Genomic DNA, 266,477 nt, shown 5'->3' on the forward strand with positions numbered 1-266,477 from the left:
TTTCAGTAGTGACCTATATCCAATATATAACCAGTATCCAATAACACCAGCGGATTTCAGTAGTAACCTATATCGTTCAACTTTCTAAGTTTACAGACAAGAAAAGCAACATGAAGCTGGGACTTCTGCCCTGTTCTAAGCTCATCTTTCTATCCCCTGGATGACAGGCCACTTTGAACAAGTGGGCTTTCAGGAAATCACCTCCCAGAGGAAAGAGGAGAAAGGGAAGTAGAGCCCCAAGTGGGTAGAGTGAACCTGAGCACAATTACACTTCTCCAGAGAGGTGAGGGAATTGTTTCTTATCCAAACTGGCCTCCACGGCAATGTTGTCTCGGATAGGAATAGGTATGTATAAATACATATGTATAAATGTACTCATGATGTGATTAAAATTATCTTATCCTTAAAAGCCCATTGTTAAAGTATCAATAACAACTACATATATAAGTACATACGTACATATATTTTAATATACTATACATGTACACGTTAGTTATCTCCCTGATAGATTATCAGCAGCTTGAGGGGAGGAAAGGTTTCATTTTTGGTCTTTTATCCCCAGTATCTGGCCCATAATAGACATTTTATAAAAGCTTACTCGTTAAGTGATTGATCAATTAATATCGGAAAAAACATTGAGCTTTGAGAGAGAAGTTTCACTGAAAGGCATCAAAAAAACTGTTCATGAGGGGCTGAAAAATATATAGATGGTGAGAAAGTGGATGCAAAGAGAGGAAACAATTCTGTCTAGGAGGGTGGGACAGAGAGGGCAGACATAGGATAGTGGTTCAAGGACACCGCAAGGGAAGGGGGGTAGAGATGACCAATTTTTTTCTTATATTTATTTCTTTACTCATTCAACATTTATATTCTTATAGTTCTTTCTTCTTATGGCCTCTGTGCTTACTGAATAACTGAAGAGCTCACATGATCACCTTTTCAGGAAGGAAGGAATATAATTACTGAACCTGAAACAAAAAATAGCATAAAAACTGCGATTGAGTTGGGAGGGCTGGAAAGATAACCTATGCTGATTGTCAGAAGGAAGGAAGGAAGGAAGGAAGGAAGGAAGGAAGGAAGGAAGGAAGGAAGGAAGGAAGGAAGGAAGGAAGGAAGGAGGAAGGAAGGAATCATATACATTTGGTTCTGCTGTTAAACAGTAGCGTTCTAGCCACCAGCAGTGTGGTGCTGTGAAAAGAGGGCTGGATCTGGAGTCAGAGGTCCTGAATTCACATCCCAGCTCTGCCATTTTCTGCCCGGTGCCTTTGGGCAAGCTGCTTAAGTCCTCTTCAGGAAGGACACGTGCGTGCTTTGAAGACCTACAACGTTCCAGGCGCTGTGCCAAGTGCTTCACAGATGTCCCATTTGTTCCTCACAACAACCTGGGAGGCGGGGGCTATTATTATCCCCATTTCACAGTTGAGGAAACTGAGGCAAACAGTGGTGAAGTGACTTGTCCAGCGTCACGGAGCTAGTCAGTGTGTGAAGCGAATTTGCACTCATCTCCCTGACTCCCTATCATCTGACTCCCTGTGATCAGCTCTCTATCCATTGTATCCGAGGTGCCAAGAAGTGAAGGCTAAACCAGATTAAAACAGAATTGAGAAATGTTTAAGAAACTAAATAAAAATACAGGAGGCTAGCGATATTGTCCATTTTCCAGCTACAGGGATTGTTTCTGTTTGAATTCACTATCACTGCATTACTCCGCGGACCCCATTCCCAGCCCCCGCCCCACACCCCAGCACACCCAGGCCTTGCTGAGTGATTCGGAAAATGTTCACTTGGAGACCAAGGCTAGAAATCTACCCAATTACATAATAACAACAGCAACAATTACGGTGATGAGAATGGCTAGGATTTATGTGGCGATTTAAGGTTTTCAAAGTGTGTTTCTCACTTGATCCTCACAACAGCCCTGTGGGGTACACGCTATTTTTGTCCATATTTTACATACAAGGAAACTGAGGCTCAGAGATGTTAAGTAATTTTCCCAGGGTCTCACAGCTAGTATCTAAGAACTTGACCTTAGGGCTCCCTGACTCCCAATCTGAAACTGAGCCCATTACGCCACCTAGTGGTCCAATGTGTGTTCCAAAGATCTTCTCCCCCGTGGAGCCACTTGGAAAACAGATGTTCAGAAGTCTGGGGGGCAGCTAGGTGGTGCACTGGATAGAGCACCGGCCCTGGATTCAGGAGGACCTGAGTTCAAATCCGACCTCAGACACATAACACTTACTAGCTGTGTGACCCTAGGCAAGTCACTTAACTCCATTGCCTAGCCAAAAAAAATAATAATAATAATAATAATAATTTTAAAAAAAGTCTGGACTCTGGGCAAAGAAAAAGTCTTCCTTCAAATCCAGCCTCAGACACTCAACACTTAACTAGCAGTGTGATTCTAGGCAAGTCACTTAACCCTGATCGCCTCACCAAAAAAAAAAAGAAAAGAAAAGAAAAAGCCTTCCCAGCCCTCACCACGGGCAGGGTGCCTGGGAAGGCGTAAGCTCTATGACGATTCCGCACCGTGAATTTAAAGGGATCTCAGAAAGCTGGTCTATGGCAGCGTAGCAGATGGATGACGGAGCAGTCAGGGCACCAGAACCGGGAAGGAGAGTCAGTGGGGAGCGGCTGTTTCAGCAGGAGGAGGCTGCAAAGACGCGAAGGCTTCTTGCCTGTCCTGGCCCTCTCTGGCCACCAGGCTGTATTTCCAGGCATCTGTCTCATGAAGGCTTTGTGGCAAAACTACTACTGCCACCCACACGGCAATTCTCAGTGGGAAATGAGGAATGACGAGAGCTCTAACATCAGCTCCTCTGAATCATGGGCACAGCCAAGCTTGCTCTAGGCTCTGTTCCCAGAGGAAAGTCCCGGGCAGACACAAGGCATCCTCACAGGAGAAGGGGTGAGGCAGCAAAAAGCTGGCGAGGCTCGGATGCTTCCCCCAGCGACCGTTTACTGACGGCCAAAACATTAAACCTCATATTCTGTTTACTTCATTCAATTCAACAAACGTTAATTATATGCTAGACACTTCATTTAGATGCCAGGGATACAAAGTAGACAATGAGCTTCAGCCCTCAAGCAGCTGGCGTGGAGCCATGGGGAAACAGCATGTAAGATAAGTAAATACAAAAGATATGCAGGTAACCCACAGAGCAGCACCCAGAAGCTCAGGGCTTAGAAAAACCTGGGTCCAATCTCAGATCAGTATCTCTCTGGCTCATTATTGCCCTCACTTAGTCTACTCCTGGAAAATCTCCAAATATCGTTCATGTCTACGTGCCCACTGATAGGGCAACAGAGTCTGTAGCTCCCAGACAAGCATTCAAGTTAACAAATGCATCTCAGTACAAGGTAGCCTTTATTTTATCCCATATAAAATGCACAAAATGCAAAGTACTCACAGGAGCCCATCGCTGAATGTAGCAGACACACGAAGAGAAGTGAATAAGGCATTCATGTGATTTGTGGTTTGCACAGGTGAAATTCTATGAAATCCTCCATCAACACAGATAACAACCCCTTTGGGAGTAAGTTGATTGCTTCCAGAGCTGCTGTGGCCAAATAGCTACTCTGTGCCTGACGGCTCTGCTTAAGAAGGGTCTGTCTTTTGCTGGACAATCACAGGGCAAGATGATCCAGAGCCTGAAGCCAGATGGTCTGTTATAGAAGGATAAATGAGAGGCAAGTGAAGAAAGCCAACAGTAACCATCCTTTGCCAATCATTCCACGTACTAAGGTGAAGCTGGAGGGCTTTGTAGAAAGTCATGGTGGGGGCAGCTAGGTGGCACAGTGGATAGAGCACCACCGTGCTGGTACTCAGGAGGATGTGAGTTCCAATCTGGCCTCAGACACTTGACACGTACTAGCCATGTGACCCTCAGCAAGTCACTCAACTCCACTGCCTAGCCAAAAAAAAAAAAAAAATGAAAGAAAAAGAAAGGAAGGAAGAAAAAAGTCATAGTGGAAATGCCAGTACGATTTGGGTTGGAACCAAGGGCGGTTGTTTTCAGCAGCTTTGGAGATCCTTCATAAGAAGTTGGATAAGCATCATCAGAAGAAAGGATGGAAACTTCACTGGCCTTAGGCTTAGAACATCACGACCTAGAATTGAAGCTCACAGCTGAGATAAAGGAGGAATAAGAAATCAAACAGTAGAACGATGCACTGGTCCACCTGGAAGGATTGAACAGTGAAGAGTAATGGAATTAGTCTTCATTTCTTTTCATAGTAGAAGCCTGGAAGAAGTCTCCCTTCACCACTAGGACCTATCTGGGAATCATAGCATAAAGTTAGACAGCCTGATAAAGGAAAATACTGAGGTAGGCACACAGAATTTCATGCCTCAAGGAACATCGTCTAACCAAGAACTGAACAGTGAGTCCCTCTGGATGGCCAAGGCCGTCCTCTGAAACCTTAACTAAGTCGAGTCACTGCATCTGGGAAGGACACAGAGAGGACGGGAATGAGAAGGTTTTGTTGTTTATCATGCTCATGATGAGTTTACCAGAGAGGGAGATGGGCCTTGAACTGCCAAGAGATCACGAGCCAGCCTGGAGAAAGATCCCCGCTGAGCTCCAAGCTGTAGGGAGCATAACTGTTATGGCACTATGTTGTGGTGGCTGGCCAAGAACATTGGACTTGGAGCCAGGAGAACCAGGTTCCAGTCCCCGATCTGCCACCAACTTGCTGAGCAACACTGGCTTCTACACCACTTCTCTGGGCCTCAGCCTTCTCAACTGTAAAATGGATGAACTGAACCAGACCATTTCTAAGGCCTCTTTCAGTTCAAATAATAAATGGCATTTATATATCCCTTTAAAATGAAGAAACCCTTCTTATGCATCATCTCATTTGATCTCGTGATCCTATGAGGTAGGTGCTATTTTCCTCATTATACAGATAAAAGAGCTGAGGCTCAGAGATGTCAAAAGACTTGCCCAGAGTCTCATGACTGGAAAGGAATACAAGCAGGATTTGGACCCGCGTCTTCCTGTCCCCAAGTCTAACATGCTACCATGATGCTACGATGCCTCTCAACATTTGGTGATTCCACAAATCTCGAAACCTCTCCACTATACCCCACGCCTCTCACAACTAAACCAAGTGATCTGGTAGGACTGATTTCACCATTCTGAAGCCCCAGCCAGACTCTCAAGATAGGGCCCTTTCCCATCCTCTTGCTGATATCTGATGCTGACTTGACAAATCAATGTGTGGCTGGACCAGACTGGCCCCTGAGATTGCTGACCCCCATTCTCATCTCAGCCCAGTGTAGAAATGTTTTCTAAAAACTGAACCACAGTAACTAACCTCATCCCAGACACATCCTGTGAGGCTCTGAGAGGTCAATGAAATATGGAAGAGGGTGACAGCTGAGAAGAAGCCTTTCACATCCTACTAACCTCCTAAGAAAAACTGGGGAAACTCCAGAAATGGCTCCCGATCCATTTCAGTTCTGCTGACTTTGACGACTCCACGCCAGCCAACAGCACTAGAGGCCTGTCCAAAACATCCTCTCTGTCACTGTGCTTAGTAAATGTTATTCAGCTTGCATGATTTAAAAGCCCCTGTTAAGCCTCACATTTGCCATTTATGCTACATCCGACCATGGAGACTGAACGGCTGTTTTCACTTCTGTTTGAGCTATTCTCACATAAATCATAGGTTGCTCCCAATTCTGTAGCATTCATGCTGACACGATAGTGGATAATGAAAGACAAGGCAGCATCGGCTACGTGGTTGGTCGCGCGGAGCACATTTTCTGACAGGGACAGTGTGTGGGCTCTGAGGCTCAGTCCTCCTCCCTTACAGAGGAGTCAGAAGGCAGAGGCCCTATGCCCCCTTGGCAAACATAACCATCATTTACAATGTGTACATTAAACACTGCTGAGTATTACCACAACTCCAATTCAGGAGAGCAGGGATTAAGTCTCTGTCAAGTGTACTTACAGCTTAGGCAAGGCGCCTACCCCAAGTCTGATATCTGCAATGAGGTGGCTGATTTTAATAAGTGATTCAGAGCCGTTCCTGTCTCTCTGACTAAGCCGCCTTGTAATTCTTCCACACATGAAAAAGAGCTGCTATAGGGAGAGCAATGTAGTCAGCATGGCCCAGTCCTTTGCCTCTCCTGAGAAAACCCTTGGAATACTGACCCCTGTCCAGTGCAATCGAACTTGGTGCTATCAAGTCACTTTATCCCTGTCACCAAAGACTGTCGGGGAAAATGATTCAAAAACCTGGACACAAAAGCCAGATTCCCAACAGAACCACAGAGTAAAAGGTCTAATTCACTGCCAACAACTTTCAACCTCTGTACTCATTCCTCCAATTTTTCAACACAATAAACCACTGAATTCCCCCTCTCTCCATAGCTTTAAAGCTGAACAGGGCCATAAAGATCATCTGGCCCAATGCTTTCATTTTACAAATGAGGAAACTGAAGCCTAGAAAGGGGAAGGTGTTTCCCCCGAGTCACACAAGAAGTGAGTATCAAAGCTGGGATTAGACCAGCAGGCAGCTCTCTAAGGCATACTCATTGTCAGTAAGCATTAATTAAGTACCTACTATGTGCCGGGCGCTGTACTAAGCACTGGGGATACAGATAAGAAAAAGAAAGACCATCCCAGCCCCCAAGAAGCTTACAATCTCTTGAGGGAAGATAAGACACAGAAGGAAGCTGAAAGGGGAGCATGAAGGGCTCCCTGGTTGCAGTGGGGGGGGGGGATGATCGCCACAAACTGGACAAGCAGAGCAGCTGATGGGAAATGTTGGCTTTAGAGTTCAGAGCCCTCTACAAAGGAAGACTTGGATATGTTTAATAGGAATGTATATGTATAGCCCATCAGACTGCGCACCATCTTGGGGAAGAAGGGGGGCAGGCAGGGGAAGAAAAATTTAAAACTCAAAAGCTTATAGAAGTGATTGTTGATAAATCAAAATAATTTTTTTAAAAAGAAGGAAAAATTTGAAAAAAAAGAAAAAGAAGACTTGGGGGAAGCTTATTGCCCCCCCCCTCCAGGCCTCAATCTGTGTAGGAGAGGCAACTAAGGGTGGTGAGATGCTAAGCATCAAAAACTGAGTCAGTCTGCGTGACAATGAGATGGGGGAGGCAGCATGTCTCCTGCAGTCCCTAGGACGATTGCAGAACAGTTGGCAATCTGCATTGGGGAAAGAGTTCCTTCCCTAAGAGTGCTCCCTAAAGAGATGACATCACCCCTTACCCTCCCCCACAAAAAATCCCTAGTCCCCAGCACACCGCCTGGAACATCGTAGGCAATAAATAGATGTTTATTAACTAAATTGTATTGTACAGCACCCCTGAAAAGAATACCAGCCCCACAGACTTCACACATGGAGGAAAGTCAGGGACTCTGACATTACAGTCGTCTTGTGGACAAGGTTAGACATCACACCTTCCCTCCAATCTCTTATGAATCTTGATTCTCTTAACACCATCCTATATTTCTCACAAATGCTATCTATTCAATCAACAACTACAGAGTAGGCATAATAGATGGAAAGCCAGACTGATAGTTAGGATGACCTTTGTTTGAATTCTACTTCCATTACTTACTAGCCATGTGAACCCTGGGCAAGTCACTTTAAAAAAAAAAAAAACCTCTGCCTCAGTTTCCTCATCTGTAAAATGAAGGAGTTGGACTCAGTAACCTCTAAGGAGGTCCCTTCTACTTCTAAGCCTATGATTCTGTAATCACTTTAGACAAATACAAAAATGTGTTACTCATTCCTGAATCTGACAGGCCTTTTCTCAGTACAAGAATCTGTCTGGGAAAAGTAAGTCTCCTCCTTATGGGCCCCTTCAGAGTCAAGAAGCCCAGCAAGGAGCTGCCCCTCCCCCGATGAATGGGCTGCTCCTCTTCCCAACTCTGACTCAGTCAAGTTCCAAGGCTGCCTCCCCCAGGCAGCCGGGGAACCCTTTGTGTTAGTCCTCTGCTAAGAACTCGGTTCGTCCATATTCCATTTCTGTTTCATTTTCCTAACTTACAATTTTCCCCCTAAAAATATGAGAGAGGGGAGGGAGGAAAGGAATGGAGAGGGGAAGGGAGAGAGAGAGAGAGAGAGAGAGAGAGAGAGAGAGAGAGAAGGAAGAGGAGGAGGAGGAGGAGGAAGAAAGAAAGAAAGAAAGAAAGAAAGAAAGAAAGAAAGAAAGAAAGAAAGAAAGAAAGAAAGAAAGAAAGAAAGAAAGAAAGAAAGAAAGAAAGAAAGAAAGAAAGGAAGGAAGGAAGAAAGGAAGGAAGGAAGGAAGGAAGGAAGGAAGGAAGGAAGGAAGGAAGGAAGGAAGAAGAGAAAAGAAAAAGAAGAGGAAGATGAAAGAAAGATGAAAGAAGAAAAAGAAGAGGAAGAAGAAAGGAAGAGAAGAAAAAGGAGAGAAAGAAGAGGAGGAGGAAGAAGAAGAAGGGAGGAGGAGGAGGAAGGGAGAGAGTACAGATTTTACTCTAGCCTGCTTAAAGAAAGAACTAAGCCTGAAATAGCTCAGCTGTACAGGGAACGGAGCATGAGCAGCATGGGAAATTCACTGTCCCAGAGCGCCATCTAGTGGCGGCAAGCTGTCCCAGCTGGCTATTACAAGCCTTTTCCCATTCAGCAGGAGTTGGCCACGAAAGTTCGTGTCTCACAAAATCAGTGAGGTCCCCGTTCCCAAAGGCGAATACCAAGAAAGCGAAAGGAAAAAAGCTAAGCCTGTGAGACTAAGTTACTAAGGAAGCCAGGTAGCTTTCCACAGAGAAAAAGTCTGGTCCAATTCCATCTCATTCCAGAGCATTTTAAAGCACCTACTCTGCACCAGGCACTCTGAGAGGTGAGGGAGAGACACAGAGAAAACGAAGATGAGACAGCACCTGCCCTCCAGGAGCATACACTCTACTGGGGGAGGGGGGAGTAGAGACAACCTGTATGTATACAATTAGCAGAGATTTAGAACTAGGAGGGGCCTCAGAACCCTGCTTGTCCAAGCTCCTCATCTACAGGTGAGAAAACTGAGGCCCAGAGATTTAAAGGGACTTTTCCAAGGTCATACAAGTAATAATGATCAGAGGCAGAATTCAAACCCAGATCCTCTGACTTCAGAGACTCCACTCAACGGCAAAAGTTCTTAACCCGGAGTCTGGACCTATCGTGGTTCATTTGTTTTTAATATTTGATACCTGTATTTCAATATAATTTCTTTCCTTTGTAATCTCAGGCATTTTATTTTGTGCATTTAAAAACATTTCTAAGAAGGGGTGCATAGGCTTCACCAGACTGCTAAAGGAGCACACACACACACACACACACACACACACACACACACACACACACTCGTTAAGGCCTACCATAAAGTATATACAGAATAAAGAGTAATGGGAGGTGAGGCAGGGTAAAGAGTCCTGACAGCAGAAAGAATCAGAAAGTCTTCTAGTAGGAGGTGACACTTAAACTAAGCCTTGAAGAAAGTTAGGGATTCTGAGAGATAGATTGAGGGGTGGGGCATGTCAGGAAGGGGGTACCGCCTGTGAAAAGACATGGAGGGGGGAGATGCAATGCCAACTTCAAGTTCAGTTTGGCTGGAACACAAACTACATGAAGGCTGGGAATGCATCATCATTATGTGCAGCTAGGTCAGAGACAGACTAGGAAGGTCTCTAAATGCCAAACAGGAATTTGTGTTTTTATCGTGGAGGCTTCTGGGAGCGCCTGCTTGCTCAGGAGAGTGGTGTGATGAGTTATAGCCTCATCACCATTAACCCTGCATGGACACCTTATTGGACAAGGGCCGTTGCCCACAGCAGGCTGTGGAGGTGTGAGTCCAAGAACAACACATTCCCAGAATTTCGAAGCTGGAAGGACAGAGCTCAGAGGCCACCCCATCCAGCACAAGCCTGAGGAGGGGTGCCAGCTTGATTGTTAAGCATTTAATATGCTCCTACCATGCACTAGGAATAGGGATGGGTCTTAACCTACAATTTTGTGGGTATGAGGAACTCCCAGGAAACTCTCTGCAAATTCAGGTTGATACTTTCTCTGACACTTTGTCTTTGAGAGCTGCCTAGGGCACTGAAGCTAAGTGACTTGTCCAAGGTCACACAGCCACTGTGTGTCAGAGGGCAACTTGAACCCAGATCTTCCTGGCTGCCAGATCAGCTCTCTATCTGCTAGTCCAACCTGCCTCTCAATGCACTAAGGATACAAAACAGCAGTAAAACTATAAACAAAGCAGTGCTACCCCTGAGAAGTTTAGTGTCTGCTGAAATGTTTACAATAGGTAAACAGAGGCAGCACAGGAGAAAGGGTCCTAGTTTGGAGCCTTGCAGACCTCCTTTCAAACAGGCTCAGTAGCTTACAAGCTCTGTGACCATGGTCAGATCATTTAACCTTTCCAAATGGTTTTTCTTTAGAATATTGTTGTCACTGAATAGATTGGCCTCGTTCTGCTCATTTCATTTTGCCTCAGTTAAAGCAACCAAGTGGTACAGTTGATAGAGCCTGGGGCCTGGAGTCAGGAAGACTTGAGTTCACCAGACACTTACTAGCTGGGTGACTCAGGACAAGTCACCTGACTTCTATCTGCCTTAGTTTCTTCAGCTATAAGATGGGGATAATATCACCTGTCTCCTAGGGTTCTTGCAATGATTAGATGAGATAAGATTTGTTAAATGTTTGGCACATACAACATGACAAAACAGGAAAATGATAAATGTTGGAGAAGATGTGGGAAAACTGGAGCACTAATGCATTGTTGGTGGAGTTGTGAAATGATCCAACCATTTTGGAAACAATTTGGAACTATGCCCAAAGGGCTATAAAACTGTGCATACCCTTTGACCCTGCTATATCCCAAAGTGATCATACAAATGGGAAAAGGACCCACATGTACAAAAATATTCATAGCAGCTCTTTTTGTGGTGACAAAGAATTGGATATTGAGGGGATGCCCATCAATTGGGGAATGGCTGAGCAAGTTGTGGTATATGAATGTAATGGAATACTGTTGTGCTATAAGAAATGATGAACAGGCTGACCAGAAAAACCTGGAAAGACTTGTATGGTCTGATGCTGAGTGAAGTGAGCAGAATCAAGAGAACTTTGTACACAATAACAGACATGTTGTGTGATGACTAATGTTGATAAACTTAACCCTTCCCAGCAATACAAGGATCTAAGACATCTCCAGAGGCCTCATGATGGAAAATGCCATCCACATCCAAAGAAAGAACTATGAAAGTTGAATCGCTATCATTTTTTTTCTCTTCTGTTGAGTTTTGTTTCCTCTTTCTAATGGTTCCTCCTATTAGTTTTAATTTTTACTTACAACTTCACTAATGTGAAAATATGTTTAATAGGAATGTAAACATATAGCCTATATGAGATTGTGTACCATCTTGGGGAAGGTGGTGGGGAGGAAGGGGGAGAAAAATCTTAAACTCAAAAGCATATGGAAGTGATTGTTTACAAATCAAAACAAATTAATAAAAAAATTTTTAAAAAAGCAAAAAAAACCTGTTTGGCACATAGTAGGTGCTTAATGGTGATTGTTTCCTCCCTTCCTTTTTTCCTGTTCTTTGTAATCCCTTTTTGGTACCTCTCCTATCCACCACATTCCTCTGTATTGCTCTCTGTGGGATACTCGTTTTTAATTCTTCAGAGACTCTAGAGTCCATGACTTGTAATTATGCAACAATCAATAAATGCACATAATATAGCAAAAGAAAGGCAATTTGTCAGAGTGAAGAAAACAGGCCTTGAAGCCAGGAAGACCAGTGTTCTAACGCACACTGGCTGTGTGACCACAGACAGCCGACTCCACCTCTTTCCCTCCTAGCCACTTGTCCTGGACGACTCTCTAGGATCCGCCTCAATGGAAAGGATACACATATTGGGAGGTCCCACACTGATGAAATGACAGGTCTGCCCACCCACCCTACTCCCAAGCCCCTTCCTAAAAATAAGTAAATAATTTTTAAAAACAGAAAAAAATGTATGAAGACACGTATAAACATGGCCCATAAAATACAAAAGGTTACCTCAAAAAGTAGTGGGTTCTCTCTCACTGGATATCAACTCCACTGACCATGGTTGTATGGATTTGTATCTAGATAAGATACAAGAAGACAATAAGAATTAACATTTGATCTTCACAACCTTTTGAGATAAGTGCTCCTCTTTTTCCCCTTATACAAATGATAAAATTGAGGCTGAGAAAGGTAAATCATTTGCCCAGAATCCAATGACTAGTAAGTGTCTGAGGTAGAATTTAAACTCGGGTCTTGATGATTCCTCCTAACTTCCTCTTGCAATAAGCTAGTGTATAAACTATAAAGACTCTTTGACTCAAAGATACCACCCCCAGGCATATACCCTAAAAGATCAAAGAAAGAGGAAAAGGGCCAACATGTACAAAATTTGTAGTAACAAAAAGGAAAAAAAACTAGCAGTTAAGAAAATTTCCACTAATTGGAGAGTAACTAAACAAATTATGGTATATGAAGGTAAAAGAATATTATTGTGCCACAAGAAATTATGAAACAGACAGTTTCAGAGAGAAATAGGAAGAATTCTCTAATAGTTAGCATTTGTAGAGTTCTATAAGGTTTACAAAGCACTCTACAAATATTATCTTATTTTATCCTCCCAATAATCCTGAAAGGTAAGTGCTATTATTATCTCAATATTTCAGTTGAGGAAACTGAGACAAACAGTTTAAGTGCCTTTCCTAGGGTCACACAGGTAGTAAATGTTTAAGGCCGCATTTGAACTCTGGCCTTCCTGACTCCAGGCTCCACACTCTATCAATCATCATTGGTGGTTGTTTAACCAAGACAAAAGGAATGAGCAAAAGTAAACCAAACTATACAATGGCAACCACTTTATAAAGAAAAGCCACTTGGAAAGCCTTCAGAAGTCTAATGAATACATCTACAAACCATGATTCCAGAGCACTGGAAATGAAACATGCTTCCCATCCGTTACAGTAGAAGTGATAGGTTGGTCATCCCACTTCTGCTGTCCAAGGTACCAAGCATACCACTTCTTGGTTTCCATGGCATTTGAATGGGTTCCAAACAAATAACAGAAAAGGAAGAGGAAGTCAAAGAATGGGATTTTTAATTTCTCAGCTACCCAAACTTCCTAGGAATCCTGAGTCCTCCACCCATCACCCGTGTCCAAATTAAATGTCCAGACCCAACTACAAATAAAATACCCATGAATCTATTCCTGGCTCTTCCAAGATGCTGCTTCTCTTTCAGATTTGTCTCTTTTGCACCTGCCAGCTGAATTATTGAATTTATGAGAGTTAAGCTAAGCCAGAGCTACTGATCAGTGAAATTGGGTGCGACTGGGTGGAAGTCGTGTGCCGCTGAGAATTCAGGCAAGCAGCAAGCATCACTCAAAGAGCAGCGAATCTATCTGTGAAAATATTACTAAACAGCAGGTGCATGAATGTCCAAGACTGCAGGGGCAGACTATTTTGGGAACCAGGTGAAATTTCTCCAGGATCCTGAGCCTGTCACTCCTCAACATGACATAATTCACATTCATAGCAACTCTGGGCCAACTCTTGAAACGGCCACGGATTTGAGAGAATTGGCTCCAGGACAATTGGTCATGATCATAGCTCTAGAGTTGGAAGGGACGAAAAGGACCATCTAATCCAATCCTGGGTTTGTAAGTGAGGACTTCCCAACACCAAATCCCATTCTCTATTTGCCACACCAACCCTGAACTCACCACAATGCCACAAACAAGTCACTTCACTTCCTCATCTGAAAACTGCAATAAAATGGGAGTTTGAACCACCCCTTCAGGGATGTTTCCAGACAAAAGAATCATGTTTATAAAATGCTTTGCAATCACCAGCTGCTACTGTTATAACTACCTAAATATTTACACTGTAGCCCCTCTATAGATGTAAGCTGACTATAGGAAAGAAATGTTTCAATTTCTTTTTTTTGGGGGGGGAGGGTTAATACCCAGCACCTAACAGAGTGTCTGGCACATAGTAGGGGCTTGCTATTACTGTTGAACCCTCTTCCATTTAACTAGTAGCATGAGAGGCCTAAAGAGGCAAAACAGAGGTCAAAGACCAGAGGGCAATTTAGTCCCCAATGTCAAATCAGGTTGTAATACGGAAGCAGCAGGGTGGGATGGAACAAACACGCAGCTTGGAGTCAAAGGATTTGAATTCGAATCTGGCCTCCGTTCCTTCATCCATCTTTAAGCTTAGACAAGTCTAAGCCCTCTCTGGGCCACAGTTCCACAGGAGCTTAGGTTTATGGCTGGAAGGGACTTTTTTTGTTGTTCAGTAGTTTTTCAGTCATTCCCAACTCCTCATGACCCCATTTGGGGTTTTCTTGGCAAAGATCCTGGAATGGTTTGCCATTTTCTCCTTCAGCTCATTTTACAGATGAGGAAACTGAGGTAAACAAGGTGAAGTGACTTGCCCAGGGTCACACAGCTAGTAAGTGTCTGAGGCCAGATTTGAACTCAGAGAAATAAGTCTTCCTCACTACAGGCCTGGCACTCTATCCAATGAAGCAACACCCAGCCGCCCAGAAGGGGCCTTAGCATTCATCTACTCCAACCTCTTCATTTTTCAGATAGAGAAACTGAGGTCCACAGAAGTTAAATGGGAGAGCCAGCTCCTCTGACTGCAAAGTAAACTCTTTCCCCCACATAACACTAGGAGGCACAGTAGATAGAGCTCCAAGCATGCAGTCAGGAAGCTCTGAGTTCAAATCCAAATTTTAGCACTTAACCAACTGTGTGACTAGGGAAAGTCACTTTAACCTCTGTTTGCCCCAATTTCCTCATCTATAAAATGGGGATAATAGTAGTACCTACCTCACAGGATTGTTGTGAGGATGAAATGAGATAATAATTGGAAAGGGCTTAGCTCAGTGACTGGCACACAGTAACTGTCATATAAAGGTCAGATATTATTGTTATTATTCATCATCATCATCATCATCATTTATTATCCTATAAAATGAGAAGGTTGAATTAAGTGCTTTCTGAGGTCTCATTTCTAGCTCTATAATCTCACACTACTGCTTTTGGTTTGATGAAGCTTTCTGTACATAGTCTTACTCTATAGCTGGCTCTTCCTTTACATTTAGTTATACAGTAAGTAATTATTAAGCACCTACTATGTGCTAATCACTGGGAAACAAAAATAATTAAATGGGCATTGGCCTTAAGGAACTTACATCCTATGGGGAATCAAACACACTTACCCACAAATAAATATCCACCAAGTTAGTGCAGGTTAATCTAAGCGGGGAAGGAGGGACGGGAGAGCAACAAAGAACTTGGTGGGGGAGGGAGAAGGAGAGATCAGGAAACATTTTGCATAGGAGAGAGCACTTAAATTCAGTCTTAAAGGGAACTGGGGATTCTAAGAGGCAAAGGTGAGGGTAGAGCACATTCCAGGCATGGGAAACGGCCTGTGCAAAGGCTCGAAGGCAGGAGATGAAATAGCATGTACAGGGAACCAAAAACAGGCCAGCCTGGCTGGAATGCATGAGAAGAACAAGGGGCGGTCAGTCTGCAAAGGTAGAGTGGAGGCTTTCCAACAAAGATCATAGGGCTAGAGGTGGAAAAGACTTCCAAGGTCATTGGGTCCAGTTCCCTCATCTTACAGATGGGGAAACTGAGTGCCAGGGAGGTGAAGACCAGCAGTCCACAAGCTGTGAGAGTCACCAGCAACTAGGATACAGTTTATGTTGTTCAGCCATCACAGGTAAGATGAAGACTCCATCATTATCAACATAAGTGACATTTACATCAGACATTTAGAGTTGTAAAGGGTTTCGATATATTATCCCATTTGATTATTTCAGCTGTTAGTTTCTCCCCCTCTAAAGCTATATTCTGTCTACTCTTTATCTTGCATAGGCTCTTCCCATCTCCTCGTTTATCTGGATTTCGAGTTCCTATTAATCATTTTTGTTCCCCCTTTCCAACTCCGAAGACCATTCTCCATGGTAGAGAAAGCAGAAACTAAACAGGACAGCCTAGTGGACAGCTCCTTGGTCCCTTTCGCTCCCCATCTTCTCTGCCACTGTGGCATCAGAGGCCAGAAAGTCTTCCTCCCACTGACTACTAAATCTGGGGAAATGGAAGAGAAGAAACATTCCAAAATATAGACCTCAAAGCTAAAGTTTACCTCTCAGACAGAGTGAAAGTAAAATGCCATTCCTCTCCATTGACTCAGCTCTGAGGTTTTCCTTTTCCACTAAGAGCGCACTCCTTGATATTCTGAGTGCTCTCCCCAGCCATAAGAGAGGCCTGGAACACAGATTTTGCATATGTTTTCTACTCCACAAATCATAGAACTGATCACTTCGAGGAACCACTCAAAGAACTGAGCATCTTGTTTGTCTGATGCCAAGCAGAAACCAATCTATTGAAGCCGCACAAATGGGGCACTGCTCATCACTTCCATGTTCCACACCTGGCTCTTTGGCACTTAATACCAGAATCAGATGAAACAGGAATCAGACCATTTGTCAGAAATAAGATCTGCTAATCCAGGTCACAGTTCAAAGGATTATCACTGCTTGAAACTAAGTTGTTTGTCTTTGGGAAATTACCGAGCTGAGGCTTCCCTACCCCCTCCCAACTCTGTAATGACTCATTCAGTGCTAGAATCTATAACCAAGAACATGGTCAATGTCTGAGTTCAAACCCCAGGCTTGGATTCGGTTTCAACACAGACTGGCAAACCAAAATGGGGAAAGATATGCCTGAGTAGTTATAAAGCCAAGCAAAAATGTATGCTGTCAGACAACACGATATAGCATTCAGTCACAGAAGTTAAAGCTAGAAGGGACCTGGCAATCAGAAAATCGTAGCATTGGGAGGTCTGTGAGGCCACTTAGTACAGCCTCTTATCCTTCTGCAACAACCCTGGAAAGTGCCCCCAACACTATTCAAATGCAGCGGAGGATGGGGAACAATGGAGAGAGGTAAGTGATAGGAGATAATGAAGCCAGCTCTGGAGCAGGAGTCAGGGGACCCAAATGCCAACTCTTCCAGTTACTCCTGACTTTGTGAATTTAGGCAAATCACATAACTTCTCTCAGCCTCAGGTCCTCTCTGTCAAATAAAGAGGTTGGACCCAATGACCTCTCAAACCTTTCCCAATGTTGAAATGAAATGAAATCTGCCTCTCACAGAATCGATGATCCAGTTTGTGCTTGAACACTTCTGATGAGGAGGAACTCATTCCATCCCACAGAGCCTGGATTAGGCATATGTAGATAAGGTGAGGATTCACTGAGGGTGTCCCTAACAATGGATGAAGGGGATAAAGTGGGACTTTAAATAACACTACTTATGGTGGCTTTTTAAAATAAATGCACTCCTTCTGAATGTCAGAAAATCCCCCTCTGTGGCACAGGGGTATTTAGCTTGTGATAAAGCAGGTCACAAGTGTTATAGTGAATGTGTTGTTACACATTCAAGCTCCAGGCTGACTTAGCCATCAAGGAGCCTTTTCATTTTTGGGACAGGTCTCATTGCAGAACGTTCTTCCTTATACTGAAATGAAATCAGCCTCTCTTTAACTTCCCCTCCTTGTACCTAGTTAAGCACTCTAGAGCCACACAAAACAAATTTAATCTTCTCTCTTCCACTTTATTGCCATCACCATTGTTCAGTCATTTTCAATCATGTCATACTCTTCGTGACCCCTTTTTGGGTTTTCTTTAGTAAAGATCCTGGAGTGGTTTGCCATTGTCTTCTCCAGCTCATTTTACAGATGAAGAAACTAAGGTAAACAGGGTGAAGTGACTTGCCCAGGATCACACAGCTAGTAAGTGTCTGAGGCCAGATTTGAACTCAAGAAGATGAGTCTTCCAGACTCTAGCTGTGCCCTCTTCCACTTGACAGATCTTGAAATGTTTGAAAATCTCTCTCATATCCACTGTCTTATCTTCTCTAGAATAAATAGTAATTCACATTTCTTTGAAACTCTAAGGTCTGTAAATTGCTTTCATCACAGGAATCTAAGAGTATAAGTATTATTCTCCCCATTTTAGGCATGAGGAAACTGAGCACCATAAAGGTTAAGTGACCTGACCAAGGCCACACAGCCAGTGTCAGCGGTGGGATGTGAACAAGTGTCCTTATTCCAAGTCAAGTGCTCTATCTACTGCCCCATGCTCACATGCCATACCCCACTACCCTTCTACATCATCACAGCCAAACTTTTCTCATTTTTTTCTGTTCTAACGCCTAAAGTCCTATCAGCATCCTCTGAACCTGTTCAAGCTTCTAAATACAGCCCATTAGATGGTACATGAAATTGTTAATCTTTATCATCTATAGCTTGTTTTTCTTTTTCAATATATAAAAAATTCAACGCAAAACTTTCCCCCACAAAAAAAAGTGTGTGTGTGTGTGTGTGTGTGTGTGTGTGTGTGTGTGTGTATCCCGTTAAAACCCAACACTCATAACTGAATTTTGCATTATAGGTATGATTTTAGGATTTGGAGCTGGGAGACACCTGGAAAGAGAAAATGATTTGGGGTCAGGTGATCTGGGTTCAAATCCCAGCTCTCTCTCCTCTACCTGTTAAAGGGTGCAACTGGGGCAGCTAGTGGCACAGTGGATAGAGCTCTGGCCTTGCAGTCAGGAGAACCTGAGTTCAAATCAGGTTTCAGACACATAACACTTACCGGCTGTGTGACCCTGGGCAAGTTAACCCCAATTACCCATCAAAAAAAAGGGTGCAACTAGCACTAAGGCAAGTTGAGAAGTCATTGGCTACATTACTTTTGGCAAAGAAAGTACCAGAAATGAACAAAATTTTCCTCAAGGTATCTGACCAAGATGGGAGCCCAGTGGGACAATCATCACTCTCATTCTAGATGCCATGCCTTTGAACTCAATCTAAGACCGTTCTTTTGGATGCTAAGTTAGGCTCTTGACTCATATTAAGTATGCAGTCCCTAAAGCTTCCCGAAGTATTTCACACTAATTACTATCTAGCCACACCTTCTGACTCCTTTAGTTCTTTGTTGATTTTTCACATCCAAGAGTAGGTCTTTATATTTGCACACATTATGTTCTATTTCATAATAGCTAGCATTGATATGACACTTTAACATTTGGAAAGCACTTTTCGAATATTATCTTATTTGATCCTCCTGACTACCCTGGGAGGTAAGTGCTATTATTATCCCCATTTTACAGATTAGGAAACTGAGGCAGACAGAGGTTAAGTGACTTGCTCAGGGTCACATAGCTAGTAAATATCTGAGGCTCGATTTGAACTGAGTTCTTCCTGATCCCTCCCCCACTGCCCCCATCCAGCGCTCTGTCTCTAGCTGTCTTGTTATTGGATTCAATCCAGTTCTATAACCTGCCAAGGTCTTTTTTAATCCTAAATCTATCAGTGTGTTAGCTAGCCTTCGGAGATTTGTATCCTTTGGAAACTTGACAAACATGCCATCTATGCCTTTATCTGAGTCATTGATAAAAATGTTAAATAGCCCAGTAACAAGCCCAGATCCCTAGGGTTCTCTGCTAGATACCTCAAGCCAGGTTGACACTGATCTTATTTCTGCATCTAAGCCATCAAAAAAATGCTAAACAGAAAATGAGTAGTGACTGAAACCCGTGACAAACCTCTAGAGACTTCCCTCCATATTGCCATAGTTCTGTTCATCAACAGTCTTTGGGCACTGTCATTGAGCACGGTACAAATAAATGAATGAAGACGTTTGGCAGGGGAGGGTTACAAATACATCTTATGGTGTGATCACCTAACTCATGTTTCTTCAACTCATCCTTAAGGAAATAGTTTGAGAAACCTTGTTAAATGCTTTCCTGAAATCCAAATATGTAATAATTTCTAGCATTTATATGGTATTTAAGATTTGAAAAGAAGTTCACACAGGTTACCTCATGCTCACAGCTTTCTCCTGATCTGCCCAGCCTAGTGAGCGTATCAAAAAAGCCTCAGAGACTGGTTTGGCTTCACTTTGTCTCAGGGAGGCCAGGTTGACCTTTTCCTTTCCTCAGTGTTCACAGACCATCCAAAGAATAATCCAGTCTAGAATTTTGCAGAGATAAGCCTGAAGTTGATCATGCCACATCCCTCCTCCAACTTTGGCTCTGATGCTTTGACCAGGTGAGAACACTTTTTGATTGAATCAAACAATCAAAACTGAGTGTGAACAGAGCCTGCATCTCCTTGAAATTTATCAAAGCCCTAGTGGGACAGGCTAGGTCCCACCTTACACAATTTGTGTAACTTCTCAGAAGCATCTATCTCAGGAGTGATTCTGAGAACCTAGAGATTGGAGGCAGCATGGCATCTGAGACACAGCTTTGAGTAGCAAAGGGAGTCAAAGAATCAAGATATTGAAGAAAATTATTGGCTCTCTGGCATCTCCTAGCAGACGATCCAGGCCAAGAAAAGGTTCATCCTTTCCCAATTTCCTCTCCTGATTCTATCTACCCACAGATGCTACAATGTCATCTGCTGTTTTGTTACCCAGATGTTTCCAGTCAACTGACTCAATGAACAAGAGCCTGAGATTTAACTAGAGATAGATATAAATTTAAGATTGGACAGACCGCCCAACATGTGCCCAGAATGTTGGGGATTTTCCTAACTAGAGAACTGAGTGTGACTGAACTGAGAACTTTTCATCCAAAATAAACTCCTTGAGGCCAAAGTATCGGGAACCCTGCAAATCTCAAGTGCCATTATCTGGGCCCCAAGGTTTACAAACAAGATAATAATTGTAATTGGGTGTCTCACTAGAATTCACCTGAAGATCTTCTGAAAATCAGGCTCCAACTAGTGGGGCCCAGTGGGTAAAGGAGAGGGCTTAATGTCAAGAAAACCTGTTTTCAAATCCTGCCTCAGACTCTTGGAAGCTGTGTGACTCTAGACAAGCGACTTAAGCTTTCTGAGCCTTGGTTTCCTCATCTGTAAAATGGGGACAACAATAGCACCTACTTCACAGGGCTTTTGTGAAGATCAAAGAAAATGGTTGGGTATAGCACTTTGCAAACCTTAAAGCCAATAAATTCCAGCTGTGGTTATTATTTGGCAGCTAGGGGTGCAGTGGATAGAGCACTGGGCCTGGAGTCAGGAAGACCCAAGTTCAAATCCAGTCTCAGACACTTACTAACTATGTGACCCTCGGCAAGTCACTTAACTCTGCCTCAGTTTCCCCATCTGTAAAATGAGCTGAAGAAGAAAATGGCAAACCACTCCAGTGTCTCTGCCAAGAAAATCCAAAAAAGAGGTCATGAAGAGTCTGAAACAACTGAACATCTATCAAAAGCTTTAATTCTCTCTTAGTTATGTTCCTTCTTCCCTTTTCCAGTCTGAAGAGCATTCTCTTTGATAGGAAAATAGAAATGAAAAAGAAATGGGATAGACTTGCTTTGTCTCTGTCTTCTGTTAACATTTCACCAAGCAGTGGGCCATTCTTTCACTGTCCTTTTTGCCCCCAAATAGAACTTTTTTAAAAATTCTTTATAATTGTTTTTAGTACTTTTCACAAGCCTCATCTCTTTCTAGCTCTCAAAGCTCTCTGTCACTCACTCGTATTTTTTGTTTGAGATCCCCTTTCTATTTGTCCTTGCAAAATCTGAGCTTCCTGGAGAGCTTACTATGAAGTCTATGAAGTCAAATTATTCTCTTTTGATACTGAGTTTAAATGTGAATTTCATAGAATCATAGAAGGGTTTGGGGTTTTTTTTCCAGACCTGGAATGGACCTTAGAGATTATCTAGTTCAAGAGTTCTTAACCTGGGGTCCATGAACTTTTTAAAAGTAATTTGATAACTTAATTCAATACAGTTGGTTTTATTTGCAATCCTACATATTTTATGTTATATATGTAAAAACATTATTCTAAGAATGGATCCTTAGGCTTCACTCTGTTGCCAAAGTGGTCCATTATACCAAAAGAAAGAGGATAAGAACCCCTGGTCTAGTCTAACTCTGATTTTGCAGATGAAAAACAAAAATGAAACCCAAAAAAACAAATTGATCAAAGGTTATATATAGCTAGTTAGTGGCAAAGTTAAGACTAGAACCCAGATCTCTTAACTCAGATCTTTGCCCATTCTAAAGATGGTACACATTAAGACATTACTATGAACTGATATTTAACATGCAACACACACTTGTTAAGCACCTACTGCTCAAAAAGGTCTGTACTAGGTGCTGGAAAAGAAAGAACCAACTGTGCAAACAAAATCATTAGCAGAAAAGAAACAGAACCAATTACCCAAAGTTAGACATCCAAGTCAAAGTTCTTGATTCATCTTCATCCTAAACATTATCACTTTTTCCATGAAAAATCCATTATGTGAGAGCCAGGAGTGTGGACCTCTCTTACCAAGTTTTTTTTTCAATCCATTTACCATTTTAATACAACTAATTTCATTACCAAATAGGTCATTTCCAGCATAATTTCCAATTTGCACTCTGCAAATTGGGTTACACTGCCTAATTACACCTGCTGAACCATTAGTTGCTGAAACCATTTTAAAATTCATGCCAACATTATGCAGCCTCCCTTCACCTTGTGTGGTAGCCTGTAGGGGGGTCTAGGTTGGACAAAATGGAATTTGAAGTCCTTCCCTATCTTCATTTCTGGTTGATCCAGACATGCCTTACTTCAAAGCATAGCCCTGGTGCCATTGCCTACCATCAGGCCCTTTCCTGATCCCTCCCCCACCTACCCACTTGTAGGTGTTCCCTCTCTCTCACTGTGTATTATTATATATTTGCTTTGTACTTAGCTGTATACAAGTGGCAGAATGTAAGCCAATCAGACATTTATTAAGTGCCCATTCTGTTCCAGGAACAACATTAGGGGCTGGGAATAAAAAGGCAAAACACAGTCCCTGCCCATAAGTGACCTGCTAGCCTAGTGTCTGGTACAGGTAGATACTTAATAATAAATTGACTGATCCATCTTTGAGTACAACCCTCTCTATCACTAAAGAGATTTCACTCATCCCAATGTTCATGTTTTTCTTATTTATTCATAACAGTATGTTTGAAAAGTGCCTGGGATCTGAGGGTTCATTTCAAAAAGGTTCCAGCTAACTATACCCAAAGGGCGATAAAACTGTGCATATCCTTTGATCCAGCAATACCACAACTAGGTCTGTATCCCAAAGAGATCATAAGAAAGGGAAAAAGACCTACATATACAAAAATATTTATAGCAGCTCTTTTCATGGTGGCAAAGAATTGGAAATTGAGAGGATGCCCATCAATCGGTGAATGGCTGAGCAAGTTGTGGTATATGGATGTGATGAAATACTATTGTGCTGTGAGAAATGATGAGCAGGCAGACTTCAGAAAAACCTGGAAAGACTTACATGAACTGATGCTGAGTGAAGTGAGCAGAACCAGGAGAACACTGTACACAGCACATCAACTATAAAAGACTAAGTTCTCCTAAGCAATACAAGGATCCAAAACAATTCCAAAAGACTTCTGATGGAAAATGCCATCCATATCCACAGAAAGACCTGCTGGAGTCTGAATGCAGATCGAGCTGTACTATTTTTACTTTCTGCATTTTTTTTATGGTTCTTTTCCCTTGGCCTGCTTCTGTCACAACATCACTAACATAGAAATATGTTACCTATACATAACCTATGTCAAATTGCTCGCCATCTTAGGGAAGGAGTGGTGAAGAAGGGAAGGAGAAAATGTGGAACTAAAACATTTTTAAATGAACATTCAAAACTGCCTTTACGTGTAATTGGGAAAAAATAAAATGCTGTTTTTAAAAAATGTTCCAGTTAAGTGTTTGTTTTCATTGGTGTTTGTTAGAGCAGGAGGGGCCAGCAATAGAGGAGCTACCTGAAGATGGACATTGAAAACCAGACACCTGAGAACGGCAGCAGCTTCATGGCCCCTTCTGACAGTGAGGACTGCCAGCTGCGGAGTCACCAGCCCAGAGAGAGCTACACCTACAGGGACTTTTATGAGGGCTCTGCCGTGGGAGGAAAAGGCTTCCAACAACCAGGAGTTGTGCAGTATCTCCTTGCAACACTTGTTCTCTACATGTGTGCCTCACGATCATCTTATCATGAGTTGGAGCCCACTCTGCCCAGGAACCTTGAGTGTGCAAGGAAAAAATGTGCCCTAATTGGAGGGTGAAGTTCTATAACTACTGTTTCTGTTAGGCCCGCTTTTTAAATGTCCTTTGCTATAAGACCATGTTTCGACATGAACTTTGTATCGCACTCACTGCCTAACACAGTCTCCTGGCCATAGAATGTTGAATGAACGAGTGAGTGAATGAGTGAATGAAGTCGGTAGGCTTTAAGCTTCTGGAAGACAAGGATGCTCTTATTTTGGTGCCTGAGAAGTGCCTGAGAAGCAGCCATTGCAGAATATATGGAAATTGGTCCTTGGACTCAGGAAGACCTGAGTTCAAGTCTGTCCTCCCACCCCTGTCCTGTCACATATTGGTTGTGTGACCCTAGGGAACACCTTCACTTCTCACTGCTCTGAGCTAGGAGTTTCAAAGAAGTCACTGATCTGCCTTGGTAGAAGGACAACCCCCCCCATCCCACAAGGGTATGTTCCCTATGCAAATGAAATGACTGATGTATTTTTCGAATAAACCTCAGCACCTAGCACACTACCTGGAACATAGCAGACATTTCATAAATGCTTGTTCAATTGAATTGTACAGCACCCCTGAAAAGAATACCAGACTCACAGACCTCACACTTGGAGGGAAGACAGCAACTCGGACATTATAGCTATCCTGTGGACTAACCAGTTTTCTCAATCCCTTATATCGATCTCCATCTCCTGGACACCAGGCAAGATCTCCTACAAATTCCATTTATTTAATTGACAGCCACAAACTAGGTATCATAGATAGAGTGCTAGATGAGGAATCAGGGAGACCTCAACCACCTGTGTGACCCCAGGCAAATCACTTAACCTCTCTGAACCTCAGTTTCCTCCTCTTTAAAATGAGGAGGCTGGCACTTGATCACCTCTCAGGCTCCTTCCACTCTAAATCTGTGCTCTTATGATCTAAAACATGAGAAACAATGAGAGATAAGATGATATGGTAGGCAGGGACTTGATCCAGCCCTATATGTGGCCCCTATGATCTGGATGACCGAGAGGTAGCTCTCTACAGCAGTCACAGTTGGTCAGGAGATCTATATTGCCAATCAGTTGCATCAGTAGAGGCAATACCTACACTCAGAGCTCCGTAAATGGATAACGTTACAGGACCAGGCATAGAGACTGACTGACAGAATCGCAGAATTGCAGAATCACAGAGGTGGATCTGGAGACAGAAAGCTTGAACATAATGCTTTAAGACTTGCAAAACGCTTCCTGGATGTTAGCTCACTTTAAGGCTGTCATGTGTTAGTGCTGGTGACTAAAATCAAATTTTAAACTGTGAAACTTCTTGTCTTTTTTTTTTTACTGTGACTGTTCTCAGAACATAAATAGATTCACAAGCTAGCAGCCAAAATCATTCTTCTATTGTCCTACCCCCATCTGGCAGCTCAAGTTAGGGGTTTTCCAAGGTCCTCTCCATCCTTGAGTGTTCTTCTCCAGAGGGCCAATTCTCAGCCTTCAAAAGCTGTTCATCTGTAAATGAGTGGGTTGAACCAGATGGTCTTCATGGTCCTTGCCATCTCTATATCTCTAAAGAAGGATTTGAACCCAGATCTTCCTGACTCCAAGTCTAGCCCTCTATCCACTCCACCATATTGCCTGGGAACAGAAAGAATTCAAATATACTCTCCGTCTTGCCCTTTGGTTGAACAAAATTCTGCAATCTTACGGTAAGTATTCTGAGAAGCAGAATCATAGACTTGAAAGAGTATTGGCTCTAGAATCTAAGGTCCTGGGCTTAATTCCCACTTGGGACCCCTGCTGCCTGGGTAACCTTTGTCAAGTCACTCCGCTTGGGACTCAATTTCCTCCTCTTCCACTGAAGTCTCTTGAATTTAGCAAATTTTTCCCCAGTGAGTTGATAGTCTTGTCTCATGAATAGATAGTATTGACTTTTTGTGTAAAGAACCATCTTGCATGCTATGTAGAAATGCAAATCCTGATAGAATGTAAACTTCTTGAGGGCTAGTTTTATCCCCAGTGCCTGGCTGAATGCCTGGCATATTGCAGAGACTTTTTAAAAATGCTTGGTGATTAATTAAAAAGGAAATAAAAGCTCAGAGTCGTACATACAGAAACTCAAGTCATTCAAAACACAGATTCAGATGAGAATCCAAACAAAGAGTCAGAGAAAATAATAGCCCACGGCCCCAGGGAAAGCACAGCAAAGCATCCTGTCCTCATTTTCTTGATAAAGAGATGAGACTAGAAAAAAAGTAAAGCTTTCAGTGCAGAGCACTGATTCCTCATAATCTTCATGAGACTTCTTTGAGAGACAGATCTAGTTTTTCCTTTGCAATGTCCCTCCCCTCCAAAAGGGGCAGCATGGCTTAGACCTATACCTCTGTAACGCTGGCACGGAGGATCTCACCAACCAAGGAGGCAAATCATAACCTGGCCTCCCTTAGAGTGGTTCAATCTAAACACAACACAAGGACCTGCAAGAACTGATCAGACAAAATTCCTCCCCTCCCAGGAGGCCCTTATACCTGCCCCACAGACGATCTTGTGGCTGCTGCAGGCTCTGTGCTTGGGGTAGTGACCGAGGAGTAGGAGCCCTCCCCCCATCTTCTTTTGGAGTAAGACAGTAATAATAGCCAGGGATGAGAAAGTATGGATAGATAGGTGTTGATCTTCATTGCAGATCTCATTACATTCTCTTTGCCTTTCAAGCCTCTTCTGAGTTTCCCTACTTCCCTTGAATCCCTACCATTCTTCCAGTCTCCTAGCTGCTCATCTTCATCATCATCCTTGGTTCCTCTCTCATCTGAAATTGCTTTCTTAGAACATAAACCTCTTGTGGGTAGGGATGGCTTCTGTGTTTGTATACTTAGTACAGTACCTAGCACATAGTAGGTGTTTAATAAATGCTCACTGATGGATTTTCAAAATTGCCAATGATCCCTTAAGTTCTGAATTTGATGGCTTTTTCTCAGTCCTCATCCTTTTGACCTCTCTTCAACATCTGACACTATTGACCACCCTCTCCTCCTGGATACTTCCTGTCTCCTCTCTAGGTGGCTGAAAGTAATGTGTGTCCTCCGTTAAAAAACACACACACGCAGTCATATCTACACACTTTAGAAACTTGGAAACGTAATTTTCTAACAGCTTTCAAAATCTTCCAAATGAAGAGGTTTAGTGAGCTTTGAATCCATTTGTTAAAAATATAAAAATGTAACACCTTCTGATAAGTTGCAAAAACAATTGATTGATATCTGGGAAGGTGGAAATTTGCTAGCTGAATCTCAATAAAAACCAGTGTGTACTGGCAGAGAAGATTGAAGAATGATATCATGATTAAGCAAGCACAATCAATAATGTCTTTCTTCCACTTGAATCTACATATCTTTGGGAGGTATTCTTGTCAATTGTGACAACCAATAAAATCAAAAATGAAAACAAACTGAAATTGGAGCCAAATCTTTTAATCCCTGTATATCAAAAAGTGTTAAGCCAAGATTTTTTTTAAATAATGAAGCATATTCAGTCACATTGTTCTCACTAAAAACCATCATTATTTATCTTTTAATGATAGCAAAAAAGGGTTTTGAACCATTCATAAATAAAAGTTATTCACAAAATATTATTTCATCTTTATTTCACCCTTTTAAAATGTCTATTTTGTCTTATAATGTATGTAATTATTAGTACAGTCGCAAATGTATAAAGTTTATAAACAAGTAAATAAGAAGAGTCAGCACAGTGTAGTCAATAAGAAGGAAGGCCTGGGTTCAAGTGTCTCCTCTGATTCATACTGGCTATGTGACCCTGGACAATTCCCTTAACTTCTCAGTGCTCTGGTCCAATAGTGTCAAACTCAAATAGAAATGGGGCCACCAAATCTTACATAAGGATCCTGGTAGGTCTGTACTGACTTAGAAAACCACAGATTCACATTATCTATGTTCTGTTGTATTTTTATTTATTTTGTCAAACATTTCCCAATTATGTTTTAATCTGGTTCAGGTCCTGCATGTTTGAGGTTCCAGGCAACACTCTCAGACTGCTTCAGAGAAGGCATGGCCTTACAATGTCCCTCCATTGAGGGAGTGGGTTGAACCCCAGAATTTCCCATACCAACAAAATCATAGTCCCCATCTCATAAGCAAATATACAAAGAAGAGGAAAGTTATGCTCAAATGTTTTTTATGATGTGGTACATGATCAAATCATTTGTTCTGAAGGTTTCCTTTACATGACTTCCCTTACACAGCTCCTCAGTGGTCATATAGCCTTCTCTCATCCACCATGGGCCTCTCCATTGTCATTTGGGTGACCTCGACTTTAATTCTTCAGAGATTGGTATTCCATGACTCATAGTCACACAGAATCACTGGAGCGCTAGTGCTGTTAAAAAGATGAGCCTTTGTTTCAAGTGAGAGGTTGGGATCATTAAAAGTACCACATTCACTCTCCTCAAAGCAACTAGCATTCTCATCTTGCAGTTTCAGCCTATTGTCTCTTTATGGCTACCATCCAAGCTACCTGTAGTCAAGGAACAATTTTATGAGTTGCCATAATCTGGATAACAGTCATTTTTTATCCATTTGGTTTTTCCTGTGTGGATTGTTAGGCCAAATTCTTTTATAGCACTTTTTAAAATTAAGGTGAGCTAAAACTTCACAATACCTTTTGAGATAACTGAAGACATCCTTTGGTCCCACAAAATCAAAGTTGGGGATCCCTATTTGAAAAGCACATGGAAGGTTTGCAGTAAGTCTGATATGAGAGCTAAGTCTATAAGAAGGAGAAAATTAAATCCAGGCTCTTCCAAAAAAATTTAAAACATCAACAAGGCTGGCTTATGTAACAGCCTAGATCATGATGGCAGAGTAGACCAATGCAATCCTCCCACTTGCCAATGGATTATTTCCACTGGTCCTAAGAGCAGCAGAGCCATGAACCAGTGACAACAACTGGCTGACAATGCTGAAGGGTTGGCTTGGTACAACTTATATGATGAGCCAAATTCCTGATTGCAAACCCTACAGACCTCTTAGCTGGGCTTCCTGCAGGGGAAGGGGGATTCTTCTTCACTAGTCAACATAGAGAAAGATTCTATGCCTCTAAGTCTCCGTGAAAAACTCAGTTCCTTTGCAAAGGAATACAGCTGAGAAGGTAAATTAGATATTCCCGAAGAATCTAATTAAACAAGCATTTGTCAGATACCTGCTGTATATAAGACAACTTTGCCAGGTCCTAACAATGCCAAAACAGCAGATATATATTTAGCACTGACTGTTTATATAGAACTGTTTTAGGCACTTGGGCACAGACAAGATACAATTTCTACCCTCTTGGGAAAAAAACATTGGATTTGGGGTCACAGAACATGGGTTCAAAACCTGCCTCTATCATTTAATACTTGAGTGACTGAGGATAAATTTAACATATCTGGGCCTTAGTATCACATGTGTAAAATAAGGGGACCTGCCTATATGACCCTTAAGGTTACTTCCTGCTCTAAATCTGAGATCCTATGAAATAAATACTAATAAAATGAAAAGATCACAGGTGTAAAAAATGCTCATTGACATCAGAGACCTGCCTGAGATTGACCAGGTCCATGTTTGAGTCCAGCTCACCTGCTCAGGGTGTTCTAGGGCTGCCCCAATCTACCCCCAGCCTCCTCTTCCAGCCTCCTCTCCCACTAATGCCCTTCTTTCACTACTTCCATCCAAGCTGTACTTTCCAATGATGAATGAGTGAATGAAAAAGTATTTGTGAAGCGCTTACTATGTGCCAGGAATTGTGGTAAGTGCTGGGGATACAAAAACAAAAAATCAAGATAATTCTTGCCCTCAAAGGAGCTTCCATTCTAATCAGAAAAGACAACACAAATAGGGGAATGGGGGCCAGGGAGGGGTGTTTGGTCGCAGGAATGGTGAGTGGAGCCATAGGGCACATGTCCTCCCTGGGAATGGTCATGTTGGTTGTTTTCACTATTTCCCAAGCTAAAAGAAAAGAGGGCAAGGGCAGAGGTAGAGGGGATAGGGGGAGGAAAGGGTATGGGACATGACTTGAAGATGGCCAGGGAGCAGTGTGGTGGAGGTGGGTCAAGTCAGAATCCAGGGCCCCAGGGCAGAGAGCTGAAGGGCAAGGTCTGGAGATGGAGGCTGAAGCACAGAAATATAAGGAGAGAGTTACACACACGTAAACACACACACATACATGCACACGCACATGCACACATACACATATGCACATACACAGACCAGGCCAATGAATGTAATTACAGAAGACCTCAACACCTCTGTTGAATCAACCAATCAGAACTGCAAACTAGATGTGATCAAGCCTTTACTTAACTTGAGAGGAGGAAATTTTTTCATCATCAGATGAAATCAGATGTGGTCATATAGGAAAAGTGACAGGATGAGTTGAAAGAATCAGACACATTTCTGGTCCTATGTGTGTCATAGCAAGCCAGTTTGGAACTGGAAATCCCAGCACAAGATTCCAAATGCAGAATATTCTAGTGGGGATACAGCCCTATAGGGAGGGGATAAAATTCTCTCTTCTCTCCCTTTCACCATTGATCAAAAGTGACCTTGTGAAGGAGAGAAGATTTGGACTTCCCACTAGCTCTGGTAGCAGAGACCCCAGAGCAGCAGTCCCTGACAACAGCATTTACAGCTATGCACTATGACATTGCCACATATACACTCTGAGCTCAAGCCCACTTCCCCCACAGACACTTCTGTCATTGTGGAAGACTATGTCTCAGACTTTTGCGGGGACTGTTTGGTACCAACTTTTCTTATTATACTACCTTACTAAATACCCTTTTCCTAAAAGCTAATTGAGTATGGTTGATAATCAATGAGAAGCCCACCAGATGGGGGCTTATAAGTGACAGCATTAGAGCGCTGCACCTAACCTGCTAGCTCAGCACAAGGTAAGAGGAGGAGCTGCACCACCATGAAGACATCCAGTGGTCGGAGTTGGGCTAGATGTGGTGAATACCCCACCTCTGTGCTTTTCCTCAAACTTCCTTCCACCCAGAATGTCCTCATTATCCCCACCTCTGCTTATTAGAATTCTCCTTATTCTTCGAGTCCCAGATCAAATGCCAAGGAAGTCCAACAAGCATTTATTAAGCACTTACTGTGTGCCAGGTCCTGTGCTAAGTGCTGAGAATACAAATACAAGCTTGAAGAAAGATGAACCCTAGTTCCAAAGAGCTTATATTCAACAGAGGGGGCGGGGGGAGAGAACACATAAAAGCAATCTGAAAAGTGGCTGGGGAGGGGACCCAGTGGGCACAGGGAAGGTTCTGATCCCTCTAGCCAGAAGTCACTTCTCTCCCCTCCACACTCCCATATTACTTCATTTGTATGTCCCTGGCAATACTTAACACACTGTCTTATTTTTATTCATGCCCATCCCGGGATGAATGGGAAACGGGACACGCTGCTAGCTACAGAGGTCTCCAAGCAGAGTGACCAGAGAGCACTAGCCAGAGAAGCCAGGGTTTCTGTAAATGGGATAGTACTGAAAACAATTCCTGTTCTATAGCCCTCCCATGCACACACTTTCCACGTGGGGCCCACAGGTCCTGACTGGAGCCCTTGCCTGTTCATCTGCCCCACGCAAGCCCTGGGCCTGACTCAGTGTTCACCGGGATAATTTTTTCTTCCATTTCTTTGATTTCCTATTCGCCTTGGGTGATTTCATTTGGTTTATTCAATGTTTGCCTGCTTTGGAAGGCGGCTGCTGCTGGGTAAAATTGACCTGGGCAAGAGAATAGAAAGATCCTGAGGACCAGGTGAGGAGAGAAAAACTCACAGAGGGAGGTGAGGTTGCCAGTCTGCTTCAATTCAGGCTCCACAACAGGACTACAAGAATGGCTATTGTGAGCTTGGTGGGGGACTGGGAGGGAGGTGCCAAGAAACTCCAATTCACAAAGCTTTGATGCCAGCTGGACCCCTTTCTAGCCCCATAGAACATTACTTACTCCCCATCCCACTCGCTGCAATCCCGCCAAGTTGGCCTTCTCTCTGTTGCACACATACACACACACACACACAAAACACTCAATCTGCCATTTCCACACCTTTGCACTGGCCATTCCCCTTGCCTGGTTTGCATTCCTTCCTTACCTCCACCCTATAGCATCCCTGTCCTTACCATGCAGCTCCAGCCTTTCCTGATCCTCCCCTGAGTTGTTAATGCCCTTCCTCCCAAACTATCTTACACGAATCCACTTTGTATGTATGCGTATCTATTCCCTGCAGATCTATGCCATGCATATTTTGATATGTACTCATCTCCTGCCCTCTCCTCCACCCCCACTAAGCTCCTTGCCACTCAAGACTGTTGTTTCTCCAACACGGTGCCAGACACATAAGTGCTTAATACAAGCTTGTTTAATTGATCAGTTCTTTGAAGAAGGTAGTCAACCTTGTCACAGTGTAAAAAGCTATGGATTTGGATTCAAGTCTAGGCTCTGCCACTTACTACATGTATGACCTTGGGCCAATCACTTGACCTCTGTGGGCCTCAGTTTCTTCGTCTGTAAAATGAGGAGGTTGCTAAGGACTCTTCCAGGGCTCAACCTATGATCCTTCTGTCCTACCATCTTCTGAAATGGCAGTTACCCAGGTTTCAGAACCCCACATAGGCCAAGCGTTTCAAGTAAGCCAAAGCTTGATTTAGAGCAAAGCTCCCTGCACCTTCCTAGGCACTGGGGACACTTGGGGGAGAGGACAGCTATGGGTGCTCTGTGACACTGTGGATAAAGTTACAAAGACTCCATCCTAGGTCACATGCTACAGTGGTTGACTTGCATCCTCCAAAGGATTCCAGGAAATGTTCCCATAATGAAAGAGCAGGGGAAGGAGTACTTCAATATAGCCAGAGTAGAGGGAATCCAATACCCAGAGGGTCCCAACAAGGCATCGAGAGGGATGCTCCATCAATGTGGAACAGCATCCACAGTTACAGCTATCTAAGGATGCCCGGTAATATCCTTTTTTAGAATTGTGTTATTTCTTTCCTGTCACATTTGCTCTTGTTTATGACTCACCCTTTTTTGTCTGTTTGTTTTTATATTTTAACAACTCTTCCCTTAGCTTAGGAGACACATAGACCATTGACTTTTAGAGGGAGGCTACTCTTTAAGGATATTTACAAGCTGACTTTATGCTTCTTAGGGCAAAATGGGGAGAGGTAGGGGGTCTCTCTCCATATGCAAACACCTCTGAATAATCAATTCTATTCTAATATCATGCCAGCCACAGACTTTCAGCTTCTCAGCCATCTAATTCACTTCCCGTTAGTGCCTGTGGTGCCCATGCTCAGCAACAATGATGGGATGAAGGGAGCAGAGAAAATTAAATTTATTCCAGGAGGCAAAAGACAGCAAAAACAAGGCCAGCTGGAGTCCTTACCAACCAGCTTCCCCTGCCGTCTTATCCTTCACCGACTTGTCCTTCTTGCCCTGAAGCCAAGTGGAGGATGATCCTCTCAAACTCTGCACCATCAGACTCTACATGTAGAGATCGACCAGACCCCAGAAGCCATTAATCCAACCCTCTCATTTTACAGATGATGAAACTGAATCCTTCTGAGGTTAAAAGACTTGCCCAGGGTCACAAAGGCAGTATTATCCAACAAAGGATTTGAACCCAAGTCTTCCAACTCCCCAGATCTTTCCCCTAAACCATACCAAACATAACCCCCCACCCATTAATTAAATTTAATTGAAAACTATAATAAGTTTATGGATTTAGAGCTAGAAGGGGCATCAGGGGTGATAGTCCAGCAGTAAATGTCAGAAATAGACTTTGAATCCATGTCTTCCTGGTTACCAATGTGAAACCATTTCAGAATTAGCTTCCACATGGAGTTACAACATTGACAAGCTAGATCAAAAGTCAAAATCAGCATCAAATTAGGAGAGAGAGAGAGAGAGTGAAAATGACAATGGACTGGGTCCCATTTAAGAAATCTCATTTTCCATTATTCTAAACTGTCCTCAACCCAAAAGCCCATTTTTCCAACCCCAATTTTCTCCTGATACATGGCTGAGACTAAAGAGAAATCATATCTTCCAAGAAAGAAGTAGCTTAAACAACAGCTAGACTGACAGTCAGGATAAGTCAAGTGGAACAAATTACCAACACTGATCTGCGTGCAAGATACTTCTGAGAGATACTGTAAAGATTAAGAAAGACAAGCTGAGGAAATGGGATGGTCATAGTGGAAGAGTTGTGTATGATAAACTGAAAGTCGTCAAATATTAAGACCTAGAAGCAGGCCACACTGGGTGGCCCCTCTATGGGGGCTTAATGGAAGCACATGGACAAGAATCAGAGGATAAGAAAGCATGGGTTAGTTGGGACCCATGACACCAGGGCAATGCACATGTGGATGAGATCATGAGGCCATCAAAATATTTTTTGGAGATTTTTCATAACATACCTTGGAGTCATTGGAGACAGTCCCCTAGTGCAGCTGGAAGCCATGGCTTGGCATCACTCGCTTATGAAGAGAAGCGCAGTACAGGAGTCAATAAGCAGTATGTGATTTTGTTGGTTTAGGGAGTGCTGGGTGACAAAACTCCCTCCGCCGATGCAGATCAGCACTTGCTTTGCAATTTATATTCTTATGGAATTGCTTGGGACACAGAGAAGTTAAGAGCCTTGTTCATGGTCCTACATCCTGGCACCATAAAAGTCAAGCCTTCAGTGGGTCTACCTGTTTCCAGGGCCAGCTATCTCACCATTGCATAGCATTGGCTCCTCTCCATGAAGAGTTAAGGTCATCATATAAGTGATGATGGAAGAGTTCTCCATCACCTCTGACACAGACTAGGAAAAAAACTGATATAATTAGAGAAATTCTGATTTAACTTAACAAGAACTTTCCTGCCAAGCTCTCAAGGGAGGCTTCGAAATCTTCATCAGAGAACTTTAATAAAAGGCAGATTCTCATTCACCTGAAAACATAGGTATAGTTACCACCCAAGTGTTAATATCTACTTTGTTTGCTGCTTCTGCGTCCCTGTCATTTATACCCTTTGCCCCCAAACCCAGTAGGATGTAACCTCTTTAAGAGTAAGGACTGTTTGATCTTTCCCAGAACCCCAGAATTTCAGAGTTGGAAGTAACCTCAGCATCAAGTAGTTCAAACCACCACCAAGACATTCCCTCCAGAGCAGAGCAGATACAAGATTATCCAACTTCTGTTTGGAACCTGCAGGGATGGGAACCCAATACCTTCTGGGGCAGCCCATTTCAGCTGGTTCTAATTGGTAGAAAGGGTTTTTTTTTCTGACTTCAAGCCTAAATGTGCCTCTTTGCAGCTTCCATACTCATTTTTGTACCCCTAGTGCCTAACACAGTGGTTTATGCTTTTTTTTTTTTCAACCAGACCTGTTGCCTGATTTCCATGTTGTAGAGATGAGGAGGTTCTGTATATTAATGCACTTATTTTGCAAATATTTTGCATGATGTATAAGTATTTGGAAACTTTTAGTCTTAGAGTAGTGCCTGGGGCATGGAAAGGATAAGTGATTAACCCAAAATCATCTAGCTAGTAGTTGTCAAAAGCAGGACTAGAACCCAGATTTTCCTGAATCTGAGTCCGTCTCTCTCTCTCTCTCTCTCTCTCTCTCTCTCTCTCTCTCTCTCTCTCTCTTTCTAGTATCCTACCCTGCTCCCCAACTTGCACAATGTAAATGCTTAATAGATGCTTGTTGAATCCTATGTAATCTAAGGATAAACTTCTTACAGTACGCATTAAAAGTGTCCAAAAATGGAATGGGCTGCCTCAGAAGGCCATAGGTCCCTTCTCATTGGAGGTCTTTAAGCAAAGGTTGGAAAGCCATTTCTTTGGTATGTTGAAGTAAGGATACTTTTAGGGGAATGAGTTGAGCTACATGCCACTGAGATCCCTTCCAACTCTGAAATTCTGCAGTTCTGTGAACACAATTGAATTGAACTGAGCATGTGAAGGCTTTAATTAATCAACCAGCATTTATGAAATTCTTACTATGAGCACTGTGCTAAGTGTTGGGGATACAAATGTGCATCTTTTCTGATCAAGAATGCAGAAGATGCTGCTAAGAAAATACAGAAGGCAAACAGGCAAAGATGGGAGATGGGAAATTATCATTTATGCCTTAAGGAAATATTTACAGTGTTATTATAACAAAAGCAGGTTGGCTTTTTTTTCTAGGCAGAAGGCAAGATTTGACTACATATTCCATTTTTTTCCTCAAAACACATTTTGTGTTTAAATTCCCACAAGGGCTTAAAATAATTATTGGGTTTCTTCTCTTACCTTCACAGAATTTAAAGAGCTGATAAGTAGAAAGATAAATTTATCATCTTAAAGAAAATGGTACCAAGAGTCTGCATTTCCATGGCACAAGCCCAAGTGAGGGTACAAAGGAAGAAAAGAACTGTTTTTCTTAATGAGGGAGGTGCTAGCATGGAAATTTGCAATTCACAGACAATCCGAATACTTTATTATAACCAGCAGTTTCAGTTTCATTTATCTGTAAACCTTTCCACAGATCTGCATACTAAAAACTAAAAATTGGCTGACTCAATTTCTCCTTCCTTTTCAAGTCTCTCTCTACCTTTGGGGGGGGGGGGAAGAGAGAAGTCTTTGGGCCAGAAGTCTCAAAGGTTATGCATTATGAATGGAACCCAAAACTCAGAATATCTTTATCCCAACCCACTAGAACTGACGAGTCTAAGCTACATCTCCTTCTCAGATTTCTAGTGGTACCTCTGAAAGATTTCAGTGTCTTTCTCAAATGTTATGGGTTGACTCTCCATTCTGGTGAGTTCTCCCCAATATTAACCACCTGGGACACCAGTATCATTTAATCAAATAACATCAATTAGCTTTTACAAAGAAATGTTTACTGACTACAAACATTTCCCCCAACATCTGAGGGTACACTCTTCCCTATATCACTGTGGTCCCAGGAAGAGCGGCTTCAAGCTTAAAGCAGTTTCTATGAAGCATTTGCCCCACCTGGTTCACTTCCTCATTGGCACAACCATCAGATGAGAAGGCATCTCAGTAGAGTGATATGATCCAGCGGAAAGATCACCAGGTGTAGAGTTAGAGCACCTGGGTTCGAATCCCACTTCAGCTCTTTTACAGCCAATGTAATAGTTAATAATAACAAAAGTAATAGAAATAGTGATGATAATAGCTAGTACTTTATATGTATCATCTCATCAGAACCTCACAACAACCCTGTGAGAAAGGGGCAGTGCTAGGATTTTATCAACGGAAATGACATTCAAAAAGAGGAGTCACTGTCCACTTTTGCCGATGCATCCCAAGGACCGTGAGACTTTTTCATCTGACTTGCAGCTGAATCCTTCCATCTGTGCTGTGAGCTCCTTGGAGCATGGCCTGTCTGCCTTTTGTCTTTGTATCCTCAGGACTTAGCCCAGTTCTGCACATAGAATAAGTGTTTTATTCATTTATTCACTATTATTCCCCATTTTACAAATATGTTGTATGACCTTAGGCAAGTCACTTAACTTCTGAGTCTTCATTCCTCATCTATACACTGAAGTGTTTGAATTAGATAACTTTTGAGGAGCCTTTCAGGTTTAAATCTAGGACCTTATGAGAATCAGAGTGAGTAACCTACTTGCCCAAGGTCACACAGCTGGCCGGCTCTTCTGCATTTTTTTCACTAACACCTGTCATTCTGCTGTGGCACATGGCTAGACAAGAGAGCACACCACCCTGGTAGAAGGAAACAGCCAGGAGAAAGGAGACATCTATCCTTCCTGCCCATCAAAGCTCCCCCGTGGAATGCATCTTAAATCATTTTTCCCCAGGATGGCTGAAGGCTGAAACTTCCATAAGCCATTCTGCTCATCACTCTGACTCTGAAGGCTGATAAAGTGCTTCATTCAGCCCAGTGTATGAACTGAGTAACGGCTCTGCATGCAGGGATTCAAATGGGACACAATATCCTGTGTCAGGACATAGATCAATTGCTGGAGAGAAGGCGGCATTCAGCACTCTGATACGGCTGTTAAGAGGGTCAGATTTATGACAAAGACCGAGTGGGATGGAAAGACCAATGGTGAATCTATCAAGGGCCCAGCAATATAATTTGGGAATGAGCGATTTCTCTCCATATCCAACCGGAGGCTTGTATTAGCCTCAAAAGGAGCGAAGATAAAATGTCAGAAGCCCCGAACATGAAGAATTTATAAGTATAATTAACTGACGTCACTAGCTGGCAAAGATATCCTTCCAGTCAAGGTGCCCTCCCAAGGGGATGGCGTGGGTGCCCTAGATGTGTCACCAAACCAACCCAGTATCTCATCAGCTGTCGAAACCTCCATTTGGTTTTCATCTGGCAGTAGAGAGCATAAGTAAAAAGAACAACATTTTCTCCTGCTTTTTAGTCACATGAAAAAAGGTCCCAGAAAATCCATGTCATCCCTTGGTATTGCCAGAGGAAGTATCTCATGGTTTCCCCTTAGGAAGAAAGGAAGGACACCTCAAGGTGCCCTAAAAAGATGAGGATAATTTTGCTCAAATTCAGTTACAAATAAGTTAGCATAAACTAAAAAAGAGAGAGGCTGCCAAGAGGCAGTGGGACGTAATGGATATGGAGCAAGAACTGGGTTTGCGTCCTGCCTCTGACACGTACTGGCAAGTCACAGCTTCTCAGAGGAGGTACAGACTTGCATTGGTGGAGGGAGTGGCCCCACCTGGGAGTTCCCTATGCCAATGAAATCACAGGCCCAGCCTCTGTCCTAAGCAAAAAAAAAAAAAAAGAAACAAAAACATATATATTATGTTTATTCATGGAACCAGTCCCAGGCACAAATAGTAGTAAGCCACATTTGGAACAGGATTTAAAGGGTGCCCTGACCCCAAATATCTTTGCATAATTTCTGAAATACCCATTATTATAGTTACTTCTTTGGATAAAAATATTGTTTCCACATGGTCCCTGAAAAGTGCAAATGCTTTACCTGGAAGATGTATTCACATTCATTAATATTTCAGGGAAAAGGAATTGGACAGGTCAGCTGAGTAGGACCTTCAGGAATGGTGCTCAGGACAGAAGTTTGAAGCAAGGAGTCCTGAACTGGGTGTCTGGAGAGCAGCTGGGACAAGTGAACAAGCATTTGTTAAGTGCTCCCATGTGCCAAGCACTGTGCTAAGGCTTTACAAATATCTCATTTGATCCTTACAACAAACCTGTGAAGCAGGTATTATTATTATTATCCGCATTTTTCAAATGGGAAAACTGAGGCAGAGAGAGGTATCTGGACAATAGGAGAGGAGAGAAACTCTAAAAGAGGGGAAGGGGGATCAAAGGAGAAAGGGACACTAAAAAGATATTGAGAGCAAACAGTAACTAGAACACAATTTTACCAAGGTGCGAGGCGTTCATGTGACTTGGAAAGTATCCACACATTCAGTTCAATCAATCAATGGTTTTTTAAGCACCTACCACACACAAAGCCAGGGCTTGTCCTTGGTACTGAGAACACAAGAATTATGACATGCTTCCCTTCCTCAAGGAATTTACTTTCTAACAGGAAAAGGGGGTATATGGTATGGACACAAGTAATAAGGACACAAGGTCTTATGGCTTAGAATGAGCCTTCCCACCAACCCCCAGAGAAGGAGATGGAGTCAAAAGCCACTCAATGATATTAGTGCTAACTTTGATAGCTTTATTTTTAAGACTTTTCTGTTGCAAGGACACAGGGAAGTGAACATAATCTCAGCTAATGCAGAAACTTGCTGATTGAATAGAAAAAAGCAAGAGGGACCTTGAAATAAGAGACATAGGAGAAGAAAACCAGACAGAGTCTTATCAGAACACTTTGTAAAGATCATTGTTATTCAGTTGTGTACAACTATTCATGACGTGTATGGGGTTTTCTTGGCAAAGATACAGGAGTGGTTTGCCATTCCCTTCTCCAGTGGATTAAGGCACACAGAAGTTAAGTGACTTGTCCAGGGTCACAGAGCTAGTGAGTATCTAAATGTGGATTTGAACCCAGTTCTTCCTGACTCCAGGCTCAGTGTTCTATTCACTGAGCTGCCAAGCTATCTCCTTATAAAGACTGCACTACTGAATATTCTTCACAGACTTACTCCTTCTGTATTCTCTGATAGGGATTCCTATTTCCTTTGATCAAAAACAACTTCATAATAATTTGAGCTTTCTAAAAGTGGTAGGAGCTGCCTCGGGGTAGTTTGCTCTTCCTTGGAGGTCTTCAAGCAGAGGCTGGCCAACTAGAGGGCATTCCTTTTGCACATGGGTTGAGCCAGCTGGTCACCGACATTACTTCCAACTCCCAAATTCTATGATTCTATGGTTCACAGCATGGACTATTCCAAGTGGGTAGAACAGACTGTCTGTATTTTAATATGGGCAGAAATGGACCCAAAAAGTCTACACAGCCTCCCTCTACATCCTTTTGTGGAGAATACCAGGCTCTCTGGAAGGTTATCTTTATATTAAATCGGATCCTCTTTCAGTTTGCCTCCTTTTCCCTGAGTCTGTGCTCAGAGGTGATGGTGCCCTTGAATAAAAGATGGATTCTCATTCACCTGAGGACACGTGTGTAACTGCTGCCCACATGATATAGACAACCTTGTAGTCTACATGACTACAGAGAAGTACTCTGGGTTTGTGTCATTCATGTCCCCCTGCTCCCAATCCCAATAGAATGGAGGCTCCTTTGAGGGCAGGGTCTATGTAGCTTTTCACAGAGTCACAGAATTTGAGAGTCTCCTAGAGGGAAAGTCAAAAGTGTCAATAATCTACATCCTCAGTGATCTCAGCCACAAAAGGAAATGTGGCTGTTCAGCCAAGAAAAGAATGGATTCATGTTTGTGACTTAGGACTGGTGTTGGAAGCAGAGGGGAGAGACAAGAGCGATGGGAATTACAAAGAGAGAAATTGGGGCTCATAGAAAAAAAAAACATCCTCCTGAGGACAGCCATCCATAAATAGAGTGTACCGGTGCAGAAGGTGGAGGGTTTCTCCTCATCGGAGTTGTTCAGGCAAAGCCTGGATGATGACCCCTTGGTCATCTGGCACAGTTGGGATCCTTCTTCAGGCATGACTTGAACTGGATGGCCTCCAAGGTCCCTTTCCAATTCTAAATTCCATGGATATAGGGAATTTATGGGATTAAGAGGCATGCTCTGTGAGCTAATCCAACTCCCTCCTATTACAGATGAGAAAATGGAGGCCATTAGAGGTTAAGTGAGTGGTCCAAAGTCATACAACCAGTAAGTGGTAATCAGTCAATTAATCAACAAGTATTCATTAAGTATCTTCTGTGTCCCAGATATTTATGCCAGGCCCTGGGGATACAAATGCCAAGAATGAAATGACTCTTACTCTTAAGGAGCTTCTTAGGGCAGAAACAACAATTGTGTCCAGGCTTTCTGTCCCCAGATCCAGCACTTCTTCTAATGCACTATGCTTTTATTACTGTTAGGCTCCTGGCGGCAGTTGCTTAATAACCATTTTGTATACATTCATTGAGTGGAACAAGAGCACCACACCTGGAAATCAAGAGAGCAGCTACGCAGCTTCTGGCACATCAGTTTCCCTCTCTGGGGCTAGATGATCTTGTGAGTTACCTTCTGGCCCTGACATTTTCCAATTCTATAAATCAAACCAGATCATATTGAAATGAGCTCCTGATGTAGGCTAGACACTGGGCAAAATTGCCAGGTATGCAGTTTCACTTCCTCCTTCGTGTCCCTCTCCGATTTTTTAATTGACAGATGATGTAGCCAGAATGTATTGAACAATCAAGGACTCCGTAAGCAGAGTGTATGGGGTGGTCAGGCAGGACCAGCACTTCTGGTGTGAGGGCTCGCTGAGCCCTTTTCAGGGCTCTTCATCCACCTTTGGTGGCCACCTGATCCATCCAACTCCCGCCTATGGCTCCAAGAAGCTGTGAAATTGGAATTGGAATTGGAGTATATTCAAAAGGCAAAGCCGGCTATATTGGTGTGGCTATGCTGATGTGGCTCTCTTTCTGGCCTGGCTAGCATTGGAGAGGGACAAGAGGCTGTGAGCTCCTAAGTGGAGGAGGGGCCTCAGACCCTCTCTCACCTGGATCTAGCATGGAACCAAGATGGCATGACCCTGAGGTTCCTTCTCTCTCTTTTGTCTCTATTCTTTCCTACTTTTAGGTGAAGGAGATTGGAGATAGCTACAAATTTATGTTTAAAAGGAGAGGAGAACCTGCCACCTGAAGTCTGGGAGCTGGATTCCATGCCAGGATTTGCTGGAAGCCAGGTGGTCAGGAACAAAATTCTGAGTGACCTGCTTGACCCGGCCCAGCAGTAGCAGAGAAGTAGACTCATCCATCCATCAGTGATGCAGCTTTTAGAATGGAGACTTGTGGAGTAAATGCCGTATAGATACTGCATTCAGTCTGAGCTCACTCGCCCTAGGGACTGAAGTACAATATGGGGGATCGTGGCCCCGGGGATTGAAGAGAAATGCTTCTAGCTTCTGCTCTTCCTATAGCTTCTCACTAAATCCCCTTTTGTAAAGGCTAGCTGATGTTAACTGGTTAAATGGAATGGGTGACTGAGTGTGGGGAGCATACCAGAATGGGGGCTTTAAATGATCAAATTAGAGAAGACATCCTCTAAGCCCGCCAAAATACCCTAGAATTTCTGAAGGGGAAATGAGCCTGGCCTTGTTCTGGAAGAGTCCAGAGTCTTTCTACACATTCTAGAATGGCCTCTTCGTGTTTTACTCTTCCCGTAGAGTATCTGCATTTTAACAGAGGACTCCAGAAGATACAGTGCCTTCACTCAACTAGACTGTTGGAATTTCACATGATCCTATAAGCCGGGGGCCAGAATAGTGATTAATTTTTAGCACTTCTCAGATCCTAAGGGGAGCTTCTATCTTCACCTCTGCCCAAAGCCAGCAGTGTCCTCAGGACGAGTATCTATCAGATTGTAGATGACCCATTATTAAGATGCCCTTAGCCCATGGTAGACATATCCACATTCCCAATGATGCCGAAAATGTTAATTCCTAGCTCCCAAGCAAAATGATCAACCCCTCTCTAATCCACTAACAGAAGGTTGCTTTCCATGCTCTCTTCTAGGGGACCCCTAATTCAGTCAGTTGGGCAGTCAACAAACATTTATTAAGCCCTTCCTACATGTCAGGCACTAAACATGCCCCAAGGGACTTTTGAGCAGTGACTTCCCTCGAAAGTTCACAGGACTTATAGATGAAAGGAATCTGAGAGATCATTTATTCTGACCCTCTCATTTTACAAAGGGAGAAACAGAGGCGCAGAGAGAGGAAAAGCTTGTTCAAGGTCACGCAGGTAGTGAGCAGAAGCGCTGAGATTCAAACACAGATAGCCTGACTTCACGTCCAATATTCTCATTCCACCATCTTGGTCTACCAAGAAAACTTCTGGAAAGGGATAAAACTGAAATAGAATCAAGAGTAAACAGAAACATCTGGACTTGTAGCTGATTTTCCCCCCAATATTCTTTGGACTCTCAGATGCTATGTCTGATCACCAATGACACAACCAGGCCAGATCCTGAACATGACGAATGTTCTGCTGGAGAAAATCAGGTTACATGGCAAAGGGCGTTCCAATCAACTAATTCAATACTTAGGTGAAGAATGTATTTTGTCATCAACACCAACCTTCACTAAGTTCTTGGCACAAATAGCTTCTATTTAGGACCATAGAGTTTAGCTTTATAGCTATAAGGGATGTCAGAGGCCATCTTGTCCTCTCGTTTTACAGATAGGGAAAATGAGGCCCAGAGATATTTAGTGACTTGCCGAGGACACATAGATGACCACATGCCATAGCTAGGGTTCCACACTCAGTGCTAGTTCTGCACTAGGCTGCCTTTTGTTTCTACCTGAGACCTAATGGCCATCCTCATCTCCTACCCAACTCCTACACAGGTGAAAGGGTAGCAAGTACTGGGAAGTGGGAGGGAGAATGGAAACTGAGCTCCAGGCATCCAGTGGCCAAGACCTTGTTCCCAGCTACACATTCACCAGTCCCACCAGCTGTAGGGAGTCAAAGTGGGGAAGTTGAGGAAAGTGAAACAAAAATATACATCCACTATGGAACAGCCCTGTAACTTCGACATCAACTTTACAGGAAGGGATTTATAACTTCCAGGTGTTTCTTTCCTGAACATTGCAAGAGTCTCCTATTTGTTCTTCTGAACTATAATAATAATGATGATGATGATAATGATAATAGCTAATGTTTACATAGTATTTACTATGTGCCTGGACTGTATTAACCATGTTGTAATTATTATCTCGTTTAATCTTCACAACCACCTTAGATGGTAGATGCTATTATTATCCCCATTTTACAGTTGAGGAAACTGAGCAAACAGCAGACTTTGAGTGGATGGAAAGCTTGCCCAGCTGCAGCTTCTTGAGTCCTTCACCTGCTGCCTTAGATAATTACCATTAGATCCTTTACAAGTCATTCCCCAATTGATAAGCTGTCAAAGGATATGAAGAGGCAGTTTTCAGATGAAGAAATTAAAGCACATTTCTATCTATAGTCATATGAAAAAATGCTCTGAATCACCATTGATTAAAGAAACACAAAATAAAACAACTCTGAGGTACCACCTCACACCTATCAGATTGGCTAATATGACAGAAAAGGAAAATAAATGTTGGAGAAGATGTGGGAAAATTGGAACACTAATGCATTGTTGGTGGAGTTGTGAATTGATCTAACTATTGTGGACAGCAGTTTGAAACTATAATCTAGCAATAGCACTACTAGGTCTTTATCTCAAAGAGATCATTAAAAAATGGAAAGGACCCACATGTACAAAAATATTTATAGCAGTCTTTTTGTGGTTGCAAAGAATTGGACATTGAGGGGATGCCCATCAATTGGAGAATGGCTGAATAAGTTGTAGTATATGAATGTAATAGAATACTATTGTTCTTTAAGAAATGATGAGCAGGCAGATTTCAGAAAAAACCTGGAAAGACTTACATGAACTGATTCTGAGTGAAATAAGCAGAACCAGGAGAGCATTATACACAGTAACAGCCACATTGTGCAATGATGAGCTCTTCTCAGCAATACAGTGATACAAGACGATTCCAAAAGACTCATGATGGAAAATGCTATCCATACCCAGAGAAAGAACTATAGAGTCTGAATGCAGATTGAGGCATACTATTTTCACTTTTTTGGTTTTTTTTTTTATTTTTCATGGTTTTTCCCTTTTATTCTGATTCTTCTTTCACAACATGACTAATGTAGAAATGTGTTTAACATAACTGTACATGTATAACCTATATCAGATTGCTTGCTGTCTTGGGAAGGGGAGAGGGGAGGGAGAAAGGAAGAAAAATTTGGAACTCAAAATCTTACAAAAATGAATGTTGAAAAACTATCTTTACATGTAATTGGGGAAAAAAATACTATTAAGTGCAAAAAAACCCAAAACATTAGATTCTCAATATCACACACAACATTTCATCGCTGTGCCTTTCCACTGGCTGCTTTCTCTCTCTGCCCTCCCCCCAGCCCAGAATGCTCTCCCACCACTTCACTACCTTGGACTCTTTCCAGACTCAGCTCAAATCCTACGTTCTGCAGGAAGGCCTTTTTAACTCTTTCCAATGATTTGAGCTTTGAGATTCAAGATTTAAGTCTCTGAGGCTATGCTTTCTTTGGCTTCACTGCTTAGCTTAAAGCAAGGATCCGGGTTCAAGAATTTCTAGAAGATTGGCATTTAGGAAGCTGACGCAATCAAGCTGCAGCATTATTATGAGATGCAGCAAATAGGCAGACAAAAGCAAAAACACACATACACCACACTGTGATATAAACAGATGCAAGAAACTCATCGAGCACAAGAGTGAGGAAGTGTCAGGGAGGTGACACATAAAGTTGGGCTCTGGCGGCAAAATTAGGCACCCTCTGAATGGGAACAAGCCTTATCTGCCAGACGCTTTGTTAATAGTGGGAAAGTCCAAACTATCTTTTTGTCTATGTGCTTTCATGGGCATTAATTACTATTATTAATTTATGATTATTAATTATTAATTCATTAGCCTAAGTGACTCATAGTGGAGTCCCATCATTATAACTATCACATCAAACAACATTTATGATTATTAATTATTAATTCATTAGCCTAAGTGACTCATAGTGGAGTCCCATCATTATAACTATCACATCAAACAACATAAAATTTCTAGTTATCACTTTCCATCTACTTTGTCTAAATCTAGAAGGTGCGTGGTTATTTGCAGGTTGTTTCACCCACTCGACTGTAAACTCCTCAAGGGCAAGGCCTGGTTCTACCTTTCCTTATGTCTCTAGCACTGACACATAACAGATGCTTAATGAATGCTTGGTGACTTACTGGCTCTGGTTGGCTATCATCCACCCAGCTGCTGAACTGATACTTCTAAAACATAGCTCTGACCATGTCACTCCCTTATTCAAGAAGTTTCAATGGCTCCCTAAAAACTAAGATAGAACGCTACTCTTTTGTTTGGCATCAACAGACCTCATCCTGGCTCCCAAATTATTTCACACAACTCCCTTTCATGTCATCTATATTCCATCCAAATGGGCCTCTTTGCTATTCCTCAGACAAAGCATTCCATCTCTTATCACCATGACTTTGCAGTCTGTTCCCCCATGCCTGGAGTTCACTCACTCCTCACCTCCATCTCTTGGAATCCCTATCTCTTTCAAAGCTCAACTCAGTATCAGTAAGGGGCCTTCCCTAATCCTCCCAATTACTATTACCTCCCCCCCATCTCCAAAATTATTTTAGACTTACTCTGTGGTGTCTCTGTGTGTGTGTGTGTGTGTGTGTGTGTGTGTGTGTGTTGTTTCCCCCCGGTAAAATATAAACTTTTGGAATAGGGATTGGATTTAATTTTGGTTCTGTAAACCCAGAATCGAGCTCAGGGCCTGACATGTTGTAGATACGTAATAACTGCTTCTTGAATTAAGGGGCCATCACAAAAAGATTCAGAATATCAAGTGTCTTCACTTGACAGAAGAGGAAGCTAAGGCTTAAGGAAAGAGATGGAACAATTTGCCCAAGGTCACACAGGCAGCAAGCCACAGAGCCAACATCTGAACCCGTGACTTTTCATTCCAAAGTCAGTCTTCTTCCCCTACACCAAGATACCCCAGATACACCAAAATATGCCTGTGAGGCCCTCTCTTGAATGGGAGTTGTGTGAAAGACAATAAAACAGACTGGGTTTTCGGATCGTGTAACCAGTCTAACAAGAAGCACAGAGAGCTGGGACGTAGAAGAAAGAACTCCGGGTCTGGGCTCATGGAGCTTGCTCCCTCTTCCCTGCTTCCCTGTGATGGCTGCAGCCCCTTCCAGCCTGAATGGACCATTTTTCAGATGTGAAACCTGATGCCTAGAGCAGGAGAGTGACCTGCCCCACGTCACACAGAAAGTGACCAAATGCAAAGCAATGTGGCTTGGAGTCTGTGGAATTGAAGGCTCTCTCTAGAAACCCAGACTGATGCCAGAAAGAAGCATGCCCTCAATCTTCCACGTCTGTCCCCACACTGACTTTGCAGGCTCCTTTACCCTCCCTCTCCCTTGCCCAGGGCAGTTGACAGGCATTGGGGGTGGCAGGGATGGGTGTCCTCCTCTGAAGTACAAAGGGCTGTGTTAAGCACATCCCTTCTGAGGACTGGGACAGGGAGCAGTTAGCAAAAAGGAAGCAGATTCCAATTTATTTCATGGAGATGATTGATTTTTCTATCATGTTTAAGCAGAAGGTGCCTAGTAGGGGAAAAAATATTTGTGTATACATACACATATGCATATGCATATGCACATGCATATACAGACAGACATTAGTTACAAAACCACCTAAAAAGTCAAGGTTACTGTTATGCTGTTTTTTACTAAAGAGATGGGGGCGGGAGGGGGGGGAATCTACCAACCAATTTTCTACAACTCCTGTCACTCAAGCAGCTTGGCTATCTCCTACTGATGTACAGAGCCAGGGAATTACCATAGAGATGGAATTGTTTGGTGAAGAATAGGTATGTTTCCCCCTGAAAATGCTCTTTGAAAGCTCTTCGAAGAGTCCCACACAAGCAAACAATTATTCTAAGCATTAGCTTGAATGCTACCACTTGGAATATAAAAGAGCTCTGGGCTTATCTGGTTTTTGTTTGCCAGCAACAAAAGATTGTTTTAAAGTGTGACCATAAGCAGTTTTATTGGGAAACCTAAGAAAATGATTTTAGCTACCCCAAGGCTACTAGTGCTCTTCTAGGAAATTTTTTTTTAAAAATGCGATGAGTAGAGATTTAAGAAGAAATCATGAAAAGGTCAGAGATTTTCCCCAATTTCACTTCTAATTTTTGCTGTATTCAAAAGCCATGTGTTTGTCCGTGGTAACATAGCCTTAACTGGGTTTTAGCGAATGGCATTTTCCGGACAGATGAAGCAGCCTGGTACAAGAGAAGTGGTACTGACTTTGGAGACAGAGGACTAGAGGAATTTGATTTTCACCATCTGTGTGTCCGTGTGACGTGGGGCAGGGCACTTCCCCTCTCTGGGGCATCAGTTTCCACATCTGAAAAATGAGAAGGGCTGGATACATCACATCAGAATCACCAGTTTCAAAATGGAAGGGATTGTAGCAGTCATCAGCCTAACCCCTTCATTTTACATTTGAGGAAACCGAGGCCCATAAAATTCAACTCAGCCTGTGGTAGCAAAAAGGTAGGGTGGGCCCACCTCAAAGTTCCCTTCCAATAACAAAGGTACAATCCTGCCAATAATTACTTTAAAAACTACTGCAAACCCCAAGTCTAAATTGACAAACCCCCCACAGCGAAGGAGAATTCTATTCCTGGCTGATCTTCTGCATGCATTTAACATTCCCACAAAGCTCTGTGGTACAGTAAACGAGACTGCTGATTTCATCCTGAGGCTCAGACTTAGAGGAGCTGTTTACACAGATTAACTCACTAACGAATGACATCTCCATTTCCAAACATCTGTTTGAGACCTCCTTAACTTCTGACTCTCTCAGCAACCCCCCAACTCTTTCTTAGCCACCTTTCCCTCAAAATATTATTTATTACAAGTGCAGTAATGGATTCTTCTGGAAAAGGACCAGTCTGCTGTCATGCGTGCTATATATATTTTAGTCTATCAATAAACATTTATTCAGCACCTGCCAGGCACCATGCTAAGAGCCAGGGGATACAGAAAGAGGCAAAAGATGGTGCCTGCCCTCAAGGACCTTGCGATCGAATGGGGAAGACAACATGCAAACCAATAGATCCGAAGCAAGCTATATACAGGATCAATAGGGAATAATTAAAAGAGGAAATGTGCCAGAATTAAGAGGGGCTGGGAAAGGCTTTCTGCAGAAGGTAGGATTTTAATTGGGACTTAAAGGAGACCAGGAAGGTCAGTAGCCAGAGCAGAGGAGAGAGAGCATTCCAGTCATGGGTGACAGCCAGAGAAAATGCCTGGAGCAGGGTGATCAAGTGTCTGGCTTGAGGATCAGCCAGGAGAAACTGGATCAAAGAGCATATGTTGGGGAGCAAACGAGGCCTAAGAAGACGGGAAAGGTAGGAGGGGGCTAGGTTATGGTTGTCAAACACAGCATTTTGTACCTGATCCTGGAGGTAATGGGGAGACACTAAAGTTTATTGAGGTGAGGGCAACATGGGCAGACTTGCATTTTAGGGAAATCAGTTCAGTGGCTGAACTGAGAACGGGTTGGAGCCGGGAGAGACTTGAATCAGGCAGACCCCCTCCCCCTCCGCAGACTATTGCTATATTTTGGCTATAGAATCTGGAGGAGAACGACCAATCTGAGAAACTTGACGGCAGCGATCGGTAAAAGAAACCGCATCTCAACTGATAAAGTCAAGTTTGTTACTCAGAACTGAGTCGTGTAGCAAGAAACTAGATTCAAATGGAATACAGAGATTTTCTAAACTATGTGCATTCAATGGAGCCATGAGGATGCTCCAGCAAATGTCCAGAATGTTGAGTAGAAACTTCCATTGTCATTCAGTTTATCCCATTGTAACCAAGCAAGCAATCACTTTAGATAACTGGGAGTGAAGAAGGGGGGAAAGGGTTCAGTGACAAGGAGTCCAATAAATATCCCAGTGTCCAGTCTCCCTGAAAATAGGAATGCTTTCTGATAGCAATAAATAAGCAGGATTAGGGAGGGCGAGTTATCCAATTTTAACATCTTCTCCAAGTAACAGGTGATAGAAGGTCAAGAAGCCAGCCTGGAGAATAAAGTATGAGATGACTTTCACGGGTTTGTGACCATGATGGCCCCTGCTAGTTCGTCATGATACTCTTTAAGGATTTTGAATCCTGCTTCTTCAGAGTTCAGCTCCTGGCTGACAACAGCTTGCAAAACATCAGGATGAATGATGCACTTAGGTGTAGCCTAACCCTGAAAATTATGGGGAGAAGTAGATAAGGTTTGACTTCATCAAAGTTCAATTAAGACAAAAAAATAAAATTATAAAAATTCTCCTCAAAGAGAAGGTGTTCTGTGGAGCAGTTAACTAAGTCAGCTTCAAATGCAATTATCTTAACTGAATGAGCAAGAGGAAAAGAAGAAAAATGTGACTGAATCATGTAGTCTTTGCTCCCCAAAGTCTGACGTCCAGTGAAGCTGAGAAAAGCTGCCCCCTAACAAAAAAAAAAAAGGGCAGCAAGGTGGCACAGTGGATAGAGCACTGGCCCTGGATTCAGGAGGACCTGAGTTCAAATCCAGCCTCAGACACATAACACTTACTACCTGTGTGACCCTGGGCAAGTCACTTAACCCTACTGGCCTAGCCAAAAAACAAACAAAAAAAAAAAACAAGAAAAGCTGCCCCCAACCCAGACCGAGTGCCCTTTACCTGAGACAGATCTGAGGGATAGCACCTGGCTGCCCCCAGTGAATTGAAGTCATCTAGCCTGCAAAGGTAGAATGGCAGATGTGACTGCTAAACTCCAGCACTTAGCATAATGCCTGGCACACAGCAGGTGCTTAATAAATGCTCACTAATTGACTGAACTGATGTAATTTCTGAAAAATCATGGAAAATAAGAGATTTGCTGTAGGACCAGAGAAGGATGGGTGGCATGCTGTTGTTCAGTCATTTCAATCGTGTCTGACTCTTTGTGATACGTTTTTTGATGTGACCACTGTGCGGATTCATTTTGCTTCGCTATGGTGTTTTGTTTTTGTTTTGTTTATTTCAAGGATTTTTTTCTTTCAGTCAATGGAGGAAGGGGAGACAAGGAAATGGTGATGCAAAAAAAAAAAGCAGGCCATTGCAACATTTTTTAAAATTCACAGACTGAAAAAGAAGGGATCATAGACAAGTAGGACAGTTTTGAAAGTAATGTGTAGCATTTATTATATACTTTTAAAAAAAGAAAGTTGTGTGAAATGGAGATTTATAGTGGTTTCATATAGAATCCTCTTTTTTGTATTTTGCTGTGTGTATGGAAATTTTTCATTGTTTAAATTCATGACAAAAATAAATTTTAAAATATAAAAATGAAGTAAAAGATATAATTGGTAAATTTAGAGAGAGTAGATTCAGTTGAGGGATGAGTTCAGAAGCCAAAGTGTAGAGTTTCAGAAGAGAATGAGAGCAGAGAAAGTGAAGGCACCAAGTGTAGAAAGCTTTCTCAAGCCTAGCCAACAAAAGGAGGGGGAATATAAAGGTTGGGAACTGGTGGACATGGTAGGATGGAGTAAGAATCTTTTAAAGATATGGATGACAACAGAGCACCTGCCCTGGAGTTAGGAGGACCTAAGTTCAAATCCGGCCTCAAACACATAACACTTACCAGCTGTGGGACTCTAGGCAAGTCACTTAACCCCAATCACCACACACACACACACACACACACACACACACACACACACACACACACAGATATGGATGACAAACACGTGTATAAGAAGCAAGGGAGAGTAAATAAGGACATATTGAAGATTATAGAGAGAGTGGGGGGGGGGAGATAGAAGAAGAAGAGTGCACACAAAGGGGATTGCCTAGGCAAGCAGAAGAACCACCGCGTCATCAGACACTGGAATACAGTAGGAGAGAGGGATGGATGGTGTGAGAGAAATGTGAGATAAAGAGGAAGGTAGAAGGGAGAGCGGTCAGAGAACAGCCTCAAACTGGAGGGTCAAGTGTGAGGCAGGTCTTCAGCTGAGAGAGTGGGAAGGAGGGAGCGGCCTCAAGGAAGGAGATAACGTTGATGGGGATAGAATGTCAGACTTGGAGTCAGGAAGCCCTGGGTTCAAATCACGTTTTACACTAAGCAGTTGTGGGTCTCTGTGCAAGTAACTGGTAGACAGATTTAGATTTAGGTCAGAGATTTAGATCTGGAAGAGACCTTAGGGATTACATAAGCCCTCTCCCTCATTTTACAGGTGGCGAAAGTAGAGCCCAGAGAGGGGAGGGATATGGTTTTCCCATTATCACACAGACAGGAAGCGGCAAAGCTAAGATTTGAACTCAGGGTTTCTGACTCCGGTGCTGGCATTTTTTCCATTGTACCACGCTATCTCTCTGTTTTCTCATCCATAAAATGGGGATAATAATACTGTGCTGGGCTGGCATGAGACTCTAATGAGCTGATGTAGATAACACTCCAACTGTATCTTCTAATCCTCCTGCCCATCCGTCTCCATAAGCCCCTCTCCTTAAACTGGGAAAAGCAACCTGGATGGTACCTTGACAGCTTGTTCACTGAATGACTCACCGACTTACTAGTGACAGTTTTTCTGAAGCTCCAGAAACTGTTTCCGAAGTGCCTCTTCCCCACTGCAAAGACACACAGAGGGTGAGTCAGAAACCCAGGCATTTCAAGGGAGAATTCTACTTAGGATGAAATTAGCTACATGATCAATATGATATGAAGCATCTTTGCTGATTTCACTTCAAAATGAAACCAGAAGGAAATTCAGCGTTCATGCTTCTGCTGGAGGTTGGAGGGACCGAGTCGTTCACCCGACTCCCTCCTCCTGCCCCCTTATTTCTAGTAAGCTCTCCTCTACTGCCCTTTGTGACCTTGGCAAAATGCTACTGTGCCACCCAGCACTTAGCACCGTGCCTGGTTATTAGGTCATTGGTTGCTACTGACTGACTGACTGACCTTGGGCAGAATATTTCCTCTCTCTGCGCTGCAATTTCCCGATCAGTAATTAAGATGGAGCACCTGTGTGGGAGATGGCAGGGACCTGCTTCTTGGATGAGCTCATTCCCCTATCAGTGGATAGAAGTGGTCTCTTTCTATTGGCTGCATAGCAGGAATAGTTTGTATCTTTAAAAATACCAAACTGGAAAGGGGAAAGGACCTATTTGTTTGTTTGGTTTTTTAATTTTGATTTATCAATTTATTTTGATTTATCAACAATTACTTCCATATGCTTTTTTGAGTTTAAAGTTTTTCTCCCCTTTCCTCCCCACCACCCTCTCCAAGACGGTGCACAATGTGATATAGGCTATACATTTACATTCCTATTAAACATATTTTCACATTAGTGAAGTTGTAAGTAAAAACTAAAACCAATAGGAGGAACCATCAGAAAGAGGAAACAAAACTCAACAGAAGAGAAAAAAGAAAAAAAAAAGATAGCAATTCAACTTTCATGGTTATGATTACTATCTGTCTTTTTCTCCATCCTTTTTTCCCCGTTTATGCTTTTCTTTCTCCTCTCTCCCCTCGCCCCTCACCAGTACTTTGCTTTTGACCACCACCTCCTTCAGTCTCTCCTCCCTTCTATTATCCCCCTCCCCCCTCTTCCCCTTGCCCCCCACTGCTTCTTCCCTCTTTTCCATCTCCCCTCCCTTTTCTTTCCCCTTTTCCCTCTTACTGCCCATAGGGCAAGTTAGATTTCCATAAGTAACTGATTATGTTTCCCTTCTTGAGCCAAATCTGATGACAGCAAGGTCCAAATAATGCTCACCCCCCTCCCTTCTTTCCCTCTGCTGTAATAGGATTTTCTGTCTTTTCCTGTTGTCTGCCTCCTCCTTTCTCAGTATATTTTCTAAGATCAGACTAATCCACTTACTTGGATCTATTTAACCCACTTGACTAGATTTTTTTTTATTATTATATCAGAGTCAACTAATATCCACACCCTTTATGTATACTCCTTTAACATGGTGTAATATAAACACAGTTCTCAAGAGTTGCAAGTGTCATCTTCCCTTGTAGGGATGTAAACAGTCTGCCCTTATTAACAACATTTTGTATCTTTCTGTCCCATTTACCTTTTTATGTCTTTCTTGAATCTTGTACTTGAAGATCAAATTTTTTGTTGAGCTCTGGTCTTTTTATGAGGAAGGTTTGGAAGTCTCCTATTTCATTGAATATCCATCTCCTCCCTTGAAGAATCATGCTCATTTCTGCAGGATAGTTGATCCTTGTCTGCAATCCAAGCTCCTTTGCCTTATGGAATATCATGTTCCATGCCCTGCGGTCTTTTAATGTAGAAGCTACAAGGTCCTGTGTAATCCTGACTGTGGTTCCATGATATTTAAATTGTTTCTTTCTGGCTGCTTGCAGCACCTTATCTGGTAATCTTGGAATTTTGCTATTATATTCCTTGGCGTTGTCAATTTGGGATCTCTTTCAGGTGGTGAGAGGTGTATTCTTTCTATGGTTATTTTACCTTCTGGTTCTAGGACTTCAGGGCAGTTTTCCTTTATGATTTCCTGAAAGATACTGTCCAGGCTCTTTTTTTCATCATGATTTTCAGGTAGTCCAATGATTTTTAAATTGTCTCTCCTGGATCGATTTTCCAGGTCGGTTGTTTTACCGATGAGGTATTTTATGTTTTCATCCATTTTTTCATTTTTTTGTTTCTGTTTGACTGATTCTTGCTCTCTCATAGAGTCATTAGTTTCCATTTGTCCAATTCTAGTTTTTAACAGATTGTTTTCTTCTGTTAGTTTTTGTACTTCCTTCTTCAATTGGCCAATTGTATTTTTAAGGGATTTGTTTTCTTCAGTATACTTTTTTTCCAGTTTGCCAATTGTGTTTTTTAGGGACTTGTTTTCTTCAGTGTACTTTTTTTCCAATTGGCCAATTGTATTTTTTAAGGACTCTTCTACCTCTCTCATTAGACTTTTAAAATCCTTCTTGAGCTCTTCTAAGAAGGCTTTTTGGGCTTCAGACCAGTTCATATTCCCTTTTGATGTTGCAGATGTGGGTTTGTTGACAATGTTGTCCTCTTCAGAATTTCTGTCTTGATCTTCACTCTTCTCATAATATGAATCTATGGTACATTTCTTTTTACTCATGGTGTCTCTTTATTCCCTGGCCTTTAAAGAGATTGAGCTCTCCTGCTGGGGAACAGAGGGCACTGACCCAATCTTCTTGTGTTGGGAGCCTAGGTCTTGGTCACTGGCTTTGTGTGCTGGGGCCTCTTATGTTGGCAATTGGAGGCTATAGAGTTCTGGCAGCATACCTCGTGTTGGGCTGGAATCAGCAAGGCTGGAACTTTCAGGCAATTCTAGGTTGCCTGCTTTTCCTTTCCTTTAGCTTTTTTCAGCTCCTTTTAGATGGGTGCTGCAGGGTGTTTATCTGCCTGGGGCTTCCTTGCAGTGCTGTCTCCCTCCTTTCTGCTAACGCTAATTCCTTTGTGGTAGAATGCTAAGGTACCTGGTGGTTTTCTGAGCTGGTTTCCACCAGTTCTCCCCACCCTCACTGAGGCACTTGGAGGTCCAGGTGTTGGTGTTTGCCTGCTCTACCACCTGGGCTTCCTGGTTGACAGCTGGAGGTTCTGACAGCTTACCTGGTGTTGGGCTGGAATCAGCAAGGCTCGGACTTTAGGAAGATTTTAGGTTGCTTTCTTCAGCTCTTTTCAAATGAATGCTGCAGGGCACTGGGAGACCCGTTTGCTGGGCTGTTGCACTGCTGTTCCCTGTCTTTCTTCTAGTTCAGGTGTTCAGGGGTTTTTTTCTGGGGTGATAGTTTCTGGGTTTTCAGAAGTTGATAGGGGAGAGTGAGAGCAATTACCTTTTTACTCTGCCATCTTGGCTGGAAAGTATTTTTTTTCCAAAAGGACCTATTTGTACAAAAAGATTTGTAGCAGCTCTTTTTTGTGGCAGCAAAGAATTAGAAATCAAAGGGATGCCCATTAATTGGAGAATGATTAAACAAGCTGTGGTATATGATGATGATGGAATATATTGTGCCCTAAGAAATGACAGGCAGGATGATTTCAGAAAAACCTGGAAAAACGTACATGAACTGATGCAAAGTGAAGTGAACAGAACCAGGAGAACATTGTACACACTTACAGCAATATTGTATGAGCTGCGAATGACTTGGCTATTCTCAGCAACACAATGCTCCAAGACAGTCCCAAAGGACTAATGATGAAGCACACTGTCTGCCTCCAGAGTGCTTGAATAGGCTAAAGCATGCTATTTTTCACTTTCTTTCTTTCTTTTTCTTTTAAACAAGTCTTCTTATACCAAATAACTAATATGGCAATGTTTTACATGATTAAAAAAAACCCACTAGACTGGGGCAGTCTTACTCTTTCTTCCCAGCAGCACCTGGGAGTGAAGGTAGGTCCTATTCAACCAAAGTATAAACACCATATACTTAGCTGAGTGTGAGGGAAGAGCTAGCTTCCCTCTCTCCCTTTTAGGCCCCAGGACCCTGAGACTCAGCCTTGGGATTTAGGTCGGTTTTGTTTGTCCTTTTCAGTTCTGGGTACAGGCAATGGATTCAGTAGAGGCAAGATTCCAGACTAGATGTTGCTAACAGCCCAGAAGGGAAACCCAAAGAAGCCAGGGAGCTGGGATGGGGAAGAGTGGGAAGGACTGTACCTGGAACTTGGTGGAACCATGCTATATAGGAAATGAATTAAGGTAGGAACCTAATTCTTCTCCTCTTCCCAGAGACTGAGGTGGGATAGTGAAGGAGAGGGGGAAGCAGAGATGGGTGTATGTTTGTTTTTGCTATACCTTTGAAGCTAGTATTGCTTTGCAAAAGCTAATCTCTAACTGTTAGGTGGGTAAATGGAACTGGAGTGCAGGGGAACCCTAAAATTAGAAGAACATCATCAGTAGAGGCTTGAGTCAATGGCAAAGACTAGACATTTCTAAACCCTTTAAAGATACCAGAGAACCCTCTGGAGAAGTGAAAAGTAACATACCTGGCCTCCAGACGGTGGGGAGGGTCAGGTAGTCATTGTTATATGCAAAATTAGGGGATGACCTCCAACATCTTTTTCATAGTATCAGGCACTAGGGATACAAATATAAAAGTAGAACTGTCTCTACCCTCCAAGAGCTTACATTCTACCCTAAGGTGTCATCATTTCAAGTAGAATTTGAACCCTGTCTGCTAGACCCTGAGCGAACTTGATCAAGTCATTTCTTCTTTCCATTTGACCCAGTTTCTTCTTCTTTAAAATGATGGTTTCTCTCCCCATTAATAAATTTTCTGAAGCTAAATGATTCTCATGACTAGTGCCTTCAGTCCATCATCTCAGACATGGGATGTTTTGTTCTCTTACAGGCAAAATTGGCCAGGTCTCCTTAGCTACAGAAAAATGAAGAATCAACCAATAACCTGGAATTCATGAGTCAAATTGTAACAACTTACTCTAATTTGTGGCTACTGAAATTGTAATTTTTTTTTACAATTTCTGCAACTTTAACCTCACCAAAAGAAATTTTTAAATGCCACAACTGCTGGATCAACTCAGGAGGCAATTTTTCCCATCATTCCTTTGGCACTTTTGGAACTTTGGAGCTGGCTGGGTATTTGCTCCATCTTCAACAGGAAGGAAGCGAAGGCAGAAATGTGAGGCAACTCTGCTGCTGGCAACGTGAAGGGAGGAAAATATTCTGTGCATAATGTCAAAACTATTTACATGTTGCCAACAACTCCATCTCAGAGCAAAAAGCTGAGCACCATAAATATTTGACTAACTTCCAATGGAATATTTATGACAGTTTTCCCCACAGGAATAATTGCAATCTTCATAAATGACTGCTGCAAAAGGAAAAAAAAGGAGAGAGTTGGAGAAGAGTGGTAGTCACACTGCCTACTTCTTTCCAGCAAAGGATGAATGCTTAAATACTTGAGCTGCTTGGAAAATCTGCTTCTTCCATCCTGGCTCGATACCCCATATGCAGACCTTGGAGCATTCTATCATCACAAAAGTGAAAATATTTATCAGGAATTGGTTCTGAAATAGGGTAAATATCGAAAGCAAGAACTAAACTTTCCTCGTTCAGGCCTCACCTACCTTTTATTTCTCCAAAGCTCTCATTTTTCATGTGGCCTCATAACCAGAGCCTTAAGTTTTATATATATTGATATATACATATATGTATACATGCGTGCATGTATGTATATACTTATACACACATGTGTATGTGGATATGTATGTGCATAAACATATATATGTGTGTGTACATATATGTATACACCTGCCTAGACATCTACACATGCATACATATACTTCTGGCAAGATTCATAGAGCTCCAAAGTTCCAAACCAAGCCCTCAAATGGACTTTGTAGGATAAATTCAATCTGTTGAGACAGAAACAGAGAAAAGACCCTAAGACACAGGGAGGTCAGTTAGCTGGCATCAAGGAGCTCACTTCGGGGTATAGGAGCCAGGATGCACCATCTGGTAGCTTCCTGTTTTAATTAATTATCTTGCCAAGGAAGTGCTAAGCTCAGGTGTTTTTTCAATCCTGCTGAAGGAATGTAGATGTGACAAGCACCCTTGAAACTTCAGTGCCCTGGGGAATTGTCCTGATCTCCCTGTCCTAGTTCTGGCTCTGTTTATAGCCATTGCACATTTATACATGTGTTTCATCCTCCATTATTTTTGTATGTGAGAGGCACCATGGCAAAGTAGATAGGGTTTCTGACTTGAGAGCTGGGTTCAAATGCTGCTTCTGGTACTTACTAGCCGTGTGACCCTGGGTAAATTACTTAACCCCTCTGAGTCTTAGACAGTGACGGTTTATGTACTAAATTACAATTCCATTGTAATGTAGATCACTGACATACAAATATATATAAAACACCATAATCAGAAAACATTGAAGATGACCTGAATGTCAATGGAAAGATGGGCTCTAGGCACATAATAAATAATAGCTAGCATTTCTACCATGCTTTACAAATTTCATCTCATCTGATCCTCACAATGATCTTGGGAACACAGGTGCCATTATTACCTACACTTTACAAATGAGGAAACTGAGGCAAACAGAGATTAAATGACTTAAGCGGCTATATAGCTAGTAAGGGTTTGAGGCTAGATCATAGCCAATAATTGTGGAAAATTACCTCTCCTACCCCAGCAAACCCACCCCATTCCCCCAGGTCACCTCCAAAGATGGGCTCTATGTTCTATGGCAAGAATCTATGAGTAAGAGCCCCGCCTCCACTCTTGGCATTTTGGATAGGATAGAGTGAGTCTTACAATTCCACAATTATTGGCTATGATCTAGCCTCAAACCCTTACTAGCTATATAGCCGCTTAAGTCATTTAATCTCTGTTTGCCTCAGTTTCCTCATTTGTAAAGTGTAGGTAATAATAGCACCTGCCTTCCCAATTCAAGTCAACAAGCAGGGAAAAAAATAACTACCAGACATCTGGATACTCAACCTGCCTGTGAGAGCTGGGTGCTGGAAGCGTAGCTGCAGAGTGTGTGCTATAATAGAATCAGAGGTCCAAAGAGGAGAAAAGAGGCTCCTCTAATAGAATGGTGCTCAAAGGCAGGAATCTTTATTTCTTGTGCCCCTAGCACTGAGTAGAATGCCCGGCACGCAGTAGGTACTTTCTGAATGCTTACTGATTGATTGACCACCATCACACAAGGGTCCTCTCACAACAAATCCAGTTTTCTTTCTCTTGTCCCACCCTGGCTCCCCAGAACTATTTTCGGGAGCACAACCTTGATGATCCAAAGCACAACCAGAGCATGTGAGGTGTCGCTAGAACGAGGATTCATTCTACTGCCCAATTTCAGTGGTTGCTTTCTCAGAGAGCAATCAAAGACATATTACCAAGGACTTTGATGAAAAAGGGCTCTCATTAAACTTAATAAAACCAAAATCGTTGGTAGTTAACTGAGAGTTGATAGAATTTTCCCCTTCAAAATGTAAAGTTCTGCTTTTCAAAGCCCCAGAATTTTTCAAGAGCTGACATTGGTTGTATCTATAAAACACCCAGGAATCCATTCAAAAGGTGAAAGATGCACTCAGTTTAGTATTGGGGGTTTGCAGGTTTAACAGAATTGTTAAGTCCACGTTGCCAAATAAGAGCTAGAGCTGATCAGTCAGTGGTATCCACTAATTGTTCAGTCAGAGCCAAAATCATTAGTCGGCTGAATGCTTTCACCAGCCCTGAGCTGGCCCCCAGGGCTCTGTCCTGGGCTCCACTTCCTATACACTAAGTGATCTCAGCAGCTCCAGCAATTCAATCATCACATCTTTGCACTTTGCAGGTGATTCTCACGTAGATCAGAGATCCACAGTGGGAAGGGACCTCAGAAACTACATCAGTCAACCCCACCATTTTACAGATAAAGAGGCCCAGGGAGATTAAATGGCTTGCCCAGAGTCACTCAGGTTGTAAGTAAGCATCCAAGTCAGGATTTGAACCTAGACCATCTGGTTTTAGAGCCAATTTTCTTTCTACTCTGCCATACTGCTTCTCTATCCTAATGTCTCTCCTAAACCTCAGTCTCATACCATCATCTGCTTGCATCCTAGCTGGATATTTCAAAGTCAATTCAAGTCAACAAGCATTTTTAAGCACCTACTATATGCCAGGCACTGAGCTAGGTACCAGGGAAACCAAGACAAAAACAAAACAATCCCTGTGCTCAAGGAGCTTATGTTCTGCTGGGCCATCCTCAAACCTTCCCCCTTCTCTCACTCTTCGTACCCAGTAAGGTACCAAGTCTTTTTATTTCTGCCCCCATGGTACCTGTCATGTCCATTCCCTTCTCAGGCCCTCATTCCATTGTCTGGAGAATCACAATTCTGGGCTCTCTCCCCTCTAATCCATCCTCTTCATATGAGGTTCTTCCCCTTTTTTGTGTTATGTACTCCTTCTCAGAATATTTTTTACTTCATAATTGAAGAAAATGCTAAATTTTATCTTGAAGTTAGTGAAAATAAAGATATAGTTTTTCCTGTCCATGGATCCCAGATTAAGAACCCTAGCTCTCGATAATCTCCAAAGTAGAAGCTGCAGCCTAACCCCAAAGAACGTGGGATCAGTCAGAAGGTGGAAAGATGGATTCCATTGCATTCTACTTCCACAGACAATTGTGGTTCTTGATTCCAACACAGACATACCTACCCTTATCCCCTCAACTCTCCCTCACTATGCTCACCCACTCTGCTTGTCCAAGTCCCTAATCTTCCTCCTTCTAAACCTATGTCATAACTCTGGGCAGTGATAACCTAATTGCAGCAACTAAACTGGGAAAATTACCTCTCCTACCCCAGCAAACCCATCCCATTCCCCCAGGTCACCTCCAAAGATGGGCTCTATGTTCTATGGCAAGAATCTATGAGTAAGAGCCCCGCCTCCACTCTTGGCATTTTGGATAGGATAGAGTGAGTCTTACAAGCAGTAAGCATGGATGAGTTACCATCTGCATTGCAGATCTCATTACATTATCTTTCCCAAAAAACCTTCCCCTCTTCCAAACCTCCCTTTTCCTGTCAAAGGCACCTACATCCTGCCTGTTTCCCAGGTTTACAACTTCAGTGCTATCTTTAATCCTTCCCTTTTTCTCCCTCTACACACCCAATCAGTTGCTAAATCTCATCATTTCTAACTCCACCCCTCTAGCTCATCTGTCCCCTTCTCTCCACTCACATGGAATAAATTGTCATCCACCCATTCTGCTGAAGAAAGTCTTCACGTTCTTGGAGTAGACATCCCCCTAACTCACCTGTAGGTGAGGCCTGTAGGTTACTCTCAACCCGGCTTAGTCCATCTGCCAAAATGGCTTACTGGGGTACGGCTACCACACACGTTACAGTTTCTTGGAGCTATTGGTGAGAGTTGGGTGGCAGGTAGACACCAAAAGCTGATGAGCAGCCCTGAAAAGGGCTCAGCAAGCCTTCACACCAGAGGTCCTAGGCCTCCCTGAATCCCTCATACATCCCTTGCAAGTCTTACAGTGTTAATGAAATACTCGCTGTCATTATGATTTATTAAGAACCTACTGTGTGCCAGGCACTGAGGATACAGAAACCAAAATGTGCCCTTTTTGTAAGGAGTCTACACTCTATGGAAGGACATGGACAAGAATTGCACAGGAGGAGAAAGAGTGAATGGGATGTGGAGGGAGGAGCCACAGAGGGAATGAGGTTGGGAGGTCTTTTTGATGGAATCTCCACTTGCACTGACTCAAAGTAGCTGCCCCCCAAGCAAGGCCCTCAGTATCATAGGATCTGGCTGCCTTTGTCATCACTGCTCACAGCTGAGAACATGGAGCTGACAATATTGCTTTAGCTCTTCTGGATTTTAGCTTTCCTGCTCCTAACCAAGGTAGAATTCTATTTAACACCAGTTCACTAGAAGGTTGCAGGACCAGTTCTAAGCAAAACTGTGACACGAGAGAAGTCTGGCTTTGCTTCTCCTCTACCGCCCCTTCTCCCGTTGGCTGAGTTCCTCCTAAGCCTCCATTTGGGGGATGGTCATGCTTTATTCCCCTCCTCAGTCCTCTTCTGACTCTCAGGACTTTGGGGCCATGCCTCCAGGACAGTTCCTTACCCCCCCTCCCAGACACACCCTACACTACTTTTCAGCTCCCTTTTGGAATGTAAGCTCTTCTGGGGCTAGGACTATCTCTTTGCTCGGATTTGAGTCTTCAGTTCTTAACACAGTGCCCGGTATGTAGCAGCCTTGGTAAATGTTGTTGCCTTTTACTGCTATTTGTGAGCCCTCCACCACAAGGCAGCAGCCCCTTGCCACTGCAATTATCCAAGGAGCAAAATCATTATGTTGTCATCTAACCCTCTGTCCAAAACCTACCTGGAATGCTGTGGTTAGGAAGGGTCTCCCTGCAGGGAGACCTATTTAGCTCTTTACCTCTTCTTTCAGAAACTATCCACTGTTGAATGTGCCAGAGAATAAAACTCTGCCTGGGAAGATCTATAGCTCTTTTAGCCTGCTCCTTCCGGCTTTGACTATGTCTCAGCTATAATCCTCAGCTAAGGTGCTATCTTCAACATCATCTGCTATTCTCTCCTCTTATCTGCTTGATTGTAAGTCAGAACCCTGTGGGAGAGTTCACCTGAGCCAATGGCTCTGACATAAAAAGACTTAACAACAACAAAAAGGAATCAAATAAGATTGTGGTAAGCTGTCTGAATCCCCTGTCTCACTCCAACACCCCATTCAGATCCAACGTTCCCAGCAGTACCTGGAATCACAGAATTATGGATCAGGAAATTTCAAGCAGGAAATGGCCTTGGAGTTCAACTATTCTGACTCCATTGTGCAGAGGAGACCCAGAGAACTGAAAGAGTTAGTCCAAAGTCATGGCCCCAAAACCTCCTTCAAAACACATCTATCTTCTGCCCCATGAATTCAGTGCCTGGCTCTCCGCCAATGCTGAGCTGACACTCTCCTAAGAAGGAAAAGAAGCTGTAGCATGTACAGCAGACACATCCTCGGCAGACGGGCTTAACCAGTTTGAGGATAACCAACAAGCCTCCAACCCACCAGCGAGTTAAGGGGTGTCTACCCCAAGTATGTGAAGACTTCCCCCAGGGGAATAATGGGAGGGTGATTGTTCCAACAGCCATGAAGGAGGCTGAAGCAGCCACTGTGGACCGCTGAGAGCTTGGTCAGGCATCAGAGATGCATCGCAGACCGTCGCCAGTCATCCTGACTTTTGTCTTGTGACACTGGACTTGGATGACTCTGGAAGAGAGAGTGAGGCTGACGACTTTGTGTAACTCTGTCTCGCTTGAATCCAATCCACACACGAGTCAAAACGTCACTGGCGATATCGCCGGCCCTCTTCAAAAACGAAGGACAAACAGCAGTAAGGGTGATAGCTTACGAGAGCTGGTACACAACATTTGCATCTTTACCAGGTTCCCAACACCTTAGCCCAAAGGAGCAAGCAATGATGAGGATTTCAGACATGGCGACAAACTAGAATTGTAGACTGTGGGCTTCTCTCCTCAAATCAGCCAGCAGACAGATGGCCTTTATTCTGCCTATGTATTAAGTTGTCTCTGGAAGTACACCACAGGTATTTTATGATATATTTCTTAAAAAAATAATAATAATGGCTAACCTTTATATAGTTCCTACTAGTTTACAAATGTCTCATTTGGTCCTCACAACAACCCTGGGAGGTAGGTGTTCTTATTGCCCTCATTTTACAGGTGAGGAAACTGAGGCAGTCTGAGGTTGAATGACTTGATCAGCATCACACAATAAATAAATATCTGAGGCTGGGTTTGAACTCAGGTCTTCCTAACTTCCAGGCCTGTGCTCTATCCAAGCTGTCTAAGCTTATGGAAACTTTTTCATGTGTAAACTCCCTCCACTGACACAGATTGGCATCTCCTCCATACATCATAGTCTCAGAGTGGCCTAAGACACAGAGTAGTTGCCCAGAATCTAACAACTAGTATATATGAAAGACAGTATTTGAGCCTAGTTCTTCCTGCCTTCAGGATGCACCTTTAGTCCACAACCCCATGCTGCCTCTCACTCTATGCCTTAGGCTTGGAAGGTACTTTAAAGTGCAAGAACCCCGGAATCACAAAATCACACTGACCTTAAGGAGCTGGAAAGGGCCTGGGACATAAACAGAGAGCATGCTGGGATCTGGAGGAGAAAGAAACATGAGTGTAAACCCTGCCTGCCTCTAACATTAAGTAGCTATGTGACTATGGGCAAATGCTTTCTCAGCATCTCGGTTTCTTCCTCTGACACATGGAGCTAATGCCTGTGGTACCCATTTCCTAGGACTGTTATGTTGCTTAAATGAGATAATAAATATAAACAATGGTACAGATGTCTGTGGTTATTATTTGAGAACTGAGATCCATCAAAATTGCATGACCTACCCAAGATCGTAAGATCATAGGAGTTTAGGAGCCAGAAGGATTTTTGAGGTCATCTAATCTAATCTCCCCATTTTACAGATGAGGAAATTGAGCCTCAGAGAGAAGTGACTTGCCAGATTCAGATTCAGAGCCCACTGGAGGTATTCCTTCATTTAACAAGTATTTATTGATTGGAAGTTTGGGTTAGCTAATGTAGTTCTTCGGCAGATCATCCCAGCAGATGGCTATTCATCTGCCCTGATCTTGAAAGAAAAAGGGTCGTCCCACAACATTGCCTGGTCCATTCCTTCCCTGGACCCAATCCGCACGGCTGGGATGACAGACACACTTCCCAACATCAAACACGACTATGCTGTCAGGGCCTCAGTCCTAGATGGCCTTTTTCTCCCAGAGCTCACTATTGACAGATGACAGGCTAGAGCCATAGGGGGATTCTATTCCTGCAATGAACTGATGGACCCCAAAAGGAACTCCCAGACCAAGCAAACCATCGATAATATAAAAACGAGTTCTCTAAGGAGTGCAGAGAGAAGTCCCGCTCGACCAGAGCCCAGCATGTGGCATTCATATTTCTCCGCGACTCTTTAATTCAAAAGGCCCATCCCAACAACTCCAAGCTTCTCAGGGTACTCTGAATTCTCCACTCGCTTCTATAGCCTCCTCCGCCATGTTGCCAAGTGCACTCCTGCCATCTAGCGCCCACAGCCTGCCATGCATCTCTCTCCATCCCAAGTGCTCAGCTCAGGAAGTCTTTTCCATTCGCTCTAATTAAGGATTTTCTTTTCCTGAGCTGAGGTCAAAAGAATGCAGATGGCTAGGCAAAGGCTTCAAAGAGGGGAGAAAATAACTTCCTTGAGAAACAGATCAAGAAAAGACAGTGACCTGCTTGTGGAAGATCTCTCTAGACACACTTCTGGTTTTCCCCCAACTGAATAAATTCCATCAAACTTGCTACATGAATACGAGCTGTCTGCCTGGCTCCCCCACTTATAAAGCACTGGGGTAGGATTTCTAACTGAAATGTTATAAGCCCAGGGAAACAGGATTAATATTCCTATGGGGTTAGGCTTGAATGAGCCCAGTGGCAGTTAGCTGATTTAATTTTCAACCAGGGAAACAGCTGGACTTACCGCATATTTGGACTGAAATTCACTTCTGACAAAATGTGATTCTACTCTGAAATTCTTCCGATCCACTGAGGCATGGGCTCAGTACAGCTCAGTGAGCCGAGCAGAACTCTATCTCCTTCTATGAGACAGAGTCAGACATTTTAGCTTTCACCTCAGTTTCCTCAGCTGTAAAAGTAATAAGCCTGAACTTCCTGCCAAGGATGTGGGCAAAAAAACACTGTTAAAGTGAGCGCAGAAAATACAGTAACTAAAATGTCCACACCCTTTGAACCAGAGACTCCATTACTGGGCTCACTCCTCAAAGAAGCCATTGCTAAGAAGAAAGTTCCCACACAGGCCAAATCTTTATAGCAGCAGTTTTTGTGAGAGCAAAGAATGGGAAACAAAGTGGATGCCCATCGGTCGGGGTTTGGTTCAACAAATGGTAGCACGTGAATGTAATGCAGCATCGTTGTGCTCTAAGAAATGATTTGTGATGAATTCAGAGATGCCCAGGAAGACTGACGTGAAATGATACAGAGGGAAGTCCACAGAGTCAAGAAAAGAATATATACAGTAACTACCATACTGTAAATGGAAAGAACGAGGCACCAAAAAAAAATCAAAAGTAACTGTTATGTAGGGCAGCTAGGTGCCACAGTGGCCTTGGATTCAAGAGGACCTGAGTTCAAATCCAAACACGTAACACTTACTAGCTATGTGACCCTGGGCAAGTCACTTAACCCCATTGCCTAGCCCAAAAAAAAGTGATTGTAACAAAATCACAAAGATTAAACAGGGCTGAAATGAAGAGCTATGAAAGGACATCCTTGACCCACCCTCTGCCAAATGCTGGAAGTCCATCAGTGTCTCCCATTTCACGTGCTTTCAGACTTTTCTGCAGTGTCAATCAGTTGTACTTATTCTTTTTCTCTTTCAAAAATACTATTACATGGGATGGCTCTCTGGGAGAAGGAAGAGAAGGGATACGGGGGATAAGTATGATGATGTAAAAAATAGAAGACATCACTGACACTAGTTATATGGCCTGAGACAAACTATTTCACTCCCATGAGCCTCAATTTCCTCATCTGTAAAATGCAGAAAACAATTCAGTAACTGCAGTTTCATTGTGAGGAAAGCACTTTGGACCATTACTTAAAGGTGAGTTATTAATAGTCCTGTAATCTTCTCCCTCTGATCCTTTCTCTAGACTACTAAGTGAACCAATTTGAACCTGGTCACTCTGTTGCTCTAAAACCCTTACTAGCTCCCCATTGCCACTAAAACCCTCACTAGCTCCCCATTGCCTGCAGCTTAAAGCCCAATCTCTCTCACTAGCGGGGAGCCAGGTGACACGGGGAGTAGAGTATTGAACTTGGAGTCAGAAAGACCTGAGTTCAAAGATTGCCTCAGACACTTAGCAGCTATGTGATGTGGGACAAGTCATTCAGTCTCTCTCAGCTTGAGTTTCCTCATTTTCCAAATGAGGATGATAACAGTATCCCCCTACCAAGGTTAGTGTGAGAATCAAACAAATCGCATACAAAGTGCTTGCAAATCTTAAAGTGCTATATAAATGCTATCTATCATTACCATCATTCTTACTGCTTTATATAAAACCTCCCCTCTAGCAAGTTACTTACTCTAGCTACTTACTGTGCCTGGAGCATGGTTTTGTTCATTCTTGCTCCAATTAATCAATAGTCAAGTATTCATTAAGGGCTTGTTATGTGCCACACGGCATGCTAGGGACTGAGAAGTGGAAGACAAAAGCCACACAATCCCTGGCCTCCAGAAGCTCACATTCTCGGGAGGAGACAATATGCACACATATAGGTACATAGAAAAATTATATCAAATAGGTACAAGGTAACCTTGGGATGAAAAGCAGTGGCTTTGGGGGACCCAGAAAGGCCTCATACAGAAGTTACTGTCTAAGCTGGGTAAGGAGACCTGGAGTTCCAAGGCAAGGAGGTGAAGAAGGATTGCATTCCAGGCTTGGAAGATAGCCAGAACAAAGGCGCACAGATATTGTTTTGGCTTAATATACTCTTCTTCCTCCCTGCCTATTTTGACTTTCTTTGTATGCCCAATCCTTAGCATGGTGCCTGGCACCTAGCAAATATTTAATAAATGTTTGTTGACTGACTGACTGATTCATGGCTCAGCTAAAGCCCTACTCCCTCCACGCCAGCCTCCCCTAATCCCAGTTCTAAACTCCTACTCGACACCCACTATTTGGCACTTAAACAATCAAACAAGGCAGTACATAGTTCAACGTTGTTTATTCTGGCATGCTTCTCAAATGAACAGACAACAGAAAGCTGGGAGGGCAGAACCAGGAGCAAGGAGTGGGAGTTTGGAAAAAAAAAAAAAGACAAATTTGGGCTTGACATGATAAAAAACTTCCTAACAATTATGTTATCCAAAAGAGGAGTAGGTTGCCTTAAGAGATGGTGTGTCCTCCATCACTGCAGTTCTCCAAGCAAAGATGAATGACCACCTGTGGGGTAGGTTGTCAAGGGGATTATTGTTCATGTCTGAGGGTTCTTCCAGCCCTGAGATTCACTGTAGTATGTCTTGTTTTCCCATCATGCTACAAATTCCCCAAGGGTAAAGACAGTAATTTCCACAGCTTTGTATCCCCCGGGGCTCCTAGCATCACTTCAGGCACATATGTGGAACTCAGGAATTACTGACTGAATGAATGAATCTACCCTAGCTTTTCCTTGGGAAAATATTTTCACTGGCTCACGCCAAGCTGCACCATGCCTCTCAGGGTCAGATGATAACCCAAGGACAGCAAGTTGGATTTCCATGTCTTTGCACTGACTGTGCCCCATGCCTAGAATGCTCTGCCCTCCTCACCTCTGCCTCAGTTTCTCTGGCTTCTTTCATCTCAAATCCTGCCTTCAGCATGAGGCTCTTCATAGTTCTTCCCCTGCCCAGCTGCTAGTGTTTTCCCTCTGAGATGGCCTCTCATTTATCCCATATATATCTTGCATGTATACAGTAGTTTGTCTGTTGACACTCCCACCCATTAGAATGAGCTTCTTGAGGGGAGGAGGCATGATTTTCCCTCCCTTTGGACACCCTCTTTGGACACTCAGCACCTAGCACAGTGCCTGGCACATAGTAAATGCCCGATAAATGTTTGGTGACTGCACAAGCAGCCCAGGAGCAGCTAGAACTGCTCACACCCCACCCAAGGGCCCATGCCCCATCATCACAGCTCTGCCACAGAGGAGCTGCCCCTCCCGTCCAGAAGCAGCTGTGAAGTAACAACAATAGAACCTTGAGTGAGATGACCACCTATGCAGGTGATAAAAACCCGGCCACTATCACACCGGCTGGAACAATTGTGGAAACAGCATGCCTGTGAGCCGTAGGGGACCCCTTTTGGATCCACTCCCCTCTGGAACTCAGTCATTTCACCAACCAGCATCTGGTCTCTATTCACCTGGACTGTGAACACGAGGGCTCCCTCCTGGGCCAGTGACCCGGTACCATCATAGGGACATAGGGATCTAAAGAAGTCATCCAGTCCAACACCATCATTTTATAGGTGAGAAAACCAAGGTTCTAGGAGTTTGCCCACGGTTACATAGAGAGTATCAGACACTAGATTTGAACTCAGGTCATATAACTCTAAGAAATTTGCTCTGTCCACTTCACCAGGCTGCCTCTTGAAATCCAGTCTTTCATGTCCCTAGATAAGCATTTTTTCCTCACAAGTCTCTGATAATCTGTGTACAACTGTGTGGGGCTAGAGATTTTCTGAGGTGGGTTCTGAACTGGTTAAATTACCAGGTGCCACTGATGATAATTGACTTCAGATTAATCTGTTAGACTCTTATCTGAGAACATTTTCCTGGAACCTACCCGTCTGGCAGTAAAAGAGACAGACCAAGTAGGAAAGATTCAGTCTCCTCACTTCCAAAAGGAGAGGTCCCCAACAAAGACCCTACGTGAGCCACATGCTACTGCAGCACTCACTCACCAAACACAGATGTCATGGTGAAACTGACATTTTAAACTTCCTTTTGAACTGGATGTATTTCTCTTTAATTCTCTCTGCTGCTTCCCTCAGGTTTAAAATTGCACAAAATGAGGAGAAATGGAAAACCCTTTTTGCTGTTCCAAATCACTGCACTGGAAAAATATAACATTCTAAAAAGGTTACCTTCTAGGACAAGGGGGAAATGAGGAAAGTCAGACTTCTTATGACTCTTTTAGAAATGTATTTAAATTTTTTCATATCTGCTTAAAACTGATTTCTAAAAATAAACAGTGGAGGTAGAATGTAAGAAAATAAGAGCTGATATTTACATGGGCTTGAAGGTTAGCAAAACACTTTATAGACATTATCTCCTCTGAGCTTTACAACAACACTGTAAAGTAGGTACTTTTGACATATGGTGCCCAGGTCTTTTCTTTGGCCATGGTGTTTATGAATCTAATGATTTTTAAATTCTCTCTTCCCGATCTGTCTTCCAGGTAGTGGTTTTTTTTTTTATAGTAGAGAATGGGATTAAAGGGCCACAGATGTAGAGACAGAGGGAAATTTGGGGGCCATCTGGTCTAATACTTCCGTCTTCCAGAGGAGGTGGTAGTGGTGGTGGAGCTGTGAAATGGTCCAGACAATCTGGAAAGCAATTTGGTACTATACCACAAAAGTCACTACACTACGCTTACCCTCTGACCTAGCGCTTATACTCAAAGAAATCAAAAACAGAGGGAAAGGTGACTTGTGTACAAAAATGTTTCTAGCAACATTTTTTGTTACAACAAAGAACTGGAAACAAAATGGGTACTCATAAATTAAGGAATGGTTGAATGAATTACAGTGAATAAATGGAATGGAATATTATTTTACTGTAAGAAATATTAAAAGGGATTGACTCAGAGAAACCTGGAAAGACTTGTATTAACAGGTACAGAATTAAGTGAGTAGAACCAGGAGTATAAATATACTTTGAAAGACCGAGAACTCAGATCAATGCAATGACCAACTATAGCTCCACAAGACTCATGGTGAAGCAAGCTTCCTACCTTTCTTAGTGAAGGGATGGTGGGCTGCAGGTACGGAATGCGACATACTTTTTAGATGTAGTTCGTTTCAATTGACTGTACTTGTATGTTACAAGGCAGGGCTTTTTATTGAAGGAAGGGCGAATGTTGTGGGGTAGGACAGTGGTAATGATCCAACCGAAAAGAAGAAAATCACATCAATGAAACATGTAAAAAAATACATAGAAGAGAGAAGTTCAGAAGTGGATAGAGATAAGAAGGGCAGTGTTATTATTACCATGTTAAAGCTGATGTAAACTTAAATTTAAAAAAACAAAAAGCTGTCCATGGCAGAAATTATGGTTTTATACACAATCTTCTTTTTCTGTTCTAAGTTTATGGGGTTGTTCATTTTGTTAATAGTCAGCAAATTCCTTCTGAGAGAAAAAAAAAAGAATGAAGCACCCTAAAAGAGAGGGAAGGGGAAGTAATGGCCTTAGTATTTCCTTATTTCTTGAAATCAAGCCACCATCATTCCAACAAAGATAATTTTAAAATGGAAAAATTCATCATTGTAAGGGTCAGGGAAAGATGAGCATGGTCACTCATTCTGGAGAACAACTTAGAATTATGCAAGAAAAGTTAATAAATTATTCATATGTTTCAATTCAAAGATATCACTCCTGGGACTCTATCCCCAAGAAGATGACTGACATTAAAAAAGACTCATGTGCAAAAAATATTCATAGCAGCATCATTTGTGAAGACAAAAAGCAAAATATGTGCCCTGGGATTGGGAAATGGCTAAAGGATCTGCAGTATATGAATATGATGGAATATTACTGTGCTCGGAGGAATGACAAATAGGAAGAATTCAAAGGAAAAGGAGAAGACTTGTATGATGCGCTGCAGAATGCAGAGAGCAGAATCGAAAGGCTGAGACACCCCAAGGACACCGATGTCAGTAAAGACAAACACTCAGCAAAACTTCAGTCAAATACAATGGACCAGCTTGGGGCCATATTGTTAAAGTTAAAGCATACATCCTTTATCTTTTTGAAAGTTCTTAACAATTTTATTTGGCAACCATCAAAGAAGCAAATTATTTGTGGTAAAAAAAAAACATAAATCTGGCCATTCTATTATCTAAACTTTTCTTTTAATCACAATTAAACCATGGGAGTAACTGTGACCTGTACCATTATTTGTAATCATTCTCTATTAGGCAGTTTTGCTATACTGTCCTCTTCATTTAATATTTGTTGGGTAGCGTCTTTTGTGTTCAAACAAAATGCATCAATAACATTAAAAAATAAAGTTATTACACACATACCACACACACACACACACACACACACACACACAATCCAGTGATGCCCTATAGTCTCAAGGATCAAATATAAATACCTCTATTGACACTGAAAGCTCTTCACAAACTGGCCTTTTCCTACATTTCCACTCTTCTTCCACTTTATTCCCTTCTTCACATGCTGTGATCTGGTCACATGGACCTACTCAGTGTTCTGAATATGGGATACCCCATCTCCAGACCTTTGCACTGGCTGTGTCCCATTCCTAGATGCACCCCTTCCTCAACTCTGCCTTTTGAAATTCCCATTTTCTTTAAGACTGAGCAAATGCCACCTGCTTCGGTCTTTTTTGGTCCCTCCCCCACCTGTCAGTGCCTCCCATCACGAAATTAACTTTTTCTCCTTTTGCATATATTTGGCATATACTCCTATGTGTCCATGTTGTCTCTCTCATTATAATACAAGCTCCTTGAGGGCAGGGACTGTTTCACTTTTGTCTTTATATGGCCAAGGCTTAGCTCAGTACCTGGCTCCTAGGAAGGGCTAAAGAAACATTTGTTGCCTGAGTGATTCCTTAACTTCTACATTATTTCTTGAACTTCTCTGTGTACCATAAACACATTAAATGTGTTTACTGTAGAAACTACATCGAGTCACTTTTGATTTTAAAATGACAAAGGTAAAAGCAAGCACACTTTAGAAACATCATCTGGATGAGTCCCTTTGCCAAGATAAACATTTTAAAATATATTGTATAAAGTGTAACTTAAATTTTAAAAAATCAGTTACATCTTAAGTACATTTATTGAGGTTTAAGCTAATATCCCTGTGCTGGTCAATCTTCCAAAGTTTATTCTACCCTATATTATTAGCCTGCTGACTAGGTTCCTTTCCACTAAACTTTTGTTTCCTCCGATGAACTTTTCTTACCTAAGAGATTTTTGTTGTTCAGTTGTTTTTCAATCGTGTTTGACTCCTCCTGATCCCTTTTGGAGTTTTCTTGGCAAAGATACTGGAGGGATTTGCCATTTCCTTCTCCAGCTCATTTTACAGATGAGGAAACTGAAGCAAACAGAATCAAGTGACTTGCCCAGGGTCACACAGCTATTAAGTGCCCAAGGTCACACAGCTAGTAAGGCTAGGTTTCAGCTCATGAAGATGAGTCTTCCAGACTCTAGGGCAGATGCTCTATCCACTGTACCACCTACACCTAAGAGAGGAGTAAAAACAGTTTTGCTGGTTCTGTGAATTTGCCTCGTTAGAAATGTCTGTGATTTCTGCATAGAAATCTGCTATTTGCAGCTAGCTAAAATTCTCAAGTTCATTTCCAGCATCCCTTCATCCCCCTTTAGTTACCTTCCCTTTCCCTCTCCCTATGGCCCAAGAGCCATTGCTCACATTTTAATTCTATGAATATTTATTCAGATTTGAAGACATCTTCCTACAACAGGTAGTATTTATACAGTGCTTTATGGTTTATGAAGTGCTGGGGACACAAGGATGAAAACAAACCAACCCCTTCCCTCTGGTGCTTATGCTCCCCTGGAGGATGCCACTGACGCTTGGATCCCAAGAGCCCCCACTAGAGTCCTCCTCTACCTGAACCCACCTTCTCTTCAGCAGCTCTTCACACTCTGGACCCTCCAATGCATTCATCTCCACTTTGCTCCTTCCCAGACCCCCCTCCTCATCACAATCTACCCATCCTGGGTGCCATTCCTTCAGGACCTGACAGATTGACTAAAGACAGAATGAAGTAATTTAGGCTATTGCATCCTGGGAGACTTGGGAGCATGTGTGACCCATCCAAGATTCCATCTGTCTTTGAACAAAGCCTTGCCTATTAATGATGATTCAGAATGTCATGTGGGCCTCTGGTGGTAATATTTTGTGGCTGGTGTTAATCCAATCCCATTAGGCAAGTAGCTTGCCCACTCCACCTGTATGTTAAGCCAATCCTGCTGCTATTTTAAGAAAACAGAAAATATTTACATTTACCCACAGGAAGACTGTTGTCTGCCATATTCCCTTTTGGTGTTAACTTGCAAGTTCAGTCTCTCAGAACTGATATATTTCCTGTAGTTACCATTACTGGGCTTCCAGGTGTATTGTCACCAGGCAGCAGCTTGTGGCTACGGTGGCATACCCCACCCTAGTCTGAATCAAGCGTCCCCTGAGATCCAGTAGGGCCACTTTCTCCTCTCGATGTCAGCCCTGTGGATTTAGAATCCTATTTCCAAGCTAAAAGATAGTGTACGATCATGCTCTATGAGATTCACCTGAAGAAACTGAGGTTATTGAGAGTGAAGAAGTGGGTTCGGGAAGGACACGATAGCTGCTACATGAAAGAAGAGCAGAACTTGTTCTGCTCGGTTCTAGGGGCAGAATTTGGAGCAATGAGTGCAAGCGGAAGAGAAGCCAATTCAGGCTTGATATCAGGAAACAACTTCCTGTCGCAAATGGAACCATTTGCTTCCCGAAGCATAAGTGTTCCCTTCACTATAGCCTTCAAGCAAAAACTGGGCGGTCACTCGGCTGCTACATCTCAGAGGGAATTCTTGTTCAGATATGGGTCTGATTGGATGGCCTTGGAGGTCCCGTCTTATTCAGACCGCCACATTTACCAAGACAATCCATTCCACTGGGGAATCTTTTAACTGTTTACACTAAAGGGCACCTAACAAATCAAAAGGGTCCATTTCCATTCTAAACACTATCAGAGGCACTGCTATTTGGTAGTGATGAAAATGAACATAAGGTTGCATTAACAATCTCAGCAAAGCCTCTGACCCCCTGTAAAAAACCAAGCTCTTTGAGGGCTGGGACTGGCTCACTTTTGAATCTGTTATCACCAGTGTCTAGTAGTCAGTCAATAAACATTTATTTAGCACCATGTGCCAGGCACTGAGGATACAAGGAAAAGCAGTAGGCACTTAATAAATGCTTGTTGACTGACTGATATAAGCTGAAAAGTTGAAGGAAAAGAAAGCAACCATCCTTGCTGATTGCCTTTTCTCTGGGATTCTAGTGAAATAGTTGTTGTTATTCATGCTTCATTTTCAAAGACAAACAATGACATCGTGGGGTGATGTCTTGACTCATGCATGAGTTAGATTTAAGTGTGGCAGAGTTGCATAAAATCATCAGCCTCACTCTCTCTTCCTGAGTCATCAAAGTCCAGTGGCAAGAGAAAAGTTAAGACAATCAACAATGGCCCAGACGCAGTGGATGACCTTGGCATCTCTGACGTCTGACCAAGCTCCAGGCACTCCACGACGACCGCTCCCACCGCCTTCATAGCTCTTGGAACAAATTGTTTTCATCCATCTATCCAGCCGGAGGAGTCTTCACATGCTTGGGGTAGACACCCCCCCAAACTCGTAGCTGGATTTGAGGCCTGTGGGTTACCCTCAGCCTACTTTAGCCCGTCTGCCCAAACAGTTCACTGAGACTTGGCTGCTGTGCATGCTACAGATTCTTAGAGCCATAGTGAAATCATACTAAAATGACAAAGGAGAAGACCCGCACGGTAATTCATTTAGTACCAGGATCAGACAGAAAAGCTACTTCTAATCGAAGCTGAATTCAGCAATAATGCCAAGCCAACCAACACTCACAAAGTCATAAACACAGGTCACTTCTATCTATGGACTCTCCAAGAAGATTCAAGATATAGAACTGGAGGGAGATCCATCTCTGGCATAAAAGAAACCACTCTAATTAATGATGGCAGTAACGACATGGTGAAAGGATTAGCCCATGTACTTGCTGTGTTTTATTTTGTGCATTTGAAACTCTTCTTATGAGAAGAGGTCCCTAGACTTCACCAGACTGCCCAAAGGGTCCCTGATCCCAAAACCAGATTCAGAGCCCCTGCCTCAGTAGCACTGGACTAAGATCTGGAAATACAAGCACAAGCAAAAAGAGGGCAAAGTATAATATATCAATATTATTGAGAGGCATAGCTTCCTAGAATAAGGAGGTGATGGTCCTCTGCTCTAATTAAGCCACACTTAGAATACTGTGGTCAGCTCTGGGCACCACATTGGAGGAAGGACATTGACAAGTAGCAGAGAGTCCATGGAGGGCAACAAAATGATGAAAGGCCTGAAGTTCAGGACCTAGAAGGCTGAGTTCAAGGAACTGTAGTTATTTAGCCTGGGAAAAAAGAAGCCCCAGAGGGGACACGGTAGCCATCTCCAAGGACCCAAGGGACTACCATATGGAAGAAGAATTCAAGTTCTTCTGTTTGTCCCCAAAGAATGGAACCACAGGGGGAACTGGCAGAGAAGCAAAATGGTGTCAGGCGAAACTTCCTAATAATTGGAACTGCCCAAAAGTAGGAGGGGCTGCAGGTGGAGAGGGCAGGCTCTCTGGGAGTCTCACCCTTGTTGGAGGTCTTCAGGAAAAGGCTGGGTGGCCTATTGGGGATGTTGAGGAAGGGAAATGTTTTCAGATAAAGGTTGGGCTTTTTTGGCCACTAAGACCTCTTCTAACTCGGAGTTGGTGATTACAGGAAAAATAATTGAAAAACTACCTTAATAACTGTAATTCCTGTCCTCACTGTCATTTTGAGAATGTCAGTACAAGCAGTTATGATTCTGATGTACACTAATTACAGTAATTTCTGCCTGGATAGAATCATAGGCTCATAGAATGTTCCAGCTGGAAAGGACTTCAGAGCTCTTCTGGTCTTTACAGATGAGGCAACCGAGGCTCAGAGAGTTTAAGGGACATATAAGATCACACAAATAGTGACAGTTCTAGTACTAGAGTTCATATCTCTGACCTCCCAGATAATGGCATTTCCACAACCCTACAAACAAACATCAGGTCACAGATTTAGGGCCGGAGAAGACTGGAGAGGTCATATCCAATATATCCCTTTCATTTCACAGGTGAAAAACCTAATGTCCATAGAGGTGGTGGAGATTCAAAGCCAGGATTTGAATCCAAACCATAGGGTGCACTGAAGAGGCAGAACTTAAGGACTTGTTATACTTAAGAGTCAGGAAGATGTGGGTTCAAATCCTGCCCCCAGACACTAGCTACGTGACCCAGGGCAAATCACTTAAGCTCCTCAAACCTCAGTTTCCTTCTCTGTAAAATGATGAGGTTATACTTGATGACCTCTAACGTCTCTTTCAGTTCTGAGTCGAGGGTCCTAAAATCCCAAATTTTTTAACCTCTCTAAGCCTCAGTTTCTTCATCTATAATATGAGAATGTTGGGATCAATGACCTCTAAGGTCCCTTCTAATTCTAAAGCTATAATATAAAATATAAATGTATAAAACACGTAAAGCTATAATCCTGTGATCCCTTTATTGTCCATACTGTTTGCAAACACCATCTCAGCTATACTAGGCCATACCATATTTGTAATCATTTAAGTGGTTGCAAATTTCAATAACTTCATCTATTTATGGCTTCTCTATAAGTGCGCCTTCCTCACTTCGCATTTTCAGATCCTTTTATGTGTTGTTTTTCTCCATTAGTATATAAGCCCCTTGAGTGCAGAGACGCTCTTCTTGCTTGTGCTTGTATTTCCAGATCCTAGTCCAGTGCCAACCACAGAATTATTGCTTAATGAATATTTGCTAACAAAATGCAAATTAAAACAACTCTGAGGTACCAAGCACCTCTCTAAAACCTTAAGTCACAGACAAGTCACTCAGTTGGATCAGTTGAAGGAGATTCTCGACACTGATGAAATCACAAGTCCAGAAATTTACAAATCAAAGGCCCCAGCCCTTCTTCCTTGCTCCTCACCTCAAAGATAATGATGCTCCTGAGCCTTCTGGTAAGATCAGGCCTCCTGCAGGAGGGCATCTATCTAAATGCTTAGGAATCATTCAGCGACTCTTCACTAATGGAGAGAAAAAGCACATTCACTTGGAGGGGAATGCATTATCACCTGCAGAAAGTATTGATTGGACAATATGGATGTGAGATCAACAGCCCTACACTTTATTAGGAAAACTATCTTGCTCAAGCCCTCAGGGGCTCTCTTGCAACATAATTTCCCACACTTGAAAAATCACCTTATTGCAAGGAGTTTAAGAATCATTCTTCCATCCAAGATTCTCACTTTAGCACCAATCATGCGTCACCAGACAACTTGATGAGGCAACTCGAAATGTGTTTAGCTCTTCTACACCTTCTTAATCAAAAAGGGTACTGGATTAGCAGCTAACCCTTTAGTCACTTTGGAAGTGAGGGAAAGAAACAATGAACTTTTTATTCTCTTATGAAACTAGGCAAGAGGCAGGGAAGGCAATCCTGTGGAAGGTCTGACTTCCGATAAACTTGTCTCTCATAAGCAAGCTGACAACCCACTGACAGCAGGAAGTTAAGCCTCCTTAACTCAGTGGAATTCAGTAAATTCCTCCTCTAAGTGAGGCCCCGGTTCTGGGTAATGGAGATGCAAAAACAAAGCAAGTAAGGGTTCCTGTCCTCCAGAGGCTCACCTTCTGCTGGCACACAAATAAATGAACATCAGTTCATTTGAGGAGAAAGAAACACCAACAACCAGGGAGATCTGGAAGGAATTCCTGGAAGATTTCTACCTGACTTGGGCTTGAAAAATGCTAAGCACTATAGGAGACACAAGGTCCAAGTGAGGGAAAAGTCTCAGTAAGGAGAACAGCCGGTGCAGAGGCCCAAAGGATGGAGAGGGAATGTCAGGTCACGGAATAATAACTAGGACAGTCCAATCCGAATCTAGAGTTTGGGACAGGCAAGTTTGGAAAGGTAGACAGACCACACTCGGACTTTAAATGGAAGGCCGAGGAAGCTCATCCCAGAGGCAACAGGTAGCTGTCCTTAATAGTGGGAGTCTGTGCCATGGTCAGACCTGTACTTGAGGCAGATTATTTTGGCTGCTGTCTGAAGGATAACTGGGAAAGGAGAGAGACTGGAAGCAGAGAATCAAACTAGGAGGCCATTACTGCAGTCAAGGAAAGAGACGATCAATCTTTGTCAGCAGAAATAAGATGAGAAGGAATAAATGGTAAATGGTGAAATTCTAGCCCTCAGAGATTTGTTATTTAAGAGTTAGACTCAGCAAGAATCAGGCCATGGAGGATCTGCAGTGGGGATGTGTATGTGGAGATAGAAGCCGATCTAGCATGTTAATTTGCCAAAGGGAAATAAAAAGACATTATTGTTCTCACTAACTGTTATGTGAGACCCCATTACATTGAGGGCCCATCCTCTTTTCAAAGCAACAGAAGAACTGTGAAACTTATTATTTGTTTCTGAATTCTCACATGGAGATGCTGACCCTCTATATTACAATGCAGTGGGAGTGCTGATTCCTTAAAATGATTCATCATTATAGTTAGAAAGCACCTTGGCAATAATCTAATCCAACCCCCTCATGTGATAGATCAGACATCTGGATTTCAGGCAGCTGATGTGACTTGTCCAAGATGACTCAGCCAGGACCAGAGGCCAAGGGTCTCACTGCCTCATTCAGGTCATGTCACCTCTCAGTCCTTCCAGTTGATTTAGGGGAGAAGCGATCCGGCTGTTAGAAAGGAACATCTCCATACATTCATTCATTCATTCATTCACTCATTCAACAAGAATTTATAAAGCACCTAATATTTGCCAGGAGCTGGGAGTACAAAGACAAAAACAAAAATAAGCCCCTGTGCTTGAGGAGTTTACATGCACACCATGTGTAAGAAGTCAACACAAAATCTGTACAAAGTAAATACAAAGAAATTTGGGGAGGGCAGCCCCTAACAACAGTGGAGGATCAGAAAAGGCCTTGTGAGGAAGTAGAACAGGAGCTGGGGCGTGAAGGAGCTTAGACAGGAATGAGTAGGGAGGGAGTACACTGAGGAGACTCCTGGGCAAGGCCATGGAAGAAGGAGATGAGATGTGTGTGAGGAAGAGCAAGTCATCCCTTGGAATGGAGAGTGTGTGAGGAAGAGCAACAGGAAATCAGCATGCCATAGAGAATGGCGCCATGGAAAATAAAGTGAGAGAGAACAAACTGTTTATACCTTTGACCCAGCCCTCCCATGACTAAGACTAACCCAAGGGGACAGAAGGACCTGCTACAAATACATTCACAGTAGTTCTATTAGTAATAGCAAATATATACACACACACACACACACACACACAGAGTCCATGTTCTAACGACTGGAGAAGAACTGACCTAATTTGTGGTATGTGACTATAACATATTTGAACCTAATATCCCTCTCAAACTCACATCTGCTCTCTCTTATTCCTTTCACCAGTAAATTTCTAGAAAGTTGCTGCCTCCTTACCAGCAATTCAGTGCTCAGCCCCTCATAAAGCGGCTTCTGACTGCATCACTTGGCTGACGCTGCTTTTTCCCAGCCTCAGCTGACCTCAGAATTGCCCGTTCCCATGGCCTTTTCTCAGTCCTCATCCTCCTGGAACTTTCTGTAGCATTTGCCACTACTGAACCTCCTCTTCTCGATAAGCTTTCCCTCCATGGCTTCTCCTCTCTTGGTTCTCCTCCGATCAGTCTGACTTCTCTTTCTTAATCTCCTTCTGGTTCATCTTCCTCCTCCTAGACCCTAAATTCAGGTAACCTTCAAGCCTCCTCCTCCTCCTCTTCTCATTCAATTCTAGGCCCAGTTCATGGTTCATCTGTGGTGTTTGTCCAAGGTACCACAGCTGTGTCTAAGAGGTGAGTTCATAAACAAGAAACGGAACTGCTCACAAAAGATAAAATTAATCATTTTGATTACTTGAAATTGAAAAGCTTCTGAACTAACAAAGTCAGAACAACCAGGATAATAAGGGAAGAAGTTAATGCAGAAAAAGAACTTTGTGATAAGAAGTTGGTATGCAGAACACAGTCAGAATTAACACAAATACGTAAGGCCAAAAGCCATTTCCCAATGGGTAAGTGACCAAAGGATACGAACAAAGATCATTGGTAACTTTGGAGAGAGCAATTTCAGTTGAGTGGTGAGATCAGGAGACAAATTGCAAAGTATGTAGAAACAAGTGTGAGCAAACGTGGAGGCACACAGTGTAGACAGCATTCTCCAAAAGGTTAACCAAGGAGGAGAGAGCTAAAGAGGTTATTGGATCAAGTAACAGTTGTTGTTTTGTTGTTTAGAGAATGATAGAGAAGTGGGCACATCTCTAGGCAACAGGCAAGGCTCCAATAGATAGGGAAAGGCTGCAGACTGGAGAGAAGGTAGAGATGATAGTGGGGATGATCTTCTGGAGAAGATGAGAGGCAGTAAGATCAGAGTGAATGGAGAGACGTTTGCCTTGGCAAGGAGAAAGAATCCTTCTTCATAAGAGACGGGGGTGAAGGAGGAGATGGTGGGGGAAGATACCTGAGCGATCATGAGAAGAGGAAGAGGGGTGAAGAGTGAGCTCCCAACAATGGCCTCCATTTTTTCAGTGAAATATGAAGCAAAGCAATCAGCTTAGAGGGTGAGAGGAGAGGATGCCATAAGAGGTTTGAGGAGGGATGAAAGAGTTTGAAATAGCTGCAGTGGTGAGTGAGGACAGCAAGCTGATCCGCAAAGTTGAAAGGATTACCTTGCTTCAGGGAGAGCCAAGTGGAGGTTATGTAACAGAGATTTTACAGGGCCAGTGAGTAGTTTCATTATTTTCTCCAGTACCAATTAGCAACAGGTGAATAAGACTGAAGGAAGCTGCCTATGGTAATAATCCAAGATTGGGAGTTGGCAAGGCAGGATTTATGATAAGACAAGGGAAGCAAGGAATTTTAGTATAATGGGTAGTGTAGAGTAAAACTAATTCACTGAGGGGTTGAAATAGGAAAGGGAAGAAAGTGTAGCCAGTGAGGGGGGGATGGGCTGGGAAACAATCGAGGAGTAGAGGGATTGGAAGTCCTATCGAAGATGAAGAACCTTATGAAAGATTGCTCTAAATGACTAATAATAATAGAAATACAAAGCAAAACAGTTCTAAAGTTTTATGTCACATTCAGCAAACTAGCAAAAACGATAAATGATAGGAAAATTCAATGTTGAAGCGGCTGGGAAAAAAAAACAGACACACTAATATACCCCTGGTGAAGCTGTGAATTAGTCCAATCACTCCAAAAAGCAATTTTGATCTATGCTAAGAAAGTGGTTAAAATTCCTATTACCTTTGGCTTCTAGATTCCACATGTAGGCACATAGTCCAAGGAGATCAAAGGCAGAAAGAAGGATCCCAAAGACACCAAAATAGTCACAAAATAGTTTTTATGATAGCAAAGAACTGGAAACCAAGTTGATGCCCAACAACTGGGGAATAGACAAGGCAATTATGATATACAAATGTAATGGACTATTACTGGACAATAAGAAAGATGAATATAAAAAATGCAGAAAAACATATGAGATTGAAGGGAACTGCTGCAGAGCAAAAAAATGAACCTGAAACACAATGTTCGCAATAAAGATAACAGTGTAATTAGAAATGGGAGGGAAAAAAAACTAACCTTGTGCAATGCTAATGACCAAGCTTGTCCCTACTGGTGGGATGAGATAATACAACCTCCTCCCTTTGCAGAGGTGGGATGAGGAGTATCACACTTATCAATCGATCACTGAACATTTATTAAGCACCTACTATGTGCCATGCATTGTACTAAGAATGGGGGAATACAAAAAGAGATAAAAAACAGTCCCTCCCTCAAGGTACTCACAATCTAATGGAGGAGACAACATTCAAACAAATGCATACCTCGAGCTCTCTACAGGATAAATGGGATATAATTAGCAGAGGGGAGGCACGGGAATTAAGAGGGCTTGGGGAAAGTTTCCTGCAGAAGGAGGGGTTTTAGCGGGGAGTATTTGGTTGATTTACTATTTAGTTTAATGGCAATGTGCTTTTTCTGCTTTTTCATTTTTTTGTTACAAAAAAATGCCTCGCTGACTAAGAGAGTAGAGAAGACATTTAGGAAGGAGACAAGCATTTATTAGACACCTACTATGTGCCAGGCCCTGTGCTAAGCACTTTCCAAACAGTATCTCATGTAATCCACACCACAACCTTGGGAGGTCAGGGCCGTTACTATCCCCGCTTTGTGGTGGTTGTTGTTATTCAGCTGTGTCCAACCCTTTGTGACCCCAAGGAGCACAGCACCCCAGGCCCTTCTGTCCTCCACTCTCTCTCCACGTCTGTCCAAGTTCATGTTCACTGTTTCCATGACACTATCTATCCATCTCGTCCTCTGCTGTCCCCTTCTCCTTTTGCCTGTGATCTTTCCTAACATCACCCTATCCCCACATTACAGTTGAAGAAATTGAGGCAAACAGAGGTTAGGTGACTTGCCCAGGGTCACAAAGCTAATAAGTGTTTGAGGGCAGATCTGAACACAATCCAAGTCCAGTGCTCTATGAATGACACAACACTGCCTTTCCTTAATATTCCTTTACCTCATGCTAGTAAAGAACAACATCAAAGTAAAAAGCACTCCTCCGGGCCCAGTCCTTAGGGCAAGGAGGCTGCCTGCCCACAGGAGCATTCTCAGTGGGACTGTGATGATCGTGGCTCTGTCAAAGGCTTCCAAAAATTCTCTCTTTGTTGCCCAAGGGACAGGACCTTCATATTGTTAGAACACAAGGTTTTTGATTTCAGAATGAGCCAGAGTGACTTCACAAAAGCAAAGCAATATACACCTGCAGCAATTTTCCTTCTGGGAACTCCAACGCCGCCGCCTCTAATTAATCCAACGTCTACCTGCTCACTATGATGCTGCCTTGTTACTTCCTCAGACTTTGGAAGCCATTCTAAGTATATTACTAAGGTGGAGGTGCTGGACAAATACAAGCCCAGAAGTCTGATGGGAGAAGATTCACCTGGGCCAAATTCAAGGTCATCTATTAAAAGCTCTATTCTTATTCCAAATCCAAGAGCACTTTCAGTATCGCCACAGTCAGGGCGGCAGCTGCTGCCAATAGCCCCAGTGAGCACCCCAGCCGGCCAGTCTTCCCTTCTGAAGCTGCCTGGAGACAGTGAATCAAGGCAAAGGGACACAAACTTCAGGGTAGATTTTAGTTCAGTTCAATTCTGCAAACATTTATTAAGGGCTATGTGCCAGGCCAGGTGCTGCAGGAGGGGAGGAGGGAGGAGACACAAAGGTAAAGAAAGAAAACTGGCCCTACCCCTCAAAGAGCGTTCCACGGGGAGGATACAACCCATACGCAAACATATAAATAAAAGCTATATCCAAAATCATTGCAAGTGGGAGAGAGCTTGAATAACTTGGGGAGAGGAGGGAAGGCAAAAAAGGGCCTTGAAAAACATGGTACCTGAACTACGTGCTTGAAGCCTGGGGGACTTCCCACCATGAGATCGAGCTGTGAAATCCCAGGGACCAAGTTCAGTCCTGGAAGGAACTTGGCACCAAGGAAGGGGAACGAGCTTTTCTAAAACACTGGTTCATTATGTCCTCACCCCAGAGAAGAAATCCAGGGGAAATCTCTTCAATGAGGCTTACGTATGGCTGGTGTTTAAAATCTACCAAAATGAATCAATGGGATCGAGCTGGAGAGTTGCTCATTTTACAAATGGTATATTGTTATACAATTACATACATTATACAAATGTTAGAGATCAGGTACAGGATGGCTATTTATTTCCTCTACCACAAAAGAAACGCTCAAAGCTCAAAAGCCTTATCAATGTATGTGCTGACAAATGCTTAAAGCACGGAACAGTGACCCATTCCTCCTACTCTGCTCTCCCAGGAGGTAAAGACTCTCAGGAGACTCACGAGATTGCTGAACAGCTATTTCACTTTCACTTCTGTGCATTATCAGCACCACTCACAACGTGAATTCCCTGGTATGCCATGTCCTGGCTTGAGCTGTCTCAGGCTTCTTACCTTTAATATTCTTCTGGGAGTGGTAATTTCCTACCCTGAGAAGTTATTACAGAGATCATCTCTGTCTGGACAACTAATACGCAGACACGAGAACTCCCAGTCTCTCAAAACCTTGAGGTTGCTCTGCTAAAGCTAGAAGCATCCATCTCAGGATCACTGTTTGGTCACCTATGGTCAGGAAAGAAACACAATGCAAAAGCAGCAGCCAGGGATTGGAAATCCAGTCCCAGGCACAACCAGGCAAACAGCATACATTGTTGCTGCCACATATTCACAACAGCCCTTGCCGCCCAGGGCCTAAGGACAGGGGTGGGGGAAAGGAAAGAGATCCCTATCATCCTCACCCTATGAGGAGTCCAAGAGAGAGGTGCCACCCTCCCAAAGGGCATGTTTTGGAAAGAGAAAGGGTTAGTCACTCTTCTTAAAGTCTACATAACTGGCCTATTCTTCCTGGCTTAGTGGTCAATCCTCTTTGACACAGCCCCCCAACCACCACTGGTGGTTACCATGGGAACCAACCAGGAGCTTATGTTTACCCATATACTTTAGCAAGGGACCATGACACAGGCCCATTCCCACACAAGCTCCATGAGATGGCCCAGCCCAGCAGATCAGGGTGTTGCATCCATTACAGAAGAAAAATAGGGATTCTAAGATAAATTGTAAGGGGAATGTATTACAGGCATGAGAGACAATCTGTGCAAAGGCTGGAAACAGAATGTCATAAACAAGGAACAAATGGCAGGCCCGCTTGACTGGGATGAAGAATACGTGAAGGATGAAAACATGAAGTGAGACCGGAAAGGTCAAGGGGAGCCGGGGCATACGAGGAAGCCTTGAAATTCCAGGCTGATTTATCCTAAAAGCAATAGGGAGGCACTAAAGATCATGACTGTTCTCACATAAGGCACTAGCTCTAGGAACTAGGTAACATCATATGACATCAGTAGTGAGATTGCACCTATCCTTTCTGTGTACTTAGAAAGCTGCCCTTCCCAAAACTTTTATATACCAAGCGGAAATCTGCCTTCAGCTGGGGTGCCCACAGAAGACAACATGGAGAAGACAGAATCCTAGCTCCGCAGTGAAGGGGGAACACTGAGAAGAAGGAAGGCTCCTCCACCCCAGAGAGACAGCAGCAATGAGACAAACAAGGTCACCAAGTCCTTTGGACACCATCCCAATCCAAGGAGCAGAGATGGGGGGGTGTCTTGGTGGCTTTCCAGATGGCACCACATTCAGTCTTCCTTGCCCGGAGATACTGACCATATGGGACCCATTCTTCTCCTCCAGTTAGAGCTGGTTATCCTGTTGACTCACTCCTCTTTGGCCTCACTGGGGGGAAAAACAAAGTGTCAGCAAAGGCTTAGTCCTTCTGTTCCTCAGTTTGCACTCCTGGTTAGCAGCCAGGCCAGTTCATAGGACAAGTTGTTTGTTTCCTTCTCTCTCTCTTTCTCTTTCTCTGTCTCTCTCTGTTTGTCTCTCTCTCTCTCTCTGTGTCTGTCTCTGTCTCTCTCTGTCTCTCTCTGTCTCTCTCTCTCTCTGTCACTCTCTGTCTCTCCATCTCTCTCTCTCTCTGTCTCTCCATCTCTCTCTCTCTCTGTCTCTCTTTCTCTCTCTCTCTGTCTCCCTCTCCCTCCCTCTCTCTCTTTCTCCCTGTCTTTCTTTCTCTCTCTCTTTCTCTGTCTCTCTCTGTCTCTCTCTTTCTCTCTCTGTCTCTCTCTGTCACTCTCTATCTCTCTGTCTCTCTGTCTCTTTCTCTCTCTGTCTCTCCATCTCTCTCTCTTTCTCTCTGTCTCTCTCTCTCTTTCTCTCTGTCTCTCTTTCTCTCTCTGTCTCTCTCTCTCTCTCTCCCTCCCTCTCTCTCTTTCTCTCTTTCTGTCTCTCTGTCACTCTCTCTCTCTCTCTGTCTCTCTCTCTCTCTGTCTCTCTGTCTTTCTCCATCTCTGTCTGTCTCTCTGTCCCTCTGTCTCTCTCTGATAAGATCATTTGAGTAGTGGACAGGGCAACTCTCAGGGTGGTGCTGAATCTGGCGTCAGAAGATCTGGATTCTGATTCCAGCTCTGCCATTAAACAGCCAATCACTTCCCCTTTCTGTGCCTCAGTTTTCTCATCTGTAAAATGAAGGGATTTAAGACTGCTAAGGCCTCTTTCAGCTCTAAGCCTGTGACCCTGTGAACTTAGACCACAGCGGAGTTTGCTTACGTCCACAGTTGATCATTCAAGATGCCCTCGTCTCCTGTCCAGAGAGGTTCACTTGGCATCAGGGCCTGTGACTCATCTCCCAGGGAAGCACCACCTGCTAGGGGAACTTTGCTGCATTAAATCGGCCACTCTCTCTTTAAGCTCCTTTTATTCAGTCCAATCCAACAAGCAAAATGAGGATCAATAAACAAGCACTGATGAGGCACCTACTATGTGCAGGCACTGTGCTAACGAGAACGAGAGAAAGATGGCGCTCCAAGGTCTGAGCACGGCTCTGTCAGCAGAAACAAGAGCGGTCGACCTGAAGCACAGCATGGCCCTGTGTGGACTTCCTGTAGAATGCCATCAGAGGCCTTGGGAGATGCTGTCACCTGAGAAGAAGCAGAATTTGATCTGGGGCTGGCACACATTGCTGAGATGCTACAAAAGCAACAGGCGTCGGACACAGGAAAGCGAAGCGGAGGCTACAAGAGAGCCCCAGAGGGCCCACGGTGGGGTGTCATGTGTCACCAATGGAAAATTAGCCCATGCCAGCTTGTGGCCGCTAGAGGGCACCAACCATCCCTTTGGAGGTCTGGCCAGCCCTGAGGCCTTCTGCCTCCAACAATCCGGATCTGCCTTCGAAGCTCAGCTCAGATGCCATGGCCTCCGTGACACCTTCCCTGATCCCCCTCTCCCATGGCCCAACCCTGGTGTTTATCGTACACGTGCTGATGTGAGCACATGGGATCCACCCTGCAGAACACTCAGTCCTTGGGGGCAGAGACTACCTCATTTTTTTCTTCATATTCCCAGTACCTAGAACAGTATCAGGCTGTGTGTGTGTGTGTGTGTGTGTGTGTGTGTGTGTGTGTGTGTGTGTGTGTAAATATGTGTCCACGTGTTTGTATATGTGTATATGTATGTGTACATATATACATTTACACACATTTATATATAGACATGTATTCATATATTCATATGAATATATATATATTTTAATCAGACCTATAATTTCATTATTATGGAGGGTTCCCAGTGAGGAATTTCCTCCACCAATCCTACTCTCTGAGTAGGGAATGATAAAAGATTATCAGATAAAAGAATTTCAGAGTTTATGAAAATGGAACTCCAACACCTGTGGGTTACACTTATGTACATATCAGTAAGTTTCTGAGGTAGAGTGGAGGAATGAGTCATGGTAATTAAATAGATGGAGGAACTTTGGGCATTTGAGGGAGCTTCAATATGTATGTTGAAGTTCCCCAGTATGATTGTAAACACTGAGGAGGAGAGAAATACCATGAGCCAGGCACTAAACTTTTTACAGAAGGAAGGAGAATGTCTAGGGCTTGGAAGATAATGACCACCAAGACCTGGATTGGGTGACACATGTGGACAGCACGGACCTCAACGGACAGGCTGCTGAGCAGAAGGAAAGACTGAAAGCGGCAGCCGGGAATCAGGAGCATCCCACCGCCCCTACTGAGACAAGAGAGCCCCGGGGCAGGCATGAATAGAAGTGGAGTCTGGGAAAGGTGACAAGGGAAACAGAATCACCACGAGTGAACCACTGAGTGCCAGAAGATGGAAGGAATGAGAAAGGAAGAAGTTCAAGATGAAGGTAAATGTGTTCATTCTAGAGCAAGCAGGTATTCCAGAGGGAACGATGGAAGAGGCAGGTAGATCTGCAGCCAGACCTCGTGGGAGGTGGGCAGAAATGGACAAGAGTAAGGGAATGGAAAGTTGGAGCTGGGAGATGCTGCTTGCACAGTATGGAGAAAGATCCATTGAGGGGGGCATATGATTAGAGCACTGAAGGGCCTCCCTTGAGATACAGCCTCACGTCAGCTAGGGCTGTTGTATCCTATGCCAGCCCCGGAGGCCCATCTCACAGCAGTGAGGAACGGAAGCTGGAGGAGCCTGGTCACCTACTGGTGGTGGTGGTGTTGGCTTGTGCTGGAGAGGGCCCTGGGGTTAGAAGGAGGAAAGGATTTTTTCTGGGGCTGAAACTGGTGCTAATGTGGTCATTCTGTTGTGGACAATGAGTCTAAATTGCTCTAGTAACAACTCACTGAGGTCCTACTCCAACTGCTCATCACAGCGTAGATGTGACAGCTGGTCATCAGAGGCCATCCCAGAGGAGCGTGGAATCCAGCAGGCTCCACATTAAAGTGGAAGAGCTTCAGATAGGTTCCTGGTGACTGACGTCACTGATATCCAAAAACTAACCTTGCTCTATGTGGAGAGGCTTATCATCCACAGCTTGGTCACCAGGTGGTGAATTATTTGGCAATTTATGAACCAAAGGAAATTCAGCATAAGCCCCACTCCTGTCCTGGTTCCAGAGTCTGAGGTTCTCAGTTTAAATTTGGGCTCTGCCACTGAATACCTGTGTGATCTTGAACATTTAATACCTCTGGGCCTCAGTTTCCCCAACTGTAAAGTGAGGGGGTTGGAATACACCTGTGTATATGTACTTATACATGCATACGCATACATCTGTGATCCTATGATTCTCTTTGGAAAGACAAATAAAAGGAGTTGGCAAAACTACTGTTGTTCAGCTGTGTCTGACTCTTCACGACCCCATTTGGGGTTTTCTTCGCAAAGATACTGGAGTGATTTGCCATTTCCTTTTACTTCTCATTAAACAGATGAGGAAACTGAGGCCAACAGGATGAAGTGACTTGCCCAGGGTCACACAGCTAGTGCGTGTCTGAGGCCAGATCTGAACTCAGGAAGATGAGTCTTCCTGACTCCAGGCCCAGCACTCTATCCACTGCACCACCTACCTGCCCTGGTAAAACTAGAAGCAACAAATAATAATTCAATGAGGTGTGTCTTCTGATGCTCCAAAGGAACAGAAACAAAAAGCCACCATGAAGATTACAGCTAGAGAGATGGAAGAGGTCGTAGAGGTCACCTAGTCAACACCCTCATTGCACAGAGGAGGAAATGGAGGCTCAGACCACTTACATCATTTGTCCAAGATAATGACAGTGGTAAAGCAACAGAGATGGGATTTGAACCCTGATTCTCTGACTCCAAACCTGCATCCTCTTCACGGCACCATGATGCCTTCAGTATGGCTTATGCAACAACATCTCTTGCAAAGAATGAGGCAGAGAAACTCTGCAAAGGTCTTGACAACATCCTTCAAACCAAGGCAACCTAGACAGTGATCATCAGTAGTACTCTAGGGACACTAGCCTCCTAGCTATTCCTCATCCACAACACTCTGTCTCCTGACTCTGAGCCTTCTCATTGGCTGGCCTCCATTCCTGCATTTCTTTCCTTCCTCTCCGCTGCCTCCTGGCTTCCCTCGAGTCTCAGCTAACGTCTCACCTTCTGCAGGAAGCCTCCACTTGTCCTCCATCTTACTGCCTCCTCTCTGAGATCACCCCCAATTTAGCTGGTCTGTTCACTACTTGGACGGAGCTGTTTGCTATTGTCTGCCTGTTAGACTGAGAGCTCCTTGAGGGCAGGGACTGGCTTTTGCTTTTCTTTGTATCCCCAGTGTTTAGCACAGAGCCTGGCAAGAAGTGGGCCCTTAATAAATGCTTGTTGATAATATCCGAATGAGAAAATAGACACAGGGAGAACAGCACAAAATGCCAACCTTCAGTGTTTATTACCTGAATCCCAATATAGTCAATTTCATGAAGGGTCCAATTGGACAATAACAATAACTTTTTTCTAATATGGAAATCCCATGGGCCTTTCATGGATTATCACTATCTACCACTAGATGGCACTAGGCTATTTTTCATTTCCAAATCTGACATTTTGCGTTCATAGGGTCCTACTTAGAGCTGGAAGGGACCTCAGTGGTAATCTTCTGCAACCTCTTCATTTTACAAATGAGGGAACTGAGACCCGTAGAGGTTAAATGACTTGCTAAAGCTCACACACAAATGGCATGATTTGTCCCTAGCTTCTCTGACTCCAGAGACAGTCAGCTCTTTCAACTGTATGCCAGAACCTATCTAATTCATTCCCATCCACCTCCGTCTTGGGCTAGCTCTTACCCCCTAACTGGGAGCGCTCGATGGGGACATCACCAACTCTCCACTCCTCCACTCCTCCCCCCTGACTCCTGCCACATTTCCCAAAGCAAGGTCCTTCCACAGTCACAGGAAAGGCTGGCAAAGAAGGAAGCAGTCCAGAATCACAGAACTTGAGAGCCATTTGGTCCAACTTATTCCCAAAAGTAATGATGCCTCACTATGACATCCCTGATGAATGGTTGTCCACACGACTAATATGGAAATGTTCTACATGACTGCACATAGAATAACTTATATCAAATTGCTTACCATTTTAGGAAAGGGGAGGGGAAGAAAGGAGGGAGAAAAATTTGGAACTCAATTTTTTTAAATGAATGTTAAAAATTGTCTTTATATGTAATTGAGAAAAAAAATACTATCTAAACGCAAAAAACAAAAAATGAAATGTTTCCCAAATTTGTAAAACAGGGATAGTGGTTTCCATGCCCCCTGCTCCATAGAGACAGCATAGCCTGTTAACAGACAGCGTGCTAGCCTTGAATCAAGTAGACTCAGCTCTGACCTAGCACTTGTCCTAGCTGTGTGGCTCACTGCAGATCACCTACCTTCTCAGCCTCTTTCTTCCCCTGTAAAATGAGCTAATACCTGGAATATCTACTTCACAGGGTAACTGTGGGGCTCAAGTGACATCATCTATACAGGGTGTCCCAAGAGTCTTAGTGCTGCTTTAAGTCTTAATAACTTATTAACCGAGCCTTTGGAGACACTCTGCAGAAAGCGCTAGAATGTAAACTCTCTGAGAGCAAACACTTAGCATTTCTGGCTTTGTGGCCACAGCGTCAGAAGTACAATGAGTACTTATTATTTTTAGACACTGTATGTTGTTATAGAAATTCAAGCTCTCATTATAATTGATAACAATGATGATTTGAGACTGCATGGCTTAGAAGTCATGCCTTGGAATAGGTTTTGGCATCATGAAGAGCTGGGTTCAAATCCAGCCTGGGATACCTGCTAGCAGGGTGAGCATAAGAAAACAGGGTCCCAGACTACTCTTCCCTGGTCCAGACCAAGAAATAAGAATGATGGAAAAAACAGAACCTATCACAGTGGTCTGTATGTGATAAGTGCTTCATAAATATTTATTATGGACTTGAAACACCCACCAAAGCCTTTTTCCACCACTGTATCAACATGGAGTTGATCCTAAGTGCACAAGGGTGAACTGCCAATGCAGCACACGGTGCAAAGGGTTTAGTCAGCAGCCTGGTTTACATGAGCTGGACTAAAGCGTAAGCTCAGAAATAGATCTGAGCATGGAGAGAAAAAAACCTTTAAAAGTTGGGGCAGCGAGGTGGCACAGTGGATATAGCACCAGCCTTGAAGTCAGGAGGACCTGAGTTCAAATCCAGCCTCAGACCAAACACTTGACACTTACTGGCTGTGTGACCCTGGGCAAGTCACTTAACCCCAATGGCCTTAAAAAATAAATAAGAGTTAATGAGTCAGTCATTTACAAGTATTTATTAAGCACTTACTGAACGCTAGGCACCAGGCTAAACACTGAGGGTACAAAGGCAAAACTACCACCACACAAATATCATCTAGGAACCTCCACGATAGAAGAGATGCTAGAGATCATCTCAGATCATCCACAGGCTTGTTGGGACCTCGGAATTCATCGAGTCCAACCTCCTCCTTTCACAGAGGAAAGTGAGGCTCAGAAAAGGGAAGTATCTTAGCCAAAGTCACCCAGAGAGTAGAAGCAGAACTGGGATTCGAACTCAGGTCTTCTGACCAAATCCAGCACTTCTCTCACTACAGGGATCAAGAAATTCACCAGTTCAGCAAATTGAGCCCTTTCTATGGACGATCCAGTAGAGATGGTCAAGAAAGGAGAATGGAACACAAAGCGGAGAAGTGGTGGCCCTGAGGGCAGAGGGGGAAAGCATAGGACCCCCTCTGACTTCTCTGTCCATGGCAGCCTAAGGTTAAACCCTCTGCTCCAGTCTGGTTAGCCCCTTTACTGTCCCCTTCAATTAATACACACACCTGCACATGTCCCTTTGGTCACTCTGTTTGCCACACATCTTGAACGTATACCATTAAATTTGTGCTAGTCACAAAGTGTCATTTAAGCAAAGGTGAACTTCAGCCGAGCTGTCAAAATGATCAACTATTTTAAGTTAATAAAATCAGAATGAATGAGGTGTTAGTTACTGTTTTATTGTTATACATCTTTGTATTTCACATCACAGCCAGGACCAGCTGCCCTTAAACAGCTAACCATTTGGTAACAAAAACATAGAAACCCATTATTCCTGAATTTACTAATCAGTCTCCACAATGGACACATGCCAGCACTTGGGATTTAGTAGACAATCTATGGGCAGGTAGATGGTTCAGCAGATAGCGTGCAAGGCCTGGAGTCAGAAAGACAAATTTTCCTCAGTTCAAATCTGGCCTCAGACACTTATCAGTTGTGTGATCCTGGGCAAGTCACTTAACCCTGTTTGCCTCAGTTTCCTCATCTGTAAAATGAGCCAGAGAAGGAAATGGTGACCCAGTCCAGTATCTCTACCAAGAAAACTCCAAATGGGGTCATGGACAGTCAGATACGACTGAACAACAGCATTTGTGGCTGGTAAACTCAGTCTGTCTAATATGAATCAAGGTCATTAGTTCAGACCAGTTTAGCTTTGTCCCATGTCCCTAGATTGCGTCCCCATAAACCAGGCCAATCATTTACCAAACTAGAGCATTTGATGAGAACAAATCATTGCAAGTACATTTGGACCATTTGAAAAATTTCCGTGCTCTCAGACCCCACGGACAATGAGTCTCTAACAGGTCATATGCAAATATTTTATGTTGTATGCAAAATATATGCAGATATTGTCCATACCCACACATATGATGAGAAGGGGAACATTCGGGCCTGAGGTTTTAGCAGTGCAGTGTGTGAAATCTGTAGGTGGAAACTCCCACAACTAGAGTTTCTTGGGTAAGATACTTTCTTCTGAGCCTCAGTTTCCTTATCTGTAAAGAGGTTGAACTAGCTGAATTCTGAGGTCCCTTCCAGCTCTAAACTGATGGCCTTATCTGTGACCTTAGATGACCTCTCAAATGTCTTCTACCTGTAAGGCTCTTAGATGATATACTGGGGAGGGGGGCTGTCTGACAGCTTCACCTGGAAGGCTGAGATGGTGACTTGCTGTGGTCACACAAGCCATTATGGGCCCTGCTGGAGTGTGGCAGGGTCACCACCAACCTGCACATACGGTACATTCACACGCAAAGCTCCCCACGCTGATCACATACACGTGTGACCTGAGGTGACATCAAGTGGCCAGATGCTTAGATTCTGCTGAGAGGTTTATTTTGTCTAATCATCTTGGAGAGGAGATACGGAAGGAGAGAGTAAAGACTCCCTTTGGCTTTCCCTGCTCCCCACCCTCCACTTGGGTTCTATCAATTCCACAAACCCATTGTGCAATGTCTGGCCTCGATGGGGAAGGTGGAAGTAAGTAAGTCACAAGCTGCCAACATTCACCAAGTCCTTAGAATCGAGGTATTGCCTTATATTTACAGAACATCTTCAGGACTCACTGAATCCCAGTCCTGTAACCAGAAGTTAATGCCCCACTTAGCAGTCTGGGCATGCAACTTGCCTGTGCCTCTAAAAAGCCTTGTTTTTGCTTCTCTGGTCTCCATTTATACTTTACATTCTCATTTTATCCTCACAACAACCCTAAGTGCTATTATCTCCATTTTACAGATGAGGAAATTGAGGAAGACAGAGGATAAGTGACTTGCTCAAGGTCACCTAGTGAGTATCTAAGGCTAGATTTGAACTCAGGTCCTCCTAACTCCAGGGCCAGAACTCTATCCACTGTTCCACCTCACTGTCTATACTTCATTTCTTTAATTTCTCATATAACTAATCATTACATTGCTAAAAATCCTTATCTTAGAGATATCAGAGGCTAAGAAATATGTTTTTCAGTATGCAATGTGATTATAGAATATCTTCTAGGGAGAATTAGATCTCCTCCCAGTCCCCCCCAAAAAATCCATTTATCTTTAGCAATAGAACTTGCCAACTTCTTAACTTTTTCATCCAGAAATCATCTCGTCTTTTGAAATCATAGTATATTAATGCCTCACATAAGGCCCATGAACTATCCCCACAATGAAGAGCCAGGAAATAAGAAGGAAAGGTCTCTAAAGCAACATGGAAGATTCCCTCAGACCACTTCTCTAGGTGTGTTTGTTGTTGTTTTGTTGAGGCAGCTGGTGGCACAGTGGATAGAGCACTGAGCTTAGAGTCAGGAAGACCTGAGTTCAAATTCAACCTCAGACACATCCTAGCTGTGTGACCCTGGGCAAGTCACTTCACTTCTGATTGCCTGATAAAAGGATCCACTTTAGAAGGAAACGTCAAACTACTCCAATATCTTTGCCAAGAAAACCTCATGGACAATTGGTGCATAGGGTCACAAAGAGTGGGACATAACTGATCAACTGACCAAGAATTACTCTAGATATATTTAATTTTCAGCAACTTGAAGGTATGTGGTTTCTGGTTTTCCAGTTTCAGGGAAGGGGAAGCAACCAATAGAAAAAGAGAGGTTGTAGCTGGAGCAAGCGTGTTTATATCTGTTAGTCACGACCAGCAAGGGAAGAGAAAGAACACAAAGACAGACCAAAGAATTCCTGCAGTCAGGCCTTTCAGTTCAGAGGCAAACAATCTTACAAACCAAATAGCCGGCAGGCAACAATCTCTGTTTTATAGCACTACATAACTAGGATGCTGAGTCATCGTGAAGCTTTCGGGAACCTGTTTAAAGACGGCATTTTTAGAAAGATTTGCATAAAAATTAGTTTTACAGGATTTTTTTAATTGGTACTTAAAAGGGTAAGCATTGGCTTACAAATGTACTTATTTGGAATTACTCATTCCTCCGGTTGGATGAACCAGTGTACTGTATTATGAAGTACACACGCGATTACAAAAGGCACTGTTGAGATATACAGAGACCGACTGTCTGCAAATGCTTGGGAAAAGTCGAGTTTATAAGCGTGGGCCGTAAGGAAAGAGGGCTGGAGGAGCTACGGATCTTGAGTTTGTATCATTGCCCAATGCGGGGAAAAAAAAACTAAGCTCGAGGAGAATCACTTCTTACGTATTAACTAGGGATCATAGATTTAGGGCTGGAAGGGACCTTGGAGGTCTTGTCCAATACCCATTTATTTCACAGATGAGGAAACAGAGGCCCAGAAGTTAGGTGGTGTGCACATGGCTAGGGCCAGCTAAAATTCGAACCCAGGTCCTCGGACTCCAGTTCCAAGATTTGTTCCAGTTATCCATGCTAAGGGGTCCCCTGAAGGTCTTTTTGGGTTGCCATATCTTCTATTACACTGGACCCAGAGTATGCAAGAGGCCCTGAATGTGCCAACGATGAAGCACCACCTCCCCCTCGACCTGACATAATGTGCTGTTTGCATCCCAAGCTGGCCTCCCAGTGTGTCCCTGGGAGTCGAGACACGCCAATCAGCCTGCGCTAGGCTGAGATACTGTACAGCTGGAACCCTTGTAGATGAGCAGACCCTTCTATCTTCCTAACTAGCAGCTCCTGAGGGAAAAGAAGAGGGCCTTTGCCCTCACCTTGCTCCTTCCCCTTCAGGGGGGGTTTTGTCCTTTTCCCACCTTCACTGAACGTTTCTCCCTCTTACACCACGTCCCTTCAGGTAAAAATTGCTGCTACCTCCCCCTCCCTCTGTCCTGCTGTTATACAAATGCAAACCTGTATGGATTGTGAACTCTTTGGGTTCCACGTGCACCTTCATTTCTTTTGTAATAAACCTAGTGTTCACCTAAGTTTTGTAAAATTGTGATTGCCTGTTGACATACATAAAGTCTGAAATCTCTCTCCCAACCCTCAAGTCCAGAATTCTCTCAACACACCCCCAAACCCCACAGCATTGCTAAGGTAAACACCCCCACCCACAAGATGGCTGTTGAGTCACGTCTGACTACCGGTGACCCCATTTGGAGTTTCTTGGCAGAGATCCTGGAGTAGTTTTCCATCTCCTTCTTCAGTCCATTTTACAGATGAGGAAACCAAGGCAAACAAGGTTAAGTGACTTGCCCAGGATCACACAGCTAGTGTCTGAGGCCACATTTGATGAGTTCTCTAGCCACCCCCTCTAATCTCCCCAGATGAGGGCTAGGTTTTGTTAAAAAGTTTTAGTGCCACCCTTAACTCATTTGCCAAAGGAGTCTTTTTTGTCAAAGGTCGCTTTTTCCAAGGATTTTGAAAAGGGCCTTAGAGAAAAAGATCACTTAATACTTTTAAAGAAACTAAGGTATGCATATAAATATGTATACATACACACATACGTGTGTGTGTGTGCACGCGCACGCGTGCGTGTGGAGGACACCTACATGGTGCAGTGGCTAAAACAGTGGGCCCGGAGTCAGGAAGACTCATCTTCCTGAATTCAAATCCAGCCTCAGACACTTACTAGCTTGTGTGACTCCAGGCAAGTCATTTCACCCTGTTTGCCTCAGAATCCTCATCTATAGCTGGAGAAGGAAATGGCAAACCACTCCAGGATCTCTTCTAAGAAAACCCCAAATGGGGTCACAAAGAGTCAGACATAACTGAAAAACAATTGGAAAAAAAAGGCACAACACACACCCCTACACTATTCCCTTCCGTTACTGAGGAGAATGAGGAAGGGAGATTCATTGTTTTCCACTTCTAAGATTTGAATCTTTGTTGCTTTCCATTGCTAAAACAGAGAATCTTCCATTGTCTTCACTTTACACATGCAGCTGTAAGAACAAGTAGACAAGGACTGTAGTCTGACTCATTCTGGACATCTCTCTTCTGAGAATATCTGACTCTGACCTCAACTGCAATATCTGCTCTCCTTTTGAACCTATGTTGTTCCCCTGTGACCAACAACCATGACGTTTCAGTCCAGAGGATTTTCCCCCCCAAGAGCCAAACTGGAAATGGGCTAAGTCAATGGCCCCTCACAAGCCTTCCCTTGGAGAGGGGAAATATTTCCCAATACTCACTTCTAATTCCTGAAACTCAGCAAAGGTTTTCCAGAGCTGTGCCAATCACAGTTTCAGTGTTAAAAACGTAATTTAATTAGGCTATAAGTTCCTTGAGAGCAGAGTGGTCACACACACATATCTTTATTTCTCCAATAAATAGCAAGGTACTAATCACATAATAGGTACTAAATACCTGTTAAAGAATTTTTGGAAATTATCTTAGATGTCAGAGGAGGGACTACAAGTTGGATAGAAAGAATTAAGAAAATACTTAGTTGTGGCTAGACCTTAAATTTTAATTGCTGAAACTGATTCTAATTTATTAAAATGTGCCATCCCCCCCCCCAACACTCACATCATTTTCAAAGGCCTTAGGATTCACTGTTTTCAAAAAAAATCATGGGGCAGCTAGGTGGCGCAGTGGATAGAGCACCGGCCCTGAATTCAGGAGGACCTGAGTTCAAATCCGGCCTCAGACACATAACACTTACCAGCTGTGTGACCCTGGGCAAGTCACTTAACCCCACTGCCTACCCAAAAAAAAAAAATCACATAAATTATTACAGTGTGTTTGTCATACTATCCAACACTGGGGTCTAGTCCCAAAAGGGGATGCCAGAAAGATGCTAATATTATACTGTTATAAAAACTACTGTACAATTTCAATTTTATTAGAGAAATTTTTACATGGTTAACATAATTCTCAGAAAGTCCCCTGACTATGTGTGTCTCACAGGGAATATGCTAAAACCATTATCTGTAATGCTTCCTTTGACAACTCTAACAGTCCTGTTCACATAAAAGGTCCTTGTCATGCATGTTGTGGAAATTAAAACCCTTATACACTCAAATATGTTAGACAGTGATCATGAGTCCCTGCAGTGGTTAATTTTAGCAAAAATCCTGAAATGACAGCTTTTTCAAACTCGAGTACAACTGGACTACCATTCTATGGTGTATGTATTCCCAAGCGATACACAAATGTCTACATAAATGACACAGGGTGCCAAGTTTTGTGCGATTTTTCAAAAAGAAACAAAATCCTGCTACAAAGGAGGAAATAAGTATAAGGGAAATGCTAGGTCTGCAAAGTACAAACATCTTACCAAGTTATGTTATTATAAAATGAGAAATAGGTATTTGCTATAAATCAAGGGGGGGAAACATCACTGAAAAATTTTAATAGTTTGCCAAATATACAGTTATTAGGATTATCTAAATATCACTTAAATTATAAAATTGGTATAGATGATTCTATAAAATCACGAACACAAGTTACATATCAACAAACCCTGCAGTCCAGTAATGGCCCCCAAAGCCCAACAGCATGAATTACAGTCAAACACATTTTTGAGGAGACATAATTTAGACATTGAAATCAAAGTGACTAAGACCAGACTAAGTACATTCATTCAAGTACAATCAATTGAGCTCTTCAGTTTTATAATCATCAGTCAATAACAAAACTTTAGGTGCAATTTCACATGTTCGCATACACTTTCCAGTCCAGTTCCCGGAATAATAAAGTGTCTTTGTGCACTCCATTTTCTTTTTATAAGCAGGTGCAATATACATTATAGAATATTTTACTTCATATTAAAACTGTTAATACATACTGCAGGTGAACACCATATTAAAACTCACTCTCAATAACTACAAAATTTCAAAGAAAAGACTTGAAAGCACGTTAATTACTATTTAAACACTTAAGTATGATCCCTCCTCAGGGAGTCTATCAAAATAATTGGGAATAACTGATTCTAACATTGACTCCAAAAAGAGGAGCCTTCAACCCTTCCAAAACACTAATAGTTTATGTTACAAGTTAGTCATTTTGCCTACATTTCAAAAAGAAATTTTATCCTCACCATTATATTCAAAGTATTTGCACTTTGAAAACATAGGATCAAGATCTAAAATAAATACCAGTACAATAATATTATTAAATTGTTCTATGTGAAAAAAATGTGTAGTATTTTGCTTGTGGCTATGTAATAGAATCGTACTTCACAGTAATTTTACTACATTTTTCTACTTTCTATCTCACTGAACGAACACTACAAGTGAAACGTACCATCTGGACAAGAAATAAGCAAACTTAAGGCCTTGAGATGTCATCAATCGTTATTACACAAACTCTGGGACTGAGTAGGGGTAATGCTGCTGTGTAACAGGAACACAAAATATTTCCAACTAGGTTTTAGAAGCCATCTCAACTCTAATACTAGATACATTTTGTATTTCACACAAATATGTTTAAAGACGATTTTTGAAAAATTCATATCCTCTAAGTATCAAACTAAATTTGGTCTCTGAAAATAATCATATTTTAAAAACATGACTTTCTCTTAGATGATGGCTAAGCTTTAATGTGACTTTTCACTTCTATTATCACATAAAGCTTTTCAGCTGATTCATGTTTTTGAAAATCTGACATTTTTTACATGCTAGCCTCCTGAAAACTCCATCCTGGGATGTCATAGATTCTATAAATAAAGTTACAAAGGTACCAAATCAAGGGTTGAAGGCGCTCCAGAGGGAAGGTTATTGTAAATCAATGTAAACAATTTGAAAAGCACACAAAATTTTAAATCAGAAAATGGCAAAAGTTTTGACAAAAGGCTACCATCAAAGTGATAGCAACTCTTTAAAATTGACTAGATCTCTGTTATTTGACAACAGATCTCTTAATGGTTCTACCTTCTTTCCTCCACTTTTTAAAATCTTTTTAAAAATATATTCCTAATACATAAAAAGAACTTTGCAAGTCAGCACCTGGGGTAATGCCAATCCTCTTAAACATTCACCTGTATCCCAGCTGTAGGTGAACCCACCCAGAGGTGAAAATATCTAACTCTGTTGAACGCAGTCTAAAACCTGAAAATGGTAAACTGGTAACGTGTAAAAAAAGAAAGAAAATTAAGATCTTTCTGTACATGAATAACAATTAACCAACACTGGGTTGAAAATACAAGCTCCATGTTAAAGCCATTTAATATGTAAGTTTTCATAGTTGGTTTTTTTGTAAAACTATTTAGATAAAATATTGAACATTTTTATAACTTCTTAATAGTCTGTGATTCAATCTGTAATTTCCATCCATATTAAAAATACCAATTAATGTAAATACTTTGTTATAAAAACTATTGTACAATTTCAATTTTATTAGAGAAACATTTACATACTTATGACAATTCTCAGAAACTCCTCTGAGGGGCTGCATTCACAGGGAATATGCTAAAACCAATATTTGTAATGCTTCCTTTCACAGATATGACAACCCTGTTAACATAAAAGGTCCTTGTCATACTTATTGCTTAAATTAAAACTCTTATACACTTAAATGTTTGATTAACTGTGAACATGAGTCCGCAAAGTGGTTAACTTTAGCACAAATCCCATCACAAATGATGATAGGTTTTGTTGTGGTAGCTTGTTTGTTTGTTTTTTAAACTTCAGGACAGCTGTTTAACCAGGTCTATTCCGATTCATGAAGTTACTAGATAAGGAAGGAACTTAAAAGGGGGGGACTTAGATGACAAAGATGTAAAAATGTAAACAAAAAGAATTAAACACTAATCCCATCCCTGAAAAAGATAGCTTAATTGCTTTGATGTAAAAATTGAATTTCACTAGCCAAAGATAGGATACTGATTTCATAAAAATATGCCTGAAATGACAGGTGAAAACAATTTTGGTATGCTTATTCCATACTCTACTGATCTAGAATGTGCAAAAAAAAAAGCCACAAATAACACAAATGTGTTAAACTCACAGTAGATATACAAATGCTATTCTATTTTTTTTTAAGTGAGGCAGCTGGGATTAAGTGACTTGCCCAAGGTCACACAGCTAGTACAGGTCAAGTGTTTGGTCTGAGGCCAGATTTGAACTCAGTTCCTCCTGACTTCGGGGCCAGTGCTTTACCCACTGCGCCACCTAGCTGCCCCTTACAAATGCTATTCTACACAAAGGTTCTTGCCATAGTTACATCAGACTTAAAATAATGTTAAATCTTCTGTGTTTCAGTTTTAATGAACTCATAATACTAATGGCTTTTCTTAAGGGGAAAAAGTGGCAATTTTCTTGGATTTAGTTTTTCTTTGCTTTTCTTTTTCAACCCAAAGATTTCACCTAATTCTGCTGGCTTCATGGTATATGCAGTACAAAACAGAGATTCTGGGAGTAAGGGAGGGGGCATGAGTGGTACCAGAACAAATAACAAAAGCCCAATTATTGCTATCAGAGGATTTGAGACCATTTCCCAAAACTGACTCCTAAACTGTATTTTTCTCTTGCTTATAAAATTATAAAATGAAACCAGATTTCAAAATGCTGTAGGATTTATTAAGGTATCAATCACAAAATGAACTCATATAGAGCAGCTCTATTTTTTCAGACTCAGGCATTTTGTATCTTGGTCTCTGAGAGTTAGGAAAGATCATTGCTATCATCCTCCACCCCCAACCTAAAGAAAGAAGGAAAAGTGAGAGAGAGACAGAGACAGAGATGGAGACGGAGACAGAGAGACTGAGGTTTATAAGCATAAATAACTGTCACCCTTACCAGTTGTTTAAAAAACTTTTCTCTTTTCAAAACTATCTATTGTGAGGAAGGGCCAAAAAAACAACCAACAGTCAAGCAAATATTTTCCTGGAACATGGCAGATTTAGAAATGAATCAAAATACAAAAAGTATGTGGACTGCAACAGAAAAGATTAAAAAAAAATCCCAACTATCATCAGCGTTTCCCCTTCAACTCAGTCTATGCCTTAAAGACAAAGAAGCCACGTGGTTCTGACTGATTTTCGACCAACCCTGACTACACAGTCTGCAAGGTACAAGCTGACTCTGAAGCCAGAACTCAGATGTGCTCTGCCTCATGTTTTCACCTTTAAGCAAAACTGAAACTAAACTCAAATGAACTCCCAATGACATTTTTCCATTATGAACTAGTCTTTCAAATCATGACTGACTTGACTAGAACCAAAAGAATGCAACAAAACGTAGCCCTACCCCTACCAAAAATGAAGGTGAAAAAAGTTTCAGGTACACAATTTCCAAAAAAGATTATGGCATCATGAAAGTTTTTTGTTCTTGTTCACTTACAGCAAATACTTAAGAATCCAACTTTTCAATCGATATAAAAATACCTAAGAATGTGTGCAAAGCGGCATCTTCCCTCAAAAAATTCAATTCTAAAGGTGAAAGTCATCATGAGATGTGTTCTGAAATATAAGACTATATATACTTATAATTAAACTCTACTGGCTTGAATAACAATAAAGTAGAAAGTTGGATTTTATGAAAAAAGCACTGAATCCTATTATAAGACATTGAAGGAAAAAAAGTCTACTCTGAATAATCAGTCATATTAATGACAGCTGTTCTTGCTTATGAAAACTGAGACATTACTTTAGTACCACGGTTTCTCTCAAACAAATGGTGGTAAAACGAAATGGCATCTAAGAGTAAAAACACCATTAAAATAAAAAACTTACAAAGGGCAGAACTTCAATCCTCCATAGAGTAAGAGTTTGGATTCTCTCAGAGAAGAAAGCTGTAAAAATGTATTCATCTCTGAAATGTAAGACTTTCTTAAAAGAGAAAAATATTTTTCTTTTTCACTTGGGGCAATAACAATTAATTCCCTTCAGATTCCAAGCCATTTTTTAGGGAGTCTGCTGTTATCTTTCAAATAAACTATTTTGGAAATAAAGGGGATTATCTTTTTAAAATGCAACAAGAATATTATCCACTTTGAGAAAGAAGCACCTTAGCACCTGTGACTGGCTGGTCTGAACACGGAAGAGAGAATCTAGACTTCGTCGTTGTTACTTCTTCATCAACTCAGACTTCCTCAGCTCGGTAACTTGGTCTGGGGCCACAGATGAGGTTGAGGGTATCAACCTGTCCCTTCTACACTTCGGTGTGTTTCCTACTCACTATGGCTCAATGGCAAGGCTGGGTGGACAGGGATGCACTGATGATTCGCTACAGGAAGCTAAAACCCAATCCTTCAAACCCAAGAGTTTTTATTTAACTCAGGCCGAGAGGCACAGACCAAGTCATGCACCACCACATCCCCTGCTTAACATTTCCTATGTCTTCTTCTCTGTTCATAGTCTTCTAATGAACAACTATTAATGAGTTTTCCTGAGTAAGAGTATAAAAAAGTGAACCCTTCTACCAAAAAGTACAAAGACAAATAAAATGTAGTTGAATCACAATACAAATCTGTTACATAACATTACAAGGGCAGAGATCCATTGCTGCTCTTCATTATCATTGGCCCCATAAAAAGAACGTAGCAAAGAATTTAATTATCTAAAATATTTTGCAGTACAGTAATTAGATGTTTGAGCCCATAAACATATCCCTCATCCTTCGTGTTGCTAGGAAACACATGAGCAAAGTCGATCATGCGCACTTCCACATCTGCACTACCAGGGAGCTCTGCGGGACGGTGGTAGAAGACTTTTTCCAGTTGAGAGAGAACGTTGCCGTTCAAGTGTTCCTGTGACATACAATTGCTGCTTTTCCATATGTTGCCTTGCTCCCTATTTTCAACTTTCAATGAAGTCTGACCATGACGATTCTTGGAATATGCTTCTCTATGACGCATGTACACTTTGCCTACAGAGGTCCCCACTTTTCCATTCTCTGCAGAACTCAGTAAGTGAATGTTGTTGTTATATTCAAGCACGCCGGCATCTGGCAGCTGTCCTTTGGCCCAAAAGGTCCTCTCTGCTGAAGGTCCATCACTCAATCTGTTAGCTGCTGGCAGAGAGGAGCCTTCATAAACAAACAGTAAGGAACTGGCAAAAAAGTTCAGTTGATTCTGGCTTTCAAACCACTGAAGAATTTTCTCAATCTTCTGAATGCTGGCAGCAATTGCATCTTTTCTCAAACAGTAACCATTATGAAAAAATCTGGCCACTCCTACCAAGAGGAAAACAAGATCATTACAGGGAAACGATAAACAAAGCTATTGATCACTTTTTAGAGGAGTCTCCTCACATATCACCGAGAACTCTATCGACATTCCTCCCTTTTCTGCTCCCTTCCTTTTGAGGGAGAACAATACGAACAACATTCAAACATGGTTTTCTATTTTAGAGTATTTTGTGCAAAGGGGAAATGTCAGAATCCCAGCCACACAAAATACAGGCAAAGAGGTTGAACACAGAAACAGCTCCATTCACAATCTTTCAACTGTCTTCCTATCCTAGAGGACTTCATCTCAATCATCATTATGAGAAACTCTATAAGGGATATTTCTCCAGTACAATGAGTGAAGGTCAGTAGCTTATTTCACATTTAGAAGAAACTAAAATCCCTACTTTTTAGTATCTAGTCATCCAAATCTAATTCAAATGAAAAGAATGTAAAAGCCAGTCAGTATCTTTGCGCCTCAGCACTCAATGTGGTACCTGGTACATGGCTGACATTTAATAAATGCTTGTAGATGGAGTTAACATTCCAGATATTTCCATCTTTATTTTTATTCTAACTAAACCAACACTACGTATTCATGAAGGGTCAGCTAACTTTCAAGGGTTGTTTAGGGCCTGTGCAGTATTTGAAGTCAGGACTCAGTAGGTCATTCATAACCCATGGTTAAAGATTTTTACGGTTCCCTTTCCATGCCCGTTAGGGATTCAAGGGGCACACAGTGCTCATCATTAACTTAGACTAAGTAGCTCCTGTATTCTAAAACATGAACTATTCAAATAACAAGCATAGAATATTGGCTATTTAGCTTGGAGGATTATTTTAACCAACGATTGTAACAGAAGCTAGTCTGAATATTATGCTGAATATATTATTATTGCAGTACAAAGGAAAAAAATGTAGTCAAACATACCAAGCAAGATTCTTACTTCTAAGGTCATAGGTATGGATATGTGTTTCCTGCACACACAAGAAAAATTCTTACAAAAACGCCTTCAAACTCTACACATTTTTCTTAGGCTTGGCTACAATTGAAATCTCAACAAAATTTATCAGGAAATCTACATATGCATAACATTTTTTTTGCCACAAAATCTTTACGTACATATCTTGCAAACACAACTTTCTATCTTAAAAAACAAAACAAAACACCTTTAACTTCATTGACACTAGAAGGTGGGCGGGGCAGGGGGGAGAGAACCCCCTTAAGATACTTTTACCATATGGTTCCTCCACTCTAAAGTCCTACTCTGGTTCACCATTGTAGTATAGTTGGAACCCAGGGCTCCAAAAGGTGATGCCCATGACGCACAAGCTCTAGTAGGCCCTACCCAATTTGAGAAAGGCTTCAAGTAATAGACCCAATGAAGCCTGCATTTCTGTTGGGCAAGGTTAGTTGAAAAGATTATTTACCAAGTTGGCTAAAGGGTGAAAGTCTTTCAGCCACAAAAACTCCTGAAAATTGTGTGTCAATTTTCAGTGGAGGAAGTACCTACCCCCAACAAGAAAATCTGCTTAAAACATCTTAAAGTACATTAGAAGTGTCCTCACTAAATATGATGATTATTGGTTTAGAGCTAATAGAAACTTTAGCAGTCACCTGGTGAAATGCCCTCATTTTCTCTTGGCCAAGGTCTTACAGCAATTAAAAACAGCAGAGCTGGTATTTAAACCTCTACCCTTCTTATTCAATTCTCCCATTCACTACCCATTCCATGTTTTATTTTTGAAAGTCTCACACTCATCTGCTGTAAACTCATCTTGACAATAACTTCTAACTCCCACCTGAGCAGGGATAATACAGTAAAGTAGCTTCAAAAATATTGGGAATATCACGTGACCAAATTTCTGGCATTCACCTGAGTCTATAATCCCATCAATTGGCCTTTCATTGTGGCTACACCCAATCTCCCCTCCTTTGTCTTACCTCCCAGTGGCCTCCGCCATTTCCCAACCTTAATCCTAGCTAGGCTCAATCTTCCCTTGACCACCAGTGGTCCAGGTCCCAAGAGTTCTGTTCATCCCAGCTTACTGGCCACTCCCATTCAGATCTTCCTTAGACCCCTCCTCCAGTCACCCCAAACTACTTGGCCACTCCTACATCCCTCCCACAGTCTTTCTGTATATAAGGCCCATTTTGTCTCCATTAAGGTGCTTAGATTCTTAAAATCTAGCTACTACTCAGATTGTTATAATCTAGCCAATAGCTCACAGATGCTCAGACTCCTTAAGAGTCTGCCCAACATGACCAATGTTCTAATAAACCCTATTTTTGGCTGAAAAAAAAATTGGGATATCATAAAATCCAATTAAATCATAGACAACCTCCCCCCCCTTACCGTCTTTGATTGTTTCTTTAGTTAAACTTCTTCCATAGTGCTGGTTCTGTGTCTCATAACTATCAGAATGGGCATGATAAACCTGCCAGGAAAAAAAAAATGAGAGCATACACATTTTAGGAATAAATATTTTTGGAGTTCTCAATCATAAACAGCTAAACTCCACTCCATGTGAAGGGGTGAACATCATTCTCCAGCGCTTTGAGTATAATGAATAATTTCAAAGGTTACACAAGGCTGGGAGGCCAATCAGGAGGCTACTGCACAGCTGAGAGGTGATGAGGGCCTGAAATTTGGTGTCAGTGTGAGTGGAGAGAAGGGGGGATGGAAGTGAGATGCATTATGGGAATGGCTATGTGGGGTAAGGAAAAGTGAGGAATCAAAGATGGCACCAAGGTTACAAGTACACCACTAAGAATGCCTCAAAGGATAAAGAGTATCAACAATAAGAGAAAATTCTGGAAGAGGAATGAGTTTGGGGGAGAAAATAATGTGGTAAGATCTGCAATAAAGGTCACAACCATCATAATCACGCTGGCGCCTACTATAAGACAGGCAGTCCTGCCCAAAACAACAAAGGGAGTTGTAGGGATCCTACCCACTAACTGCTGTCCTGATGCAGAGCCTGCTCTCCAAGGAGCCCCTCTAGCTGCCATGAGGGAGTAACACAGGGATGGGGTGGGAGGTCTTCCCAAAGGCACTGACCATCTAGGCAGGGCCATAACTACCATCAGAGGCTGTGCTAGCTTAGAAAGGAAGAGGCTGAGAGTCTGCATGGAGAGTTAAGGGTAGGTATAAGAACAAGCTTCACAACTGGCATAACACGGAGCAGAAGACTCCACTCATCTTCCCACCCTGTGACCAGGCAAACTGCAGCACTACCTGAATGTGACTTTCCATCTTTTCTCTTGTCTCCATGCATTTACACCAGCTGCCTACCTCGCTACTCTTCACCCCTTCAAAACATGCGAGCACATGCGTGCACATGCATGTACGCACACACACACACACATGCACACGCACACGCGCACACACCTTATTTCTGCCCCTCCAAATCCTTATTTTCCTTAAAGGCAACCCAGATGTCACACCCTCCACAAAGACATGGGTGATGACTGTCATTGTCCCCACCTCTTTACCCCCATTGGTTCACATCTCTCCCCCACTGATCTCTCCTGAGCATTCAATCCGACAAGCGTTTGTTTAAGCACTCAGTGTGGTGCCAGGCGCTCAGGCATGGCATGGAAAGAGGGGACAAGCGTTTGTTTAAGCGCTCACTGTGCATGCTCAGGCATGGCATGGAAAGAGGTGACAAGCGTTTGCTGCACTGAATATTAGTTGTGAAAAGGGACCTAAGAGGTCATCCAGTCCAACTTTCTCATTTTACAGGTGAGAACACTGAGGCCCCAACTGGGCTGGATCTGGAGGCAGAGGATCTGGCTGGGCACCTGGCACTGTGACCTGTATATCCTTGGGTAAGGGCCTTGGTCTCCGCAGTGTGAGACACTGCAGACTCCTCTTCTCTCCTAGGTTTTTCATCTCATCTGGGTCTTCTCCAGTCTCCTTTTGTGAAAGCCTATTTCTAGCACTCCCCAATAGCAGAGGCTCCCCAAACCTTCGTCCTAGGCCCTCTGCTCTCCTCCCTTTACATTCTCTCCCCTGGTGACTTCATCAGCTTTTGGAGTTTAGGATGCTTTGATCCCAGACTGATACCTCCAGGGCTAGTCCCAAGAGCTCCAGTCCCACATCACCAACTGCCTATCAAACATTCAAACTGGATGCTGCATAAATACCTCCAAGTCAACATTTCCAAAACAGAACTCATCTTTCTTTCTGAACTCCCCTCTTTGTCGAGAGGACACCACTATCACTTCTAATCACCTAAGATCACATACTCTGGGATCCAGGGTCCCTGGCCTCTTGACTGCTGCACACACAAGACACTTCCACCTCTTGCTCCGGGCATTCTCTCCCTCCTTGACTCCACCTGGCAGCTTCCCTGGCTTCCTTTAAGTCCCAACGAAAATCCTAATCCCTCTTGAATTCTAGTGCCTTCTCTCTCTTAAGGATTTCCAAGTTATCCTGTACAAAGCTTCTTTTATACATATTTGTTTGCCTGTTGTCTCCCTCATTACACTGTAAGCTCCTTGAGGACAGGGGCTGTCTGTTGCCTTTTTCCTACCCCCAGTGCTTTAGCACAGTGCCTCACACACAGTAGGTGCTTAGTAAAAGATTACTAATTGATTAAATAATCCTCTACTCGCCTACATTGCTGCCCAACTGTCTGAATCCTACACCTCTCCACCTCTTTCTATAACTTTTCTCCACTAAAATGGCATCCCTTCCTTCATGCCCTTATCACCTGTTCCCTGGATGATTAGAATCACCAGTGCTCTTTACACTATACCACCATACTGCCTCAAAGCACAGGCCCATCATGTTTCAGAAGTGGAAGAGACCTTTGAGACCACCACGCCCATTTACATAGAGCTCGAAGGTTTACAAAGAACATTACAGGCTACTCATCTAACCCTCCTAACAGTCCTGTTCAATCGCTACCGATTCAAAGTGTTATTAAGCTCATTTTACAAATGAGGTAACTGTGGCTCAAGGGATTTAAGAAATCTGGCCACGGTCACATACCTACTAAGTGCTACGAGTCTGGTTCAGTACAACTCTTGTCATATTATAAATGAAGAAAAAGGAGGCTCAGTCAGAGAAGTAAAATCGGTTAACAGTACAGAGAAGCTTCCTAGGTTAAGTCTTAATATGTCAATGGTTTTATTTGAAGTATTATAAGCTCCCCAAAATGTCAAGAACAGTAAAATTAAAATATTTAACAAAATACATTCCAAAATAAAATATAATTTTGTAGGTGGTATCATTACCAAAGTATACCTTCAGTTACATTTTTTTCTTTTAAAAGGTACATTTCCTATAACTGTAGGCAATATAAAATACTGGGGAATCTACTTGCCAAGACAAACCCAGGAACTATATGAACACAATCACAAAACATCTTTCATACAAAGTCAGATCTAAACAAGTGGGAAAATATTAATTGCCCGTAGGCAGGCTGAGTCAATGTAATAAAAATGACAATTCTACAGAACTTAACTTATTTTATTAAGCGCCATACCAATCAAAGTACCAAAAATCTTTTATAGAGCTAGAAAAAAATCATTTAAAAAATGCATCTGGAAGAACAAAAGTCAAGAAAATCAAGTAAATTAATGAAAACAAATGTGAAGGAAGGTAGTAGCCTAGCCGTGAGAGATCTCAAATCAAAATTATTTTGGTACTAGCTAAGAAATCGAGTGGAAGATCAGTGAAACAGATTAGGTATACAAGACACAGTAGTAGATGACCACAGTGTTCTAGTGTTTGATAAACCCAAAGACAACAGCTTCTGGGACAAGAATTCACTATTTAACAAAACTGCTGGGAACTGGAAAACACTATGGCAGAAACTAGGTATAGACCAACATCTCATACCACGTACCAAGAGAAAGACAAAATGGGCACATGGTTCCAACATAATGGGTGACACCATAAGCAAATTAGGAGAGGAAGGAATAATTTACTTTCCAGCTGTAAAGAAGAAAAGAATTCATGAGCAGAACCAGAAGAACACTGTATACAGTAACAGCAAAATCATACGATGATCAGCTGTGAGCGACTTAACTACTCTCAGCAATGTAACAATCGAATAGGATTCCAAAGGACTTAGGATGATTATCCTCCCCTAAGGAAAGAACACATGAAGTCTGAATACAGGGCAAAGTACACCTTTTTGTGATTTCTTTTTGGTCTGTGTTTTCTTTCAAAACATGACTAATACGAAAATGTGTTTTGCATGATTGCATACGTATAACCTGTATCAAATCATTTAACAGTCTCAGGGAAGCACCCAAACGTGCTTCCCAAGGATTTACTAAATCAGACTCCACCTAGATTAAAAGTTATTCTACGGGTCAAAAATTATTTAGGAATCAACAAGTGAATTTCTCTTCTATGAAACAGTAATGACAAAAAAAAAAAAAGAGAGAGCGCAAACATGGTAGCTAAACGTTCTATTTTACAATGATCACAGTGGGAAGCACAGGCCCTGGATGAGAATTCTGGCTCTGTAATTTGCTATCTGTGTGATTTTTCAACAGGTTACTTTAACTCTCAAAGACTGTTCTTTTATCCAAAAATTGAGGAGGTTGGGCTATATAATAATATAAAAACAACAGCTAAAATTTCTGTAGTTCTTTCAGGTTTGCAAAGCCCTTTACATATCATTTGAGCCTTACACCAACACTGAGAGATAGTTACTATTCTGATCTCCATTTTACAGATGAGGAAACTGAAGCGGAAGTGAAATGCCTTGCCAGGGACACACAGCTAAGAGGTGTCCGAGACTGGATCTGAACTCAGATCTTTCTGACTCTAGGCCCAGCATTCTAGCCACTGTACCACCAACCTCAAAGGTCCTTTCCAGCCCTAAATATTAAAATCTTTTGAACTCTCTGGGCTTCTGTAAAAGGTGGAACTAGGCCTCTTCTTCCAAGTCTACCTTTCTTTGAACCTACAAATCCTATAAAAGAAGATTGAATATAATACAATACAGTATAAATTTGGAGAAATAATTGGATATTGGTAATTTTACCTTCATATTTGACTTCTCTTTTTATGACATATTTAGTTGTGGTATATATACATTTTACATGCAAATTTCAAAGTACAATTTTCTAGTTCCATCCAATTTATCTGAAACTCAGTCAATAAGCATTTATTATGTATTTATTTACCATGTGACACATACAAGGAGGGCTAAGTGAGGAGGCTACAAAGACAAAGAAATGAGAATATTCATTCATTAATACGTTGTGAAAACAGCCTCTTATGAAGGACAAATCATTATTTTCTAAATATATACATTTGGGAATACTGGATGTCGTTTATAATCCATAGAGCTACATATACAAATTTAACCAGTGAGGGCTATTTAGAATCAATCATTTTATCTGAGATTTTCCATAGTTATTCCCCAGTCAAAAGAATGTTTTTGCCACCGTAAGTAGAAATAGGTTGTTTGAAATCACTTCAGCATCATAATCTTAGTTTGCTGCAATTACACTTTGGATAGACCCAGTCTACGTTTCAGATAAACTGCACCATCTGCCATCCATCCCCTGTGGACACCCCCTACTTCAATGTCTTTGTTCACACTGTCCCCTTTATCTCCCCTCCCCTCTTTGCTCAGCTAGCCCTCACTCACTCCTTGCAGCTGAAATCCCACAGATCCATTAGTACCAAGAAGCCCACGAGCTCACTGGCAAAGTCAATGATCATGACAATGATACGTCAATGAGATGGTAGGGGTTTGCAGCAGGGATGTCTCTATGAATCACTGAAAAGAGGAGACTGTTAGCTACTGATCTACCTGAGAATTACCAACCTTTAAGTTAACTGTCTCTAACATAAAAGTAGAATCACATTATTACAAATTCCTATCAGATCCAAAAGACAGAATTCCACCCCAAATCTACCTCTACTGTTACAGACTCTGTATAACTAAACTCAACACAACAGGCATTAGGAGTTGGCATTAAGTTAAACACAAGCTGGCAAATGCTGGAGAAAAACATAACCAAACAGTATGAGATAGATAAGCCTCAACGGAGACCAAGCCATGGCTTCCTCTCCGATACGTTAGGGAAAATCTGTTCTAGATCTTGTTACCAACGGTGCAGAGTCCAATAACAGACTTGACAATCTGGGGGGCTGCTCCGACAGTTCACGGAGTCCTGAACTAAACCCAAGTTTCAGACTTAAACATGGAGCAGAACACAAATCAATAGGCATCCCCCTAAACAAGGCAGTCTTCAGAAGAGCTTGGTGAGAGTTCCATTTAATCGAGTGTCTGTTCGCCTCTTTATGAGACTTACCTATTTGATCCCTGGAGGTTTGTTCGACTGAAATTCCATTCATTGCTACTGTTTTCCACTGAAGCCACTCCAAAACTACACTTTGAAAACCTTTCTAAAATCTATCCTATTTGTTATCTGTGGGACATTCTTTGTATTTTTTATTAACAAAGTTTGAAATGTATGCCCACATTCATTTCATCATATTCCTTTTGTCTGATATTTAGACAGTTCTTCTTTATATCTGGAGTACCCAATGTGTACACTGTGATTGACCATGGTCTGTGATTGACAGCAATACCTTCCCCCTATGACTCACAGCTTTTGAAATGCCAGTGTACAAGTAGGGGGATGCCTATAGCTTGGTGACATGTGGGAATTTCTTAAAGGGAAGGCAGTGCTAGAAGTTACAATCTGATCTTCAGGTACCAGTATGACTGGGCTATCATCTCCAATTCAGCACAGGGAACATCCGAGTCTGATTCAAAAAGGTCTTTAAGAAAACACAGCTCAGGATGGAATGAAATCATGGCATCAGCTTCACATGAAGAAAAAGCATGGCTTCTCCTCACAGATACAAAGATGGTGACTCCTATTTTGGGTTCCTTTATATACAATGCTGCCCTCTTTCAACAGCATTTATAACCTAGAAGCACTACACCCACATGAAAGGATTCTTATAATGAGGTCCTTAACTTATTACAACGTAGACCAAGTTCACCCATTTTATTTTATTTTAGCTTTAAGCATTGATATATCCTCCCTTTAAATTCCTGCCACTTCCAGAACTGTGAGTTCATAGTTAGTCAAATATTTTCTCCATTTTTTCCTCAAATATGCCAAGGAGGCTCCTTTTCATGACCAAAACTTTGGCAATTTCACTGTCAATACGAGGTAAATAAATAAGAGAAACAGAAATGTGTTAGACTGTTAATCTGAATCCAACAAATATGTCTTACCCTCATGCCAAGCACCAAGAACCCAATCTCTTCCATTAATGGGTACTTGCTGACCTGCTGCTGAATCTTCTCAGAAGAGGCGAATGGATCATAGCTTTTCCGCCCTATTTTTACATCCATTATACAGGGCTTGTTAAATTTATGCGTCACATCTTCCAGTTTTAGGTATAAATCTGTTTTTTTAAAAACAAATTTTAGTTAGCAATGCACAAACTTTTTTTTTTCACTACATAAATGATGTTGAAGGGAAAAACAAGAAAAAAGTATGTACTGAAATTAATGAGAAACCATTCAAGCATGATGGGGCAGCTAGGTGGTGCCATGGTGCACAGAGCACCAAGCCTGGAGTCAGGAAGACCTGAGTTCAAATGTGACTTCAGACACTTACTAGCTGTATGACCCTGGGCAAGTCACTTTAACCGGTTTGCCTCAGTTTCCTCCTCTGTAAAATCAGCTGCACAAGGAAATGGCAAACCACTCTAGTGTTTCTGCCAAGAAAACCCCACATGGGGTCATGAAGAGTCAGACACAACTAAAGACCTAACAACAACAATCAGGTACACAAGCCTAAACTCCCCAAACCCTGGTTTTGCACTGCACACGCACGCCAGCAGGTCTAGTCAGGAACAGCACACTCAGAAGCTGGCCGTCTGCCAGGAATGGATGAAAATCACGTTCAGCCACAAGTGAAAAGCACCCCGCAGCCTGCATGGCTGCAAAAGACACTGACAGCTTCATGTGAAGGCTACAAGATCATTGAAAAAGCTGTTGCTAGGCACATCCCCTGGCAAATCCACTGAAACCATCCAGGCACCTAGGTTTTAGCACAGGATTTTAACGGTTCTGTGACAGGCACCAGGGACCCTAGCTACCCATATACTACACAGATCTCTCAAGAATACAGAATCTAATGGGGCGGAGGAAAGAGATGTAAAAAAGCCAATGTGATGGAAAAGAAAATGTACTAAGTGAGAAAGGCCCAGGCAACGTAAGAATGAAATGTCTTACCTCTTTCTGAGGAGGAAAGGGGAATGTTTCAGAGAAAGTAACACATGAGTTAGATGGGCCTCAAAGAAAGAGAAGAAGAGGGAGGGGTTCATACCAGATACAGGAAGAAAAGAAGAAAAGTCACAGAGACAGGAAAACGGGGGAAGAGAACAGGGGCAGTAAGCTGTCTATTTCACCTAGAACACAGAATTTGACAAGGACTAATATGAGGTGAGGCTGGAAAAGTTTATTAGAAGCAGACTGTGAGACACCCTGAATTCTGGATTAAGGACTGATACTATATTCATTAGACAACAGGGAGCCATCGAAGGCTTCTGAGCAGAAGAATGACATAACTGGAGCAGCGCACGAGGAAAAGCATTTTGGCAGCAACGTAAAGGGTGAGCTGGTAAAGGGAGAAACTGGAGAGAATAAGTTCAGTTAAGATACTATTGTAATAGAAAGATACTGCTTATTTAGTAGATTTATTAGACTATTTATTTAACGGATAAGACACTGTTATAACAGTCTAGGTGAAATCAGAGAATCATAGCATTTGGAGCCGGAAAGTACCCTAGAGATTATCTAATTAATTAATTGACTGATTGATTGATTGATTAACTGGTCCAATCCCTACATTTTCTACTTGAAGAAACTGAGGCTCAGTGAGGGGCAATCATTGTCCCACAATCCCGTGACTAGGAAGCAGGAGGAGCTAGTCTTCACGCTAACTTCAGTAGTCTTTGCATCAAACTCTTCAGAAAGGCCTCTTGGAAACAGAGGGATCACAGAAGAGAGTCATTGCTGAAGACACTCTGGAGGCAGAATCCTCAGGGCTGACTGGCTGTGGGAGATGGGAGAGCAGTGCCAGTGATGGAAAAGATGCTGGGACACGGAGTGCGAGAAAAGGCAATTTCAGTTTGGGGCTTGAGCCTGACATGCCAGCAGGACAACCAAGTGAAGGTGCCCCAGAGCCAACTGAAAAGTGAGACTGTCACTCTCCCTAGAGGTCTACAAGTCATCTTCGTTGAAGTGGAGAGAATTTAAGCCATAGGAAAAAATAAATGAGGTACAGAAACCAGAAACCTTCTTTAAGGGGAAAGAAGAAGAGGATTAAGCAAGAAGATGACTCTGAATTTAAATGGTTACATAAATGAATTAATTCTCATTAACAGACAACAGATATGGAAGAATGGGTGGGAAGAGACAGATGAACAGGGTATTTACTAAATGCGTACTATGTACCAGGCACTGTGCACAACACAGGAATTGACATTCTAATGGGGAAGGTGACACATACTGGGGTGTAGGAAGGGTGCCTTCATGGGGGCAACATGGCCAGCAAAGAAGAGGTGGTTGGAGTCTGGAGAATGCAAAAATGATGAGGTGAAGAACAGCTAAGGTTCTTCCTGATATGACAAGCCCAGGGAAGGAGGTCATTTGCTCTATATACTAATGAAAAGAGAAGGCCAAGGGCAGACACAGTTACTGGTCTGCTTAAGCATCTCTACATAGGCTGCTGCTTTCAAAATTGAAAGTTGTAGGGAGATTGAATGAATGAATGAAACAACAAATGAATAAGAAAAAATTCTTCAGCATTTATGATGTGCCACAAACAACTAAATAATTGGGATACAAATACATGACATAAAATAATCCTTGACCTCAAGAAGCTTACATTCTGGTAGGGGAAGATAATATATATATAGGAGGTTGGGGCCAGAAAGGGAAGGAATGTTTGGTCAAGGAATTCACAAGGCTGGTGAATGGAGCCAGACAGCAAATGACTACTCTGTCCTTTCCAGGAATAGTAGTATTGAGCTACTGCTCCCAGAGCTAAAGATGCAATAAGGGTGGGGGAAGGGAAGATGGCATGAAGATGGCCAAAGAGCATCGTGGTGAAGACCCCGTTTTCTCAGCAAGGTGCGAAGACATGAGAGCCAGCCCTAACTCTGCCACCTGCTTGAACTTAGGAAAGTCAAATAAGGAAACTGAGTCTCAGAGGCACTGGGACTTCTCCATCCCCACTGTAAAGTGAAGAAAAACATGACCCCTCGAGAGGGCCAATGCAAGGCACAAGCTAGTAGACATAAACCCTTTGTAAATGCAAAGCATTATTGCACAGAAACGTACAGAGGCTGTTGGTGCATTCTAAAAGTTCCTTTGTGAACGGGCTGCTCATGAATTAGAGCAAGTTTTCTCACTGAAACAGTGTAGTCAGGGGTGGTGAGGTTCCCAAATCACTCTGACATAGCTGTCTTACCTGGAGTGCAGCCAAACCACTAGCAGTACTCATACTACATGTCACGCACGTAAGCATCAACCTATTTGGAGAAGGAGAAGAGGCAGTGTCCTTCTGTTTTCCTGAGCTTAGGGTAGAATTTGGGGACAGCTAACGGTCTAGCTAAAATATGGAATAGGAAAAACAGGTTTAAAAGGTCAAATGACAGAATGTAGAAATGCCTAAATATCAGACTAAGGACTGTATATTATCTAAGGAGCTACAAGGCGTGGCAGATTACCACAATCAGACCCAAGTCTTAAAAAAGATGACTTTGTCCTAGTAACTAACTACTGGTTAGACAAGCTGAGAGAATTTCAATTGTGGGAAGAGGAAATCTGTAAACTTTAATTATTATTTATTTTTATTTTCATTTTTAGGCAATTGGGGTTAAGTGACTTGCCCAGGGTCACACAGCTATTAAGTGTCAAGTGTTTGGTCTGAGGCCGCATTTGAACTCAGGTCCTCCTGACTTTAGGACCAGGGCTCTATCCACTGAGGCACCTAGTTGCCCCCGGAAATCTGTTAACTTTAAAATGCAGAACTTTCTTTGGAGCCCGGCCCCCTAGTGGAAAATTCAGGGCACTGGATAATTGAAGAGAAGGCTATGTGCAGATGGGGGGTGGAAGCGGGGGAATGGGGAGTAAGGAAGATGGCAAAGGCAAGGCTTACCTCTTATGATTTATTTTGACAGCCATAGGAAGGGTGGATAAAAAAAAACGGGAGGCAGGGGAACTAATTAGAAAGCTATAGCTGGGGCACCTAGGTGGCACAGTGGATAGAGCACCGGCCCTGAAGTCAGAAGGACCTGAGTTCAAATCCGGCCTCAGACCAAACACTTGACATTTACTAGCTGTGTGACCCTGGGCAAGTCACTTAACCCCAACTGCCTAAAAAAAAAAAAAAAGCTATAGCAATAGTCTAATCAGCAAAGTAGGTGAAATTAAGGCAAAAAGTGAATCGCTCCACCAATCTTGGAAGGTAACAAAGAGGAGCTTTGAGTAACCACAAAATGGTAGGTAATGGGCAGTAATTACAGGTTTAGGGTCAAGGAGACAATATAACTAAAATCATGCCTTCAGTTAAGTCAGTCAATAAACATTTGCTATGTGCTACTGTGTACACCAGGCTCTGTGCTAAATGCCGGATAGAAAAAGAGACAAGAGGCAGCCCCTGCCCTCAGCTAGCTTACAGTCTAATGGAAGGAGACAACACGCAAACAAATATGTACAAAATGGGGCAGCGAGGTGGCGCAGTGGATAGAGCTCCAGCCTTGGAGTCAGAAGGACCTGAGTTCAAATCAGACCTCAGACACTTGACACTCACTAGCTGTGGGACCTGGGCAAGTCACTTAGCCCCGACTGCCTCAGCAAAAAGGAAAAAACAAAAAACAGCTATGTACAAACAAGCTATACTGATACATATATGCAAGCATGTGTGTATGTGCGCGTGTGCGTATGTGTATACACACACACCCGTGAAAAACAGAGATAATTAGTGGAGGAAAGGCACTGGAATTAAGAGGAGTCAGGGAAGGTTTCTTGTAGAAAATGAGATTTTAGTTGAGACTTAAAGGGAGCCAGGGAGGTCAGCAGACAAAGCAGAAAAAGGAGAGCACTCCGGGCCTGGCTGGTTGCCTGTCGTCTTCTGTGCTCAGAGAGGACCAAAACGACGTCGCTGCGCTGGAGTCAAGGTACAGCGTGTCCCACGGTGGCTGATCAGATCACTATGAGCTAGGAAGGCTCTACCACAGTTCGGGCACAAATAGTTCACATGACCACGTGGAGTGGAAGGCGGGGACAGCCAGAGAGAATGCCCAGAGTCGAGAGATGGAGTGTCTTGTAAACGGAACAGCCGGGAGGCCAGTGGTGCTGAATCAAAGAGCGTGTGTTGGAGAGCCAGGTGTAAGAAGGGATAGAAAGGTAGGAGAGGACTGAACACCAAACAGGGCATTTTGTATCTGATCCTGGAGGTGACAGGGAGCCACTGGAGTTTACAGAGCAGGAAAGGTGACGTGATCGGACCTGTGTTTTAGGAAAATCACTTTAATGCTGAATGGAGGGTGAACTGAAGTAGAGAGAGACTAGAAGCAGGCAAGTCCATCAGCAGGATATTGCAATAGTCCAGGTGTGAGGTAATGAGAGCCTGGAACAGAGTAGGGGCCAGGTCAGAGATGAGAAGGGGATGATATTTGAGAACTGCTACAAAGGTGAAATTAAAAGGCCTTGGCAATAGCTTGGCTAGGGCAGATGGGGTGGGGGGAGTCCAGGATGGAGTCCAGGATCACTCCTAGGTATGAGCCTGAAGGACTGGGGGGATGGTGATACCCTCTACAGTAAAAAGGAAGATGAGAGGAAAAAGGATTGGAGGAAAGATAGTAAGTTCGGTTTGGGGTATATTGATTGATTTCCAACAATCAATTTGGCAGAAGTTCACAGAATCAATCAACCAGTGTAAGGAATACAAAAGTAGAGAGTCTGAACTAGAGCAAGGGATGAATGAAAAAGTCAATGGCTGGAAGTGTTCACTATCCTGGCACTGTTTGCCTGACAGGCAGAACCATTTACTGTGGCTGCCACTACTACTAATAGCTAGAATGTATATAATGACTGAAGGTTTGCAAAGTGCTTCACAAACATCATCTAGTAGGGAAGACTATGAAACCTATAAGTCACATCCACTCATCGTCGCCTACACACAAAGCACTGAGCAGATGTAGGACGGGCAGCTGGGCGGCTCAGTGGGTAGAGAGCCTGACCCAGAGTGAGGAGGATCTAAGTTACTAGCTGTGTGACCCTGGCAAGTCATTTAGCCCTGTTGGCCTTGGAAATGGCAAATCACTCCAGTAGCTCTGCCAAGAAAACCTTGAATGGGGTCAGGGAGAGCTGGACACAACAGAAAGAACTAAACAGCAACAGATACATGAAGTCAGGAAGACGAGGAATATAAAAGAACTAAGGATTTGGGATGCGGTAAGTAGGATAGGGTGACCATATCAACAGGAAGAAAAGTTTTAATTGGGATAATGAGCTCCATTTTGGACGGGCTGATTTTGCGGAGGGACAGTGGTGAGAAACACAGTTCTGGTGCTCAGGAGAGAAGCTGAAGGCAAAGATCTGGGAATTAATCCTCTGCAGAGGAGCAACAGTACAAGCCTGGAGAAGGACTGTAAAAGGCTGAGAGATCATAATCCTGGAGAACACCAATTTAAGAGGGATGAAAGAACAAATGAAAAAAGCACTTCTTTTGACAAGCCTTGTGCTAAGTGCGGGGGATACCAAGGGCAAAGGAACACAATCCGCGACGGCATGACTGGGCAAACAGCACGCACAGAAGGGCGTATGGAGCACACACATGTACCGTCTGCCAAAATGAAGATGGAATAAGAGTCATGGGAGTGAGTAAAGGGGAATGGTAGTGATGCAGGAAAAAAAAAACCAACAACATGAATGAAACAATTTTTAAAACACACAGACTAGAACCAAAAAAAGTTAAAAACAGACATAGACAAGAACAGCAATTCTCTAACAACCGTGTTACGTGTCTTTTTTTTTTTTAATAAACTGAAAAAGATTTAAAGTTTCACACGCAGTCTTCTTCTGACCTTTGTGTATGGCAATGGACATGTTCACTGATAATTTCCAATTTTCTAGTTCTTCATAATGATTTTAAAAGACGACTTCTAACATATTCCATTTTTAAGGCCAGTGATACTGATTTTGAGCCCTCCACCCAACCAAATCCTGGATTTCAACACTGTAAAGATAATTTGGAAGCCCTCAGGAAAAAAAAAAACAGTTATCAGTGTGAACTAATATTGGTTCATTAGGAAGAACTCAAATCAGACAAACTATATTTGTTTTTTTTCTGACAAGACAAAAAAGGTCAACATATCCACCAAAGACTTGGATTTCAAACAGAAGTTTGAAAAACTTTTTAAGTAATCTTTATTGGGAAGATGAAGAAGTTCATGGACTAAATGACAGTATAGCTAAAAGGGTTCAAAACTCTTCGAACAAGTGAACAAATGGAGCCTCCTGGCCGATCAAGGTTATCAGTGTCAACTTTCATCTCAAAAATACATTCACATTCTGGGCCATCCCTCTTTGTTGTACTTCAGATCAGGTCTCTGTCCTTTCCTGCTCTGTTCCAACATCAATGACTTCAATCAAGGCTAAAGTTTTTGGTTTGTTTTGGTGTTGGTTTTTAGTTGGGGAAATGGGGAGAAATGTTTGCCCCCCAAAATCTGAAAGATGTCATTCAGAAGAAAAGATTACATTAGTTTTTCTTGCCTCAGGAAACAGAACTGAAAGCAGGTGAAAACTGCAGGGGCAGATTTTGGTCCAATGTAAGAAAAAACTTTGCAATAATCAGAATTGTCCAAGAGTGGACAGGTAGCAAGTTCCCCCTTGCTAGAGGTCTTTAAGTAGAGGTGAAGCATGTCACACAAAAAATTTCTGCTTCAGGAATTTGTACCATTAAATTTCATGCTATGGGTTAGACCAGCTCACCTTAAGGAGCAGTTCCAGTTCTGAGAGTTTAAGTTCCTGTAAACTTATCATCCAAACAAGACAAAACACAGGGCATGTAAAATAAAGCGCAGGCGGCGGCGGCTGCTGCGACCTGCTGTTCTTGGTCTCCTCCCAAAAGCCAAAGCCAGGTAAATCATGTGCGTTGATGATGATCTGACAAAAGAAAGTTATTCTATGAGAGAAATCAAAGAGCCAATATATCTGTAAGGCAGGGCTGCTGGCAATCTGGGATACAAACTCTGCCTATCTAACTATGCTGAAGATTTTTAAACTAGAAAGCCTTGAAAGGGCTTATGCGCAGAACAGGGAAAGGTGGGTGTGTGTGTGTAATGATACATGCATGTTATACTGGTCAACTCATCTGCAAAAGGAAAGGCATCCCAGGAGGACAAAGCCCTGGCTTCAGCACCCTCCTTCCAAAAGCTATCATTAACTTGTGAAAAGTGAGCTGTAGAACATTCACCTTTTGTCTAAAGGCTTCTGACTTTAAATAATGAGCTCGTGTCTAACAGTCCCAGCATTAAAAGGGTTTAGAAGGGACCTCAGTGCTCGAGTTCCAATTCCCAGCTTTCAGGCAAGAAGATAGCCTGAGTTGTTTGCCTGAGATTTCAGGCTGAGGCAGAACTTGGGTCCTTCTAGCCCTACCCTTTTCCCACTGTCTCACAGCTGCCTTCCCAGTCTCAACTTAGCAACGGCTTCAAGTTCTGTGACTTTCAACATCAAAGAAATTGTTGGGTACAAGCTATCAACAACTCAATTAAAACATGCTCCAAATCATCAATAGTTAGAGAAATACAGATTAAAACAGCTCTGAGGGTCTGGATGACAAAACGGGAAAATGACAGTTACCGGAAGCGATGTGCAAGGACAGGAATGCTACCACGCTGGAGGCGGGGGCTATAAATTGGTTCAGTCATTCTGAACTAAATCCAAAGAGTCACTTGAAGGGGCCTCCCCTTAGACCTAACAATATCACCTCAAAGAGAACAATGAAAAAGGGAAAAGATCAATGTGTACAAAAATATCTACAGCAGAACTTCGTGTTGTAGCAAAGAACTGGAAACAAAGAGCGTGCCCACCAACTGGGGAAGAACAAGTTGTGGCTAGGAACATAATGGAACACCATTACACACTATCAGAAATGACAAAAGAGGTTTATTCAGAAAAACCTGGGAAGACTTGTATGGACTGAGTGAAGTCAACTCAGCTAGAAGAAGAATCTATACAGTAGCTGTAACATCACAGAGGAAAACAAATGTGAAAGATTTAAGAATTATGATCAATGCAATGGCCACTCACAACTCCATAAGCTTTATGACGAATTCCTACCTCTTGGTAAAGAAATGATGGATGCACGCACTAGAAGGATACAGAATGAAACATACATTTTCAGACCAACTGTTTTACATATTTGTAACAAAAGGAAAGGATTTTATCTTTCTCTTTGAAAAATCATAGGGGGTACAGGGAAGGCAATGATAACGACACTCCAAAATAAAAAGGAGTGTGAATAAGACATTAAAAAAAAATTAAACAGAAAAGAGTAGGAGGAGTTCAGATGCAAACACAGACAAGCAGGGCAGTTTGGGAACTAATCGGTTCAAATGAATATACATTTAAAACAAGCTCTACATAAAGATTTCCAATGTCCATACACTTTTTTTCTGCTCTTCCCAGTATGGGAATTGTCACTGAATGTGGATATTTGTCAATTTTATTATAAGAAGAAAAAAAACTTTTATAAGAAAAATCTAATTGGAACCTAAAATTTTAAAAACAAAAGTTTAAAGAAAAAGTTGTATTCACTTGCAACTGGGAAATAATATATACAGGAAGTGGGGTATAGAAATCTATCCTGTCCTACAAGAAAATTGAAGGGGGAAGGGATAAGAGAAGGGGGGGAAGAGATAGAAAGGAGGGCAGATTAGGAGAAAGGGTACTCAATGCATGCCATGTTGGGGTGGGAGGAGGGACGAGATGGGGAGAAAATCTGAAACTCAATCTTGTGAAAGCAAACGTTGAAAACTAAAAATAAATAAATTTTTAAAAAAAAGAAATATCTAAGAGGTCTCATCATTGTATGCTTATTTGTTACAAGTGAGAGCTTTTACTTGGGGGAGGGAGTTGTGAGGGGACAGTGCTAGAGATGCAAGAAAAAAAAGGAGAGGAAAAAGAAGAGGAGGAAGAGGAGAAGGCAGAAGACAAAGGGAAGGGAAAGGAGGAGGGGGAAGTAGAAGGGGGAAGGGGAAGAAAGAAGAAGAAAGAGGAAGAGAAAGGGGGAGAAGGAGCAGGAGGAAGGAGGGGAAGGAAGGGGAAAAAAATTTTAGAAAAAAAGGTCTTACTGTCACAGTACAATACTGAATAAAGAAACCTGGTGTGTCTTTTGCAGTGTGAGGCTACTTTCAGGTCTTGGGTAACCTTGCTTGCAAAGCCTGCTAGCCATCCCACACTAAGAACAAACCTGGGGCCGGCTGGGGGACACTAGCCCTGGCAACTCAGAGGCAGCTTCCCTCCCACTCATCAGAGCGGTCCAGAGCCACCTGATCATGGGCACTGGGGTCCCTTCCACCAAGGAAAAGGCCCGGCAGGGGCTCTTGAACCAGAAACCGGCACAGAGTTACTCTGAAGAAGAAAGTGATCAAGTTCAACTTGTAGACTTTAATGACAAGAAGCAACTACAGAAATAAGCACCTTAGGGCATCATCAGGCTAAAGAAAACAAGTCATGGTTTTAAAGTTGAAAGCAGTACCTAAAAATAGCTCCACTAGCAAGCTCAGCTGGCCCTGGCAGTTTTATTGCGACTGTGGGTCTGGGCTTGACAGCTTCAAACTGAACGCCTGGTGTGGATCCTAACGACAGCTCCGAGCCTTCTGTCCTGCCCTCCGATTTGTGCTTTCCTTTTCTGCCTCTAGAAATCACATCTAAGAGCTTCCAGCTACAGGTCACAAGGAGCCAATCAAACCAAAAGCTTGAATTTCCGCAGCGTCCACTGGGCGCAGGGCACTTCTGTGAGGTGCTGGAGACACAAGCATGACGGGGGCCCTGCTCCTGAGGTACACGGGCGCCTGGGCTGCGGAGGTCCAGAAGGTGCTGCGGGGGCAGAGTTTTGCGAGAAACAAAGAACCCTAAGGGTGGGATAAGGTGGAAGTGTGTTCCAGGCCCTGGGGATGCCGGGGCAGAGGCACAGACATGACAGATGGAGGGGCAGCTGGGAGGAGCAATGAGTGGCCCGGTCTGCTTGAACTGCAGAGTGCCCAGTGCAGGTCTTCTTTAAACACCAAGAAGAGGAGCCTCTGACGTCACGTAATCACCTAAAGCAACAAGGAGCCATGAGAACGTACTGAGCAGGTAACATGGTCAGAACTGGACTTCAGCCACATGCCCAGGGCTCAGACTGGAGAGGGGAGGTTTGGAGTAGGAGATGAAGGAGAAGGCTATACGGATGAGAGATCCCCAGGAGGTGGCTGCGGAGAAGTCAGACAAGATGAGTGTAGAAAGGAGGTAGAAACAACATTTGGCAATGAAGTGGCTAACTGGGACGAGTAAGAGTGAAGAGTCAAAGGTAATGGCAAACCCCTGTGACCAGAAAGCCAGCAGTGCCTTCAACAGAAATAAGGACATCTGGAGGCAGGCGAGGCTGGGCGGACAGACAAAACAAGGTCCCTTCTGGACATTTTGAGTCCTAGAAGCCTGAAGGACGTCCAACGTGGCACATATGCCAGGACCAGAAACCAAACAGCCAGTGAACCTCTTACACACCTCCTTTGCAACTACGGGACAACTGGACAATAGGGACAGACAGCACTTTTAGGTTTACAAAGCACTTTCCTCACAAGTACTGGGCAGAATAGAAACTTGACCTCCCCCACACAAACGATCAAACTGAAATTCACAAAAATAAGTGACTGGTCTCTGGTCACAAAGACAATAAATGTTAGAGCTAGGATATGAACCTAGGTCTCTCCACTCCAGCCTAGTAGCCTTTCCCGAATGGTCAAGACCACAGTACCTAAGCAAAATCCTCTTTGTTTTTAGTCCCCAAAGCTGAGTCCTTATTTTCTTTTCCAAAAAAAGACCCTCAATGTAGTTCAACGGAACACATTATAATGCTAATATTCTGGAATGTACCTTTGTCCTGCTTTTTAAAGGAAGCATTACTGTGGCAGAATTAAGTTAAACACAATTTAGAAACACACATTATCACAGCCTGCCCCTAAAACTAAGCATTACAAAATAGGACCTGTCTTAATTTACACCATTTTAAAGTTAAAATTATAAGGCCATTCCAAAAGGCCGCCCTTCCCAATACGTACTAATGACATCTTAAAGGTCTCCTCTCCTTTAGGATGACCTCTGTCCTTTAGTGGGGCAGCTAGCTGGCACAGTGGACAGAACGCTGGGCCTGGAGCTCAAATGTGGCCTCAGACACTTACTAGCTGTGTGACTCTAGGCAAGTCACTTCATCCTGTTTGCCTCAGTCTCCTCAACTATAACATGAGCTGGAGAAGGAAATGGCAAACCACTCCAGTATCTCTGCCAAGAAAACTCCAAATGGGGTCACAAAGCGTCCCACACAACTGAAAAATAACTGAACAGCCTACTACTCTTTAGCCAAAGAGACAAGAGCTGATGACTTTTCCCCAGGAGGCTAAGATAAATATCCACTTCTTCCCATAGTGGCTCACTGTACACGGAAAGAATCAGGTTAGAAAACCCAGAGGATACCTGAGCACAAGCTATTAACCAGAACAAATGGGCTGGGAGACATAAGCAATGTCCAGGATCAATTAACAGATGTGGTAACTTGCAAAATGGTTTGAAGAGGCCATAATTTATGAAACTCGGAAAAAGAAGTCTGAATATTCTTCTAAGACTTCCAGCTCTAAAGAAAGTGACATGCATGGAAAGGAAGAGACAGCAGCTGTACAGGAGTCAATCAATCAGTGCCCGACCTCACAGAGCTTGTGTCCTAAAGAGAATAACACGCCCTTACATAGAGAGCAGACGGAAGCGAATCTCAGAGGGGACGGCCGAGCTGACTGACCTCAGCAATAATGCTAGGCTGCTTCTAGCCAAACGCTCTCTGTGCTCTACTCTCAGGCCTCTCTTCGTTATGAGGAGCAAGCTAAGAGATCAGTCGCTGGAAGCCCGCTAGAAGGCCACAGCCAGGCTGCTCGAGGCTGAGCCGGGGAGCTCGGGATGCCTGCAGGCTTTTTCGCTACACGGGGGCCCTGTGGATGTGCCCGAGCCAAAGTCAGGCTGAACATACGACAGCCTTAACTATGAGGCTTAAGGGACCAAAAGAAGAGGAATCGCACAGGTCGGGTCCGAATAAGTCTCAGAAGCAGGTGACATTCTAAAACTGCGCTGGTCAAAATCCCCTGCGGCACAGCACCTGAGTGAGAATACGCTGATCCCAAGACAGTTCAGAACCCTGTCATCTACCAGCTCTGGTCTGCTGTACCCATACTTGTTGGGAAGTCATTTCTCAGTTGTGTCCAACTCTTTGTGACCCCGCTGGAGGTTTTCTTGGCAGACATACTGGAGTGGTTTACCATTTCCTTCTCCAGCCCTTTTTACATATGAGGAAACTGAGGCAAACAGGGTTCAGTGACTTGCCCAGGGTCACGTAGCTAATAAGTGTTTAAGGTCAGATTTGAATCCCACCTGGTGCTCTGTGCCACCTAGCTGCCCTCCACTTGTACTTGATTTGGGGATCAAATGAGGTGATATACACAATAGAACCTCTATGCACTATGCAGCTATCAGAATCTTCATCTTACCCAGAGGCTATTTTATTTTCCCTTAGATACTTACGGAAAATCTGTTGCAACAAGGTGGCCAGAGAGCTCATGGGATGTGAGAATGCCCCTGCCACATCTGTAATTTCTTTTTTTTGTTTGTTTGTTTTTGGTTAGGCAATGGGGTTAAGTGACTTGCCCAGGGTCACACAGCTAGTAGGTGTTATGTGTCTGAGGTTGGATTTGAACTCAGGTCCTCCTGAATCCAGGGCCAGTGCTCTATCCACTGCGCCACCTAGCTGCCCTCCCTGCCACATGTGGCTATGGGAGTGGTTGCGATGTACAACTTCGCCCATTAGAAAAAGAAAAAGCCTGAGGAAAGGAACAGAAAGAAGCATGATGGTACCAACTATGGATGCTGGCCACTGCCACATCAGAGGCCAATGCTAGGCTGCTAATAAACAGGCAATGAAGACGAGATGTACTAACTTTGCCTTGATGTCAGTATCACAGTAGCAAGCTACACAAAGCCTCTAAGTTCCTAAGCATAAATATACTTCCTGGAGTTCTCGGAATCTCCGGAGTCATCTAGTCCAACTCCTACTGAAATGGAGATCCCATCTGTAATACCCCAGCCAGCGGTCAGTCATCCAGTCTCTACTTGAAGACCTCCACCAATGGAGAGAGCTCACCACTGCCTGAGGCCACCCACTCTGCTTTCGAAAAACTTGTACTATTGATGTTATAAGTAAAACCTTTTCCAAGCCTTTTGCCACCACAAAAAGAGCTGCTATCAATATTTTTGTACACAAAGGATCTTCTCTTTCTTTGATCTCCTTGGGGAACATGCCTAGCCACGATACATAGCTGGATCAAAGAGCACACATTTTAAATAATAATAACAATAACAACAACTACCAGTTATAGAGCACTTACCTTGTGCCAGGCACTGTGCTAAGCACTACACAAATATTATCTCATTTGGTCCTCCCAACCACCCTGGGAGGTAGGTGCTATGATTCTCCCCAGTTTAGAGATGGAGTAACTGAGGCAAACAAAAGTTAAGTGATTTGCCCAGGGTCACAAAGTGAAGTTAAGTGTGTGAGGCCAGACTTGAACTGATTACTCCTGACCCCGGGCCCATTGTGCCACCGAGCTCTCCCTCACAAATAATGCCAAATTGCTTTCCAGATCCATTCACAGATCCACCAATAGGGTAGCGCTCCAACATTTGTCATTTTCCATTTTCCTATCATATCTGCCACTATGATGGATGTGAGGTGCAATCTCAGAATTGCTTTAATTTGCATTTCTCTAATTGGTAGCGATTTAGAACATTTTTCACATGGCTACAGATCGCCTATAACTGCTCCCTTGAGAACGGCCTGTTCTGATCATTAGGCCATTTATCAGTTAGGCAATGGATCTTTTTCTTATAAATCTGGATCAGTTCATCATAGATCTTGGAAATGAGACCAACATCGGAGAAGCTTGCTGGAAAGATGTCTCCCACTTGTCTCCCTTCCGTTCTTAGCTTTATTTATTTTCCTTGTGCGAAAACTGTTAAATTTGATGTAACCAAAGCATTCACTTTCTCTTCTGTGACTCTCTCCATTTCTTGTTCAGTCTTCCCTATTTGTCCCATGCACAGATCAGATAGGTAATTCTTTCTTATTTATAACGTGACCTTTTATGTCAATTTATACAAAAACACTGTAAAAATAAACAACTTTCAAAGGCCTAATGACTGAAGACAAGCTGAGGGGGCCCTTCAACATGATGAAATAAAGTATCTATTACTGAGACACACGAAATGTCATGACAGGGTGGAGAATGACACATCCCTATTTTTTTATAGATTTGAGCGAAATCTGCTTTGCTTGGTTTTGCATATGTTGTAAGAAATTTGCTTTTAATTTCCTGCCCCAGTGGGGTGAAGGGAGAGGGGGGCAGAAAGAAAAGACATGCTCATTTTTTTTTTTAAATAGAGGAGTGCAGGGGCAGCTAGGTGGCAAAGTGGATAGAGCACCAGCTCTGGAATCAGGAGGACCTCAGTTCAAATCCAGCCTCAGACACCTAACACTCCCTAGGTGTGTAACCCTGGGCAAGTCACTTAATACCAATTACCTCACCAAAAAAAAAAAATAATAGAGGAGTGCAACAGATGTGAAATATTGCATTACTTTTCAGATGCAGTCACATAAACATTTTATTTTGGGGGCAGCTAGGTGGTGCAGTAGATAGAGCACTGGCCCTGGAGTCAGGAGGATCTGAGTTCAAATCCAACCTCAGATACTTTCTAGCTACGTGACCCTGGGCGAGTCACTTAACCCCAATTGCCTCCAAAAAAAAGTTGTACTTTGTTATAAGAGACCTCTCGGAAACTGTAAGTTATATGTAGATGGGTGCAATATAAAAAACAAAATACATCAATAAAACTTTAGAAAGAAAAGAAAACTGTAGTTACTGGGAAGTGTTCCCTCTTCCCAGCCCAAGCTGTGCCTCTACAGCTTCCACCTCCTGTCCACATTCTGCCCTCCTCAGTAAGTGGAACAAGGCTCATTCTTTTTCTACGACTGTCACCATTCACGCAGCCTTCCTCCACGCTCCACTTTGTCACTATCCTCTGAAAATGTCATGCTCACAACCCAATAAATAAATGCCTGCTGACCTAAATGAGCTCAACACTACACACAGGGGTTGGAGGAGAGAGGGCCTCTAAAATGCATTCATCCTAAGCACTGTTTAATGCAACCTGAAGTCACATTGGCTTTCTTAGTTATCACATCTCACTGTCGGCTTACAATGAACTGGCATTCCACTAAAACCCCCAGTTTTATAGAAACTGTCAATGAATAATGATAATAATTGCTTTTGTGTAGTGCTTTAAGGTTTGCAAAGTGCTTTACACACATTATCGTTCGATCCTCACAACAACCCTGTGATGTACAATTAAGCCCATTTTACAGATGAGGAGCCTGAGGCTGAGAGAGGCTGGGTCACCTGCCCAATCTAGCTGGTAAGTGACTGAGGCAAGATCTGAACTCAGATTGTCTTCCTGCCTCCAAGCCCAGCACACTATTCACCACGGCACCTAGTTGCCTCCACCACATCTCCCTAATCTTGTGTTTAATGCATCTTTTTTTTTTTAAAGTCCAAATAGTTTACTGAGTCAGCCCACATCCTGTTAAGGTTTTTAAAGAATCCCAATTCTGCCATTTAGGATGTTTACTGGCCCTCCCAAACCTCACACACTCACTACTCTGCAAAAGACAGTCATCACAAATACCCAGGACTCACATGATACACATGAACGTCCTAAGGGTAACTAAAAGTAACACCATGTGGTTGATACGATAACAGATGGATCTGGAATTGGCTGAATGACTGAAGCCAAAGAACAGTCATTTACTGGCTTCGGTCAAACTGGAGAGAGACCTCTAGGAGTGCCCCAAGGGATCTGTACTTGGCCCTGTGCTGGTCAACAGATGGAGAAGACGCGAAAGGATGGACTGGGTCTGTACTCAGTACCAGTCACAGTCTGATCATTCTTTGCTTCCTTTACCTCTAGATGAGAAGCTGATTCTTTAAAATGGTCACTGAAAACAACTCTTTCTGCCAAAGACAAGGGCCCATAACATGAACAGACATTTTAGTCTTAAAGTGTCAATAATTGGCAAGTCTCATTTTCAAGAAAGGATCACATTATACATCATTTTTGCAACGATACTCATCAAACGAGAGCTCAGTGTGGTTCTGTGAAGGGATGTTCTTTTTCAAACTCAACCTCATAAGCTATACAGATTTTCTGAAGCAAGAAACTTTTCACCAACACATGAGATCAATGGCACACGTCGATGGCCAGGGCAGGGCTCTGGCCCTAACTCACCAAAGTCTCCCGTTCTAGATTATCCCCTGCACCTGCCTTAGGAACACTTACTTAGCTCAGGCCTACCTGATGACACACTTCCTTATCCTCCCAACAACCGAGAATAAATGAATGAGCAACAAGCAGCATGAATAGCCTGTAGGTATCCCTGGCTTTACAAACTTGCCACTCCCCCACACCCACATACAGTCATTTTCTGACTTCAACCTGATCAAATGACGTGTACTTAGATGAAGGATGATCCACTGTAGAGTTAGACACAAGCAAAGGAGAGAAAGACAAACTGTTCTACGAAAATCTGAGGAGGGAAGACGAGCAAAGGTTTTCACAAAGGAGGACATCTAGAGCACACACACACACCCCCATCTCACAGAATGACTCAATTGTCACAGTTTATGCTTCTTTCTCTCAAGTTAAAACATTTCCCTGGACAACAAATTACTTCTTAAAACTTTACCAGAAACACTTAAAGAATTAAATGGCAAATAAGTATCATTCTAATCCAAAACAATAAAAAGGAAAGCACACAGGAGCCATACTCTCCCTTGGCCACAGCTGGGCAGAATAATCTGTGAAGGGCCAAGTGCTGACTCTCCCCGCCTCCCCACCACAGGAGGGCTGATTCTCTATCCCACTCAGCACAGTGTACGTTCCCCATCTTTTCTTCTCTCCTGAAAACTGCCCACACTCCTCCTCCCAACCTCAAGCTGAAGGCCAGTCAAGCTACTCACCATGACCTATCTCTTCTCCCTTCTTCTCCCCTTCAAACCCTTACCATCTCCCACTCCCTTCCTTCTCTTCACTCTCTTTCTTCCTGAGGGGCCCCTACTGCTTTTCTTCTTAGTGTCCTCAATTTGGTTCCCAACATCTGCTTTCTCAAAGGTACTGATGCCCTCTTTTACCGTGCTGAAGGACACTGAAGATGGCCTTCTCCTCCACGCTCTTCTCTAGGTTTTTGTGACACTGCTCCCTCTTGGTTTTCACCCCTCCTACTCAGGCTCCTTCACCAGGCTCAATCCACATCACAGCCACTACCTACCTGTCACTCAAGGCTCTTTCCTGGCGCTCTCGCTCTCGCTCTCTCCCTTCTCCCCCTCTCTCCCTTTCCCTCTCTCTCTCTCTCCCCCCTCCTCTCTCCTCCCCCCCCTCTCTCTGCACTATCTCACTTGGTGATTTCACAGGCTCCCACGGGTTCAATTCTCATCTCTGTGAAGATGATTCCCAGATGTATACATCCTGAGGTGAGCTAGTCAGCTAGACACACATGTCCAACTGCCAAACATGCCACAGGCATCTCCAAAGCACCACTCATTATCTTTCTCTCAAACCTTCTGCCCTCGCTAACTTCTCTATTACTGTCAGGATCAGAATACACCTCCGAGTCACCCAGCCAGCAATCTCACTGTCATCCTTGACTCCTGGCTCTTACTCACTCCACACATTCAATACTTGCCCAAATCTTGTCATTTCTACCCTACCAGGCCTTCATCACCCCTCAGCTGGACTACTGGGAACAGCCTTCTTGCTGGCCTCCCTACAAGTCTCTTCTCACCCCACTGCATCCTCAGCTCAGCTGCCAAGGTAATTATCATGGCATTCAAGGGACTCTAGCAGCTCCTGATAGCTCTGGAAACAAATATGAAGTGCTCAGTTTGGCATTTCAAGCTCTTCCAAACCTGGCCGGTCTCCTCATATCTTATTCCACTTCATACACTCCACTAAAATCCAGGTATAGTAGCCTCCTAGAACACCCTCTCCTCTGGCTTTCTTCAAGACTACCACTCAAAGCCCAATTTATGCAGGAAGCACCCCACCCCCACCCCCAAGCTGGTAACGTCTCCCCCTTTCAGATTACCTTTCATCTCCTCTGTATGCAAGGTCTCAAGAATCCTAGTGCATTTTTACACTACTAAACCTTATCATCTCTAGCACCTACATATAATAGTCGGGTATGTATGCTGTCTCCCCCATTAGAAGGTAGGCTCCATGAGGGCAGGGACTGATTTTTCCTGCATGCGCCTAATGCGTGGCACACACTAAGCACGTAAAAACTGACTGCGAACTCAAAACGATGGGCCTTCTCTCTTTGCCAAAGCAACCCCACCTCATGTGTTCTTGATCTCCTCCCCTCCCATCCTCTCCAGCAAAGTGCTCCCACTAGTCTCAAAGTCTTCAATCTCTCCATATCTACTAGTTCCTTCCCTATTGCCTAGAAACATGCCCATGTTCTTCATGCTTAAAAACCCCTCATTAGCTACTACCACCCCCACGGGCTACTATTCCTCTTTCTTTTCATAGCCAAACTCCTTGAAAAGCTGCCTTTTCCTGCCTCCACTTCCTCTCTTCTCACTCCCTTCAAAGCCTTATGTAACCTGGCTTCCAATCTCATCGGCCGACTGAAACAGCCATTCCCAAAGCTGCCAGGGATCTCTTCAATCACTAATCCTCCATCACCTACCACCTCCTAGACATTTCAAAGTAGATGTCCCAAAGACATCCCCAACTCCCTGCATGCAAGCCCAAACCCACTCTTCTTCTGAACTTCCCTGTTTCACCTGAAGCCATTACCAACTTTCCAATCACCCAAGCTTACAATCTCTGTAACTCTTCATTCTCTCTCACTGAGATACACCCTCAGTTGCCAAAATTCGTCATTTCTACCTCCATGAGCAGCTAGGTGGGTGCATAGAGCACCAAGCATGGAGTCAGAGAGAGCCCTCTTCCTCAGTTAAAAGGTAGCCTCAGACACTTACTAGCTGTGTGACCCTGGGCAAGTCATTGAACTCTGTTTGCCTCAGTTTCCTCATCTGTAAAATGATTTGGAGAAGGAAATGGCGATCCCTCCGGTATTTTGCCAAGGAAACCCCCCAATTAGGTCACAAAGAGTTCCCCTCCACACCTCACACCCATCATCTCTCCAACCCCACAGCCACCTTCTTGGACCAGGCCCTCAGCACCTCTCTGATTGCCCTGCCTCGAGTCTCTTCTCTCTCCAATTCATTCTTTACCCATGTTCCGAATGAGTGAAAATCTGACCACATCCCCCCACTGCTCTAACTCGAGGGCTCTCTCATCTCTAGGAACAAACAGAAACTCCTCTGCTTGACCCTGGCTCTACCATCCCCAGCCAAACTGGTCTTCCCTCGTTTCTCACACACAGCCCTCCATCTCTCACCTCCACACCTTTGTACTAGCTGTTCTCCATCCAGAGAATGGATTCCCTTCTCAACTCATCTCACTGAATCCTCAGATTCCTTCACAGGCCACCTCCTACAGACCTCTCCTGATCTGCCCCCTGACAGCTGTTAGGGTCTTGCCCCCCCAAAAAATCACCTTGTTGCCATAGCATGTACACTTTGCAGATACTCATTATGCAAATACCTGCTGCTGCTCCAAGCCAAGTTGCCTGCTCCCAACACTTAGCACACAAAGGGTGCTTAATAAATCCTCCATGACTTTCTCAGTAATTCTCCACTCTTTCTCTCTTCAATTTCTACACTTCTTTTTCCTCCTTCTCTATCTTTACCCTTCCTCTCTGCTTCCAGGGGCACCAAGAAACATCTGCTGATCTAGGCATGGCACTAGTTTTTATCTTGATTTTTAAACACAGGCAATGTGCCTATCCTGGAGTACCACCAAAAATCCCTCTCCCCCCCCCAATTATAATGAAATAAAACATTTCCTTAGTCCGTAAAGGCTCCTTTTCATATCTTACTAAAATAATAACAATACTATCATATTTGCTCCCAATGTTTCACAAGGTGTTTTTACTCTGAAAACGACAGACGGGGTAAGGGGGCTTGGGGAGGGGAAAATGATGCTGACGACTGAGCGCTAATCCAACAAAATGCTCTTGTGGCCTGCACTTCATTATTATTGTAGAAATGACCCATCCCAAGCTACAAAGCAATGGCTCACTTGCCGTAGTTACAAATCTACTCTTTGACTAGGTAATACATTTTTCACAGGAAACAATGTGTGCTTGGTTCTTTGGTTTTTGGTTAGGCTATGAGGTTAAGTGACTTGCCCAGGGTCACACAGCTAGTAAGTGTTATGTGTCTGAGGCCGGATTTGAACTCAGGTCCTCCTGAATCCAGGGCTGGTGCTCTCTCCACAGTGCTGCCCTGCTTGGTTCTTCCTAGGAAAGAAACATGGTTGAACTTAAGGGCAAAGAGCGCCTGTCTTTTTGCCAGTGGTTAACTTTAGAGAAGCATGACCCAGCCGCTGCCTTCTCTCTCCAGCCCAGGTACCTGACCCCCAATCCCTGTTTCCATTCAGTCTTACTGGGGAATAAACAGGAATTCATGGGCACTCCTCAGCCTTGTAGCTGAGAGAGAATCATGCACACATAGCATCCTGGGAAAATAATTCTCAAAAGGAAAACTAGGAAGTACATTAAACTAGGAATATCTGTACTCTCAGCCAAATAGTTCTCCTTCAAGACAGGGGACAGAATTGGATAGCAGTAGAAATGGAAAATGAATGCGTAAATCTGGAATGAATAGCCAGTAGATGCCCTTCAGTTCAATTATTAGAAAGCTGGTCATTTATTTTTATGTATATCACTGAAGAAATTTTCAATGGATTTGTAAAACCTAGTTCTTACATCAGTGTCGACTGAAGAAAGGATTATGTTTGTGATTTGACTTCTTTTTCTTTTTCAGGTTTGATTTCAATTCCATGCTAATTCCAAAAGTTATTTTTAGCAAGTATAAGTAAAAAACTGAGGAAAAAAGAACGCATTACCATTTGGTGCAGTAGGTGGTGACCAGATGCCATAATATTTTGGCAAATATTTCCGTAGCTCTAGGAGAACACTGTCCCCACAATCAGCAGCATAAACCTAGAAAACAAGAGGAAAAAATAAGTTGGTTTTTTTTTTCTTGCTCTCTAATAGATCAAGACCACCATTTAATCCAAGGGAATAAGGTTATGGATCCACAATTCCTTGCCAGCCTTGCCTGTCAGAAACAGCAGCTCTCTTAATCCATGAGCAACCACCCAAGTGTGGTGCAGTGGAAAAGTGTTAGGTTTGGGGTTAGAGGGCACGGGCCCAAACTCCCCAGCTCTGCCACTTTGTGCCTGAGGAACCTCTTAACCTCTTTGTTTCTCAGTTTGGGCAAATGTAAAATGAGGGAGTTCACGAAGACGTCCCAAGAGTCCCTTCCGACTCTCCCTCAATGATCCCATCATCCTCTAAGCACAAAGTCTAATTATTCCTCATTAAATTCCTTGCTAATCACAGTTCACTGGTCAATCAATTAATATTACTTTTGACAACAAGAATATCCAAAAGCACTAATGATGAATTTATGTTTCATTTTCTAAATTATTTTAAAAGATCTGTTTGGAAGGTACTAGAATCAAAAGTAAAAATGTTCTAACAAATCTTAATTACTTACAAATTAGAAGGGAGATGAGGCACACCACACACAGCTGAGTCTCACCTAATAAAACTAAGCACGCTTATTAGCACTCCAAAGTCTCACTAATTCTTTCCTACTCAATTCTGCAATTTGCAAGAGGGAAAAAATGCAGTTGTTCCCCCCCAAAAGCGAGCAGTGTTAATGACAAATGGAACCTCCCAGCTCATTTTTCCCTCTGTCATAGGTCACCTACAGGCTTCCCTGCCGCCCATCTCTCTTCTCTCTATCCAACAATTCTCAAAGCTGCCAAAATCAGCTTCCTGAGGACTCACGTCTGCCCAGGTCACTCTGGGGCTCAAGGCCCTTCAGCAGCTCCTACAGCCCACGTACCCACGTAAGAACTGCTCACATAAGAACCAGCACCCTCTAGCTGCAAGCAAGCCTCCCAGCCACCCGTTACAAACTCCACTGAGTTAGAGTGTCTTACCCCTCCAAGCCTAAAAGGCCTGTCCTTTTCCGGAAGCTGTTAAAATCCACTCTTTCCCTTCACAGTTCAGCCAAGGGGCCATCTGCTCTGTGCAAATAGTTGCTGGTATTCGGACACCCAGTTCAAAGACCTCTCTTCCTCCTCAGATTTTTCTAGATCTCTCTTTCATAGGTTTCCCACCCTACCTTGCATCCTGCCCCTCTGAGTCCAGGCCATATCCCCAGCCCATTAGAGATGGCAGCAGGGTCGCGTCATGACTACAGCACTGGTCCTGAAGTCAGGCATTTACTAACTGAGTGACCCTGGACAAGTCACTCCTCTCTAAAACAGAGATAATAAGAGCACCTCCCTCTCAGGGTTGTGGTGAGGATAGAGTAAGATAGCCCCAGCACAGAGCTTGGCAAACCTTCAAGCTCTATATAAAGTTCAAGCTATCCTGAAAACTCCCGGAAGGCAGGGAGGGCAGGATTGGGCTCATGGTCATTGTGCCTAGTACCCAGCACAGTGCCTGGACCACAGCAGGTACTTCCCAACTGCTTGGTGAACTGAGCCAGGTTACAAAAAAGCACAACTGTGACTTCTGTGTGTCTGCAACATAACAGAGATGGCAAACACCCAAAAGAAGCTATTTTAATTAGGATACTGGGAATACAAACCTACAAAATAAAGGTTCTAAGGGAATGCTGGAGCAGCAGGAAAGATGTGAGCTACTTCCAAAGATCCGAGAGAGGGGCCACAGAATCATGGAAAAAGTGTGGCTCTGGAGTCCATGAACCAAGGTTCCGATCCTGCACACTTAGCTAGGCACTGTGCTAGGTTAAGGAGAAATGCCAAGTTCTAATTGGATTTATCTAATAGCTGCCTTACAGCTAACTTTTCCAAAACCCCAATTTCTTTTGGAAATGTTTTGTCACATAATATTTTGGGTCCAAATTCCATTAATATAGTGATAAAATTGATTTCTAAAAACATTTTAATACTTTCTGTTTTATTTTCAAAACAAAATAATGTTGAGTCCAATATGTATCTTATAACACAGATATAAATCTTCTAAATGTTAACAAGAAAAATGCATGCTATCCAAGAAGCCAGACCCAATTACATTATATATCATATGAATTTCAATCAACTGGGGTGTTTTCTGGGGTTTCTTTTCTTTTAAGCCATAGCATCATAGGAGCCATCACTTCTATCAATGAAATATGACTTACTACTACTAAGTCTGTGCAAATTAATTATAATCACGTTTCAAGATAAGAAGGATAAACAGGCAGCCTGGTACATAGCAAATAAATCGACTAGCTGACTGACTGCCTGACTTGGAGTCAAGAAGACCTGAGTTCAAATCCCGACTCTGACACTTATTAGCTATCAGTTAAGCACCTTAAGCCTCTGTTTTCTCACCCAGCAACATAAGCTGACAGCAGCTGCCTCCCAGGGCTGGCAAGAGGATCAAACAAGCAAGTGCAGAGAATGTGTTTTGCAGACCTTCAAGTGCAGAAACCTGGATGATTACTACTTTTGAAAACCAGGTTCTAACACAGACTAGCTGGCTGCCAGGCAAATAAGGACAGGTCCTTTAACCTATCCGTGCCCCAGCCTACACAAGAATTTCCTCACCTGGGAGGTCCTAATACCTATGCTCTACATGAACTAGTGTACTAGAATATTATGAATATTATAAAACATAAAAATAGAAATTAGGAAAATACTAAATAATGACAAATTTTTAAAGTACTGTTATTTTCTTCATCTTTTTTAATATAAGTTTATTTATTTTCAGTTTTCAATATTTACTTCCACAAGATTTTGAGTTCCAAATTTTCACCCCATCTCACCCCTCCCCCTACCCCAAGATGGCATGCATTCTGAATAGCCCTTCCCCTGGTCTGCCTTCTCTTCTATCTCTCCCCCCTCCCTTCTCTTATCCTCTTCCCCTTCTATTTTCCTATAGGGCAGGACAGACTTCTGTACCCCATTTTCCATATTTCTTATTTCCCAGTAGCACGTGAAAACATTTTTTTAAACATATGTTTTTAAAACTTTAGATTTCAAATCTTCTCCCTTCCTCCCTCCCCACCCACCACCATTGAAAAGGCAAGCAACTCAATATAGGTTATACATGTGCAGTTATGCAAAACACTTCCACAGTAGACATGTTGTGAAAAACTAACTCTATTTCCCTTAATCCTATCCTGCCCTCCCATTTATTCTGTTCTTTCTTTTGACCCTGTCCCTCCTCAGAAGTATCTGCTTCTGATTACCCCCTTTCCCAATCTGCCCTCTTCTCTATCATCCCCCTGCTCCCTTGTCCCCTTCTCCCCCTATTTTCCCGTAGGGTAAGCCAGATTTCCTTACCCAATTGAATTTACATGATATTCCCTTGGTAAGCCAAATCCTATGAGAATAAGATTCACTCATTCCCTCTCATCTTCCTGTTTCCCCTCCACTGTAAGAGCATTTTCTTATCTGGTGTTTTTTTTGTGTGTGTGAAAAAATTTACCCCATCCTTTCTTCTTCTCCAAATATAATCCTCTCTCATCCCTTAATTTTATTCTCCAGATATGACCCCTTAATCTTCAACTCACCCTATGCCCTCTATCTAACTATCTATCTATCTACCTACCTATCTATACATACATACAATTTTTTTCCTCCAACCACCATGATAGTAACAACGGTCTCATGAGTTATAAATATATTTCCATGCAGGAATGTAAACAGTTCAACCTTAATAAGTCTCTTATGATTTCTCTTTCCTGTTTACCTCTTCATGTTCCACTTGAGTCTTGTATTTGAAAGTCAAATTTTCTATTCAGCTCTGGTCTTTTCATCAAGAATGCTTGAAAGTCCTCTATTTCACTGAATGACCATTTTTTCCCCTGAAGGATTATTCTCAGTTTTGCTGGGTAGGTGATTCTTGGTTGTAATCCTATCTCCTTTGCCCTCTGGAATATTATATTCCATGCCCTGCAGTCCTTTAATGTAGATGCTGCTTAATCTTGTGTTTCCACAGTACTTGAATTGTTTCTTTCTGGGAACTCTGGAATTTGGCTACAATATTCCTAGGAGTTTTCCTTTGGGATCTCTTTCAAGAGGAGATCAGTAGATTCTTTCAATTTCTATTTTGCCCTCTGGTTCTACTATATCAGGGCAGTTTTCCTTGATAATTTCTTGAAAGATGATGTCTAGGCTCTTTTTTTGATCATGGCTTTCAGATAGTCCAATAATTTTTAAATTTTCTCTCCTGGATCTATTTTCCAGGTCAGTTGTTTTTCCAATGAGATATTTCACATTCTCTTCTATTTTTTCATTCTTTTGGATTTGTTTTACAGTGTCTTGATTTCTCACAAAGTCACTAGCTTCCAATTGCTCTATTCTAATTTTTAAGGAAGTATTTTCTTCAGTAATCTTTTGGACTTCCTTTTCCATTTGGCCAATTTTGCTTTTTAGGGCATTCTTCTCCTCATTGGTGTTTTGGACATCTTTTGCCATTTGGGTTAGGCTATCTTTTAAGGCATCATTTTCTTCTTCAGTATTTTTTTGGGTCTCCTTTAGCAAGCTGTTGACTTGTTTTTTGATTTTCTTGCATCACTCAATCATTTCTCTTCCCAGTTTTTCCTAAACTTCTCTTACTTGCTTCTCAAAATCCCTTTTGAGCTCTTCCAAGGCCTGGACTGATTCATATTTCTCTTGGAGGCTTTGGATGTAGGAGCTTGACTTTGTTGTCTTCTTCTGGTTGTATATTTTGATCTTCTTTGTCACCAAAGTAAGATAATATAGTCTGACTCTTTTTGCACTGCTTGCTCATGATCCCAGCCAATTACTTGAGTTTTAAACTCTTTGTTAAGGTAGGGGTCTGCTTCCAATGTGGAGAATGTACTGTCCCAAGCTTCGGGGGTTTATATAACTGTTTTCAGAGATACTTGTAGGGACCCATAAATTTTCAGTTCTTGCAAGGTGGTATGGTAAGGGGCGAGGTGTTTACTCCTTTCCTGGCCTGTGCTGTGGTATATTAGTGACCACAAGCACTCCTTTCTGCCCTGGAACTGTGAGGAAGGTTTCCTGTCTACAGCCACTACAAGCTCCACCAGGCCAGCGCTCCTCCTCACCCCAGGACCCCTGTCCAGAACTGTGACCCAGATCCAAGCACGGGCAAAGCAAGAGATTCCTGCCTCAACACCAGCAGAGAGATCCCTGCAATACCCTTCTAATCAGCCACACGATTGCCCCTCAGTCTGTGGGCTGGAAACTCAGGAAGCAGCTGCCCACCCCAGGGCCACATTCTCAGGGAACTGGATCTGAGACCCCGCCTTCTTTCTCTCAGCACCGCAGAAAAAGACTTTTCCCACTGACCTCCTAAGTTGTCTTTGGCATTCGTCGATTACGGAGTCTGGAAACCGCCACAACTGCCCGCAACTCAGTCCTCTGAGGCCTGCTCCAGGTTCTCTGAGGCCTGCACGCCCACGCCACGCTGCGCTCCCAGCCCAGCCCGGTGCAACAAACCTTTCTGATCAATCATCCAGGTTGTCTTGGGCTGGAAATTTGTTTCACTCTGTCTTTTTGTGAGTTCTGCTGCCTTAGAATTTGTTTAGAGCCAATTTTTTATAGGTATTTGGAGGGGTTTGGGGAAGAGCTCAAGCAAGTTGCTGCTTTCACTCTACCATGTTGGCTCCGCCCCCCCCAAAGTATTGTTATTAACAATACCAAAAAATTCACTTTTACTAAAAAAAATTTTTTTTTGATAAGAGCAATGTAATTGAATACATACTTTTTTTTAAAAAATCTTGGCTTAACAATTTGTTATTGGAATTGCTACTGCTACTGCATGGGTTTTCTCTTCCTCTCTCTTTCCCTCCCTCCCTCTTCCCACTCTCCTTTATACCTGCCTTCCCTCTCCTCCACCCCCACTCTCACACATTCCCCATAGCCCCTTACCCGACACATCCCCCTCCTCCTTACAACAGCTCCCCCAGGGCCCAGAAACATTCAGGTTGTGACAGAAGTAGGAGGTGAGTGAAAAAGGCATAGATGCCTAGGCCTGTCTACCTGCTCCCCTGGGGAGGAGCTCAGCATCCACTGGGGGCAAGCAGAATAAAAGTAAAGAAGTGGACAGTGTCCACCACAGTGATAGAGACACAGCAACTTCAGTGGCTCCCCGCCCCTTCCAGGATCCAAGGTGAAGTCCTCTGTCTGGTTTGCAAAGTTCTCCATCACCTTGGCCTCTCCCCATCTTTCTAGTCTTCTTCCACCTGACTCCCTACCTCCCCCTACTCTGCAATCTAGTGACACTGGCCTCCTGGCTGTTCTGCAAACAGGACCCTCCATCTCCTGACTACAGGCATTTTCTCTGGCTCTCCCCCATGCTTGGAATGCTCTCCCTACCTCCTCATCTATGCCTCCTGTTTTGCCCTAGCTTACATCAAAAGTCCCATTTAAAACCCCAATCTTCTATGAGAAGCTTTTCCTGATCCCTCTTAATGCTGTGTCTCCCTTCAGCAGAGTATTTCCAGTTTATCCCATATATATCATTTGTACATAGCTGTGAGACAAATGAAAGCTTGAGAGATAGGAGTTTCTGGGTAATTAATAATCAATTTCCTAATTAGGCTAGCTGATAATCAGTTGATGGTCAGTGGTTTCTCTCAGTAAACAAAGACAAAACCGGGGAGATCACTAAATGCTTAAATACCTTTGGGAAAGGAGAGTGCCCCTGGCAGATGAAAATCAATCCTGATTGGTGAACAATTAGTAATGCAATGAGGAGGTGGGCTAAAAGTCTTCAGCTTCTCTTGCTGAGAAGGTGGCTTCATCATGAGACTCAGCTACCTCCAGCAAGCTGAACAAAGAAATCCATCTCTACCCAAACTACTCTGGTTGGTTTGCTCCTTCATAAGCTGGGTCACTCTAGATTCCAATGGGGGGTAAGGGGGAGTCTTAATGCTTTAGGGCTCGAAATCACCTAGATTAGATTTGGTTTATACTCTAAACAAAACGTCTCCTAGTTGGGTGGGGTCCTCCTGACCAAGACAGAAGCCAGTCTAGGAGGATTTAGGAAATCTCCTATCAGCTATGTCCTTCAGAAACTGACTGACTGGCCTACAGGGGCTGTCCCTGAGTGAAGAAATAAAGGGGAAAAAACCTTAATCCTAATTTAACAATTGGTTATTAATATAACTTCTCTCACTTGTTTGCATATTGTCTCCCCCATTAGATTGTGAGCTCCCTGAGAGAAGGGGCTGTCTCTTTGCCTTTCTTTGTATTCCCAACACTTAGCACAAGCCCTGGAACACAGTAGGCACTTTGTGAATGCTAGCTGACTAAGTATAAATGGACAACGAATTGGGCACTAAATTGACTGGAGGAAGAGAGCAAGCTGGACTGCCTTCAGCAAACTGCAATGCTCCCATAATAAGCCCACTTCTCCATGAAATCATGACCCATCTTTGAAACTCTACCATTCTTCCAGTGCTATTTGTACAGCCCCAAAACATGGACTGCGACCTCTAAAGAACTGAAGATGAGAGGCCCACAGAAGGCAATGGACAGGTGCATTTTGGAGGTGAACAGGCTGAACCTCAGAACTAATCTGAGTTTCTCTGAACAAGAGAAATTTTATCATCAGGAAATGTCTCACAAAAAAAGATGGGCCAGTCACATGGTAAGGGAGGATCCAGGCCCAGTCACAGTGCTCAAGTGGTATATCCTCAGTTTCAAGAGAAAAATGAAGACAGCCTCCAACCCAGTGGGAGGACCCACTGTGGAAAATTTATGGGAAGACACCGATAAAGATGGCACAGGATGGGCAGGTGTGGCTGGGGTCACGGGATCCAAATCTGCCTTGCTTGAGAGAATATACAAAGTTAATAAGCACTGAGTCATCCAGGGCTTTCAGTTATCAGCTACAAACATGAAATACGGTTGTATCAAGTCATTGATAAAAATGCTTCCAAACACAAGACTTCTGGACCACATCAATGTGTGTCCTAATAAAGTGGCAGTGAACCATTAATGAACAATTATCTGATCTTGTCATTTATAGGAGCTTATGATCATAGATGGTAAACTTCAGGGTACTTGAGGTCATTACGTCCAACCCCATCATTTTACAGATGAGAAAACTGAAGTCCAAAGAAGGGAAGGTACTTGCCCTAGGTCACATAGATAGTTAAGGATCTAAGTTGGGATTTGAATCCAGTCCTCCAGCTACACATCTACACCACTCCACTTAATCTCTTCATAGGTTCCAAATCCACCTAATTATACCATAACCCAGGCCACACCCCTCCAGCTTTTCCACAAGAATAACATGACTGTCAAATATTTTGCTAATTTCTAGGCAAACAAATGTAAAGTATGTGGCTTATGTACAATGTTCTAGTCTAAAAACTGTGAAGAGAAAAAGAGCCATGACCCATGCTTGACGAAGCCTCCCTGGCCCCATGTTACCTTGGCACTGTGTTTAAACGTTCATTAACTATCACCTAGATGCTACATTCTAGAATTGCAAGAAGAATCAAAGTCAAGCTCCCTGGCCTAGAAGAAATAAGACAAGAACTACAGAGACAGGATGAGGAGAGCTCTGAAGAGAACAAAAACTGCCAAAACGACTACCACTCTAATGTGCCACTTGTACTTTTCAATTTCATCTTGGGTCTTAGACTCTTGCGCCTCGTTCAGAAAACCATTTTCAGAGAAAGCCTTAGCCTATATAATCTGCTTTTCAGAATTAACTTTTTTTTCCTACTTTAGGCGTGAGAAGAGCAGATGAAATTCCTATCCATAGCAAAACAGCAAATAAAAGTTAAGAGTCAAACCTCTCCACAATACCAACTTTCCCTTTCTACTTTGATGAGAAAGCCTTCAAATAGCTTATTATGTAAACAAAGTAGGGTTCCCTTGCTCAAGGCCTATCTCAGGTACAAGAAATATTAATTCATGTTAAAACACTATAAACCAAGCCAGGTGACCTCTCCTGGGGAATTACGGATGTCTTTATTATGAGTAACAGCAGTCTAATATAATCTTCCAGTGAATCTTAGGAGGAAAAAAAAAATCTGAATCAGTCTTTCTCATACAACTTTGTAGGTATGAAAATAAAAATGTTGTCCTGAACAAGCAAGATATCAATTACATATTAAGTTATATAAGAAACAGAAAAATGAAAACAAGAAAAAAGTTTGTCTACAGAAATTCTATAAATAAGAGACTGTCCACCCACACCAAGAACATTTTTTTTAAAGCATGGCTTCCTGCTTTTTTGCTGGAATAGAGACATTGAAGGTACAACTAGATGGAGCACCAGGCTGGGATATCAGGAAGATCCGAGTTCAAATTCAGTCTGATAAACTTACTAGTTGTGTGACCTTGGACAAGTCACTTAACTTCTGTTTGCCTCAGTTTCCTCATCTGTAAAATGGAGACAATAACAACACGTAGCTTGCAGAGTTGTTGTTAGGATCCAATGAGATCATATCTGTAAAGCACTTAGCACAGTGCCTGGCACATAGTAAGTGCTATAGAAATGTTTATTCCCCACCCCTCTCTTTATAGAGAATAGCGGGCACAAAACCAGCAGACAGGGGCGGTAAAGTACAGGGTATCCTAGGGAACCCAGAGGGCTAAATACTCTGGAGGGGAGAAGTAACAGTCAGACTTCGAAAAAGAAAAGGGCCCCGAGAATACCTTCTAATATACAGGCTAGAATCTATAGGGAAACCATCTCAACACACTGTGCCTTGAAAAGAGTCTGAATTTCAACGAATGACCAATAGGAAGTCATGGAAGCTTTCTGGGCACAGAGGGACATGACTGAACTAGTAGGGAAGGAAGATTCGTGCGGCAACAGCATGAAACAAAGGTGTGAAGGCCAGGTAGGAGGCTCAACGGTCCCATTACAAATGACATTCATGTTCTCTAACATCAGTTGGGCACTTGCTGACTGATTCATAGCAGGTTTTTTATTCATCCAATTATTATATCCATACCAGCATGCTCCCCTCAAGCTCCCAATGCTACTGCTGCCCAGGGGGCTCTCCGAAGATGAACTCATCATCCTATTTTATGAAGAAAACCAAGGCCCTCTCCTATGAGCTTCCTTCTCAAAACCTTGCTACCACTTCAGCTGTCCTCTCCTGCCTTCCACAAGTGCCCTTGATCCCATCCAACCAAGTCTGCTTTGAAAGCTTATTTCAACTACCATTGCTTTTTCTGTTTGTTAGGCTTGGGTTCGGGAAATTTTTGGAAACTAGGTCTCCCTCCCTGATTCACCCAGGCTACAAGTACAACAGCCACTCACCGGCCCAATCCTACTGCTGATCAACATGGCAGTTTTGACCTGCTCCATTTCCAACCCAGGCTGCTCTGCCCCTCCTTAGGCCACCTGGTGGCCCCTGCTCTCCAGGGCTCACCACACTGTTGCAGGATTTACTGTAGATACCCAGTGGGCCTAGAACACTGGAGCTCAGCCTTTCTTAAGTTCAAGCAGGCACTAATCTCAGCCTCCCAGGAGCAGGAGTTACACATGTGCTCCATCACACCCAGCACATCCATGGACTTCTCTCCTCTCACAATCTTTTATTGTCTGTATCTCCTGGGTCCTTTGCCAGTACCTACAGACATGTTAAACTTGGCCGTAACCCCACCATCCCCACAACAGAATATCATACTAGTTCCCAGTTCACTTTCATGGCTGAATTCCCAGAAAACCCTCTACCCTTGATTCTCTACTCCCTAGCTACCCTTATGAGTCAAGTCCTCACAATCTGGCTTTTGAAGCTCCCATTTTAATAAAACTACTCTCTCAATTATCGCCAATGTCTTCAACTGCTAGATCTAATGGCCTTTTACCATTCCCTCTCCTCCTTGCCTTTATAGAGAGGGGGAAACCAAAGATGTACATAACTCTGGGAGCAAAGTCTTGGCAGAGAAAACAAGAAGAAAGTGGATCCTGACGCCAGGGAGTTGTGAGAAATGGAAAAGTGGAGGAAATCACAGCCAAATAGCTTCAATCTTCTCAGTGCTTTAAATCTGGGGGGGGGGGATGGGGATAAGGATGATCCCATGAGGAAAGAGGAAAATGTTTCATCAGTCTCCATGAGGAATAAACAGGAAAGAATGTATTAAGAGCAGAAGACTCTAAAAAGCAGCAGTGAGAGTTCCATCAATGGGTAGTGTGTAAAATCAGCTCCATTCACACCTTTCCCCATCTATGCTCATCGGGCCCCACAACAGTCTAATCAGGAGGTGGATCTGAGGAGGTGTGAGGATCAGAAATCCTCATACGCAGGCAAAAAGGATTATGATGTCAGAAACAACGGAAAATTAAGGAGTCGAGAAGCCTGGCTGGGGGGGCACCAATGAATTATTCAAGTAGCAGATCGTGGAATCGAGGATAGGTAGAAAGAAAAGAGATGTCAGAGTAAGAAGAAGAGAGGGAACAGGCCAAGAGCCTGGAAGCCACAGGAGATCAAGGAGGCTTGATGTGAGACAGTGACAGAAGGATGGGCTGCAGTCAGAAAGCAGCATTTCAAAGGGCAGGGTTCAAAAGGATCCATCAAGCACGTGCTCAGTTCTGAGCACGGTGTGAGGCACTTGGGTCACACAGGCTCTCAAGGAGCTTACATCCTGGGATGGGCAGAAGTGGAGAGGCTGGGGGGAAGGACAACGCATGAACACACACAGAGAAAATGCAAAGTAATAAGGGGCGTGGAGGAAGAGATGGAGATGGGCCAGGAGAGGCCTCACGTAGGAAGTAAAAGGCAAGCTCTGCGGAAACCTCTAAGATGGAGTTACACACAAGAAGCCCTGACAGAGGGAGTTTGCTCATATGTGAGTTCCTCAAACCAGTAAATGCACAGGCCCAGCTTCTACTCCTATCTGAAGGTTGTATCTACACAGAGATAACTGTCTCTTATTTTTAGGATCAGTATCATGGTAGAGGTCACTCCTCATTTTATGGATGAGTAAGCTGAGGCCCAAAGGGTTTAGTTAAACCACATGCCCAAAGCTCATGCAGGTATTAAATGGCTACTGTTAAGAATTCTATTTTCTTTTCAGTAGAGCAGTAGGAGAGTATAAGATCGAAACATTGCATACGGGGCCAGAAGCAGCCATGATTTCCATTATAAGAGAGAACTTAATGAAAGGGGAACAACATGTAATATAACCACAAAGAATGGCAAAGTGAAAAAGGCATCAAAAAAAAATTTTAATTCTATTGCTGCTAAAAGGAATTATTCTGATGTGTTTATATGTTTGCTATTGAGCTAAGAAATTCCCCATGCACCTAATAATTCTCATTAAATACTTCTCTTGAGCCAAATTTTATCTTCAATGATCAGAGTTTAGCTTCTAAGAAGATCCTCTATTGGCCACTGTCTCCCCTATCATTTGGGTGCCTACTGACCTTTAACACATCTGGGGTATGCCAGGCTCAGTAAGACACAGGAAGATATAAGAGCAGCGACTGCTAAATTTCCCTGTCCTCAAACAATGAACTGCCGATAAAAAGAAAGGCCTTCCATAATTCCCACCCTCCCATCTATAATGTAGAATGTTGACTGTAGACAACAGTCTGTAGCTCCCAGTAACAAAAAGCTCAAGACAAAAGAAACCCTGTTGCATTTCCTTCAAAGAATACTACCTGGGAAGAAGGATTCTAATACTGCCCTGGGAAGAATCGAGGCAGCACAGGCAATCCACAAGCCCAAGTCCAGATGGGCCAGTCACATTGTCGGAGTCACAGAACAGATGGCCAAGATCCCTTCCAGGTTAGAAAGCACAAATGCCTGCTCAGAAGCCCAAGGGCATGGTGAGCTGATCTCTGGTTTTAGCTCTGTTGAAGGCAAGGAGATTATAGCAGAATAAAATGTTGCTATGTCTTCAAGCAGAGAGATGGCAAATAACAGTGATAGGAAATGAAGTAGAAACTCTAAAATCAGCTCTTCCCCTTCTCCCCATTTAATTTTTAGGGTAAATCTGCAAGTGAGAAGCGCTTTGCAAGTTGCTGATAAGAAGTTCATAAACAGCGATAAAATAATGTCCTGTGCTTCTTCCTTACGATGTTTTACATGAAGAATTTTCCAGCAGCTAACTGCTTGCACTGATATTACTTACTGACCAAGGATGATTTCTAAATGAGTTAAGATTCCCTAAAAGAGGTTCTGTGTAAAGAAACTGAGTACATATACTGAATCATTTCCCTCTCTGACTTACGTTAACATTTTCAGAGCTGAATTCCAATGAGGAACATTCTACATACGTGAAGGCATGAGCAAGGGGTGGCCTCTGTACCTCCAGGCCCTCGTTGCAGCTGGCCAGCCCCATGTTAACTCAGCCGTGAAGGACTCTGGGATTTTAGGAATGATCAAGCAGTCTCCTCATTGGCCACTGAGCAAGAAAAGCTGCTGACTCAAGTGGGTCTGTGTAAAAGGGGGTGACCTGCCCTCAGTCACCTCTTCCAGGATGCAGAAGCAGTTAACATTCTACCCCATGAGGGACAAGGAATGGAGGCCACCCTGCCCCTACTCTGGCCCCACGGCAATCACTCCCACATGGCAGTTAAGGAAGAGGGACTGCACCAGGTAATCTTAAACCTGGGTCGCTGGCTCCCTGTTCCGAGTTATGCTTCCTTTCCTGAGTAAAGGTGACAGACAGAAAAGTGATCCTAAGCTCGTCATGTCCAGTCTTGGAGGCAGCCCTGTCAACTCGAGATCTTGCTGGAGATCCTGGGTCCCCTGGTTCGAGCTGACTGGTGGCAAGGAGCGTTTTGGTCTTCTAGAAAATGACTCATACCCAGAAGACACGCCCAATCCCTGGCCTGGCCTGGCTATCCAGAACACACCTACCTTGAGAGGAACAGTGCAGGGGGGAGGGGAGGGGGGTTAAAACATAAAAAACTGCTTGGTGTTCCAATGTCTAAATCTCAGCTTGCCAGGAGAGCCTAAGTGCACCATTACTGACATTGAGCTAAGCTTCCTAACGTCAGTGTACACTTATGTGGGTCTTTATGTCCAGAAATTCCTTTGTTTGGAATAAATATCCATGTTCTGCCTGATTTACACTGTACTCTATCTTTCTCCTCAGTGCTGTGGAGAGAGCAGCACTGCAGCTAAAATCTAAGCTTCACAGAATTCTTCCCCAGAACGGGGTGGGGGGGGGGGGTGCCACCACTGCCTTTGGGCAGTTAGTCTCTTGAGGGCTGGATCTGATGTGGACTGCATGCATTGCTCCGAAACAGATAGTCAGACCCCTTATTGAAAAGAGATGGTAGAGAGAGTTTTGGTCCAGAATTGTGATTGCATCAGTAGAGAGAACACCCAATCCGGACACTTCTCACACTGCCAACCGGCATCCCTTCAATAATTTGTCTGACAGCAGCTGAGGTTCAGTGACCCACCAGGGCCTCACAGCCACTAAGTGTCAGAGGCAGTACTTGAACCCAAATCTTCCTGACTCCAAGGCCAGCTGTCTACACACTACTGCACACTGCCTTCCTTCCTCATCTATAAAAGGCAAAGCAGAATGCCTGCAATGCCTACATCAAAAGGTTATCGTGAGGCCCAAATGAGATCATAGGTACAAAGTGCTTTCAGATTGTAAAGACCAATATAAATGACAGTTACTGTTAGAGAGAGAGGGTGGCTCCATGGAAAACACCTAAACGTGGGGTTTTCATCCTGACTGCCCCTCAATCACTACCTCGCCAAGTCATTATAATTAGCCTGTAATTATGCTGTAATTACTACTGTAATTAGCCTCACAGAACTACAGAAAGGGCCTCCTTCTACACTACAGTGTCCAAATCCCTTCATTTTGAAATGAGGACACTGGGCTCCAGAGAGGTTGGGAGGTTTGAGGAGGATGGTGTAAAATAGATGGGGACTGGACCAGAAATCAGAAAGACCTGGGCTTCACATGTGCCTCTGACCCTTACTAGCTGTGTGATTAGAGGCAAAACAGCCTCTCTGGGTCTCAGTTCCCTCACCTGTTTGCTTCTTGAATGCTAAAGATTACTCAGCTAGATTACTTCATTAACTGGGAACTCCCAAAGTAGAGATTCCCTCCACTGATACAACTTAACAACTCTCTCTTGGAATAACAACCAGAGCTTAAATGACTTATCCATGGCTCCAGAGCTGACAGATTTTGACCTCAGTTTTTCTGACTCGAAGGCCAGCCCTCTCTTATTCTATGCCCCCTTTCTTCCTAACCTGTAAAAGGGGGTGATGATGGCCACAATATCTACTTCAGAAGATGCTATGAGGCCCCGAGCTTTAAAGAGCTTTATGAGCGAGAGCAGTGGTGCTCATTACAATCATCATTAAATAACCTCCCCAAGATCATTCACACTCACTTCGGCTACATCAATAAATCAACAAGGATTTATTAAATGTCTGCCATGGGACAGGCACTGTTGGACACTGGGGATCCAAAAATAAAATGAAACATTCCCTGCCTTTGATGAGCTCACATTCACTCTACGATGCGACCACACGTGCACATATACGGAAATACAAAATAATACAATGTCATTCTGCAGAGAAGGCCCTAGCAGCTGGGGACGAAGAGGGAAGGGAGCAGAAAGGTTTCCTGCAGGAGATGGTGCCTGAGCTGAGCTTTCAAGAAAACTCCGGATTCTAAGAGACAGAGATGAGTATAGAGTACATTTCTGGCACAGGAGACAGACGACCAGCACAAAGGCACATGAAAAGGGGTGAAACATGTGACCAAGAGCAGGATCCGATAGTTGAGTGTAGGCACGTCACCTGAAAAGATGAGGTGGAACTTGCTTGTGAAGAGCTTTAAATGCCAAACAGAAGAGTCTGTAAGTCTCCTCAGTGTGTGGGACACCAATCCCATAACAACTGAGATCCCAAAAGAGCAGAAGTAGTCAGACTCCTAGTTCCTTTGTGAAGCATCCACTTCATTTCTCGTATTAAGGACAAATGGGCATCACTACCTTAAACATGTAAACAAATTGATGCTAGGACACAGAACCACATCAACACTCAGGACATAGAGCACCCAGAAGCCCTAAAGAATACTAAAGGCATCAAAACAGAAAACCAAGCGGGACAAGCCAAGTGTACACAGGATCACTAAATAATAAAATGCAAGAATGATACACACTGCTCCAAATGTCCGTGTCCTGAGCTTGACAAACTCTTACGTCACAGTCAATTACTGAACAAGTTAGCAGGGGGCAAGATTAATTCAATATTAGTCATAATAAAAACAAAACGTTTTCTGCCTTCATTACAGTTCTTTTTGTTTTTGTTTTTTTGGTGAGGCAACTGGGGTTAAGTGACTTGCCCAGAGTCCCACGACTACTAAGTGCTATGTGTCTGAGGCTGGATTTGAACTCAGGTCCTCCAGACTCCAGGGCTGGTGCTCTACCCACTGCCCCACCTCGCTGCCCTCAGTTTAGTACAGTTCTTAACTCCGGGGAGTAAATAATAACTGAATGGGATTTCTGAGACACGTAAGCATGCGCTCTTCCACTTTCCTGAAAGAACAAAGGCTCCGTAAATGCTGTTAAACACTAGCCCTTGTCATGAAGGAATAAGGTATGTTTGTAGCTAACAATGGATTATACTTGCACCACCTTCTCCTGAGAAATGGCCGCACACTGAAATTCTTCAGTGCTCTCCCTGGCTCCTAGACATCAGTCAGATTTCACCTCTATCATTTCTATTGAAAATGTGTGTAGAGACATGGAAATATAGGTAGGGAGATATGAATACGGACAAGAATGTGTAATTATTTCAATGCCACAAAGCTGCACTTTCAAACATCAGGCAGGAACAATTCAAACTATAATGATTCCTGTCAAGGTTGAAATAATAATAACAACAACAACAACGATGATGATGATGATGATGATGATGATGATGATGGTGGTGGTGATGATGGTGATGGTGGTGGTGATGATGGTGATGATGATGATGATGATGGTGATGATGATGATGGTGATGATGATGATGGTGGTGATGATGATGATGATAATGATGATGGTGGTGGTGGTGATGATGGTGATGATGATGATGATGATGATGATGATGATGATGATGATGGTGATGATGATGATGATGATGGTGGTGATGATGATGATGATGGTGGTGATGATGATGGTGGTGATGATGGTGATGATGGTGATGGTGATGATGGTGATGATGATGATGATGATGATGATGATGATGATGATGGTGATGATGATAACCATGATAATGATGATAGCTAATTACGTATACCTACTCTGTGCCGAGCGTCGTGCTCAACTCTTTCCCAACGTTACCTCGTTTGATCCACATGACAATCCTGGAAGGTAAGTACTCTGCTGTCCTCATTGTACAGTTAAGGAAAACCAGGCAAACTAAAGCGAAGTGACTTACCGAGGGTCAGGTTAAATGACTTTGCTAGGAAGTGTCTGAGGCTGCATTTGAACTCAGGTCTTCTGGACTCCAGGGCCAGTGCTCTATCCACCTTGGCTGCTTGAAAGAGTTCAAAGGACGGGGCAGCTAGGTGGGGCAGTGAATTGAGCTCTGGCCTTGGAATCAGGAGGACTTGAGTTCAAATCCAGCCTTAAACACTTAGCACTTACTAGCTGTATGACCCTGGGCAAGTCACTTAACCCCACTCGCCTCCCCAAAAAGCAAAAGATAAATAGATTTTTTAAAAAGTTCAAAGGACACGATGAATCACATGCATTCTGAGAAATCAATTTAACTATATTTGAAGAAATATGTCACCAATACTTGACCACCAGGTATGGGGAGTTTGAGGTTTTGTTTTCTTATTTAACCAAAGCAACTCACAAAGACCATCTACTAAGCAGAGAACAGCCACACCAACAAAATCACTTGGCTTAGAGAATTAGAAAAAAGGAATCTCAGAGATCATGTAGTGATCCCCACCCTACTCCCTTCCAGTTTGGGGGAAGGAGAAACATAGTCTTAGATCTAAGACTGGACATCAAATATCCTTATTCACTGCCTAGGGCTTGTTGTCAGTCCTGCTGGAATAGAAGCTTCTCAAGAGTGACAACTGTCTCACTCTCCGTACTTGTGTGCCCAGCACCTGCAGCCGATAGGCACTTAGTAAACACTGACTGACGGCTGCCTCCACCCTACCTCTACTCCTTTTCATTCCCAAGCTGGCACTTATTCACAGCCCTTAGACAAGTCCATGAAATCCCAAGCAATGGCAGAGCCTGACTGAGAACCTGTTTCCTTGCCCAGTGCTCTAAGAGTAGAGCCTTCCATCTTACAAGCATAAAACTACATGAACCTAAGCTAAAAATAAGTCACTGCAAAAATCTATTCTGAACTCTTTCACCAGCACTGAAAAAAAAGTGGCCCCGGAGAACTGATAGGATGAGCTTCCAGGTGTCATTCCAATCACTGATTTCCTCATATCACTACCATTCAACACTACTTCTGATCCCGCTGTTGGAAAAAAGCACTTAAAGATAAGATAAAGTTCAGTTGCCTCCCAAATGAAGCGAGTGAGGAGCCAAGATTCTATGACTTCTCCTGATCATAAAGGTCATTAATGGCTCGGGCCAAACAACCCATCAGGCATCTCCTGCCTCCCTGGGCAGACCAAACTGCCCTCATCTTGGCTGTGAGCTGCTAAATGCACAAGCCTGACACAGGAGAAGGACTACTTTTCAAATCCTACTTGATATGCGGCCCAAATAACTGGAGTTCTCTAGTAACAAAAGGATTTGAACCATCCTACAAACAGACTCAGAGGGCAGTTGTAAAGACTCTCTCCAAACTACAAAACTCGGATTCCCATTCAAGGTCTCTTACTGTGCTGTAGAAATCCAGCTCCCTCGGGCCTCGAGGCGGCGGCTGCAACTGCTTCAAGACTGTGCCATCTGGGTGCTGCAAGATGCCTAGGAGGCAAAAGGCAAGGCTGTTAATAGTTTAATACACATACGCTTTGCTTTCATGTAGAGATCTGTTCCTGAAAAAGTAAACATAACACTTTTACAAATCTCACCTTTTCCCCCACTAATATATATTTGTGTTTTTTTGTTTTTTTCAGGGAGGGGAATGTTCAGAACCAGGGCTTCTTCACTGTATGGCACCTAGTACAGAAACTCCCTCCACCCAAGCACATCAGCAAGTGATCTGTAACTTAAGAGACACAGAACGTGCCTGAGGCATTAGAGGAAAGGACTGCTGTCAAGTCAACCACACTCTGTGGCAGGATTTAAATGCAGATATTCCCAATTCCAGGTACAGCATCATATCCACTATACCAGAATTAATGCCTTACCCCCAAAGTAATTTCATTTGGAGTATTTTTGCATGCTAATCTTCTATTTCTAAACCTTTCCCTTAATAACAGTGATCTGTACAGAAATATATTAGGGGAGCTAGAATGTTTTCAAAAATCAATGAAGAATGTTCCCCTCATAAAGGCTTTCAGCTCTGCAAAGCCCTCTTACACATCCCATTTGAATTTCACAAAAACCCTGTTTGGCTGAATTGGTATTAGTTCCATTTTACAGATGAAGCAAATGGAGATTAAAAAAACTTCAGTGATTTGCTCAAGGTGAGGCAGCTAGTAAGTGCTAATAATCATAACAGCCCTCCCCTATTAGCTTTAGTATCATTATTATTATAATTAATAGCCACCATGTAAAAAGCAATTTAAGGATTACAGAGTGCTTTACATGTTCTCTCTTTTGATACTTATAACTACCCCGCCTGGTAGATATTATTACTCACCATTTTGCAGATGAGGAAACAGAGGCAAACAGAAAGGTTAAGTGACTTGCACAGGTAGGAAGTTTCAGAGGCAGAATTTGACCTCAAAGTCTAGCACTCTAGCATAATATGCCTCCTGGTTTCCTCAGAACAGGAAGCCAGTAAAGGGAGTGTGCAGAGAAGAGGGGGTGGAGGAAAAATCTACTGGGCAAGCCACTGGAGGGGAATGGGAGGAAGAAGATCAAAGAAAGGGATGAAACAAGTGTCTCCTTCCTCCTCTGTCCTCTGCCAAGAAAGCACGTCAGCTCAGCAGAGCAGAGAGGAAGCACTAAGGCAGAAAGTCTGGAGGGACCATACGCTGTCAAGTGTGGGCCTGACACGGGCCTGCTTCTTTGTTACAAGAGGGCACAGAGGCCGGATGGGGCGAAAGTCATGGATACATCCAGAAACGACTGCTGCTATAAAGCCAAAAGACATCGACAGGTGTGCGGGGCGGTCAGGGAGGACCAGCGCTCTGGTGCGCAGGCTGCTTTCCCTGTCTGGTGTCTACTTGTCACCTGACTCTCGCCTGTGGCTCTGAGAAGCTGTGACACGTGCAGCGGCCACACCCCGGCGAGCCATCTGGGTAGATGGGCTGAACCAGGCTGAGGGTGATCGACAGGCTTCAAACCTGCGGGTGACTTACGGGGGTGTCTAACCCATCCAGCTGAATGGGCGGATGAGAACAATTTGTTCCAATGACCATGACTTAGAGCTTGGTCAGCCACCAAGGTCAGCCACTGCATCCCGAGCCATCACCCAGCATCTTGACTTTTGCCTTGCCACTGAACTTTGATGACTCTGGAAGACAGAGTCAGGCTGACTCCTTTGTATAACTCTGCCCCTCTAATATCCAATTCACGTGCAAGCCAAGATATCACCTCAGGACGACATTAGTCCTCTTCCAACAAAAAAAGGTCTAGTACACTGCAGAAAGGAAGGACTAGGGCAGGAGTATTAAGATGACAGAGAAGTGAATCAGTCCACAAGTATTTACCAAGGACTTGCTAGGTCTAAAGAGGGCCTTGAAATAGCCCTCTTCCAGCTCTGGAATTATCATCCAACGAGTCAGTATAGTGCTATGTAATGAGGATATAAAGATAAGTGAGATGGTCCCTGCCCTGAGACTGGGGGGGGAGGAGGGGGTCATACCCTGGCGGTGTGACTTCCTTAAGCATCATCATTCACCAAATACCATGTGTAGATAAGATTTGTTATAGAAGGATGAAGACTTATACACTGTAGATGTCTCCTCCTTTCAGCATTAATAAGGGGGCAAGGCTTTTTGCTATATTGTTGGCGTCTTCACCTCCTTCAGACACCTTGTGACTTGATCCCATCACATGATGTCTCCTCTTCCCTCACTGGACTGCTCTATGTTGGTACTCTGGCTAAAATGCTGCTGCATGGCCTCTCATTCACTTCAGCACTATTTCTAGTGACCAAATATGAGGGCTCTACTGTCCTTAATGATGAAAAGTTATAAAAATCTTTAGGTCTTCATTCTTCCACTTTGCCCTTCAGATTCCTCAGGATGGCGGCCGAGTTGAATCACTTGTCAAACTTTCTTTAAACTGGCATCCTCCAGTGTTTCTGACTTACGTAGCAGTACTGCTTATAATCACCTATCAATCCTTCCTTGCAACATTTTACCACGAAGTTTATATTGAAAACTGGTGTTGCCTCAGGCTGCCATCTCTATCACCTTGGCAAGCAAGTCAACTGTTTGCTGGCTTAGGCTCCTTTGAAGTCTTTATAATGATAATTGATTCATACCAGTTAAACTTCCCCACAAAATTATAATCGGTGTTGATGTCATTTCTGCTGTCAATGACCTAGTTTTCATTTTCAACTACTTGTTTAAATAGTTCAAGAATGAGGTGTTTCAACTGCATGCTTTGCTTTAGCAAAGTGGTCAGAGTACAAACAGGCAACTGATTCAGAGACTTCCATAACAATAATGAGATAAGTTTCATGTTTTGTGATATTACTGGTCTTCCTCAATAGGCTCTAGCTAAAGGGGCCCACTGATTTTTTCACAGAAAGTATAAAGATGGCATGAGGCTTCTTTCTGTATAGTCTACAAACTTTAGCCTCTCTCATTCCTTCTCTCTGAATCATGTTTTCCATCTTATTCTCATTTTTATGTTAGTTATAGAGAATCAAAGTGCTTATTGATTTAATTTGGAGGGTCTTACTGGATTCTTTACACAATTCCTCTATCCCTTTATCCACTGCAACTGATGCAGGTGAAATACAGGAATCGGGAAGACAATCATTCCAAAACTTTTTGTTTTATACATTTTTCAGCATCCTTGGCTCCTCTGGGCAATAGGAGAGAGATAATAAGGAACAGATAACGTGTGTCTGAGGAACTGATATGAAATAGAATGAATGTATGATACTATGGGAAGCCCACATTCACCAAAATATTTATAGCAGTATTTTTTTTCTTTGATGTGTTGTTTGTCCTTTGTTTTAGAAGAGGGCCAGTGACAAGATGGGTGATGACTTGAGTTGTACGTTAACTGGATTTAAGTGAGGCAGGGTTGCACAGGTATCAGCCTCACTCCCTCTTCAAGAGTCATCAAAGTTTACATTAAATTGAAAAGTTTTTGCACAAACAAAGCCAATGCAAGATCAGAAGGAAAATAGAAAATTGGGAAAGAATTTTTACAACCAGTCTCTCTGAGAAGGGCCTCATTCCTAAAATATATAGAGAATTAAGTCAAATTTATAAGAATATAAGTCATTCCCCAATTGATAAATGGTCAAAGGACATGACCAGGCAGTTTTCAGATGAAGAATTAAAGCTATCTACAGTCATATGAAAAAATGCTCTAAATCATTATTGATTAGAGAAATACAAATCAAAACAACTCTGAGGTACCACATCACACCTATCAGATTGGTCAACACAACAAAACAGGAAAATGATAAATGTTGGAGAAGATATGGGAAAATTGGAACACTAATGCATTGTTGGTGGAGTTGTGAAATGATCCAGCCATTTTGGAGAACAACTTGGAACTATGCCCAAAGGGCTATAAAAATGTGCTTACCCAGCAATAGCACTTCTAGGGCTATATACCAAAGAAATCATACAAATGGGAAAGGACCCACATGTACAAAAATATTTATAGCAGCTCTTTTTGTGATGGCAAAGAATTGGGAATTGAGAGGATGCCCATCAATTGGGGAATGGCTGAACAAGTTATGGTATAGCAATGTAATGGAATACTACTTGCTATAAGAAATGATGAACAGGCTGACTTCAGAAGACCTGGAAAGACTTGTATGGTCTGATGCTGAGTGAAGTGAGCAGAACCAGAAGAACATTATACACAATAACAGCCAAGTTGTGTGATGACTAATATTGACAGACTTAACCCTTCTCAGCAATACAAGGATCTAAGACATCACCAAAGGCCTCATGATGGAAAATTCTAGCCACAAAGAAGAAAGAATTATGGAGCTTGAATGTAGATCGAAACGTATTAGTTGCTATTTTTTTTCTTCTGTTGTGTTTTGTTTCCTCTTTCTGGTGGCTCCTCCTATTGGTTCTAATTCTTCCTTACATCACTAATACGAAAATACATTTAACAGCAATGTATAATGTATATAGCCTTTATCAGATTGCGGGAGGTGGGGAAGGAAGGGGAGAAAAATTTTAAAATCAAAAGCTTATGGAAGTGATTGTTGATAATTCAAAATAAATTAATTAAAAATAAATAAAAATAAATTTAAGAAAAAAGAGTCATCAAAGTCCAGTGGCAAGACAAAAGTCAAGACAACTGCTGATGTTGCAGGACGCAGTGAACGAACTTTATATCTTCGACGTCTGACCAAGCTCTAAGCACTCCACAGAGCCTTCTTCAGCCACCTTCACAGTCACTGGGACAAACTATTCTCATCTACCCATTCAGCTGGGGGAAGTCTTCACGTGATTGGGGTAGATATCCCCTAATTCACCAACAGATTTGAAGCCCATCAATTACCCTCAATGTGGTTTAACCCATGTGCTAAGATGGTTTAACCAGGGTGTGGCCACTGCGCTTCTTGGAGTCACAGGTGAGAGCTGGGAGAAAGGTAGACAGCAAAGGTAGATGAGCAGCCCTGACAAGGGCTTGGCAAGCCCTCACACCAGAGGTGCTAGTCCTCCCTGAACACCCCATACACACCCTTTTTTTTTTTGGTAGCAAAGAACTGGAAACAAAGTAGATGCCCCTAGAATAATGGCTAAATAAATTGTGGTACATGAATGCAATGGACTTATCACTGTGCTGTAATGAAGAATGAATATGATGAAGCATGTAAAAACTCACATGAACTGATAAGAGGGGAGTCAGTAAAGCCAAGAAGACAATATAAACAATGACTACATCAATGAAAATGGAAAATCAAGCATCACAAAAGCGAATGCTGCAAAATTGCAAAACAAGCATATCTCTGGGGATAAGAAGACAAATCCAAGTCCATATCTTTGTAAAGGTGAAAAGTCCACAGGTATGGAACACTGCTGTTATCTTGAAGACTTTTTTCATGTAGCATTGGTTTTACTAATTTCTTTCTCTTTTTTTCTTTAAATAATATTATTTATTGCTAGCGGGTATGTGGAAAAATTGGGACACTAATATACTGTTAGTGGAGTTATTAACTTGTCCAGCCATTTCAGAGAACAAAAGGCTATCAAACTGAGCATACCTTTTGACCCAGAAATACCATTACTAGAGCTGTATCCCAAAGAGATAAAAGGAAAGGAAAAGAACTTACATACAAAAAATATATATATTTATAACAGCTCTTTTTATAGTGGCAAAGAATGGGAAATTAAGGGATTACCCATCAACTGGAGAACGGCTGAACAAGCTGTAGTATATGACTGTGATGGAATACTATGTGATATAAGAAATGATGGATGGGATAGTTTTAGAAAAATCTGGGAAGACTTATATGAACTAATGCAAAGTAAAGTAATCAGAACCAAGAGAACACTGTATGTAGTAATAGCAATAATATTGAGGGGAAAAAAAAGAAAAAGATCAACTGTGAGACTTAGCTACTCTGTTCAAGGCAATGATCCAAGACAATTCCAAATAACACATGATGAAAAATGCTAGAGAGTAAAACGAGGAATTCTAAGTGCAGACTGAAGTACACTTTTTTCATTTTATTTTTCTTGCAATGTGGCTCACATGGAAATGTTTTGCATGACTTCACATGTTCAACTGATATTATTTCTTATGTGGAGTGACCCTCTGAGTAGAAAGAGAGGAAGAGACTAGAAGAAATTTTGTCCATGTAAAAACAAAGGATATCAATAAAATATATTTTTTAAAAACTTGCTGTGGGGGGCAGCTAGGTAGCACAGTGGATAGAGCACCAACTCTGAAGTCAGGAGGACCTGAGTTCAAGTCTAGCCTCAGACCAAAACACACGTGACACTTACTAGCTGTGTGACCCTGGGCAAGTCACTTAACCCCAACTGCCTAAAAAAAAGGAAAAAAAACTTGCTGTGGGAAGCTTTATGAATCACCACATGGAAGCTACGTTATTAACAGCCCAATTCATGAAGTTATTCCTGTTTCAACCAAGAAAAAGATCAAAATAAAAAGGTAATATCTAGTCACTAATGCCCTTAACCAGTCAAGGCAAGAAATTTGTTCAAACCTGACCCCCAAAATGAAGCAAGTACACTTTCATTATCAAGATATAATAATATGTAATTCTATAACAGATCACATCTTTATAGTCATATAATTAAGTTAAAGGTGTGGAGAACACAAGAACCCACTGTGCTTTCTGTATACTGACTCTCAAAAAGCATTTGATTCAGTAGAACAAACCACAACATTGAAGGCTCTCCTCCAAAACAGTGTCTCTCACACATAAATCTAAATGATAGAAAATCTTTTTATAGATCTAAAAGAGGTAATGGAAGGATATCTTTATTATCAGGTTGAGCCCCCTTCTAATACTCCTGTTTATGGATAACAGGAACATGGCAGAACATAGTAAATGAGATTCATAATAACCCAAAAGAGTTTGACCTAACTATCTGTTTAGGAAAAAGCCAACTGGATGGAGAATACTTATTGTCCAGACCACAATATGCAGGTAGACAAACAAGCCACAAGTGGTTCATCAACACCTACGTCTCGGATGAGACTGTAAATGGACAGCGCACTGAACACAAGCAGGCTGGTGGACTCTGGACTTTTAATGACCCTGAGGATCTCCCTGAAACAAAAGCTCATCTTTCTAATAATACTCTTCCAGGTGTAAAAATCAGACAAATGTACAATAGGAAGAAAAGATGGGTTGATCATGAAGAGGGAGACAGATGACATGGGCATCCCAAGTACTCCATCACTATCCTCTTGATATTGGGCAAAGGGGACGAAGGCCTAGAAAATGTTGGGTAGATCACTTACAGAGGTCCAAAGTGGGAGGAAATGGCAAGAGCTGCTTAGGATGAGAAGACATGAGTAGATAGAAACCTGCATTCCTGGACAGAGTGTCCAAATCCATGAGATCACAGTTCTTCTGCATGTGCTATATTCTTCTAGCAATGTTGTATGGCTGTAGTTCACTGAATATCAGTCTTCAAAGAGTTAAAAGTGAAGGTCAATCAAAACAAGCAAGCACGCACTGGGCCCTGAGCAGGCTACACCATAATCAATCAACTAGCACGTATTAAGCACCTACTGTGTGCCAAACACTGTCCTAGGCACAGGGGATACAAAGAGAAAAATGAAACGGTCCCCACCCTCATGTAGCAGATAAGTACATACAGGATATATTTCCCCAAAAAAAAAAATTCGAAGTAACTGGAACAGGTAGATGGGGCACACTAGCAACTGAAGCAATCAGGAAATGCCACTTTATTTCTATATATTTACTAACAAAACTGAGCAGAAAGAGAAACTGCATTTAAAATAACTACATGTAAAGCATGTAAAATATTTGGGAGTCTACTGACCAAGACACACAGAAGAACTAACATGAATATAACAACTACTACGGAAATAAAGACCTAAATAACTAGAGAAATATTAATTGCTTATGGGTAGCCCCAGCAAATTACAAAAATCTTGACACAATCTAAATTTCAATGCCAAAATGATAAAACTATCAAAAGATTACCTTACAGAGCTAGAAAAAATAACAAAATTCATATAAAGAAATAAAACAACAAAAACCTCAAGGGAAATAATGGGAAAAAAATGGGAAAGAAGGGTGCCTAGTAGTACCAGACTTCAAATTATACTACAAAGCAGTAATCATCAAAACAATTTGGTATGCTTAAGAAATAGATTTCAATCAATCCAATCATTTGAACAAATTGAGTAGAAAACATAAAGAAGCAAATGAACTTGGTAGCCTTATGTTTGATAAATCCATAGCCGAGGTCCTGGAGTAAGAACTCACAATTCAACAAAAACTGCTGAGCAAACTGGAAAGCAGTCTGGCAGAAACTAGATTTATACAACACCTCACACCATATACCTACCAAGAGAGCTTCAGATGGATACTGACCGAGACATGAAGGGCAACATCATTAACAAAGTAGAGAAGTAAGAAATTACCTTTGAGGTCTATGAAGAGGGAAAGAGTTCATGACCATAAAAGGGCTAGAGAGAATCACGTAAGTGAAAATAGACAATTCTGATTACATGAAATTTTAAAGGTTTTGCAATAACAAAACCAATACAGCTAAAACTCAAAGGGAAGCAAACAACTGTGAGCAAATCTTTGCAGCAAGTTTCTCTAAGGTCTCACTTCCAAGATATGTAAGCAATTGATTCAAATCTATATGAATAAGAGCCATTCCTCAATTGTCAAGTGGCCAAAAGATACAGGCTGTTTTCAAGAGAAGAATTTCAAGCTATCAGTAGCCATATGAAAAAATACTTCCAATCACTAATAACTAGAGAAATGCAAAGTAAAGAAACTCTGAAGTTCCATACCTTACACCCACTAGATTGGCAAAGTAATCAAAAGGAAAATGGTAAATGCTGCAGAGGCTGCAGGAAAACAGATACACAAATGCACTATTGGTATAGCTACAAATTAACACAACCATTTTGTAAAGCAATTTGCAACTAGGCCCTAAAAGTTACTCTTTGACCCAGTAATAATCAATAATAATAATTAATAAATAGCCAGCATTTACATAGCATTTTAAAATCTGCAATGGGCTTAGATACCACTACCACCAGCAACACAAATACTAGAGATCTACCTCAAAAAGCTCAAAGAAAGAGGAAAAGAACCCAAATATCCAAAAATATTTGGGCAGCTTTTTTGTAGCCACAAAGAACTGGAAACTAAATGAGTACCCATCAATTAGGCAACAGATGAACAAATTCTGGTTTATACATGTAATGAAATACATAAGAAATTATGAAGGAGGCAATTTCAGAGAAACCTGGGAAGCCTTATGTAAATTGATGAGAATTAAGTGACCAGAACCAGTGGAGCAACTTATATAACATCGCAAAAGTAAATAACTGAGAGCTGTAAGAACTCTGAACCGATACTACTCCAGAGGCTGCCTAATAAAGCACGCTACCTGCCTTGTGGTTAAGAGGTGACGGATGCAGGGCACAGAATGAGGAACGTTTTCAGTCAATAGACACCACAGGAATTTGTTGTTTGACAATGTATATTAATAACAAGAGTTTTGCTTCCGGTTTTTTTTTCCCAAAGGGAGGTAGGAAGAAGAGAAAAGAAATTACTATCAAATGAAAAAAGTAAAGTTTTTTTTTTTTAAAGGTGGCACTTAAGTGGAGAAACTACAAGTAGCCTCCTTTGGCTGGACTGCAGAGTTCATACTGATGATAACTCACATTCATGGCACTTTAAGGTTTGCGGAGCACTTTACACGTATTACCCCATTTTATCCCCACAACAATTCTAGGAGGTAGACAGTGTTATTATCTTCATTTTACAGATAAGGAAGCTAAGGCAGAGAGAGGTTAAGTGACTTGCCCAAAGTGACAGCTAGTAAGTGTCTGTGGTTCAATTTGGAACTCGGCTACTCCTGACTCCAGGGTGGATGTTCTATTCACTGGGCCACCCAGCTGCCTGTAGGCACGAGGAGGAGCGATCTATGACCAACCTGAAAATCCTGGTTGGAGCTACAATGCAACAGGCTTCAAGTGACAAAAGAGGAGTCTGTGTTTGATCCTGGAGACAGCTGGAGACACTGAAGCTTCTGGAGCAGGGAGTGCTAAGTCTATCAGACGTCGGCTTTAGGAATCTCAACTTGGCAGGGCCTGGGAGTAAAGGGATCCGTTGTGCTTGGCTGCATATTTATTACAAAGGTTTTGTTTTCATTTTTTCATCAGTGGAAGAGGTGGGAAAAATAAAAAATAAATTCTTGTTAATTAAAAAAAAAAGGAAACGGATTAGAAAGAGGCTTTTAAGGTTTGTCAAGAATTCTACATACATTTGAGCCTCACAACCCTGAGAGACAGAGACTGCAGATACTGTGATCCTCAGTTTACTGATGAGGAAATTGGGGAATCACAGAGATTATATGACTTTGCCTCAGAAATATAGGCAGGAGTTTGATTCTGCACATCCCTGGCTCCAAATTTCGTGCTCTATCCATTATGCCAAGTTGCTTCTCAGAGAAATGCAATTTTTTTTTTAGGCAATTGGGGTTAAGTGACTTGCCCAGGGTCACACACAGTATGAGAAATGCAAATTGAAACACTCTAAGGAACCCCAACCCATGGACCTACAAATGCATTCTATTAAATATTTAAATAATATCTATACTAAAATAAACTATTCTCAAAAATTGAGAAGGCATTCCAAAGTCCTTTCATCAGACAAATATAGATCTGATATGCAAACAAGAACAATGAAGAGATGTATAGATCAAACTCTCTAATAAATATTGATGCAAAAAATTTAAATAGAATCCTCAGTACAGACTTTGATTTAAACAGACAACAGCATGTGCTTGAAAAATAATATGTATAAAAACTGTTTGTAATAGATTCATGATATCATACAATGGCCATTTTGGGGCCTTCTTTGGATATTGAAATATTTATGCTTATGAATGATTTTCTAATTAATAACAGAATTTCTTATAAATTCACTTAACTCATAACTTTTCAGGAAAATATATGTGTATATGTGTATATATATAAAATATATGTATTATATGTGTATGTTGTATATCAATATATAAAATTATTTATGCACCCCCCCCCAAAAAAAATAAAGAGACAACAGCAATATAGCCAGAAAATAATTTACCACGACCAAGATGGCTTCAAACCAGGGATACAAGGATAGTTCAATATTAGGAAAACAATTAGCATAATTAATTATAACAGCAAGAAAAACAATAAAAACTACAAGGTTATTTCAAAAGATACGGAAAGAACTTTTGACAAAATCTACGTAGGACAATGAAAAGATCTATGACTTCACCGGCATAGATTAAAACTTCCTTTACTTACTCCCCGTATAATTTATACCTTGGGAGTGACCTAAGGTATTGGAGGCCGTCTCCAACTGTCCTGATTTCTATCTTGCCACTGGACCCAGACAGCTCCAAAGGAGAAAGTGAGGCTGGTGACTTTGTACAGCCCTTCCTCACTTAAATCCAATTCACTTGCAAGTCAGGGCATCATCTCCCCAAACAACAACCACTCAGGGAGCTAAGAACTGAAGGACTTTGCCCTGGATCACAAAGTCAGTATGTGCCATGGGCAGGGCTTCAACCCTAGTCTCACTGGCTTCAAAGCCAGCTCTCTGTGAACTACACCGCACTGCCTCTCATTAGCCCCTAAAGCTGGGCCATGGAAGAGTCTTTCTTCAGTGTGATCAAAAGCACCCATTTAAAAACGAAAGCTCACATTTTCTTCAACATAGAAAAGTTTTTCCTAGCTTTCCCAGTACAAATTAAGCGCAAAGCAATGACGCCCCGTTTCCCCACTGTTGTTTGGTCTATTTCTAGAAATGCTAGCTGTGGCAATAAAACAAGCAAAAAAAAATGAAAGAGAAAAAAATCAACAAAGCTATCCATATTTACAGCTGACATAAAAGTTCCCAAAAAAATCAGGAAACTCACATGATTAATAATATTACGACACAAAATTAATATACAAATCATCAGCATTTCTATACAGCAACAACAAAAAGGGAAGAAAAATTCAATTCAAAATGTTAGAAATAGGCTTGACACCAAAAATTCAGTACCAAGAAAATGTATTACAAAGAAAGTCCAGAGGATTTAGACGTTTCTGGCCAGGAGGGGTGGGCCCTGAGTGCAAGGGCAAGTGTGCTTTTATGCAGCTGAATTCGGTGCGAAACCTCCCAGGCCAGGATTGGGCCATCCCTTCCCAGGTTACACTTTTCCTTACATGTTTCCCCTTGATATGCTCAAGTATGTTCCCCCTCCCTTGGTCATACGTCCCATGAGGCTCTAACTTTATGCAGGGTGAGTCAGATAATAGTAATGAAGCTCATTAAGCAGGCGCAGTAACATTTTTCAGGTGTCCTCAGGTTGACCCTAACTGGTCTGAGCCGGCTCAACCCTTATCTTGACTGTGGGGTCTTTACGGAACCATGAGCTTACTTTTTACTGGCTAAGCCAATACAGTGTGTACTACTTCCTGGAGCTGTTCTTTAAATGTCTGCATTATTCTACCTGTGGAAATGTAAGCCCTTCTAACTCTAACAACAAAAATAACTATAAAATGAATTTTTTAAAAAGGAGTCAGACTACCAAGACACATACAAGAATTGTGTAAATACAACTACAAAATACTCCTGACAGAAATAAAGGGAGCTTTAAATAGCTGGAGAGCTAGTCATTACTCAGACTTAGCCCACAATCAGTTAAAAGAATAAAATTCATTTGGAAGATCCAATGGCCTTAGAATCTCAAAAGATGTGATGAAAAAATACATATATGAATGAAGGGGGCATAGCATTATCAGATTCAAAGCTAGACTAACAAAGGAGTACCCATCAAAACCATTTGGTACTGGTTTAAAAAAAATAAAGTAGGTCAATGGAACAGATGAGAAAAGCAACAGAAAAAAAAAGTGAGAACAGCAAGCCAGTCCCCGTGTGGGGATTTGTTTGCTTGACTCTGCATATTAGTTAGATTTTTTTTCTTTTTTCTTTTTCCAACAAGGAGCAGAGAGGTAGGAGGGAAAGGAAGGCTAAATATAGGGTTCCTGGGAAAAGGAAGGAGGAAAAAGACAATTTAAAAAGAGAAGTAAAAAGAAAAGAAGGTCACTGGAGCTTTCTAAAAATTACACAGAAAAGAACATTAGGACAGAAGGAATCCCAGGCAAGCAGAATGGCTTTGAGATACATGTGTCGAATTATACTATGTATATATAAAAACATCAAGCTCGAACTCAAAGAAGAGATGTAAAAAGGAATTCCCATTTTCTTTGTAGAGTTGAGGAACTATAGGTGGTGGACACTAAATATAATTACATATTTTTGCATACAAGCAATATGTTGGTTAATTTCACTAGCCTCTTTCTTTCTCCCTCTTTTTATTCTTTCTTATAAGGGGTGACTCTCTGGCAGAGGAAGGGATAAAAATGAAAATGTGGGTGGTAGAAAAATGAAAAAATATTAATAAAAATTTATTTTTTTTAAAAAAAGCAGTAGTCCTGGGGCAGCTAGGTGGTGCAGTGGATAGAGCACCGGCCCTGAAGTCAGGAGTACCTGAGTTCAAATACAGCCTCCCGCCAAACACTTGACACTTAGTAGCTGTGTGACCCTGGGCAAGTCACTTAATCCCAACTGCCTAAAAAAAATAAATTAAAAAAAAATTTTTTAAATTAAAAAACAGCAGTCCAGTGTTTGATAAATACTAGAAAATAAGTTATTGCACAAAGGACTTCCTTTTTCATGAGCATCACTGGCCAAATTATAAAGCAGTTTGGCAGAAATGTGGTTTAGCACACATATCTTTGGTCTCATAATACAAAACTTCACAATGGTCATGCAATCAAATCAAATAGAAAAGGTCAAACCATAGAAAAAGTTAGAAAAACAAGCCCAGGTATATTGCACAACTATGGTTAGGGGGAATATTTTTAACCAAACAAGGACACATTTAAAACAATTTTGACTACATACAATGAGAAAAGCTTCTGCATGAATCAAATCAATACAGAAACAATTGAAATGGCAGTCTGAAACCTACAGAAGTGACAGACAATGGACCCAAATGGGTACCCCAGAGAACCCTTTCACAATAAAGGGCCAAACAATATGAATGGTATTCCACCGGAAATTGACAATATACAAATGATCATATGAAAGCATTCCCAATAACTGCCAGCAAGAGAAATGCAAATTCAAACAAGTGAGATTTCACCTCACACCAAACAAACTGGAAAAACAACGCTAAAGAAGATGTGAGAAGACAAGCACACAGATACACTTACAGGGCCATGAAATAGTACAAACATCCTGGATGTAAGTTAGAAATTATGCAAGTAAAGTGCCTAAGGTTGTCCACACTCTGTGACCCAACAATGCCCTTACTTCTCCTAGACCCCAAGGAAGGCAAAGATGGCAACAAGAGGTCCAATGTCTACTAATGTACTGATGACAGCTTTTCGCGGCTGCAAACAATTAGGCTCAAAACGAGTGCTTCTCAATTGGGGGAAAAATACAGTTTAAATAGACCTAAAAGACAGTGGTGGAGAGTGAAAATAGGCAGCCTCTGAGTCAAGTAAATATTAGTTGGAATTAGAACCCAGGTCTTAATATTTACTTTCAATGTAACATCAAACTAGTAAATTAGAACCTAAGTTCCAATTTCTTCATCTGTAAAGAAAGGTAAATTATACCTATAGTACCCATCTCACAAGGTGCTTGTCAGTAATAAATGAGAACATATACATGGAACTACACGTCAGCTATAGTTATTGTTGTTACCATTATTGCTTAGAGTGAGGGGTTTCCAGAGACCAAGTCTCCCAGTTCTGGCGGCCAGGACATTGCTCTGCTCTTCCCAGGACAGCCCGAATAATCATCTGTTGTAAGCAATACTGCCACATTTATTCCAAAACCTTTCATCATGGCCTTCTGCGTCCATCCCCACTGTTCAGGGGCAATATTCACCAAACCTTCAGGCACACCAACACCTAACTTTTGCTCCCAGATGAGATTACTGGCCAATTTCATTTACCTTGGAACTCTCCTCTGTACGGAGACAAGAAACCTATTTCACACCTCTGATACTTTCCTCCCTCCTCACGTAAAAAGGTGTCGGCAGCTCTTGCTGAAATGCTGAATCTTTCAAGAGGTATGAGCAGGAGACACAGCTGAATAAACTATACGTGTAAGCAAGGTAGCTGAGAGAAGAGCAAGATGAGATTGAGAGAATACCTAGTACATAAAAATGAATATCTCTAAATCTATGTCAACAATAAAACTGATGAGATTATTTATTGGTGAGAAAGAAAAGAGGGAAGTCTAATAGGCAATACAGGTACAAAACATAAGGGAAAGTGGGAGATGCTAAGAGTGTGTACAGAGGGACACTCGAAAGCCAATGCATTCAACTGTTAGTCATTATTAGGTATATCAGTGGCATCAAATTTATGAGGATTCTTACACGACCATGGGCTCTTGCTGCCTGCCTCTATAATCACTGAGACGAATTCTTTCTCATCACAGATTTCCTCTTATATAAACTCCAGTTTTTCTTTAGCCATTTTCTACTGTGTGGCACTGCATTCAACAATGTGCACTTGGCAAAGGACTTTCTAAAGAAAATTACAGAATCAAGAAAACATTTTTAGATTTTGTTAATTCTAATTAATTTCAAAGATTCTGAGAATAATATAATAAATAATAACTATAGCAATGTTAAAAAAAAATAGTGAAGACTCCAGAAATCAGATAATTCAACAGGGGAGTAGGACAGAGAATTAATACTTGGATCAGATTTGGTCAATGTGAATATATCATTTCTATTTGGCTATTTTTGTCACAAAGCAGGGTTCCAAACTAGGGAGGTACAGGGGTTTGAAAGGACTGTGATAGAAGACCCAAAAAGGCACATATAAAGCCTCTTTTTAAAATTCTTGAGAACAGAAATGGAACAGTAATCACCAGGAATCTAATTCTGTTAAAATGTTTGATATTTCTAGCCAATTATTCATCAGATGTGAACAGGAGACAACACTGGGAACTATTGTTCCAAGAATGATATCACATTAATTTTATAGCACCCTTTCTAAAGTTCCTGAACCAATTGCTGAAAAAAATCTTCTAAAATAACTCACAGCTCACCCCATATCCTTTACGGACCACAACACTCTTCAGAGGGTCAAGGAGCACTGAATGGAAAACCACTCATGCAAAGCAGCTGAGAGACCTATTTTCAAGACTTGCTTTCCCCACCTATTTTTTTTTAAACAATCCTATTCTAAATTCTTACATTACTAAATTGAAACATAAATACAATTGTATTAATGACCAACTAACTTATAAATCACTTTTTTAAAAAATTATTCTCTCCCTCCTTCAAAGCTATGAAAAAAATGGTGTATAGCACACCTTCAAGTATTACCTCAAAAATACGGAAATTAAAATCTATGAGCAATATTTAAATTACCTTCAATAAATTACTGAAATAACATTATCAGCATTTTACTGAATGATCACAGTCTCATCTACAAAATTTACTCAAAGACTACAGTGAAGTAAGGATGGAATGAAGTCCTTTAAAACTAGGAGTTGCTTATGACAGTATGCCATAATTGTTGTACTTTGAATCATGACAGTTTAATCATCAAAAATTACCTGACAAAAAAAGGTGAACATTATCTAAGTATGCTTTTGCTGGAAATAAACAAATCTACATCTATAGCTAAAAAATGCAAATAGTTTCAGTACCTACTAGGCTCAAAGCTCAGCACACTGAGATGCATTATGACATATGAGGCAACTTTTATAACCTACTGGCCAACAAACAGTTCCTGTCTACGGGTCCTCCTCACAAAACATTACCAGGAGAGGCAGAATCTGCAAGGGGGGGAGTGTGTGACCTTCTAAGTCCTTAGGTGCAGCCTTCTGACTGAGTCCAAATTTTACAGAACAAATCCTTTTATTAAGGGGATTTGTCTGGTGAAGTTTGGATTCAGTCAAAGTGCCCCACTTGAGGACCTAGAGAGCCACATGTGGCCTCAAGGCTGCAGGTTCTCACCCTACCTAGGGAAACTTGGCACCTCAGAGTAAGTCTTATTCCAGCACATGACTGTCCTAAAAAAAAAAGGTAATGTTGTTAATGTCTAAATGCTCAACCACAAAAAAGGTAAGCAGGTAAAAATGGTGAATAATGAAGAATAACAAATTTAACACCTTTATTAGATCTTCAAACAAACCAGAAAAAAACAAACTAAGAATAAAAAGCACAAGATTTATAATCTACTTTCTCTCTGAGATAAATCAATATTGAGCATGCATTAGCAAAAAGGGTAAGGGGAAGCTAAGAGTTTTTGCAATTAGCATCCATTCTGGAAGCAGATGCACTTATTACTGGCTGCTCTGAATAAAATCAACTTATCTCTTAGATTCAAGTTTGTTTTGTTTTTTTAACTAAAATCCAACCTAGCTATCTATTAAGCACCTGTGCATACAATATCATTCCCAGGGACAGAGAATACTACAAGAATTATCTGGCTTTCTGGACTGGCCATATACATTACCATGCAGGCTGGTACTCTGAGATCCTTGTTCCAGAGACCAAGTAAGCATACTACTGGAGCCCTATCAGTCTCGACAATTCTGCTCTAAATGAAACATAGGCTAGGGGCAGTTAGGTGGCTCCGTGGATACAGCACTGGCCCTGGAGTCAGGAGGGCCTGAGTTCAAATCTGACCTCAAGACACATAACAATTACTAGCTGTGTGACTCTGGCCAAGTCACTTAACCCCAACTACTTAACAACAAAAAAAAAAAAGAAAGAAACATGGGCTACATGCAGACGAAATGGAGCTGCAGCCAAGAGGAGGATGTTGGACGATTTCTCCTCAGATTGGAGTTGGTTTCACCATGAACAGAGGGATTCAGCACTGCATGACTCATTTGGTCACTATCACAGTGCTGGCTTATGATAAGGATTCACAAAAAGCTGCCATGAAAGTAACTGTAGTTTACTTCCTTGTGTCTTTTGTAGAGGATGAAGTATGAAGCATTTGATTAGGGACCCACCAAACTAAACCAATATTCAATTCAATTTGTCATGTGCTTACTTTACACAGGCACTGGGTGAAGTGTGGAAGCATATCGAGCACTCCTCCCCAATCAGTTTCCTCCTTTACATGATATATTACAAAATGGCATTAGAACACTTTAGTCTGAAGTCTCATGCCAATTCTGAAATAATTAAATTGTTATGCATAATTCTTATTGAAGCCTTTACCAGTTTGTAAAGGGAGGATCTGATCAGTCCAAGAAGGACTCCTCCAGAAAGTGATTAGTGATCAGACTGAGAAGGAGGAATTCTGTTTAATTCTGTCTATAAAAGTTTATCTCCAGAGTTCACCTTGGACCAAATCAAAAGGAGACTCTTTAAACTCTAAGGCTTAGAGGGAGTGGTTAAAGAGGGTTGGATGGTTTGGGGGAAATGATTCTCCAGGGTGTGCCTACATTTTCAGTGACCATGGCTCTGTTTGGTGAACCAAACTGTTTGTTGAACTTGGAAGCTCTGTAACTATGTCATATCTTAATGCAGATTTTTTTGTCTTGGGAATACTATAAAATGTAACTCAAAAATGGCTTGTACGACAGATTTTCAAGGGCAGGATGAATTCTGTCCCTTTGTATTTTCTCTCTAAGTAGACATATCGAGAATTAGAATTAATCCAATAAATAAAATTTGTCTCTGGCAAGCCTGTGTCCAAACACAAAGTATGATATTTTTCTTCCACACTAGGCACTAGGAATACAAATGGAAAAATGGAAAACAGACCCAGCTTTCCATTCTACCAGGAGAACAGACACAGCATGGAGGATGAGAGCTCTAATACCAAAAAAGATCAGAAAATGCTTCCGGCAGAGGTGCCAACTGAGCTAACCCTTGAGGGAAAACTGTCATCAAAAAAAATTCCTTACATCTTTCATGGAATCTTGTATATGATATCCTCTGCATGGGAGACAAAACCTTTAATGCAGTGATTGTTCCAGAAAATCAAATTCCTTTCTAAAGTCCAATGTGTAATGTGGGATCTTGTACTCTCTAAACTTTTGTGATAAATAAAATAGCAAAGATAAATGCTCCTCCAAAATGCCACCATCCCACAGGACGTCCATTCTCAAGTCTAATGGAAAAGGGATTCCAGAATCACAGAATCATAAAGTTGGAAGGGCCTTTGGTGCCATTTAATCTAGTGCAAGCCCAAAAAGAATCCTGCTAACATCCATGCTCTGCTTGAAGAATTCCAGCACCTCGAGGCAGCAGGTTCTACTCTGGACAGCTCTAAATAGTAGGAAGTCTTTCCTGGCATCAAACTTAGATCTGATCTATGGCAATTGCCACCTACTATTCCTGGCTCTGCCCTTGGAAGCAGAACAGGTCTAGTCACCAGACTGCAGGAGGGGCGCCTGGCCCCATCCTTCCCAGCCTTTCCTCTTCCAGGCTAAGCAATCAACAATTAACAAAGCAAGTATTAGTACGAAATATGTGCCAGGCACTGGGAATACAAAGACAAAAGAAAAGTTACTGATTCCAAGCCACCTCTAGTCTAGCAAGGGGAGGCAATATGCCCATAGACAGGTACAAACTCAATGCCTACAACACAGACAGAAGGTAACTAGGGGTGGCCAGTGCTAGCAGTTAGGACCATAGAGTTCTAGGAAAGCTTTCATATAGAAGGTGGCAGCTGAGCTCAGCTATGAAGGAAGAAGTCAGGAGAAAAGCCATTCCAGACATCAGGACAGCAAGTGCAAAGGCACCAACATGGGAACGAGAGTACCATGCATAAGAAATAGGAAGGAGGCTGACAGTCTGGCTACACAGGAGGAAAGAAGCCTAATGTGTAAAAAGACTGGAAAGGTACTTAACCAACCCTCACGAAAAGGAGTATAAGCCCTTCCTCACTCCTATAAATGGTGAGATGCTCCAGACTTCCTGTTTGTAGAGGACACCACATTAAGCTTGAGAGCTCTGCAGAATATCCTAAATGAGCTCCACACTCATTCAAAAAAAGGGGGCATAATTATTCCCACAAGAAAAAACAAGCAAATTAAGGGTGTCTGTTGTACAGAAAGTGATGTGAGTGGATGTGTATGTGTGTGAGCTACGAGTCCACAGGCACATATCATGGACAGAAACTGTTCATTAGCTGGGCCCAGAACTGACCTGAAGGGGTGGAAGAGAGTCAACCGCCTTGGAAAACTGAGCAGTGATATTAATGACCAAGCCTCTCTCTGTAACAAACGCCCATCTTTTTGTATTATTCTAGTGGCTTTGTAAGGCTGCAAGACAATGAAGACTACAGTGTCCAAAGAATTCAAGTTGAAGGTCATCCCGGGGGGAAAAAGAAGGTTATGGTGGGCTGGCATCCACCCGATGCCAGAAAAAAATGTGCAAGAGAAGTACCTGAGGGATGTCATCAGAGGAGGGTGGTAGCAGTGTCCTATTCCCCCACCCCCATGCAAGTCGCCTTTTTTTCCCTACAAAGGCCTGTTTTTTCCCTACAATGATCTTTAAATTGTCCTTGAGTGTTGATTGGCTCAGGCTATTGCAATCACTTCTTGGCCTCCTGAATCCAGAACATCCAGAAGGGGCTCCAGCCACCACCCTCCGAAGCTACAGATGCATACAGCTGGAACAATTTCCAGTTGTCTCCCAGTGAAAATCCTTTCCCTGCAAAGGATAAGCAAAGAAATCTCCTTTTGTTAACAACTGAATGACCTTCGAGCATTTCGTTTCACTTCAATATTAAACCCAGGCCCTGTCCAGACCATGTGGTGGGCATGAGGAATAAGCACCAGAGAGCCACATGCTCCATTTCTGTCCATCACGGGAACTAGAGGAAGACCCCTCCCCCTTCCAATAATGGGTAGATGCCCTCAGAGAATTTATGGGGAAAGCACAAGACCCAAGGGTATGGAAGGAATACAAGCTGCAGAGCAGGAGGTAATCCCCACTAGTATTCTATCAGAGATCCCACTTGCTACTATGTGCTACTATGTGACAGCCAGATACATATAATAGTTATGTAGTTAAGTGTAACAATAAGGAAGGGAGTGATGGGTGACAAGGAAGAGAGTTCAGGAAAGGGGCCCTGGATAAGATTTAAGGATGGGGGGGAGGTAATGAAAGGCTTCATGGAAGAGAAGATGCTGAGCCTTACAGGAAGAGGCAGATTCTGAGGAGGACCAAGTCCATTCCAGTTATAGAGAAAAATCAGCATAAATGCCTGGAACAAAAAGTTACAGAGGATCACAGATCTAAGTTAGAAAGGACTTCAGAGATCACCTATTCCAACACTCTCATTTTATAGATGAGGACAACTGAGACCCAGAAGGGTTTACTGACTTGTCCAAGGTCACAAGAGTGCTAAGCATCAAAGTGGTGATTTGAACTCAGGACCTCTGACCTTAGGGTCAGTGCTCCTTCCACTGAGAAATGCTGCCTTTTCTGGCACACAGAATTGGAGAAACTGCTAATAATCTAATGTGGCTGAAAAACATACTGTATGAAGGGAAGTAATGTGAATTGTTTTAACTAGAAAGTGGGGTTAAAATATTACACACTGAAAACAAGGAACCTTTCAATGGCTGAGGAATAGGAGAGCACAGGTTAAAGTTCAGCTATTTTTGCTGGTTAGTTGTGTTTTTCAGTCCCACTGGACTGCTTGTGACCCCACTTGGGGTTTTCTTGGCAAAGATACTGGAGCCGTTTGCCATTTCTGTATCCAGCTCATTTTACAGATCAGACAACTGAAGCAAATGGATTTAAGAGACTTGCCCAGGGTCACACAGCTAGTTAAGTGTCTGAGGCTGGATTTGAACTCTGGAAGAGGAGGTCCCTCCAGGCCGGGCGCTGCCTCCACCGCACCACCTAGCTGCCCAGCTCTTAAAGGCCAGGCTAACGAGTCTGTGGGTAGCTAGGTGGGCAGTGGATAGAGCACCAGGCCTAGAGTCACAAAGATTCCTCTTCCAGAATTCAAATCCAGACTCAGACACTTACCACCTGTGTGACCCTGGGCAAGTCACTTAAGCCATCTGCCTCAGTTGCCTCATCTGTAAAATGAGCTGGAGAAGGAAATGGCAAATCGCTCCAGTATCTTTGCAAGAAAATCTCCAAGTGGGGTCACAAAGAGTCCAATGGACCGAAAAAACAACAAGGAGTTCGTATTTTATCCTATAGACAAAAGGGAGCCACTCACATATGATTTTGTGAAACAGAGTCAGACAGGTTCGTTAGAGAGATTATCTAGGCAGCTAAGTATCTGGGGCATTAGCGATGGGTAATAATAATAATAGTTAGCATTTCAATAGTACTTTTAAGTTTTGCAAAGCACTACACATGTTATATCATTTGATTCTCCACAACCCCAAGACAGGTGTCATTATTAACCACATTTTACAGATAAGAAACTGAGGCAGAAAGGATTAAGTGATTTGCCCAGGGTCACACAGTTAAGCGGCTGAGACATGTTTTAAACTAAGGTCATCCTAACTCCAAGTCCAACACTATCCAGGTAGGGAGAACTGTTAAATTTTTATAGCAGTCCATGTGAGATATAATGAGTGCTTGGCTATACTGGTTATAAGGCCTATGAGGAAGGGACTGATGCAAGAAAAGTCATGAAGGCATAATCAACAGGACTTGGCAAGTTACTGGATATTGAATATGAAGAAGGAAAAAAAAGTCCAAAATGATTCCAAGGTTTTGAGCCTGAATGACTAAAAAGATGAAAGGGGTTATCAACAGGTACAGGAAAATTGGGAGAAGTGACTGGTTTGGAGGGAGGAGGACAAGCTGAGTTTTGGATATGATGCCTCATATATACCATGTTTGATGTATGGTCAGATGGGCATGCCAAAAAGAACCCTGGATGGAGATCTGGGAGATCAGACGTAGAAATCTTCATTTATAAGTCATATGCTTAGAGATGACAGGTGAATCTGAATGAATAAAAGGTGAATCTGAATGAATAAAAGATAACTCCAAGAGACAGACTGCAAAGAGTGAAAAGGACCTAGGACACAGTCATTGAGGGAACTTGGAGGTGAAGACAGAACCAAGGAAACTGAGAAATGTCACATAAGTAGGAAAACCCACAAAGGCTAAGGGAAAAGAATACATGCAAGTGGAAGGAGCTGAAGTGTCAATGGGTAGCAAAGTAGGAGCTCCTAGTAAGAGTATAAACAATTCTGCCTAGAGTTTAGCCTTAAAAGGGAAAGAGGGTGACAGCTGGAAGAGATTAAAAATTTCATCAAGAGATAGAATGAAGGCAGTTAGATGGCCCAGTGGATAGAGCACTGGCTCTGGATTCAGGAAGACCCGAGTTCAAATCTAGCCTCAGACACTTCACACTTACCAGCTGTATGACCCTGGGCAAGTCACTTCACCCTATTGCCTAGCAAAGAGAGAAAGAGAGAGAGAGAGAGAGAGAGATAAAGATAGAATGATCACTGGGGTAAGCTCCTGGGGAGGCTGGAGGAGATAAGATTAAGGGCCAGAGTCAAAGGCTTAGCCCTGGCAAGCAGAGCCAATTCCCATCCCCTGAATGAGAATGGAAAAAATGTCAAAAAGATAGTTGAAGAGGCAGTAACGTTTGGAGAGATGAAGTAGGAGAGAAATAGGAAATTCACAAGAATATATGGCCTCAATCTGACATGTAAAAGGGAGGGCATCTCCTGAGGACAGAAGAGAGAGAATCTCTTGATCAGGCAAGTAGAGTCGGGTCATATTGGCTGAAGAAAAGGACTTCCATAGGGGACTTAGCACCTCTTACCATCTCTAAACAAAGGGCTATGAAATGTCTGTATCAAGGCCTAATCTCCGTCCCCTCTATCCTATCTCTCCTGGGCATCTCTACCTGACCATATATCAGCTACCTCATCATATCCAGTGAGGGTAAATAATGGTAAGGGTAAATAACATAAACCTAATATCCAAGGTCTCTTGACTATCACCAGACCTTTTCAATGGTTTGAGAGTATTAGTACTAGTCTAGTTCCAACAAAATCATAAAATGTCGGGGCAACTAGATGGCGCAGTGGATAAGCCTTGAAGCCAGGAGGACCTGAGTTTAAATCCGGGGTCAGACCCGTAACACTTACTAGCTGTGTGACTCAGGGCAAGTCACTTAACCCCAACTGCCTCACACACAAAAAAAATCCTTAAGTGTCCAACCAAGAGTAGGTGAACTTTCATAATATAAGGCCTTGGTTCTCAAGGTGTAGTTTGAAGGTATATAAAGGTCCCCAAGACCTTTTCAGGGGATCCTTGAGGTAAAAAATATTTTTATAATACTAAGATGTTTAATTTTTAATATAATAAATATTGCCAGATATAATTCCCATAAACAAAAGCACTTGGGAGGAGAGGAAGAGGGTCTTGTGGCATTTAAAAAGTTCTAGAGACATAATTTCTGGACAATTAGTAATTTCATTAATTTTAATGAAAGGTTGGTGGCACTATAGAAGGCCAAAGACCCTCATGGAGGTGGGCTCAAGGCTTATATGTCCTTGGAGGAGAGGTGTTCCTGAAGGTAGCAATCAATTCTGATTAACGATTAATGAGAGAATAAATATTACAATGAGGAGCTAGACTTATGCTAGTGAACTTTGAGTACGTCATTTACTTCTAAATTACCCAGCCTTGGGCAATCTATTCAAAGAAATTATCCTCACCCAAACATGAGCAAAAGGTTGGGTGGGATCAGACCAAGATTGAGGAGAGTTAATTCAATCTCATTATTAGTAATGTGCTTCAAGAGACTGAACTTTTGAAATGAGGACTTTAGAAAAAGGAGGAACCCTGGATCTCCCCAAATCAATAGTTATTAATAATCATTTCTCTCAGTCTTAATAACTTTTAAATATATAGGCAGTCTTCGATCATTCCTAGGACCAAAAAGTGTGAGAACGGTACATGACACTCAGCTCTCACATGACAATTCCTTCTTCGTTTTAATTTTGGTCTTCTCTTTAAGGATAACTGACTTAGACAAACCACTTAAGGAGAAGAGTTCTGCATCGCACAGCATCTTAGTGACATCTGATAGTGATGGGTGAATGCTTTTTTAAGCCAATTACACTATACAAAAGGCACAAACTGCCCATTTTAAAGGTTTTTGTGGATAGTCAGTATTACCATAAAATTACTACCAATTCTAACTTTTTAAGGGTTTTGCCCTCCAAAGACATACACATTTTTAGGATAAAAATAAACTGCAAGAAGAACTCAAAGGCAATATTCAATAGGAAAGCAAACAAGATCTTTACCTTAGTTACCCAGTTTCAAATAACTAAAACCATTAAAACCAAGATTTCTGTTATAGCTTTCCTGTACTACAAACCACATCTACTTTATTTCATTAATTCTTCTAAAACATTTTTTTAAGTGAACTGGCTTCTTGTGGCCTCGAATCTCCAAATATTTATTTCCAAAAAGCTACCAAGGACTATTATCACTCATAAGAACATTTCTTTTCCACTCACGTCTAAAAAGACTGATTCATCAGGAAATAAGGCACAGTCAGACACAGAAGTTTTCAAAATTCTGATCACTTCACACCCTCAGTGGGGAATTTTTTATCCTTCACCATAAGAAAACTTAGAGAAACTCAGAAATTGCCCTTTAATCATCTCGCTCCGTTGCTGTGTAAATGGTAGCTGTGGCTGCTTAAAAAGGCGCGGTGCTGCTTTGTACTTTCCCACTGATCATCCTGTGAAGGAACGCACAGCTGCTGTAAAAGCCCGACACATCGCCCCACAGGCTTGCCTGCTCCTGCTTCCTTTCCTCTTCAAACTTTGACACTTTCAAAATGGGAGTAAACAAGGAGGACAAAAAAATGCTGAGCCAGGTGTCTCATCAGGCAACTGGATCCAAGAGGGTCCTCTCACTGGGCAAGTTTAGAGCTGGGCTTCTTGCCTACAGCGCTTTCTCAGCAAACACTGACCCCTGCATCCAGATCAATACACCAATCAATCAACTAGCATCTATTAAATGCCCAATATGTGCCAAGCACTGTGTTAGGGCACTGGGGATACAAAGAAAGGCAAAAGACCTCGCGTAGGCAGCATCCAGTCAAAAGGGAGAAACAACATGCAAACTATATACACACATGATATAGAAAGGATAAAATGGGGGTTGCCTCACAGGAAAGGCATTGAGATTAATTAAGGAGGACTAAAGAAATCATAAAAAAGGGTACAAAAATATTTATAGCAGCTCTTTTTGTGGTGGCAAAGAATTGGAAATTGAGGAGATGCCCACCAATTGGGAAATGGCTGAGCAAGTTGCGGTATATGTTTGTGATAGAATATTATTGTGCTATAAGAAATGGTGAGTAGGAGGACTTCAGAAAAACCTGGAAAGACTTACACAAACTGATATTAAGTGAAGTGAGCAGAACCAGAAGAACACTGCACATAGTAACAGCAACACTGTGCGATGATCACATGTGACTGACCTACTCTTCTCCGCAATACAATGATCTAAGACAATTCCAGAAGATTCCTGATAGAAAATGCTGTCCACATCCAGAGAAAGAACTATGGAGTCTGAATACAGATCGAAGCATAATACCATTTTCACTTTTGGGGGGTTTTTTTGTTTTTTTCCTTTTGTTCTATCTCTTCTTTCATAACATGACTAATGTGGAAATATGTTTTACATTATTGCACATGTATAACGCATATCAGATTGCTTGCCATCTTAGGGAGGAAGAATGGGATGGAAGGAGGGAGAAAAAATTTGAAACTCAAAATCTTATAAAAAATAAATGCTGAAAAAACTCTCTTTACATGTAATTGGAAAAAGTAAAATACCATTAAATTTTTCAAAAAGACTTTTTTTAAAAAATTATCAAGAACTTAGAAAGGCTTCTTGCAGAAGGTGGATTTTAGCTGAGACTTGAAGGAAGCAAGGAGGTCGAAATGAAGGAGAGGGTTCTAGTCATGGGGGTCAGCCAGTGAAAATGCTTGGCAACCAGAGATGAAATGTTGTGTTCGAGGAACAGCAAAGAGGTAGGGGAAGGGAATAAGCATTTACGTAACTCCTACTGTGTGCCAGGAACTGTGTTAAGTGCTCTAGAAAAATCATCTCCTTTGATTCTCACAATAACCTTAACAAAGTAGATGCTATTATCATCCTTATTTTATAGTTAAGAAAACTGAAGCAAACAGAGGTTAAGTGACTTACCCAGGATCATGCAGCTTGTAAGTTTCTGTGACAGAATTTGAAATCAGGTCTTTCTGACTCCACTGTGCCACCTAAGGGTTTAAGATTGTATATTTGATCCTGGAAGTAACAGGGACCTACTGGAATTTACTGAGCAGTGGGTGACATGGTAAGATCTGCACTTCAGGAATATCAATTTCACAACTGAGCACGAGACAGAATGGACTGGGGAGAGACTTGAGGCAGGGAAACCCATCGACAGGTTATTGCAATAGTTCAGGTGTGAGGCAATGAGCGCCTGCACCAGGATGTCAGCAGTGTCAAAGGAGAGAAAGGGGCAAATACAAGAGATGTTACAAAAGCTTACTGGGTATGTATGAGCGCTGATTAGCCAGAGCAAATGAGAAAGAGTTAAGAGTCAAAGATGACACTAGGTTGTGAGTCTGGTTGACTAGAAAGAGAGTGGTACCCTCAAACAGCAATATGTAAGTTAGGAAGAGGGGAAGGCTTTGGAATAGAGACAATGAATTCAGTTTTAGACATGTGAAATTACAGATGTGCTCAAGGTGTCTACTAGGCAACTGGAAACTGAAGCTTGGGGGAGATGTTAGGGCCCAACAAGCAGACTGAGAGACATGTGAACAGAGATGGTAATTTAAACCAGGAGGGCTGATGAGATCATCATAGAGGGGAGAAGAGGGCCCAGGATAGACCTTTGGAGGATCTCTACTGTTAGCAGACATAGCCTTAGATGAAGATCCAGTCAAGGAGACAGAGAAGGAGCAGTCTGACAAGCTGGAAGAAAAACAGGAGAGAGTAGTGTCCTGAAATCCTGGAGAAGAGAATATCGAGAAAAGAGAAGGTGACTGACAATGTCAAAAGTTGGAGGGGTCAAGGAGGATGAAGATTAAGAAAAGGCTCTTAGACTTGTCAAGAGACCATTGGTACCTTTAGAAAGAGCAGTTTCAGTTGCACGATAAGGTTGAAAGCCAGACTGCAAAGATGTTAAGAAGTGAGGAGAGGAAATCAGAGGTATGTCTTGCAGCATACAAGAAGGTAAGCCCCCAGAGTAAGATTGACAGGACCACAGCCAAGCAGCAATGGAGGGTTCTTTGAGGATGGGGACACATAGGCATATTCACCCTCTCTTTGGCTACAGCTCCAAGCTATGCAGTTTAAGTTTGAGATTTGTGGCCAGGCCACGCTGATATCTCTTTCAGAAGATTCTTTAAAACTCAGAAGTATGACACAAACCTGAATACATAAGACCTATTATTTTAAAACAAAGAAAAAATGCCATCTTGTCTTTCACAAGTAAAACTATAACAAAGTTTGGGACAGAAACAAAGGAAAATCTGAGCCTAGTATATTCTCCATTAAGTATCAAAGACTAAGACTGTTCTGGCCTGAGCTCAAGCCACTAAAAACCAGCTATTAAAGCAGGTCCTGTTTTTCAAATGCCTTCCAATTCATCAAGAAGATACCTTCCTAATGAAGACAAAACAGTTTTATCTAATAGTCAGTCAACAAGCTTGTATTTATTGGGTGCTTGCTAAGGGTTTGGGGGGGGATGGGTACCAACACATAAAAAAGTAACTGAATACACAGAAGCTATCTGTAGGCTAAATGGAAGGGAATCTGAGGAGAATTTTAGCCTTTAGTACAAAAGTTCAGATGGAATGGAAACAAGTTTCTAGTTCTTTAATGTAAGTGAAGCATACTACATCCCAAAGCAGCTGCAGTAATTTGCTTCTGCTATGAACTGAGGTTAAAAGACTATACCCAAGAGACTGGGAATGTTTAGCCTGAAGAAGAACCTTAACAAGGGACAGGATGACAGCTGCCTTCAAGTCTAAAGAAGAGCTCAGCTTTCTTTAACGCCAAAGGAGAAAATTAAGAACAAATGGAGAGGCAGATTTGGGTTCACCAGATGGAAAGTCCGAATGCGAACTGGTCCAAAATGAAGTCGCTGCCTCACTTGGGAGGACAGATCACTGAATCAGAGGCAGCAGGGATCTTTCTACAGAGGAGGAAGTGGAGGCCCATAGGTGGATGACCTGCAGGGCTCACACAGCTACTGTTTGAGGTGGATTCTGACTCCAGGGACAACACGCTTACCACTGCAAGTCTTCATTCTAGAGCCGAATGAACAAGTCAACAAGCACTTACTAAGCACCTGCTACATACACGCCAGGCACTGTACTAGCTCAGAGAATACAAAGGTAAAAGATAGTCCCTGCTGGCAAAAAGCTCACAAGTCTAATGGGAGAAACAATATACAAACTACTAAAATGGCCATCACTACAAGATCCAACCCAGTAAGACAGAGCTCCCTTTTTACAGAAGAATTCAAACTAATAATTGATTTATCCCATAATAAACTGAACCAGAAGTCTTAGTTTTCTCTGTTAAATTCTAGTCACCATTCACCTGTATATGGATTCTCAGCAGCCCCTTCAGAGATAGCCAGTACAGCCTCTATAATCAACACCTTTCTAGCATCCCCCACCCCCAGTCCCATTACCTGGCAGTACATGCTCTGGGAATAATGTCTAATTAATTAGCCTACATAAAACATCGGGCTGCCTTCCAAATCTGACTTGGTATTATGATCTGCAATTGGGCTTTTCATGCCTCTGCCTTCCTCCAGAGTTGATTAGCTTATCTGATTTAACCAGCTGCATAAAGTGATCAAGGTCAGGGGTTCAACCCACATGAGCCACTTAGTTTCTCTTTTCTATGACCACCTTAGAAGTGGAAGGCTGACACTCAAACTGCCTGGGACCTGCAAGGTCTCCCTCTGCCTGGGGGCCATCTCCAGTCATCCTGATCTGTAATTTGCCACTGGACCCAGATAGCTCTGGAGAAGAAAGTGAGGCTAGTGACTTTGCACAGCCCTGCCTCACTTCAATCTAATTCACTTGCAAGTCATGACATCACCTTCCCAATGTCAGAGTCCTCTTCCAGAAAGAAAGACAAACAACAGCCACCTTCTCTTTTCAATGACCACCCTCCAAGTGGAAGGCTGACACTCAGGCAAACTGCTTGAGACCTACATTCAAGGATCACAGGCTTGGAGGGGTTTGCTGCAGATGTCTGCAGTCACCTCTCAAGTGGGGTCCAATTCTACCTTTCTACAACTCTACCAGATCCATAATCATTCTCTAAACAAGCCTCTCCCCCCTCCCCGCCCCAGGCCTGGGTGCCTAAGCACAACAGAGCTAGCTGGGCAGGGACAACCTTAGAGTGGAAAAGCAAGAACTGACAACCTTTACAAAATTCAGCTTTTTCTGATAACAAAGGCCATGTGGAAAAGGAATAAACTGAATCATGCTACACAGGAAAAAGTTTTAAATTCACAAGACTATTCAGGCTTCAAAATCCATCACTAACTGAGGAATGAACTTGGAGGGGGTAGCAAGGGAAGTTGCTACTTTTAAATACATTGACATTGTTTCTTTTAATAATCATCATTATAATACTACTCCCACCTTTCCCCAGAGGAAACAACAATGTATAATTCTGGACTGGGAAAGTCAAAGTGTCAGACAAAAAGGGATTAAATGAAATGTGGTCCTGCTTTGTCAGAAGCAGAACAAGCCCTTTGATTAGACCTTCATTCTCTTCCTCCTGGCCAACCCACAGCAGTAAATGTTACCTAAGGAGGGGGGTATTACAAACTGGGGTTTCTTTCACCACCTTGGCTACCCCTACAGGGAAAATCAAGGCTCTACTAAGAATACCCTGGAAAAGGAGGAGGTGGAGGGGAAGAAAAAAACTGGAGAAGTCAAGATAAGGCTGACTCACCCCACTTAAAAAACAAAAACAAACCCCCAAAAAAAGGGCCCCCCTCCAGCAATGCAGCTGCCGAAAGGCATCCCAACCCAGGCCCAGGCAGCTCATTCTGGGGCTTGAACTGAGCCTACTTCCCTACCCAGCCCAGTAAAGGGAAGTTCCTGTCTGTCACAACTAGGACAAGAATTTCAATTCCCCACCCCCTCCTCTCTGAGGGAGAACGGGGCAATTCTCTCCCCTACTTCATGCACAGATACCCCAAGACTGGGAAGTTACCTCCATTTTCCAAGTCAAAACACTCTACCTCTGGGGGCCTCAGTTTCCTCCCGTGTAAAATATCTGAACTAGATGATTTAGGGGGAGCAGCTTAGAGCACTGAGCCTGGAGTCAAGAAGACCCGAGTTCAAATCTAGCCTCAGACACTTACAAGCTGTGTGAACCTGGACAAGTCATTTGATCTGCCTCAGTTTCCTCAATTGTAAAATGGGGATCATAACAGGGTTGTGTGGGTCACATGAGATAAAATTTGTAAAGTGTTTAGCACAGTGCCTGGCTGAGAGCAGGCAAGCGCTCTTGAATCCTTATTGTCTACACCCTGAGATCACAGAAATCCTCATCCCCAACCTGGATCTCAGGCTCCCAAGCCACAAAACAAGGGAGCTGAACCAGAGGTGCTCCTGTCTGAGCCTCAGTTTCCTTAACCTTTACCATGAAGGAGATGGAGGTCAGAAGTCTCCTGCACAAAATCCTACGATCCAACCTCTTCATGTCACAGCAGTCACTCAATAGACGTTTAGAAAGCGCCTACTATGTGCTAGGTGGTGTGCTAAGCACTGAGGATGCCAAGAAAGGCAAAGACAGAGCCCTCACCTAGGAGGAGCTGCCAGCCCCAACGGACCTGCACCATGCCCATAATTCTGTCCTAACAACCACACTGATTGCGCACTTCAAGGCCAGAAAAGCACTTGATATATATTCTCATCTGAGCCTCGCAACGAGCCTGGGAGGTAGATGCTGTTATTATCCTCGACTTACAGATGAGGAAACTGAGGCAGGCAGGTGAAGTGACTTGTCCAGAGCCACCCAGCTAGCTTTTCGGGACTCCGACTCTAACATTTTTTCCCTTTTACAGCCCCCAGTCCTACGACCCCAGCCCTGCATCTGACAAAGGCAGACGCTGGCCCGGGGCAGCCAAGTGGTCTCTGAGGAGTGGGCGCACTGCCTCCCCCCAGACCAAGGCTAAAGCCCCTTCGGGTCCACAGCCTGAGGTCCCACGGGGTCGTCCGGCCCCCGGGGGGATCCACGGGAACCAGGCCGCCGCGGCCGCGGAGCCCGAGACTGGGCACGAGGGGCGGCTCCGGCCCCTGCAGCCCAGCCAGAGGACACCGCGGCTGGGGGCGCCCCGAGGCCCGGCCCTTCCCGTCTGCGAAGAGGAAATCCGGGCTGGGGGAGGGGAAGCTCCTCGGACCGGCGGGGCCGCGGAGCCCGGGGGGCGCGCTGCGAGGGGCGGGGGCGCACTCACCCACTTTGTCCTTGCCGTACATGTGCCCGGCCACCTGGTGCGAGAGCGGAACGCAGCCGTTGAGCAGGAGCGGCGAGGGCGGCGGCGGGGGCGGGCTGGGGGGCGCGGGCGCCGGGGCGGCCCGGCGCAGCCGCAGGGCGGGGGGCTCAGTAGCCATGGCGGGCCGGGGGCGGCTCAGGCTCCGCGCTGCGGGGGGGCCCGATGCCCAGGCCCCGGGCGGCCCGCCGGGGCCGTGACCGTGACCGGCGCCGCCGCTGCCTCCGCTGCCTGGGGCGCGCGCTGGGGCGCGAAGCCGGCGCCCATGACGCGCTTGGCACCCCCGGGGCTCCGGCTGCGGCCGCCGGCGGCTGCTGAAGCTGCTGCTGCCGCCGCGAGGTCTGCCGAGCACAACCGGCCGCTCGGGCGGCCCCGCGATAGCCCTCAGGGCCGCGGAGGAGGCCCCGCCCCCGGCCCGGCCCGACTCCGCCCCCGTGCGGGGCCGGCTCCGCCCTCTGCGCGCAGCCCAGGCCCCGCCCCTCCGACGGCGGTGACGGGGGAGGGAAGAGAGGGAAAGAGGGGAGAGCGCATGAGGGAGGGTGGCGTATGCGCCTTCAGCCCTGCCTCCGTGCGCAGCTGCCCTGCGGCTACTGGGCATGCCTGAGGGGCGGGGCGCCAACATTGAGCATGCCTAAGGGAGTGGCCCCTCCCCCTGTAGCTCCCCTCACCCCTCCAGGAGGGACAGAAAAAAAAAAATCCCTCTTGTCCGGACACACTCCCTGGCCACCTCGAAGCTACTGAGCATGCTCAGGAGGGCTCACCCTGTGAAGCAGAGAGCCTAACCTCACACAGCGTCTCTGACGACTTGCGGTTTCTAAGCATGCCCAGAAGTTGGCAGCCCCTGCCCCTAAGGGTGAGGGCTGGGAGTCAATCCATCAGTGAGCATCTATTGTTACTAATAACTATTGTTAATTAATAGTAGTAAATAAAAATAGCCAAAAAAAAGGCTAGGAAAATGAGCAAACAACAGAAAAAGCTTGAACCATTAAAAGCTTCTACAGTGGCAGGGAAGCCTCAGAAAAAGACAATGTGAAAGAATACAAACAAAACCTCAAAGAAAAATACTAACTGGACCCAAGGCTAGTAAGAATTTCTGGAGGAGTTAAAGAAAGAGATGAGTGATAGAAGAAAAATAAGGAAACGAAATATGAGTGATGCAAGAAAATTAGGAAAAGAGAATTACAGCTTGGTAAAAAGAGGTACAAAAATTCACTAAAGGAAAGAATTTTAAAAGAATTGGCCAAATGGGAAAAGGGGCACAGAAGTTCACTGAAGAAAATGATTCCTTAAAAAATTAGAATTTGGCAAGTGCAAACTAGTGACTCCATGAGACTTCATGAAAAAAATAAAACTAAGAGAAGTAATATTTTTCTATTATATTAATAACCAAATATTAAATTAGGATTAAGGCTTTTTCTCTTTACTTCCTCATTCAGGGACCAGCCTCTGTAAGTCAGCCAGTCAGTCTCTGAAGGACATTGCTGACTGATGATACAGTCCAAAATGCTCTGGGGAACATGCTTAGAAATCTTAGGCAGAACCTTATCCAACTAGGAGACCTTACTTCTGTTTAGAGTGTCAACAGAATTTAATCTAGATGAATTCCATCCCCAAAGTCCACTGGATAGGGCAACCCAGCTCATGAAAGAGAAAATCAACCAGAGTGGCCTGAGTAGAGATGTCCAGATGACTGGAGTCTTCCCCTCAAGCCACATTCTCAGCAGGAGGAGCTGAAGACTTTTAGCCCACCTCCTCATTAATTGTTCACCAATCAGTGTTATTTTCACCTGTCAGGGGTACCCCCTTTCCTAAAAGTACATTAAGGCATTCAGTATATGTGTTAGGGGGTCTTTGGTTACCAAGCAAAATCACTGACCATCAATTTGTCGATCATCAAATAGCCTAATTAATAAATTGATTATTAATTACACAGAAACTCTGTCTCTCTAGCTTTTCATTCATCTCAAAACAAAGTCAAAAGAATGGGGGGAAAAAAGATAGAAGAAAATGTAAAGTATCTCATTGGAAAAGCAATTGACCTGGAAAACAAATCAAGGACAGATAATTATTAAACTACCTGAAAGCCATAATTTTAAAAAGAGCGTAGATGTTATATTTCAATGAATTACACAGGAAAACTGTTCCTATATCTTAGATCCAGAGGGTAAAATAGAATTTGAAAGAATCACTTCCTACAAGAGATCCCAAAATGAAAATTCCCAGGAAACTTACAGCCAAAATCTAAAGCTCCTAGGCCAAGGAGAAAATATTGCAAGCAGGAAAAAAAGAAACAATTTAAATATTGTAGAAAAGAAGCAAAGTCAGTATCACACAAGATTCCATTTTAAAGTAGCCTCCATTTTAAAGGAGCAGAGAGTTTATATTCCAGAAGGCAAAGGAGCTAGGATTATAAACAAGAATAGCCTGCCCAGCAAAACTTAATATGTAGTATAATCCTTCAGAGGAAAAATTGATATTTAATGAAAGAGAGGAGTTCCAAGCATTCCTGATGAAAAGACTAGAGCTGAATAGAAAATATGACAATCAGAAGACTCAAGAGAAGCATAAAAATGAAAGCATGAAAAAGGGATCATAAGGTACTCAATAAAGTTAAACTGTTTACATTCCTACATGGGAAAAAGATACATGTAACTCCTGCAAACCTTATCATTATTAGGGCAGTTAAAAGGAGTCTTCATAGACAGAGGGCATGAATGTGAATCAATTATGTTGGGATAATCTCCAAAAATAAAAATATAATGTAAGGGTGAGAAAGTGGGATGTACTGAAAGAAAGCGGAAGTGAGAAGTAGAATGGGGGAAATTTTTCTCATGTGAAATAGGTGTGCAAGGAAGAGCTTTTATAATGCAGGTGAAAATGGCAGGGGAGGGGGGAAGCAATGCTTGAACCTCACTCTCATCAGAATTTGTTCAAAGAGGGAAGAATATCTATATACATTCAGTTGGGAATAGAAATCTATTTTACTCAAAAGGGAATTAGGAGGGGATGAGAACAAGAGATTGGGGGGGAGATGACAAAAGGGGATGTTGTATTAAGGGAGGCAGTGGTCAGAAACAAAACAGACTTTTGAGGAGGGGCAGAATAAAAAGAGAAGGAGAAGAATAAAGAAAAGAATATGGGATAGAGAAAATACACAGTTAATAATCGTAACTGGGAATGGGAATGGGATGAGAGCTAACCCATAAAAAGGAAGCAGTAGCAGAATGGATTAAAAACTAGAATCCAACAATATTTTATATACAAGAGACAGAATTTAAAACAGAAAGATATACATAGTTAAAATAAAGGACTGGAGCAGAATCTATTATGCTTTACTTGAAGTAAAAAAAAAAAGGCAGGGCTAGCAATCACAATCTCAGACAAAGCAAAAGCAAAAAGAGACCTAATTTAAAAAAAAAAACTAAAATTAAAAGGAAACTACATTTTGCTAAAAGGTACCACAAACAATGAAATATCAATCAAATCAACAAATTTCTCTGATAAAGGCTTCATTACTCAAATGGAAAGGAAATGGAATAAATTTATAAAAAATAGTAACCATTCCTGAATTAATAAATGGTCAGAGGATATGAACAGGCAGTTTTCAGATGAAGAAATGAAAGCTATCCATAGCCATATGAAAAAATGCTCTAAATCACTGTTGATTAGAGAAAGGCAAATTAAAACAATTCTGAGGTACCACCTCACAGCTATCAAAAATGACAAATGCTGGAAGGAATAAGGGGAAAATAGGTACATTAATAAATGCTGGTGGAGTAGAGGAACTGGTCCAACTATTTTGGACAATAATCTGGAACTGTGCCCAAAGGGCTATAAAATGGTGCATATACTTTGATCCAGCAATACCACTACTAAATCTGGACCCCAAAGAGATCAAAGAAAAATGTACAAAATGCACAGCACTTTTTGTGGTAGCAAAGAATTGGAAACTGAGGGGATGCCCATCAGTTGGGGAATGGCTGAACAAGTTGTGGCATATGATTATGATGGAATGCTCTTGTGCCATAAGAAATGATAAAGGGGTTGGCTCCAGAAAAATATGACAAGACCTAAATAAACTGATGCAAACTGAAGTTCGAAGAACTAGGAGATCATTGTGCACAGTAACAGCAATGTTGTAATGATGATCAACTGGTAAAGACTTGGCTACCCTGATTGATACAAAACAAAGACCAGAGACAATTCCAAAAGACTCATGATGAAAAAATGCTATCCATCTCCATAGAGAGAACTGATGGACTTGTGAGAAATGCTAACAGTTTGGTTCCTACAGAATTGCTAAGAAAACAGGACAGGGGGAGATTGGTTTATTGGTTTACACAAATATGTAAATAGGGCAGGGGGAGATTGGTTTATTGGTTTACTGGTTTACACAAATATGTAAACAAGATGAAGGGGAGACTGGTTTTCACAGACTCTATAGAAACAATAGATATTGCATTGCAAACACAGATGTCAAATGGACCCCGCAGGAATGGTGGGACAAGTTGGGGGTTAAAGCCAAGTAATCCTATATAACCCCTTGCTCTGCTCCTGTATAGGTATGCGATTCCAGTGAGGGAACACACCCAGTTCTCAAGAGAATTGCTAATAAAGGCACCTCTCACTCCACAACTGTCATTTCCTTATGACCCTGCTAACTCTTGTTCAGGGAATTCACTGAGCCCAGTCTCGGTCTGAATTCTGAATTGAATCTGGAGTTTTTATAACAAACTCTTAGTGCAAATTGAAGTAAATTTCCTTTTTTTTTTTTTTTGCAATTTAGCTAATATGGAAATATGTTTTGCATGAGTCCACATGTATAACTGATATAGTGTTTGCCTTCTCAGTGGATGAGGGAAAGGTTAGAAGGGAGGGAAAGAATTGGGAACTCAAAATTTAAAAAGAAAAGAATGTTAAAATAAATAAATAATAAAATGCAAAAGAAAAAATCATCAAAATATACAATCATTTCAATATAGGAAGAACAGGAATGATGATTATATTTGAACTGTGAGTTTCCATTATGTACAGTTTTTAAATGCATTTACATTAAATTTAACAAAGTAGTAAAAAATTGTTCTGTTTGTGTCTTTTCCTGCACTTCTTTTTAGATTTTCTTTACCTCTGCATTTTTTGAAATGTTTTGCTGAAGTTGTTTCTTGGACTAGATTTCAGTCACTTAGTCAATAAACATTTAAGAAGTGCTATCCTATTATATGCCAGGCAATGTGCTGAGTCAGTACTGGAGATACAAAGAAAGGTAAGAGACAGTCCCTGCCCTCAGGGAGAGGCAACTTGCAAACATCTCTGCACAGATAAGCTATATACAGGATAAAATGGAAGTAGTCAACAGAGGGAAGACACTAGAATTCAAAGAGATCAGGAAAGGCTTCCTGTAGAAGGTGGGATTTCAATATGATTTTGAATGAGCTTCTTGTAGAGCTTGTCCCTAGAAATGTACATCTGAAGCAGACAGAACAGATGGACAATAAGCTGGGCCCAGAGGAATAGAGACAGATTGTTTTCAGGGAATTGGCAAAACTCCTTTACTGACCCCAATCTTCCTGTGAAAGCAAAGGTCTGTCTTCTCAATAAAAGCATTTTACAGTGTTGCTCTATGGCAGCAAGATATGGACCACCACTGTCTCTGAGGAACTCCAGAAGAATCTATCACTACCCAAAAATGAATCTCCACTCTCTTAGGGGTGACTCTATGAACACACATTAGCATGTGTCAAATACATCATCATGCCGAGAAGATGATAGTATTAAGATGATTAGCAAAGGCAGCATGTATTTGTGGTATTTGATCTGAGCTTTCAAAGAATCTAGGGATCAAGAGAAAAAGAGAGAGGACATTCTAAAGAAGAGCTATGCCCAAGTCCCAGAGAGAGGAGATGAAGCATCTTGCCTGAGGAATAGCAGCGAGGCCGTTTGGCTCAATTACACAGTGAGTTAAGGCTGGAAAGGTAGTTTGGAGGCAGGCTGTGAAGGGTTTAAAATGCCTAATGGAAACATTTACATTCAATCCTAGAGAACCGCTGTACTTTATCACCAAAGACAATGAATTCTATTTTGGACATGTTGAGTTTGATATATCTATGGAATACCAGTAGAGATGTCAAGCAAACAGTTGAAAATATGAGACTAGAATTCAAAAAGATTCTCCCCTTCCAGTACTCTCTAGTCTTCTCTTCTCCAACCCAAACAATCCTAACCAACAGATAGTACGAATTCATGCTCCATTACCATTCTGGTTACCATCAATCAATCAATCAACATTTACTAAGACACAATGGAGGTAGACATTAGCCAATTTATGTGCAAAGTCGGGAGGTGAACACTAGCCAATTTACCAGTGTCCTTCCTAAAATGCGGTACTCAAAATGGAGCTCAGTGTTCTAGGTGACCTGACCAGGGAAAAATAGAGCAGGACCATCCCATCCTCAGTTCTGAGTACTATGCCTTTCAACAAAGTCTAAGACATCATTAGCTTTTTGGTCTGCTAATACAAACACCTTGTTTGTTATTATTTCCATTTGCATCCCTAAAAGACCCTGAGGTGTTTCTGCTTAGTTAGATATCTGGCCAGACTTGTTTTAAACTGGCTTTACCCTCCCACTGTCTATTTTATGAGATGATAATGCTCCTATTATTTCAACATCTTTATTTATTGGGTTTTATAAACAAGTTTACATTCTAACACAGTGCTACCTTTAGTCTACTTGTGGCATTCACTTTACATGGGTTAAACTGTTGAGCAAAATTATTATAGTAAGTGTTAATGCTATTTCTGTTGTCCGGTTCCCAGTTTTATTTGTCAGTTATTTGTAGTTCAAGGTTAGGTTGTTTCAACTTTATGCTACATGTTTTTCTTATATCCCACAGCAACAATACATTTTTTTTCCTGTCTATTAAAATAAAATCCACTTCACTCTTTATGGTGTTGTTTGGTATTCATCATGTCCAATACCTATCATCCTTTTCTCAAAGAAAATGTGCATGACAAAGAAGCATGAGGCTTCTGTGTAAACCAGAAGTCTTTGGCCTCTCTCATTCCTTTGTACTGAACTATGTTTTTCCCTATTTTTTTTCTCCTCATCTTTAGTGGGGCCATCTACAGTTGTCCTGATCTATATCTGGCCATCGGGCCCAGATGGCTCTGGAGGAGAAAGTGAGGCTGGTGACCTTGCACAGCCCTCTCTCAATTAAATCCACTTCACTCGCAAGTCATGGCATCATCTTCCTGATGTCATGGTCCTCTTCAAGAATGAAGGACAAACTACAAGAACCTCATCTTTAACTTTTCTCATCTTTGTTTTGAAGTCATCAAGTGTCAGAGTATATGTTTATTTCATTTGGAGGGGCTTATCAAGTTCTTCCATAAATTTCTGTTACTTCACCCTCAGCTACCAACGTTGGTACATGAGCTACAATTATTTTCATGATGGTCTTTTTGCAAAGACATCTTTGGTTGCTGCAATACACGATAACCAAATATCCCGCGAGAGAATGTTTTTTCTTATATTTGGGCATATAGTAAATTTAACTCATCTAGTTCTCCAAGAAGGACTTTTGAGCCATCCATCCATTTAGCCACAACTTCCTTGGGGTTCAATGAAAGAAAGAAAGAATGAAACACATACTAGGTGTTAACACATTTGGGTATACCAATAGAAGACCAAGACAGACCATGTTCTCAAGGAGCTCACATGTTAATAAAAGGAGACAAAACAGAGAGGAAGTTTCTGGTGCAGTCAGCTAAAAGGTCCAGTGATTCTTGCAGCAAAGCAGATGGTAACACATCTTCTTTACTGTTGTTCCCATTAATAAAGTTGTGTTAGTTTCTGATGTTGAACCATTTGGTGGTGCTAAGGACTGTGGCATCTAGATCTTTCATCCTCATGCCTTTAGTAGCTCTGGCTGCTAAGGAGGTTGGTGGGGAGGAAGGAGGTAGAGGTAGAGGAAATTGCTGAGTCACAATTCCACAGGGGCTGCTTCTCAGGATCATGGCTGCAGGGGACAGGTGGGTGGTCTGGGCAGGAAGGCTTTTAGTTTACCTGCCCAGGACTGCTTTACTAATACCGGTTGGTATTAGTCAGTCAACTAGCATTTATTAAGCACCTACTATGTGCTAGTCTTTCTGCTAACTGCTAGGAATACAAAGGCAAAAAAACTCTTCCCACTCATTGCCCTCCAGGTGTTCCCAATCTAATGCAAATGGTGGCAGTGTTGGTGTACCCCTTCTCCACAAGGGTTGCTCCCCTTGATGGTGACTAAAGGGTTGATCTGGAAGCAGGAACAATAATTTAGAGGATACTGTTGTTATATGTGTGTGTATGTGATGTAGGTATGTATATACAACATATAGATATATACATGCATGTATATATGTAACATAATGCATATTAGTTATGAAGTACATCAAAATTAATATTCTCTGGCTTTTCTAGCATTATATCCACTCAATCACTTAACAAGGCACTTACATTCAGACCTGTTGTCAAATTAAAGGTTATTGACAACCTAAAAGCTGTGTGATTCTTACTTAGCGCCCTTTCCTGACTGCTAAAGCAGAAGGGGGTTGGTTACACAGGTCTGTGGACTATGTCTTCTTTTTCTTTTTCATATGGGTCGTCATGGCCCCCCCAAAATTAAATCATCACCACGTGACCATCCTCCTGATGATATGACTCTCTGTAGTGACTTAGGTTGGTTCTTCCTAGCAAACATTTCCTGCCTTCACAGAGACTGGATTCTGTCTGGCTAGACAACACTCACACATACTATATAAGGATGTGTGAAACAGATACAACATGGCTTTTGTATTTAAAGGGGAAGGATTGGGGGAAGAGAGACTACCAGAAAATGAATCCTGAGGAGTCTTGATGAAAACCAATCTTCACTGGGTCCAACCATCCCCACTAGCTTTCATCCTGTATCTCTCCTCCCCCTCTTGGCTGAACTCACTGGGAAAGCTATCTATACTACAGGTGCTTCCACTTTCTCCCCTCTGGATTTGAATCCTTCTGCATTCTACATTCTGAAGAATGAATGAATGAGCGAGTGAATGATTTATTGAGTGCTTACTATGTACGTAACACAGGGCTAAGCCCTGGGATACAAATAGAAAAGTCAGTCCTGCTAATGGGGAAAACAACGCATGGAAGATTGAACTACAAGTTAAATAGAAAGGTTCTATGGTCTTGATGAGGTTGGGATCTGGATTCCAGAAAGGAAAAACCTTGGACTTTCCCACACAGCCAAATCTCTGGCGTTCATCTGAGGCTATAATCCCATTAACTGGCCTTTCACTGTGGCTACACCCAATCTCCCCTCCATTGTCTTACCTCCCTATAGCCCCCGACATTTCCCACCCTTAATCCTAGCTAGGCTCCATTCTCCCTTGGCCAAGTGGTCCAGGTGCCAGAAGTTCTATTCGCCCCAGCTTATTGGCCACTCCCATTCAGATCTTCCTTAGACCCCTTCTCTAGTCAACCCAAACTACATGGCTACTCCTAGATCCCTCCCACAGTCTTTCTGTATATAAGTTCCATTTTGTCTCCACTGAGGTGCTTAGATTCTTAAAATCTAGCCATTGCACAGATTCTTATAATCTAGCCAATAGCTTACTAATGTTCAGCCTCCTTAAGAGTCTGCCCAAAATGACAGATGTTCTAATAAACCTTGTCTTTGGCCGAAAGAAGGCTTGGGTTGAATTCTTTTCGGCAGGACCTGCATGTTCTGATTTTGGGGTTCTAGCACCCCTAAACATTAACATTTTGGTGGCCCATACGGGAAAACTGCCTAACCCCAAGTTCTTCTCCAGCCAAGACTAGAAGGTATATAAGCCTCTCCCCCTCCCTTTCTTGCTCTGCAGTTGGGGGTCACTCTCCAAGCACCAAGGCTTGGAGGTGTTTTTCAGGCAGTTACGAGACCATCTCAAACTCGGCCTGATGCACTCTGAGGCTCTCTGTCCACTGGGTTAGTTCGAGGCCATGGACCTGGGTACACCTTCCACAGCATAGAGGACAAGGATAAACGCCCTATCAGGAAGTGTATGCCACTGCTCAGATTCTTAGAATCTGGCCAATACCTCACAGACTCTCAGATTCCTCAAGAGTCTGGCTAATATGGCAGATCTTTAATAAACCTTTTCTTTGGCTGAAAGAAGGCTTAGGTCGAATTCCTTTGGACAAGACCCATGTGTTGCGATCTTGGGGTCCCAGCACCCCTAAACCTCATCAGTCTTTACGGCAAAGCAGATGGTCATTTCCACTGATAAAATCATTTTGGTTTCTGATGTTGAACCATTTAACAACGCCAACTATTTTGGCATCAAGAACTTTCTTTTCTGGGTCTTCAGTAATTGTGACTGTAGGACCTACAGAAGCAGTTGCCAGGTTGGTGGCTTCTGACCTCATCATTCAACTACGCTCTTTAAAGTTACTGATGATCTCCTCATTGCCAAATCTCATGGCCTTTTCTCATTCCTCATTGCAGTCTTTGGCATTTCCATCATCATTTCTTCCTAGGTAGTCCCTCCTGATTCTCCTCTGATGAGTCTGACCACTCGAACTCATGCAGTTTCTTCATCCAGGTCACATCCCCTAATTGTGTATATGAAGGCTCTGTCCTGGGTCCTCTTCAATTTTTATGCTATACCAGGTGTCAGCAAACTACAGACAGGAAGCATGGGGGCTTGTTTTTATCTAGCCTTTGAGCTAAGACTGGTTTTTACATTTTTGAATATAAAAAAGCCTTATTTAAAAATGTAAAAAACATTCTTTGTTTTCAGCTGTACCAGGCAGGAGGTCAGATTTGGGCTGTTGTCCATAGTTTGTTGACCCCTGTTCTACATGATCTCAATTGGTGATCTCACCAGTTCCCTTAGGTTCAATTATCATCTCTATAAAGTTAATCCCCAGATTTATATAGCCAGACCTAAGCTTTCTCTGAGAAAGATCATCTATTGCCTTACAGACATCTTGAATCAGAGGTCCCCTAAGCATTTCAAACTCAAGCTATCCCAAGTAGGACTCATTGTCTTTCTTCTCAAGCCTTCTCCTCTTCCTGACTTTCCCATTACTGCTAAGTGTGGCACTATCCTTCCAAATACCCAGGCTCAGCAACCTTGGGGTCCTCCTCAATTTCTTACCTGAGTTCATCCCACATACTCACTACATTGTCAAATCTTGTCATTTCCCCCTCCCCAACATCTCTTACACACATCCTCTTCTCTGCATCCACACAGCCGCACGGCTGATACACAGGCTGTCCTCATCACTCACCTGGACTACCGCAAGAGGCTCTGAATTGCACTAACTCATCTCTCTCTCTCCATTATAGCCTTCATTCATTTATTAAAATGATTTTTCAAAAGTACAGATTTGGCCAAGTGAGCCTCCCCTCAACTCTCAATAAACTCCACAGCTCCCTGTTATGAGCAAGATCAAATATAAAGCCCTCTGTTTATAATTTAACACCCTTGTTATTGCAATTATGGACCAAGGGAGAGGTGATGAGGTCCTGAACCAAAGTAGTGGCTGAGTGAGGAGAAAGACGGGGATAAATGCAAGAGATGGAATAAAAACAGAAATCACGAGATTTTACAGCTACTGTGGAAGCAGTAAAAGTGAGGAGTCAAGGATGATACTAAGGTTGGGAGGGATGGGAGAGATCTCTACAACAATATGGGGATTTTTAAGAGAGAAAATGAGTTTGAGATAACCAGTCTGAAATATTCAATGGAATAAGCAGTTTGTGAGGCAGTTCTGGAGCTCAGGAAAGAGATTAGGGCTAGATATATAAATGTGGGAGTCACTAAATAGAGCTGATAACTTAACTCATAAAAACCAAGGAGAACCAACTAGAGAGTACAGACAGAAAAGAGGGCTCACATATCTGAGGTTAGATTTGAATTCAGGTCTGTATCACCTAGCTATCAATAGGTACAGAAGACATGTTAGATCTGGAGAGCCTTGGGAATAGAGGTGTATGTAAATACTCAAAATTTAACAATGGCCCTTATGAGCCGTCTCTAGGACATCTGATGCAATTCATCCACTGGTAGGTTTGTTTCTTCACTATCCAAGATAGCTCCTAGAATTTTAACTCAAAGGAAACCATCTAGCTCTACTCCCTCATTTAAGTAGATGAAGAAACTGAGGCTCAGAGACATGAGATGACTTGGCCAAGTTCACTTTGGTGAGCTGGGAGAGCAAAATTAAGGATATAAGCCCGATATTCCTGCATCCAAAGCCCAGCGATCTTTCCCCTTGGATTATAAATAACTTGAAAGACTTTGGAAAGGATTCATGAAACTTCCAAAGTATTTCTTTACCCAGTGCTAATGATATCTAGGAGTTCATTGCATTTCAAAATTTTATCAATACATTATTCATGTTTGGTCTGAAATGTATAACGTACAGCTCAGTTAAGTCTTCAAGTTGGGATCTCACACCAGGTGCTAGGAGAAAACACGCACTTTCCGGGCTACGTGTCAAGGACCTCTTTCCTGAATACGTGCCCATCTGGGAACACGATAACCTCAAGCCAAAGCTAGACATTCTCAGCGCACTCCCCTGATGCGAGGCGTGCATTTGTCTTGTCTGGACATAACTGGGGTGTAGGCTGTTTCCCCTCCTTGAGAGAGGGATGCTCAGGGAGGCGTTCAAAGCCTTTCACGGGGAAAGCTAGGTGGTGCAGGGGATAGAGCTCCGGCCTTGGAGTCAGGAGGTCCTGAGTTCAAATGTGACCTCAGACACTCCATACTTACTAGCTGTGTGACCCTGGGCAAGTCACTTAACCCCGATTGCCTCACACAAACAAACAAAGCCTTTCATGGCCTGGTCCTCTCCTACCTTTGCAGGGCTTACACCCTACCCTGGCCTCTGCTGTGAGTAGTCGCCTTCTGGCGGTCTTCCCTCAGCCCCATGCCCGGAGTGCTCTCCCAGCCGATCTCCGTCTCGGGGCATCCCTGCCTTCCTTCAAGTACCGGCTAAAACTGCACCTCCAGTGCCGTCCCTCCGCTCATCATTTCCTATTCATCCCTGACGCGCATATAGTTGTTTGCCTGGAGTCTCCCTCCCTAGTTAGATTGCAAGCTCCTGGAGGGCAGGAACTGTCCTTTGCGTCTTTGCGTATACCCAAGCTTAGCCCCGTGCCTCGCAGACAATAGGTGCGTACTAAATGCGCACGCCCAGCAGTTCTGCTTTGCCCGTTCGTTCCCACAGCAAAGACAACCGAACCCGGGGAGCCGACCAAGCCACACCGGGAAGGAGAACAGCGACACACGCCCGGACAGGGCGGGGGGGGGGGCCGGCTGCGGAGCCTGACGCGCGCGCATGCTCCGTGCCCCCGGCCTCCGGCCTCTCGTCCCGCCCCTTCCACGTGCGTCTGCCGCGCCTGCGCAGTGCCCTCCGGCCCGCCGGCATTGCTTGCCCTCGAGTCGAGCGTCAGGGTGCGCGGGCGGCCGGCGGAGCGAACCCCGGTGTGCGGTGAGGGCCGGTCGGCACGAGGCTGCAGCGGCGCCCCCCCTCCCCCGCCCGTACACTCCCCGCGGAGCGCCGGCGCCGCCATGGGGCTGCATTCCAACCTCTCGGTGCGAGGTGAGCGCGCGGCCGCCTAACCTTGAGCGAGCGGCGGCAAGGGCGAGGCGGGGCGGGGGAGGGGCCGAGGAGCGGGCGCGGCGGGGGGGGGCTCCGCGGGGAGGCCGGCGCCCAGGGGCCGCCCCCCGCCGTGGAGCGCGCCCACCCGCTGCGATGCTGGGGCGGGGGGGGCGGCTGCGGGCCCTCCGAGGACCCTCCCGCCCTGCCCGCTGGGTCACGGGGAGGGGGCCGGGCCCCGAGGGTGACTCACGGACCCGCCGGCTCACGGGGCCGGCAGCCCCCACTCTCCTTCCCGAGAGATCGGGCCGCTCGCCTGAGCCGAGCCCCCGGGCTTCCCTAGCTGGCCTGGGCCCAGGCTGTGGGAGCTCCCCCTGCCTCCCCACGCTTCCCGTCGGTGCCCGGGGCTGGAAAGGGCATCTTGGCGAAGCCCGCGGGGCCTCGGGCCGGGCGGAGCTGGGGGGGCTGGCTGGCGTTCGGGGGCCCGGCTCGGTGTCACGCCCCAAGGCTTACCCGCAGCCCTCCCCTTAAGACGGGAACATGGGGCAGTGTGCCACCCTAGTTCTGCCCCCGGGAAGCCGAAAGGGCCCGTGCGGAGATCTGCCCGGGTGCAGGACGTTTGTGATGGCGCAGATAATGGGGGAAATTATTTTATCTGATGGGCGGTTTTTTTAGAAAAGGTTTAATTTTATGGTTCCTTCAAATAGATGGGCCCAGTTCCTTTAAAATAAACACTTTATAGGAACTCGGTTTTTCATTAACTTTTCATTTATTGAATATTGTTTGAGTGAGCCTTTTGAAAAGCATCTCTAGTGTGTGAAAACATCATCGTCATCATTATTATTATCATCAGCAGTGACATTAGCAGAGCTTTGGTACTGCTTACTTCACATTTCTACAGGAAACTTGCAGAAGAATTTTTAAACCTGTGGGAAAACTGCTCCCAAGTGTGGTGGGCCACAATAATTTTTAAATAATAATCATAGCGAACAGGCTGTGAAGTTTGTAAAGCACTTATTTACATTCTCATTTGAGCCCCACAACCCTATGAGGTAGGCATTATAAATACCATCACCATTTTACAGATGACAAAACTGAGCCTCTCAGGTAGGTTATATCACTGGCCCAGAGTACCTGGTATAGGAAAAGCCAGACATAGGCTTTGAACCCAGGCCCTCCCTGCTCCAAAGCCAGCACTATCTGCCTTGCCACACTAGGTTGCCTATCTTCCCTCTGAAGCGTATAGCTCTAGAGTGAGATTTTTCAATATCTGCTTGAATTACAGTGCTGGAGATGGTCCTCTACGTTCCATCTAATGTTCCTCATTATCTGGCCGTGCCACACAGTGGCTTTGGATGGACTTAGAGGACCCGGATTCAGATCCTGACTGTGACCTTGAGCAAGTCCCTGGCCTTTGGTTTCCTCCTCAGTAACGTGAAGGAGCTGGACTGGTTGGCTTCTGAGGTCCCTTTTAATTACATTTTATGATCTTGTGAGCCTCCCTGGCTTCAGTGTCCTTCTCTGTAACATAAGGGCCTTGGACCAGGATGTTCTTTGGGATGGCTTCCAGCTTGGAATCCATCATCCTCTAGGTTGTGGCACAAAAGCAGCCTTAGGGCTTCAAGCCCAGGTTATTGTGACATGGCTTTAAAATGTGAGCTTTCCTGAAGCCAAGAGAATATAGCCATGGGAACTTTTAACATCAGTGTTCACTCTGGCATACAGCTGGTGTTGTTTTTGTGTTTTTTCGTTTGTTTTGATGGGATAAATATTTGGAAAAGCAGCTGGTTTATTTAAGCTGTGGGTCCTGCCTTGAGTCTGAGCTTGATTATTCTCTCTCTCTCTCTCTCTCTCTCTCTCTCTCTCTCTCTCTCTCTCTCTCTCTCTCTCTCTCTCTCTCTCTCTCTCTCTCTCTCTCTCTCTCCCTCTCTCTCTCTCTCTCCCTCTCTCTCTCTCTCTCCCTCTCCCTCTCTCTCTCTCTCTCCCTCTCTCTCTCTCTCTCTCTCTCTCTCTCTCTCTCTCTCTCTCTCTCTCTCTCTCTCTCTCTCTCTCTCAGAATCCTGTCAAACTAGAGGAGATTTGGCATCCACCATGACTCTGGGGATGCTCCTTATCCACAGAATGAAAGTACTGGCTTAGATGGCCCCCCAGGTACCTTCTACCTCTGTCTACCCTCTTGAGGCACAGGTCTTGTGGGTTAGTGAGAAGTGCTTGACTTTCTTCTAGACGTGGGGCTGTCACAAAGAGCTGGAGACTTGGTTGATGACCCAGCTGCACTACCTGTGGGTCCCTGGCATGTGCCTTCACCTCTGGCAGCAAATTCTTCACCTGTAAAATGACAGGTTATTCTAGGTGGCCTTGCAGCCCCAAAGCTGTAACTTAGGATGCAGGCCTTTCTCTGCCAGTGAAGCACTGGATGATTCTCTCCTTGTAAAAGGGAGTATGATGTCAAAGGTCAGGAAAACAAAAAATGGTAACAGCCGTCCAATCCAAACCTCACGGTCACATGATATCTGAGGTGGGATTTGAATCCAAGTCTTCTTGACCCCACAGTGAGGGAGGGGCATGGGAGTGAGAAAGCATTTATTAAGCATCTGTGTGCCGGGCTCTGTACTGTGTTTTACAAATTATTATCTCATTTGATCTTCACAGCAACCTTGTGTGGTAGGTGCTGTTGTGATCGATCCCCATTTTACAGATGAGGAAGCTGAGGTAGATGATGGTTAAGTGACTTGCCTAGGTCATACAGCTAGTACATATCTGAGGCCAGATTTGACTTCTGGGGTCTTGCTGGCTCTGGTCTTGTGCACTGTGGCGCCCCCTAGTGGCTGTAGGCATTCTGGCTGTACTGTAGTAACCAAGCTGCTGTCCTTGTCTTGCTCCACCTTTTAGAATTAGGCAATGGCCTGCTGGGTTGACTTTGAGCTTCCCTCTGTTTTCATGTGTTGTTCTTTGCTGTCTTATTTGGTTCTTTCAGCCTCAGTTTCTTGCTTGCAGTAATAGAATAGGGGCCTTTCCCTTGTTTCTTGGTCACCTCCCAAGTATAAGAGTGACAGAATTGGGGGACTTCCTGCTTTGCCCGGGAGCCTAGGGCAGCCCCACATAGGCCACTGCCATTCTTGGGGAGACCACCACTCTTTTGGCCAACTCTCAGTATCTTAGCTTTTTTTCCTCCTGGAGGACATTTCCCTCTACTCCTTCCACAAGAACAGAGCAGGGGGATGGCAAAGGAAATTGAAAAATCCTGAACCGAAACCATTCTTCAGTTAATTCCATGGGAAATGAGTACAGAGAAGAGAAGTGTTTGTTTTTTTTTAATGGGTAGGACAGACTTCTTGGTATTGTTCTGTTGAATAGGATCCGAAGGGAGGAAGTTAACAATAATGGGTAATTGCTGGTAATTAGACTTTCTAAAATATCTTACCTTTCTTCTTTTTAACTCAGGGCTTTGAACTATAGGAGGCATTCAGAGAATACCTGGTCCTTCTTCTCTCCTCTCCCCCCAGTTCTGGAACCATAAACCAAAGTCAAACCATAATTACTAAATGGAGTGTGACTTTTTACTCTCCTTCCAGGGCCCTGCTCAGCACCCCTGTATGTAACTTCAGAGCAGTCACTCCTCCCCCTTTGTGTGTAGTCACCAGCACTGAGAACGAGTGTCCTTGGTTTTGTATTTGTAGCCCTAGTGCATGGATGAATGAAAGGTAAATGGATGACCAGTGGTCAATAGAACTGTGAGGGGATGGATGGAAGAATGGACAGATGGATGAAGGGTGGATACAACAGTGATTAAGTGTTGTTAAGTGCCAGGGTCTGTGTTAAAGGCTGGAGATACAAATACAAACAAGCAAGGCAGTTCTGAAATACGTTTTAATAAGATTGTACATGGATAACTTATATCAGATTTCTTGCCTTCTTGGGGGGGAGATGAAAAATTTGGAACTCAAAATCTTACCTTTTTTAAATATATATAAGTTGGGGTTAAGTGACTTTCCCAGAGTCACACAGCTGGTAAGTGTTATGTGTCTGAGGCCACATTTGAACTCAGGTCCTTCTGATTCTAGGGCCAGTGCTCTATCCACTGCGCCATCTAGCTGTCCCTTGGAACTCAAAATCTTATAAAAATTGAATGTTGAAAATGGTCTTGGGGGCAGCTAGGTGGGCACTTACTAGCTGTGTGTGACCCTGGGCAAGTCACTTAACCCTAATTGCCGGGGGGGAAAATGGTCTTTACATGTAATTAGAAAAAATAAAATTCTATTTTAGAAATATATCATGGACTCTTAAAAAAAAAAGTCAGTCCCTGTCTTCAAGGAGCTTAGCTTCTAATGGGGAAAGGCAGCCCATAAAGGCAGCTGGAGGAGGTGAGGGGAGAAGAAGAGGTGGACCAGAGTATAGGCGGGCATGGTAAAGTAGACAAAATAAGATCCCATTCACAAGCCAGGCCTCTAGTAAGCAGGGTGATGCTTGGGGAAGTACTTTCTTCTGAACAGCATGGTAAAGATAATTCCTTTCAGGAGAGAGAGCATTCTCTGCACAGGTCCAGTTAGTCACTCTCCCGCTTTCTGCCTGTCTGATGTCCTGCTTTCACTTAATTGAGTTTCTCTTGCAGCTTCCCTTCTGCTGAATATATTTCCCAGAGCCAAGTCAGTTCTAACTTAGTTCCTCATTACTGCCTTAACTCTTCAAAGTGACAGTGAGGTAGAATAGAAGGCAGACTGACCATTTTAAAAAATGATTTTGTCTTTTTATCCCCAGGGCCCTTCACACAACAGGCATTTCATAAATGTGGTTTGAATGGAGAGAGGTATACTTCCTTAGTTCCCCTTTTTAAGGAATGTGTTTGGTTCTAAGAGATCAAGAAAGAGGAGTCTTGTGAATAGAACTTGAAAATCTTTAGCAAGGTTGAAAATCCTCCTTGAGAGCCATCCCCAATTGGTGATTTCATGGTATGGATGGCTTGAGAATCTTTCTCCAGAGAAATCCTTGGTGAAAACTTAGCCTCGGGCTTTTGGACAGTGCTGCTTGAGAGTCAAAAGGAAACCTAGATGTGCATCTCATGTTAACTTGTCACTTTCTTTCCTTGCCACTGATATGAGGCCAAATTTATTCTTTTTGTTGTTATATGTAAATAGCAACCATGCATAGGAATAAGTCATTCCACAAGTACTTATTACTGCTATGTACCAGACACCACTAAGTTCTGAGTATGCCAGAAAAGACCACACACACGCACACCCACGCACACACAGAGACAGTTCCTCCTCTCAAGAAGCTCAGTCTAATCAGAGAGACAACATGCAGACAATTGTGTGCATACAAAATATGGACAGGATAGATTGGAGGTAATCAACTGAGGGAAGGCCTTGTCCTTAAGAGACATCAGGAAAGGTTTCTCATAGAAGGTGGGAATATAATTGGTACTCGAAGAAAGCCAGGAGGCAGAGATGAGGTGAGAGTATTCTAGGTATAGGTGATAGCCAGTGAAAATGCCATGATTTGGAGGTAGAATTTCTTGTTCAGTGAACAGCAAGGAGGCCAGTGTCATTGGATTAAAGACTACCGGGAGTGAGTAAGGTTTAAGAAGACTGGAAAATTAGGAGGGGGTAGATTATCAGAGGTTTTTGAATGCTAAACAGAAGACTTCATATTTCGTCCTGGAAGCAGGAAGAGTCACTGGAGTTACTGAGTGGGCGTGGGAGGTGACATGGTCACTTAGGCCCTTTGGGAAGAAGTTTGGCAGCTTCATAGAGAGTAGACAAGAAGTGACTTGTAGCAGGGAGAACAACCATCAGACTCTTGCAGTAATCCAGGGTGGTGGGAGCGTCAGGAGGAAAGGAGGCATAGGATGGATGTTGCAGAGGTCAGGTTGATAGAATTTAGCATCATTATGTGAAAGAAGCACTGAGCCTGCTTACTGAGAGGAAGTGGAGGATAAGTAGAGTCATTGAAGGTTTTGGGTGCTGGCAGGGACTGACCTTAGAGATTCAGCCCCCTAGTTCTCTAGGTGAGGATGATTGAGGCTCATAGAGGTTAAGTCCTTGGCCCAAGATAAGACTTGTGAGCATGTGAGAGTAGGGCTAGTGCGTCTGACACCAAAGCCATTGTTCCTTCCCCAGAACCACAAAAACAAAAAAAATAGCCAAAGTGGAGGGAACATAGGGAGCATAGGGTTGGAAAAAACCCATCTCAAAAGTTGAAAAAAGCTTGTAGATATCACCAAGAGAGAAAGCATCAGAAAGACTTGTAAATGTCTGGAAAGGTGGGAGCAGTGGCCTGGTCGATTCGGGATCACTTGGAGAGATGGGAGACGTAGGTTTCATTTGAGCTTTGGTGTCTGTCTAGGTACTTTTGGCACACTGGGAGAATGGTGCGAAGCGCCCCTCTTCGTCCACTTGACCTTCTCTTCCCAGGTTTTCTCTACCACCTTTTATATGATGTAACAAGTGCAGCTACATGATGTGGTGGATAGCTTGGTAGACCTGGAGCAGGCTTGCCTGGGTACAGCTCCTGCCTCTGGCATTTGCTAGCTTTATGACCCTAGAGAGGCCCTGTAACCTCTCTGGGCCTCAGTTTTCCTCATCTGTAAAATGGGCATCATAATACTAGTGGATCTCTTCCCCTCAGAGTTGTGAGGTTCGGATGAGAGCCTGTGTATAAAGCACTTGCAAATTTGTAAGTACTGGCTGAAGGCCAGTTATTATTGTCTAATATTGTTACCTGTGCTCTGAGGCTATCAGGTAGTACAGAGCTGGCATCTCTCAAAGCTTCCCTGGAGCAGGGGCTGGTGTCCCATTTGGGGACAGGGCTCATGAAAGGCCACATGAACAATATCAAGGAGACACTAAAAATGCACAAGCCAGAGCAGGAGGAAGTTCAGGAAGAGGCAGGTGAGCTGGGCAGTGTAGGTGCTAGAGGTCCTGGCCCTGTGATTTCCCAGTAGGAAGCACCCTCCACCAAGGCAGGTTGGCACCTTCTGTGAAACCTTTGAGTTTTGGAGAGCTGCCTTAGTACTGAGAGGTTGTGACTCACCTTGACACAAGAGCATACCATCCGTATATGTCAGGGGCAGGACTTAAACCTGGCTCTTCCTAACTGTGAGGCCACGTCTCTCTGGTGTGTTAAAATAGTGTATATTTTACAGAACAATCTGGGGCATTATCATATTTCTGCTGCCTTCAACCTGTCTTCTCCCTCAACTCCCCTGTCTCCTTTCTGCCATTGATGAATTCTTTCCGGAAGCTCCACCACCATTCTTCATTTTCTCTACTTCACTCACCCCTACTGGGGCACCTCTTCTGTTCTTTTCAGGTCCTTTTGGTGTGTTATCTTCCCCCATTAGAATGTAACCTCCTTGAGGGCAGAGACTGCCTTTTTGCTCATGTTTGTATTCCCCTGCTCAAAAAAATTTTTGTTGGCTTAAACAGCAACGTAGAACCAATGAGGAATTTCACTGAAGAATGAGGGTAAAAAATACCATCAAGGAATTGTGTGATAGAGTAAGAAAATGGATGATAGGGTGAGAATTGGTCCTGTGGTGTGGGCAAGGGAAGAGAGCCCAAGAGCTGTCCAGAAGAAAGCAAGGAAATAATACCCTGCTTTTTTTTTTTACTTGGTTTGTATTTTATTTTTTCTCCATTTAATAGTATTTTTTTTCCAATTACATGCAAAAATAGTTTTCAGCATTCACTTTTTAAAATTTAATTTATTTTGAATTATTAACAATCACTTCCATAAGCTTTTGAGTTTTAAATTTTTCTCCCTTTCCCTCTCCACCTCCCTCCCCGAGACGGCACGCAATCTCATATAGGCTATACATATACATTCCTATTAAACATATTTTCACATTAGTGATGTTGTAAGGAAGAATTAGAAGCAATAAGAGGAACCACCAGAAAGAGAAAACAACAAAGCAGAAGGAAAAAAATAGCAAGTAGTATGCTTCAATCTACCTTCCAACTCCACAGTTCTTTTTGGATGTGGATAGCATTTTCTATCACGAGACCTTTGGAGATGTCTTAAATCCTTGCATTGCTTGAGAAGGGCTAAGTCTATCAGTGTAAGTCATCGCACAAAGTGGATGTTACTGTATACAACGTTCTCCTGGTTCTGCTCACTTCACTCAGCATCAGACCATACAAGTTTTTCCAGGTTTTTCTGAAGTCTGCCTGCTCATCATTTCTTGTAGCGCAATAATATTTCATTACATTCATATGCCACAACTTGCTCAGCCATCCCCAATTGATGGGCATCCTCTCAATTTCCGATTCTTTGTCACCACAAAAAAGAGCTGCTATGAATATTTTTGTACATGTGGGTCCTTTTCCCATTTGTATGATCTCTTTGGGATATAGCCCTAGGAGTGCTGTTGCTGGGTCAAAGCGAAGACAGCTGTTAAAAGTGTTTCTGTCACTTTCATTTTCAGATATATCCTGCCCTATCCTTGATCCAGACCTATTTCTTTTTCACAAAGATTGCGAAAAGGAGGGAAAAACAGGATAGCAAAACCAACAAATTATTTGTGTCTGATAGTATTTATAATTCTCTGTGCCCATAGTCCTCCACCTTCTTAAAGAGGAGTAGGTATGTTTTTTCTCTTCTCTAGGGTCATTATAATTACACTGTATTTATCAGTTTCATTTACATTTTTTTTGCAAGTATGGTATAGATTGTTTTCTTGTTTCTGCTTACTTTACTCTTTATCAGTTCACCTGCATCTTCCCATGATTCTCTGAAATCCTCAAATCCATTGTCAAGGAGTAATACTATTCTTACTATATTCATGTTCCACAATTTATTTAGCCCAATCTCTGCTGATCATGATTTTCTTTTTCTCCTTGATTTTGCAGACTACATTGCAGCTGTGGCCCTGGCTGCTGGCACCGCTGTGGTGGGCTACCTAGCTTACAAAAGGTTTTTGGTGAAAGAAAAAGGCTACGGTTCGATGGTCAACCCCACCATCCAGAAAGACAACCCCAAGGTTGTCCACGCATTTGACATGGAAGACTTGGGAGAGAAAGCCGTATACTGCCGCTGTTGGAGGTCCAAGAAGGTGAGGGAGTGGGGTCTGGGGGCTGATCCCAAGTATCAGCAGTTTTGAAGCCACTCTTAGGAATCCTGGTCATCAGATAATGCTTGCTTATTCACCCTTTTCAAGAGTCGGGATCAGTTCATGATTTCCCAGTATCCTCCCACTGCGAGGCAAAGAGATTTCATTTTGCTCAGCTTCGTTGGACCAGGCTTAGTACTGACAGAACATAACAAAAACCTTAGTTCCTTTGAGAGAAATGTACTGTGTCAAACCCCAACATGGATTGTCCTGTGTAATACCAGCAGCTATTAACCAACCGTAGTGGCCTGAGATTAGAGATAGGGATCTTGAGATGGGTGAAATACTTTCCTGAAGCCATAGGGGAGGAGGAGGTAAATTCACTCCTTCTCAGCATTTCTGGTGATTTCTGTGGTCACAGAAAGAACTTTGTGTACTGTCAGTGTTAATTAACAACTAAAATAGATTTCACTAAAACAGACACTTGAAAGGCTAGAGAAAATGCAGAACAGAGATAGCTGTCTTTCTGACTCTTTTCCTATAAGTGTGTTATTTTTTATTCTTTTTCACTGAGGAAAGCTTTTATTTCAAAAAAAAATTGTCCCTGACAAAACCAGCCAACTGGCTAGTCCTACCAAAATCTGATGACCTCATGGCTCCCTTTCTTTGTGTAGAAAGTTGAGAAGACTGTTGGCGTTGAACCTGCCAAAAGAGCAGAGGCAGTGTGGAGTAGGGGATAGGACCTGGGACTTAGGAAATCTGAGTTCAGATTCTGCCTCAGCTGCCTATTAGCTATGCAATCCATTAGATTGGGAGCTCCTTGAGGGCAGGGACCTGCTTTTTGCCTCTCTTTGTATCACCAGCACTTAGGCAGAAACATGGATGATGATTATGGCATGATCACAGGCAAGTCACTTGACTTCCAAGCCTCATTCAACCCCAGTAAAAAGGGGTTACAAATGCTTGTACCACTTTCTCTTACACAGGGTTGCTGTGAAGGAATCACTTTGTACACCTTAAAGTGCTATAGAAATGTGAAACAATTAGGCTCTGGCACAGGGACATTGAGCCCTTGGGGTGTGTTAGAGGAGAGGGCTGGATTGGGGATCTAGGTTTTAGCAAGCTTTCTGCAAGCTGAGCAGCCACTTATGGCTGGATGTTTTACAGTAGGTAGGATATTTAAAAATCATCTTTTTACACAGTTCCCAGAAACACACTAGAAATCTGAAGCTGAATGAAACCAGTGCTTGCTTTTCATTTAGATCTTTACCAAATGTATCATGTGTAATAGTATCACCTTTCTCTAGCTTTTGGTCAAATAAATTTTTACATAAACTAAAAAAAAAATCATTTTGACTCAGCTGAAAATATTTTAAAAAATAAACATTTCTCCAGCTTACAGCTTTTTCTAGACCTTGTCCCCTTTCTTGAAAACCTGACACATAGTAGGCCTTGTTAATGCTTGTTGACTAAGAGCAGAGGGCTAAAATTGACAAAAGGCAGATTTCAGCTCAGTGTAAGGGAAAACTGACCAAAAGCAGGGGACAGTACAGGTACTTGTGATCTGATACTGGGTAATCCAGACTGGAAATCACAAAAGGCCAGATTCGAAAGGTCGGAGCCAGGAGGTAAGTAAAAGCAGAGAATGAGGACAGGCAGCTGCAAACAGCCCTGCTCCACCACACCGGAGAAGCAGAGGCCAACAGGAGGAGTCACTGCCGCTGCGTGGCATTAGCCTCACTTTTGAAAACTTCCTTTTAGCAGTCCTACCCCTCCTTCGTTGGAATGTCAGCTCCTAGAGGGCAAGAATTTCTTGCTTGTGTTTGTATCCTCAGTGCTTAGCAAGATGCCTGGTTTTAGTAAGCACTTCATAACCCACAGTAGACAGAACCTGGTGCTTGGGGTCAGAAAAACTTGAGTTCAGATCCTGCCTCGAACAGGAAGCAGATCTGGGCGTGCTATTTTCTTTGATTTTGCCAGGATGTTCATGGCAACGTTGGAACCGTTATGGTTGGATTGGGTCATTTTCACCCTTCCAGCTCTGACATCCTGTGAACATAGAGAGAGTTCAAGACTCAGGCCCAGACCTTGACCCTACTCTTGACAGTTTTTTTTTTCCAGTGGTATGGAAGAAGGTGTAGACAGCACAAGTTTATCCAAAATGTGAAAATGACAAAGGTGAGATAGAATCCAAAAAGATCTCAGAATGCTAGAATGACTGGCCAGATCTAATAAGATAATATTGAATAGAAGTGAAGGTAAAGCCTTATGCTTTAGTGTAAAAAAAAACCAAACTGCTACTCTTCAAGTACCAGATTGAGGAAAGACAGGAGTAGGCTGAAGCCTGTGAGAGAAGCAGTAGCTGGGCTTTTCGTGGACTTCTCAGGGGCTAGGATGAGTGCCCAGACCCAGAGGTTAGCAGAGGTGATGGTGCTGCTTGGCTTGGCTCTGGTCAGACCTCCTCCTGGGTATTCAGGTACACCCTCTTAGGACAGAAACTGACATGACATGTCCCTGGGCCTGAGGTTCCAGAGGAGGGCACCCAGGATGATGACGGGACTCCATACTGTTCATGCAAAGATTTCCAGGAGGCACTTGGATATTGATACCTGGAGTAGGGAAGAGTTAAGCCAAACCTGGCTACTTTCTTCAAACATTCACAAGATTTTTAATGTGAAGTGAACAAGAGCTACTTGGTAGTTAGAGGATATCTGGCTTGGAATCCTGGCTCTTGGTACTAATGAGCCCAGGGGGGACCCTGGGCAGGTCACTGAGCAGTCAGCAGGCTCTCTCTTTGTCTACCTCCCAAGGCCATTGTGGCAGTCAAGTGAGCGAGTGCTTTGTGAACCTTAAAGGGTTATATGGGTCAGCTATTATTACCATTGGAATTCTGCTTACTCTCAGAAGACAGAACTGGCTGTCCACCAGCCCTGGAATGTTCTCCATCTTCATCTCTGCCTCTTGGCCTGCCTGGCCTTCCCCCATCTTCTGTGGGAAGCCTTTCCTAATCCTCCATAATGCCAGGACCTTCCCTCTGTTAATTATCTCCAGCTTACCTCGCCTGTATCTTCTCCCTCTTTAGACTTTGATCTCCTTGAGGACAGGGGCTGTCCTTTGCCTCCCTTTGTATTCCCAGAGCTCAGCACAATGCCTGACACATAGTAGGCCTTGTTAATGCTTGTTGACTAAGAGCAGAGGGCTAAAATTGACAAAAGGCAGATTTCAGCTCAGTGTAAGGGAAAACTGACCAAAAACATTTCTTAGGGAAGCGGTATTGTATAGTGCAAAGACCTAGATTCAAATCCTACCTCTCTTACAACCTGTGTGACCTTGGACAAATCATTTTCCTCATCTGTAAAATGAGGGGGTTACACTAGATGGCCCCTGAGGTCCCTTCCAGCACTAGAGCTGTGATCATATAGTTAGAACTACCTTGGGAAATAATGGGCAAAGGCTGGTTGATTACTTGTCAGGTGGATGGTAGAGGCAATTCACGGTCAGGTTCAGGTGCATTCCAGCTCTGCGATAATGGTATTATAATGGGGATGAGGATGGCCACCCCCCCTGCCTCATTGATAACCACAAGTGAGCCATTGTAGTGATCCTTGTGTGAGGACAATAACATGGCAATAAATATTTTTTTAAAATAAGTTTGTACTGATGTCTTTGGCTTTTATATCACCATAGTTACCCCCAGCATCTCTCCCCCCTTTCTTTTTTCCTCTCAGAAAGCCATTCCATATAACAGATAGTTTTATTTAGACGAAAAGAAGAGGGAAAAGATCATGGCATTAAAAAAGATTGAAAAACATGGGCCACATGCCACCTCTGCCTCTGTCAAAGGGCAAGTGTATTCTCTCAGCCCTCTTGTTTTGAGTTCTGCTTGTTCTGTGTACTTTTGTAACCTTCACTTTGGACTTCTGTGTGTCTGTGGTTGTTCGTTGTTACAGTCATGTATATTGTTTGTATATTATTTATAATTGTATAGATTGTTTCCTTAGCTGTGCTGGCTTTACTCCGCGTCAGTTCACATAAATTTTCCCAAGCTTCTCTGTGTTCATCATACATACCATTTCTTATAGCACAGTAAGATTCATGCACTGGAATTTCTTTAGCCATTCCCCAATTCATGGGTATCTCCTTTGTTTCCAATTCTTTGTTATCATAAAAAGTGCTGCCGTAGGTATTTTGGAATATGTTGGGACTTTTTTTTTTTATCAGTGTTCAGTAAACATTTATTTTATTTTATTTTTTCTAGGCAGTGGGGTTAAGTAACTTGCCCAGGGCCACACAGCTAGTAAGTGTTATGTGTCTGAGACCAGATTTGAACTCAGGCCATCCTGAATCCAGTGGCCACTGCGCCACCTAACTGCCCCCGGTAAACATTTATTAAGCACCTACTGTGTGCCAAGCCCTGTGACTAAGCACCAGGGATACAAAAAAGGCAAAAGACAGTTACTTCTCTTGAGGAGTTCACAGTCTCGTGAGGGAGCCACAGTGTACACAGCTGTGTACATCCAGGGCATATACAGGACAGATTGGAGGGGATCTGCAAAGGGAAGGCCCTGGGATTGAGGGGATCAGGTAGAAGCAGGGATTTAGTTGGCACTTGAAGAAAGCAACATGAGCCGATAGGTGGATGGGAGGCAGGAGAGAATTCCAGGCACGGGAGATAGCCGGAGAAAATATCCCCACTGGGTACGTGGAGTTTCTTGTTTGAGGAACAATAAGGAGGCTAGTGTAAGGTGTGAGACCGAAGAGTTGGGAGGAGGGATGGTTATGAAGCGCTTTGATCCTGGAGGTGATGGGGGCAGGAGGTGTGACAGGACTGGGCCTGTGCCTTGGAAGATCATGTGACAGCTGAGTGGAAGATGGAGTGAGGAGGAATCTGAGACAGGCAGACCTCTCCCCTGCCCCAGCAGGCTATTGCAAGAGGCCAGGGGTGAGATGATGAGGGCCTGTTCCAGGGTGGAGGTGGACTCAGAGCAGAGAAGGGCATCTATTAGAGAGATGTTGACAAGGTAAAATCAAGAGGCCTTAGCAAGAGATTGACTTATGGGGTTGGCAGGAAGTCTGGAAGCAGGCCCATGTAAGACTAGAGCCTGAGCTAGGCTGGAAGCTGCAGTACTGGAGAAAGGACAGTGGCAGCCAGTTTGTCCTGGAGGGTTCTCCAGACTGGGAAAGATTTAGGAGGCTGCTCACAATCTGAGTGATTTCATAGCCTTTAGATGGGATCTGCTCTTCCAGTTTGTAATGCTGGGAGGCACCACATATATAGGTAGCTTACCTGCTGAGTCATGGGCTGTTTCCCAGTTTCATTTATTATCTTTATAACAGTTTTCAATACCAGTCAACTTGAAGGCACCACGGTACAGGGATAAGAGCACTCATTCTAAAGACCTTAGTTCAAATCCTATCTCTGCCCCTTCCTACCTGTGTAACTGTGGACAAGTCACTTCATCTTTTTGGGCCTCAGTTTCCTCCTGCATAAAATGAGGAGGTTGAGGTAGATAGCCTCTGAGGTCCTTTCCCGCTTTTCTCTATGATCTTATAGTCAACAAACCTGTATTTAATGCCTGCTCAGTGTCAGGCATCATATTAGGGCCCTAGGACACAAAACCAAAAATATTCTCTGCCCTCAAGCAGCTAATATTCTATCAGGAGAGATGACATGTTATATATATTAAGTATATACAAAATGCTTATAAGGTAACTTTAATTATCACATAATTGCTGCTTTAATTAGGAAATATGGCAGACTGGAATTGGATTTTGTGGCTTGTGGTGGTGACCACTTCCCTTTCCGATTTTTTAGTATTACTCTTTCCTTATTACACTGTAGTATTTTGCCTAGTATCTCTGGCAAGTTGACCAACTTGTAGTTTGTATAACAGTGGGTTTTTGAAAGACCCCTCGTGTGCACAGCTCTGTGCTAAGCATTAGGGAAATCAAAGAATCCATCTTCTTCCCTGTTACAAATTTTAGTCAGCATGTGTCCCTTTCCAGTCTTAAGCGCTCATACCTTAAATTTTTTAACTGTATTTCAATATAATAATAGCTAGCATTTACCTAGACCTTTAAGTTCACAAAGTACTTTACAAATATTAGCTCATTTTGTCCTCACAACAACCCTAGGACACAGGTGCTGTTATTAACCCCATTTCACAAATGAGGAAACTGAGGCAGAGGTGAGCCAACTTGCCCATGGTCACACTGCTGATAAATAATTGGTTTCTCCTTTGGTACTATGTGTTTTAATTTATGTGTGTAAAAACATGATTCTGAGAAGGGTTTCCCAAAGAGTCCGTGACCCCAGAAAGTAACTAATTCCTGATTTACAAGCTCTTGTTCTTCATAGGCTTAATTTCAGCTCTTAGGCTCTGTACTTCTCACCAGAGAAGGCAGGCTTCATGACAGTAGTTGGTAGGGAATGCTTGATCAGCCCTGTAATGAATCTTTAGGTGCATTTGCAATCAGTTCTTTCTCTAAAAAAACAAATACAAACAGTAAATGATTACTGGAACAGAAATAGATTGACTGTCGTGAGGAGACAGACCCAGAATACAAGCAGAGAGGGAGGGGTAGGAACAACCAGAGAACAGTCGCCATTAAAACGACTCTGTCTCTGCCGTGAAATGGAGAGAGCATTACTTTGATCACCTGAAATTGACACAGGAGTCAGGATGGTCTCAGTAAGCACGTGGAAGCTCTTTGCCTTTGGAGGAGCCCGGCTAGTAATGTGAACCAAACCCATTCTGGGCTACGAGCAGAGGGATTTGTGCTTGGGCAGTACGCCTTTTCCTTCAATATATTTTCAGATTCACAGTTTGGTTTTCTCAGGGTACTTCTCTTTGTCTGAGTTGGGAGCAGCAGAAGGTGGGGAGAATTCTAGGGTTTTCTTAGGTTGTCGAACCACCCTGGAGGCAGGACCAGCATTTGCTGAGATGGGAGCAGGAGATTAGAAGGAAATGAGATACTGTTGTTTATCTCTTTGCTTCCTAATATAAATGGCCTTTATGGACTGAGGAATGGTGTTGATCTCAGCAGTTTCCTAAGCTCAAAGCAACTACCCCAGAGGTTTCTTGGCTAAAGCTGCTGTTGATGGGAGATAGTTGGGAAATGTATTTTGTAACATTGGTCCAGGTCCAAGATGATAAAATTAGTGCCAGGGGGCTCCATGGTGAAAATTCTTAGAAACCAGTGTGGTTTGTTAATGGAAATGACACTAAAGAAGAAGCATTGCCATCTGCCTTGCTTTTGCATTCTCAGGATCATGGGGACTTCTATCTACTTTGTAGCTGAAATCTCCTAAATAGATCATCTCTCCCTATTAGAATGTGACCTCCTTGAGAGCAGGAACTATCTTACTTTTCTCTTTTTATCTCCTTGGGGCATAGCACAGTACTAAAGGCACATAGTAAGTGCTTGCATCATCCAATTATTCAAAGTGGAGAAGAATTGGAGGGATCATATTTGTTCAGCAACTGGGGTTGAATGGTAGAGTGTCAGGGTCAGTCGGGATTGCAGAACATGGCTCTGGTTTTAAAACTGCTACTGAGATTTTTTAATTGGAGCAAGAGGGGCACTTTATTGGATTTCTTGGGAATTGGGTAGATTGCATTGTCACCCTGAGCTGGTGTGCTTCCTGTATCATGTCATTGAAATACTTTGTGTTCATTTTGAGCATGTCAAGATTGCAGAATTCCCCTGTCTTGATATGTATCTGTTGAGTTAGGAAAGAAGTGGAAGATGGTAATGCTTCTTGAGTGTCATTTTCATTGATATAATCCTAAACAGTTTCTGAGCATTGACAAAGGAACTTTTCTGAATTTCCTTCCTTTTTCTGAATCTCAGTAGACTTCCTCCACAAAAACTGAGTTCAGCAGTAACCAAAGCCGTGTCTGGGAAATGATTTAAGTATCATGTCCTTTTCCCTCTGAAGTTAAACCCCAGTGACCCTGCCCTTTAACACACGGTCGACTGCCCCTTTGTACTATGTTAAGAAGAACCCATGCGTTAGCCTGGGCAAGGAACACACATCACTGATTTGAATGTCAACATCTTCCTTTCCATTTCCAGCTTGAGATTTTCCCATTGGGATTCTGATAGAAAGTCAGATTTCTGGTAGAAAGTCAGATCTTTATGTATAGTGCTTGGTGCTAGCTTGATTGGTTTGTTTCCAGTGCTGCCTCTCCTTTTGACCTGTCCTCTCTTCCATCTCGTAAGAATCCATGTCTCCCTTCAAGGCCCCTCTTAGCTTCCACCTATGATATCCCACCAGCTTGTTAGTGCCTCTTCCCAATCTATGACTTTTTACTTGGGATATATTTTGCATTTGTCCATATATTTCCAGTCAGTCCAACAAAGATTTATCCAGCACTTACCATGTGCCAGGCCCTGGGCTGGGTACTCTGGACAAACACAGAAATGAACCAATTTCTGCCCTTAAGGAACTTAATATTCTACTTGGGAAAATAGGAGAATGCAAAGTAATGTTGGTATGAGAGGTGCTAATAACTAGAGAATTGGCAAGGCCTTGTGTTGGAGGGAGCCATGGAACTGGATCTTGAAAGGAGGTGGAAATCATAGAAATGATCAATAATTTCATTAAAGAGAATGACAACAATGAGACAGTACACCAGAATTTATGGGATGCAGCCAAAGCAGTTCTTAGGGGGAATTTTATCTCTAAATGTTTACATAAATATAATAGAGACAGAGCAGATCAATGAATTGGGCATGTAACTAAAACAAAAAATAGAAAAAAATTTTATATCCCCAATTAAATATCAAAATGGAAATCCTGAAAATCAAAGGAGAAATTAATAAAATTGTAGGTAAAAATGCCCTTGAACTAATAAAGAAAAGTAGGAACTGGTTTTATGAAGGGAAAAAAACTCCAATAAAATAGGTAAACCATTGGTTAATTTGATTAAAAAAAGAAAGAAGGAAACCAAATTATCAGTATCAAAAATGAAAAGGGTGACTTCACCACCAATGAAGATGAAATAAAAGCAATTGTTAGGAATTATTTTGCCCAATTATATGCCATTAAATATAACAGTCGCTAAGTGCAATCAATGAATATTTATGAAAATATAAATACCTAGATTGAAGAAAAATAGAGTACATTTTTTTTTTGGCTAGGCAGTGGGGTTAAGTAACTTGCCCAGGGTCACACAGCTAGTGAGTATCATGTGTCTGAGGCCGGATTTGAACTCAGGTCCTCCTGACTCTAGGGCCAGCGCTGTATCCACTGCACTTACAAAGCACTTTTCACACAAATATAGTTATATCTAAACAATTGGATAGATATTAATTGTTCATGGGTAGGTCAAGCCAGTATAATAGTGACAATTCTGCGTAAGTTAATTTACTTATTCAATGCCATACCACTCAAACTACCAAAAAATTATTTCATAGAACTGGGAAAAAAATCATAACAAAATTCATATTGAAGAACAAAAGGTCAAGAATATTAGGGGAATCAATGGGGGGGGGGAATGTGAAGGAAAATGGCCTAGCAGTTCCAGAATTCAAACCATATTACAAAGTGATAATCATCAAAACAATCTGGTACTGGCTAAGAAATAAAGGGGTGGGTCAGTGGAATAGATTAGGTACACAGTAAACAGTAGTAAATGACCCTAGTATTCTAGTGGTTGACAAACCCAGAGATCCAAGATTTTGGGACAAGAAATTGCTATTTGAGAAAAATTGCTTGGAAAACTGGAAAGCATTTTGACAGAAACTAGGTGTAGACCAACATCTCATACCATTTACTGAGATAAAATTAAAATGGGTACATGATTTAGACATAAAGGGTGATACCATAAGCAGATTAGGGAACCATGGAATATTTTACCTGTCAGATCTATGGGTAAAGGAAGAATTTTTGGCCAAATGAGATAGAGAGCATTACAGAATGTAAAATGGGTCGTTTTGATTACATCAAATTTAAAAGTTTTTGCGCAAACAAAACTAATACAACCTAGATTAGGAGGAAAGAAAAATGGGGAGAAGATTTTACAGCGTGTCTCTAAGGCCTCATTTCTCAAACATATAGAGAACTGAGTCAAATTTATAGGTGTACAAGTCAATCCTCAATTGCTATATGTCCAAAATTTTCAGAATAAGAAATCAAAGCTATCTGTAGTTATATGAAAAAATGCCCTAAATCACTATTGATTAGAGAAATGCAAATTAAAACAACTCTGAAATACCACCTCATACCTATCAGATTGGCTAATAATGACAGAAAAAGAAAATATCAAATATTGAAGGGGCTGTGGAAAAATAGGGACACTTATGCGTCATTGGTAGAGTTGTGAACTGATCCACCCCTTCTGGAAAGCAATTTGAATTATGCCCAAAGGCTATAAAATTCTACATACCCTTTGACTCGGCAATAGCACTACTAGGCCTATGCCCCATATAGTAGATAAAAGGAAAAGGACCGATATATACAAAAATATTTATAGTAGCTCTTTATGTGGTGGCAAGGAATTGGAAATTGAGGGGATGCTCACCCATTGGGGAATGGCTGAACAAGTTGTGGTACATGATTATGATGGAATACTGTTGTGCTACAAGAAGTGACAAGCAGAATTCTTTCAGAAAAACTTGGAAAGACTTGGGTGAAGTGATGCAAAGTGAAACGAGCAGAATCAGGAGAACATTGTCCACAGTAACAGCAATATTGTAAGGATGGTCAACCATGAGTGACTTATCTATTCTTAGCAATACTGTGATCCAAGGCAGTTCTGAAGCACTTGGGATGAAAAATGCTGTCCAGCCCCAGAGAAAGAAATGATGGAGTCTGAATGCAGATTGAAGCATACTTTTAAAATTTTATTATTATGGGGGGTTTTTTTTGGTCTGCTTTTTCTTTTCTTTTTTTCAATGTGGCTCATATGGATGTGTTTTGCATGGCTGCACATGTATAATCTATATCAGATTGTGGAGGAACGGGGGAAGGGAAGGAGAAAATATGGAACTCAAAGTAAAAAAAATGTTAAATTTTTGTTTACATGTAATTTAAAAAAATACATATTAAATTTTTTAAAGAGGAGATGGAGGGGAGGGGAAAGTGAATCCCAACATGGTACATGCAGCCTATGACATGTCATGCAGTTGGGAGAGCAAATGTATTCTACAGAAAACATTAAGTCAGCCAGTTATGCATTCCTTTTTTACTGACCCCCAGCAGAATGTCAGCTCCTTCAAGGCAGGGCTTCTTGGTTTTGCCTTTGTACCCCTAGCAACTACTTCTGTGCCCATTACAAGGTAGACTGTTAATAAATGTTTGTGAATTCATAAGTACCTAATAAATAACTGGTTTTTTTTTTAACTTACCCTCTAAATCGTTGAATGCTAGACATGCCAGCTCTTTATTATTTCCAACAGCAAAAATCTATTTTCTCTCCTTTTACCACCTCCTCCTTCTTTGAGGAAAGAAAAACAAAACCCTTGTAACAAATATGTATAATCAGACAAAACAAATTTCCACATTTGACATGTCCAAAAAATATATGTCTCGATCTGTACTGAGTCCATCACTTTTCTGTCAGGATGTAGGGAGCATGTTTTATCATGAGTCCTTGAGAACTGTGGCTGGTCATTGAGTTTATCATGGTGCTTAAGTCTTTCAAAGTTGTTTGTTTCTATAGCATAGTGGTTATTGTATAAACTCTTCTCCTGCATTGAGGGGATGCCCATCAGTTGGGGAATGTCTGAACAGATTGTGGTATGTGATTATGATAGAATACTATTGTCCTATAAGAAATGAGGAGCAGGATGCTCTCAGAAAAACCTAGAAAGACTTACATGAGCTGATGCAAAGTGAAATGTATTGTGTATAAAGTAACAGCAATATTATAAAATCATCAGCTGTGAATGACTTAGCTGTTCTCAGCAATCCAAGACAGCTCTGAAGGATTTATGAAGAAAAATGCTGTCCATCCCAAGAGAAAGAACTGTTGGTATCTGAAAAGAGGTTGAAGCATACTTTTTTTTTACTTTATTTTTCTTAAGGGTTTTTTTTTGTTCTGTGTTTTCTTTCACAACATGACTATTATGAAAATGTTTTGCATGACTATGCATGTATAACCTATAGCAAATTGCTTGCCTTCTCATTGAAAGGCGTTGGGAAGGGAGGAAGGGAGAGAATTTGGAACTCAGTTATAATAATGAATGTTAAAAATTGTTTATACATGGGGAAACTGGGGCAAAATACTAAATAAATTAAAAAGAAAAAGAAAAAAGACAATAAAATAAAAATTAAAAAAGTGTTCCCCTGGTTTTGCTCACTTCACCCAAGCCTTTCCAAGTTTCTCTGAAGTCACCTACTTCATAATTTTTTTTTGAATTGTGCGATACCATTCCATCATTCATAAATAGCATAATTTGGCCATTCCTTCGTTGATGGGCACCCCTTTAGTTTCCATGTCTTTGCCACTCTCTAAGACACTGGTACCTATGGGTCCTTTTTATTTGAACTCTTTGGGGTACAGGCCTCGTAGTAGTACCACTGGGTCAAGAGTTATGCATGTTTTTCCAAATTGCTTTCCAGAATATGCTGGTTCTTTTTAAAATCTGTTGGCCTGAAGACAGTGATAACTAGTAATAAAAGCTGGCATGAAGCTCTCCTAAAAATTAATTTGCAGTTTTAAAAGCATGCTGTTGATGGTAGAAAGTTTTAGACAGTAACAGTCAACTAGCACCCTAGGATTGAGTTCAGACAACTACCCACCCCTCTTTTACAGAAGAGGAAACTGGCCCCTGGTGACATGAAGTGGCCACCTCCAAGTCAGATGGTAGTAATTTGCAGTGGTGGGGTTTGAACCTGGGTCTGCCACCTTCTCTTCCTGTTCCCTTTCCCTGCTCTAGGCGGTCTCTTTCAGGTTGGTTTCAGCATCATTTTATGTCAGAATTCCGCTTCATGGGCGTGAATGGGCCGGAGTACATTCCTCCTGTAAGTGACAGAGCCCAGGCCACTTTTCCTCTAGTACTGTTTTCAGAAGTATAATCACCTGCATTTGGGTGGAATGGTCATGCTCACTCTTGTTTCCTACCCTGTTTATAAAATTGGAGCCACTGATTATATGAGTGTAAAACGGTCTGCATTTGTTTGTTAAACATCCGTCCCTTAGAGATGCCGGCCTCACCCTGGCCTCAGTGACTCCTGTGAGAGGGAACAGAGTTTGTTTTTTTTAATCACCCTTTGCCACCGTGCAATCTCGTGCTGCAGGGCAGTTGTGGGCTTACTGTGAGGACTCCACCTGCCCTTTTCTACGTTTAAGAAAAGATGCTATATCTCCTTTAGGTGCCAATCAGAGACTGAACCCAGGCACGTGAGCCAGAGCTTACCTGTGTTTTACTGACAAAACTTCTCCTTACTTGGGCACTTTTCCTCATTGGGTCACAGGAAGCAGGTCCGGATTTGGAGACAGTGGACCTGGGCCTTGTCCCAACTCTGCCTCCTATTAGGTGACCTTCCGTAGGTCACGTCATTGTAGGCCTTTACTTGCATCTTCTATAATAGGAGGGCTCTGGGTGGGCTAGATGACCTAAGTCTCCTCTCTCTTCTGAAATCAAGCAGTAAGCTTTCTCTGTGGGCTTTAGTTAACCTGATAAAGTTTGGAGCTGCAAACTTAGTCCTTTTCTGAATACATCGTGGTAATAAAGATGTTGTATGTAAACAGATACCTTGGAAGATAAACTGAGAGTGTTTCTCTTCTTTGCCCTCTGGTTCTCCCCGCCTGGGTTGAGTGCTGGCCTTCGGCCTCCTCTGGAGTTGTAGTTGCTTGTAGTTGTTTGGGTTGGGTGTTTTTGTTTTTGTTTTTTAAGAAATTGCGTTTGATCTCACCTGAGCAGCATCTGGGGTGAGATTTGAACTTAAGTCTGTCTACCTGTTGCACCTATCTCAAAAGTGGGCATCGAATGAAATAACATATGTCACGTAGAAAGTAATAGTAATACTTTAAAGTGCTACCAGCTGTCAGCTGAGGTTATCATCATAATGGTCCCACAGTCACCACGAATTCCTCTCTCTCTCTTTCTCTCTCTGCTTTCTAGTTCCCATTTTGCGATGGTGCCCACACAAAGCACAATGAAGAAACTGGCGACAACGTGGGACCACTGATCATCAAGAAAAAAGAGGCGTAATCAGTGGACATTGTAGACTGATTTGTCCTAATGTTGCTGATTGTTTTACAAGGCATTATATTACTTCTGTCCAATTTCCTTTCCCCCAGGGTTCTCAGTGTGGTTTCTTGTAAGTTAAGGCTTTCATTTATGTGCCCTCTGCCTTACTACTTGTCCAAACACCATGGTGACACTCACTGTAAAGAATCCTCCTGGCCTGTGGGTAGTTCTTCTGTCTTGTAGGGATTGTGTTCATCGGTTTCTTCAAATTTCAAATAATGACAGGATATCCTTGGGTCTGTATGTTGATGTTAATATATTAAATTATTTTCAAAATCATGTATATGCAAATTGTAATTGCATGCCATGAGCAGATTTGTCACAAAGTCTCTTCCAAAAAGAGGACAGTTTCTTTGTTTAAAACTAAAAATGCCTGACCTGGCTGGTTGAGAATTTGACTTTTTACTCAGCGCACAATAGGTGAGGGAATAGAATGTTTGAAATGTATTTGCAGAGTTTATGATCCAAAGGAAATCTCCATTTTGAGGGATTGTCAGTTGTGATGTGAATTTTATTAATATTTACACATAAATTGGACCATCATCAGGGGATGGAGAGACAGATTTGGGGTGATTTAGTTCATGTCCTTGCTGTCTTTATCTCATATAAATACTTCATTTATACATTTCCAATCCTGGAAATGTTTATCCAAGAGCCATTACATGCAAACTAGTTGAACAAGCAGTAAGATCCCTTGAAATGTTGAGATGTGGGTTCTTTGCCCACAAGCTGCTGTTGAAGACTAGTGAGGAAGGACAGATGAACTAGAAAGGGAGGACAGTATCTAGTCTTTCATAATGTGCTTCCGTGTTGTAAAGAGTAGTTAGAACAGAGCAGTGGAAAGGTCCTTGCCACTAGGAATGGGGGGAGCAGGCATCTAGGTAATTGAGGGGGAGTTTTCGTTGCTTTACTGATGTTCTTTTTTAGTATCATTGTCATTCAGTGACACACACACACACACACACACACACCACCCCCATTAGAACCCTCCCTTGTAACACATAGGTAGTCAGGTCAAACAAGTCAGTAAATTTGCCACACATGACAGTGTGTACCTCATTCCATACCTGTAGTCTACCTCTGCTCTGCCAGGAGGTGGGAGGCATATTTCACATGTGGCTGATGTTAAGGAATTTTATTTGAAGAGGAAAATAGGAATTAAGTCCTCTTCTTCCAAACCGAATGTTCTTTTTTTCTTAATGTAAAAAAGGCACACACTGAAAACACTACAAGGTTATGTTTTTGCGACGTAGACCAAAGACCAGCATTTCTGATTCATAGAGGGGAAAAAGAGAAAATTCAAAACTAAAAATATCTGGTAGTAATAGAAGGGTTAAAACTGGTTCTTATGTATCTTAAATAACACAGGTGGGTTTGGGGGTTTTTTTACCAAAGGTTAAAGGGTAGAAAAGATGAGAATTTTCTGCATCAGTGCATTCAAAGAAAAGAAATTAGGAGTGTATTGACACTGTTAGTTTAAGGGGTTTAAGAAGATGCCACATGTGAAATATAGGTGTTTGAAGACAGGAGAAAGACAGGTTTTATATATAGGCCCTGGTTGTTCAGAAAACATGCTAATTCCAAATGTGTCAATTCACTTGAACTGACCAAATCCATGATAGCAGAAAGTGACCTTTATCCTTTCTTCCTGGTAGAGTTAAATCCTTAAGAAGCAACATATTTCTCTGTGATTTGAGAGTGTATTGGGTTGATATTTGCTAAGTAAGACCCAATGAATGGCTAGCCCACCATCATGAATACCTTGATGAAGACAGATGTCCCTGTGCTGCTCCCTGTGTAACTAATAGGAGCCATACCGTACAGAGTGCAATTATTTATGACCATCTTTATCTAGTAGATATCTTCAGACATAGCCTACATAACATGTGGAATTGGAGTATAGTTTCCCATAACACTTTCCTCATGAGTTGGGTTTTCTTTGATTCATTTTGTGTTTTCCTAGAAGTGAGTAGGTTCATTAGAGGCAGCAGTGGTCTTTGAAAGACTAAGCACCATTCTTTAGTCAGAAAACCTCATGCAGGAAATCAGCTTTTCTTGGGTTAAGCCTCCAAGTTATTACCAACCATGCATGCCTGAACTGGGTGTAGAGTAACTCGTTTCACCTTGGTTTTAAATTGGAAATGTCCTTCACTGTGACTTTGGTCAGACAGGCATTTTTACAGTTTTGCTGAAGAATAATTCTATAATTGTTCTCAGAATACTTGTTGAGCAGCAGAATGAGGGCTTTTTATCTGATTTGGATCACAGGTCTTTGATAGTAGCAGTGTAATATGCTTAAATGTACTTTCAAGGGTGTGTTCACATTTTGTACAAGATTTTGAACTAAAATTGCTTCATTCTGTGAAATACTGTGTTCCTATCGTTGCTTAATTAACCTAGAAACTGGAAAACTGGCTGAGATGGCATGAATGTTGGTGGGAATTCACGTGCCAACTGTCATGTGCGCAGAGGAGGCTTCTTGGGGCCTGTCTCACCTCCTGAAAATTGAATGTGTAAATAGGTTCCAAAGGGCTTTTGTTTGTAGCTTATCATTAGGAGACAGTTTCTCCTCTTTCATCATTTCCTCTATAAGGGAATAATTTACCTTGGGTCTGTGAACATTTTCTCTGTCTCTCTCAACCCCTCACTCTTCCCCCGAATATATAATATATAATTGACATAGAACTTAATATATAGCATATATTTAATTTTATAAAATTATAATTTAATATAATTAGCTTCCTTTGTAATCCTATATAACTTATTTTGTGAATTTAAAACCATAATTCTGAGGAGCCCAGAATCTCACCAGATGCCAAAGGAGTCCAAAGGTCCTAATAGATTTTGAACATCCCAAATCCCGAAGGTTCAAGACTTCTTTCTCTCCTGTCTTCTCCCCTCTCCCCTCTCCCCTCTCCCCTCTCTCTTCTATTCTCTTCTCTTCTCTCCTCTTCTCTGTTAACTCTGGGCATTTAGTGCTAGGTTGAGAATGAGCATGATTGGTCCTTTGCAGAAACACGATCCATAGAAACTCAGTTAACCTAACATTTATTTATTGAGAGACAGTATCAGTGGTCTTGGAGTCAGGAAGATGGATTCAAATTCTGCTTCATATTGTTGTGAAATTTGAAGGAGAAAACACAGGTGCCCCAAAAGTTCTATAGCTTAAAACTTCACTGACTTTTGGGCCACCCTGTAAAAGTGTTTTGCAAACCTCCACAGCCCCAGAAAAATCCCAGCTATTATTGTTTCTAAATACAGCAGGTCTCAGCTTTGAGTCATTTCAGTAATAGGTACAAACAACATGTACCTTCAGTTTGCCTTAGCTTCCAAATTTCAAGGTCATCAGAAAGGAAGATAGATTTCCCAGGGTCAGCATGTGCCAGTCATTTTGTAAATGCATTTGAGAGTGGAAAATTTGGTTGCTTTCCTTAACTGAAGTAACCTCCAATGAGCAGTTGCTAGCTTGGTGTTTTCCTTGACAATTCAGCCTCATGACGGAGCTGGGAATCAAAGCTGTTTTCACTGCCAGGGTGATAGAGTGATCAGGTATTACGTTAACTGGGCTTTTTAAAAACTACAATAAGGAATTAAGATGAAAGCTTCAATTCTGCTGAGTGGATCAAAGCTCCTCTTGATCCCATTCGAAGGCAGAGCAAGGCTTTATGTGGCATTTAGCAGCTAGGTGGTACAGTGGGCAGAGTGTTGGACTTGGAGTCAGGAAAGACCTGGGTGTAGTCATTTAATTCAGCTTTGGCTTCCTCATCTATAAAATAACAGTACCTTCTTCCCAGCGTGGTTGTGAAGGTAAAACGACATCATTATTGTAGTACAAAGTATGAAGGTGGGGTGTACTACTTCCAGTCCTGCCGCTGCTTAGCTCTGACCTTTGGATAAATTGCCGAATATCTCTGGGCCTCATCTCATCTGTAGGACAAGGTCACATGGGACCAAAGTAAGGAAATAAGCATTTGTTAAGCACCTTCTGTGTGCTAGGCAGTGTGCTACTTCTCAGATATCTTACTTGATCCTCACAACGACCTTGGGAAGTCAGTGCTATCACTATCCCCATTTAAAGATGAGGAAACTGAGACAGATACCAGCTAAATGACTGGCCCAGGATTACATAGCTAGTAAGTATCTGAGGCCAGATTTGAATTAAGGTCTTCCTGATTCCAGGCCCTTATCCACTGTGCCCTGTCCTGGAATTAAAATTTGGAATAAGATTCTTTCTACTGTGAAGACTTTGAGACATCAGTGCTCTATACTCCAGCTTCTAAGTTCTATATGATTTTGAATGTTTCAATAATCATACGAGATCCAAAGAAATGATATTTGCAACATGTCTGGCACATAGTAAATATTTAATTGTTCTCTTCCATTCCCTCTTCCCTTCATACAGGGAAAAAAATGAAAAAAAAATTTCTGATCCAGGCTCTTCAGCTTTTTTAAAAAAAACTTATTTCTGCCTTCCTGAAAAAGTCACTCATCTGGAAAGATTAATCCAGAGATAATTCAATTTGGTTGTTCTTTTTAAGTCCCGTCTTCCACCTAATTAATCTCATTAGGCCAATAGAGATCTCCCATCAGCCCCTCACAGTCATCTTTCTCTGTATCCTGACATTAGCATATAATACAAGGGCTGTCACCATTAGAGAGAAAAGGGCATTTTATTTTCAAAATCAGTGGGAGCTTCCAGGTCAACTAAGGGTCTCTGGGAGCAAACAGAGTATGATCTCAAGCAGACTTTACCACCCTGGAAAAGCTTTGACTACAGACCTGTTGGTCTCCCACTACCCTAGCAGAGCCTTAAATAGGGTGAGGTTAATGGAGCTTTGCCCCAGAGTGGAAAATTTAACGGCCACCTTTGGGAGAAGCACTTCCCCACTGCCCCATCCCTCAGACCATGATGCTAGTGTTCCAGGGGCACATTGCTCCCTCCCAACCTCTAGTCGACCTTCTCTCCTACCACTCTGACATTTGCCGAAGCTTAAGAAGAAAAGCTGGCTCCTTCTGACTGTGTGCCCAGTGGCCAGCCTGGGTAAGTCTGGACAGACTAACTACCAGCAGATTGGCCGCTGTGTGGCGGGTAGAAGCAGCATGAAAGCAGAAGGAACAGGACAGGTCTTGGAGGACCCAGCTCTCCTACTTGCTAGCTCTGACCTTGGGGCCAGTTGCTTAACTTCTGGCGGTCAGATTCTTCATCTGTAAAATGAGAAGGTTGACCCTGACAGTTGGTTCCTAATTCTGGACTTTGCAGTGCTGTGATTCTGGCATCCATGAGACGACTGGGCCGCCTTCAGCGGGGGCGGGCTCCCCCTCCCTGGAAGTCTTGGAGAGGAGGCTGGATGACCCTTTTGAGTGCAGTATGTGGCCTCTACAGCCCTTCCAGAGCTGAGCTGCCTTAATTCTGTTTCTAAAATATTACTGTTCAATAAAACAAAATGAGAGGGTCAGAAAAGGGCCTCGTTAGTCCAGAGGGAAGATGAGTAGCAGCATTGGGCCATCCTCCTGGACATCAGCCAGTTTAGGACATGAGTCTTGGGCTGCTGAGCTGCCCAAGCAATGTGGTTCCAACACCAGCTATCCAAGTGGTCCCGCTTCCCGAGCTGATCTGCCCGCTGGAGCCTGGCCAGGTGCGCCACCTAGTGGACAGCACTCAGTCCTAAGGATGGAAATTAGGAGCGCACTCAGTTCATTCCAAAACTGACCTAGCATTCAGTGACCTCTGGGGCCTGCAGTTCTGTGTGAGGTACTGGCAGCTGAAGTGCACCCCAGGAGCTACTCAACCATTTGTCGTCATCCTCAATAGCGTGCGTAGTGCTTTGTACTTTGTCAAGCTCTTTACTAATACCTCATTATACCTACACAACCACCCTGGGAGGTAGAGGCTATTATCACCCCCATTTTACAGGTGAAGAAACTGAGCTTGAGAGAGGTTCAGTGACTTGTCCAGGTTCACAGAGCTAGTAAGTACCTGAGACAGGATCTGAGCTAGGGTTTTGCTAATTCCTAGGCCCAAAGCCCTATCCATTCTCCCACCTACTTGCTCTAGGAAGTCTTGTCAAGGCCAGGCTTTGATGATTGCTGTTCTGTAAATTTGCTCAGTGCTTAGCATCCAAGCAAGTCATGGAGAGCAGTGTGACATGGTGAAAAAGTCAGCTGGGTTTGGAGTTACAGATCTGTCAGTCATTTTCAGTCGTGTCCAATTCTCTGTGACCCCATTTGGGGTTTTCTTGGACTGGTCTGCCACTTCCTTCTCCAACTCATTTTACAGATGAGGCAACTGAGGCAAACAGGGTTGTGACTTGCCCAGGGTCACACAGCCAGTGAGTGTCTGAGGCCAAATTTAAGTCAGGAGGATGAGTCTTCCTAACTCTAGACTTGGTGCTCTATCCACTACACCGTGAGTTCAAATCGTGGTTATGCAACTTACAGCCTGTGTGATCCCATGCAAACCCCACCATTTCTCTGTGTTGTATCCTAGACCCAAATCTGTGATTTATTGGGGTAAGAATCTCCCTCTGCTGATGCAGACCTGCAATCCTTTGAAGAGAGTTGCTTGAGATAGTAAGAGGTTAAGTGACTTGCCCTGAACGACCCATCCAAGATGTGTTCAAGGCAGAATTTGAACTCGAGTGTTCTAGACTCAGGCCACCAGGCAGCGCCATAGCGCTGGGCCTGGAGTCAGAAGGCCCTGAGTTCAAATGCAACCTCAGACACTTACTGGTTCAGTGACCCCAGGCAAGTCACTTCACCCTGTTTGCCTCAGTTTCTTCATCTATAAAATGTGCTGGAGAAGGAAATGGTAAACCACTCTAGTATCTCTGCCAGGAAGACCCCAGGAAGAAGGTAAAAAGAAAACCAAAGTCCCTGCTGTCAAGCAGCCCACATTCTAGCAGGGAGACAACGTACAGAAAACTGTCCCCGTAAGATGTGTGCAGAGCACATCATCTCAGAGGGAAGGCACTAGCACTGATGGGAACCAGGAAGGGCCATACGCAGAAGGTGGAATGTGAGCTGAGTCTTGAAGGAAGCCAAGAGGCAGAGAGGAGGAAGGAGAAGCATCCCAGGAACTACCGGCATCTACACTATGGCACTTCAAAGTATGCAGAGCAACCAGTGTACGCTTTCTTATGACCACCCCAAGAGCACACACTGGAGCCGTCTCTGCTGTCCCAATTTCACAAGCAGAGCAGTCTGAGAATCAGAGCCGCTGCGGCCAGTGTCTGAGGGAGGGAGAATAACACTTAACTCAGGGTCTCCCGTGGGAAATGAGAGTGGGTGTTATGAAAGATACTTAACTCATTTATCAACCTGGAGTCTTTCAGCCCTGCTTCCCTCCCTCCATACCACTGTTTCATCAGAAAAGAATTCTTTGTGAAAGACAAAAAAAGGCTAAGTGCAGAAACGTGGTTTGGTAGGCAGAGCAGTGGACTGGAAGTCAGAAGATTCAGAAAACCTTGATCTTGATTCCTGGCTTTGCCCATGATGAACTATATGGCCTTGGACTAGAGCAGCTCTAAGTATCAGTATCTTCTGACAATACGTTCTTTTTAGCCATTCGAATGGGTATCACAACACCTTGTGAAGTAGATACTACAAAGATTATCTCTTTTACAGGTGAGGAAATGTAGGCTCAGAGAGGTGCCCCATTGGAAAGTGGGGCAGGGGGAGGAAGAAAGAACAAACATTTATTAAGCTTGGTAAATATTACTTCATTTGACCCTCACAACAAGTCTAAGATGTAGATGCTATTATAATCCCCATTTTAGAGTTAAGGAAACTGAGGTAAAGTGACTTGCCCAGGGTCACACAGCTAGTGTGTATCTGAGGCAGTATTTGAACTCTGAGCCTGACTCCAGGCAGAGAGTTTTAGCCACTGCACTACCGAGCTGCCTCTAGGGAGATAAAATAGGAAGCTTGACCTTTAACAACAAAAACAGAAGCAAGGAATGGTAGTCTTGGAGCTCAGGATATGCATCTTTTGTTTTCTCTTATGTCTCCCATGGCTAGGTAAGCTCTGGTACAAATCAAGGATGTTTCGGTTCATCTTATCTCACTCAGCCAGGGAATGAATGCTGAGATGGGGCTCACTTAGACAGCAGTGCACACCCCTGAATGGTCTCAAACCATTCATTGTCCCATTGGGCACCACTGGGGGAGACCAAGGTCATGGAGGTAAAGGACTACATCACAGAGGGTTCGTGGTGCTGTCTGAACCTCTTTTTTTTGGGAACAGGGGTTGGTTAAAGCACAACATGTAGGTGTTTGAGCTACAGGAGACTTTACCAGTCAGCTTGATCAACCACCTTATTTTCCCAGGGGGAAACTGAGGCCCAGAGAGGAGAATTTACCTTTCCAGAATCACACAAAGAGCATCATAAAATCTCAATTGGAAGGGACCGTGGTGTGGCCATCTAATTCCAAATCTGTTTGAACAAGAATGCCCAGGAAAATCTCTGAAAAGGGATTACCCAGCTTTTGCTTCAAGACCTCCATCCTGGCCTTAGCACTGTCTGGCATGGTAGGTGTTTAATAAATGCTTATTGACTGGCGCTCAATAAAGAGAAAATAATTACCTCCCATGACATCTCATTAAAACAATCAGAATGAGGATTAAAACCCAGATTTTCTTAACCAAGTATTTTCAAAGTGCCTACATAGACATAGGCAAAGAAGTTAAACACAAGATAGTTTGAGAGGGAGGGTGCTAATAGTTGGAATTGGGAAAGGTTTCATGCTCAAAATGGTTTTGGAGCTGCACCTAAATGAAAGAGAGAGACTGAGGCAGAGATAAGGACAGGCATTCAAGGCATGGAGTATGGGAAATAAGTGGAGATGGGTGATGGTGTGTCAGGAATAAGTAATGGAGAGAACAATGGGGCTGAATCAAAGCGTGGGAGGGAGCGTAAAGGTCAGTGGGGTTAGAAAGATGGGTTGTGCCCAAGTTGTGTAAGGTTTTCTTTTTTTAGTGTTAATTTAATTTATTTTTTTACTTTATAATTAATTAATTTTTAATTTTCAGCATTCACTTCCATAAGATTTTGAGTTTTACATTTTCTTCCCCTCCCTTTCCTCCTCTCTCCCCAAAATGGCATGCAGTCCGATATAGGCTCTACTTATACATTCATATGAAACATTTTCACATTAGTCAGGATGTAGAGAAGAATTAGAACTAATGGGAAGAACCTCAAGAAAGAAGAAACAAAACAAAACAAAAGGAGAACAAATAGTATGCTTCCACCTGCATTGAGATTCCAAAGTTCTTTCTCTGAATGTGGATAGCATTTTCCATCATGAGTCTTTTAGAATTGTCTTGGATCCTTGCATTGCTAAGAACTAAGTCTGTCAAAGTCAGTGATCACACAACGTGGCTTGTTACTATGTGCAATGTTGTGGTTCTGCTTCATTCACTCAGCATCAGTTTGTAGTCTTTCCAGGTTTTTAAACAACATATTGTAGGATTATTGTTCTTAATCCACTCTGCTATCCATTTCTGTTTTGTGGGAGCGCTCATCCCATTCACATTCGCAGTTATGATTACCATCTGTGTCTTTCTCCCCATCCTATTTTCCCCACCCCTTATGCTTTTCTCTCTTCTTTCTCCCTTTCCCTCTTCACTAGAGTTTTGCTTTTGACCTCCACCTTCCTCTATCTGCCCTTTTCTTTCCCCTTTCCGCTCCTACTTCCTATAGAGTAAGTTAGATTTCTATACCTAACTTTGTGTGGGATTTTAAAAGCTAAATAGAGTTTATATTTTATCCTAGAAGCAATAAGAGGTCACTGGAATTGGTTGAGTAGGGAAATCACATGGTCAGAGCTTCACTTAAGGAAAATTATGTTGTCAGAAGCAGGGAGACAAGTCAGGAAGCGATTGCCACAACCTAGGAAAGAAGGGATGAGGTGCGACCTGGTTGAGTGGAGATGAGACTGGTGGGAGGAATGTTGGGAAGGTAGAAATAGTGAGAGCTGGTAAACAGACTGGATATGTGAGGTGAGGAGGAGGGAGGAGCTGAAGATAACACCAAGATGGTGGACCTGCACACTGGAAGGATGCTGCTACCTTGGATAGAAATAGGGAAGTTTTTAAGAGGGCAGAGGGTAGGAAGAAAAATGAGTTTCTATTTTAGACATGTTGAGTTTAAGACAGCTCTAGGGCATCTCATGTGAAATGTCCACTAGGCATTTGGTGACGAGGGACTGAAACTCTGGAGGAAGACTAGGGAGATACATGGGTGCACATGTGCATGCACACACACACGTGTGGATTTCTCTGCATAGAGATGACAGTCAAACTCGTGGAAGCTGATGAGATTGCCAAGAGAAAGAGAACAAGAGTATGCAGTTTTGCGTTTTTAATGCTGTGATAACTATATTTCAATAAAATTGGATTCCTATGTAATCTTATGCATTTCATTTTGTGTATTTAAAAACGTTCTAAGTGGTCCACAGGCTTCACCAGACTGCTAAATGGGTCCATGATACAAAACCAGTTGAAGAACTCTTATTTTAGAGGGAGAAGAGAAGAAGACCCAGGACCAAACTTTGGGGAGTACCAAAGGTCTGCTAGTAAATTTTTAACAACTGATTCTCTCTCTTTTTTTTGGGGGGGGGGTGTAGGTGGGGGAGAAGGCAATCAGGGTTGTGAATTGTCCAGGGTCACATAGCTCTAGCTGCTCCCAGCAACTGATTCTCAAAGAAGAAAGAGGAGGAGGAGAAGAAGAAGAAGAAGACGACAACAAGAAGTAGTAGTAGTAATAGTAGTAGTATGCAGCACACACTTTTATTTTAATTTATGTATTAACAATTTCTCCCTTTCTGAAGTCTAGACAATTAAAAAAATCATCCTGATTTATAGTATTTGCTGATTTTCAAGGTATATGCTTACACTGAAAATTTAACAATTCACTCTCCTGAGCCAGTTCTAACAGGCCCCAGTGCACTCCTGTGTAGACTACTAAGGGAAAACCGCTTGTACACAAACCCAAAGTGGTTGGAGGAGTGGGGCAAGGAGGGTGGTAAAAACCCTTGAGAAAGCATTGGGCCGGGCTGCCTAAATCATTGCTTCCTGGAGCTGTACAGACTACACGTATAATCAAATTATATGGTTAATTATGAAAAAGATTTAAGGATTTTTTTCCAGTCACTAAGTACCATGGGAATGAGAAACCAATAACGTTCTATTCCTGAGAGAAGAGCCCTTTCCTTTCAGCTTGTATTAAATGAACACAATTGTATTGCATTAAGGCACAATTTGGCTACTCACATACTGAGGCAATTTAACCTGCCAACAGAACTGTGATCTCACTGGCTTGGATGTTCCCTGTAATCATGCAGATCTGCCCATGCCTGCCCATCCCATACACCCCTCGCCCGTGTCCTCACGTAAGAAGAGGACAGTAGGTCTGCCCAGCGTACTAGAGAGCTTCCATATTTCCTCCTGACAGCAAGAGGTTGTCCATCAGGTATCCCTATTTCTCACCAATTGGTCAACTGAGCTTTTTTGATGAGTTCTTTGATAATGCCCTGTTTTCCTATGTAGTTCATTGTTTGAAGCATGTTGCAGCCTGCTCCATGCCCCCTATTCACTCCTCCATTGCACTTTCAATGATGACTTTTAATTCTTCCAAGACTCTAGTGTTTCATGATTCATAGCCATACAAAAACCACTGGAAGAGTATGGATATTAAAAAGATGAGCCTTTATTTCAAGGATAAAGTTGAAAAGAAACTTTTGGTCATTAAAAGAAAATTTCCAATTTGCCAAAGGCAATCCAGATTGCCATCCTTCAGTTCACTATGGAGTCCAACTTATTGTCCTTTTTCAATTCAAGGTGTATGTACTGATAAACAACTATATAAAACAACAACAAACAAATGCATATACATATCATCAGAAAGTAGGCATATAGGCTGGCAGTTAATATTCTTCGCCACTTGTTTTCCTCAGGATTAATAAGATCAGATATTCTATCCAAGTCTTGATATTTTTCCCTTCTTCAAAAATACTTTGAGAACTGATCCTTCAACACTGTCAAATATGTGTTTTCAATATGATTTCCTCTAGGTACACTTAGTCTAGACTGACCGTTTTTCCCTTCTTTGTTCTCTTTGGTGCCATGTCTACCTTCTGTTTAAGAACACCAGGCAGTCTGATGTTAGAGTCCAAGTATATGGACTCCGTTTTCCTTGATGAAAACAGCTTAATATTGAAAATCTTTGCTGATCTTTTATCTTTTTTTGTTGTGTTCTACCCACTTCTGTCTGCAAATGCCCTTGGACTCAATTTTCTTATTTTGTTTTCTTTAAAATGGTTACACCTGCTACTGTATCTACTCATAATCTTCCACAGTCCTTCTTGGGATTTTGCAATTGAGTTTATACTCTAAACACGTATTGCCCTTGGCAGGCCCATCACTGGGGATAGCTGTTTTTTAATATTAATAGCAAATATTTTGTTTTTTAATCCCTTTTTACTATCTGTTGTATAATCATAGTACAGCCACACTAGGCACATAATTCGTGGGAAAGAGACATGTCATGAAGTATAGAAGGTGGAAAAAGGAAGCAGGAAGGAACTTGAACATTAGATCTTCTCTGTGTTGGCTGAAAAACACTAACTAGAGTGGGCCTAAGTTTTTTCTAAGCAAGGATTTTTCATGCTGCAGAAATACAAAGGAAGAAATATAGTTATTTCTGTTATAGAGATGGGCATGGTGTCATGGAAAAAGAATTGGAATAGGACCTGGGTATGAAACAGAGTTAAGTTAATCACTGCCTTGTAACTTTTGGTAATACATTGAACATCTCTGAGACTTAGTTTCCTCATTCGTAACATGAGGAGGTCATACTGGATGATTTCCAAAGTGTCATCCAACTGAAAATCCTATAACCAGCATCATATGGTTTGGGTAATATCACAGCAGTAGAGTCACCCAAGGCAATCTGTCTCTGACCAGGAAACTTCTCTACAGTGTGCTTGAAAGGAGCCCTCTATTTTACTTGAAAACCTCCGGTCAAAGGGATCCCACTATAATGCACAAGTCAATTTCACTTTTAGATATCTCTAGTAATTAGTTTTCACCAATGTTAAACCTAAGTTTTTTCACATATACACTTTTTTCCCCCCCAACTTTACTGCTAGTGCTGTTCTGTGGTTAAGCAGAATAATCCAGTCCTTCTTTAGAACTGGTTTTATGGTCCAAACTCATTGTCTTCCAAGATAATAATACTTTTCAAAAGTGACTAAAGTTTAAGTAATTCCTTTCCAGGAAAAATACCTTTTGGGAATCCCATTAAGCTGATGAGAAGGGAAAGAAAAAGGGACAGATGGCAGTTTGGTGGAATTTCATCCTTTAATATTAGTAATTTCAGACTTATTCATGCTTCTCTTAAAAATAAAGAAGCAGGATAGGAAGTGCAGAAATCGAATAAGGAAGAGGGTTACAAGATTCCTATACACTTATATTCTATTATGAAAGTAGAGCATCAAGAAAGATTGTGGAATTATGGGATTGTAGAGCTGGAAAGGACCTTGGGGATGATCTAATCCAACCCCCTCTTTTTACAAGTAAGGAAACTGAGGCTTAAGAGAGGTAAAATGGAACATGGGTAGTAATAGCACTAGCATTTGAATCAACAGCTGGCTTTTTCCCATGGCTAGCTTCCGTGGATCAGAACTCTTCTGAAAATATCCATTATGACATCATGTTAGGAAAACAAGAGAAATGACCCAAAGGAAACATTGGTAACAATATTTAGGGGAATCCTCCAGTTGTGATGAGCAAAGGGGACAGCAGGTTGAATTCTCCAAGAGTATCCACATTTTCAGCATCCTCCACTTAGCTGCCATAGTGACATCTAAGGAGCCCAACCAAGATGGCAGACTAGAAGAAACTAGAATAGCAGAGCTGTCCCTGACAATGACTTCACAAATATCCAGATCGATAAATTGGGCGTAAAAGAAAATGATGAGAAAACCAGCAAATTAAGTGCCAAAATTGAAATCTAGAAAGTCAAAGAAGAGATTAACAAAACTGAAAGCAAAAAAATTAATAAATGTTTTTCAAAATAATAGATAAACCATTAGCTAATTTGATCATTAAAAAGAAGAAAACAAATTACCAGTATTGAAAAGGAAAAAGAGTTTGTTGTTGTTGGGCCAACTAGGTGGTACAATGGACAGAGCACTGACCCTAGAGTCAGAAGAACCTGAGTTCAAATCCCATCTCAGAGGCTTGACACTAGCTATGCGACTCTGGGCAAGTCACTTAACCCTATTGCCTAGAAAAAAAAACAAAAAGAAAAGGAAAGGAAAAAAGAATTCATAGCAAATGAAGAAGAAATAAAAGAAATTATTGGAAACCACTTTGTCCAAGTATATACCAATAACTATCTATCCAAATGAAACTGAGGAATATTTTCAGAAACGAAATGCCCAAGTGAACAAAACAAGAAATAGAGGACTTAAATAATCCAATCTAAGAAAAAGAAATTGAATAAGTCAAAAGAAAAGAAACCCCAAAGTAGAAGGATTGGCAAGCAAATTCTATCAAACATTTGAAGAACAACTAACTTGTAATATTACAACTGACTTTGCCTCCAATGTACTCCAGTCCATCCTTCACTCAGCTGGCAAACTGGTGTACAGGTCTAACCATGTCACTCCCCTAGTAAATAAACTCCAGTGGATCTCTGTTATCTCCAGCATCAAATATAAAATCATCTGTTTAGCTTGTCAAGTTCTTCCTATTCTAGCCCTTCCTATTCCATGTACTCTTCAATCCAATGTCCTAGGCCTCCCTGGTGTTCCTGGCACGAGACACTCCTCCTAACTTTGGTCTTTGTCCTTGGCTATCCCTCATGCCTAGAATTCTTGCCCTCCTCACTTCTGTCTCCTGGCTTCCTTTGAGTCTCAGATAAAACCCCACTTTTTACAAGAAGGTGAATGCCTTCCCTCTGTTGATCATTTCCAATGTATATTTACATACATACATACATACATATATATATATATATGTATATTTACATATATATATATGTATGTATGTATGTATATATACACACTCATATACATATGTAAATCTTGCTTGAACGTAGTTGTCTATGAACATGTTGTCTCTGCCATTACATTGTGGGTTCCTCAAGGACAGGGACTGGCATTTTGCTTAGTAAATGCTTATTGACTTAATCATATCTGCTGTTCCATATGATGAATCATACCCATTCAAATGTCCCCCAGATATGTATCTCCATCCTCCCTCCTCTCTCTGTCACCAAGTGCAACCTCTCCCCAAAGTCCCAGTCTTGTATTTCCAACAGCCTGCTAGACATTGGCATGTGGTAAGACCACTAGAACCTAAAATGCAACACATCCAAAGAGGAATTGATCGCTCCTTCCCAAACCCTGCTTTTCTCCCTCCCTCCAGCATGCTCTCTGTTTCTCTATACGGCCGCACCATCATCTAATTTACCCTAGTTTGGAACCTCACAGTCACCACTAAGTCACCTGTCCCTCATGCCCACATCCAATCCACTGCCAAGTTCTTCTGATTCTGCTCATACTCTGTAGGTTACCTCTTCCTACTCATCTTAACATCTGCTCTACCCACGTGGGTCCAAAGACAGCCGTGACCTCACGGACAAGTGGACAGGGCCTCTGAGTCAGGAGTTAGTAGTCGGTCAATCAAGAAACCTTCATTTAGTGCCTGCTATATACCAGTCACTGAGTTGGGCGGCTAGGATACAAAACCAGAGAGGAGCCATTCCCTCCTCTGAAGAGTTTGCATTCTGTCAGGAGGATGCAAGATGGATAAAGATTATGTAGCACTTTAAGGTTTACAAATATCTTATCCTCACAATAACCCTATAGTAATAACGCTTATCTGAGAGGTAAATATTATCCCCACTTTACAGACGGGAAAACAGGCTAGGAAAGGTTAAGTGACTTTTCCATGGTCACACAACTAGTAGGTGTCTGAGACTGAATTTGCACTCGGATCTTCCCAACTCCAGGTCTAGTGGTCTATCTATTGTACCATCTAGCGTATATAAGTATGTACAAGATGTTAAGAAAATAAATACAAAGGGGGAGGGGGGAGGAACTAGTAGCTGAAGGAATTAGGAAAGGCTTCATGTAGATGGTGGTGCTTAAGCCAAGCTTAGAAGGAAAAGAGAAATTCTTTTTTTTTAATTTATTTTATTAATTTATCAACAATCACTTCCATATGCTTTTGAGTTTAAAATTTTTCTCCCCCTTCCTCCCCACCACCCTCCCCAAGACAGCACACAATCTGATATAGGCTATACATGTACATTCCTATTAAGCATATTTTCACATTAGTGATGTTGTAAGTAAAAATTAAAACCAATAGGAGGAGCCATCAGAAAGAGGAAACAAAACTCAACAGAAGAGAAAAAAAGATAGCAATTCAACTTCCATAGTTCTTTCTTTGGTTGTGGATAGCACTTTCCATCACGAGGCCTCTGGAGATGTGAAAGGAAAAATTCTAAGAGGTAATTTTACGTAGAAAGATCTGAGTTCAAGTCCAGTCTCTGACAGCTGTCACTGTTTGACCTGGCAGTCAGGAATCAGTAAATCACTGAGCATTTATTAAGTGCCTAGTGTGTGCATGGCCCCATCCTTCTAGTGACCCAAGCAAATCTTTAAAACTATAAATTGTATAGTAGGTGCTGATCTGCTTTGATACAGGGCATTTCCTCACTGAGATTTTCCTGTGCCAATAAAATCATAGGTTTGGTTCAAAAAATAAGGAAAAATCAGAAATGTTTAATAATATATAATAAATGTGTGTTCCATAGACCTTTATATCCCCGTATACTAGCAGAGTGCCTTGGATATCATAGGCCCTTAATGAATATTTTCTGAATGAATGAATCCTGTCCCATTGTGCAGGGTCCCAGTTGCCCTAGTATCTCTGACCCTCAGTTTCTTCATCCATAGAGTGAAGGGATTAGATGAGATAGCATCTATGGTCCCTTCCAGCTTTAAATTTCTGACCCCACATGCCCCACAATCTTGCACCAAGCCTAGCGTCCTCTCTGGCCAGCAAAGGCCACCTCTGCTGCCCAAGCCAATACGTGGCTTGTTTTTGGAGTGCTTCCTCATCAACATTTCACTGGAAAGCCACAAAGCTGAGGTCTGAAAGGAGGGGACCACTTCATTACAACCCAAGTTGGTTTCAACCACCATTCTTTTTTTTTTTCTTTTTTGGCTAGGCAATGCTGAGAAGAATGGGCTTTTAGGGCAGAGGCAGCCAGCCCACTTTGGCAATTAGCAGGTGGCTCTCCGACTACTGTATCTTTTGTCAGTTGGTACGGGAAATGGGGACCTGATCTCAAAGAACCTTCCTATCTAAAAATATATAGGAATATTTTCCTAGAATGCTTTTTTAACTGTGGAAAGTATTTAAAATTACATGAGTTCCATAGACTCAGCATTAGGTAGGATTCTGGAGGCCACCTGGTCTGACCTACATCTGAACAACAGTCTCCTCTACCATTTTGCAGATGAGGAGTCATCCAGTCTTTGCTTGAAGACCCAAGGGAGAGAGAACTGACCCCCCTGCCTCCCAAGGCACTCTACAATCCCATCAAAGACAGAAGAACTTCAGCAATGGTCTAGTCCCAGGGTGTTAGGACAGAAGGAACCGAATTCTAGATTTAGTGCTAGAAGAGAGCTGAGCTGTCCTCTAGTTCAGTTTCCTTCTTTTACAAGTGAAGAAACTGAGGCCCACAGACATTCAGGGACTTGCCCAAGAGAGCCTCCGATTTCATTTTCAAACATCTCCAGTTGTTACTGGGTTTTGTTTATTTATTTGGTTTTTTTCCTGACACAAGCCTGAATTGTTTCTCCACACAACAGTGCCTACTTCTGTCCTCTGGTGCTACTGCATAATCACTCTTGCCCTTTAATTTATTTATTTCCGTTGGAAGGCCTCCTAGGCAGGGTGCTAGACCCCTGGAATCCAAAGATATAAGCAAAATAATTTTAGTCATAAAGATGTTTATATTCTGTTGGACTGGGGAGGGCCATTCAAACAGTTGTAGCTAACCAGTATTTCCCAGGCTACACATCCCTGGCTTCCTCAGCCTTCAAGTGGGCAGATTCTAACCTTAGATCTTCAGTGGGCAGGATCTCTAATCCAGTCACCTTTCTGACAGGCTTCTACCGGGAAAGTGCCTTCTACTGGATGCCTCCTGCTCATCTTTGTCTTTTCTAAAACATGATTTTTGTCGTTGTTGAGTTGTATCCTACTCTTGGGACCCCGTTGGGGATTTTCTTGGCAAAGATACTGGAGTAGTTTGCCGCTTCCTTCTCCAGCTCATTGTACAGATGAGGAAATTGAGACAAATAGGGTCAGTGACTTGCCCAGGGTCACCCAGCTAGTAAGTGTTTGAGGCTGGATTTGAACTTAAGAAGATGAGTCTTCTTGACTCCAGGCCAGCTCTATCCACAGCATTACCTAGCCTAAAACATGATGCTTAGAACCAAAGAGGGTGGTCCAGATGTGGCAAGTACAACAAAACCTTCACTCCCTCTGTTTTGGACACTGTGTCTCTCTCAATGTGTCTTTGCATAGCATTGACTTTTTGGTTGCTGTGTTACCCTGTGGAGTGTAAACATTATTTAGTGGCTTGCCCTGCATCCACAAGGACTGTTGGCCAGCCTGTCTCTCCTCTCTCAGACTTGTGAGGTTCAGGTTTTTTTTTAACCCAGTTATCAAATAGTGCATGTCGCTTTAGACAACTCCCCCGTTCCTCTCACTGGAACAGTTTCTCTTTGTGTCTTAGAATTTGTTTTTTATGAGCTTATCCTGCACTGATTTCCCCTGTTGAATGTTACACTCTGGAATCCTAGCGATCCTTTCTCTGAATCCTTTGCAATCTGATCTCCCCAAACCTAGCTGTAAGACGAAGACTGGCTTTACTCTCTATATCTTTCCTTAAGGTTCCATTCTCAGCCCTAAAACTAAATCTTCACCTTTGATGAGAATTGGACCCCAGGCAAAGAAGTTCCCCTTGTTGATTCCACTTCCTCTGTGTGTGTGTGTGTGTGTGTGTGTGTGTGTGTGGCAATAGGGTTAAGTGACTTGCCCAAGGTCACATAGCTAGTAAGTGTCAAGTGTTTGCTTTGAACTCAGGTCTTCCTGACTCTAGGGCTGGTGCTCCATCCACTGTGCCCCCATTCCACTGCCTTTTAAAGAATGAAGGGATCATTAAAGCAAGCCAAGGAATGATCAGCTGCTCTGCTCCTGGTGAAAAGAGCACCAGCAGATGTCTAAATAATAGAAGTTTTCCTGTGACTACTAGATCACATGCCCTTCAAGGCCTCTGCTCTGTCTCCCACAGAGCTCTTTTTTTTTTCTGTTAAAATTATAATCTCCTTGAGGGCAAGGACTAGCCCCTATTTGCATTCATAATACAAATTAGCACATAGGAAGCAATTGATAAATACTCCTTCCTTCCTTCAATTTAATATATTTTGTTACATTTTAAGTTTTGAACTATCTCCTGTCCTCCCCACCCCACACTAGAGAAGGCCACCATTTGACATATACACACATCTATGTAAATCCATACCATGCATTCTTCTATTTATCAGTTCTTTCTCTGGAGGTGGACAGCATTTTCCTTCATAGGCCTTTGTGGTTGATATAAGTAGTTATAATACTCAGAATAGCTTAGTTGTTCACAGTTATTCTTACACAACATTCTCTTGGTTTTGCTCATTTCACTCTTCATTATTTCATACAAGTCTTTCCATGTTTTTCTAAAATCAGCCAGCTTGGGGCATCTAGGTAGCACAGTGGATAGAGCACCAGCCCTGGATTCAGGAGGACCTGAGTTCAAATGCGGCCTGAGACACATAACACTTACTAGCTGTATGACCCTGGGCAAGTCACTTAACCCCATTGCCTAGCCAAAAAATAAAATAAAATAAAATCAACCAGCTCATCATTTCTTACAGCAGGATACTATTCCATCACAATCATGTACCACAGCTTGTTCAGCCATTCCACAATTGATGAGCATCCCTGCAATTTCCAGTTCTTTGTTACCACAAAAATCACTGCTATAAATATTTTAGAACATACAGATTCTTTTCCTTTCTGCATGATCACATTGAGAAGGAGACATAATAGTGGTATTGCTGGGTCAAAGGTGTATATATATGTGTGTGTATATATATATATATATATATATATATATATATATATATATATATATATATACGTATATATATGTATATATATATGTATATATATGTATATATATATACGTATATATACGTATATATATGTATATATATATGTATACACACACACACATACATACATACATACATACATACAGTTTTATAACTCTTTGAGCATAATTCCAGATTGTCCTCCAGAATGGATTGGATCAATTCACAGTTCCACCAACAATGCATTAGTATCCCAATTTTTCCACATCCCCTCCAACATTTGTCATTTTCTCCTTCTGTCATTTTAGCTGATCTAATAGGTATGAAATGATATCTCAAAGTTGTTTTAATTTGTATTTCTCTAATCAATAATGATTTCAAGCCCTTTTTATATGAGTATATATAGTTTTGATCTCTTTATCAAAAAATTGCCTGTTCATATCCTTTACTTTCTCTTCTAAGTGGGAAAACATCTTGTGTTTTGTACATGCACAGGAATAGCGATTGGACCTGTGCTCTGTATGCTGTCTCTCCATTTGATTATAAGCTCCTTGAGGGCAGAGACTATCATTTGCCTCCTTTTGTATCCTCAGTGCTTAGCACAGTACCTAGCATATAGTACCTGTTTAATAAATGTTTATTTTTTTCTTCATTGCTGTAGATTTTTAAAAATTTGATTTATTTTATTCTGAACTTAAGAAATAAAACAAGCATTCCCATAACATAATAGAATAAAAAAGAGATGATTGCACATGAAAGTGCAAATCTATCATGTACAACTTGCTATTCCTTTTAAATATATAAAAAAGTTATGATATAACTTTTTTTCTCCTCTTTTCTTTGCACCCACCCCCTGCCATGGCTGCCATTAGACACAAATATGTATGTGTGTGTGTATGTATGTATATGTATATATACACATATAGGTATGTATGTGTAAAATCATTCTGTATATCTATTCATCAGTTCTTCCTCTGGATGCAGATAGCTGCTTCCTTCATAGGTCCTTCAAAGTTAATTTGGGTATTTACAATAGTCAAAATAACTTAGTTGCTCAAAGCCGTTCTTGAAACAATATTGCCAGTACTCTACACAATGTTCTCTTGATTCTGCTCCTTTTGCTCTTTGTCATTTTGTGCAAGTGAATCTATGGTTTTTCTAAGATCATTGAACTCATTATGTCTTACCGCATAGTACTATTCCATCGAATCATATACTACAACTTGTTCAGCCGTTCCTCAGTTGACAGGCATCCCCACAATTTCCAATTCTTTGCCACCACAAAGAGAGCTGCTATAAACATTTTAAAACATATAGGTTCCTTACCTTTTTTCCCTAATCATCTTTGGAAACAGACCTAGTAGTGATATTGCTGGGTCAAAGGGTGTAGGGCAGGAGTGGGGAAACTGTGGTCTTAAGGCCACATGTGGCCCTCTAGGTCCTCAAGTGCTGCCCTTTGACTAAATCCAAACTTCATACAACAAATTCCCTTAATAAAAGGATTTTTTTGGTAACACTTGGACTCAGTCAAAAGGCTGCACCTGAGGATCTAGAAGGCTACATGTGGCCTTGAGGCTGCAGGTTCCTGACCCCGGTATGGGGTATAAAAAATTTTATAGGTAAAAACAGAAAAGCAGAAATATTTAAAGTATCCTTTTCAGATCGCAATGCAATAAAAATTATATTTTATAAGGCACCATGGAAACATAGATGGAAAACTAATTAGAGACTAAACAACCTAATCTTAATAAATGTTTATTGATTGATTTCATTGGTATAGGAATTCCCAGATGAAACTCCTTCTACTAATACAACTCTGCACCTTCTCTGCCACTTAGAGTTTTAGCAAGTTGCCAGGAGAAAGATTAAGTAATTTACTTAGAGTCACACAGCCACTAGGTGCCAGAGGTAGGCCTTGAACCTAGGTCCTTCTAAATCTGAGTCCATCTTTCTCTCCTCTGTGCTTTCCATCTCTACAAAATAAGTGTATACCAAATAAATTTGTCTTAGGGGTGCCAGGAGATTGAGTGACTTGCCCAGGGTTACACAGATGGCATGTAGGCCTGCTTTCTATTTGCTTCTCCAGGCCTTCTCTCTTACATACATAGATAAGGATGAAAAATCAACCATAAAAGGGGGGGGAGGGGATGTGTCAAGAAGATAGACAATATGCAAACGAAGAAATAAAAGCAAGCTCTAGACAGGATAAATAGGAATGGAAAGCCATGGAATGAAGAGAGGTTGGAGAGGCTTCCTGTAGAAGGTGGGATTTGAGGTAGGACTTAGAGGAAACCAAGGACGTCCCTAGTATCTAAAGGAATACCAAATAATTTTAAGAGAGAAACTGATGAGATCAGAAAAGGCCTCATCTGGGAGATGGCTTCTGAACAAGATCCTGAAGGCAGCTAGGAATTCATCGAGGCAGAGGTGAGGAAGAAGAATGTTCCAGACACTGTGGGACCATCTCTGCAAAGGGATGGAGGTGAAGGTTTGTGAAACAGAGCAGTGTAACCAGTACAGTAAGTCTTTGAAGAGAGGAAGAGGAGCAATGATTCTGCTGACTCGTTTCAGTGTGTCTTTCCCATCCAACCAAAGCTGTTGTTCTTAGAAACCTTTTTATCTCTAAATGTTAGAGTAGGTGTGATGGGGGTGTGGTGGGGGTTAAGAGCAAAGGCTTTTCAGGAATTGCTTTCTATCATTTCTGCCCAGGCTAGGCAGCATCTCCAGTTTTCTTCTCCAGGCAGTTCTTCTCAAATCAATCACAAACTACTCTGTTCTTAAGGCTTACGTCTCCTTCATTGCTGTCCATGACCATGGAAAACTCCAATCTGCTTCCAGGGAGTTCATAGCAAAGTTCCAGCAACTTAATCACTCCTGTTTTGGAATCAAACCTGATGACAAATCACCCTTTGCCCGCTTCTCTCATCTCAGAGACACTGCTGACCTTCCTGGTCTTGGCTAGGATCCCCAGCAGGTTGGAGGAAACAGGCCCAGCACCAGCAGGGTTCCCTTTTCCCTTCCTTCTTCTTCATCCTACCATGGCTCTTTCCTTCCTATTTCCTTCTAGTCTCTTTTTGACTAGTTTTGGGGGCTTTATCATGATTCCTCCTATTACTGTCCTACTCTGTGGTTTAGACTGTACCACAAGATGAAACCAATTCTTGAGCTCTCTGGTTTTGGCCCCTATCTTAATAATAACAACACATTCCTATAAGCGTTGTAAAATTAAAAAACAAAACACTTTTCTTGCAACGACCTTATGAGGTATATGAATCATTGTCACTTTGGACCTATTGTACCCTCTCTCCCAAAGGGCCCCTTCTCTTACTGGCACAGACCCCAAAACAAGAGGATGTGACTCTCTTCAAGCTCTGTGGATCATTGCCCACGTTGCAGAGTAGAATACTAGGGAGAAAATCTTTTGAAACAATGGTTACCTAAGGCTCATATATAGGATGTCTCCAAAAGTGATGAGCAGACCTTCCTTTTAGAAAAGTTACTCAATGTACAAAGTAACCCATATGTGTAAGACTGCTATTTATTCACTTGGCTATAAAAGAAATACAGAGCATCCCCAAAGCCTGAGTGAAGTTTTAGGCTATTATAGTTTAAAATTACTTTAAGGCTTGGGGCCACCCTATATTTAAGGCACAATAGACTCACCAGCATTAATATTGACATTAACAAAATCTTAAAACATGATACCCCTTGTAGAACTGTTGAATTGTATTTCTTTCTATCTCAGACTTATGCTATTTGAGCTCCTCATGAGTCCAGACCTCCCAGTCAGCCAGTCATGGCCTTGGCTATAAGGTCCTCCTGCTCATGGTGCTTTTCTCTTCCAAGGTGCTACTGTGTAAATCACCTCCTGCTGACCAACCAGTCCTGGACTCTGGATCTCTGGACTTCTTGAACCCTCAAGGCTGCCACCTATCTCAGCATACCTGGCCAGTTCCCTGTGCTCGCAGAAAGATACATAAACCAGACAGGAAGCCAGGGACTGGAAGTCCAATCTGAGGCTGCCTAGGCCACAATATTTTCTTACCGCCAAGTACCAGCAGCTGCCAGAGTCGTTGCTAGGAGCAGGGTAGTCTGGAGGAAAGGAGAGAGAGAAATTAAGTCTTTAAACAAGGGGCCAGACCCATCCCCACACTTGCCACCAGTATATTAATATACCCATTTTACAGATAAAGAAAATGAGCTTATTTCTCCTCAAGGTTTGGCCTCACCTCCTATAAATACAAGGCTTTCCCCCCAATTGTGAGCACTCTAACTCTCCCCCAAATTCCTTTGTATCTCTTTGTGTATTTGTTTATCTGTATTCCTGTTGTGTACCTCCCAATAGAATGTATTCCTAGAGGGTCAAGATGGTTGCCTGTGATTTAGGCATTTTATAGCTCTCATTTACACAGGCCTTCAAGGTTTGCAAAGCGCTTCACAAATATTTGGAGCAGGCTAAGTGGCTCAGTGAATAGGGCCCAGAGTCAAGAAGACCTCAGTGTAAATTGGGCCTGGGACGCTTTCTAGACGTATGACCCTGGGCAAGTCACTTAACCCCATTTGCCTCAGTTCCCTCATCTGTGAAATGAGCTGGAGAAGGAAATGACAAACTACTTAGTATCTCTGCCAAGAAAATTCCAAACAAAGTTTTGAAGAGTCAGACACAACTGAAAAACAACTGAACGATGACAACAACAAATTATAAATATTGTCTCATTTCATCCTCACAACAACCCTGAGAGACAGGAGCTATTATTATCCTCATTTTTCAGAGGAGGAAACTGAGGTAGACAGAGGTTAAGTGATTTGCTCGGGGTCACACAACTAGAGTGTTTGAGGTTATATTTGAACTCAGGTCTTACTGACTCTAGGTCCTTAATAAATACTTGATTGATTCATTAACCGATTGATTTCAGGCCCAAGTTTATCTCTTTACTCTTCATCAAAAGTTAATACTATTTCCTTTGTTCTTCCTTCCATTGGGGCACTCCTTATATTGAAGTAGCAAAATGCTCCAATGAGTTGTGATTTCATTGATCTAGACATTTCTTCTAATGCCATGAGTCACATGCCATCCATCCCTGCTCACCTGGAGAACTCATCCTCCCATAAATTCAGCACAGGGAGTCCACCTAAAGTGGAATGCTTCCTTGCTTTCTTCTCACATTGTTATGGTACCAGAGGACCACTTTGTGGGTCATCCCTCACCCTATCCACATGGCCAACCTACCATCCCTACCAGTCATACCATGTTTTTCCTCCTATTCTTTGGAATACCCTACCCATTCTCTGGTGCTGCCTGCTTACTCCCACCATGAGCCTCTCCATATTTCTCTCACTGATACTCATTTTTAATTCTTCAGGGACTGCTGCATTCCATATCTTGCTGCGAAAAAGCATTACCTGTAGAATGTGGGCATTAAAAGAATAGGCCTTTGCATTCATGGATGGTTTGGGGTCATTAAAGGAGTTTTGCAATTTCCTGAAGGCAATTAGGACTGCTCGCCTTCGCTTGTTGTCTATCTTCATTGTCTGTCACTGATGGACAAGCTCTATGAGTCATGCATCTAGATTTCTTCCAGGTTATTTATTTGTCCTTTGTGCTAAGCCAGGGTGGGGAACCTGCAGCCTCAAGGCCAGGGCCACACTTGAAGACCTAGAGGGCCACATGTGTCCTCGAGGCTGCAGGTTCCCCACCCCTGAGCTAAGCCATCAGTGATTGACATGACTGCACACAGACTGCCGATTCTGAAATGACCATTGTATCTGTAACCAGTAGTTTCCTGTCTTTTAAGATCTGGTCAATTTCTAGTAGAATGGCATCACATCCGGTGCCTGCCGTCAGCTGCTAAGTAATTTACAAGCTTTGGGCCTTTTTCACTCCTTGATCCTGAACCACATTTCACAGCATGGTAATCCTAGCAAGAGATGTGTTGACATTTTGGAGGACATTATAAAGCTCTTCATAGAACCTCTCTAGTTCATCTTCTATTCTATATAAATAGGTATGTAATCTGTTGCCATTTTCATTGAATGTATTACCTTGTATAACTAAGGGTCCCAAATGGAGCAATGTTTCTTGTGATCTTTGGCACATGATAAACCCAACTCCTACAGCCTATGTATTTATTCACCTCTCCGAAGAGTACTTACAAAATGTCTTCATTGAGTTGCAGTACAACTGGTACTGCTCTCCTCTTGTCTCCTGGCTTATAATGAAAAAAGTAATGTGATTGTAGTTTATTTCTTCTAGTAGAGGATCAGCTTACTGTTGATCATTGAACAAAGGTCACATGTTAAAAGCTATAGAATAATAATAATAATAATAATAATAATAATAATTATTATTATTATTATTATTATAATATTAGCTAGATTTATTTAGCTCGTACTATGTACCAGACACTCTGCTAAGCATTTTATAAGTATTGTCTTATTTGAGTCTCACAACAAACATAGGAGATACGTGCATTCCCCATTTGATAGTTGAAGAAACTGAGGCAAATAGAGGTTAAGTGACTTGCCTAAGGTCATACAGATGATAAGTATTCGTTTGAGGTCTTCCTCACTCCAGGCCAGCACTCTATCCACTGCAGCACCCTGTATGAATGTTTGCTATTGGCATAAGTGGCATAAAATTCTTAGCATCTTGGCCCTCCTTTCCTGCCATTCTGCTACCATCACTGGGCAGTGGAAGTGGGCCACAGAGGGCAAACAGCAACTTTGTCCTTTTAACTATTTCTTGGGTAATTGTGTAAAAATATTGTATAAAAACAACAACAATTCACTTGGTTCCAGTCTTCTGGTGATGATCCTCTTAGCCTGGCCTTCTTAGCCAGGCTTTTAGACAATACTGAGTGCATCACTGGGACCAAACTTGAGGTCTTTGTGGCTTATAGTAATCCACCAGAGCTTGCATTAGACTGATAGAGCCTTTAAGAAACCTGGGTCACCACAGGGTGAGGCACCTGAGTAAGATGTTTGTGAGTGCAGATGTTAAGTAACAAGGATAATTGAGTCTACTAAACCGTAAATTCTTTGAAGATGGGGTCTATATTTTATTTTCACTTAGTATCTCTACCACCAGTGCCCCAAGCAGTAACAATATGTTCTTGGTGAAGTTTGTTGTGAATTTGGGGGCTCTTCCCTAACAACTGGTTAACTCTGGTAATTACAGTGAAGACAGAGGAAACAGTTGTTTACTTCATAAGTTTTTGCTTTTTTTTTAAGTCATCTCCATCCTTTTTTTATTTATTGATGTATTTTTTGGTCTGGTTTTGTGATTTCTTTAGGGTAGGGAACTCCAAGTAAGCAAATCTTTCTACCAAGCACAGATAATGTGGTACAGTGGAAAGAACACTGATTCTGGCTTTCAAGTCAGAGGACCTGGGTTTAAATCCCACCTTTGCTAATTATTGTATTTGTGACCTTTGGCAAGTCACCTAACCTCCATGGGCCTCAGTTTCCTCATTTGTAAAATAGGGGTGGACTAGATGAGCTCTAAGGTCCCTTTCAAATTCTATCTCTGAGCCTATGAGCCTATATGTGACACTGTGCTAAATGGAGATACAAATGATTAGTTAGTTGTTGTCCTTTATACTTGAAATGAGCCAAAATGACATCACTATGTCAGGTTGAGGTATAGTGTGTCTGACTGTGGCTGATCAGACCAATAGGATCTCAGAAGGCTCTACCACAGGTTGGGCACAGATAGTCTGTATGAACATCTGGAATGGAGATTTCTCTAAATTTGCTTGTCTCATGTTTCTTTTGAGCTACTGCAATTTGGCTTTGCTCATAAAGCATAGCACCCCTTCTTTGATGTGGGCATGCCATGCTGAGTAGCCCTGTGTCAATGTCTCCCATATCTCACAATCAGTTCTAAAATTCTTCAGAGAGACCTTGAGAGTGTCCTTGTATCACTTTTGACTTCCATGTAAGTGCTTGCCTTGTGTGAGTTTTCCATAAAATAATATTTTAATCAAATGTACTTTTAATATTTGAGCCACGTGGTCAGTCCATCAGAGTTGTACTTTCTGCAGCAGAGTTTGTATGCTTGGCAATTCAGCTTGAGAAAGGACCTGAGTATCAGTACCTTATCTTGCCAAGTGATCTTCCGAATCTCCTTAAGACAATTCAAATGGAAGCGATTCAGTTTCCTGGCATGTTGCTGGTTTACTGCCCAGGTTTCAACAGGCATGCAACAACAGAGTCAGCATATGATTCTGTAGACCTTCAGTTTGGTGGACATCCCAATCCCTCTTCTCTCCTACTTTCCTTCAGATCTTCCCAAACACTGAGGGAGCTCTGGCAATGTATGATCAGTCTCATCATCTATGTGCGTATCCTTGGAAAGTATCCTGCCAAGGAAATTGAATTTATTCAAAGCATTCAGTATTTCTCCATTTGCTGTAATCAATAGTTCCACATATGGATGGTGTGGTGCTGGCTGGTGGAGATCCTCTGTTTTCTTAGTGTTAATTGTCAGGCCAAAATTAGTATAAAGGCAGAGAATCAATCCATATTCTGTTACATCTTAGCCTCGGAGGCTACACTGAGTACAAGCCCTAACACTAACCTGTGAACAAAAAGTTGCACACCAATTCTCCCTCCATTTTAGTCTTGGCTGGTTTCGTTAACATTTTGTTGAGGGCATCTGATATCTTTGAAAGCATCAGGCTAAAAAGCATGGGCCCTGCTTGACTCCATTGGTGACTGGGAAAGCGTGAGAGCATTGTCCATTATCCAGAGGAGATACAAATACAAATATAAAGATAGTTCCTTCCCTCAAGAATTTTATTTCCTTTTTCGTTTTTATTTATTTTTTGTTTGTTTTTTTGGTGAGGCTATTGGGGCTAAGTGACTTACCCAGGGTTACACAGCTAGTGAGTGTTCTGTGTCTGAGGCTGGATTTGAACTCAGATCCTCCTGACTCCAGGGCCAGTGCTCTATCCACTGCACCACCTAGCTGCCTCTGTATTCCTTTTTTATTAATTCAATTTTACTTTATTTTCAGGTCCAAATTGTCTCTCTCCCACCTTTCTCTTCCCCCCCCCCCGAGAAAGCAAGAAAAACAAAACCTGTTACAAACATGCTTAGTCAAGCAAAACAAATTCCTACACTGACCACTTCCAAAAAATCCAACAAAAGCCAACCACATGCTTCAATCTATACTCTGAGTTCATCACCTTTCCCTGAAGATGGATAGTATGTTTCATCATGAGTTCTCTGGAATCATGGTGAGTCATATTGGTGATTAGTTTCTAAGTCTTTCACAGTTTGTTTTAAACAAAGTTATTATTGTTGTATAAATTGTTCCTCTGGTTCTGCTCACTTCACTTTACATCAGTTCATACAGATTTTCCCAAGTTTCTCTGAAACCATATGCTTCATCATTTCTTATAAAACAATAGTATTCCATCACAGTCATATACCATAATTTGTTCAGCCTTTTCCCCAAGTGATGGTTACCTTCTTGGTTTCCAATTCCTTGTCACCATGAAAAGAGCTGCTATAAATATCTTTGTACATATGAATCATTTTCCTCTTTCTTTGATTTTTTGGGAAATAGATATAGTAGTGGTATTTCTAGGTCAAAAGGAATGCAAGTTTAATAGATTTGAGTGCAAAGTTCCAAATTACTTTCCAATGACTTGACTAGTTCACAGCTCTGCTAACAGTACATTAATGTACCTGTTCCCCACAACTACCCCCCCCAACTCTAGCACTTATCATTTTCCTTTTTTGTCAGCTTTGCCAATCTGCTAGTTGTGAGGTAGTACCTCAAAGTTTCAATATGCATTTCTTTAATTATTAGTGACAAAGAATTTTTTAAAAATATGATATTCATAAATTGAATGTCTTCTTTTTTCAACTACCTATTCATATCATTTTCTAGTTGAGGAATAGCTCTTATTCTTACACATTTGACTCAATTCCCTACATATCTTAGAATGAAACTTTTATCAGAGAAATTTGCTACCCTCCCCATTTCCTCATCTTCTAATTTTACTACAGTGAGTTTGTGTGTGTGTGTGTGTGCACGTGTGCAAAAGCTTTTTAATTTAATGTAATCAAAATTGTATATTTTACTTCCTGTGACCCTCTCTGTCTCTTGTTTAGTCATGAACTTTGTTTCTTCTCCTTATATCTGACAAGTAATTTCTTCCATGCTTTCTCTAATTTGTTTATGATGTCACCTTTTATGTCTAAATCATGTACCCATTTTGAGTTTATCTTGATATATGGTGTGAAATATTGGTCCATACCTACTTTCTGCGAGACTGCTTTCCAGTTTTCCCAACACCTTTTGTCAAATAGTGAGTTCTTACCCCAATAGCTAGGGTCTTAGAGTTCATCAAACATTAGGCCACTGTATTCATTCACTTCTGTATATTGTGTTCCACTGATCAGCCTATTTTTTACCTACCAAGTTGTTTAGATGATTGCAACTTTATGAGATAGTTTGATGCTCTTTCTTCCCTCTTTATTTTAATAATTTGCTTGATATTCTTGACCTTTTATAATAATAATAACCTTTTGTTCCTCCAGTTCCTCTGGTTCTATAAAATTCCGCAGAGTAATCCTTTGGTAGTTTAATTGGTATGGCACTGAATAAGTAAGTTAATATACATAGTATTGTCATTTTTATTATATTGGCTCAGCCTACCAATGAGGAAGTAATACTTCTCCAATTACTTAGATCATTTGTATTTGTATGATTATGTTCATATAGTTCCTGAGTGTATCTTGGCAGGTAGACTCCCAAGCATTTTGTACTATCTGTAATTATTTAAGGAGCTTACTTTTTAATAGGGAGAGATAACAGATATGAGAGGGGAGGGCTGTGAGAGGTATTTTGATTGAGGAAGTTATATGAACCATAGAGAATTAGAGCCATAGGGAAGTAAAATGGCATTCTTTTTTGAGTAGCAATGGTTAATATTAGGTCCTGGAAATGGGAGGTAGGTTAAGGAGCATATGCATGACAGCAAGGCACCTAGTGAGTACATGGCAACAGAACAAAGTAAAAGCATAGCTGAAGGTGGCTTAGGTGAAGTGGGTCATAGACGCTCTATCAATCAGTCAATAAACATTTATTAAGCATCTATCACATACCAGGCACTATGCTAAGTACTGAGGACAAAAAGAAGGGCAAAAGCCAGTTCTGGCAAGCAAGGAGCTAATGGGACCTAATGTCAAGGAGACAAGACATGTATAAATATGATCTATATAGGATAAACTAGATATGATCAACAGAGGGAAGGCATTGGCATTAAGTGGGGTTGGAAAAGGCTTCTAGTAGAAGATGAGGTTTTAGTTAGGACTTGAAGGAATCTGGGGAAACCAGGAGGTGGAAATGAGGAAAGAGAACATTTCCAGGCATGGAGGATAGCCAAGGAAAATGCATGGAATGTGGAGATGGGAGTGTTTTGTTTGTGGAACAGCAAGGAGACCAGTGTGTGTGTGTGTGTGTGTGTGTGTGTGTGTGTGTGTGTGTGTAAAGGTCAGGGGTAAGGCTAGGTTATGAAGGACTTTGAACAACACGCAGAGAATTATATATGTGATCTTTGAGATAATAAGGAGCCACTGAAGTTTACTGAATAGAGGAATGACATGATCAGATCTGCAATTTAGGAAGATCGCTTTGATAGCTTTTTGTTTTTTGCTTGTTTGTTTGTTTTTGGTTAGGCAATGGGGTTAAGTGACTTGCCCAGGGTCACACAGCTAATAAGTGTTATGTGTCTGAGGTCGGATTTGAACTCAGGTCCTCCTGAATCCAGGGCCGGTGCTCTATCCACTGCACCACCTAGCTGCCCCCAGGAAGATCACTTTGGCAGCTGAGTGAAGCTCATCAACCCAAACAGGGGCGTACCAGATGAGAAGTTCCAGAAGTGAAAGAGTTAAGTCGTCCAGGGCATTGTCTCTTGTAAAAAGATAGTCTGGGAGTAAAGTAACACAAGCAATTCTTTTGTAGCTTAGATTCTTAGAGAGTTGTCTGGGACACTGAGAGGTTAAGGGACTTTCCTAAGGTCACACAGACAATATATATCAGAATCTATCCCTAGTTTTAAATTTTTATTTATTTATTTTTAGTTTTCAACATTCACTTCCATAAGATTTTGAGTTCTAAATTTTCTCTCCATCTCTCCCATCCCGTCACCCCAAGACGGCATGCAATCTGATATAGGCTGTACATATAATTCATATTGAGCCTATTTTCACATTAGTCATGTTGTAAAGAAAAATTAGAACCAATGGGAGAAACCACAAGAAAGAAGAAACAAACAAAAAAAGAAAAAAGAGAGAGAGATCAAATAATGTGGTTCGATCTGCATTCAGACTCCATAGTTCTTTTTCTGGATGTGGATAGCATTTTCCATCATGAGTCCTTTGGAGTTGTCTTGGATCCTTGCATTACTGAGAGGAGATGAGTCTGTCAAAGTTAGTCATCGTATATTGTGGCTGTTACTGTGTACAATGTTCTTCTGGTTCTGCTCACTTCACTCAGCATCAGACCATACAAGTCTTTCCAGGTTTTTCTGAAGTCTGCTTGCTCATCATTTCTTATGGAAGAATAGTATTCCATTACATTCATATAGCATAACTTGTTCAGCCATTCCCCAGCAGATGGGCATCCTCCCAATTTCTAATTCTTAGCCACCACAAAGAGTTGCTATAAATATTTTTGTACATGTGGTTCCTTTTCCCATTCATATGATCTCTTTGTATCTATCCCTATTTTTAAAAAAATTACTTGCTATTTCAGGTGCAGCAAGTACTCTGATCTCACTCTTCCAGACCAAGGCTAGCTATACTTCCCCAGCAGAGTTCTTAGGATAGCACTCAAGGCTATTGACTCCTCTTACTCTAACACTATTGGCTCAAGCCCCCATTCTGGGGGGTTCTTACTTCAGTGATCAGTACCCCAGTTCAATTTAACCAATCAATATCGATAAGCTTATACGAAGGGACTTTTACTTTGGAGGTTTAGCAAGAACAGAATGACAAATATTCCCCTTGCTCAACACCACAAGGAGCATGCTCTCCTCTATACCACCTTGGTCTCTGGGAAGAATGAGATCAAACTTAGGGAAGCTTCTACAAAGCATTGGTACCACTAAGTTCACTGTCAAATGCAGGATGAATGGATAAATCCCTGTCTCAGCTACCATTGGCCTATGGGGGGGGGGGGGAACTTGTGGCCTAGAGGCCACGGGTTCCTCACACCTATCTACACCTTGAAGGTAACTCTTTGGGACTTCAAATCTGTACTGGCTCCCAAACTCAGACCCAGGTGGTTTGAATTCCAGACCTCTTGATGCTCACAAGGTCACCTCCAATCTCCTTCACCTAAAACCGAAGAACAAATTCCAAGGTAAAGAACACAGACCTGCACACATGGACCACATGTTGGCCTCGGGTAAGAAGAGCCCAAGGCCTCTCCCCTCACACAGCTGTCTTCTTTCACTGGAAGACATCAGGCAAGAAGAAAACACATGGTGGGAGGGAAGAAGAGAGCTGGTTGGCTATGCAGCTACAGCCAATCAAAAAACTTCCTATTTACTATGTGGTGATCTCATGGATTTAATTACAGTCTTTATGCTGATGATTCTCAAATCTACCTATCCTGCCCCATTCTCTCAGCTGACCTCCAGTCTTACAGCTCCAACTGCCTTTCAGACATTTCAAACTGACCATTCTGTAGACACCTTAAATTCAATATGTCTAAAACATATCTCATTATCTTTCCCCCTACCCTCTCCCCAAACATACCTTCTGTATTATTGTAGAGGGCAACACCATCCTCCCAGTCCCTTAGATGATGAGTCATCCTGGATTCCTCACTGTCTGTCACCCCACCCCCAAATCGAAGCTGTTACCAAAGCCTGCCAATTTTACCTTTGCAACATCCCCCAACATCTGCAGGCACCCCTTCTCTCCTCTGACACTGCTACTGCTCTAATGAGGACCCTCATCCCCTCACACTTAGATGACTGCAATAGCTGCTGCTGGGTCTGCCTGCCTCATGTCTCTCCCCACTCCAATTCATTCTCCATTCAACCCCTAAAGTGATTTTCCTAAAATAGAAATCTGATCATATCCCCCCCCTACTCAGTAAACTCCAGTGGCTCCCTATTGCCTCCAGAATATAAATACAAATGCTCCATTTGGCATTTAAAACCCTTCATAACCTAGTCCCCTCTTACCTTTCCAGTCTTCTTCCACCTTATTGCCTGACCAGTACTCTTCTATCCAGTGACATTGGTCTCCTAGTTGTTCCGGGAACAAGACACTGCATCTCTTGGCTTTGGTCATTCTTTCTGGTTGTTCCCCCGCCCCCCCCCCCCATGCCTAGAATGCTCTCCCTCCTTTACTCAGACTACTTACTGTCCTGGCTTCCTTTAAGTCCCAATTGAAATCCCACCTTCTACAGGAAGCCTTCCCCAACCCCTCTCAATTCCAGTGCCTTCCCAATAGTAATCATTTCCTATTTTCTTGTATATAGCTCATTTTGTACTGTCAGCTCCCGGAAGGCAGAAACTGTCTTTTGCCTCTTTTTATATCCCCTGCACTTAGCACAGTGCCTGGCACATGGTAGGCACTTAATAAATGTTTATTGAATTGGATTGGTTAGCAGACCACAACCAATTATAGGATGCCTATGTGGGCTCCAGTGTCCACATGGGAGCCACACCAGCTGAGCACTCATAAGGACTCAGCCAGTTCCCTAGCACGCTTGCCACTCAATCTCCCTTTATACTGCCTCAGGATCCAAGAGGGGCGTCTATGATCTCATTGACAAGGGGACTCCATGAACCAACACAAGTACAATTGGCCATATGAGAAGGGGGCAAGGGGCTCAAGGCAAGAGGACAGTTTAGAGCTGAATGAGTCCACCCAGGGGTCAAGATGGAGAAAAGAGGAGAGAGTGACTAGTGTACAGGAGATGGCCAAGAAGACAACTGAGGGGCAAAGGATTAGAGGTCATGATATGGACTAAGGCAAGAGAAGGCAGAGGATGAGGTGAAAAACCAAATGATTATGGTCAGATAAGGAAATTTCATAATTCTTTTTTTTTTTGGACAATGGGGTTAAGTGACTTGCCCAGGGTCACACAGCTAGTAAGTGTTGTGTGTCTGAGGCCATATTTGAACTCAAGTCCTCCTGAATTGAGGGCCGGTGCTCCATCCACTGTGCCACATAGCTGCCCCAAGATTTCAGAGTTCTTGAACATGGAGGTGGAACATTTGTGAGTGATGGCAAGTTCAAGGGTATGACCATGTTTTTGTGAGGCTGGGGTAGGGTGGAGGAGTACCTGATAGGAGATGAGTGTGCTGGAATGAGGGCAGGAATTAGGGAGTAGAGACACATTTTGACCCAGGAATTGAACTCACTGAGGAAGGAAAGGGAATGACCTAGAAGTCTGTAGACAACAATGACCAGGATCTGGAATGGGTGGAAGAGAGGCTCTCCTTCCTCTACAATTGGCTTCTATGGATCACACTACTCAGAATTGTCTTCTGTGTCAAATAACTCCCTAAAGAATGCAATTTGTAGGGACAGCTTGACAGGAAGCCATGAGTCCCCAATCTGGCCTCAGACACTTACTAGCTGTGTGATCCTGGGCAAGTCACTTAACCCCAATTGCCTCAACGGGGGAAAAAAAGAATGTAATTGGATCAACTCCTACCCACTACACTTATCATCACCACATTCCACTATGAATCTTTTCTTCAGCTAACAGACTCTTTATTCTTCCAGGATTTGCCTTTCTCATCTTTAGCATCACACTTTTGTTCATTCTGTTCTTCTCCCACCTCCCCACTCCCCATACCTACCTTTCCCTCATCCTTGGTGTTGATCTGATCCTATCTGTCATTCAAGATTCAATTAAGGCCATTTTTTCCCATAAGACCTCCTCCTGTGACTCCAAGCTCTGGTAGGGTAACAGAAAGAGAGCTAGAGTCAGAGTCAGGAGACCTGGATATGAAGCCTGCCTCTGACATCTACTACTACAGGACCTTGAGGAAGTCAGCCTCCCAAAGAGTCAGCTTCTTTGAGAAAGTGATAATACTTGCACTACTGACTACATAGAGTTGATGTTTGGACAAATATTCATAAACCTTAAAAAGTTGTACAAATGTAGGTGGTGCAGTGGATGGAGCACTGGCCCTGAAGTCAGGAGGACCTGAGTTCAAATCCGGTCTCAGACCAAACACTTGACACGAGCTGTGTGACCCTGGGCAAGTCACTTAACTCCAATTGCCTAAAAAAACAAACAAACAAAAAAGTTGTACAAATGGTAATTCTTATGAATGTACCCTTTTGGATCAACCCATTATGCAATCAACAAGCATTTATTAAGCACCTACTGTATTCCAGGTACTGTGCCAGGAGCTGGAGGTCCCCTACAGGGCTCAGATTATTAGACTTTCAGAGTTGGAAGGGAGCCAGTCGGTAATGTGGGCCAAGCCATTTCTGGGAAAGGATTCCCTCACAATAGACCTAACAATGGCCAGCCACCTTCTGCTTGAAGACTTCCAATGAGAGGGAAACTTAGCTCCTCAGATAGCCCATTCCACTTGTGATTAGCTGTGTCTATTACATAGCCCCCACTCTTCTCTCCTCCAGGCTAAACATCCTATATCCCTTAGAGGAAGTGGCTATCACTCAAATAGAAATAAGGGTCATAAAACCACACATAAGCTGCCTGTTGACTTAGAAAACCACAGATTGACAATATCTGTGTGTTCTACTGTATTTGTATTTACTTTGTTAAATATTTCCCAATTATATTTTGATCAGGTTTGTGGGCACTTGGGAGCGTTGCAGGCTGTGGGACATGTGTTGTGTTTGACACCTCTGCCCTAGACGATATGAACTGAAGGGCCTTTCAACATCCTGGTCACTTTCCTCGAGATCCTGTCCAGCTCAGCATCCTCTAGGGGTGTGTTGGAATTAGTTCCTGGAGTTTCTGGAGAGCTGGTTAGAATTTTCTGTGCAAGACCTTGGAAATCATCAAAGCTACAAATCAGAATTTGATGGAGAAAATGTGAAAAATACTGATAAACTAAAACTGTGTCAAGCACACATTTCCCCCCCCCCCGCCCCCCGCCGGAGACCTGGTTGTCAGACATCTAACAGCACTGCCTCGTCAACATCCTTCCTAACCTGGGGTGCCTAGAACTAATTGTGATGCTGTACCTGTACTCTGACTAGGGCAAAATATACGTGGACCATCTCCTTCTTCCTGGAAGCTCTGCCTTTCTTATTGCCGTTGAAGAGTTCATCCTCCCTTCCCTCCTATCCCCCCCTTTTTTGCTGCCATTTCTCGCTCTTTGCCCATATAGACCTTGCAGTCTACTTAAACTTGCAGAGAGTTTTCCAATGAATTGCTACCTAACCAGGCATTTTTCCATCTTGTATTTATAAAGGTGGTTTCTGGAGTCTATGTGAGACTTTACATTGTACGTAATGAATTTCATTTTCCTTAATTTGACCAAATGTCTTGGGTTATTGTGCTTACTGACTGATTCATTGATTTCTGATCCTGACTCTTGTCCTTCAGCGTATTGGCTGTCCCTCCCAGCATTGTGTCATCTGTACATTGGATGAGTGCCTCCGTAGGAATCATCAATAAACATATTCAACAGCATAAGACTAAGCCCAGATCCCAGGGGCGTTCCATGGCTGACCTTCTTCCAAGTATATAGCATCGAAGATTTAGAATTGGAAAGGGATGTTCATGGTTCAAGGTTAAATATCACAGAGCCACAGAATTTGAGAGTTGGAAAGCACCTCAGTTGTGATCTAACCCAGTTCCCCTCTCCATTTTACAAGTGAGGAAACTGAGGCCCAGGGAGTTTAAATAATTTGCTGAAGCTCACATAGACAGTAAATTAACATAGAACAATGAATAACTATTAGTCATATAAGCCACTCCTTCCTTTTATAGATAAGGAAGCTGAGGCTCAGAGATGTGGCTTGGTCAAGTTCATAGATAGTATGATAAGTAATAATAAGTCTTCATATTCCAAATTTAATATTGTTTATACAAGACTATACTACCTCCAACTCTGAACTCCAAAAACATTCATCTACACTATTCATTCTATTACTTCACATACGTATCTGGCTTTACCTATCATTACTTAATTCTTTCCTATATTTATTTATTTTTTCCCACCCTGCCTCATTTCCCCACCTCCAACTAGGTTGTATTCCACATTGGACCACATAATAAGTACACACTCCATGAACATTGTCTAAATGAATAAACTGACTGTTGGTGGGGGGCGGTAGATTCACAGAAACATTGAATCACAGAATTTGAGAACTGGAAAGGACCCCAGGAGCCATCTCGTCCAACTCATCCATGGCAAGAATCCCTACCATCTACTGCATCACACCTATCAGACTGGGCAAGATGACAAAACAAGAAAATGATAAATGTTGGAGAAGATGTGGGAAAATTGGAACACTAATGCGTTGTTGTTGGAGTTGTGAAATGATCCAACCATTTTGGAGAACAATTTGGAACTGTGCCCAAAGGACTATAGAAATGTACATACCCTTTGACCCAGTAATAGCACTTCTAGGGCTATATCCCATAGAGATCATACAAATGGGAAAATGACCCACATGTACAAAAATATTCATAGCAGCTCTTTTTGTGGCGGCAAAGAATTGGAAATTGAGAGGATGCTCATCAATTGAGGAATGGCTGAACAAGTTGTGGTATATGAATGTAATGGAATACTATTGTGCTATAAGAAATGTTGAGCAGGCCAACTTCAGAAAAACCTGGAAAGACTTGTATGGACTGATGCTGAGTGAAGTGAGCAGAATCAGGAGAATGTTGTACACAATAACAGCTACATTGTGCGATGACTAATATTGATAAACTTAACCCTTCTCAGCAATACAAAGATCTAAAACATCTCCAAAGGCCTCATGATGGAAAATGCTATCCACATCCAAAGAAAGAACAATGGAGTTTGAATGTAGATTGAAGCATATTATTTGCTTTTTTTTTTCTTCTGTTGTATTTTGTTTCCTCTTTCTGGTGGTTCCTCCTATTGGTTCTAATTCTTCCTTACAACATCACTAATGTGAAAATATATTTAATAGGAATGTATATGTATGGCATATATCACTGTGTGCTGTCTTGGGGAGAGTGGTGGGGAGGGAGGGAGAGAATAATTTTAAATTCAAAAGCATATGGAAGTGATTGTTGATAAATCAAAATAAATAAATAAATTTTTTTAAAAAAAGAATCCTTACCATCATATACTCATTAAGTGGACAGGAACATAGCTATGAATTGTTTTATGAAATAAGAGAAGTGAAAATACTGCCACGCAATTTGTGGGCTCTTACAGTCTTCAGACTTTTCTAGGAGGTTGGTATGTCTTGTAAATCACGTGTTGTAAAGTGCCCTGCACTTGGAGTCAGAAAACCCTCCTGCCTCTGATGAGAGGCTGTCTGATCCTCTACCATCCTGGGTAAATCACTTCCCTTCTCTGAGACTCATTTCCCTCATCTAGAAAATAACTAATCATGTTTGTAATAGGTCCCTCCAGGGTCTTTCCTGACTTGCCTCCCCCACCTCTTCCTCTTAAAATGATTTTGTATTGACTTCTCTGTGTTATGTGAGAGGCATTGTGGAAGAATGGGTATAAGAGCTGGCCTCAGAGTTGGGAAAACTTACGTTCACACCCACCCTTCTAGGACACATCTTGACTGACTGTGTCATCATGGGCAGGTCACCACACCCTCTCAGTAGCCCAGGCATCTTTCTCAATTTGTAAGTTACAGATGAATCACTTGTTGACGTAGGTAGAGGGAGCTTCCACACTAGGAGTTCCCCATTCTGATGAATCAATGGACCAAGTCATAGATTGAGAGCTGGAAGGGGCCTTAGAGAGTATTCAACCCACCCCCTCATTTTGCAGATGAAAAGACAATGGTCCAGAGGAGCTAAGCCACTTGCCCAAGGTAAGTAAGTGATAGAAGAAGTATGGTGTGTCTTTGAATCCACTGATATTAAATCCAAGGCTCTTTTCACTCCACTATGCTGCAATACCCCCCCAAAAATAAATAAATAAAACAATAATAGAATAGAAGATACTTGAGGCAGGGATTATTGTGTCTTTATCTTATTATATTCAACATTGAGCACAGTGCTTGGCACATAGTAGGCACTTAATGGGAAATTTATATAGTACCTACTATGTGCTTTTACAAATATCTCATTAAGAAATACTTGTTGAATTGATTATAAGGACACTCTATACAAATTTAAATTTTCATTCTTTTTCTACCCCTGGCACCTGGGATATAGAGGACACTCAATAATCACTGACAATATCCCTTCAATCAATCAAACAACTGTTCAATTGGAAAGCATTTATTAATCAAAGACTATGTGCCAGATGAGGCAGCTAAGTGGCACTGCAGAGGATAGAGTGCCAGGCCTGAGTCAGGAAGACTCATCTTCCTGAGTTCAAATCTGACCTCAGATACTCGCTAGCTGTGTGATCCTGAACAAGTCACTTCACCCTGTTTGCCTCAGTTTCTTCATCTGTAAAATGGGCCAGAGAAGGAAATGGTAAAAC

The 266,477-nt window shown here is 42.4% G+C and overlaps 2 protein-coding genes across 2 annotated transcripts; one reads left to right on the forward strand and one right to left on the reverse strand.

Moving 5' to 3' along the window:
• Positions 1–99,487: 99,487 nt before the first annotated feature.
• Positions 99,488–189,158, reverse strand: IPMK (inositol polyphosphate multikinase). Its single transcript, XM_020998222.2, has 6 exons — positions 188,746–189,158; positions 156,104–156,189; positions 137,181–137,277; positions 115,005–115,177; positions 108,131–108,212; positions 99,488–105,779 (listed from the first exon to the last, which is right to left on the reverse strand). The coding sequence occupies exons 1-6, from the start codon at positions 188,900–188,902 to the stop codon at positions 105,157–105,159; spliced, it is 1,218 nt and encodes a 405-aa protein (XP_020853881.1). The 5' UTR covers positions 188,903–189,158; the 3' UTR covers positions 99,488–105,156.
• Positions 189,047–225,924, forward strand: CISD1 (CDGSH iron sulfur domain 1). Its single transcript, XM_020998228.2, has 5 exons — positions 189,047–189,349; positions 201,656–201,806; positions 202,020–202,394; positions 211,241–211,443; positions 225,517–225,924. Exons 1-5 carry the CDS (start codon positions 189,047–189,049, stop codon positions 225,604–225,606), a joined length of 1,122 nt encoding a protein of 373 aa, XP_020853887.1. The 3' UTR covers positions 225,607–225,924.
• Positions 225,925–266,477: the final 40,553 nt, after the last annotated feature.

This window comes from Phascolarctos cinereus, unplaced genomic scaffold (genome assembly GCF_003287225.1).
Source record: "Phascolarctos cinereus isolate Bilbo 61053 unplaced genomic scaffold, phaCin_HiC Scaffold_3;HRSCAF=262, whole genome shotgun sequence".
Classification (NCBI taxonomy): domain Eukaryota; kingdom Metazoa; phylum Chordata; class Mammalia; order Diprotodontia; family Phascolarctidae; genus Phascolarctos; species Phascolarctos cinereus.

Bases quoted from the DNA above. Each gene is read 5' to 3' on its own strand.
- CISD1 (XM_020998228.2), top strand. From the start codon at position 189,047: ATGACGCGCTTGGCACCCCCGGGGCTCCGGCTGCGGCCGCCGGCGGCT. The intron at 189,350-201,655 runs GTGCGCAGCTGC...CTACCTTTGCAG, and splicing joins GCGCCTTCAGCCCTGCCTCC to GGCTTACACCCTACCCTGGC. The intron at 211,444-225,516 runs GTGAGGGAGTGG...TCTGCTTTCTAG, and splicing joins GCTGTTGGAGGTCCAAGAAG to TTCCCATTTTGCGATGGTGC.
- IPMK (XM_020998222.2), bottom strand. From the start codon at position 188,902: ATGGCTACTGAGCCCCCCGCCCTGCGGCTGCGCCGGGCCGCCCCGGCG. The intron at 115,178-137,180 runs GTAATGCGTTCT...TTAAAAAAACAG, and splicing joins ACCACCTACTGCACCAAATG to ATTTATACCTAAAACTGGAA. The intron at 108,213-115,004 runs GTAAGACATATT...TTTTCCTGGCAG, and splicing joins TCTTGGTGCTTGGCATGAGG to GTTTATCATGCCCATTCTGA.